At 47.7% G+C, this 280982-nt stretch overlaps 12 protein-coding genes and 1 pseudogene across 16 annotated transcripts in view; 7 read left to right on the forward strand and 6 right to left on the reverse strand.

Moving 5' to 3' along the window:
• Positions 1 to 3379: 3379 nt before the first annotated feature.
• On the reverse strand, positions 3380 to 24508 carry KIAA0895L (KIAA0895 like). Of its 2 annotated transcripts, none has more exons than XM_043982351.1 (7): positions 24407 to 24508; positions 11338 to 11979; positions 10866 to 11009; positions 10575 to 10707; positions 9222 to 9527; positions 7624 to 7721; positions 3380 to 7315 (listed from the first exon to the last, which is right to left on the reverse strand). In XM_043982351.1, the coding sequence occupies exons 2-7, from the start codon at positions 11917 to 11919 to the stop codon at positions 7151 to 7153; spliced, it is 1428 nt and encodes a 475-aa protein (XP_043838286.1). In that variant the 5' UTR covers positions 11920 to 11979; positions 24407 to 24508; the 3' UTR covers positions 3380 to 7150. The 2 variants fall into 2 exon arrangements, with proteins under 2 accessions (XP_043838286.1, XP_043838285.1); XM_043982350.1 differs by lacking the exon at positions 24407 to 24508 and adding an exon at positions 24160 to 24296.
• Positions 24509 to 24764: 256 nt separating this feature from the next.
• On the reverse strand, positions 24765 to 32965 carry EXOC3L1 (exocyst complex component 3 like 1). The gene is made up of 13 exons (XM_043982349.1): positions 32813 to 32965; positions 32046 to 32206; positions 31620 to 31839; positions 30346 to 30967; positions 30127 to 30244; positions 28379 to 28504; positions 28140 to 28240; positions 27450 to 27560; positions 26089 to 26224; positions 25846 to 25968; positions 25337 to 25492; positions 25106 to 25230; positions 24765 to 25002 (listed from the first exon to the last, which is right to left on the reverse strand). Exons 1-13 carry the CDS (start codon positions 32856 to 32858, stop codon positions 24810 to 24812), a joined length of 2238 nt encoding a protein of 745 aa, XP_043838284.1. The 5' UTR covers positions 32859 to 32965; the 3' UTR covers positions 24765 to 24809.
• A 2008-nt stretch (positions 32966 to 34973) lies between these two features.
• E2F4 (E2F transcription factor 4) lies at positions 34974 to 44833 on the forward strand. Of its 2 annotated transcripts, XM_043982353.1 has the most exons (10): positions 34974 to 35174; positions 36406 to 36515; positions 36654 to 36815; positions 37924 to 37967; positions 39983 to 40044; positions 40305 to 40587; positions 41496 to 41681; positions 42827 to 42874; positions 43510 to 43554; positions 43728 to 44833. In XM_043982353.1, the coding sequence occupies exons 1-10, from the start codon at positions 35034 to 35036 to the stop codon at positions 43841 to 43843; spliced, it is 1197 nt and encodes a 398-aa protein (XP_043838288.1). In that variant the 5' UTR covers positions 34974 to 35033; the 3' UTR covers positions 43844 to 44833. The 2 variants fall into 2 exon arrangements, with proteins under 2 accessions (XP_043838288.1, XP_043838287.1); XM_043982352.1 differs by lacking the exon at positions 43510 to 43554 and having other exon boundaries at positions 34984 to 35174.
• A 354-nt stretch (positions 44834 to 45187) lies between these two features.
• On the forward strand, positions 45188 to 56090 carry ELMO3 (engulfment and cell motility 3). Of its 2 annotated transcripts, XM_043984051.1 has the most exons (21): positions 45188 to 45248; positions 45452 to 45552; positions 45869 to 45909; positions 46032 to 46104; positions 46521 to 46571; positions 46749 to 46918; positions 50315 to 50414; positions 50536 to 50687; positions 50805 to 50883; positions 50986 to 51036; positions 51906 to 52028; positions 52132 to 52263; positions 52418 to 52519; positions 52718 to 52826; positions 53093 to 53229; positions 53331 to 53494; positions 54373 to 54485; positions 54608 to 54712; positions 54869 to 54951; positions 55415 to 55501; positions 55611 to 56090. In XM_043984051.1, the coding sequence occupies exons 2-21, from the start codon at positions 45475 to 45477 to the stop codon at positions 55821 to 55823; spliced, it is 2163 nt and encodes a 720-aa protein (XP_043839986.1). In that variant the 5' UTR covers positions 45188 to 45248; positions 45452 to 45474; the 3' UTR covers positions 55824 to 56090. The 2 variants fall into 2 exon arrangements, with proteins under 2 accessions (XP_043839986.1, XP_043839987.1); XM_043984052.1 differs by lacking the exons at positions 45188 to 45248; positions 45452 to 45552; positions 45869 to 45909; ... (7 more) ...; positions 51906 to 52028; positions 52132 to 52263 and having other exon boundaries at positions 52445 to 52519; positions 52777 to 52826.
• A 1078-nt stretch (positions 56091 to 57168) lies between these two features.
• Positions 57169 to 83931, reverse strand: LRRC29 (leucine rich repeat containing 29). Its single transcript, XM_043984053.1, has 7 exons — positions 83769 to 83931; positions 67919 to 68020; positions 61026 to 62009; positions 59110 to 59307; positions 58442 to 58648; positions 57443 to 57660; positions 57169 to 57337 (listed from the first exon to the last, which is right to left on the reverse strand). Exons 1-7 carry the CDS (start codon positions 83928 to 83930, stop codon positions 57169 to 57171), a joined length of 2040 nt encoding a protein of 679 aa, XP_043839988.1. The 5' UTR covers position 83931.
• Positions 83932 to 83940: 9 nt separating this feature from the next.
• Positions 83941 to 89091, forward strand: TMEM208 (transmembrane protein 208). 2 transcript variants are annotated; one of them, XM_043984055.1, is made up of 6 exons: positions 83941 to 84067; positions 86931 to 87026; positions 87684 to 87743; positions 87853 to 87989; positions 88222 to 88306; positions 88734 to 89091. In XM_043984055.1, the coding sequence occupies exons 1-6, from the start codon at positions 84062 to 84064 to the stop codon at positions 88869 to 88871; spliced, it is 522 nt and encodes a 173-aa protein (XP_043839990.1). In that variant the 5' UTR covers positions 83941 to 84061; the 3' UTR covers positions 88872 to 89091. The 2 variants fall into 2 exon arrangements, with proteins under 2 accessions (XP_043839990.1, XP_043839989.1); XM_043984054.1 differs by having other exon boundaries at positions 83965 to 84217.
• Positions 89092 to 89210: 119 nt separating this feature from the next.
• Positions 89211 to 125958, reverse strand: FHOD1 (formin homology 2 domain containing 1). The gene is given in 23 exon segments (XM_043984056.1): positions 89211 to 89553; positions 89771 to 89965; positions 90043 to 90205; positions 90301 to 90493; positions 90582 to 90772; positions 90911 to 91072; positions 91206 to 91325; positions 91586 to 91768; positions 95459 to 95614; positions 96190 to 96806; positions 96947 to 97062; positions 99107 to 99208; positions 100950 to 101146; positions 101238 to 101381; positions 101548 to 101642; positions 101739 to 101850; positions 105520 to 105533; positions 105619 to 105699; positions 106340 to 106445; positions 106544 to 106611; positions 107026 to 107090; positions 108787 to 108896; positions 125667 to 125958. Coding segments are annotated over 23 exon segments (3471 nt in total). The 5' UTR covers positions 125865 to 125958; the 3' UTR covers positions 89211 to 89470.
• Positions 125959 to 131280: 5322 nt separating this feature from the next.
• Positions 131281 to 164962, forward strand: SLC9A5 (solute carrier family 9 member A5). Its single transcript, XM_043988769.1, is given in 24 exon segments — positions 131281 to 131560; positions 138283 to 138585; positions 142231 to 142394; positions 143286 to 143364; positions 143686 to 143863; positions 146388 to 146613; positions 146875 to 147030; positions 147032 to 147079; positions 147873 to 147962; positions 148176 to 148185; positions 148188 to 148214; positions 148217 to 148243; positions 148668 to 148822; positions 150445 to 150536; positions 150742 to 150757; positions 150759 to 150806; positions 150808 to 150828; positions 150830 to 150871; positions 156669 to 156839; positions 158814 to 158883; positions 161484 to 161618; positions 161659 to 161663; positions 163886 to 164017; positions 164019 to 164962. Coding segments are annotated over 24 exon segments (2754 nt in total). The 5' UTR covers positions 131281 to 131370; the 3' UTR covers positions 164388 to 164962.
• Positions 164963 to 179327: 14365 nt separating this feature from the next.
• On the forward strand, positions 179328 to 191421 carry PLEKHG4 (pleckstrin homology and RhoGEF domain containing G4). The gene is given in 26 exon segments (XM_043981189.1): positions 179328 to 180464; positions 181009 to 181176; positions 181320 to 181490; positions 181600 to 181694; positions 181856 to 181995; positions 182157 to 182302; positions 182445 to 182545; positions 182682 to 182830; positions 182920 to 183058; positions 183340 to 183456; positions 183800 to 183982; positions 185648 to 186270; positions 186689 to 186755; positions 186757 to 186792; positions 186795 to 186869; positions 187418 to 187507; positions 187945 to 188187; positions 188327 to 188500; positions 188713 to 188745; positions 188747 to 188791; positions 188793 to 188847; positions 188850 to 188888; positions 189211 to 189327; positions 189534 to 189767; positions 189904 to 190067; positions 190278 to 191421. Coding segments are annotated over 26 exon segments (3486 nt in total). The 5' UTR covers positions 179328 to 180388; the 3' UTR covers positions 190284 to 191421.
• A 241-nt stretch (positions 191422 to 191662) lies between these two features.
• KCTD19 (potassium channel tetramerization domain containing 19) lies at positions 191663 to 228355 on the reverse strand. The gene is given in 19 exon segments (XM_043981190.1): positions 191663 to 191776; positions 194954 to 195055; positions 195519 to 195629; positions 195632 to 195675; positions 196253 to 196444; positions 197841 to 198453; positions 199607 to 199715; positions 200700 to 200749; positions 200751 to 200784; positions 201364 to 201506; positions 202236 to 202339; positions 204838 to 204995; positions 205687 to 205897; positions 216008 to 216131; positions 216134 to 216141; positions 218040 to 218177; positions 218180 to 218230; positions 219014 to 219164; positions 228065 to 228355. Coding segments are annotated over 19 exon segments (2742 nt in total). The 5' UTR covers positions 228350 to 228355.
• LOC122742956 lies at positions 223392 to 223835 on the forward strand (annotated as a pseudogene).
• A 12803-nt stretch (positions 228356 to 241158) lies between the features above and the next one.
• Positions 241159 to 241623, reverse strand: LOC122739857 (ubiquitin-conjugating enzyme E2 C-like). The gene has a single exon (XM_043981568.1). It carries the CDS (start codon positions 241561 to 241563, stop codon positions 241159 to 241161), a length of 405 nt encoding a protein of 134 aa, XP_043837503.1. The 5' UTR covers positions 241564 to 241623.
• Positions 241624 to 245711: 4088 nt separating this feature from the next.
• Positions 245712 to 280982, forward strand: part of LRRC36 (leucine rich repeat containing 36) — a 43888-nt gene continuing 8617 nt past the window's right edge. Inside the window, exons 1-10 of the mRNA XM_043981569.1 lie at positions 245712 to 245839; positions 250827 to 250909; positions 262416 to 262543; positions 264988 to 265033; positions 266719 to 267168; positions 267734 to 268023; positions 273689 to 273854; positions 276972 to 277123; positions 278629 to 278752; positions 279752 to 279866. Of these exons, the coding sequence (XP_043837504.1) occupies positions 245712 to 245839; positions 250827 to 250909; positions 262416 to 262543; positions 264988 to 265033; positions 266719 to 267168; positions 267734 to 268023; positions 273689 to 273854; positions 276972 to 277123; positions 278629 to 278752; positions 279752 to 279866 (1682 nt within the window). The remainder of the gene's footprint in view (positions 245840 to 250826; positions 250910 to 262415; positions 262544 to 264987; positions 265034 to 266718; positions 267169 to 267733; positions 268024 to 273688; positions 273855 to 276971; positions 277124 to 278628; positions 278753 to 279751; positions 279867 to 280982) is intronic.

Consider the following 280982-nt stretch of genomic DNA (forward strand, 5'->3'; position numbering starts at 1 on the left):
CTGCAATTTACTGTCTTACAAGTTGCCTAGAGTGCTGAGGTAAATGACTGACTTAACTAGGGCTACACAGGGATTATGTATCTGAGGCTGGACCTGAAAGTCTTCCTGATTCCTAGGCCAGTTTACTGTCTCCTCTTGTGGGGGGGGGGGAGGGGGGAGTTGCTGGATTCCAATTTCTGGGAAGACTTGAGAAAGTAAAGGTTTTATTAAAATATAAGAAAAATAAGCTAAGTGGATGGGACTTGCTAAATCTGAGGCAAAGATGGGAGTGGAGAGCTGAAACTACCTGAATACTCATGCAGGCTTTCCTTCTTGACCTAAGTCTAGTGATCCAAGCTCCTCTATTGCCCAACCCTCCCTCTCAAATGAGTGATTCCCTCTCATCCCATTCCTCTTATTTCCAAGATCCCAGAGCCAAGACAAATGGTCAAAGGTCAGAGTTTTCAAAAGAATTGCAAAATATAAAGAACCACATGAAAAAGTGTCCCAAATTACTACTAAGAAGAGAAATATGCATTGTGAAACAACTCTGAGGTTTCACCTCATCCCATGGAAATTGGCAAGGATGATCAAAAATGGAAATAGTGTTGGAGAAGGTGTAGGAAGACAGGCACACTATTACTGGAGGCAGAGCAATGAAGCCAAACAGCTGTTCCAGATGTCAATTTGGAATTCATTTCCAGACTGTACTCCTGGTTTTCCAGACTTTGTCTACCATATCACAGAAACCTGTTTTTGGTTTTTTTCATCCTGAGAATTCACTCACCTTTAGATTTCTCACCCCAGAAGCACCCTCTGCTCTATGGCCTCTTCCTCGGAGTGGCTGATTTCTCCAAGAACATCCATTTTACGAAGGATGTACAGGTCTGCCACATCTTCATTCCTCTCCAGGTTGCACTCCTGACTAGATTTTCTCTACTACACCAGATGAAGTTCTATCCCTTCCACTCCCCCACCATTAAAATATAAGTTCTTTCTGACAAAAACTGCTGGGAAAACTGGAAGATACTGTGGCAGAAACTAGGCATAGACCAACATCTTTTGTTTTTGTTTTTTGTTTTGCAAGGCAATGAGGGCTAAGTGACTAGCCCAGGGTCTCACAGCTAGTAAATGTCAAGTGTCTCAGACCAGATTTGAACTCAGGTCCTCCTGAATCCAGGGCCAGTGCTTTATCCACTGAGCCACCTCGCTGCCCCCATAGACCAATATCTTACACCATATACCAAAATAAGGTCAAAATGGGTACATGATTTAGACATAAAGGGTGATACCATAGATAAATTAGGAAAGGAAGGAGTAGTTTACCTCTCAGATCTATGGAGAGGAAAATAACTTGTGTCCAATCAAGAGATAGAGAATATTATAAAATGCAAAATGGATGACTTTGATTACATTAAATTTAAAAGGTTTTGTACAAACAGAAGCAATGCAGAAAGGCGGCAAAGCTGGGAAACAATTTTTACAGCCAGTGTTTCTGATAAAGGCCTCATTTCTAAAATATATAGGGAACTAAATCAAATTTATAAGAATGTAAGTCATTCCCCAATTGAGAAATAGTCAAAGGATATGAACAGGCAGTTTTCAGATGAAGAAATAAAAGCTATCTATTGCCATATGAAAAAATGCTCTAACTCACTATTGATTAGAGAAATGCAAATTAAAACAACTCTGAGGTACCACCTCACACCTACCAGATTGACTAATATGACAAAAAATGAAAACAATAAATGTTGGAGAAGCTGTGGGAAAATTGGAACACTAATGCATTGTTGGTGGAGCTGTGAACTGGTCCAACCATTCTGGAGAGCAATTTGGAACTATGCCCAAAGGACAATGGGACTGTTCATACCCTTTGACCCAGTAATATCACTACTAGGTCTATATCCCAAAGAGATCATAGAACAGGGGAAAGGACCCACATGTACAAAAATATTTATAGCAGCTCTTTTTGTGGTGGCAAAGAATTGGAAATTGAGGGGATGTCCATCATTAGGGAATGGCTGAACAAGTCATGGTATACGATTGTAATGGAATTCTAATATGCTATAAGAAATGATGAGCAGGATTTCAGAAAATCCTGGAAAGACTGAGATAAACTGGTGCAAAGTGAAGTGAGCAGAACCAGAACATTGTACACAGTGACTGCAACATTATATGATGAAAAACTGTGAATGACTTGGCTATTCTCAGCAATACAATGATCCAAGACAATCCCAAAGGACTCATGATAAAAAATGCTATCCACCTCCAGAGAAAGAACAAGAGTCTGAATGAGTATCAAAGGATTCTTTTTTTACTTTGTTTTTTCATGTTTTTTGTTTGTTTTTGTTCACAACATGACTAATATGGAAATGTTTTGTGCGACTGCATATGTATAATCTATATCAAATTGCTTACCTTCTCAGTTGGGGGGTGGGGAGGGAAAAGGAGGGAATATGGAACTCAAATTTTTTAAAAAGAATGTTAAGGGGCAGCTAGGTGGCACAGTGGATAGAGCACCAGCCCTGGAGTCAGGAGTACCTGAGTCCAAATCCAGCCTCAGACACTTAACACTTACTAGCTGTGTGACCCTGGGCAAGTCACTTAACCCCAATTGCCTCACTAAAAAAAAAACAAAAAAAATGTTAAAAAATGTTTTATATGCAATTAGAAAAATATTATTCAAATTAAAAGAAACATTAAGCTCCTTGAGGGCAAAAATATCTCTCTTCCTTCTTGAATTTGTATTCTCATTGCCTGGCCCAGTGCCTGGCACACAGGAAACACTTAAATGCTTCTTGACTTGATTAAAAAAAAAAAAAGAGCTTGACTGTCCATACCCTTGCATGAAGTGAACTCACTAGTAGACCTATGCCCCAAGGAAGTCAAAATCAGAAACAAAGGGTCTAATACAGGCCCAAATAATCAAAGCAACATCCCTGCACTCTGTAGTGACATAAATTAGAGAACAGTTGGACAAACTAGGGTTTATGAATGTAATGAAATGTTATTGTGCAGTAAGAAATCATGAATACAAAGTATTTAGAAGATCTGTACAAACCAATGCAGGGTAAAGAAACAGGCAAGAGAACATGATGCCCCATGACTACAGCAACATAAATGAAGGCCACACTAAGAAAAAAAAAATAAGACCACACTAAGAATGTAAACTTGGAAAGACTGAGGACCTCATGAAGGCACCATAGAAGCAGTGCTTCCTTCAGGGGCAGGAGGTTACTACACAGTATATTTTATGCAGTGCCACTACTCTATCAGATGTTTCTTCTTACATTTTTTTTTTGTCACAATGGAGCATTTGAGCTAGGGGTGAGAGTGAAATGATTGTGATGTGACAACAAAAGGCACCAAGAAAACTAAAAAATAAAAGAGTCCAAAGTGATGGAGTCGGATAAAAAATAATTTTATTCCAAAGCTCCTCTTGCCCCTCCTTTCTGGGAGGAAGAATAAGGGAGTGAAGAGAAAAGTAATTTCCAGTTCCAGACATCAACATACAAGGAGTTGGGGTCACCCCTCCACCCCTGACCCGTGTGGAAGGCGCTAAACATATGTTCAGTTCAAGTGAGTCTCATGACAGCACCCAAGCCTCCAAGCCTCAGCTATACTAGTAGTAAATAACAGGAGTCCCCAGGCAAAGGCATTGCCAAGGCAGCTTTCTGGGTACAGAATGCAGAGGGCATCCATTGGGGCACATCAAGAGCAGCTTCCAGGGAAAACACCCTCTTGACTTTGATCCACACTGCCCGCCCTCCTTGATAATGGAGAATCATTGGATTTCGAGGTAGAAGGGATCTTAGGGATCTAAGTCCAACCCCCTTGTTTGACAGATGAGCAAATGGAAGCTGAGAATTGCCTAGACATTCTCTGAGGCTCCCAACTCCAAGACCCTGAGCCAAACAGTTCCTGACAAGTCTGACTCCTACCATAGCCACAGGTCAGAGCCTCTTGCCTCTGCGGTCAAGATAGCAATAGTGACCTAATCTCCAGGGTAGTCTGATCATTGTTTTAGGTTTGTGGGATGTGGGTGGTGGTGGAAATGATAAAACAAAAACACTTCCTGGTGAGGCACAGGATGCAGGGCAATGGAATCGGGGCTCAAGGTTTCTTTCCATGGAGCTAAGAGTCTTAATAACTCAGCTCCCAGCAGCACTGAACCTTTGAAGGGCACAACCAGGAGGCCCTGCTGCAATTACCAGCCATGCCAGATTGGAGGTGGCTTGGGGTCTTGGAGATGGGGTCCAAAGCAAAATGCACTGTCTAATGGGTCTCCTGCCCATCTTCCAATGTTTGTGTTCAGAGGTAATTAGATCAACACAAATACCAACCTCTGAATTGGAAAATAAGTGATAAAAAAAAACAGGGTAGGACAGCTAGGTGGCGCAGTGGATAAAGCACCAGCCCTGGATTCAGGAGAACCTGAGTTCAAACCTGGCCTCAGACACTTGACACTTACTAGTTGTGTGACCCTGGGCAAGTCACTTAACCCTCACTGCCCTGCAAATTTTTTTTTTTAATTAAAATTTAAAAAAAAACAACCCAAGGTAACATGCACTGTTAGCTTTGGTGATGGCCTAGTGTCTAGAGAGAGTAGAGGGATTCTAGCCCTGCCTCTGACACAGTGACCTTAGACATCATTTTGCCCAGTTGAGTCTGGACACTAACCCGTAAAACAAAACCAACACTACTTCCATTCCTATACATCTCTAAAATGTCACAGGATAGGCATGAGGAAAGCACTGTAAATACTGTATTCATGGGACTTAATACTATTGGTAGATTACACATGCATGTGCCCCAGAATATGCCAAGAGGTGGCTGGTCACCTCCATCCTCCGAGGTCAGTCCTCGTATCTGAACAGGGTCTCAGAAGCCTGAACACATAAAGTTCATGGCCCTAGAAGGTTAACTCTCCAGTTTACAGAGGAGGAAACTGAGCCTAAGAAAAGACTCCGCCCAGGGGGCAGCTAGGTGGCTGTGGAGAAAGCACTGGTCCTGAATTCAGGAAGATCCGAGTTCAAATTCGGCCTCAGATGCTTGACACTTATTAACTGTGTGACCCTGGGCAAGTCACAACCCTCATTGCCCCACCAAAAAAAATATTTTAAAAAAATTTAAAAAGAGACAGGCCCAGCCTCAGAGGTGGTATAGGATTGATTGATACAGCATGAATTCCCCTATTTGCACCTCTAGCATTCTCCTCAATACACGAGTTGACTAGCCAACTGCTGTCTCTCCATAACAGACACGATTGTATCCTCAAAACCACCCTGGGAGGTAGATGGTGCCCAAAACACCAAACCAACCAATCACCAAATAGAAAGACCTTCCACTCATCCCCCACCCCATTAGACTGTAAGTGCCTCCTCGCCAACATTCGTAGCCCAACATTCAGCACAGGGTTTTGCACAAATGAATCCATACTAAATTCCATCTTAGTTCCAGCCTGATTCTTTCACTATCCATCAGTTCTCTTTCTTTATTTTGCATTATCAGAATTTCACTGCCTCCATTGACATTACTGATTAAAAATACTAAAACAGGGCCAAGGGCCAAGGGCCAAAGACCTGCTATGGCCTGTGGATATGCCCCTCCCAAGTCGACATCGACCCATTAATTCCCTTTTGGATTTGGTATCTAATGGTTCAAAGTTGCCTGACTACTATTATCCACCCATACATTTCATTTAGTTCACAAATGTACCATCCAAGACCTGGTAAAATACACTGCTGAAATCTAGGTTCAAGCATAACCTCGAGAACAGAGGGAAGACAAAGCTGGCTGCTTCTGCTGAGGACAGGAGTCATCTTATGATCATGGCTCAAGCAGAGAGGCCAGTCTCTCCTTAGCGCTCAGAAGTCCTACCCCTAAAATATATTCCATCTGGACTCATAAACTCTTCCCTAAGATGGGGTATGTGTTGAGGGAAGGAACTCAGTAACTGCCACTTAAGCCTGAGGTAGCAGCAGGAAGATGAGGGAAGGGAGCAAAGATCATAGAGTGTCATTCCCCAGCCCAGACACCATTAACCAAGCGCACCTGTCCCTGCCCAGGGAGTGACAGGGGCTATTCCCACCATTTGCCTTCACCAGTTGTCCTTAGCACCCCTGTTCCGGATCGATCCTGTGCCCCTCTCACATTCTGCCTTGTATCAGGCATATCTATGTGTCATACCTCCCTCATTAAGCTGTAAGTTCTCTGAGGACAGGGAACCTTGTTTCTCATCTTTCTAGCCCTAGGGATGGGCATAGGACCTTGCAAAGAGTGGCTGCTTAGTACGTGCCTGAATTGAATAGCTGGGGCCCACTGACCAGCAAGCCACTCTACTATTTTCCCCTTTCAATTGTTCCACTGAGTACATGGGTAGGAGTTTGGGGGAAGTTGAAATGCATGCCAGGTACCGGCAGAAAGAGGGAATATGGAGTCGAGACTACGGCCGTGTATGTGGAAGGACAGGTGTTACAGTGGAGGAGGGAGGAGCGAGGGTCCACCCAGGAGGTGAGCAGCAATGCTAGGGCCTTGGCCGGGGAAGGGGTCCATGGATGCTTTGTCCTCCATGAAAGCCCAGCAAGAGGTAGACGTCAAGGGGTCTAAGAGCACCAAGAGACTAGAATTCCTGTTGGGGTGCAGCAGAGGGTGGGAGGGGCACAGGATTGAAGGTACAGGGTTAACTGTGAGCCCCAGAATCCTACTGTATTTGTCTCATGCACAAGGGGAAACTCCCCCCACCCCACCCATTCCTCACAGGCCCAATTGCACCCATCCTCCTTCCCCACAGGAGCACATGCTCACAGAGCTAGCTCTCTCCCCTCCCCACTCAACCAAAGCAAATCCATCTGCCCTTTTCATCCCTACTGGAACCTCTTCATTCTATGTGGACAGGGCAGCCTCAGTATCTATTTTTCTGGCCTTCCAAGAGGAAATCCCCTCCTGTTCTAGGCTCGAAGACAAGATTCCAGAGCTCCCTACCAGAGGGGGCTCTAGCATATATTTTGCAGCCCACTACCCCAAGCTCCTCCATATCCAGGGCGTTGAAATGTAGGCCATGCTGTTGCCCACTGCTGATGGAACTGACCCAGGATCTTCCTTTCCCCTGATCTGTAGCCAGCCAGCTGAGCAGCCACCCCACCAACCCCTGCCCCCCACCCACAGCCCCTCAGTCTGGCAACAGGCTATCCAGCTGGGCATCATCCAGGCGGTTGGTGGTGATGATGTGTTCCAGCTGCTGGTGGTAGCGTGTCAAGTCCTGCATGAAGTGAGGGATGCGTGTCTTTTCCAGCTTCCCGTGGGGCCGAAGCTGATTCACATCTTCATAGGAGACCTGGAGGGGGAGGAAAGAGAGGGAGCACCGTGGAGACCTTGTCCATTACCGAGGAGGAGAGAGGTCAAGGGACTTGTCTCCTGTCGCCCAGCCAGCATGTGGACCTCGGTCTTCTGATGCCAAAGCCAAAGCTGGTGCTCTTGCCACTACAACCCAGCAGTGCTCTCTGGTGCAAAGGCCAGCAACACACAGGCAAGCCTAGTCTGGATACTGCAGCAGGGAGGCCAGGGAAGGCACTGGGCAGTGACGGGCCCTGGGGCTGCCCTGAGGGGAGAAGATGGTGCCCCATCCCATGGAGCCAGTCTCACCTTGCCCAAAGCAGTCAGCATATGGAAATCAATGTTCTGCCGATGACGGAGGATGCGGAGGATCCCATCCAGGTACACCTGGTCCTTACTGAAGCAGCCTGTAAGGGTGCGAAGAGGCTCAGAGACCCCTCCCCGCAAGGGAGGAGGAAGGTGCTCATGCACAGAATCTCAGCAGGGAGGGACCTCAGGAGTCTAATCCAACCGAGTCCCACGGGAGCAAAAATCCCCTCTACAATATTGCTGAGAAGCAGCCGTCCAGTTTCCATCAATGGGGAACTCCTTACCTCCTGGGGAGGCCCGTTTCCACCCTGGGATGGACCCCAACATTCGACAGACTGTCCTATAAGGAGCCAAAATCAGGCCCTGCAGCATCTACCTGACCCCTGCTCCTAGGGGCCAGACAGAATGTGTCTGACCTTTCCTCATCAGTGGATGGAACTCCGTATCCATCCAAGCTAGCTCAGCAAGAAAAATAAGAAGGTCCAGAAAGAGCTGGGACAAATAGATGAGGAGTTATAACTGCACACGGGGAACACCCAGGACGCAACTAGGTCTACAGGCTGGGATCAGAAAAGGCAGAGTCATTCTCCCCCAACTTTCTAGCTCTGGGGCTGTTGCTGGGCTCAGAAAATGGACGAGGTAGACAGTGGGTACGCTAGGTATCCTCTGGGTACCATCTCACACTACTGGGTGGGATAAAGAAATAACCACAGGCTTTTCCTCATTCAGGCCCTGACCCTGCGTCTTCTTGTTCCCAGACCTGGGAGTATTCAGGGAGCAAGGGGCCTGTCATGGGCCAAGGACCTACCTCTTTGACTTCCCCCGAGTGTGCTGCCTTGAGGACAGCTGCCCCAGCCAGGGCTGTCCCCTGCTTTTATCAGCTCCTCCTTCTTGTCTCTGCCATGTGTGAGGACCCTCCTCCCCTCCTGCCCCCTCCTGCCTACTTCTGGCACCTTGAAGGAGTTAGTTACCTCATCACAGATGGATCCAGGGCATCAAGAGTTGTTAGAGCTAGAAGGGAACCTTAGCGATCACCTGACCCACGCCACAGGGGACCGTGCCCTCAGAAGACCCTTCTCACTACTCTGTTTCCTCCTCTGTAAAATGAGGATTCCTGTATGCCTGCCTCACCTAAGGTTTACAAGTCACCCTGCAAAACAAAGTGAGTGGTGTCCTCTGAAATGGTTATCTGACAAATGAAGAGACCTGGCCTAGGGAGACGCGCCCAACAGCACAATTTAAGAGTGGCAGGGATTTAGGAGTGGCAGGGCTGAGGCAAGGCCTGTGTGTAGCATTTTCCATGAGAAAAGGGTGGCTCCAGTTCTAAATGACCCCTTTGTAAATGAATCTTGGGAATATGAGGGGATGGGAGTGGGCAATGGGGACTTCAGCTTGAGAACTGGAGCTTAGTGAATGCACTGAGTTGGACAGGGAGACCCAGGTTTTAGTCATCTTGACTTTGTTACAAACTTGCTGTGCGATCCTGGACAAGTTCCTTTTTCCCTGTGGGCCTCAGTTTCCCCCGCACCCTGTAAAGGGCTCCTCTGATTCTCCTGCTCCACAGCTCTGGAAGCACAAGGCATTTGGGGCACCCTCACCAGGCTTGGACGTGTCTGTTTGGCCCCGCTTGGCCCGCACACAGTACTCCCAGCGCACGGAGGTGTCTTGCACGTACTGCGCGAGGTCTTGGAAAAGCTGGCGGAAAGACATGAGTGCGGCGCGCTGGATGGTGTAGTACAGCAGGGCTGCCCGCCACAGGAAGGGCTGCTTCCGGAACAGCACACTGTGCAGGCTGGCCAGCCCCTCCTCAGTGGGGTTGGCAGGTCGCAGCCCGTACTGCCGCCGGCCGTCAGAGGTGCTCCAGGGCTGCTGAGTGTTATTGACAAATCGAAGATAATGCGTGCCTGTGCAGAGGGAGGGAAGGGGGAAGTTGGGGACCACAGCCCAAGGAAAGCCCCCTCCCTGGCTGCCCCCGGAAGCGGTACAAACAGCCCTCCCTCCATCAAGCCTCTATACGCCTTCATTCATACACAAGAAACCATCACTCGGTCACCTGCACACATAGGATGGACCCACCACACAGCTGGCCAAGCCTTCATGATGAAACCACCCCCTGCCCTGATCCAGACACACTCATCCTGCCATCCCAGCCACACCCTAGCCTCTCTGCAGACACCTCATGCCCAGAGTAACAGGATTCTTCAAGAAAAGAGACAGAAGGAAAGGAAAAGTGATTAGTGAGCCCAGGCAGAGGCCCTGCCATCCCCACCCAATCCACTGAAGAAAAGCCCTCCTTTTCTACTCGCTCCACCAAGTTTTATGCATGTGACCACACTGGCTATTGGGATTCTCAGCATGAAGTCCCCCCCCCCCAGAGGAGTTGCTTTATTGGGGGGGGGGTGATGAAGAGGGAGAAGACCAGGTACTACGATCAGAGGGGGCGGGCAGCAGGGACACCTGGGTTCTCCTCTAGCTCCAGGCCACATCTCAGCACCCCCTGCCTCGACCCAAATGAGATGGGGAAGAAGCCAGAGAAAACGTTAGTGAGGAGAGGGTAAGGCCCAGAAGGGTGAGAATGGCCTGGCAGAGGGAAGATGGGCCCCCCAGGAGGGGCTCTGCCCGCCTACCTCTGTGAGTAAGAGGGATGAGGGAAGCTGGTCATTCCTGGGAGGGACCGTCCTCAGGGAAGGAGGGGAAGAAATAAAGGCAGTGAGGTTACTACTCCCCCAGATCCCTCCCCCATGAGGCATCACACCTGGCCTCTTGCTGGCTCCCCTTTCCACCCAAACCTCTGCCTCCTTTGCAGGTGGACTTCCCACCTCCCAGCTCCCCCTTCTGTCCATTCCCTCTGCCCTGCCCCCTTGCCCCCCCACCCCCACCCCAGCATGGGCCTTCTCTATTCCATGGCACAGTATGTTTGCTAGCCTGGAGGACCAGCCCCTCATCCTGACCTATCTCATGCCGCAACATCCCCTCCAGCCAGTACTGGCGGGCCCCAGTCAGGTTGATGGCCAGCGTGGGCCGGCTGTTCTCCACCATCATCACGGCTTGGGACAGCAGGTCCTCACTCAGCTGTACCACCACCTGGCAGAGAGGAAGGTGGGCCTGAGCTGGGCCTGAGCTGCCAGCTAGCTCCCCCCCTTCCCAGGGCTCCCCGTACTGCCAGTGAGGAGTGAAGACTTGGGGGTGGGGTGTGGTCCCCAGGGGCCAGTGAGGCCTCTGCCCATGCCCCCGGGGCTCACCTCTCCAGAGCAGCCCTCCTTCTGCATGTATTTGCGGACGACGGACCAGATCTGGCACTTGGTCAGCAGCTGGCCTCCCGTCATGGCCTCGAATTGCTCGTAGGTGCCAAACTTCTCCAGGACTGCCTCAATGATCCTCACCGCCTGCCAGACACACCCCGCCGCTGGGGCTGTCACCCTTATCCTAGCCTCAGCCCAGCCTCAGCCCTGGGTCAATTCAGCATGAAGCTGAGGGTAAGACCAGGAGAGGCTGGGGAGGGACAGAGAAGGCTAACACAGGAGGGGAGAAGAGGAGCTGGGAGCTTGGGGGTAGGGGCAGAGAGGATGAGTCAGGAGCTGAAGAGAGAGCAGGGGATGGGGGGGGGACAGAGCAGGGGCTCCTTCCTGCTCCCATGTAACCCACCCCACCAGGGACGGGGGCCAGACAGACCAAGGGGAAAGGGACAGGGATGGGTGTCCCTGGCTCCCTGACCTGGGGGATGAACTTGTCCGAGGCCTCATTGTACTTTTCCAACACAGCAGCGGGCACCGGCTCCTCATACTCAAACTGTGGGTTGTAGGTGTACCTCGACTGAAAGAACCGGTCTCGCTCTTGCTCCAAGTTATTGGGTCTTAAGGCCACCAGCAGGCAGGGGCTCTTGCTGACTGCCCGGCTGTCCTCCCCCTTGCTCTTAGCGATGTGGGGGAGGGAGGAGGCGGGCCGGAGGCGCCCCTTTCCGCTGGACCCTCCGACTGAGCAGGAACTCTCACTACGCCGAATCCGACCACGACCCAGTGACGCCGATGAGAGGCGTCTTATTTCAGACTTCGGACTTGGGACCTTGGGGCGGGAAGAGGTCAGGCCTGATGGTTGGGACACGGAGGGTCTAGGATGTCCTGGGACGACTGGGGAGGGTTTCCGGGAGCTGGGGGCTGACATCGGCGGCCGGATCGAGGGGTACAGTTGTGGCCCATTCTCGTTTGAGATCTTCCCCACCCCAGGAACAGTGGGGGGGCTGACAGAGAGGGAAGGGGGTGCCTGCTCATAGGCCTGGGTCCCCGAGTCCAGCACCATCCTGCCCTCTGAGAAGGGTCACATCTGGGTGTGTGCTCCCCCACTGCCCTCGATCCTGGCCTGTGGGGACACAAAATGACATGCGGTAGATGAGACAAAATATCAATGGCTGGTTACACAATAGTGGAGTAGAATATAGTGTAGCATGGAGGGAAAACCATGGCTATGGAGTGAGTCAGGGCATATGACAAAGATGATGACAAAAGGGAAGGAGAATCAGGCGTGATTATCATGAGAGACAGAAGGCCTGGGGGAGCAGACTGCTCTCTGAAGGGTACAAGAGGAAGATCTGGGCAAGTATCCTGAGAAAGGGAATGGGTGGAGGCAGCTAGATGGCGCAGTGCCAGCCCTGGAGCACCAGCCCTGGAGTCAGGAGGACCTGAGTTCAAATCCGGCCTCAGATACTTAACACTTACTGGCTGTGTGACCCTGGGCAAGTCACTTAATCCCAATTGCCTCACACAAAAAAAAAAGAAAGAAAGAAAGAAAGAAAGAAAGAAAGAAAGAAAGAAAGAAAGAAAGAAAGAAAGAAAGAAAGAAAAAGAATGGGTGGTCAGCCAGTTTTCACCTCATCTCCATTCTCCAGAGGCAGCTGGTGGCTCAGTGACCACAGTGCTGGGCCTAGAGTCAGGAAGATCTGAGTTCAAATCTAGCCTCAAATATTTACTAGCTGGGTGACCCTGAGCAAGTCCCTTAACCTGTTTGCCCCAGTTTCCTCAAGTGTGAAATGGGGATAATTACCAGCACAGTTGTCACAATCTGAGAGATGATATTTTGTAAAGGGCTTAGTACAATGCCTGCCACATGAATCTGCTCAATAAGTCCTTCTTTCTCCCCTTCCTTCCCTCCATCTCTTCCCTTTCTCCCTCTTTTCCTTCCTCCTTTCTTCCTTCTCTCCTTCCTCCCTCCCTCCTTTCCTTCCTTCCTTCCTTCCTCCCTCCCTTCCTTTCTACCTGGTCCCAGGCACACACCATGCTTTCCCATTCCATCTACCTAGCCCCTCAAACAGCAAGGTACAGCTAATACAGTAAGGGCATCCAACAATCTGTCCTGCAGACAGATCCCTCTCCTCCCAAATCTGACCCTCCCAACTGAACAATTATCAAAGCAACGTTATCTTTGGTGCTGGAATGGACAGGATAATTCACTGCTCTATTTAATATCTGTATCCCTAACACCTAGCACAGAGTAGGTGCTTAACACATGCTTGTTTGACTGACTTAAGATAAAAAGAAAAGAAAGTGCAGACCGACATAAGAAAGCAAATACAGAAATAAATTGCTGAAGGGTCGAGGCATAGGATTTTTGTCTCTAAGTGACCTTCCAAGAAGAAACAGCTCTTTGTCCTGTAAAGTTCAACAGATTTCCAGCTTGGTACTTGAGCCCCCAAGTCTGTGAAGGAAGGCCAGTGTGGCATGGTGTAAGGAATTAATTGTGATTTGGAGTTTTTATAACATGGTCAGACTGAAAAGGTGCAAGCTTTAAAAGCCTGAGAAGATGAGTGTGTACTTTAAGAGGTTACAGAACAAATAACACAAAGAACATTTACTGAGTCAAAGTATCCAACTAAAGTACCTAACTAACCCCCACCTAGGAGTTCCCCCACGCCCACATGGGCCTGGCCAAATTATAAGGGGGACAGCCTAAGGGGTATGTTGAACTAATTGGAGACTCAGCATAACTAAGAACCGCCCTGCCTGTGAGACAGGCAGGAGGAGAGAGTACTCAGAAAGGGACAGTGAAGGAAGGTACAGAGAGAGAGGAGCAGGTGATTTTTTGACGTTCGGCCTGAACCAGGAGAGAGACTGCATAGCTGATTCTCCTTAGAACTACAGATCCCAGGTGGTGGTAAGTTTGTGTTGTTGAAGCGAGGCCTAGCTCTTTGGGACAGCTGAGCTGGAAGCAAGTTTAGGGTTTGAGTCAGTTTTTGTTTGAGATAAGCTGTTCTGAATAGCTGAGGAAGCAGAGCTTACTCGAGGTACCTTGGGCCTTTTTACCCTAGAGATTTAGATTCTAATCATCTCGGAAGTGGATCATATTTTTCCCTTTCTCCATCCCCTTTCTCATTGTCCCTGACTTTATTAACTTCACAAATTTTGTTCCCATTAATAAAACCTGATTTGTTTGTGGAAAAGAGGCTGTTAATCTCCTTTCTTATCACTTTGAGAGAAATAACTAAAAAGGAGGCAGTTTGGAAGGGAGGAAATTCTGGACCTAGAGGCCCCCCATTATTTTCTGAACCCCAATATTACGGCGAGCCACCCAATTAACTCTCCCCATACTAAATTTGGCCCATACAATGGTTAAAACAGGGTTACACAAAACACCAGAGGTTCTGCCATTAACTAGGAGTGAGACCTTGAGCAGGACCTCAGTTCCCTTCTCTGTAAAAGAGTGTGGACGAGATGAATTTGATAGTCCCTTCTTCCTCTTATTGATGACTTCTATAATCCCTTCTTCCTTTCCTCATCTCTTCATCTTGAATTTTTTTTTTTTAATTTAAAAACAATTAGACCAGCAAAGGCAACTAGGTGGTACAGTGGATAGAGCACTAGGCCTGGAGTCAGGAGGACCTGAGTTCAAATCCACACACTTACTAGCTGTGTGACCCTGAGCAAGTCACTTAAAGCCAACTACCAACAAAAAAAGCCCCACAAAATAAAACCAAAAAAATTAGACCTTCGATTTCTTCAGTTTAGTGAGCTCCTGGTAAAGAACATCCTCTCTCCAATGGCAAGTGGCATCTTCTTTGAAATTTACGGAATTGCCAAGGGCATGCCAGGGTCATGTAGCTGGCATGTATGAGAGAGAGAACTTGAACCCAGGCCTTTCTGACTCTTTAGACAGCCCTCAACCAACTAGAGCACGTTGTTTCTTACATTGTTGTCATGAAATGTTTAACTTAAAAAAAAAAAATCTCTGAAGGAAATTCACTTTAAAAAAAAAACAAAAAGTAGGCTAGGGGGCCGCTAGGTGGTGCAGTGGATAAAGCTCCGGCCCTGGATTCAGGAGGACCTGAGTTCAAATCCGGCCTCAGACACTTAACACTTACTAGCTGTGTGACTCTGGGCAAGTCACTTAACCCCAATTGCCTCACACACACAAAAATAAAAATAAAATAAAAAAAGAATAACTTCAATAGAAATCACTCTATGAAATACTAATAATATGTGAAGCTTTCAAAATATAAACATCCAGAAGAGAAATCCAAGCTGCATTCATGTCGTACCTGTCATCCTAGTCAATCCTGTCATCCTTTCTGCCACTGGCATTGTCCTGAAGATGCTTTCAATGGGCCTCCTGAAGGTATGCTAACAGCCCCAAATTGTAATTCAGTTGCAAATAATTGCTCCCTTCTTCCTAACTTCCCCATCAAAGGGACCACTCGCCATCCTCCATCATCCAAGCTCACATCCTCTCTCATCCCTGACATCCAACCAGTCAGCAAATTCTGCAGCTTTGGCCTTTGGGAGATCTCTCCAACACTTCTTTTTCTCTCCTCTGTTACTGGCACCACCTGAAAGCAGGCTCCCTGCTTTGTGCCTCTGCCCACTACATTCCAGCCTCCGCTCAGCTGTCAAATTGGCCTTCCTAACATGTAGGACTGACCATATCACCCCTCCAGTAAACTGCAGTGGCTCCCTATTACCTCCCAAATCAAATACAAACTCTTCCAAAGCCCTTGATAGCCTGGCCCCTCCTACCTCTCTAGTCTTCTTATACTTTCCTTCCCTCCCTCCCTCCTTCTTTCCTTTCTTCCTTCCTCTTTCCTTCTTCACTCTCTTCCTCCTTCCTTCCCTCCTTCTTCCCTTCCTTCCTCCCTCTCTCCCTCCTTCCATCCTTCCTTCAATCTTTTTTTCCTTCCTCCCCCATCCTTCCTTCCTCCTCCCTCCTTCTTCCCTTCCTTCTTTCCTTTTTTCCTTCTCTCCTTCCTCCCTCCTTCCCTTCCCTGCTTCTTTCCCTCCTCTTCCCTCCCTTCCTCCGTCCCTCCCTCCCTTCCCTGTACTCTGCCATTCGGTGACCCTGACTTCCTGGCTGTTCCTCCTGCCTGGGTCCCTCTCCCTTCTCCTACCTCCTGACTTCCTTCAAATCCCAGCTGAAACCTTTCTTTTATAGGGAGTCTTTCTGGACCCTCCTCAAACCTAGTGCCCACCCTCCAATCGAGCCTGCATCTATTATCTGTCCATAATGGTGTTGTCTCCTTCGTTAGACTGTGAGTTCGCTGGGAGCAGGGATTCCCCTTGGCCTTTCTCCGTATCTCTCACTCCTCATCCAGTGCCTGGCACAGAGTGGGCACTTCAGAAATGCTACTTTACTATGTTCAGTAATTTGCAGAATACAACAGGCAAAAGGAGATGAGCGACTTGTTCTCTGCTCTCCTACGGTTTCAATCTGAATTCCATGGAACAACATGAGATCATCAAGATGAGGAGGAGGAGGGTAAAGAAATAACAATGACGATGGGAACAGTAGCGGCCATCCAGCACTTTACAGGCTTACAAAGTGCTTTCTTTACAAGAACCGTGTGCGTTCATAATGCAATGATCATGCCCATTTACCGATGAGAAGACTGATGCTCACAGAGGACAAGTGTCAGAACTAGGCCTAAAACTCTCACTTTTTGAATCTATCAGAGCTCTTTCTGCTGTGGAACATTAGCATCCCATGGTCTCAACTATGACTCAAGAAGCATGATTTAATGCTAGAATGGTCTCCATTTGCAGAGGAGGAAACGGAAACCTAGACAGGATGTGACTTGGCCACACTCACACAACTAGGAGGGAGATGGGATTGAGGCAGCTGGTGGCACAGTAGATAGAGTGCTGGGCCTTGAAATAAAAAGACCTGAGTTCAAATCCAGCCTCAGACACTTACCAGCTGTGTGACTCTGAGCAAGTCACTTAACCTCTGTCTACCTCAGTTTCCTCAACTGTAAAATGAGGATAATAATAGCATTGACACCCCCCCCCCTTATTGTGAGGATCAAATGAAATAATCATTGTAAAGTGCTTAAAATAATGCCTGGTAGGGGGCGGCTAGGTGGCGCAGTGGATAAAGCACTGGCCCTGGATTCAGGAGTACCTGAGTTCAAATCCGGCCTCAGACATTTGACACTTACTAGCTGTGTGACCCTGGGCAAGTCACTTAACCCCCATTGCCCTGCAAAAAAAAAAATGCCTGGCATATAGTATGCACTATGTAAATGCTATTTGTTATCACCACCATTATCATTATCATCTCCTTCCCAGGTCTTTTGACTCCAAATATCCAAGAGCCTACAGGCATTCTTGAGCCTAGAAGCAGGTTAGGGGAAGGGGTTTCATCAACCTTTTTTTTTTTTTTTTTGGCAGGGCAATGAGGGTTAAGTGACTTGCCCAGGGTCACACAGCTAGTTAAGTGTCAAATGTCAAGTGTCTGAGGCCGGATTTGAATTCAGGTCCTCCTGAATCCAAGGCCATTGCTTTATCCACTGTGCCATCCAGCTGCCCCATCATCAACCTTTCAAGGTTGGGAGAAAGGGATTTGAAAAGAATATTCAAAAAGATAGAAATATATATAAATAAAATATACAAAGATATATAATATAGAAACATATTTGAAAGGATTGTGATGAAATAATGGGATTTAGCAGATACTCAAAGACCCACCTGGAGATTAATCAAGACTGATTGAATCAAGTGAGAGTAATTGACTGTTGATTAAAGAAGAAGCCCAAAGCCAGCCCTTTGGAGATGCAAAGAAAGGCTCTGAAGGGGACAGAGGAGGGACGATCCTCCCCCAAGGAAAAAGAACTCAACCTCATCTAACTGGATGACTCCTCTCCACGTATGAAGCATCCCAGTCAGCCTGATCATCCTAGGCTGAAACTCTAGGCTAGGTAGGACTTCTTTTTCTTAACTCCTTGTGAATACCTCTATGCTTTAATAAATGTTTAATGCCTAAAGACTGGTGCTGAAGCTTCTGATTTAAGGTGACCACAATTTAGATTTTAAACATCACAGTTTGGCGACCACGAAGGGACCTTAAGGGCCCTCCCACCCTCCCTCGTTTAGCCACGAGCTAGCTAATTTGGTGGACTTTCACTTATGTCCCCTCACCAACATTCTCTCATTTGCCTAATCTCCCTTGCTTTAAGCCTCTAAAAGCCTTACTTCAAGAGAAAAACCAGTCCATTTTAAAGGGCAACATGTTTGAATATTTTTTTTTCCTGATGCTTTTCCTTATTGGAGAATTTTGGGACTACTTAATGTCCAGATTTAATCAGATGGCCTACTCAGTCTTTTCTCGTTGTCTTAAGGGCTTTTTCATCATCTACGTAGGACAAAACCTTTGGCATAATGGAGAAAGAGAATCTGTTCCCTTCACCAGGCATATGTTTAAATTTACTGAGAGTATCATAGCTAAATTTGAATTTTACCCTGAAAATATAAACATAGCTCTAGTAATTATAATTTTAGTCCTCTTTATTAGCAATATTGTGATGTGGAAAGAGAAAAAAGGAGTGCCACATGGTGAGAGAGATGCTAGGATAGCACCCTCTGCTGGAGATAACCCTAGTTCAGAAACAGATATTGACCAATCTTTAGAATCAGATCAACAGAAACTGCTCCCCCTGCAGGAAACTATAGAAAATACCAAAAAAGGAACACCAATTCAAGTCAGAAAATATAGCCCCTTTAAACCAAGTGACTTGAGCGCATGGAAATCAATCATACCTAGTTTTGAGAAAAATCCAAACACTGTAATTTCACAGTTAAGGACTATATTTAATGCATATCAACCCATTTGGGCTGATGTTACTTGCCTTATGGAAACTTTACTATCCCAGGCTGAGATTGCAGATATTATCTCAGCAGGAAATGCCCTTGTTGCGAAGGGTCAGGCTGTTGTGGCATGGCCTCTAAAGGATCCAGAATGGAATTATAATAATGACAGACAATTCCAAGAATTAAAAGATGCTAGAGAAACACTTCTGAAGGGAATGGAATCTTGCTCTAGAAAACTGGAAAACTGGCAGAAATTTTTAAGCCTACCTTAGGAGGCTAATGAAAGACCAAACAGATTTTATGATAGACTTTGTGAGGCTGCTAGACAGAACACCAGATTGGATCCAGTAGATTTAAGAGATTCCTATATCGTTATCAACACTTTTGTTTATAATTCACTACCAGAAATCCGCAGATACTTTCTGACACAATGTCCAGACTGGAGAACTCTCACAGTAGATAGGATTAAGGAACTTGCAAATTATGTCCTTGACTCACGAGGAAAGTCCAGATGGCTCTAGGCAGAGTATTCTGGCACCTGCATTTCCTAGTCAGCCATTTAAACGCCAACACAAGGGCAATAAGGTATGTTACTACTGTAAAAAACAGGGACACTTCTTGAGGGAATGTAGGACTAGAAAACAAGAACTCAATAGGGCAATGGCTGAGAGCCTTGTGGAATTCTTTGGAGGAAATCGAAATAAATATGGAAACTTTTGTCAGAAAAGAAACAACCGGAATAATTATAGGCCTTATTACAGACAGAATCAAAATGGATATAAATCTTTTCAGGGGAATACAGAGAGACAGTATCAGAATAACCGTAGACCCTATCAGGGAAGAACAGAAGGACAGAACCAGAATCAGGGTAACCATGGACTCCCTCAAAGGGGGGCACAGGATTGACAAGATGAAGGGGAGGAATGGAAATGGACATATTGAATATTGAGTCTTATTTCCTTTTGATAAATTGTTTATCACTTTAAGTATCTATTATTGTCATTCTAGATAGAGAATTCATGTATAAGATAATGTATTTCCTTGCTAAAATATTATGTAATAATGTCTAATATTATCAATCATTTACATTCATTTATCATTTACATGTCATTGTGACTTTGTATACTGTGGGTATGGTTTGGAATTATTGTATATATTACAGGTACATCATCAGTTATGCAGCATAACATGCATTTTTACCATCATACTGTCTTTGGTGAAATTAATATGAGATTTATGAATTATGGAAACTTATCATCTCAGAGACTAACTGCTCTTACAATGAGTTTGATATAGGCCCTGTAGAGAATATATGTACAACAGGAGGAGAGACAGGTACATGTAAGTCTATGGTTTGCTTATGATGGCAACTATATAGACCATAATTGCTGGATACAGTCCAGTTTCTTCCTCTCTCCCTTCTAAATATTTTCTTTTTCTTTCATTAAGTCTGACGGCATGGTCAGAATCCATCCACCTGTGGCCTAGCACAATTACTGGATGTCTCAAAACCATGGGATGTGGTATGATAACCTTTCCATAACATTTTCAGGTGTCATGAACACGTTACTAAATTTGGCTTTGATCCAGACACATGGTGGTAAGAAGTGTTTTAGATTGCATAACTACTTCTTTACCCTCTACTATATAAAGGAGGGAATGTAATGGAATGTATTAAATTTGATCATTGACAACACTATGCTAAGGTTTAGTAAAAAATCCAGCAATTCAAACAGTTAAAGAAGAAGAATCCAGCTTTCCAGACCAGAATCCAGCTTCCTCCTGCTGACATCTTACCACTCCAAGAAGACAAGAGAACTGAGAAAAGACTTCCAAAGACTTAATTATTTTTTTACTGTTTCATCAAGGAACACCTGTTCCTAGAAGAAACAAAGGGGGAATGTGATGAAATAATGGGATTTAGCAGATACTCAAAGACCCACCTGGAGATTAATCAAGACTGATTGAATCAAGTGAGAGTAATTGACTGCTGATTAAAGAAGAAGCCCAGGGGCAGCTAGGTGGCACAGTGGATAGAGCACCGGCCCTGGAGTCAGGAGTACCTGAGTTCAAATACGGCCTCAGACACTTAACACTTACTAGCTGTGTGACCCTGGGCAAGTCACTTAACCCCAACTGCCTCACTAAAAAATAAAAAATTTAAAAAAATTAAAAAAAAGAAGCCCAAAGCCAGCCCTTTGGAGATGCAAAGAAAGGCTCTGAAGGGGTCAGAGGAGGGACGATCCTCCCCCAAGGAAAAAGAACTCAAACTCATCCAACTGGATGACTCCTCTCCACGTATGAAGCATCCCAGTCAGCCTGATCATCCTAGGCTGGAACTCTAGGCTAGGTAGGACTTCTTTTTCTTAACTCCTTGTGAATACCTCTATGCTTTAATAAATGTTTAATGCCTAAAGACTGGTGCTGAAGCTTCTGATTTAAGGTGACCACAATTTAGATTTTAAACATCACAGGATAGAAATCATCAAGGAAGGAGAAGGTTGAGAATGGATCCACATGCTCAGGGAACAGAAAATGAGTGAATGGGACTCTTCATAACTTTCTAGTATTACTAAGAATTAGCAAAGGAGTCTCTACTTCCTTGTCTATAGGAAAGAGTCCTTGATATTTGTACTAAAGTCACTGAAGAAAGCTGCAACCAACTTTTCCAAAGCCAAGAAGGCCTAAGGCCCACTGGCAGCGTATCTGACCTACCCAAAGGGAGGAATATGGACTAGATAACCTCTGAAGAGCTGTGAAGGCCAAATAGTCCAGTTGAGATTTAGAGACCCCCCCACCAAAAAAAACCAGTCAGAGAGCCTGTTTTAAAGCCAAGGTTTGCTGGCAACTTCTTTTCCTTGCTACCTCTCTGAGGTTCAGCTCCTGCCTTTGTAAAACAGGAGAGCTGGACTAGGTGATCCTTAATGTACTTCCCAGATCAGAATTCTGTCTTGGTACACAGTAACATTAGCAAATGTTTGTTGAATTGAATGCAGCTGTTAAAGGTGAGTTCACTAAACAGTGTCATTCACTCATCCCTACCATAGGCCCAGTTTGGATCCGTTTAGGCATCAAGAAACACAACTCCTTGAGGGTAGCTGTGAACAGAAAGGTTTTGACAAGAGGATTTTGGCTCCTATCAGGCTGACTCAGGAAAATTGGCCACTGGCATGAACTGAGAGGCCACCAATTCCCAGAACCCAATAGTTAGAGCTCCTCCCAGGTCCTGGAAGGAGTCAAGATTTCATCAAATCAGGAAATAAAGTCGGGTATGGAAGAGCAGAAGGATGTGTCTTGACGGGCCCCAGGAATGGGAGGGCCAGATGCCATCCCAAGAATCCTACCACAGGACAGACATCATGCACTAAATGTACCTCCTCTCCTGGTTTCTCTGACACTGCACTTTCTTGGGTTCCGTTCTATCTTTTCTGGCTATCTCTGTTTATGTCACTGTCTCTTTCAAGAAACAAATGTTTTAGTGACATTCTAGTTATCTTGCTGCCACTTCTCAATGAAAAATAGTGAGGGGGGGGTGGGACAGCTAGGTGGCACAGTAGATAAAGCACTGGCCTTGGATTCAGGAGGACCTGAGTTCAAATATGACCTCAGACACTTGACACTTACTAGCTGTGTGACCCTGGGAATGTCACTTAACTAACGCTCATTGCCTTGCAAAAAAAAAAAGAAAGAAAGAAAAGAAAAAGAAAGAAAAAAACAGTGAAGCACTTTCTTCTTCTTTTTCCCAATTCCTTCTCCATATGCCATCCCACACAGAACTTACCCGCTCCTGTGGCCCTGAACTAGCACAAGAGCCATTATCTATGCAAACTGATGGCTCCCAATTTAACATTCTAGCTCAACACTCAGAATCATAGGTTTTAGAGCTAGATGGGTCCATCCATGGGCCCTTAAAAATCACCTAATCCAAATGGCTCATTTTACAGATGAAGAAACCAAAGTCCAGAGAAGGGAAACTAGTAACTAGTAACTTGGCTAAGGGTACACAGCAGCAATCAGGCTTCAGATCCTGATCCACAACTCCAAAAGCAAAGCTTTTTTTCCCCTTTTTTTTTGGATACATTTTATCTTGGCAATTAGTGCTTTCCCCTCCAGTCCATCCTCCATAGTGTTTTCCCATTTAAAAAATGATACAAAAGCATTTAACGGAGCCATTGAAACTTAGAGCTTGTGTCACTTCCGATTTTTGTAGTTTGCCTTTTGATAATAAGAAGAAAGGATACGTGCTTTGACTTCGATACTTTGGAACCAACATTGTCCATTGTATAATTGCTAATATTTATATAGAGCGTAGTGTGAGCCAGGCACCATACTAAGTACTTTATAAATATTATCCCATTTGATCATCACAGCAACCATGGGAGGTAGGGGCTATTATTTTACAGAACAGGAAACTAAGGCAAACAGAAGTTAAGTCATTTAGAGTCACACACAGGCCGGATTTCCACTACTGACAAATACTGTATGAGGTTCATTACTATGTATTTTCATGTGCACTTTGATGTAGTATTGAGAACAAATAGTTGCGTTAAAATAAGGTCTTCAAGTAATGTATACAATCTAGTTGAAAAGCTAAGCTACCTATGTAAATATACATGTATAAGTATACATAATACATAAGCCAAATATACTTAAAGTTTTGGAATGCCTCTTGCCTTTGCATACATTTATCTGTATACACATCATAAGCTCATCGTTTTAGAATGGAAAGGACCTAGAGAAAGGGATGGTCTAACTTTCTGGTTTTACAGAATGGAAACTGAGGCCCAGAGGCTTGCCCAAAATCACAAAGCTAGCAAAGAGAAGACCCAGGATTCAAACACGCGCCCCCAAAATTCATCACCGGGGTCCTTTCCGCTGCATGAAGGGGCCAGCCCCCAGTCCCACCTCTTCCATAATGCTTTCATTTAACTGTTCTCTTCCATTATCGCCAACATTTAATTGCTCTCGAAACTGTGCCAGGTGCTCACTAGACTGGAAGCGCTCTGTGGGCAGGGTCCTGCCCGATTTTCCAGAGTCCCCCACGACGCCCAACCCCAGCAGATCCATCAACCACGTTCCCACAAGGTAGTAAATTAAAGAGGGTGGGAAGGGAACCTCAACAGAAAACTGGGCTCCGTGACGAAAGAGGCGGCGCGGTCCCGACCAATGAGAGCTGGGGGTGAGGGGCGGGGCAACAAGGGAGAAAGATCCTGGGCCAATAGGGAACCGATAACCTGGGGGCGGGGTCAGAGAGGGGCGTGGTTCCGAGCCAATGGGTGGCCTCGGAGCTCACAAAGAGCGCGCCCGTCGGTACCCAATAGAAGGGGACAGCCCCGGCTAACAAATAGTAAGGGATGAGAAGGGACCCCGCGGCGCAGGAAATGGGCGGGAGGGTATGGGTGTCAGGGGATGCGCACTCGCCGTTAGCCCCGGCCTGCCCCGGACCCCGCCCCCCAGACCCGCCCCGCTCCACCTGTCCACTCCGCTGGGCTCCGTCTGGCTCCGCAGCACCGTGTCCGCACTGCAGCCGAAAGCCGGCCGCCCGGAGCCCGACGCCGGCACGCATGCACGCACGCGACGTGCTCGCGTCAGCCTTTGCGGCTGCGCGGGAAGCGGGGGGATTCCTCGGGGACTACTCCTTGGGGGCGAGGCCCGGGAGACGGGACGGAATAGAGACGAGGAATCGGCATGCTATAGCTCCGGCCCTGGGCCCCGCCTACCAAGGGGCGGAGCTTCGGCCAACCGGGCGAGGAGCCTTTCCGATTCGTCTGACCCGCCTCGCTGCCAGGGTGGTCTCGGGGAACTGTGCGGGACGGTCTGCGAATGCGTCGGCTCCGCCCTCTCCCCTCCGCTCCTCCTCGTCTCTCTGCCGTATGGCCCCGCCCTCACACCGCGGTTGGCGCCGTCTCTCCGCCCTAGGTGATGGTTAGCCCCGCCCCCAAGACGCCCCGCCCCTATCCCGCACTCGCCCCCTCCGGCCGCCTGCGCTGGGAGATGCTGCAGGCCGCCTGGGCGGAGCCAGGAGGCGTCAGCCAGAGCTGGGGTCTCCCGCTCCCTCCCATGCACACACTCGGAGCAGCGGCTCTGGGCGTTTATTGAGCGAGATCCGTCTCTGCTGCCCTCTCAGGAGCAGGACCCTGCGGGGAAGCAGAAGGCCAGCGGAGGCGCGGGCACGGGCACTAGGCTGAAGAGCAGGCGGTGGCCGTCGGGAGGCGGCGATGGAGGAGGGTTGGCTTGCATGGTCTCCAAGACGACCTGGCGCTGCTTCCGGGACACGTCTCCGCGCACATCCAGGAGCGCCCCGATATGCTCCTCGCTGGGAACAGATGGGGAGACGGGGATGGGTCCACTCTCCCTGCTCCCACGAGGACAGCCTTCCCCTACCCCTCCGAGGATCGGTCAAGCCAACCTCCCTGTACCTCACGTCGGGGAATTTCTGTAAGAAGGCGGACACCTCGAGGCTGAGCAGCGCTGGGTCCTGGAGGCGGAACAGCTCCTGCAGGGCCCCCAGGACTGCCCCGGTCTGCGCACTCTCCTCTAGCTCCTGGAACAAGTGGTGGACACAGCCAGTTGAGGGGGGAGGAATCAGAGGGGAACCCAACGCCCTTAAGTAACCCCCGATCTTGTGGCGCCAAGCTTCCCTCTCTCACCAAGCTAAGGAAGAGCTCCCTGAGCTGGGCTGAGTCCTGCAACATTCGCTCCGACGCCTGCATCCTCTCCATCGAGTTCCGGCACACGAGCTTTCCTTCCATCAAGCCCCGAAGATACTCCAGCACTACCGCGCGCTCGCTTTCAGCTAGCAGCATCTTGGAGTCCCCAGAGGAAGGGATGGATGTTCAGGTTGCGAACAGCTGTCCCTCCATCCCCTTCTCCGCTCTAATTCGATCCAACCCCGCTCCCCTTCCCGCCTCCCCGCATTCACACACACACACACACACACACACACACACACACACACACAGAGCGCACGGATATGAGGAAGAAAATGAGGGAAAAGAAAACCGAGGACCTGGGTTTGGGATGGCATGAAATCAGGGCCAGAATTTAGAGCTGAAAACCTTAGAGAGAATCTGGTCCTCGGTTTACAAATGGGAAAGAAAAGTGAGGTTCGGATAGGTTAAGCATTTGCTCAAGAGATCAAGCGGTTAATATGTTGCACCTGAGCCATTGGACTCCGGACTCTGGAGAATCGGGAGCAGAAGCTGGCTGTCTGCTCACACACATTGTCCAGCATCACTAAGTTGGACAGCCACTGGCGAGAGGGCAGGGCCACGAACAGGGGCTGAGAGCAGAAGAAGCAACGTTAGGCCCTTTCTGCCTCCTTCCCCAGTCCCGAGTCCCTACTGAAGGCCCTAGAGGGGCCGGGGAGCAGGGATGAGTGAGGTGTGGTCCTGGTTCAGACCTTTAACTCCTCCAGGAGGGCATCCAAAATCAGTCTGCAAATCTTTTTCTTCAAGTCTCCAAGAGCTGCATCGATGATGGCTGAAGCCCCTGTGGTGGCGGCCACCCCAGTGGGCTGCAAGAGCGAGACTGAAGAACTGCATGGTGGGAAAGGACAGAGACAAAAAAGGTGTGAGAGAGGATCATGATACATTTGGGAGTCATTCATCTTTATTCAGCTTGACGTAGTGGAAAGAGCACTGAATTGAGAGTTGGGAATTTAAATTCTAACTCTGTGTGACCTCTTTGTGTGTGTGTGTGTGTTTTGAGCAAGTCAGCTCACAATTTACAGTCTCAGTTTCCCATATTTAACAAATTAAGGGGGCAGCTCCGAGGTGTAAGTGGATAAAGCACTGGCCCTGAATTCAGGAGGACCTGAGTTCAAACCTGGCCTCAAACACTTAAAACTTGCTAGCTGTGTGACTCTGGGCAAGTCACTTAACCCTCGTTGCCCCACCCCCCCCAAAACCCTCATACTCATAACAAATTAGGGCTTGACTTCCCCTTCCCAATTACTTGCACATGTTTTGAATTTACTTCCCTGTGTACATGCTGATTCCCTCACTGACATGTATGCTCCTTGAAGACAGGGAGCATATAGTAATATTATTGTCTGGGTGTCTTTATCACCTAAGTGAAGTGACAAGAGGGTGCTTAATAAATGTTGAGTGGAATAATCTCAGAGAGCCCTTCTTACCCATCTCTTTCCTCATCTGGGAGATGAAAATGATAATACGTGCTCACCCACTTTGAAGGGTTGTGAGGAGGAATATGTTTTATAGCTTGATGCCCAGAAGAAACTAAGAACAGAAACTGGCTCAGCCCTAAAGAATTGTGGGACTTAGAGCTGGAACTGATTTTAATTCAAACCCCTCATTTTGCTTGCAGATTAGAAAAAGGACCAGGGAAGTGGCATGATTTTCCCAAGATCATACAGTTAGTCAGGAGCTCAATGGAATTTTAACTCAGGGCTCCCGACTCCCAAATCCTGGGCTTTTAACAGTAGAATAGGGATGCCTTTAAAACTGAAGCCTTCTCGAAGAAATTTTATAGTGAATTCCCTTATAAAGCATATTCTCCCGGGGAGAATGAAATGCTCCTCAGGGCTGAGACCTTTTTTGTCTTGGTCTCCCAGAATCTAGCCCGTAGTAGGGACTCAATGTAAACTACGTGTGTTGACCTGAATTAACCTCAGTCACCAGTTATACAGGTTACAACCTTAAGATGCCCGAGTCCTCTCTCGTCCCCAGCCCCATGGCCTTAGCACACTCCCTGGTGGCCCAGTTTTCCCAAAGCTCCTCTATCTCTCTGTGCAGTGAGTACCTTAGAGCAGTGTAGTGATTGAGACAGGCCAGCAGGTAGGGCACGTAGTGACGGGGCCTGGTCGAATCCCTCAGGTGCTCTTGGGAGAAACGTTCCAGTGCCTCGATGAGACTGGCCAGGAAGAATGGGTGAACGTCATGGCCTCCACTCCAACCTAGCCACACTTTGGGGCAGGAGGGTTGGGAGGGTAGGACAAGGCAAAGGGGAGCCCGGTCTGGGAAAGACCAGCAGCTGGCATCAGCCTCTATGCAGGAGACATCACTATCCCTGGGCTGAGCCCTCCTTCCTACTTTTTAGTCCACTACCACCCACTGGGGAGACTGGAGTCTAAGCAAGGATGGGCCTGCTTGTATCATTTTGGAAGAGACCTCAGAGGTCATCTAATTTACCCTGCTCCCTTATTTTACAAATGAGCAAACTGAGGTGCAAGGAGATTTAAATGGACCTTCCCCAGGTCATGTAGGTAATAAGCATCAGAGGTGAGATTTGAACCCAGGTCCCTTTACAACAGAGGCAGTAATCTCCCTGCTGTAGGGGCACACCAACTCCTTTGTTCTAAGCCCAGCCACCTCTTTGTCTCAGAGTGCTCTCACCCTTGACACTCTCCCATTTTGGAAATTCCTACATTCTATGCCATCCATCACGGTGGTCACAGATTGGGTATGTCACTTCAGGGGGAGTGACACAGACCTCCTCAGGAAAGTGCCCAGCTCCCTCAGGGCCATGCCGTGGATTTTCTCCTGCAAAGAAGAGCTGATCACAGCAGTCACCCGGATATTCTCAGCTAGGATCTGGGGGTAAGAAGGGCCAGGGCACACTGTTAGCCAGCACCTTCCAGCACAAATACTTGGTATCATCTACCATCTCAAGCAGTTCTCTTCTCCCCTTTTTCCCAATGCACCCCCACCCCAAACACACACCCTATCTACCTGCAGAACAACAGCAGGCAGGGAAGAATGATAGAAGCCTTCCAGGTCAACGTCAGGCTCCTTTTCTCTGAACCATTCAGCCACCTCTCCATCCAGGGCCTTCTGCAGCCACTCAGCTATGCTTACCTGGGGTGTAGATTTGTTGAGGGGACACACATGAACACAAGCAATGGAGAGAGCACAGTCCCTGGAATCAGAAGGACCTGAGTTCTAATTAGGTCTCAGGCACATACTAGCCATGTGACCCTGGTCAAGTCACTTAACCCTATTGCCTCCAAAAAGAAAAAAGAAAGGAATGAAAGGAAGGAAGGAAGAAAGGAAAAGAAAGAGAAAGAAAGATTGCATAGGAAGAAACACAGTAAAGAGGATGCAGGGTATACATATACCCCCCCACACACACATACACTCTCTCTCTCTATGAGGAAACTATTCCTAGAAGAGAATGACCAGCCCACCTTCCTAAGGCTTAGCACATTCTGGCAAGGTGAGCCCTCCTAAAGTAGCTTGGACTATCCCAGAGGGGCTCCCTGTCACTGGAGGTCTTCAAGCACAGCAGGGTGATCACCTGGAGGTGATGTTGTCTGCAGGATTCCTCCTCAGGGAGAGATGGGACTAGTCAATGGTGTCAAACTCAAATAGAAATGGGGGCCATGAAAACCCTATATAAGGATGGCTGTGACAACATTTTGACTTAGGAAACCACATATTGAAACTAGTATTTCTTTTGTTAAAAATCTTTCCTGGGGCAGCTAGGTGGCCCAGTGGATAAAGCACTGGCCTTGGATTCAGGAGGACCTGAGTTCAAATCCAGCCTTGGATACTTGACACTTGCTAGCTGTGTGACCCTGGGCAAGTCACTTGACCCTCATTGCCCTACCCCCTCAAAAAAAAATCTTTCCCAATAACATTTTCATGTGGTTCCCAATGCACTAGGGAGTGTGGGGGAATGCACGCTACCCAGGGTGCATGTTTGACAACTCTGAACTAGATGACCCTAAAGGTCCCTTCCAATGGCCAGATCCCATGAGCCTATTTTCTATCGTGGCTAGCATCCAGAGCTGGAAAGTCATCTAAGCCAGCCCTCTCATTTTACAGAGAAAATTGAAGGTCACACAAGAACTAAGTAGCAGACAGGATTTGAACTCAGGTTCAACTCTTTCAACCACACTGAGCTTTAAAGTACAATAGAAAATGTAGCCAACTAGGTTTTTTTCCCCTCTTGGTGTTTCCTCTAATAAATCACATTTTTATGATACTGTATCTTTTACAAAACACTTGCCTCACAACTACCTCAGGAAATAAGCAAGGTAAATGTAATCATTCCCATTTTAAAGATGAGAAAAATGAGGTTCAGAGAGAGGACTTGTCTAAGCCTAGTGCCAAGTCTAAGTTAGTGACTGCTGAAGACTAGGATCCAAACCCAGGTTTCTGGACCCTAAGGCCCATGTTCTTTCCCCTTCATCGTGCAGCTTTCAGAAATACTAATATGTGGTAGTATTTTTTTCTGTAGTTTCTTCTCATTGCCTAACCTAGCAGGATGGCCCCCCGCATCTTTTCCAAAAAAAGACGGGGGTTGCATTTTCCCAAAACATTTTACTAGCACTCAGAGGAGGCCAGGGAAATATTTAGAGACAGCAAGTCCTGGAGTTAGAGGGAGAAGAATGTGCCATATGGGATGGAGCCTGGAACTCCATCTCTTGCCTGGGGGTAGGGGGTGGGGAGGGGGCCCTATTTCTTCCCAGTCTCACCTTGAGTTTTTCCGTGTATGTTCTCTCTAGCTGCTCCACGGCCTCTGGGGACAGCAGAGGTTCTAGCTCAGAGATGTCAGCCTCAGGACTGAGGTCAGGATGACCCATCATCTCAGGGCTGAGGGAAACCAGAAGATTTCTAGCTGTGAACAGCTGTAGGGTCTCCTCCCTTCTCAGCGCCTTGTCCGGCCCACCCGCCACCGTTGTCCTGCCACTGACCCTGGGTAGACGTGCAGAGTCCAGTGCAACAGTGTGAAGATGTCCTGGGTGCCCAGGTCCTCAGAGTCCAGAAGCCTCTGCAGCTGCTGGCAGAGGCCCTGGTGCAAGGTATGAGCCCACAGCTTTACCACGCCATACTGTCCAGGGCAGCAAGGCGCCACCAGGGCCTCCGCCAGGGCCAGTTCAGCAGGCAGAGCTTCTCGAAGAGCTGCCAGGTGTCCCGCCAGGCCTGGGGGGGCAGGGGCTGGTGCCTCAAAGTAGGTCTCTTCTAGGGCCCTCTGCAGGGCCCTGAGGCATCGCTGGCGCCAGGCTCTAGGTCGCCCAGGGGTCGGTGAATGGAGCTGAGTATCCCTCTCCTCCTCAAATTCGGCCACTCTCACTGCTGCTACTAGCAGGGCCGGATTATCTCGTGCCAGCTGCCTAGCGGAACCTACTGCCTTCCCCACAGCCAGGCCCAGTTCCTCCCCCAGAGGTGTCAAGCCCTCAAAAAGAGACAGCTCAGGTCCCCCAAGCGGGTCCAGCACCTCATCCCGTAACTGCTCCAGCTGCCGTAGGACCTCATAGGCCTCCAGGAATCGATTGCCCTTGATCAGGGCCTGGGTTCGGGCCACCGCCTCAGGCACTGAGAAGAGAAGTAGGAAGAAGGAGATTAGGAAGGCATCCGGCAGGGAGCCCCTGAACCAGACTAGACATCAGGACTCCTTCAGACTCATCCTTAACCCGCTATCTGACTTTGGGCCATTTATGTCACTTCCTTTCTCTGTTGCCTCAATTTCCTCATCAGGAAAATTCAGTCTAGCAAACATTTATTAAACCCCTATGTGAAAATTAAGATAATACAAAAACAAACTTTTTAAAAAGCAATGAAACAAACAAAAAAAGAACTTTAGGGTTCTGCTGACTTTGGAGCTGATTTACATAACACTTTGTGCCTCAGTCACACTTTGTAAAGGTCCAGAATTGTCTTCACCTAAGCTCCCTCAATGCTTCAGCTTGGCCTGGGTCAGCCTAGAAAACCAACTGACCGGGTAAGGGGTAAGCAGCCTGACCAAGGTTGGGGCTCTAGGGCTTTAGGGCAACATGGTCCAGTAGAAAGAGCACTAGATTTGAGGTTAGAAGCTCTGGGTTCGAGTCCCGGCTGGGCTATCATTTAAGATCTCTGGATCCCTGTTTTGAGTTGGGTGAGCTTGAAGGTGAGTCTCTTCCAACTCTTACCCCTATGATTCTGGTTAGAGCAAGCCTAGGCTCATATGGGACCTCTCCTGTCTACTCACCTGCCAAGAGTTGGGGCAGCAGGAGTGTCACTGCCTGCAGCTGTCCATGCTGATCAGCCAGCTCTCGGAGAGACTCGAGGGTGTGGGCAGCCTCAGCTTGGCTCCGGAGTGCCCCCTGGGCCTCAGCCAGAGCCTCCCGAGCCTCCTGGACCTCCTTCAGTGCCAGGCCTAGCTGTTCAAGGCCTGTCTGCACACTCTCCAGGTATGACTGCACAGTAGACTGTGGGGAGAGAGCTTGGGGGGGTCAGTAGCAGCTGGTGCCCTACCATGGGGTGGGGTACAGAAAAGGTCCCTCTGAGCATGATCCTCTTATGGGAAGGGTACAATCCTTTATAGGGACGGGGCTGGGATAGAATGGGAATGACTGGGACCAGGGATGGACGATGCCTTTTAGGGAGCCCGACTCAAGCCTCTACCTGGCCCCACCTTGATTCTGGACTCGATGGAGCACATTCTCTGGGCTTCCCGGCTCCGGTACTGGTCCAGCCTGGTCAGCTGCTTGGGGCTGTAGAAAACGCCTGAGGCCCACTTCAGGGCTGCCCCTCTGGCCAACCTTTCAGCCTTCTCTAGTTCTGGCCACTCGGAGTCTGCTTAGGTGGATGGGGGTGGGGTGGGGGGCAGAGGCAGGAAGAGTGCTCAGCCACAGCTGTTTCCCGATCCCTTGTCCCTGACAGGAAGTCCCTGAAGCTGGGGCCCTGACCTGGTCAGGACTCCTCCTTTCCCTTAATGCTGAGGTGGAGATCCAGTTAGTAGTACTTTATAAATCTCTAAATGCCATATTGTTATGCACCACAATGAGGGAAATCCTGGGGTGTTTAGGGCTAAAAGGCCTTTTAGTTCAACCCCTTATTTTACTGCTGAGAAACTGAGGCCCTAAGAGGTCATGTCAGTCACTTGTCCAAGGTCACGGAGCTAGTAAGTGACATGACCTACAAAAACCTATGTTCTCTAACCCCAGATGCCATCCTTCCTCTACTCTCCTTTGCTACCTCTATTGGGTGGTAAGTGAATGCCTATCCCTGGGAAAACACCCCCACGACACCCTCTCTGCTCCCCACAGAGGCTGTCTCCAGGTGTTCAGAACTTCCCTCTGAGGCCATCCATCCATCCATCCATCCATCCATCCATCCATCCATCCATCCATCCATCCATCCATCCATCTTACAGTGATCCCAGAGGGGTCTGCCCATTACCTTGGGGGGCTCCGGGTTCCTGCTCCTCCTCCGTATCCATGCCCATGGCTGTAGCAGTAGTGAAGGGGTGGGGTGGGGGGGCAGGCTGGGCCTGGTATTGAAATTGAGCCTAGATGTTATCAGGGTGGGGAGATGGCTCAAGCTTGATTATGGAAGCTCAGCTCAGCTCAGCTTAAAAGCCATAGCGGATTCTTCTCCAGGCAGGCTCCTCTGGGGCAGCTCGGTTCCTGCCCAGCCTACTCAGGATATGGGAGGGAGGAGTGCGGGGGGGGGGGGGGGGGGGGGGGGGGGGGGGGGGGGGGTGGAGGAGGGACGGAAGGTGAAGGGGTGGGCACTGGAGCTGCTGGGAAATGCCCTGTAGATGAACCATAGCAAATAGATAGACAACAGAGGTGGGGAGAGCCCTGAGTACCAGCCCTAGCCTGGGTAACCTCATCATGAGGCAAAGACCTAGTGTAACCTTTGTGCCAACTACAGCTACGCCCCCTCCTGAGAAGTGGCAGCAGCATTTTCACTTAGCACTCTTCAGTGTCCATTAAGTCTGGCTTTCTGACCCCCAACTCTATGCCCTGGGGCACCCCCTTCTTTGATGCCCAAATGGACAGTAGATTCAAGCTTCTCATTCTTCACTTTTGCCTTATTCTGTCTTCCTCCTGGAGCTTAGGGGGAGTCAGGGGTATAGGAAGTAGGTGGGAGTGAGAAGAGAAATGGAGATGGGGGGATAGACATCACTCCTATCTCTATCTCTCCCTAGTATATGCATCCATTCTCTCCCTGCCCTCAGTAACCAAACCCCTGGGTGGGGAGAGATCAGAGAGAAGGCAGACCCCTCCAGTAGCAGGAGGTGGGCATCATAACTGGTATGTTTGGAACAGGAGCTGAGAAGTGGCCTATTCTAGGCAGGGTCGGAGGGCATGGGTCAAACTGTATAGACACCTCAGCCAGGACTAAGGGGAATGTCTCTTCTTTGGTGCCTCTGGCCTCTTCACCCAGCTGCAGAGATGCCCCAAGGACCTACCCCCTACCGCTTGCTCTTTTACCTCAACATAGAAAAATGGAAAGGAGAGGAGCTGCTGATCTTTATCCACACGGGGGTGCCAGTATATTCAGCAGGGTATCAGTCAACCAGCATTTGTTAAGCATGTAACTGTGCCAGGCTTGCTGCTAATCACTTGAGATACAAAGAAAGGCCAAACAAACAAAATTCATGCACCTATCCTCAAGTTGCTTCCTTTCTAATAGGGGGAGACATTATGCAAATAACTGTGTTGTGTAAATGGAAGCTCACCCAGAGGGAAAAGTGTACATCTTGGGTCATGCCCAGCCCCCCAGGAAGCAGTCTTGGACAGCAGAATGTGTGTATGGTGAGAGGTCTGCATATGCAAGACAAAAATGCCAGGGTACTGAGGGGAAGGTAGCCAGCAGTATCCCAGGGACTAGGGCAGAGGTGGCCAAACATTTCCGTAGGGAGATCCAGTCTAGCCCTTAGCCTCTTGGTCACAGGGGTGGTGGAAACTTCCAAGGGACTGAACAAAATGATAACAACATCTAGCATTTATATAGTGGTTTGCAAAGCGCTTTACAAATAATATTTATTCTCACAACAACCTGGGGAGGTAGGTGCTATTATTACACCCATTTTACAGAAACCGAGGTAGACAGAAGTAAAGCAAATTGTCTAGGGTCACAAAGCTGGTTAAATGTCTGAGGCTGGATTTGAACTCAGGTCTTCTTGACTTTAGCGCTTAGTATGTGCCTGGCACTTGAGGTGCCTGCCAGATCCTAGGTCCTTCGTCCTATCCACTGCACCATCTGCCTTAGCTGAAAGAGATGAGAAGGGGGTACCGTTCTCCACTAGGCGGTCTCCACGAGGGTGTCACATGATCCTATCCCCTTGGGTTTCTCGCCGGGTCTGGTAGCTGACAAGCCTGGGTTGTTTTCGCCGTCGGTGGAGGCTGGGATTTTCCCCACGATCCCTGGAATTCTGCGCCTCTCCGGGAGAAAGGGAATCGCACAAGGTTCCTGGCGGCGCCAGGGACTACTAGGAGGCTTGCCGGCAGGGGCGCACGTGTGCACGCGCAGGCCTCGAGCTGCGCTCCAACGGAAGTGCGGGGCGGAAGTGTCACGGCCGCTGCCGGCCGGGCACTGGGGAGCGGAAGCGGAAGTGGCGGCGGCAGGCGGCGGGCGCCGGCCTGGCCTGGGCTTAGGGAGGCAGGCTGCCATGGCGGAGTCCGGGCCGCAGGCGCCGCCGCCGCCGCCTCCCGGGACGCCGAGCCGGCACGAGAAGAGCCTGGGGCTGCTCACGACCAAATTTGTGTCGCTGCTGCAGGAGGCCAAGGATGGAGTCCTCGACCTGAAACTGGTGCGGACCCGGCCCGGCTCCGACGCGGGGGGACCCCGAAGAGAAGCGAGGGCCGGAGCCGGACAAGGGGCAGAAGCGAGGGCCGGGGATGCACCAGCGGGAGAAGCGAGGGCCGGGGCCGGACAAGGGGCAGAAGCGAGGGCCGGGGATGCACCAGCGGGAGAAGCGAGGGCCGGGGCCGGACAAGGGGCAGAAGCGAGGGCCGGGGATGCACCAGCCGGAGAAGCGAGGGCCGGGGCCGGACAAGGGGCAGAAGCGAGGGCCGGGGCCGGACAAGAGGCAGAAGCGAGGGCCGGGGATGCACCAGCGGGAGAAGCGAGGGTCGGGACCGGACAAGGGGCAGAAGCGAGGGCCAGGCCCGACACTGGGACCTGCGGTAGGGATGAGATGCAGAGGGGATCCCTGGGTGAGCGGCTGGCAGAGAGAGACCCGGCAGAGAAGAAGAGGGGCATCCTTGGAAGCAGGCTCTCCCTCCTCACCTCCTCTTCTTTCTAGTCTCAACCAAAATTCCGCCTTCCCACAGAAAGCTCTTCCTGGGCCTCTCTGCTCATCCTCTCCGGTTTATCATCATGGCTTGTCCGCACAGTTGTTTGCCTGTTGTCTCCCCGTTAGACTGTGAGCGCTTTGAGGGCAGGGACCGCTTTTGACTTTTTTGTATCCCCAGCTTATCCCAGCATGTAGTCGGAGCTTAGTAAATGCTTGTTAAGAGAGGAGGGAGTCACGAGAGGTGAAAGTCTTGGGGGAATCCTGGAAGGTGGAAATTGAACCAACAGCCAGGGAACAGGGCGGGGAAGAGATGGAAGAGTCAGGCCAGAGCGTGGAGGGAGATGTGAACAAGCCTAGGGATGGGGTGGGGGAGGAGCTCCTGGAAAGAGTGACAGTCCGGTGAAGGAGGGAGGTTTGGGGGAGAGGGAAAGCAGACAATGGAGATTCCTTTTTTGCTGGTGAGGACAAAGATCATCCTGGGTCTCTGGAAGAGAAGCAGGATGGAATGAACCTGAATTTTGGAGCACAGAGCAAGAGTTGTACCAGACCTGGCAGGGGAAAAGCATTTTGGGTCCATATGGGGAGAGTAGGGCACCTCACAGATACTGAGGGACTCCAGAAATGAGTGGTTTGGAGACCAAAGTTAACCTCCTAAGAAGATGTTATGTGTGAGCCTATATGTTGGAGGTCCTGGTGGCCTGAACCTTGGGGACAAACTGAAGCATTTCCTCTCTTCCTCCAACAGGCAGCGGACACCTTGGCTGTTCGGCAGAAGCGGAGAATCTATGACATCACGAATGTCCTGGAAGGGATTGGCCTGATTGAAAAGAAGTCTAAGAACAGTATCCAGTGGAAGTGAGTACTGGAGAAGACAGGTCAGGAGGGATTCTCATGAAAGATTGAGGAGCCTCTGCGTGAGGCAGGTGGGGGAGGGGGCTGGGCCCTGGGAGGTCCCATCTAACTCCTCTCTCCCCACTCGGGGACTGGATATAGGGGTGTGGGACCTGGCTGTAACACTAGGGAAATAGCAGACAAGCTCATCGAATTGAAGGCTGAGATCGAGGAGCTTCAGCAGCGAGAGCAGGAGCTGGACCAGCACAAGGTGTGGGTCCAGCAGAGCATCCGGAACGTCACTGAGGATGTGCAGAACAACAGATATCCTTCCAGGGCCTCCTCCCTCTTGTTTTTCTGTCTTCTCTTCCCCACACTCACTGTCCTGGGTCAGACATCATCAGAGTTTCCATTTTGCCTGCTCTTCAGGGTTTACAGAGTGCTTTTCTTAAAACAGTCCCATGGGGTTGGTAGTATAAGAATCATCCCGAAGCTCTGAGAGTTGAGCCACCTTGGCCAAAGTAATACAGTTAAGTGTCCAAAGTGGGATTCACAGCCAGGTCCGTGGGATCAAAGCAGCTAGGCCCAGGGATTAGGGAGACAACCATCTAGGCTGGGCAAGGCAAGGGCTGGTCTCATTTGTGGAGAGATACAGTCATGCCGCACCCTAAAGGGTTTTGGGTGTTGGCAAGGAAAGATAGAAGTTAGCAGAATAGTTTGTGTGTTGTTTTAAGTGGACTAAAAATAATAATGCTAGTATGAATGGTTCCTGTTTTCTAGGGAAATTTTTTCCCTGCAAGACTCAATGAGGTAGGTAGTGAAAGTACTATCTCCATTTTACTGATCAAGAAACTAAGCCCCAGGGAGGAGAATTGACTTACAAGCTTTAGCTGGGGTTAAAAACCAGGGCTCCTGACTCCAGGCCAGTGTGCTTCAGGAAGCTCTTAGTCAAGGCTCTCAGAACAGGTTCTCAAGTACTGGTCTCTTTCCCATCATCTCATCACATTCCCTGTGCCATTAATCTAATTTGACAGCACAGCTCCCTGGCCTGAGGCCATTTCTAATGGCTTCTTTTCCCTCCTGCTTGACCCTCTTTCCACCCAGGTTAAACTTCGGTACTTTCTTGGGGACTCTGCTACGCTGTAGGCATCAGGAGATGGGTTGGACCCCACATTGGTTCTTGTGCTTGTCCTCATTGAGGTGGAGGCAAATACCTATGGCAAGGAGCTGTCATCTTTGTTGTGGAGGGGGACTCCACTGAGCTGCTATTTCTCTGGACTTGGCTCTGTAGCAGCAGAATCTCTGAAATGCCCCTCTCCTTTCAGGACCATGTGGAGCGCAGGAGCTAGACTGAGGGATTAGACTTTCTAACTTATCTTCCTAGTCTAACCCCCAGGCAGACTTTTTGGTTCTTCTCCTTAACCCCTGGCACCTTAGCATATGTGACGCATGAGGATATCTGCAAATGTTTCACGGGTGAGTGGCCCCTTGGGCAGTGAGTGGGTGAGTGAGCAAACCTGGATGGTTGAGTATCCCCCTTCTCAACACTATTCCTTCCCCCTCTCCTCCTCTTCCTTTCCCCAAAGCAGGTGTGGAAGGTTTTCAGGGGGAAAGGGTCACTAATGTAGTGACAGGTCAGAGAACTGACCTCCTGGCAGCTGTAGCAACTCTGTGGTTTGTAGTTGAAAGTGTGGTGATCTGGCAGAGGTGGTAGGGCTTTGACTAGGGGGTGGAGGCGGCTACTCTTGCCTAAGGAAGGTTCCTCTTTGTTCTGCCTAGAGGAAGGAACTGGGAGGTTGGTCTTGAGTTCCTGGGGGATCCCATTTACTGGACACCCCATGTCCTGACTTCCAGCCAGCTGCCCAAGAAAGCTGTGACATATCTGTGAGCAGGGTAGGTGTTGTGGACAGAGGAGCTTGGAGAAAGCTGGTTTTGCTGAGGTGACTTACACTTCCCTGACTAACTCTGTATCTGCCTAAGAGAATTCATCGTTCCCTTCAGAGCGTGGTAGACACCTGCCAGGTCATGGGCAACTGAGGAGGCATGTCCAGAGGATGGAGATTGTTGCTAGTAGGTCTGCTTCAGGTATAGCTCAGGTTAAGTGTTGGGAACGTTACCTGTGGGCCCCCCCCCCTCCAATCAGTTATTGTAGGACCTAGAACCAGAACAGGCATTAAATACTGACACTGGAGGGGAAATGATCGAGACTTACCTCATTTTATAGATGCAGAACGTGAAGCCTGATGATGATGATAATGAATAATAATAGCTATCATTTAGAGAGGGCTTTACAAAGATCTCATTTTATCCTTACGACAACCCTGGAAGGTAGATGCTATTTTCCCTCCCTGTTTTTCAGTTGAAGAAACTGAGGCAGATAGAGATTAAGTGATTTGCCCAGGATCACAGTGAGTGTCCAAGGCCAGAATTGAACTCCCATGTAACTGACTCCCCTGGCTCATTTCTGTAGGGGAGGGTGTGATTTGCCTAAGGTCACATCTCAGTTTAATGGCTGGCCCCTTAACTTGGAATTGATTGTTTTCTATGCTCTGCCCTTTGTCATGGAGGATGCCTATAGCTTAGGCGGGACAAATTGAATGGATGGCTAGACCAGATGGGAAAGAGAAAGTAAAATCCTGTCCCCTGTGCTCCGTTTGGCCTTGGGTGGTTTGGGCCCCAGGGGTTGGACATTGACCTTGGCTGGGACTGACACTCCTACTTGGAGAGCGGCGTGTTAAAGTGTTTGATAAGGAAGTGGTCCTCAGCAAAGGGGCCGACTATGAGGTCTCCTCTGACTTCCCTAATTGCTTCCCTGTCATTTATTCTCAGCGTGATTTTGTCACCTTTGTCATCTTCAGCTCTTGGAGTCTCTTTTGTGCAGAGGTGCCTTCTCTGCAGACTTGGGAGATGTGTTTGGAGAGGCTGTTGGCTCTCTGACTTGGTCCTGATCCTACTAGGCCTTACTTTCATTGTATGATGATCTCTGGCCATGTCCTGGGTGCTTGAGAGGCTAAGACAGTGGCTGAGTGGGTCATTGTGTTCTGCCAGTGGTGTTGTATGGCTGTTTTAGGGATTAATGTGTATCTCGTAGCTTTTTCTTGCTCCAGATTGGTTGGGTCTCTGGATGGGGACTAAGTCATTTCTTCTCAGACTGTGGGGATCAGGGTGCTCCTGCATTTTGAGTTCCAGGCAATACAGAATGGAAGCTTATAGACAGGAGGAAACTTTTGGAAAATAGGACCAGGAACTGACAAAACCCACCTCTCTGTTGTGTCCCTTACTGGGGGACCTTCATCACTGATCCAGGATTTTTCTTATCATTTTTGGGACCCTTTCCCTGAGGAGACTGAGATAACATCCCAGCCTCCCCTGAAGGAACCGGAACTCATCTTGGTGGGGTGAGGTGGGAATGTGCTAAGCCCTCCACATGCTGCCTGCTGTGGCTCTGCCCTTGTCCGCTCTCAGCCCACACTTTGCTATCTGTGTTCCAGGAGACACTCTGTTGGCCATCCGGGCCCCGTCAGGCACCAGCCTGGAAGTGCCAGTCCCTGAGGTGGGTGAATTTTGGAGAGGGGAGGAGGGCTGGGGCTGCAGCTGCCGGGGCTGATAAGTCAGGAACGGGGTGGGTGGAGCAGGGAGGGCAGGCACTGAGAGAGCCAACATCTCAGAGACCCCGAGTCTTGGTCTCAGCAGGAGAAGAGGGCTGGGGAGGATGGGGGGGGCCAGGGGAGGCCTGGCTGAAAGGGGGTCCTTGAGCACTGAGCCTCAGTCGCCCCTGCTGTCACCTCTGAGCTGAGTTTTTTGGCTCCTTAGGGCCTAAATGGGCAGAAGAAGTATCAGATCCACTTGAGGAGTACAAGCGGCCCCATCGACGTGCTGCTGGTGAACAAGGATGCGTGGAGCTCTCCCCCTGTGGTGGTCCCTGTGCCTCCGCCCGAGGATCTCCTCCAGTGCCAGGCAGCCATTCCTTCCCCTCCTCAGCCGAGACCAGTACCCCCTCAGCACCAGGAGACCCCAATCCCCAGCAGCCCTCGTCCCTCCACTCCAACCAGCACCCAGGACCAGCGTGCCATCGGGCAACCGGCAGCCAGCTCAGGTGAGAGGGAGGAGCCTGTGCTGGGATAGACAGGACAGAGGGAGGGAAGGAGACACGGGGCCTCTGTTTACATCAACCTCCCACCAAGGGCAGAATTCCCCATGACCTTGGGGCTTCTCAGCCTTTTTGTGTGTGTCCTGGATCCCTTTGGAGGCAGTCTAGGGCTGTGCCTAGGCCTTGTATCAGAATCATGATTTTAGAGCATAAAATAAAATATGTAGACTTGCCGAGGAAACCAATTAGATTGAAATCCAGTTAGCAGAGTCCTGGTTAAGAACAACTGCTCTCCAGCTCCCCTGGGGCTGGGGAAATGTTGCAGTATTCAGATGGTTGGAAGCAGCGCATTGTACCCTGGTGGATCTTCCTTCTAAGTCTTTGATCCCAACACACTGAATAAGTCTGAGTCTTCTCCGAAGACAAGGATCATGCCCTTTCTAGGCCAGACAAAGCCCTCAGGTGCTCCTGGTCATCTCACAGTGGCTTAGTTTCAAGGTCCCTCATTACTGACTGCTCTCCTGTGGCCAAACTTGGGCTTGTTCTAGATGCCCTTCCTAGCATGGTGCCCAGCCCTGAACTCAGGACTCCCTCCTCCTATCCATGGATCCTCCAGGGGGCATCCCTGCAAAGTCACACCTCCCATGAGTGCTTGTGCAGCTGACTGTTGAATCCCAGTGCAGTGCTTTATACTTAGCCCATTCAATCATCTTGTTTAGTTTTTAGAGACCTGGCTCTCACCATTGACCCCAAACCCCCTGAGACTTAGTCCCTTTCTAGATTCTCAGTTGCCACATTTCCCTGCTCTGTCCAGCAGGGAGGCCTCTGGTTTGGGGAGCCAGGGGCAGACTCGGCCTTGCTTTGAGAACGCATTAGCCTGTGGCCTAACCTTCAGTGGTGGGGTTGGGGTGTAGTTGCAGGAAGCAGCAGTGGCCCTGGCACAGACAGCAAGGATGCCGGTGTTCTTGGTACCCTCAGCACGGCGTCCAGCGCTGCACTCGACACCCGGCCACTCCAGTCCTCAGCCTCTTTGGACAGCAGCTCCATCTTGCCCAACCCTTCTACCTCTTTTGAGCCAATCAAGCCAGATCCTACAGGCAGTGAGTATTGGCTTAGCCGGGTAGAAGGGGAGGGGCGGCTCATTGTGCCTCCTAACGAAAGCCGGGAGAGCTGAGACAGCAGAGGTGGTCTAGGCCAGTCCTTTCCTGCTACAGAAGAGGACGGGACCCCAAATTGTAGCAGAACCAAGACTAGAACCGAGATTGCCTGGTGTCCCCCTCACTGGTCTTGTCCCCCTGTGAATCTTGTCCTCCCTTGTTCCTCACCCTGAAGACTCGGGTGTCCTAAGAAGGTCAGGCTGAGCCCCCCAGTGGCACAGGCAGCAAGTGAGGCTTTTCCAGGGGTGCTAGAAAAGGGCGCTTCTTTGTGGCATTTGGGGCCCTCTGTCCCTTGGAGTCCCGGGAGTAGAGCCTTGGTGACTGGGTCAGTCACAGTAACGACCACAAGCCCCTTCCACTGGGTGACAGTTTGCACTCTGCACATTCATTTTCTCCTTTACTACTTCTAGCACCCTGGTCATGGTCATGTTACCGGGGGAGAGCAGCTTCTTTAGATACACAAACAGATTTGGTAACTTGCTCAGGGTCGCACAATGAGACAGTGCAGACCTAGAACCGTACTAGACTTGAGGCCTCCAACAAATCTTTATTCAAATCACACCACGTGATGAGCCCTGCACTTGGTGCCAAGCTATATTAGACACAGTCCCTGCCTGCAGGGAGCTTACTGTCCAGGGTAGGGATGAAACACGAGCTCTGTCAGGTAACAAAAGTGCCGTGACATCCTGACCAGCAGGAGGAGCGAGTGCATGTGTGTCCAGGGGTGTGTGCGCACGCAGACACAGAACAGAAAGGGCACAGAGTTATCTTGGGTCGGTGGTCCCCCCCCCCCCCAGCCTGGTTTTAGTTTCCCAGCTGTCCTGGTGAGCCAGACTCCCTGGAGAAAGGAGTGAGGAGAAGAAGAGGTGGCGGGACTGGAGCCAGGGTCAGCTTGCCTGGCTCTGGTCTGCCTTCAATTATGTAGCCCCTGGATGGCCGAGTGATACAGGTGGCTTTGGGCAAAGGAGGAGAAATGGCAGGAGGTGGGATGGAGCAGAGGCCCCAGCCCAGACATCCCTTGGTGGGAGTGAGGCAAGGGGCTTGGTGGGACATGGGTGTGACGGCTCCAACTCTTGTTTTTGTTTCAGTCCTGGAACTCCCCAAAGAGCTGTCGGAAATGTTTGATCCAACGAGAGGTAGGGGCCCCTCCCTGACCTCTGCCCCCCCCCTTGGAATGCTGCCTTCTCTGCCTCTCATGCTGAGGCTGAAGGGTGGAGTGGTACACTTGGACACTGGAAGGACCCGGGTTCAAATCCTGCCTTAGGCACTCAGCTCTCTGTGTGACCCTAGTCGGGTCTTTTAATCTCTCTTGGCCTCCATTTCCTGACCTCTCAAATGAGGGGGTCACACTTGGTGGCCTCCAAGGTCCCTTCGAGCTCTGAGTCCGGGACAGGTGGTCGAGCCTCTGTGAGGTGGGGAAGGATGTCAGTAAGATTGAGGAAGCCTCCAACAACAGAAAGGGGAGCAGACTAATCCAGGCCCTGGAAGGATTCCCGGGGCTGCCTCTTTAATCTTGGGTCCAGACTTTGCCCCCAAGACTTACTCTACCTAAGCTTGCTGCCCATGGGAGAAATTGGGCTTGTCTGGGGCTAACAGAACAGGGACCAGAGGCCCTGGGGACTGGACCCTCTCTATCAAACCCAAGTTTGCAGAACCTCCCCTACCCCAGTCACCTCTCTCCTCTCCCCTGTGACCTCAGTACCTGCTGCTCCTAGTAAGACTTCAGAAGTGGGAGCAGGAGTATATACCAAACAGCCTTTTCCCCTTTCAGAATGCATGAATTCCGGGCTGCTGGAGGAGTTGATGTCCTCAGAAGGTGGGTAGCCTGGGGGGGGGGGGGAGGGGGCAGGGGTGAGGGGTAGGACAGGGCTCTTCTGGCTCATTCAAGAAAGAGCATCCTTGCCTGTTGGCCCAGGTGGCCCTGGACCGGATGAATGGGCAGGCAAACCCTTGGTGAAAGCTAGGACTGAGTGGCTCTCTCTCCTACAGTGTTTGCCCCTCTTCTCCGCCTCTCTCCTCCCCCTGGAGACCACGACTACATCTACAACCTGGACGAAAGTGAAGGCGTCTGTGACCTCTTTGATGTGCCAGTCCTCAACCTTTGACTCTGGCCACCCCAGGGGCCATACGCAGACAAGACTGTTTGACTTGGGGTTGCTTTGGTCCTTCCTTCTCTCCCCACGTCCACTGTCCTCAAGATTCTTCTGGATACCAACTGACCGGCCGCCAGGGCCCCCTTCCATCCCCTCCCTTTCCAAATTGCACAATTAGGGTCATCGATTTCTGATTCCTTCCACTGGCCATTTTGTCCATCTGCCCTTCAAAATGTGGGAGAAGGGGTCAGTTCTCTCCTTACCCCAATCTTCATCCCCTGTCAACAGGTAGCCAAAGCATCTGCCACGTGCCTCTCCCCTTAGGGCCAGAAACCTCATGTCCCTACATTATCTTGCATCCCAGAGCTCAGGCTCTGCTGCCCACAGTGATACCTTTAGTTCCCATTGCTGTGGCTACCAAAAGAGACCCTACTCCCACCCTTGCCCTGCCCCATGCTGTCCATGCTCCTTCCCCCAAGGCCCCAAAGGCCAGGCCCAGGCCAAGGGTGAGGACACAAGTCATGTATAAAAAAGCAGACAGACAAACCAATTTCCTGAGTTTGAAGCAGGCTCTTCTGGAGTCTGCCAGGAGTGCCGCACTCTTGGGGAGGGGAGGGGAGGAGGGAAGCCAGGCCACAGTGCTGAGAACCGAGCAGGAATGCCACCATCCCCTTGCCAACAACATTCCCCTTCCCCCACTGTCCTACTTGCTGCTCCACGATAGGTTAATGAGACCGCCCAAGTGACCCCAAACTGAATGGATCCCGTCCCTGTGTCCCTAGCCTAAGGGCTCCCCCTCTAGCCCAGGGCTGGAGGGGGGAGGCCTCCTCTATGACTTTTATCATCCCTTGCCTCCATTTAGAAAATGTTTGGAAAGAGATTTAGAGAGATTTACAGGAATGAACAGATTCCTATATAAAGATTATTTTTATACTTTTTGCAGTGTAAGGAAATTGCCTGTAATATTTGTACAGTGTCTGAATGAATAAAAACCAAGCCTAAGGCTGCCGGGCCCCTTCCTCATTGCTTCCCCCGTGCCCGGGGGGGGGGGGTGAGGGAGGGGGAAGGGCCGAGGGGGGCTGCCCGGCACACAAACTTGGCACCTTGGCACCTTGCCCACCGAGAGGTAGCCGTCTCCTGTTCTGGCCGCTCCACTTTCCACCTGTGTGACCTCGAAGATAGAAGGGGCTGACCGGGTGGTTTCCCGTTCCTTCCCGGGTCTCTGAGCCTCCGCCTTCACCGAAGGGGGCTGGGGCTGGGGCTGGGGCTGGGGGCGGGGCAGGGCCGGGGCCAGCCCAGCCCAGCCCAGGAGCTCTCCCGCACCCTGCGTGTCCCACCCCCGGGATTCCAACCCGGAACTACCGGGCACTCCCCAGGGAAGGACGCGGCGTCCGGGGAGTCGCGGCAGGCGGGCCGGGTGAGTTCTGGCAGCCCCCGGGCCAGACCTCGGGCAGGCCGTGGAGGGGTCCCAGCCCCCGCATGCCGTGTACTGGACAGGACGGGACGGGACGGGAGGGGGGCGGGGCCAGGCACTACGGGACCGACCAGACCTGTCCCGGCGCGTCTCAGGAATGCGCCCGGCCCCGCCCGCTCTGACCCCCTTCCCCCGTGGTCCGGCAGGCGGCTGAGGCAGCGCACGGGCCATGGCCCCCCCAAGGAACGTGGTCAAGATTGCCATCCAGATGCCAGGGGCCATCCCGCAGCTCATCCAGCTGGACCAGGTAACCCAGACCCCACACCTGGGCCCAGGCTCCCGTGGCCCCGGACACGCCCCGCCCGCCTCCCCCCTCCCGCATTCGTGCCTTTGGTTGTCCCAACACCTGGCACTCCCGCAGAAGCCACCTTCGAGACCTCGTAGTTCGAGCCCCTGGGTTTACCGAGAAGGGCTACTGAGGGCCCAGAGCCCTCCAGTTCCCCCATCCCCACTCCCTCAGCCTGGCCTGGGTGTTCTGCCTAAGCCCTGCTGTCCCCGGCGGGGCTGACCACCGACCCTCCACCTGGTGGCCAGGGTGGGTGACCCATTGCTCCCCCCTGCAGGCCAAGCCCCTGGCAGCGGTGCTGAAGGAGGTCTGCAGCGCGTGAGTTCCCATGCCTCTGGTTGGGGTGGGCCCTTGTGGGAGGGGAGAGGAGGCATGTTGGGGCTTGGGCATGGGGCAGGCTGGTCATAGATGGGAGACTGAGGGCAGCTCCCTCACTGCAGCTGGAACCTGAGTGATCCGGAACACTACGCCCTGCAGTACGCTGATGGCTATCGGAAGTACATCACTGAGAGGGTGAGCACTGACCTGCTCTCCGGTGACCTAACTGAACCCCCATCACCCACTGCCTTTCTGAGCAGCTCCCCCTGGCTTCCTGGTGACGCTCATTTCCTCAGCTCCACAACTAGCTTTTGACTCTACTGACCCTCCCATGGATAACTGACTGGCCTTTGGACTTACTGATTCACACCTACCTTACTGATCTCACCCCTCACTCACCCACCCATTATTCCTTTACCCATCTCACCAACCCCTTTCATTGAACCCACTGACTGAGCTCCCCCTTAACCCCACTGACCACTTTCACCAACTTACCATTGACTGACCTGATCACCGACCTATTCACTCAGGGATGACTCCCCTCACACCTGCCTCCTTGATGCTGCTTCTGTCATTTCAACCATCTTTATACCTTTTTCTGTCTCTTCCAGAACCGCTCTGAGATCAAGAATGGAAGCATACTCTCCCTCAGCATTGCCCCGGTACTGACGCCCTATCCCCATACCCAACCCACTTTTATTAGCCAGCCCAGGCTCTCTTCATCTCTGTACCAACCCCGACATTTAGGGCCTAGAATTTCCCTTGGGTTTCTCAGTCCGATGGCCCCCAACCTCTCCAAGGCAGGCGTTCTCCTATCCCCCCCATCTTCCTGCCCCTAGGACAAAGAGGCAGAAAGACTTCTGAAGGCACTACAGAGTGGAAACCGAGAAGTGAAGCGGGAAGCTCTGAAGCGTCTGGCCCTGCTGGCCCCTGATCTGACCTTTGCCGAAGAAGTTATTAACCGAGATGGGCTTCAGCGCCTGGGGATCATCATTGAGGATGGGGACGAGTGAGTGGGGGCCCTGGGCATCCCAGCCTCTCCTCACATCCTCTTTCCTAAGTTTCCTCTCTAAACAAAGACGATGGAGAAGAATCAGGGTCCCTGTGAGTTGGTGAGCTCAGAAAGAATGTTTATCTGGAGTTCAGGGGACCTGGACCCTGCCTCTGCCACTCAGTAGCTGGGTGACCTTGGGAAGGCTTTTTTTCTCTCTGGACCTCAGTTTCTTTCTCTGAAAAATGAATCTTAGAGGGGGCAGCTAGGTGGCGCAGTGGATAAAACACCGGCCTTGGATTCAGGAGGACCTGAGTTCAAATCCAGCCTCAGAAACTTGACACTTACTAGCTGTGTGACCTTGGGTAAGTCACTTAACCCTCATTGCCCCACCCCACCCCCAAAAAGATTAAGTAAAATGAATCTTAGAATCCTAGAGTAGGAAGGATCATGAGTCTAACCCAGATTTCACAACGACCCGACAGGTGGACTGTCAGCCATCGCTTGAAGAACTCTGATGGGGGAGCCCGACCCCTCCTAAGGCCCCCAATCCAGCTGGGGTTCTTCTCCCTAGTAATTGTCAGGCAATCATTAATTAATTGTTTTTTTTCTTTAGATCCTCAGTCTGGGGTTTTTCAGCTCCCACCTGTTCTTATCTCTGCCTTCTGGTGTCATTAGCAAGGAACTGGAATTTCTCTCCAAATACATACATGCTCAAAGACAGTGATCTTAACTCTTCTCTTCTTCCACCTAGACATCCTCAGGTCCTTCAACTGAGTCTTTTTTTCCCCGGGGGCAATGAGGGTTAAGTGACTTGCCCAGGGTCACACAGCTAGTAAGTGTTAAGTGTCTGAGGCCGGATTTGAACTCAGGTCCTCCTGAATCCAGGGCCGGTGCTCTATCCACTGCACCACCTAGAGGCCCTCAACTGAGTCTTTAGCTTGAGGCCCTTCTCCTCTGGACATCATCCACTTTAACAAATCGACGCTCTTCCTAAAATTTAGAACTGAACCAATACCCAAGATGTGACCCAACCAGGGCAAAATACAACAGAAGTCAAACCTCCCTACGTTCTAGGCACACTACCTGTCTTAAACATTGTTTTGTTGATATCTTTAATTTTTACATCACCTTGGTTTTGGAAGATGTTGTCTTCCCTCGTCTCCCATCCTCTGTTCTAGAGCTATTCTTTGTTTTGGGGTGTTTTTTGGCTGTTTTTTTGTTTTTGTTTGTTTGTTTGCAGGGCAATGAGAGTCAAGTGACTTGCCCAGGGTTGCACAGCTAGTAAACTAGTGTCAAGTGTCTGAGGCCGGATTTGAACTCAGGTCCTCCTGAATCTAGGGCTGGTGTTTTATCCACTGAGCCACCTAGCTGCCCCTAGAGCCATTCTTTGTAACAAAGGATTTGAAGGAGGGAGGGAAAACTAACCAACACTGAGTCTGAGAGTATGTGTGATACCCTATACCCACTTGTCAGCCCACCTGTGCAAAGAAGAGAGGGAGATGCATTTTCTCATGCCGTCTTCAAGGTCAAGCTTGGTCATTAGAATCACACAGCATTTGGTCTCGTTGGTTTGGGGTGTTTTTTGTTCTCTTATTTGTGTGTTTGTGCCCATTGTTTATATTGTCTCTCTAGTTCTGTTTACTCCACTGCACAGTTCATAGAAGTCTTCTCATGCTTTTCTGCATTCCTGAGCCATCCAATGGAATGTACCTCCCTTAATGCCATCTAAAATCTCATGATCTTTTTTGTCTGCTAAAACTCTTAGATCTTTTTCATACAAACTGTCATCTTACCATTCACTGTCCCCTCTTCCTGCCCTTTTCCTCCAGCCTTGTACCAGCCCGAGTTGTTGTTGTTTTAAACCCCATGTAAGATTGGACTCTTTTTGGTCTGGCTCTGTGATTCCTCAGCATAGGAAACTCCTTCCATGCATGCTTTGTCAGCTCATCTCTGACTTAACAGTCTTAGAGATCTTCCTGCCACATCTCCAGCTTGCCTAGGTGACCACACAACATGTTGAATTCAAGTCTTTCTGACTCCAAGGCCAATCTCCCATCTACCTGCCTTTCAACATTTATCCCTGTTAATGTTTATCTTATTGCACTAAGAGGCAGCTAGGGTTGCACAGTGATTAGAGCACTGGGCCTGGGGTCAGGAAGACCTGAGTTCAAATCCTGTCTTGGATGCTAGCTGTGTGACCCTGGACAAGTCACTTTGCTTCAGTTTCCTTGACTGTAAAATGGGGGTGAACAATAAGACCTCCCTTGCAGAGTTTTGAGGATCAAATAAGGTAATATTTGTAAAAACTGTTGAGCACCAGATCAGCACATTGAAGGTACTGTACAAATGCTTATTCCTTTCCACTTCCCTACACCCAGACCAAATTCTAGTGTGTCCAGAGACTTTGTGGTTCCTGATTCTGCCACCCAACATGTTAGCTACCCCTCCCCACTTTGTGTTACCTCAAGATATGAGAAGGATGCCATCTCTGACTTTATCCAGATCTCTGATAAAGATCACCAACAGCAGAGTAGATTCCTGTGGAACTCCACTAGAGACATCAAACTACTAATGAGCACTCTTGGGACCAGCCACTCCATAAATTCTGAATCCATCTAGCTGTCCTGTTATCTGACTTCTGGTACCCTCTTTCCCCTGGAATACTAGGAGAAATTTTGTCAAGTGCTTTGCTAAAACCACATCTGAGGTTATTCCCCTGATTTAATTAACCCTGTCAGAAAAACAACAACAACAAAGGAAATGAGGCATACCTGGAGAGACCCATTTTTGATGAAGTCAAGCAGACTCTCTTTGCACCCTTTTCTAAAGGCTCACCACCCAGCCCTCCCTTCGCATGACGAACGACTTCTTGAATTTTGCTAGGGATCCAAGACAAGGTCGAGGAGGCTTAGTCTGGGGACTGCACTTTCCTTTGTTGAATGTCAGCATGTTCACCTTTCCTCAGCCCAATGATGCTTCTCATTCATCCGGGCTTTAGCTTCCTCTGCTAATCTGTATCCCTGCTTATCTGGGGAGCCTAGCAGCCATTCTCATTTCCTCCTCTGTGGTCCAAAGGTCATTCTTGGAGGATGAGAGATGAGAACTTCTAAACCTTCTAATGGTTGTTGGTTGTCGAGGCTCCATCCACCTGGAGCCCAGATTTGGCTCTTTCTCTGCTCCTCCTCTTTTCAGTTAAGCAAACCGAGAGGGTGTTGAGGTGGCAGGGTTTAGTGGAAAGAACCCTGGATTTATTCTGAGTAAGTCAGAGAACCAGGGTTGAAATCCACCATTAGTTACGTGATCTTGGGGGAGTTGCTTCTGGGCCTCAGTTTTCTGATTTGTAAAATGAGGGGACTGGAGGAGACTCCCCATAATTCCCCCTGTTTTTCTATCTCTTCCCCCCCCCCCCAGTCTAGGTGAGGTCCTGGCCCATGGACTGAGGGCCTTCTCTGAGCTCATGGAGCATGGCGTGGTATCCTGGGAAACACTCAGTAGCAACTTTGTCAGGAAGGTTGGGACATGGGGAGAAGGTGAGGGTGGAGGGAGGGAAGGGATACATAATGGAGACAAAGGGGTGGGTGGCTGGGTTCAGCTGGAAGACTGGTATTCCCCCTCCATTCCCTGTCCTCCAGGTGGTGTCTTATGTGAATATGAACCTGATGGATGCTTCGGTGCCACAGCTGGCTCTTGGCCTGCTGGAGAGCCTGGCCCTCAGTAGCCCCGACCTGGGCCAGCTGGTGAAGCGGGAGGTGCCCCTGGAAAGGCTGTTGGTGCATCTGCAGGTGTAAGGGTCTGATGTGGGGCTCTGAAGGCTGGGCAGGATGCAGGAGTAGGGTCTGGGCAGGGCAGCTTTTGGGTCTAGATTCTGGCTGACACTTTCCTTGATGTCCCCTGCTGTCAGGCTGAACCAGCCACTGCAGACCAAAGCCATGGCCTTGCTTACCGCCCTGCTGCAGAACGCCAGCTTTCCCGATCGCCAGGTGAGGGCTGGAGCTGGCTGCCTGGGCCTTGCTGGGCGGCAGACGGTGCTGTGCAGGGAGTCCCTTCCTGCTGCCACCACTTTTCTTTTCTTCCCCTCTTAGACCATGCTGGATTACCTGTGGCAGAGGAACCTCCGCCAGTTCATTTACAAGGTGGGGGTCAGCGATAGGCAGAAGAGGGCTAAGAAAGGAGCACAGGCTTTCAGCTCACAGACTTGGTCTTTAAAGATTGTCATGTTCAAGCCCCATCGTTTTTCATGATGAACCTGAACCTGACTTTTTTTTTTTTTTTTTGGTGGGGCAATGAGGGTTAAGTGACTTGCCCAGGGTCACACAGCTAATAAGTGTCAAGTGTCTGAGACCAGATTTGAACTCAGGTCCTCCTGGATTCAGGGCCGATGCTTTATCCACTGTGCCACCTAACTGCCCCTGAGGCTGATGTTTTATGGCAGCAGATTCAGACCTGCCCCTTAGGACCCCAAGGCCAGTGCTTCCTGCCACCATGTGCTGCCTTCTCTGGAAACTGCTTAAAAGTTGGAAGGGACCTAGGAGTGGGAACACCCAGTTTTATAAGATAGAGTTGAAGTTGTGACATCCAAAGTCCCGCAGCTGGCGATAAAACTGCTACTAGAAAGGGCACAGGTCCTGGGGGAGTGCATCCCCCTTGTGGACAAGTGGTCAACCAATCTTGGTGTAAAACACCTGCCAGTGTGACTCTTCCATTCCTTTTTTTTTTTAATCTGAAGGAAGCTAGGTGGTTTAGTGGATAAAGCACCAGGCCTAGAGTCAGGAAGACCTGAGTTTGAATCCAGCCTCAGACACTTAGCTTCATGACCCTGGGCAAGTAACTTAACCTTAGTTTCCTCATTTGTAAAGTGTGGTTAATAATAGCACCTATCTCCCAGGGGTGTTCTGAGGACCACATGAGATAACAGTTGTAAAGCCTGGCACATAGTAGGCACTACATAAATGCCTGTTCCCTCCATTTTCCCTCTTTCCCTGTTTTCTCTTTCTCCCCCCAGAACATTATTCACAGCCCAGCACCCCTTGGGGACGAGATGGCTCATCATCTATACGTGCTGCAGGCCCTCACGCTGGGACTTCTGGAACCACGGATGCGCACACCGCTGGATCCTTATAACCAGGTGTGGACACCCGGAGAGACTGGCCCGCGTCCTTGGGGGGGATGGGCGGGAGGGGTGGGAAGGGTCAGGGGGTAAGAGGCTTATTTCTTCCCGCCATCCCTAGGAGCAGCGGGAGCAGCTGCAGGCCCTGCGCCAAGCGGCCTTTGAGCTGGACGGGGAGTCGCAGGGCAGCGGACTGAGCGCCGATCGTCGCAGATCCCTCTGTGCCCGGGAGTTCCGAAAACTCGGTTTCTCTGTGAGTGCTCCCACTCCGCTCCTCCTCCCTACCATCTAACAGTTCCCAGCCTGGCCGCCTCTCCACCTACCCCTTCAAAGGTCGGATCTTCTTTGTCCTTGGTGCTCTGGGCTCCTCCTCCCACTGAGGTCTCTCGTCCCCTTCCCTGACCCAGAACAGCAACCCTGCCCAGGACCTGGAGCGAGTCCCGCCAGGACTGCTGGCCCTCGACAACATGCTATACTTCTCCACCCACGCTCCCAGCGCCTACAGCCGGGTTAGTGACCGCGCCCTCCCCTCCTCTCTCTGCCCCGCCCCCGTGCCCTGTGCCTCCCAGATCCATCAAGCCCATCCTGCTGCCGTCCCTCAGCTCCCATGTCCCCCTCCCCTCATCTAGCTTTGTGTCCCCCATCCCCTTGGCCCTCCTGAGGATTGGGCGCGACCTCCCCTTCTCCCCGGCTCCTCCCGCCCCCAGTTTGTGCTGGAGAACAGCAGCCGAGAGGACAAACACGAGTGCCCCTTTGCCCGGAGCAGCATCCAGCTCACCCTGCTGCTGTGCGAGTTGTTGCGCATCGGGGAGCCCTGTAAGTTGGCTTCCCCCTGCCCTGTATGTTGGCATTGCCCATGCCAGGTGGAGTGGGGTGGGTGGGGCAGAGTGGTCCCAGTTTTCCCCCCACCCTCTGTCCCTCTCCCCCTCCCAGGGTGCTCAGAAAGGGGCCCTAGGTAAGCCATAGGGCCCTGTGGGCATCCTGGATGGATCTGGGGCCTGGGGAGCTCTAAGAGCCTGATTGAGTCAGTGTTCTTACTGAGCTCTCCCCTCTCCCTCCCCTCCTCTCTCCGTGCCCCCCAGGCTCTGAGACGGCCCAGGACTTCTCGCCCATGTTCTTCGGGCAGGACAACAGCTTCCAGGAGCTCTTCTGTGTCTGCATTCAGCTGCTCAACAAGACCTGGAAGGAGATGCGAGCCACCCAGGAGGACTTTGACAAAGTGAGGAAGGAAGCCCGCGGGCTGATGTTGGGGGGGTGTCTGCAAGAAGGGGGAGCTGCCAGGACAGAACATGTGGACGCTGAGGGGAGATCCTTTCCCAGGTGATGCAGGTGGTTCGGGAGCAGCTGACTCGGACCCTGGCACTGAAGCCGAGCTCTCTGGAGCTGTTTCGGACCAAGGTGAACACCCTCAGCTACAGCGAGGTGCTGAGGCTCCGGCAGACCGAGCGCATGCACCAGGAAGGCACGATGGCCCCACCCATCCTGTGAGCCCCTCTAGGGGAAGGGTGGGTGGCATTGGTGCCCCGGGCCTCCCCTTCAGACTTTCCTCCAACTCCAGTCCTGGTCTCTGATGCCCACCATTGCCACCGATCATGAGAACTCCTAGTGCTGAGAGCTGAGAGCCAGGCCAGAGGTTGTGGTGCCGCCCCCTCCTTTCAGGCCTAAGGACTTTGGAGTCCTGGAGACTGGACATGACCTTCACAGAGGAGGGGTCCTTTTTTGGGGGGTGGGGGGCTGCCTTTAGTGAGGCGGGGCAGCAGCTCTTGTGAGAGGTGGTCGCATGCCTAGGGTCACTCAGTGAGGTCGAGGGCTGGACTTGAATCCGGGTCCTGCCACCGCTGAGGCCAGTCCTCCATCGGTCAAGGCAGGCTGCCTCTCCGTCAATGTGACGCATGAACAGTAGTGCACTACTTAGAGATAGCGAGTCTCAGAGCTAGGATTTGAACCTGGCTCTTCTGATGCCAAGGTTTCCCAAGCACCTTCCTCTCCACCAGCTCAGGAGCCTCCTTATTAGGAGACAAATACCCAGAGGCATGGCTGGTAGGATGGCAGCCTTTGGCCTCCCGGGTTCCACCGGGATGGGGCCTCTGCAGCAGACCCCTTGTCAGTCCTTCCCGGTGTCCTGGGCTTTTCTGGCCACAGTCTAGGCACCCCTTCTTGCAACCACGTGTTTAAATCACTGAAGGGAATCCTGAAGGTCTAGTGAAAATAAACGTGCCCGACACCCTGAAATCTACCCATGGGTCCTTGTGGGGAGGTCTGTGAACCCCACCTTAGGAGCCCTGACCCAGACCCCCCTCTGTGAGCAGTCAGTTCCCTGCTCCTGCTCCCCGGTGGCAGCTCGGTGCCTCCTTGCCCACAGGGAGCTTCGGGAGAGGCTCAAGCCTGACCTCTTGGAGCTGATCCGTCAGCAGAGGCTACTCCGGCTTTGCGCAGGGACGCTCTTCCGGAAGATCAGCAGCCGCCGGCGACAGGGTCAGTGTGTGAGCTAGGGAGAGGGGGTTGACAGGGGCAGTGTGGGGAGGGGGGGTGGAAGAGGTCCTGGGTGGGGGGGAGCTTTCCCCCTCAGCCCACGCCTCCTCTCCCTGTCCCCACAGATAAGGTCTGGTTCTGCTGTCTGTCCCCTAACCACAAGATGCTGCAGTATGGGGATGTGGAGGAAGGAGCAGCCTACCCTTCTCCAGAGAGCCTGCCTGACAAGCGTATGAGGGTCCCCGGTGATACTGCAGGAGGGATCCCCAGGCAACTGCCAATCTCGGGGTGGGATCCCCAAACACTCTGGCCCCCAGTTCTCTCCAGCCACCCCTTCCCCTTGCAGGGTGATCCATGATAACCAACCCAACCCCTCCTTCCCACAGTCCCTGTGGCTGAGATGAGGGCGCTGCTGCTGGGCAAGGACTGTCCCCACGTTCGGGAGAAAGGCTCCGGGAAACAGAACAAGGTGAGGGCGGGCCAAGGAGGCAGCTCTGGGTCTGCCTGCTCCCTGGGCAAGAGGCCGCCTGGCCTCTGGTGGCCTCCAGGATCCTGGCTTCTTTCTCTAGGACTGTGCTGAGGAATGTATTTTGTAAACCTTTAATTGCCTCATTAGTGTGAACTGGTATTAGAGGGGCATCCTTGTTTCAGAGGTGCTCGCTGGTCCTGAAGGCCGGCTCCGGCACGGGGCTCAGGCACGGGGCTCAGGCACAGGGTTCAGGCACGGGGCTCCGGCCCTGCAAAGCCACAGCCTCTCCGGACCTCATCATCATCTATAACATGGGGACAATGCTCACACTGCCCGCCTCATGGGGACGGGGGATGAAAGCCGTCCAGCACATCTTAGAGCAGTACAAAGGTGGATGTGTAACTCCTTGTGGCCCCTTTCCCCCTCCCTCCTATGTGCCTCACTCTTGCCCTCTTCCCTTCAGGACATCTGTGAACTTGCCTTCTCGGTCAGCTACGATGCTGGGGAAGAAGAGGCCTATCTCAACTTCATTGCCCCCTCTAAACGAGAGGTGAGCGCCTGGGCAGGGCCAGTGCGGCTTGGCGTTGGTGAGGAGGGGAAGGAGGGCTGAGGGCTTAGCTCTTAATCTGAAGGAATGAATCAATGTGGCCGCTCTCTAGTTCTGCCTGTGGACCGACGGGCTGAGTGCCTTGCTAGGTGGCCCCATGGGCAGCGAGCAGACCCGGATGGAGCTGGAGCTGCTGCTGGCTATGGAAACTAAGCTTCAGCTGCTGGAGTTGGAGAACGTGCCCATCCCTGACCAGCCACCCCCTGTTCCCCCACCACCCACTAACTACAACTTCTGCTACGACTGCAGCATTGCCGAGCCTTAAGGCCCTGGCAGAGGGCTGGGGAGGGGAGGGCTTCTAGCTTCAAATGACTCTCAGGGAAGGGAACGGGGCTGCCCTAGGCTAGGCCTCTCACCCACTTCCTGTTAAATTACTGGAACAAGGTGGAACCTAACCTTTCCCCACCTCCCTCTGCCTAGAAAGAAAACCACCATACCTGCTGCTATTAGGGTGGAGGGAGGGGCAGTTGCACAACTGGACAACTGACCAGAGTAGTCACTACAAAGAAATAAAGCCTGCTCAATTCCTCGGGCCTGTGTCCTAGAACCTTTGAGCGGAGACAGGAGTGGGTGGCGCTGCTCCTGGCTGACTCGGGGCCAAGCTCCCCTCACTCTATGGGTGTTACATCCCAGCTGGTCATTACAGTTCCTCTGGCTGTGAATCCTGTGATTGTTTTGGGGTTCAGAAGTGAGGGCCAAAATCTGGCCTTAGACACTTGACAATTACTAGCTGTGTGACCCTGGTCAAGTCACTTAACCCTCATCGCCTCACCCAAAAAAAGAAAAAAAGTTAGGGCCAGCTGGAAAAATAAAGCCGATCTTGTGGGCTGTCCCTGGTTTGAAGACCCTTCCCAGAAGCCTTCCCGACAGTTGTTGGGACCTCCTTAGGGGCTTAGGGCTCGGGCAGATCACCTTCCTTTCAAGGCCTTGGTTTTCTCATCTATGGGATGGAAGGATTTAAATGGGTGATCTCTAAGGCCCCTCCCATTCACAGTCCCAGGACCCCTCAGCCTAAAAACCCACCATATAGGGAGGATACCCAACAAAGAATTCAGTTTGGGGCTGGTCACAGCAGTGAGGAGCTGGGGGAGATGCCCAGATTCCCCACAGCAGGAACAAGACTCCTTTGTAAACTAAGGCAAGTGATTGGGACAAGAAGACTCATCAGCATTCTCTGCTGTTGCAGTCCCTAGGGCTCAGCCTAACCCTATGAGTCTGCCCTCCATGAAAGGGATTGGGGGGAAGCTGAGCCCCACTGGAAGCCCGCAGCACTAGGCCTTTTTGGGGTGCTGGCACGTGAGCTGAGCTGAACTGAGGGCTCTGAGGGAGGCTCCCCTAAAGGCTGTCGCGTTGGGCTGGGGTAGGAAGGGCTGGGGAGGAACATGGGGCTCCCCCACTTAGGCTCCGACAAAGGCTAGGGAGCAGACCAGCAATGCTAAGGAAGCAATTCCTCCATGCCCCCAATCCTGGCAAGGGATTCCTGGACTGAGAATAGGGGAGATGGGCAGGACAAATGGTGGAAACGGCGAGCCCCCTGAGGCCTGCAGTCAGGGCACAGGACAGTAAAGTGGCCACCAGCTGAGGATTTGGGTTCAGTGATGGACCTTTATTCAGAGGGTCATGGCGAGGTCTGCCCCCCCAACAAAGCGTGACTGCACACAGGTCACCTGGGGCAGCTGGGCTTGGAAGTGCTCCACGGCAGCCATGCTTATGCCCTGGCACATGGACACGTCCAGCACCTTCAGCCGCTGGCAGGCCTTTCCAATGGTGACCAGCGTCCTGTGGGGTGGGGAGGGAGGTGGAGTGAGGGCTGGTGCCTCTGCCTCACCCCTGGGTCTGGAGCTGACCCCTGCGTTCCCCCCACCCCTCAGGAGGGTCACTCACTGCTCTGTCAGCTGGTTGCAGCTGGAGAGGTTGAGGTGCCGGAGCCTCCTCCAGAATTCGGCCGCCTGGGCCCAGCCCCGGTCGCTCAGGCGGCTGCAGTGACTCAGGGCCAGGTGCTCCAGGCTGGGACATCCCTTGGCCACAGCTACCAGCCCCGTGTCTGTGAGCTCCAGGAGCAGGCTCAGGGACAGCTGCTTCAGGTGGGGGAACCGCAGGACCTGCAGAGATGGCGCAGAGCTCCTTAAACTGGGGGTCATGACCCCACCTGATAGTCGCAAAAAATTTGGCACCAGTAAAAGGTCATGTATGCCTATTTTATATACCTATCTAGGGCCGTGGGAAAATTTCTCCAGCAAAAAGGGGTCGTGATCTAGGGATCCTGGACCAGTGCAGCCCAGCCCTGTGTTCCTCCAAGCCAAGGGACCCCAGGCCAAGGCCCCTTCCAGCCTGAAAGCTCAGTCAGTCCTGTCTAGTGGGGTCTAGACAGGATCAGTGGTGAGGAGTAGGGGGCAGGGGAAGAGTGCTGGGTTCTGTACACAGAGGACCTGTGGCGAATCCTGCTTCTGCTCTTTAGAAGACCATAGGATTCAGGTGGCCCATCTCAAACAATCTCTAAGCTCCATGGGGATCAGATGTAGATGTGGAAGGGGTCTGAGAGATCTCGGCTGACTCATTTTATAGAAGAGGGGGACAGCGAGGCCCAGAGTCATTGGTAGAGTTGGGATTTGAATCTGGGTCTTCTGCCTCAATCCACTCTTCACTGCCTCATGTGACCTTGGCAAAGTCACTTCCTTTTTTTCCTGGCTCTCCGTTTTCTCTGTACAATTGGGGTTAGAGGATCTCTGAGACCCCTTCCAGCTTCACAGCCCTATAATCTGCCCCCCCCCTCACTTGGGCAGAATCTCAGTTGGGGATCCCTGCTCAGGGATGAGCCAGCTTCCCCTTCTAGCCCCTGATGGCTACCCTCCCCTCTCCGCTCCACTCCAGGGCTCCCTGCACCTTGGCCAGGCTGGTGTCCGTCAGCCTGCTGCAGGCAGTGAGGTCGAGCTCCTGCAAGGCCCTCAGCATGAGCAGCGAGGGGCTGAGCTGCTTGTTGGGAGCCTCTCGGGAGGGGGACTCGAGGTGGGCCGAGGGCTCCGGAGGCAGCTGTGGGAGGAAGAAGCCCGTGTCTCCAAAGTTCCTGCTTAACTTCGGCCCTTTGTCCTTCTGGTGAGAGAAGCCGATCGGGAGGGGATGGGAGACATTAGAGCAGGGCTGAGAAGTCAGGGCCTGCCTAGGCTGCGGGGAGGGGTGGGGGGAGCAAGGAGACCCAGCTGGGGGCCGCAGCTCACAACTCTGCAGGAGCCCTAGCGCTGGCCAGGTCCAGTGTCAGAGTACTCGGGACGGCTCGCTCTGGAGTGCACTTTCCTCACAGTGACCCTGGGGGCAGGGAGTCCAGACACCCCTATTTTACAGATGAGAAAACTGAGGCTCTAAGATGGGTGATTCTTTGCCTAAGGTGACATGGTTAGGAGTGAAGAGCCAGGTGGAGTCTGCACTGCGCCACACGGCTTTCTAAGGATTGAGCTCTCAGACAAAAGGGGACCAAGCCAGGCCTGGACGAGGTAGAGGACTGAGGACACTCCCAAGGGGCCTTAGACTTCCCCAGTCCCACTGGCCCTCCTCACCTCCTCGCCTGGATCCACCAGCCCCAGGAGCCCTGAATCAGTGATTTCCTTACACCAGGCCAGACGGAGGACAGTGAGCTGGGGCAGGTTGGCCGAGATGGCCAGCAGGCTGCTGTTTGTGAGAGACACGCAGGATGACAGGTCTAGCACCTTCAGGCTGGAGCCGAGCCCCTGCGCCAGGGACATCACTGAAGCGTCCTGGAAAGGAAGGGAGGGGGAGGACCAAGTGAGCCTTGGTCTGGGAAGAGCCCTCATAGGACTTCTAGAGGCATAGACCGGGGAGATCTGAGTGCCTTAATGTACAGATAAGCAGGGGCCAGACCCGTGGCCTCTCTGGCTCACCTGTCCTGTTCTGTTTGTCAGTGTTTTTCTCTAAGAAGTTCTCGCCGTAGTCTAACATTGAATGGGCAGCTGGATTAAGGAGTTCCTCAGCTCTAGCACTCTGGGATACTGGCTCCCAAGACATCTCCCCACTCTGGTCTCTTCTGTTCACTTCACCCAACCTACCCCCCCTAACCCCAGCCCTCCCTGAGATAGCTCCAGCTCGGTCCTGGCCATGTCACCGGGCTGCTCCAGAATCTTTGAGGGCTGTGGTGGCCCACAAGATCAAGTCCAAAGAATGTTGTCGCTCAGTGTCCAAGGGCCCAGATGACCTTGGCTGTCCAACTTCTGCCATGCCAACCCTTGCTCCTCCCCTGGGTGGCTGGAAGCCTTTGTTTCTCCAGCCAAACGAGACTATTCGTCATTCTCAGGCAGATTATGCCTGATGCTGACCTCCTCGCCTCCCTGGTGGGGAGCAGGTGGAGGTGGTTCCCTCTCCTCTACCCCCTTCCAAGCCACCTCATCCAGGAAGCTCCCTTGGTCATCCCAACCATCAGTGAACATTATGCTCCCTTAATACGTTAAGCACTTGGACCTCTCATGGGCACGTGGCATGGGATGCCTTGCATCACCATATGATACATGTGGTATTCCACCGAAGCCTCCTCTGCTGATGCTGGGCTGTGGCCTGGATAGGGGAGACCCCAGGGAGTTCGTGAAGCCCATGCCAATAGCCTATTGCCTATGCTAGAATAACGACAGCAGCACGAGCTCTAGCAAATCCTTAAACAGTCTCTGACGTGGGGGGAGGGGTCTGGGCTTACCTGCTCTTGAGAGATCTCAGATCCTTGACATAAGGATCTCTTTGTCTTTTTACACAGCTCTGCCCTAACTTCCCAAGCTGGCTGTAGGTCTGGGGACAGCTGGGACCCGGCCTCACAAACGGAGCTAGCATTCCCAGAGTGCTTTACGGTTTGCAAAGTCCTCCCTCTCTTCATCCTATCTCAAGTAGAACTTAAGAGCAAAGGCCTGGGTCTGGAGCCATTGTTTGCCTGATGGGGGCGTCTCCTCTCACCTTTCTGAGGCACAATCTCCTGAGCTTTAATATGAGAATGGTATTTGCACCCACCTCAGGTACATTTTGGAAGAAAGTGCTTTGCAAACATTAGAGATTCGAGCCCATGTGTGGTGATTGTTGTGGCCATTGTGGTTGGGGTCAAATTATGGAAGCTGACTCTGAAGCGGATCCTGCAATCCACTGGCACCATCTTTTAGGGCCCAGTGTCACAGCTGCATCATGACGAGGAGGAGGAGGGGGAAGACTTGTGGTGGTAGTGGTGGAGGAGGAAGAGGAGGAGGAGGAGGACTATAATTATCTCGGGAATCAGCTCTCAATGTATCTGATGTTCACCTAAACTCGATTTTAATTAATACAGAAAATCCTGGGATTTTGCTTGTGCCCCTAAGGGTGGCCCTGGCCCCCGGACCTCTCAGGGGATGGAGCACAAGAGGAGGCGCTCCATCTGAATTCCTATTTGGCCTCTTTCCTCCTTGAGCCTCAGGAAAGAAGGGAAGGCAAGGAGACCCTCACTCACCTTCAGCAGGGAGCAGTAGGCTAGCCTGAGAGATGTGAAGTGGGGTGGGGGACCTTTGGGGAACTCCAATGCCTTGGCCAGCTCCCTTCCACTCACAAGGCAGCACTCAGCTATGTCTAGGCTCCTCAGCTCCTGGAGCCCGTGCAGGGCCGAGAAGCCGGCATCCGTCAGTCGTTGCAGCTTCTCCATCCGCAGATGCCGCAGGCCCCGCAGGCCCCTGGACACAGCCAGGAGAGCCCCGTCCGCTAGCTCTGAGCAGCCACTCAGGTCCAGGCTGGTGAGGCCTCGCTGCTGACGGCACAGGGTTGCCACCGCCTCCACAGAGATGTCCCGGCAGCCCCGCAGGGTCAGCTCCTGCAGACGAAGTCCCACCACCTGTCCCAGGGCCTGAAGGGCCATGGGGGACAGATTCGTGCCACTCAGGTCCAGGGCTACAAGATGACCAGCCCGTTCCTTCAGGAAGTGAAGTATGTTGCGGAAGGAAAGGATGGCCGAAGAGTCTTGCCGGGCAGACAGACCGTGGTGGGAGTCAAAGGTGATGTGGCAGCGGGCCAGGGAGAGGCGCTCCAGTTTGGGGGCACAGCTGCTCAGGCGGGTGAAGGTGATGTCTGCCAAGTAGCGAAGGTTAGAGAGGTTGAGCTCCCGGAGGTTAGCCAGGGCTTCCCGCACCCGCTGGGCTGTTTCTGGTTGGCCCAGGAGCATCCCTGACATGAAGAGGCTGTTGCAGCCACTGAGGTCCAAGACCTGGAGCCCAGGGCAGCTCGTGACAAGCTCTATAAAGGAAACTTCCGTCACGGTGCCCCCACCAAGGGACAGGCTGTGCAGGTGTGGGCCCAGGTGGTAGGAGATGGATTGTAGCACGTTACTGGCATCAGCAGAACTGTCCACGTCGGTAAGGCTGATACAAGATACTCGTCTGCGGCCCAGGCTCTTGATCAAGGTGAGGGAGGCCGATGCCACAGGGATGATGTACCGAACATCTATCTGGGGACAACACACATAAAGGGCCACTGTTAGCTAGTCTAAGGAGATGCTTAGCCTCAGCAGCATCCTGGTTTGGGGAGAGGCTGAAGAGCCAGATCTGCTCAGATATAACTTAGGGCCAAAGATGGAAGGCAGGGAGTAAGGATGAAAGTAAGGACAGGGCCCCCCTAAGAGTGGGACTATGAGTGCACCTCTGTGGGAAATGAATCAGAGGGAGGTCCCAGGAAGAGATGGATAACAGAAGAAGACAGATGGAGGACACCTGAGATCCCAGGAATGTGGCAGTAAATGGGGAAAGCTGATACCTAAGGAGAGGTAGATAGTTAGAACCTAAAAAGAGGCTATGTGTGGCTTAACAGGCCGAGTGCTATGCAACAGGGAGAATGGTCTGGAGGGGAGCAAGGGTTGGTTAGGATGACAGACAGAAAGCATAAGAGGAAACCCAGGTCCCCAGTGGCAGCCCCCAAACCCGAGACTAGCCAAGTGTCTCCACATTAGGAATGGATGAGTGGACACACCAACTGCTAATGATTCCAGCTGTTTCAGATGGAGGCCCCAGCTCTAAATCTAGTGCGGTGGTGTGGTGAAGCTACCTACAAGAGAAAGGAGCTGTGGGAGATAGTGAGTGGGTCAGGAAGTTGAAGAAATACCTAACTGAGGAAGGAATAGAGATGAGAATGGTAGAGAGGGCCAATTCTTGTACTGTTTCCCCCACAGGCTTGTTATGAGTAAAGTTACAGAAATGTGGATTATTGACATCATTAATTAGTCTAGCACAGTTTTCTGCAAAAGTAGGTGCTTAAAGGGGCAGCTAGGTGGCACAGTGGAAAGAGCACTGGCCTTGGATTCAGGAGGACCTGAGTTCAAATCTGACCTCATACACTTGACACTTACTAGCTGTGTGACCCTGGGCAAGTCACTTAATGCCAATTGCCTCACCAAAAAAACCAAAACAAAACAACAACCCAACAAGTAGGTGCTTAATAAATGTTTATTTGATGACTCAAACATTCCTTGGTCTGGCACCTGAAAACTTCAGAAGACTATTGATCTTGTTTTTGTTTAGATACATTCGCACTAGTTAGTTATCTCAGATATAAAGATTAAAATAAATAATTGGAGAAATATTCATTGCTCATCGGTAGATCAAGCCAATGTAATAATAATGATAATACTACCTGAATTAATTTACTTATTCATTGCTATGCCAAATTCCCAAAAGAATATTTTAAAGGCGTAGAAAAAATCATAAACATTTCAAGCAAGGTTAATAATGAAAAAAAAGTAGTTAGAAAAAGGGGTCTGTCAATAAAGCAACAATTATTAAAACAATTTGGAACTGGCTTTAAAAATGAGAGTTCAAGGGGCAGCTAGGTGGTGCAGTGGATAAAGCACCAGCCTTGGATTCAGAAGTACTTGAGTTCAAATCTGGCCTCAGACACTTGACACTTACTAGCTCTGTGACCCTGGGCAAGTCACTTAACCCCCATTGTCCCGCAAAAAAAAAAAAAAAAAAAAAGAGAGAGTTCAATCAATGGAACTGATTAGCTATCATCAAGAAGCAAACAAAGGCAGGAGCATGGTGTTTGATAAACTCATTGGGGGAGGAAGGACTGAAACAAATGACAGCCTCATATGAGGGAAAATGGGCAATTTTGATTGTATAAAATTTAAGAAATCATATACAAATAAATCTAAAGTAGTAAAAATTAGAAGGGAAAGAGCAAGCAGGAAAAAAAAATCTTTGATAAAGGTCTTGTACCCATGATATATGGGATGTGCCAAAAGTCATGGAGGGGTTTCCATATTTAATAACACCTTTAATTTTTGTTTTAAATTTATAATACCAGGGCAGCTAGGTGGTGCAGTGGATAGAGCACCAGCCCTGGAGTCAGGAGGACCTGAGTTCAAATCCGGCCTCAGACATTTAACACTTACTAGCTGTGTGACCCTGGGCAAGTCACTTAACCCCAATTTCCTCACCAAAAAAAAAAGTGTATATATATATATATATATATATATAATACTATAGTATCATATAGAGTATGTATAGGATAGATATAGATATACACATATACATGAAATAAAGAAAAAATACATTTCAAAAAGTTACTAAAACATCAGAGCCCTTTGTGATTTTTGGCCCACCCTACATAAGGAACTGATTCATGTTTACAAGAGTAAGAGCCATTACCCAGTAGACAAATGGTCAAAAGATATAAAAAGGATGTTTTCAAAGGAAGAAATTGAAGCTATCTAAAATCACATGGAAAAAATATTTTATCACTAAATCTCTAAAAATAAGAGACATGCAAATTAATGTAATTTTGAATTTCCACCTCATACCTATCAGTCTGACAAAGATGACCAAAAAAAAAAATTGCAAATATTGGAGGAGCTGTGGAAAAGCAAACAGACTAAGAGCACTGCTGATAGAGCAGTGAATTGGCCTAGTCTCTCTGAAAAGCAATTTGGAAAGATGCCCAGAAAGTTAGTTACCAAACTGTGCATTACCTTTGACCCAGTTATACCACTATTAGGCTTATACCCAAAACAAATCAAAGAAAGAGGAAAAGGATTCAAACATACAAAAAATGTTTATAGCAGTTCTTTTCCCGGCAGCCAAAAATGAGAAATTAAGAGGTCCTCCTGGGGAATGGCTAAACAGTTTGTGATACATGACTGTAATAGAATGTTACTGTGCTATTAAAAAATGATAAAATAGACAGTTTCAGAGAAAACTGGGAAGACCTACATGAACTGATACAGAACAAAGTGGATAGAACTAAGAGAACAATTTCTATAATGATAACTTTATAGAGAAAGACAACTCTGAAAGACTTTAGAACTCTAGTGACACAATGATAAATAACAGATCATGAAGATAAAACACACCATTTACCTCCTGACAGAGAAAAAAATAACAAACTTAAAATGCAGAAAGAGACATGTTTTTGGATATGACTCATGTGGGGATTTATTTTGCTGGACTATGCAGTTATGTATTGAGGGCTTTATTTTCTATTATTATTATTATTATTATTTTTTGCTCAATAGTGAGAACAGATGAATAAAAAAAATTAAATGAAAAAAATTTTAAGCCTTAAAAACAGTCTATTCTTTCTATTAGCCATATGTGGTTTACCAATTTTTTTTTTTAGTGAGGCAATTGGGGTTAAGTGACTTGCCCAGGGTCACACAGCTAGTTAAGTATTAAGTGTCTGAGGCTGGATTTGAACTCAGGTACTCCTGACTCCAGGGCCGGTGCTCTATCCACTGAGCCATCTAGCTGCCCCCGGTTTACCAATTTTTAATCCCAGGAGGATTTTTCCCATGCCTTGAGCACTGCTCTGGGAAGGGAAATTCCTTTAGAATCAGGGAAGTAAACTGGCAATGAAAATAACTGCAGGCAGAGCTAATTACAAAAGGCACATGGTAAGCCATTCTATAGGACTCCAACAAAAGAGCATCAGAAAACTAGAATTAGAGGACTTGGGGCTGTAAGCAAAAGGTTAAAGGAAAAACCAAACAGTACGTCCCTTTGTGCAGGCCTTTTAGAGACAAGGAAGACAACCTACCCTATCCATTTCCATAAGGGATGGGAGAGTAGATAATAAAGTGGTGATAAGGCACTGAATGGGCCTCTCTGGTCACGGATGGGCTCATCATCCTTGTCCTGGGTGAAGTAGTAGACGAGTACCAGGAAGCTTACAAAGCCTAAGGACAGGAGCTGCTTCCAGAGGGGAATGAACCAGCTGTTCTCCATCTCAGCCCCAGGGACTTGCTATTTGGGCAAGAAAGCCTGGTGGTTTCCACCTGCACTGGGGGAAGGGGACTAGAGAAGGGGTGAGGGGTGGGGAGAAGTAACAAAAAGTACCTTAGAAAGTAGAATTTTAAAGCTAGGATGGATTTTTTAGGTCATCTAGTCCAAGTGACTTATTATACAGAGGGGGAAACTGAGGCACAGAAGTTAAAAGAATCAAGAAATAATCTCTCTTAAAGATGATAAAAATTGCTCATTTCAAAGAGTACAGACTAAATACCGTACAGACAAGTTGCACAAACTTGTACCTTGATGAAAACGGTAGCATTAGATAAAGGTGTGTATAAAAATCACTCCTCTAGAAGTAGGGTGCTACAAGTATTACCGAGGACAGTCTGCCTGTTCAGGCAGCCCCTCCTGGTCTCTGGCTTTTGTACTTCCCTTTCCTTCCCTCATCTAGCTGCACCGTTGGTCAGCATGACACTTATCTCTTCCCAGCTCTCAGGGGAAACAATTGGGTAAAAATACAGAAGATGGCAACATTCGATACCACCTAGGTTGGCATATCAGAAACCAGCAAGCAGCCTGTGGCTAAAAGCTATTCATCAAAGGGACCAGCTGAGTACAGCACACATCCCATCCAGGTGCCTAGACAGAGTCTCCAGCTTGCCTCTTTCTGGGTGGAAAGGGGGCTGCCTGGGTGCTACGGTAAGCTAAGTCCCCAGGTGACCTGAGCTCGCTCCCCAAGTAACAGCTGTGGACTAACTGACAGCCCACAGGCCTCGGCTCGGGGAGCTCTGGTTAGGGTATTTATAGTCTGGGGCCCTGAGCAGCAGGTGGGGAGATGGGATCCAGGAGCTCTATTTTCAGACCTCCCATGGGCAAGCCTTTTATCCTGAGATCGCTAGTAGAGGCAGATGAAGACCAAAGAGGCAGGCTCCATGAAGAAGCCTCACCTTTCTGGTGAGGACTCAAAAGCAAATCTACTGCTTAGGGTATTTGGCCTGGAGAAGACAAGGCTTAGGGGGACCATGGCTATGTTGTGCATGTAGCTGAAGGATTACCCTTGAGGAGAAAACTTAACCATTAGGTCCAAGGGGCTGTACAAGGATTCCTCAATATAATGAGGAATTTCCTAACAATTACAACTGTCCTTAAAAGGACAGGAACGGGAAGCAAAAGGGCCTAGTGGGAAGAGCTCTGGAGCTGAAGTCTGATGACATGGCTCAGCTACTGACCATCTGTGTGACCTGGAGAGCAAGTAACCGACCCTCTCGGCGTCTCAGTTTTTTTATCTGTAAAATGAGTTGGACCAGATGATCTGTAAAGTTCTTTCCCCCTGGCTGTGAAATGGTGTAGGCATTCTAGAAAGCAATGTGGAAATGTACCCAGAAGGTTATTAAACTATGCATTGCCTTTGACCTAATGACACCACCAGTAGACTTACACTTCAGAGATCAAAGGAAAGAAGGAAAGAATCCCTAGGTACAAAAATATTTATGGAAGCTGTTTTTTGTAGAGCCCTTTAGAAACTAAGAGTACCCATCAACTGGGGAATGGCCAAATACATTATGGTATGCGAAAGTAATGAAATACATAATGAAACACCATAAGAAATGGTAAAAAAAAAAAAATGGTTTCAGAGAAACCTGGGAAGATGTGTATGAGCTGATGCAGAGAAGTGAGCAGAACCGGGAGTAACAACATTGTAAAGACTAACTAGTTTGAAAGGCTTAAGAATTCTGATCAATGCAATGACCAATCATGATTCCCAGAGGCTCAGTGATGAAGCATGTTCCTGTCAAAGAGGTGAAGGACTGAGAATGCTGAATGTGACAATTTGGGGGCATGGCTAATGAAGGAATTTGTCTTGCTTGATTATACATATTTGTTACAAAGGATTTGCTTTTCTTTCTTTTTCAGTAGGAGAGGGATGTAGGAGGAAGAGAAAACAGATTTTTATTAGAAGAAAAATTAAATTACAAAATATTTCCTTTTACCTCTAGGTTCTCTCATTCTGTGTCACCTTGGGAGTGGTGAGTTCCTTGTCATTAGAGACTGGAAGACAACTTGGTAGGGATGTTATAGAGGGTATTTCTGCTTCAGACTGACTTGTGAGATTCTGACAAACTCTAAGATTCCTTACCTCCCGAAGAGCGGTCTGGGCGGCAAAGTACCAGGCCCGATTCACCAGGGAAGCCTCTTTCTGATCCGACAGAGGGAGGAAGCTCAATATATAAGACAGCATCTGGGGGAGGCAACAGTGGAAAGGAACAGGAGTTTAGATCTGGGGACCTTTGGTGACAGAGGATATTCATCCCTTGGATGGGAACAATCAAACACAAATGACTACAATACTCATTACATGGAAAGTACATCAGAAAATTATAAAACAAAAGGCTATGTGTTTTTTGTTTCACCCAGAAGACCAGGCCAATTCCCATGATGCATAGGCACAAGGCAGAGAGAGGGATCAATGGCTGGCCATGCAGTTCTAGCATCCCATGTGATAGGAGTTACACCGTTAGTAGCTACTGGTGTATCTGAACACACTGCAATAACTCTGTGGCCATAGGTTGGGAACCGCTGTTCTCTATCTCTCCTCACAACCCTTAAAAATCTGGCCTAGTATCTAGGGCCAGTGGGGAGAAATACTTCAGTATAATTTCTGAAGCTTCTTTCTGGGTGTGAACCAGTTGTGGATCTTAGGACAGGCTAGACATGTCCCTCCTGGCTACAAACATTTCCATTTCTCCCCCATCCTCAAAACATCCTCACTTGATCTGTCCATCCTCACCACCTTCCCATATCTCTTCTCCGTTTTGGGGCTAAACTCCTTGAGAAGCAGTGTATGGTCAATGCCTCCACTTCTTTTCCCCTCACTCTCTTTTTCATTCTCTACAGTCTGGCCCCTGACCTCATTATTCAACTGAAACTGCTCTCCAAAGTCACCAGTGATCTCTCCATTGCCTACCTAATTGCCTTTTCTCAATCCTCATCCTTCTTGGCCTCTCTGTAGCCTTTAGCGCTGTCCGTCACCCTTTCTCTCTAGGCTCCCATGATGCCACTCTCTCCTCTTCTCAGTCTCCCTTGCCCGATCTTCACTTAGGTTACACCCACTAAGCCCAGGTGTGCCCAGGGGGCCCTGTTCTCTTCTCCCTCTGTACAAGTTCACTTGCTGATCTCATCAGCTCACAGGTTTCCATTGTGTCTCTATGCTAATTGATCTTAGACTGACTTAGGCAGTCTCACATCTCTAAAAGCCTACTGCCACATCATAGACCGGATGTCTTGTAGACATTTTAAATACACCATGTCCAAAACTGAACTTATCTTTCCCCCCAAACCTACTGTCTTCATAACTTCCCCATTACTGTTGAGGAGCCCACCATCTTCCTCATCACCCAGGCTCTCAACCTAGGTGTCGTCCTCCAATCCTCACTCTCTGCCACCCCCCCAACACCTGATCTCTTGCCAAGACCTGTCTAATTTCACCTTTGTAACACCTCTGGTATCTGTCCCCTTCTCTCTTCTGACACTGCCTTCACCCTGGTTCAGGCCCTCATCACCCCACACCTGGACTATTACAACAGCTGCTGGTTGGTCTCCCTGCCTCAAGTTTCTAAACACTTCAGCCCATCTTCTACTTCAATGTCATTAGTTTTCCTGAAGTGCAGATTTGATTATGTTTCTCCCTGCTCCCCCACCCCAAACAAATTCCTGTGGCTATCACCTCCAGAATCAAGTATAAAACCCTCTTTTTGGCCTTCAAAGGCTTTCACAACCTGGTCCCCTCCTACCTCTCAGGCTTCTTGCACTTTACTCACTCCCATTTAATCTGCCATCCAAAGATATTGGGGTCCTTGCTGTTCCTTAGACAAGGCATTCCATCTCTGGGTTCTGGGCATTCTCTCAGATTATCCCCATACTTGAAATATCCCTGCCCCCAGCTCCTTGGCTTTCCCGGATTCCTTCAAGCCCCAGCTAAAACCCCATCTTCTACAAGAAGCCTTCCCAGACTCTCTTAATGCGAGTGCCTTCCCTCTATTGATTATCTCCAATTTTTCCTGATGGTATAGCCAGTGTGTATGTAGTTGTTTGCATGTTATCTCCCCCTTTGAACTCTGAACTCCTTTGAGGACAGAGACCATCTTTTGCCTTTCTTTGCATCTCAGTGTTTGGCACAGTGCCTGGCACCAAGTCAGTACTTAAAGCTGACTGACGGTCCATCTGGATATTCAATTCGTTATTTCAAACTCAACATGTTCAAAATGGAGTTCATATTTTTCCAGTTCTTCCAAACTTTCTCATGTCTGCTGAGAGTTGCACCAACTTTCCAATCACCCAGGTTCTCAATCTTGGAGTCAACTTTGACTCTTCCTTTTCCCACAACTCTTTTATCCAACTGTGAGAAAATAATGGGATTTGGCAGATACTCAAAGGCCCACCTGGAGATTAATCTAAACTGACTGAATTAAGTGAGAGTGATTGACTTTGCTGATTAGACTACTTCAAGTTAATTAAATTGTAACCACACCTGGCTGGCCCTTAAGGAGGTATTGTTCTCAGAAGCTAAGGACTTTGAACAACCTGAGACCACCTTCAAGTCCAGTGAACCAATGGATTTGCATGATGCCTACCAATCAGCTTGAAGCAGTGTGTAAGGACTGCCTCTGCTCCAGACCTATAAAAAGCTTCCACACTCAGTTTGAGAAGAGTTCATGGTTGAAGCAGGCTCATGGTGGAGGACTTGAGGAAGAACACGACCCAGCTGGAACTCTAGGCTAGATAGGCCTTTTCTTAACTTTCTGAATTCCTCATGAACACCTCGTATGCTTTAATAAATGCTAAATGCCCCAAAGACTGGTGCTAAAGCTTCTAATTTAAGGCGACCACACATTAGAATTTTTAGACAACACATTTAGATTTTAAACATCACACAACAAATCATCAATCCCTGTTGATCCTCTCTGCATTCATGGCTACCAACCTAGTTTAGGTCTTCATTACCTCTAGCCTGTAACAGCTTAGTCTCTTCAATTCCCTATCCTCCCCTCTCCAAACCACCTTCTGAATAGCTACCAAACTAATATTCCTGATCCGGACATGTCAATCTCCAATTAAAAATTAAAAAAAAACTTCAATGACTAGCATAAAATGTAAAATTTATAGTCTGACATTTAAGATACTTCACAATCTAACCACCACTTACTTCCTATTACCCTCCTTCACATAGTCCTCATTCCACTCAAACTGGGCTGCTAGCTTTTTTCCACATGCAATATTTCATCTCTGGCCTCCATGTGGGAGACACGGCTCCCTCCAGTTGCTAACACTCTCTCAGTCTTGAAATTACTTTGTGTTTATTTGCCTTTCTTCATACTGGGTTCCCCTAGCAGAATGAAATCTTGAAATCAAGGGATTCTTTCTTCTTTGTGTTTTGGTATCCCCAGTACCCAGTACAGCTCCTTGCACATACTGAGCCCTTAATATTTATTGTAGTGAATATCACGTATTGGTCCTTTGCCATGAGGATGGGAGGTGGCATGGAGGACAGTTGAACATCATAATAGCACAAGCTGAGTATGAGTCAGCAGGAAGCAGTATAGTATATTTAAGGGAGAAAAGGGAGGAGAGGAGGAGAAGTGTCTGAAGTCTAAGAGGATGGAATAAATGAGTTGAGGAAAGCAGCCAAGGGCTGTAAATTTTTCCTCCCATCCAATGTTAATCAACAGGAAAGGGCTATAAAATGGTGCCCCAAGGGAAGGCTTGATAACCTCTCTGAGCCTCAGTTTCCTCATCTATAGACTTGGAGTTGAATTAGATGATCTTTAAGAATCTTTCCAAATTCAAATCTGATCCTTTTATTTAGATACTCTTTCCCTCCTCAAAACTCTCTATGGCTCTTCTCTTAATCATTTACTATGTTACAGAACATACAATCTGTGTTTTATCTCCTTTACCGAAACATAGGCTCCTTGAGAGCAGAGGCCTTGTCTTATTTAAATTCCTGTCTCCATAGTTTCCTCAAACTGTGCTTTTTACCTGGTAGGTATTTGAGTTTACAAAGCTGGATAGAAGATATGTCCTGTGGAGGCAGGGGGTGGGGGTGGGGGTGGGGGTTGGGGGGCAGCTAGGTGGTGCAGTGGATAAAGCACCAGCCCTGGATTCAGGAGGATCTGAGTTCAAATCCAAACCTCAGACACTTGACACTTACTAGCTGTGTCACCCTGGGCAAGTCACTTAACCTTCATTGCCCCGCCCTAAAACAAAAACTATATATGTTCCCTTTCCCTTCCTTGCAGAAATAGGGGACCCTTGGTGTGGAACACTGTGTGTAATGTCACTTTTTCAATATGCTGCTAAGTTTTGCTGATTTTTCCCCTCCTCTTTTACTCTTTACTGTAATGAATGACTCTCTGGGACAAGGAAGAAGGATACAGTGGGAAATGTGGGTGATATAAAAACAAGATAACAAAACAAAAAAGCGAGGGTTACCATGGCCTGCGGAAGAGAGGTCTTCAGGAAGCTGACGAGGGTTGGGAAGATGACAGACCGAGTAAGTTCTCATGTCTCTGAAGGGTTATTATGAGAAGCCTGATAAGCAGCTGTCTTCTAACTCCCCTCAAAAGGGGGATGAGCCTTGCAGGCTGTTACACAGGGATTAGGGACGGGCATAGAAAGACACTTCCTTCCAAAAATACAGGACAATGGAATGGGCTCCTCTGGGAAATGACAGCCTTGAAGGACAGAGCTGGTCCAGTCAGCGATGTTGTTATGGAAGGTATGCCTTCTCAGGCAGGTGTTCAGGCAACCTGGCTGCTAAGATCTCTCCTGACTCTGAGATTCTAGGATTCTTCAGTTTTAGGACTTGCAGGGAGTGATCTGGCAATGGAGTAGAAGGCAGACTGGGCCATCCTGGGAGTCAGCTGAGGGCCTAGCTCAACTCTGACACTTGCCTAATTTAACAGTGAAGATGGAACTCCTTATCTCTCTCTCTTTCCCTGGGAGAGGTCTCCCATCCCTCTATTTTCTTTCCTTCTTTCTTTCATTTTTTTTTTTTTTTGCTGGGCAATTGGGGTTAAGTGACTTGCCCAGGGTCACACAGCTAGTAAGTGTCAAGTGTTTGAGGTCAGATTTGAACTCAGGTCCTCCTGATTCCAAGGCCGGTGCTTTATCCACTACGCCACCTAGCTGCCCCCTATCCCTCTATTTTCTCAGCAAATATCTCTTGGAGAATATGTCTTTTGAATGCATATCGTATGCAAGGCACTACACTAAGTTTAGGAAAGATACAGAGGCTTAAGACATGATCCCTGTCTTGGGGGTTTGCAACCTAGTTGAGGAAATAAGACGTATAAAAAGTAAAACAGGGTAGCAGGTATGAAACCTCAGAGTCCTAATTCTTCCCACATCCAAACACTGATGCTATCTTTCCATTTCTTATTCTATAACTCATTTCTTAGAACATTGTCTAGACTTCTCTTTTACCCTTATTAATTATATCTTGTGTCATACTTGTGTCCATCTTATTCCATTCACTTGTTTACTCACTTGTTACTTTTTTTTTTTTTTGGCGGGGCAATGAGGGTTAAGTGACTTGCCTAGGGTCACACAGCTAATAAGTGTCAAGTGTCTGAGACCAGATTTGAACTCAGGTCCTCCTGAATCCAGGGCCGGTTCTTTACCCACTGCACTACCTAGCGGCCCCAATTCCATTCACTTGTAAGCTTGAGGGTAGAATTTTTCATTTTTGTATTCCCAGTACTTAGGGTGGTGCCTAACACGTAATGAATGCCTTTGTTGTTGTCATTTCAGTTGTGTCCAATTCCTGCCCCCATTTAGGTTTGTTTGTTTTTTTGGCAAAGAGCCATTTCCTTCTCTAGCTCATTTTACAGATAAGGAAACTGAGGCAAACAGGGTCACACAGCTAATAAGTGTCTGAGGTTGGATTTGAACGTAGGTAAATGTCTTTCTGACTCTAGGCCCAGCATCTATCCACTGCACCCATGTAGGTGCCTCTAATAAATGCCTAATTAATGTTTGTTAAGCTGATTTCTTGAGGAAGGCCTTCTTTCCAGGTCCCATATTCCATCGCTTGCTTCTTCATAACCTCCTGGTTTCCTGGGATCTTCTTCTCCCTGATTTGTGACACAGTATCACTTTCATCCTGTCACTGTTTTCCTCAAAACCTTCCTTCCTGCCTCATAAAAAAAGTCCAAACTCCTCAGACTGGCTTTTGATGTGGTCTCAGCCTTATCTCCCAACCTTTGACATCCCATAGGCAGATCTCCTCCTATTTTGTGATTAAGGAATTTGAAGAGGAAAAACAAAAGCCTTTTCCTTAATAATAGCTGTCATTTGTTTAACCCTTTACCTATTCTCACTTTCATTTGATCTTTACCACTAGGCATTCTTTCCCCATTTTACGAATAACTACATGGAAGCTCAGAAAGGTTCCAAGGTTTGCCTGTGCTGACAGAGCTTGTAAACATCAGAGGTGGGATTCAAATCCAGGGCTTTGCTGTCTTTAAGTCTAGCACTGCATCTACTGGGCCATCCTGCCTGTCTTCTGCAATTTCCTCAATAAGAATTGATAGGTACAAGGGCAGCTAGATGGCACAGTGGATAAAGCACTGGTCCTGGATTCAGGAGGACCTAAGTTCAAATCCAACCTCAGACATTTGACACTTACTAGATGTGTGACCCTGGGCAAGTCACTTAACCCTCACTGCCCCGCCCCCCAAAAAATAAAAAAAGAATTGGTAGTTACAGGTCCCACCTGATAGTGTGGCTTGGTGGACACAGATCCAAACAAACAAACAACAGTGTCCCATGAGCATGCTGTGCTCATGTTCATGCTGCTCCCCTTCCCTAGAATGCCCTGTTCACTTGGGAAGTCAGCAAGCATTTATTAAGCTCCAAGTGCCAGACTGGTCCTTGCCCTCTAGCTTACAACATAGTGGGGGGAAACAACACGCCTACAACTTGTTATTGGTGTTTGGTCACTTCAGTCATGTCTGACTCTACTGACCCTATTTGGCGTTTTCTTGACAAAGACCCTGGAGCGGTTTGCCATTTCCTTCTCAGGCTCATTTTATGGATGAGGAAACTGAGGCAAACAGGGTGATGTGACTTGCCCAGGGTCACCCAGCTAGGAAGTGTCTGAGGCCTGATTTGAACTCAGGAAGATGGGTCTTCCTGACTCTGGGCCCAGCTCTCTTTCCACTGTGTCACCTAGTTGCCTAACAACTAGGACCAAACAAAAGCTAGACAAAACAAGTTGTAATAATCTCAGAGGGAAAGCATTAGCTAGCATCAAATGTTACGGGAAAGGTTTCTTGCGGAAGGTGGAGTTCTATTTGGGACTTACTTCAAAGAAGCTACAAAATGGAGATAAGGAGAGAAAGCATTCTGGGCATGGGAGAAAGCCAGTGAAAACCCCCAAGAGTTGGAAATGGATTGTCTTGTGCAAAGAACAGCAAAGACAACAGTATCATCGGACTGCAGAGTAGATGGAGCAGAGCAAGTTGTAAGAAGAGTGGAAAGGAAGGAAAGGTTATGAAGGGCTTTAAAAGCCAAACAAAAGATTTTATATTTGATTCTTGAGGTAAAAGAGAGCAAGGGGAGTTTACTGAATGGGGGTGAGGTGACTTAGGCTTTAGGAAATGACTTTGGCAACTGAATGGAGGGATTGTAGAGGCAAAAAACTTCCAGCAGGGAGATCCACCAGCAGGCTTTGAGGTGATGAGGGCTGCACCACAGCGGTGGCAGTGTCAGGGGAGAGAAGGCAGAGTATCTGCAAAATGTTCCAAAAGGAAAATCGACAGGACTTGGAGACCGATTGTGTATGGGGAGTGAGAGTGAGAAGGAGAATGAATGACACTTGGGTTGCAAGCCTGGGAAACTGGGAGGGTGTAGGGCCATAGTAACAGGAAAGTTAGGAAAAGGGGAAGATGTAGAGGGAAAGGTAATGAGTTCAGTTTGGAACATGTCAACAGGCTATATCCACTTCTTCTTATCTTTTTTTTTTTTTTTTTTTGCGGGGCAATGGGGGTTAAGTGACTTGCCCAGGGTCACACAGCTAGTAAGTGTCAAGTGTCTGAGGCTGGATTTGAACTCAGGTCCTCCTGAATCCAAGGCCAGTGCTTTATCCACTGCGCCACCTAGCTGCCCCCTTCTCCTTATCTTTTAAAATGTCTAAGTTCCCAGCTCAAGTCTTTAACTGTGATGATGCTAGTCCTTGTTCTGCTGCTCACTATCTATATGGCCCTAGGAAAGCTCTGTGTGTGTGTGTTTTCAAAGAACCAATGCCATCAAGGGGCAATGTTTTGACTTCTGCATGAATTGGATTTAAGGGAGGCAGAGTTGCAGCCTCTCTCTTCCATTCATCAAAATTCAGTGGCAAAGGGGCAGCTAGGTGGCGCAGTGGATAGAGCACCGAACCTGGATTCAGGAGGACCTGAGTTCAAATCTGGCCTCAGACACATCACTTACTAGCTGTGTGACCCTGGGCAAGTCACTTAACCCCAATTGCCCTGCAAAAAAAAAAAATTCAGTGGGAAGACAAAAGTCAAGAGGATTGGTGATGGCCTGGGATATAGTGGATGACCTTGGCAGCTCCAATGTCTGACCAAGCTCTAGGAGCTCTGCCGGGCCTGCCACCTTCATGGCCATTGGAATGGATTGTTCTCATTTGCCCATTCCTCCAGAGGAAATACTCACAGGCTTGGGGTAGATGCCCCTCTAACTCACCAACAGGTTTGTGGCACATTTGTTATCCTCTGCGTGGTTACTGAAATAGTTAAACCAGGGTGTGGACATCGTCCATGCTACAGCTTCTTGGAGCCACAGGTAAGAGTTGAGTGCCAGGTAGACACTAAAGATGGATGAGTAGCCCTGGAAAGGGCTCAGCAAGCCTTCACACCGGAGATGCTGGTCCTCCTTGAGCTTTCACTTAATACACACTTACATAAAGTGCACACATATATAGTAGTAGGCTTCCGCCAGTCGAGGACCACCATGGATCAGCGCCTTGAAGAGCCACAGGCCACAGTGTGGCTGTGCAGTCTGATACAGAAGCCACAGCTCTTGCCCCAACGAGGACATCAGAAAACTGTCCTCTCTGTTGCCCGTCAGTTCCTGCGTCTCATTCATTTTTCTTCCTCCCGAGCTTGAAGGCCCATCTCAGCTGTGTGCAAGCTGCTCCTGAGTATTGAACTTCATTGGGCGAGATCCTCGGCAATCTCCTCCCAGCTGCTGGTGTCTATTCCCAGAGCCCTCAAGTCTCACTTGGTTCAGGAGAGCCATTAGGAATACACATGTGCTGAGTTTGAAGTACCCACTGGGCATCCAGATGGAAATTTTCAGCTGGTGATTGGAAATGCCAAAGTTCAGGTGAGACATTAGGACTGCATAAAATAGCCTGGGAGTTATCTGCATAGAAGTGATCATTCAGCTTTGAAGCTTTCTGGAGAGGATTGCAGCAGCCCCATCCCCTCTTCTCAACTTCCTCTAAAGTCTAAAGTTCCTGCATCTAGATCTACCACTCTCTCCATTATGCCACCCTAGCTACCCTCACCCTGTTAGAATCTATGGCCCTACTCTCAGCAAAGATGCTTCCTTTCTGTGGTCTTGAGAACAGCCCTGGGAAGAAGCAGACCTAAATGGTCTAGGTTCTACCCTCATCTGACTGAAGCTCAAGGACACAAGTATTTGTAGAACACCTACTGTGTGCTGGAACTCAGAAAAGGGAAAGATCCATAGGAACTGGAGTAAATGACAGATCACAGCATACTAGAAGAATTGGAAGGGACCTGAGAATACAGAATGTTAGAGCTAGAAGGAATGTAAAAACATGGCATCGTAGACCCTGGAATACTTAGATCTGTTTAAATGCTGAGTCTTTGAATCTGGAAAGAACCTTAGGAATCATTCCACTAATTTAACTTATTCCATACCTATTATGTGTAGCATTGCCTTTGGCCAATGTAAAGTTCCTCAATGACCCTAAACTTCTCTCCTAAACAAAGGCCCATCTTTTAGGTACCAATATCCTGTGCCATCTTTGTATGGTTGTGAGTCATGGAATGCTTCTTCAAAAATGAAAAATGAGTATCAGAGGTAATGGAAAGGCAGAAGATGGATGGGAGCAGGTTGTGACCAGTGCGTTACAAACAAGGCACTGCAGAAGAGAGCTGGAGTAAAGTATGGTCACCAAAGAAATGCTTGTTTGGAAAAAAATGGAAAGATAACTAGCTGATAGACGGACATCCTAGAGGCTCCACTATTCTCTGTCTTCGTGAGGCAATGAGGAAGGTCCTAGCATGTTGGATGGGCTCCCTGCATTGTTATGGGAAGACATAGACCAGAGTAGCCAACATGGAGGGGTTGCAGTCTGCATTGTCGGAGGAGAAAACACCACATCTGTGAGGTCACAGGCCCGTTTGAGAATTTATTACATACAAGGAGGGCCCTGTGCTCAGTGCTAAGAATACAGAGATGAGGGGGGAAGCTAGGGGGCGCAGTGGATAAAGCACCTGCCCTGGAGTCAGTAGGATCTGAGTTCAAATCCAGCCTTAGACACTTGACACTTACTAGCTGTGTGACCCTGGGCAAGTCACTTAACCCCCATTGCCCCACAAAAACCCCCAAAACAAAAAAAGAATACAGAGATGAAAAACAGCATGGTCCTTGCCCAAACGAAGCTTCCCAGATAATGGGGCAGGGGAGGGGATGGGCAGGATAAGATTCATACCAATAAATGTGATGCAGGGCAGAATGTCATAAGAGTAAAGGAGGTATCTAAACAAAGTACTATAAAAATTGTGGCAGTCTTTACTCCTGTTTTACAGATGAGGAAATTAAGCCCCATTTGTTATTGTTATTTAGTTGTTTTCAGTTGTGTCTGACTCTTTGTGATCCCTTTTGGGGTTTTCTTGGCAAAGATATTGGAATAGTTTGCCATTTTCTTCTCTATCTTGTTTTACAGATGAGAAATTGAGGCAAAGAGGGTTCAGTGACTATGTATGTATATATGTGCGTGCTCTATAGATGGCAAATTTGGTTTGTCTAAAAGCATGCGTCCTGAGTACCTTACTATATGGCAATGAAACATGGACTACATACACTAGACAAGAGAAGAAGCTTAACAGCTTCCACATGCGCTGCCTTTGGCACATCCTTGGCATATCTTGGTCAGATAGGATCACCAACACAGAAGTGTCCCAACACACGCAACTTCCAAGCATCTACACGCTACTGAAACAAAGATGGCTGCATTGGCTCGGTCATGTGCACCTGATGCAAGACAGGCGCATTCCTAAAGACCTACTCTATGGCGAGTTAGCTTCAGGCCAAAGACCTGCTGGACGCCCCCAACTTGTGGGGAAGTTACCAGAGGAAGTAAGGGGCAGCTGGAAGCAGACACAAAGGATTCCCCATGTGCTCCACCTTTCCTTTCCTTTTCCCATGAAAAGATAACCCAGTCTACCAATGCATTCTTTTTCTTTCATACAGCTGGAAGTGGGGACATTTCTGAGACTGGGAACTCTTAGTGAGGAGGGAACAGCAGCCCCAGCTGGGCACAGCAACAGAAGAGCTGGGACAGGGCCTGGAAAAGTGGGATGGTCTTGGATCTGAAGCAGTGCAGGACCAGCAGGATGGGATCAGACTCTGAAGTGGAAACTGCACTGGCTCAAAACCAAACCTGACCAAGAGTTACCTCGGTAAGGCTGAATGGTGGCAGTTTCAACCTCCAGAGCTCTGGCTTGTCTCTGCCTACCAAGCTGAACTGTTTTAAGTTCCGAATCAACAATCCCTTGCCTTCCATCTTCCTCTCAATCTACCAACTGGGAAGAGGTGGGGAGGAAGGGAAATCACTAGAGCAAAGCAGCTGGGTTTTTACAAATAATTTTGCTACTGAGAAGCTTCTTTATCATTTTTTTCTTGCTTTAATACAATGTTTTTATAGTCACTTTACTCTGCTTTAATCATGTGACCAAGTAAAAGAGTCAATCCTTTAAGCCTTAGGAAGTTGCTAGGTTGAAAGTAGATTTCCTAAAGGCAGGATGAGGACCCTAGAACAGAGCTGAGCTGTTTCTCTTTTTTAGTAACATTGGAGCAGTCTACATCAGAGTCCTAGATCTACACTGAACACAGGGGAAATGCCTAGGTGCCATGAGCTGTGTGAGCTACTCTGGGTAGCAGAGGCCATGGGAGGGTTGGGTGGAAGGATGGTTGGATGAGATTGTGTAGGCTGAGCACCTCCTGGTGAGCAGCAGTTTATTGCAGCCTTTGAGAAAGCCTGCCAACCATAGGCGCTGAAATAGCCTCAGAGAGAGCTGCGGGTTTGGTGACTGAATGACAGCACCACCTAGTGGCTAACCTAGGCACTACTCCATCACAGGTACAATAAAAGCCTGTGCTTTCCCTAGGTGCGGAGAGCAGGGGCAAGGAGCAGGGTGTGGGCTGTTCTTGTTCTTACATCACCGCCATATATATGAGCATGGCCCACAACAGATTAAAATGTAATTGGGAAGTACTTAACAAAGATAAATAACATGCAATAAAACAGATGGTATTACGTTTGAAAACGGAGTATGTGGCCTGCAGGGATTCTATGTACGGACAGGTAGCCCCCCATTTCTGGGTTTGACACCCCTGACTCCAGCCCACATCAGCTAGCACATGTGGAAAACTAAAATAATCTTCCTCTGCCCCCATCTGCCCATCCTCCTGACCTGCCAACGCTCACTGATGGCTCCACCACTCTCTGGGGCCTCAGGCTTGAAATTCCAGTTATCTTGGACTTCTCTCTCTCTCTCTGTCTCTGTCTCCTCTCTCTCTCTGTGTCTCTCTCTTCTCTCTCTGTCTCTCCCTCTCTCTCCTCTCTCTGTCTCTCTCTCTGTGTCTCTTGTGTGTGTGTGTGTGTGTGTGTGTGTGTGTCTCTCTCTCTCTCTGGATCAACAATTCTGTTTTGTCACACTTTTTCTGTACCTGACCTCTACTCTGCACTCACATTACCAACAGCCTTGTTCAGTCCCTTATCACCGTTCACATACAATAGCCCCCCTACCCTGTCCTCCTTGCTTCCAGGCAACCCTTCACATAGCTCCCAGAAGAATGTTCCAAAGGCACAACCCTGCTTGTGTCCCTCCTGTGTCTCACACACACACACACACACACACACACACCCCTCAAAAAAACCAACAAACAACCCTCCCCCACATTTAGTGGTTCTGTTTTCTGGCTAAATTGACCCACTAATTTCTTTTCTTTTTTTGTGGGGCAATGAGGGTTAAGTGACTTGCCCAGGGTCACACAACTAGTAAGTGTCAAGTGTCTGAGGCTGGATTTGAACTCAGGTCCTCTTGAATCCAGGGTCAGTGCTTTATCCACTGTGCCACCTAACTGCCCATTGACCTGCTACTTTCAACTTGCTCTTGTCCTGTCCTCTGTCAGGACATTTATGAAGAGCTTCCCTTTTGCCTGAAATATCTTTCTTCCCTGTGTGTGTGTGTGTGTGTGTGTGTGTGTGTGTGTCTTCCCACCAGATCAAATCCTTCTTTCTTCTTCTTCTTTTTTTAAATGGGGCAATGAGGGCCAAGTGACTTGCCCAGAGTCACACAGCTAGCAAGTGTCAAGTGTCTGAAGCTAGATTTGAACTCGGGTCCTCTTGAATCCAGGGCTGGTGCTTTATCCACTGTGCCACCTAGCTGCCCCACCTTCTCTTCTTTCAAGTCTTAGCTCAGTTACCACCTCTATGAAGCAACCCTTGTTCTCTCTAGTTGAAAGTGTTTTCTCCTTACTCAGGATTTTGTTTTTCCTTTTTCCAGTTGTCTAGATCTCTCCTTTGCCCCTATCACACTTTAATTAGTCAGTCAATAGGCATTTATTATGTGCCTATAGAGGGCCAGGCACTGTGCTAAGCAGGAGAATACAAAGACAGTCTCTGATCTCAAGGAGCTTACAGTTGAATGGGGGAAGACAATACACAAAAGGAAGCCAAAGAGGGGGTAGGGAGAAGGAAAGAAGAAGAGGAAGTAGGGGGGCAGGGGGAGGGGGAGCAGAATGGAGAAGTCCAAAAGCAGTGTAGCTGCTACTTTGTAATCCAGCTTCCTGTCAACTGTAAGCTCCTTGAGGGGAAGGACTGTGCCTTTGGATTTCCAGTGCCCAGTGTGGAGTCTTGTCCATTGTAGACACTTTATAAATGTTTGCCATGTCGAAATGGATTCCAAGAATCCCTTCTAAACCTATCCTTGTCTTCTAGGTTTGCTTCCTGCCTCAGCACCTTTGCACAGTCCTAGAACTCACACTTGCCCTTCTGGCTCTCAGAATCCCCAGCAGCAGTCAAGGATCAGCTCATGTGACTCCTCTGGGGATGCCTCCCCCAATTCCTCTCTACCTATGGTAGAGAGCCATAGTGGATAGAGAACTGGCCTCAAAGCCAGGAGGACTCAGGTTCAAGTCCCCACTTTGACAAAGGAGGACTGTGTGACTCTGGGTCCATCCACCTAAATTCTCAGGGCTCTAAGCACATTTCTGAGAAGACACACTGCAGAGAGTTTTCTCACCTGAGAGTTCCCTACAAGCCTGAAAGGTCAGGTCCATTTCCTATCCCTGAATAATGTTTCTCCCTAGTAGAAAGTCAGTTCCCTGAGGGCAAGGGTTGTTATTATTATTATTTTTCAGGGCAGTGAGGGTTAAGTGACTTGCCCAGGGTCACACAGCTAGTAAATGTCAAGTGTCTGAGGCTGCATTTGAACTCAGGTCCTCCGGAATCCAGGACCGGTGCTCTATCCACTGCGACACCTAGCTGCCCCACCCCCCACCCCCGTTATTATTATTTTTTTAACTTCTTTTTAAATTCCAGAGACTGGCACAGCTCCCTGCAAAGGGAATCGTCGAGGCAAGGCCCTTCTAGGTGACCTAATCTGCTCCCCTGATTTCACAGCTGAGGAGTCTTACGTGAAGTCACAGCTGAAGAAGGAATCAGCTCCGATTTCGGCTTCAAAGCCGGCTCTTCCCACTGCAGTCTGCAACCATGAACTGCTTAACGAATCCGAAATGTGTTTTAACTGAAAAAAGCTGTACAAAGGTCCTTCTAGCACTACCCCTGAACCAAGGTCTACTCCGTAGGCAGCCCGGTGGTCCAGGGCATGGAGGGTCGAGAAGATCCAAGTTCAAATCCTGTCTCTGACAGTTACTGGCTGAGAGACTCTGGGCAAGTCACTTCACCTCGGCTTGCCTCGGTTTCCTCATTTGTAAAGTGAGGACAGTTATGGGGCCGCCTCCCTCCCTGCACCCGGGCAAACCCGCAGCCAGCCCTGTCACTGCCCCCGCCCACCTGGGTCTGACCCTTCCCTGAGCTTTGGAAGATGGGGGGGGGGGGACTTCTAGAAACATTAGGGTCATTGACTTTCGTGGCAGTGGGTTGGGAGGGGGGATCAGCTCCCTTGTCCTGCCTCCTCTCAGACGCAGTCCTTCAGGACTTGGATTCTAAGTGGGAAAAGACCTGGGGATATGGGGCCGACAAGGCGGGGACGGGGCGGGGGTCACTGGAACTTAGGCAGCGGGAAGGGGCATGAGGTGAGGGAAGGCGGCGGATGGTACGGACTCCTTCGGGGGTTAAAGAGGGCATGGGCGGGGGGCTGGGAGGGGAGGAAGGGTATACGAGTTTAGAACTGGAGGGGTCCTTTAAGACCCTCATTTGACAGATGAGAAAACTGAGGCACAGAGCGATGCAGCGACTTGCCCGGGGGGTCGCCTATCTAGGCGGTGCCTGAGGCGGGATTTGAACCCAAGTCCTCCGGCCGTCCACGCCCAGACCACGCCGCGCTGCCGCCACCTTCCACGAGTGCCATTTTGGAGGGTGGGGGAGCGAGAACAGATTGGGCATGGGGCCCGCTGAGGACAAACCGTTCATCTGAAGACCAAGGGCAAGAACGGACATTTTTCCCGGGCTATCTCAGGCCGGGGGGCGTGACTATTCTCACCTCAGGGGGAAGCGACTCGGCCATAGCCACTAGTCTTTCCCCAGCCCGGCCCCCGGCCGCCGCGCACGGGCTGCTGGGTGTCGTAGTCCAGTCGAGGCTCCGAGCGGAGCCGTTGGGAGGAAGTGCAATGGCGCACTTCCGTCGCCCGTCCGTCGACGTCATCGCTCTCCTACCCTTACCCCCTCCCCCCTTCCCCCACCCGAAGCGCTCTCCTTGCTGAGCTGGTGTTGCCTGGCGTCCGTCGCCGCTGTTCGTCCTCCTCTCCGCTCCGGAGTTGGTGGTTCGGTAACACCATGGCGGTAAGGATGATGGGGTGATTCGGGGGGAGAGCGAGGACCGAAATCCAGGGAAGCTTGTCAAAAGGAATGCCAGTGAAGGAAATTGACTGAGTCGCAAAAGGAGACCGGGACCTACCAAAGCATGGGACGGGGGTGATGGAATGTACCAAGGTGGGGGCCAAGGGGAGCGAGGGACTTGTGGAACTTGCCAAGGTGGGGGCCCAAGGGGGTCGAGGGGCTTGTGGAACGTGCCAAGGTGAGGGGAGTGAGGCGCTTATGGAACGGGGGCATGACGGAACGTACCAAAGTGGGGGCTCCAGGGGGATCGAGGGGATTGTGGAATGAACCAAGGTGGGCGCCCAAGGGGAGGGGGGGCATGATGGGAGGTACCAGAGTGGGGGCTCAAAAGGATCAAGGGGCATATGGAATGTACGAAGGTGGGGGCCCAAAGGGGTATAATGTAGTAGGGGGTTAGATGGGACATCCCAAGGTGGGGAGGTAGAGCCGAAGAAATGAAATGTGCCTAGGTGGCACGTTCAATTTGTTAAGCCCCTGCACCGTCAAAGAATGTTGAGTCAATAAGCATTATTAAGGCCCAGTTCTGTGCCAGGCTCTGCTAAGCCCTGGGGATGCAAAGAAAGGCTGAAGCAGCAGATCAATAGACATTGATTAAGCACCTAGTATGTACCGTGCACAGTGCAAAGTGCTGGGGATACAAAAAGAGGCCAAAGACAGCCCCTGCCTTCAAGCAGGGCAGTCTACTAGGTGAGACAGCCTGCAAAAAGCAAGGTGCAAACAAGCTGCATATATGATAAACTGGAGAGGATCAACAGAAGGAACGTGTTGGCTTTGAGGGAGGGGGCAGGTTGGGAAAGGGTTCTTGCAGGTGACATTTTAGCTGGTACTTGAAGGTATATCAGAGGAGGAGATAGGAAGGGGAGCATTCTAGGCTTGAAGGACAGCCAGATAAAATGCTTAGAGCAGAGAGACAGAGCATCTTTTCCTGGGGACAGACAGCAAGGTAGCCAATGACACTGATATGTGTGATAAGTATGGGGGAAGGTGGTGTAAAAGGACCAGGAAGGGAGGAGGGGGCTAGGTTTTGAAAGGCTTTGAACATCAAGCAGATTTTCTGTTTGATCCTAGAGGTGATAGGAACCCACTAGAGTTTATTTAGTAGGAAGGTAACACAGGCAGATTTTCACTTTAGGAAGATCAGTTTGGGAATTTGGGTTTGAACTGGAGTGGGCAGAGAGGCCAACCCTAAACAAAAGGCCTGCACCTGGGTGGCCATAGTGTCACATAAGAAAAAGGCGTGTATATATACGAGAACTCAGGAAAGTAAAATTGTCAGGCCCTGGAAACAGATTGAATGTGGGGCTGGGGAAATAGAAACTGTGGGTGTCACCTAGGTTTCGAGCCTGGGTGGCTGGCTGGATGGTAGTGACCGTTACTATAATAAGAAAGTTAGGAGAGGGGAGGGACATGTGGTGCCACTAGACATCTGTGGGACATCCTGGTCGAGATGTCCAATAGCCAGCTAGACATATAAGACTGGTGGTCAGGGCTGGATAAATAGATCTGAGAACGGTTGGCATAGAGGTGATCACTGAATCCATGTGAACTGTTTAGATCTCAAGTGAAATAGCATCAAGGCACTGTGCTAGTTGTTAGAGATACACCACCAAACATTTAAACAATTCCTGCTTTCAAGAGCACACATTCTTCCAAGGAAATGACATAGACTAAAAAAATTAGGTTCAAAATAATTTCCTTGGGAAGAGCACAAAGCAGGGGGGGATGCACCACAATAGGCTCCCTGTGGGAAGTGGTCCTTGTGCTGCGGTTTGAGGAGAGGAGGTATGCTAATGTTCTGCTATGTAGAGACAAGGAGTCAGGACATTCCAGGCGTGGGGGACCAGGCTGTGCAAAGGTTCTGAGGTGGGAGATGGACTTTGCAGCACAGGTACCAGCAAGTAGGCCAGTCTGGCTGGAGCATAGACCTTGTGACAGAGACATGATCAGATCTGGGCTTTAGGAGTATTCATTAAAGAGCTGGCTCTGCTACCTAGGTGTAAGGAATTAATTGTGATTTAGGGTTTCCATGATCTTGCATCCTCCTTTTCCAGCGAGAGAGCCGCACTGGCTAGCAGGGACCACAAGCCTCCAGGTGACTGGTGGTCTACTGGCAGCTGTACTATTGGTCATAGAGCTGCTGATGCCCTCTTCCAGTTTGTCCATGATCCTAGCAGAGGCTTTAAAGATGGCATTGGTGGTCCATCCAAATAACTGAGTACCTTTCCTTGCCTTTTTTTCCCTTTTAATTTGTGATTGCATTGGTCAAGGGAATTCTGAGGAGAAAGTTGTTCTACCCATGCTGGTGTGCACCTTTTTAAATTACTTATAGTCTTGAGAATTGCTTAAGAGCAAAGAAACCAAACGGAGCCTAGAGGTAATAGACAGTTCAAATGAATTCCTTACATAGGTGACCTTGGATAAGTCTCTTAACCCCTTTGGGTTTAGTTTCCTTGGTCATAAGATAAAGGAGCATACTAAATGATTTCTAAATCCCCTTCCAGCCCCCAAACTATCTTTTGTACCTAGAAGACTTGGGACACGGACACACACACACACACACACACACACACACACACACACACACACACACACACAAATGCGGTCAGAACATATATCAGAGGGTAGTAGTAAGACTAGCATCTACCAGAAGAGATGAAGATAAGCTGGGTGTTTATGGAGGGATTTTTGGAGTGAATCATACCAGGTCTTTTGAGGGCATGAAAGGTGCCTGCAGTTTGTTGGGGCAGGGGTGGGCCTGCTGAAGTGTCTCCTCTGAGCCTTAAACTCTTGTTGACTTGCCTTGTAGCCCAAAGGGAAGGTGGGCACGAAGGGGAAGAAGCAAATATTTGAAGAAAATAAGGAAACCCTGAGATTCTACTTTCGGATCATCCTGGGTGCCACTGTGAGTGCTTCCCACCCCATCCATATGCTGGGGTTTTAGAGTTATAGAGGGTTCTCCATTACTTTGGGAATGGACTTCTCCCTCTTGGTCCTGGGTGGGGATAAAGCTGGCCTGATGGGTGTTGAAGGCAGGTTGTTGTTCTTCCTGAGTAGTAGGAGCACCAGGGGCAGAATTGGAAGCTGGCAGGTAGAGAGTCATTCACAAGCATTTCAGAAGGGAAAGGTCAAACCTGTGAGCAGCACCCATTAATACTCATTCACCATCCTTTGAAGCTTATGCTGGGCTTCATTAGAACCAAACTGGGGAAGACCAAGGTGATCTGCAGCTAGAGTAGCCTGGGGCTGCGGCCTGGCCTGTGCAGGACCTTCTTTGGGTCTGAATGGTTTGTTTCCACTGGGATCACCTCTCAGGGATGTCTGGCTGCCTCCTGTTTGCCCCTGTTCAGTCTTCTGCTCCCTGTTTGCCGGGGCTTTGTGTGCATAGAGCTCTCACCCCTTCTTCCCTACCCCCACTTTTATTCCCCAGTGGAGGGGAAGGAGCCAGTCGGCTCCCCCTAAGGGTATGTCAGCATAGGAACATTACCCAAGCAAAGAGCAGGGCCCATGGTGGAGGAGTCTGCCCATCATCCTGACTTGCTGCCCACATCTCTGCTTCCAGGCAATTTACAGCATCGTGACCCTTGGGATCTTCTACTCTTCAGCATCTTTCTGGGCCTGGGTATGTTTTGTGACCCCTCCCTGACCCAGCTACCCCTGGGCAGAGACAGCCTTGCGAAGCGTGCGTGCGTCTGTGTGTGTGTGTGGCTAACCCTCCGTGTTCCCCACAGACGGCCCTAGTGTTCAGCTTGGTTGTGTATGGGGCCAGCTACCGCTCCATGAGCTCCATGGCCAAGGCAGCCTTCTCGGAGGATGGGGCTCTGGCGGACAGCGGCATCGACCTCAACATGGAGCAGGGAATGGCAGAGTGAGTGTCTCCCGCCAGCCCAGGTGAGCGGGACCTGCCACCGGCTCACTCCTTGCTTCCCTTGGGGGTGTGGAGAAGCTCATCAGGCCAAGCCCAGTGTGGGCACCTGTCTGTCCTTTGAGGGGTTGGGGCTGACCCCCTCTGGCCTTTTACCCCCCATCATCCCCGTGGGCACCTGGAATTCACCTCCGCTTCTGACCATGTTTCTTCCCTCCCTCTGCCTCCTCACAAGGCACCTGAAGGACGTGATCCTGTTGACAGCCATTGTCCAAGTGCTCAGCTGTTTCTCCCTCTATGTGTGGTACTTCTGGCTCTTGGTAAGTAGGACTGAGGGGCCTGAGGCTGAATCAGTTCCTCCTGAAGCATTGTGCCCTGGCACTGGGGGGAAGACCCTCAGACCCCATCTACAGAGTCTTTAGTTGGGGGGATTGAAACCCTTCAGTTCACTTTTCCTGACCCCCGTACCTGGGCGTGGGTCTCCTCTGTACCGTCCCTGACAAGCGGTCACCAGGCTTTTGCTCCGTGAGTTCAGGAGAGCTCACCACCTTCCAAGGTGGACTGTTCTGTTACAGTCCTTACTTAGACTGAGCTGAAATCTGGCTTGCTGCCCTCATTGCCCCAAATCACCCAGTTCTGCCTTCTTGGGTCATGTCCCTTTGAATACTTGAAGACCGTTGTCTTGTTCAACAACCCACCCAATCCCTATCTGCCTAAGTCCTTCCCTCCTGGCCTGTTTTCTCCCAGGCGCCAGGCCGGGCACTCTACCTCCTGTGGGTGAACATCCTGAGCCCCTGGCTCACAGCTGAGTCAGCCAACTCCATCATTGAGCCCAATGAGAAGCGCCAACGACGGCAGGAACGCCGACAGATGAAGCGGTTGTAGCCAGGATGGTATTGGAAGGCAGGCTGCAGCTACAAAATTGAGCAGAACTGAGCGAGGCTCTCCCAGTCAGGGCAGACCCTGTCTGTCCAGTGCCTGGGTCCTGCCCCCTGACTGCCCCCCAGAGACTGGAAGCCATGGGACCTGGACGTCTAGACGAACTGGGTCAGGGTGGGCAGGGGGAAGGGGCCAGCTTGTTATAATAAAGAGCCAAAGCTGGGAACTGAGTGTCTGTGAGTATGTGCTAGACGGAGCAGGCTGCACCCAATGGAACTGCAAGCGGATAGTGTGGAGGGCCCTCCAGCAGGAAAGAGAGCACAGCTGGTTAGTTAAGGAATAGCTTTATTACCCTAGGCTAGAAATCCCTCTCTCACATAAGCACACACACACACACACACACACACCCATCACACAGGCTCACACACAAGTAATACTGCTTAGGCCCCGGGCCCCCAGGGCACACGGAGTGATGGACTGGCTGGGAGGAGGGGGCACGGATTCTCCCCGTCTTCTCCCCAACTGCCTCTCCCCTTTACCTCCCTGGAGTGTAGAGGCCACTCTCTGGGAGGCGCCTTGAGAGGGATATAGTGGGGTCACCCCTCTCACACCTCCAGGCCGGGCCCTTTGCTCAGTCCTAGTGCCTGCACCAGGTCATCACCAAGGCCGCCCTTCAGGGTCCTTCTCACTGCAGGGAGGAAATAACACTGGTTGGCAACAGGGTGGGGGATGGAGGCAGCAGAGCAGGAAGTAGTAGATTGGTGCATTGGTGAAGAGTGTGCAACTGGGAAACAGGGTCCCTGCCCTCTGAGGGTCTCAGTTGGCCCTGAAGTAAGTGACCAAGGTTAGTCTAAGGGGCTCTGATACTTCTTCCAGGCTAAGATCTTTTCAGGGCTGTTACTTACAGGACTTCCTATTGCCCCGAGATCGCTTCCGCTCCCGGGCAGCCAGAGCCCGGGGGCTGCTCCGGGTCACGGACTGCACCAGTCTGTCCATGATCTCGTCTGAGGTGTCTGTAGGAGAGCCGGAGCCCAGGGCCTCCTCTGGGGGTGTGGCGGGGGTCGCTGGTGCTGCTGCAGGGGTGTTGTTCCGGGCCAGGCCTGGGGACATGAAGGAGGGTTCAGGAGACAGAAGAGGAAGAAGCATTGTCCGAAAGCCCTGACTGCCACCCCCTTACCTCGGCTCCTTCGGTTGTGGGTCAGAGCTTCAGTCCCGCTGGTCAACAGGCTCCGCATGGTGATATCTGTGTCCTTGTCCCCCTGACCTGGACCACTCCCAACGGCCACTGGCACAGGTAGGAGACTTGAGGCCTCCTCAGCAACGGATGAGAATTTCTCCGTCTGGACAGGAGTGAGGAAGGGTCAGCTATGCCTCATCGCACATCCCAGAAAAGGCCTGGATAAACAGGTGGGGCGCTGCCAGAAAGGAGGGTTACCTCGGTGATCATGCGCCCCCTAGTCTTATTGCGCTCACGGTAGGTGGCCCGCTTCTGCTGCTGTTGGACTACACGTTCCCGGCACGTCCGGTACTCCAGGGCAAACTCTCGAAGCGTCTGGCAGAACTGCATCACCCGCACCTCCCGGGCTGCTTCTGCGGGGTACCCTAAGTACAGCAGGAAGGCACGGAACCTGGGGGCATGTGGACCAGCGGTCAGGGAGGACCCAGCAGCCTCTACCCGGGGCGTCTCCTCTTCCCCTCCCGGGGCCCCCATGCCACCTGTTACACACGCGCCGGTGTACCACTTTGAGCATGGCAATGCGCTTGGCACACTGGCTTAGGAAGTGGGTGAGGCGGGCACGCAGGGCAGGCGTGAGGTCGTGCTTGGCCAGGCTCCGCAGGTTCTCCTCGGCTGCCCTGCTCCGCCGTTCCAGCTGCTCCAAGTTTTCAGCCAGCACCTCAAAGTCCACCTGCGAGCAGTGATGGGGTCCATAGCCTGGGCGGGAGGCTTCCCCTACCTCCCTCACAGCACCCCCTGACATCCAACACCTCCCCCCCCAACAAACACCCTGCCAGCCACAGCAGGGCCTCGATTTCCCCCCACTGACCTTGGCACACCGAGTAAGGGCTGGAATCTCTGAGTAGAGGTCAGAGGACTCGGGCCGGCTCTGGAGCACAAGTGTGCAGAGGTGATAGAGCAGGGACTGCCGCCGCACAGTGTCTTTCACCTCAGATACCTTCTCCAGGTAACTCAGCTCAAATCCGCAGCTCTGCAATGGCCGAAGGCTCAGCACAAAGTGCCTGACTCCCTCCCCTCCCCCAGTCCGCCTTCACTCTCGAGGTGGTCATGTGCCCCCTTGGCTGGGCCCGCTGAGCTTCTCCCCACCTCTCCATCCCTCTCACCTGAGAGTTATTGAGGAAATTGCCCACAGCTAGCAGGGTAGCCAGGATGCAGCGGAAGGTGGGGTTCTGGGCCAGTTGTTCCATGCCCAGCTTGAGGTCAAACAGGGGCTCTGCGATCTCCTGGGGGTAGGGAGAGGGAACTCCACAGTTACTACACTCGCACCCTCCGATCCTGAGGTGTGTGAAAAACATTTCTCCCACCATTTGAAAAAAAATTTCTATTTAAAAAAAAATAGACTTTTATTGGTAACCCTTCTGTAGAGAACTGACCCTCCTGCCATTTCTCCGTTTGCCCCCGAGCCTCAGAATGCCAATACAAGGCTCCCTCCCTCACCCACTCCCAAGCCAACCCTGGCTCATTCCTGCAGGTTGAATCATACCCGTTCCATGGTCTCATAATCTAGCTTAAAGGCCCATAGCTGCAGTCGGGCGGCCAACCCACCAATGGAGGCCAGGGTCAAGAGGAAGCTCTCAGCTGGGCCCAGAGGGATGTCTGGGTTGGCCAGTTGGGCCTCTTGGATCTTCTGCTTTTCCTCCTCCGTAGGCATCATTGTCAGCAACTTCTGTGGATACATCATGGCCCCCCAGCTTGTAGGAACCCCGACTCATCATAGGAACAGGCTTTGGAGCCACACAGGCTCTGGGAAGCACTGAGCCTGTCCCTTATTTTACAGTGGAGGAGACCTTTGGGGCAAGCATAACTATTTCTCTGGTACATTTCCCATGACCCCACCCGTCTGCTACCATCTGTGCAGAGCTAACTCCTGGCCAAAATGGCAAGATCGCTCTTGGGATGGCGCTGTCACACCCAAGGTGCTGCCCTGTGAATAAACAGCAGGTAGGTACTACTAGGTGACCATAGGGTATATGACTAATTCACCATTATGGGTGTATACATTATGTATTGAAAATGTATGAAGTGAGGGGCAGCTAGGTGGCACAGTGGATAAAGCACTGGCCCTGGATTCAGGAGGACCTGAGTTCAAGTCCAACCTTAGACACTTGACACTTACTAGCTGTGTGACCCTGGGCAAGTCACTTACCCCTCATTGCTCTGCACAAAAAAAAAAAAAAAGGAAGGAAGGAAGGAAAGAAAGAAAGAATGTATGAAGTGTAAATGTTTCCCAGTTTGTAAGGGGGAAGGTGTGTGATGACCGCCTACTTATTCCTCTGGGGGACTGGGTAGAACTGTAGGAACCTGGAAAACCCCAGGTGGAGGCAGGTTAATGTGTCAGCATCGTGAACCTTGACCCTACTTGGTTAGTGGGAAAACTAAGAGACCGTCTGGACAGCTAGAGATGGTCATAGATCACTGGAGCGAAGGAGCCGGTAGAATGCAATCTAAACCCCCTGCCCCCAGTTTTACATACAAAGAAACTGAGGAGAGGTGACATTCTGAAGCCAAAGCCACCCAATTAGTGGCCAGTCTGGGAAGATGAGGCGAGTTTGACCAGAAATGTGTCTTGGCCACACAAGAGTTGATTAAAGAGTCCCTGGATGGGATCCTTGGGTTTTGTGAATTCCTCCAAGTCTGTCGTAAACATGAGTCCAAAGCAGTGAATCCTGAGCTCTAAAATCCAGCCCTCTCTCTAGGCCTCCTTAGTTTCCCTGTTTGTAAAAAGAATGGTATGGACCAAATAACCTCTATCCTTTGGGAAATCCACTTCTGGCTTAGGGGAACTGTGGGCGGAGCTAGAAAGAGATGGGAGGGAGCTGCAATCCAAAGCCTGGGGGATGGGTAGAGAAGAAGGGCAGCTGGCATCACTCAGGGGAAAGAGAAACTTCAAACCACAGGTTCTGGGAAGGACACTAGGATTATTCACTGCCTGCAACCAGCAGACTTGTCTCAGGGCAGTAGCCCGAGTGGTGGTGGCATTGAGACCCAATGGGCAATCTCTGCACTCACTCTTCCAAGCTAGGTGACCTGGAGCAAGTAGCTTCCTCCAAGTTTCCTGAAACACTATTAATAATCCTTGTACTACTGACTTCACAGGTTTGTAGTTAGAAACACATTTTGTCACAGCGGATAAAGCACCAGCCCTGGAGTCAGGAGGACCTGAGTTCAAATTCAGCCTCAGACACTTGACACTTACTAGCTGTGTGACCCTGGGCAAGTCACTTAACCCTCAATGCCCAGCAAAAATGTATAAATTTTTTTTAAAAGAAAGAAACACATTTTGTAACCCTTAAAGTGCAGGGTAAATGTGTGATCAGACTGAACTCCAGCCAAGAGAAGCCAAGTGGATGAGGAACAGACCATGATGCCGAGATGGATGGACAGCCCCTGGAGCTGGTCTTTTGGTGCAAACACCTTGGCTCCAGGTTAAGGAGCACCACATCTCCAGGGAATTAAAGTGACAGATCCCCCAGTGGAAAAGCCCACAGTTGGTGTGAGTAGGCACCAATGACCAATTTGGAATCACGCAGGCGAAGAGGCAGACAGAAAACCAGAGAGGAGGCGGAGACAGGCTAGTTGTGTATCGAGTCCCCAGAATAGCCAGTAGACAGCTTGTTTGTACTGTGGACATCCTGGCGATGTTAAAAGATCTGGAGGAGGGGGAATGTTAAATGGAAAAGATCTGGAGGAAATGGTATATTAAGTGGACTTCTTGTAGTGGCTTGATAGGGGGGCTGTGGACAAGAGTCACGCAGGATGAGAAGCCACCAATGGGTTGCAATCTATACAGTGGGTGGTAGTGCCCATATTGGTGGTACAGCTGGCATTAAGAGAGCCCTTTGAGGTTTGCAAAACATTTACAAATGTCTCATTTTATCCTCATAGCAGCCCTGTATGGTATATTACAGATGGGGAAAACTGAAGTACGGAGAGGATTTCACAGCTAGTTAAGTGTCTAAGGTTGGATTTGCACTCAGGTCTTCTTGACTTCAGGCCCAGCGCTTTATCCACTGTATCACCTAGCTTGCTCCCCAGGACAACAGAGTATTAAACCGGTATTTGAGAAGAAAACCATTCACCCTTTGGTGAACCAAAGGCACATACATATCATATGATTCACTGAGATATCTCAGAGTTATGGTTTCCTTCTCAAAGCCATCCATCCATTAGCCAGTCAATAGGCCATTGTCCTACCTGGCCAAGTTCCTGTCTCAGTCCTTCCCTTGAGAAGTATGACTCAGGAAATTGAACTCCAAGGGGAAGTGAATATGCAAGACCAAGGAATGTGTCTGTGAGGTGAGAGGGCTTGGGTTTGAAAGCAAGTCCTGGAAGACCCTTGTCTCCACCACGCACCGGGAAGCCTCCTCTCTGATTTCCCCAGAGGAGACAGAGTCTCAGGGATGAAAGTGTCCCTTAAGCCATACCCTCAAGCCCATCTGAGACTAGGCTTTCCTGGTCCATTTCTATATAGCTTGAAGGTTCAGGAAACACTTTCCTCACCACCGGAGACCCCATGAAGTAGCTTCACATGCCCCCAAGCTGGAAGGAACCTAGATAATTGAAGTATCCTCAGTGTATAAGTTTCACAACTTGGAATGATACACGTAGCATACACGTAGGAAGTGAAAATAAAGCTATCAAGGTTGTACTGGGCCAAAAAAGGAGAGAGGCAGGCTACATAGGGGGCCTGGAGGATAACAGTGTAACCACACTTATATCTACAAACTGCGAACACAGCAAGAGAGCCTCCGTCCTATCGAATGGATCCTCTAGGGTGGCTTTTCAGAGACTCACAGGAGGAGAAACCAGGAGGAGATAATTCAGATACAAACATGAACTGTTAAGGTCTAAAAAGTGTTTTTCCCAGCCCTGTGAAGTAGGTAGTCTAAGGTTGTTCCCACTGTACAGATGGGGAAACTGAGGCGCAGAGACGTGGGCAGTGACTTGCCCGTGGCTCTGTAGGTGCCAAGGCCAGACCTGAGATACAGCCTCAGGTGGCTCCTGACTCTAGTGTTCCCACCAACCAGACCCATTCCATTCCATTCAGTGAACATTTATTAGGGTGTTTTAGTACAGCTCTGAATTTGAGGATTCTACTCATAGTATTGCTAAGGGTTTGTGTGAATGTCTCCCCCCTTAAGTTTCCTAGCAAAAGTTCCTCTGGTGATTTAAAGGGAAAGGGGACTTTGTTGGTACCTAAGTCAAGAGCTTGGGTTGGTATACCCCTACATGACTGGTTGGGGTTGGGGTGGTGATAGTGGGTGGTGCTTCCGCCCTCCTAGACTGGGCATCGTCATTACTTCACAGCCTCCCTCCCTGGAGACCCCTCCCCAACTCACACCCCACCCCAACATACCTCAATGCCATCCTTGCTGACGGCAAACTCATCAAAACCGAGCAGGGCTGCTTTGATGACATGGACGGGGGGCAGCGCCGTGAGGCCGATGTTGATGGCGTTGCTTCGCTTGGGGTCCAGCACCATCGTCATTGTTCTTCGGCCTTCAGCAGCTTTCTGTAAGGGTCATCAGAGGTTGGGGCAGGAGCCAGCTTTGGGTGTGGGGGCAGGGAATAGATCTAGGCCCAAGCCCAGGGAAGATAGGGGCAAGGGAGGGTGGCCTGTTCTTTCCTCCCCTAGGGTTGAGACCTCCAAGGGTCAAGGAAGGGGCATAGTTTGCCCTGGTGATCCCGAGGGCATAGAAACAGTGTGGCACAGTGGAAAGAAACCCGGGATTGGGTCTAAAGGCCTGGGTTTTAGTGCCAGCTCTGCCATGGACTCTGCGTGACCAATGTCGTGTCACTTAACTTGGCTAGTACGTGTTCATAGGCTCTAGAGTGACTGTGACCTCAGTCCATCTGGTCCATCTTAGGGATGGATGACTCCACTTCACAGCAAGTGACTGGCTCAAGGTGGGAAGAGGGGAGCTAAGACCTGGAGCTTGGGGCTTGGACACCCAGTGCAAAGCTCTTTCTAGCTCTTCGGGCTCTCTGGGCCTCTCTTCCTCATTGGTTCAAATGAAGAGGGTGGGCTGGAAGATGTGTCAAGTCTATTCAGGTCTTAGGTTCCGATTGGGGGGATAAGGGAGGTACCTTGTTGGACATCACTTCCTTGGCTCTTGTCTCAAACAGATGCTCCAACTTCGCAGTGTCCAAAGTCACAGGCTCCAGTGAGGCCCACAGGGTAGGGCTTGGGCCAAACCGACCCAGGGCTTTGACCCCCTTTCCCGGCTTTAGCTCCCGCCAAAACAGCTTCACAGTCTTCCTCTTAGGAGGGAGGATGGGACCATCAATGGCAGAGGGACCTGGTGGAGGTGGGGGTAGCCCAGGGGGTGGAGGAGGTGGAGGTGCCCCTCCAAGGGGTGGGGGTGGTGGGGCTGGTGGGGGGCATCCTGGGGGCAAAGGGGGTGGGGGTGGAGGATTCCCAGGGAGGGGGGGTGGTGCCAGGACATCTCCTGCAGCCCCAGTTGACTCGGTGGCCAACAGATCCTGGTCTTCATCCTCCCCTAGATCAGAAAAGTCCAAGTCTCCGATGCGGAGCGAAGGCTGGGGTGAGAGCAGCTCTGAGGGAACCTGAGCTTCTGGCGTCAGGACCTCAGACTCCAGGCTTCGCTGGGCTAGGATCAGGGGCCGGGGAAGGGGACTTCTTGGGGTGCTGGGGGGGCGGGGGGCAGGGTCTGGTTCTGGGGTGTTCCATAGCTCTCGGGGGTCTGTGAAGATAGGACAGAAAGTCACCACCACAGTAACCCCACAGGTCAAAGCTAAAGCAGCCCACCACCTCCTCGGGGCCTCTTCAGTCTGGGGAATCCTTGGGGAAGGGACCTCCCGATCCTCCCTGACAACTACTCACCCTGGTGTCCGTCGGATTCATCTGGCACGGCTCCAGCTAGGGCCTCAGCCCGCCCCTGCGCCAAGGCAGCCTGCTTCTCCGTTTCAGCTGCCGCCACGTTCTCCAGGAAACGGGCTCTGCAGGAGAGCTCCCATTGGTGCCCAGTCCCTCGGTTCCCTCTCCAGCCTGCCTTCCTCGGTGCCTAAGGGACTCGGGCCCACCCCTGCCGGCCAGCAGCAAGCCTACTTTGCTACGAAAACCGAGGCCTACTCTCCACGGGCCAGGAAGACTCTCTCCCTGGCAAGCACACACTGCCCTACATACGTACACGGGCACACGCAGCCCATGCAAACAGCAGCCCATGCACTGAGCAGAGAGCATGGATTTGGCATGGGAGGCCCTGGGATCGAATCCCCTGCCACTTACTAGCTGTGACTTTGGGTAAGTCCCCTCGCTCTAGGCCTCCTTTTCCTAACCGGTAAAATGAGGGAAATGACCCAGAAAACCTCCGCATTTCCTTTCAGCTTCCGCTTCCCTCTCCTCATTTGCCAAGGACTCAAAGGCCACCACGTTCTGCCCCCTGCTCTGTCTGCAGCTGCTCCCAAACCGGACTTCCACCAACTCCTCTGACCAGTCAAAGTTTGACTGGACAGCCAAACCCACCCGAGATTTTTGTGATGCCGTGTTGAATGGTTTTGTGCTATTTGCTCTGGGGCCTACAGCCCGTCATTTGAGCCTCAGGAAAAGTGAAGGACCGGCACCTTCCTGGCCGTCACCCATGTGGGTCTCCCTCCCGCTCTGGACTAGCTCATGCTTAGCTCCCTCTTCAGCCTTGTCAGAGCAGGGAAGTGCCTCGGAGCCTCGGAGGCCTCTTCTGGTAGCTTTTTCTAGTCTCATTTAAGGTCCTGATCCTCCCCTTCTCCCTGGGTCTCTTCTCTATCTGTACCCCAGGCTACTCCATCCATTCTCTCTTAGCCTTTCAGCTAGGAGAGCTGAGTAAGCCAACTGGGGGCCTGAGCCAAAGCATTTCCCCCATCATCCTGATTCCTCATCTCAATACTGGGCTAGATCTTAACAGGAGTATCACTGCTTGAATTCAAAGGGTTCTACTAGGATCCCAAGATCTTTCTCAGCTGGCCTGAGGATGCTTGGGATAGTTAGCTATTCTGTCCGGGCCAATCCAGAGGGCTATGTTTCTGAGTCTTTTGAAGAGTGAGGGATAGGAACCAGATTGGGAAATTAGTGGGGAGCAGTGGCTTCTAGACAGAGGGCTGCCCCTGTAGCAGTACCGAGGGTCCCTGTTTGCACATGGGGAAGCAGTTCTGAAGCAGTGAGCACAAAGTCCTGAGCGGGGCCAGGCGAGGCCAGCCCCGATCTGTACTTACTCCAACCTGCTCAGCACAGGCGGGACCCCCGGGACCTAGGAGGCCTCTCAGGGGCCCTAGGGAAGAGAGTCGTTGATCCCACAGCACTCCCGGGCCTCTCTTGATCAGCCCATGCCAACTAGTTTAGTCTCTCTTACATACACACCGATCCAGGGAAGTACTCAGCCCCATGAGCCTTTCCCCAAAGTTTCCAAGCACCTCACCCGCATCACCTCCCCCAACCTGGACCCCGGCTCCTAGGAGACAAAGATGGGGGAGGGAGAGACACAGGGAGGGCAGAGGAGGAAAGAGATGGAGAGGATGGGGAAGAGACCAGTTGAAGATACTAGGATATGGGAGTGGTTGGGGAACCCATAGTAGAACTAGAGGTGAGAAGGGGAGAGAAAGTGGAGATGGAAGACGGAGAGAAAGAGGTGAGCGGTGAAATAGGAAGTAGGAAAGTAGGAGACAGACAGTCCAAAGGAGGTTCTGCTCACTTTTAATCACTTACCAAAGAGGAACAGTTTGACGAAGTCTGGAAAAAGAGAGAAAAGTTGGGCAGGGGACGGCCGGAGGTGCCCAGGGAAGGGGGGTAGTGGTGTCCCAGAGAGGGGCACAAAGCTGAGCTAGTGGAGTAAGAGAGCAAAAGAGGTACAGGCAGAGAGAGAGGGGCCCAGTCTGGGCAGCAGACCCTTCAGGTATCAGCTTTGTACATCCCCAGAGGGGGAAAGGTTGGCATTGCCAGTTGGGGCCATGAGAAGGGGGAACCAAGGGGACAGGAGGGGGTGAGGTGTCCCATACCCAGCACCTGACTTACTTATAGATGCTCCTTTCACCCAGTGGATCGGTAGGGGGGACCATAGTGGGGCTGGGAAACAGGACCACTGAAGAACTGAGGCAGGGGGCTGGGCCTATGGGGCTAGAGTCAGGACTGCTGGTTAGTACGGGCCCAGTTATCTTCTTCCTCCCTCCTTCCCTCTTCTCATGCCATGTGACCCTAACCTACTGGCTTTTCACTTCTCTCTGTTTTCCCACACCAACCTCCTGTCTACACCATGACCCCCAATCCCTTGACTCTTCAGTTCTCCCCAGGCCATTACCCCTGCACTGGCCACTCTCCCTTCTTTTTTTTTTTTTATCACTCTCCCTTCTTTTCCCCATCCTGAGCCTCTGGTGAGCAGTTCAAATCTACACCGCTCTCTTCTCGAGTCCCTGGGTCCCCTTGTCATTTTGCCAGTTGTGCCCCGGCCAAAACTCAACCTTGGATCATGCCCACATCAGCCGCCTTCACTTCTACACACCTAATGCTGAATGAAGGTGGAAAAAAAAATCACACAACCCTTCTGACTGACAGACATGTTACACAATCTTAACTGGGCCCTCACTGCTGCCGGGCAATTCTACTGTAGCTCTCATCAATTCACTCTCCCACTCTCCAGTCTTCTTAGACCTCATGCCCCCCTAAATACACACACACAGCACACACACACACACATGCCGCACGCACGCACACATGCATGCAAGCCCTTTTGATGCCAATCTGTAACACCAGCCGCCTTGCTGTTCCACAGAACAAGACCTACATCTCTCATCTTTAGGCATTTTCTCTGACTGTCCACCATGCCTGCAATGCTCTGTTTTCTCATCTCCATCTACTGGCTTCTGTAGCTACCTTTAAGTCCCAGCTAAAATCCTATCTTCTCCAGGAAGCCCTTCCCAACTTCTCTCAATTCCACCAGTTGCCTTCCCTCTTGTATTAATTTCTATTTATCCAGCATATTAGCTCATTTATACAATGTTTTCAGCTTGTTGTTTCTCCGTAGATTGTGAAGTTCCTTGAAGACAGGGACTGTCTTTTACCTCTCTTTGTATCCACTCACTCAAGAAACATTATTAAGAGCAAGCTACGTGCCAGGCACTGTGCTAAGCACTGGGAGTACAAAAAAGAGGTAAAAGGCAGTTTCTGCCCTCTGTAGAACTCACAATCTGATGAGGGAAGCAACAAGCAAACAAGAAATGCACAAACTAGCTAAATATAAAGCAAATAGGGATGGCTAGATGGTGTGGTGGATAGAGCACTGGCCCTGGGAGTCAGGAGGACCTGAGTTCAAATCTGGCCTCAGACACTTGACACTTACTAGCTGTGTGACCCTGGGCAAGTTACTTAACCCTCATTGCCTCACAATAAAAAAGGGGGGGAAAAAATCTGCCTTTATTTTAAAGTAAATAGGAAATAATTAAGAGAGGAGAGGCACTAGAATAAGGCTCCTTGTAGAAGATAAGATTGTTAGTTGGGACTTAAAGGGAAGCTATGGAAGACAGTGGGTGGAGATGAGGAGGGAGACCATTGCAGGTACCCTGAGAGATGGAGTGCTCGGCACATAGTAGGCGCTTAAAATTTTTTTATTTAAAAAAAAGGGGGTTTTTCATAGTAGAGGCTCTTTTTTTTGGGGGGGGGGGTGAAGCAAGGAAGGTTAAGTGACTTGCCCAGGGTCACACAGCTAGTAAGTGTTAAGTGTCTGAGGCTGGATTCGAACTCAGGTCCTCCTGAATCACAGGGCTGGTACTCTATCCACTTCACCACCTAGCTGTCCCTCCACAATAGGCTCTTAACAAAAAACCTCATCAATGCTTACTGCCTGACAGTGGCTCTCGCTTACCGAGGGTGAGCTTCCACAGGAGATTTGGAGGGAGGCAGGATGGGGCAGCTTGCCCTGGCAGGAGAACTGACACCAGAGCCTGTCCCCTCCAGGGAACGCCGGCTTCTCTTTCCCTCTTCTGATGAAGGCTTCCTGCGCTCCCGCCGCATACCAGGCACCCCCTCTTCAGGGTCTCCGTCTTCTAGCCGCAGGGCACTCTGGAGAAAAAGAAGAGGCAGGAATGGGTGGAGGAAACCTGGGAGTTTTGATGCCCTTGACCCTCCGATGCCCCAATTCTGGGATCCTTACCTCATAGAGAACAAGCTGAGTCCTGAGGTCAGCGTCTGTGCCCGGGCTACCCAGGTGCCTTTGCACAATGCCCTCCATGCCCTGTTGCTCCAATGCATCCGTCACATCATAGAATGAGTCCTGGTCTGGTAGGGCTGCCAGCGTCTGTGGGTACCATGTAGAAGGTGAGGCTGAGCCCTCATGCACCAGAAAGAGCTCTGAGACCTGATAATGTGGGCACTATGGGGTGGGTGCTGCCACGTGAGTATGTCTGGGGGCGGGTACCTTCACCAACCCTAGAAGCCTTTGCTCTTCCCCCACCCCCAGGCACCTTGTTGATCAGTGTCATGGTGAACACCAACAGCTCCGCGTCAGCTCCATTCTTCTCTTCCAGGATGGATACAAAGGTGGCCCATGGGTAGGCGCCTGTGGAGGAGGTGAGAGAAAAGGTATGTGGGAAGGCAGAGAGACCACAAAGCAAGGGCACAGAGAGGCAAGAGGGGAGGGGGGAGGGCATCTGACCAGTGGCATTGGCGACAGCATTGACAGCCTGGATGAAGAGCCGTGCATTGGTCTCTGCATATTCCACAAACACCAGAAGGAGCTTCAGGGATGTCTTCATCACCAGACGAGACTGGGGATAAGGAGGCGTTCAATTAAGTAGGGTCCTATTATTTCCTAGTAGCATCCCTTAGGCAGGGAGTTATGGGAATGGGGAGCTCAGCCCTACTTTGGGGACTAAAGGGTCTCCTATGGAAACAGAGGATGAAGGCAGGGAATGTCTTTTTTGTTTGTTTGTTTTTGCAGGGCAATGAGGGTTAAGTGACTTGCCCAGGGTCACACAGCTAGTAAGTATCAAGTGTCTGAGGCCGGTGCTTTATCCACTGTGCCCCCAAGCAGGGAATGTCTTAAGAGAGGAGCCTGGGAAGGCAGCTGGCCTTCTCTGGCATGAGGCTTTCTTTCCAGGCGTATGTCCCTCTAGGGGGTGAAGCATGTGGAGAAATTCTTGGTCTGTTCTTCACCTAAGGGCAGGACAGAGAACATCAGGGATGTTGTGACATCACTGAGATGCTAGTTAGGGTAGTGCCACGTTTTTTTTTCAGAATCTAAACCAGTCAGAGCTAGAAGAGACCTTACAACTAGAATGTCAGCGGCAGCTGGGGGTTCAGTGGATAGAGCACCAGCCCTAGATTCAGGAGGACCTGAGTTCAAATCTGGCCTCAGACGCTTGGCACCTACTAGATGTGTGACCTTGGGCAAGTCACTTAACCCTCACTGCCCCTCACCAAAAAAAAACCTAGAATGTCAGAACAACCCCATTTCACCTCTGCCACTCACTGGAGTAGTCAAACCTCGGATCAATCAACCAACCAATCAACGAGGATTTATTAAGCACTGACTATGTGCCAGACCCTTTAAGTACTAAGGCTACAAATGTAATAAATGAGATAATCCCTACTCACAAGTCAAGCCAACGAGTATTTTTTTTTTGGCTATTAGAATTTTTTTCAATAAGAAAATTAATTTAATTTTCACTTCCAAATTTTCTCCCCACTCCCTCCCCCATCCCCAAATAAGAAAGCAAGAAAAACAAAACCCCGGTTGCAAACACTTATTATAGTCAAACAAAACAAATTCCTGCATCAGAATGCTATCTCTAGAATAGCTATCGCTATCTCTCAGTCTGCACTCTGAGCCATCCCTTCTCCGGGAGGAGGTAGGCAGCTTGTTTCATCATCAGTCCTAGAGAAGTATGGTTGGTATTTTTCTCCAAGCATCTGTGAAGTCACTAGCCTAAGCTGGGAACAGAAGGGGTTCTAACATAGGAGACAAAGGCATGGAGAAGAATCCATGGACCCCCAAGAGAATGAGAACAAATACAATAGGGTGCTAATGTAGTTGGTGGGATCAGAAAAGGCTTCAGGTCGAAGTCGATGTCTTGAAGGAGTCAGAGGTCAAGAGGGAGGGCATCCCAGGTATAGGCACAGCCTGCGCAAAGGCAAGAAGGCAAGAGATAGAATGTCCAGTTGTGAGGAACATCAAGAAAATCCCTTTGGCTGGACTGAAGAATGCAGAAGTGGGGAGGGCTATGCAGCAGGGCTGGGAAAGAAGAGTGTAGGAGCAGCTTGTGAAAGTCCTCATATTCCAGGCAGAGAAGGTGAGTTCTAGAAGCAATGAGAGGCCATTGGAGTTTGTTGAATAGGGGTCAGACTTGCCCTTAAGGAAGATCATTTTGGCAGCAGTGTGGAAGATGGACTGAAGTGGGGAGAGACTTGAGACAGGGAGACCAGTTAGGAGGCTGCTGCCACCATCTTCCTCTGTATTCCCAGGCTACCATTCTGGATTCATTTTCCTTCCTTCACGTTTCACTTACAGTTAACCAGCTGAATAAGACTCACTGTCCTCCACCTGAACTCTTTCTTCTTCTCCTCTGCTCTTCATGGACTACTAAACCTCCATCCTAGGTCCCTCCCCACAATCTATCATCCATCTTTTCTACTTTTACTCCTAAGCTATGTTCTTGATCTCAGGCAGCTAGGTGGTAAAGTGGATAAAAAGAGTTATTTTTCTGAGTTCAAATTCAGCCACAGATAGTTACTAGTTGTATGACTCTGGGCAAGCCACTTCACCCTGTTTGCATCAGTTTCCTCATCTGTAAAATGAGCTGGAGAAGGAAATAGCAAACCACTCTAGTATTTTTGCCCAGAAAACCCCACATGGGGTCACCATGAGTTGGACATGACTGAAATGACCAAACAACCACAATGTTTTTTTAATTTGAATACCTACAGTGTTTATTAAGATTAAGATGGACTATTTTTAGCATTTATGATTCATGCTGAAGGCGATTTAAAAGATCAACATGCAGAATTTACAATCAGTTTGTGTCCGCTGTTGATACCAGCCGGAACCTACTCAAATATTACTGGAGGATGCTGGAAGACGGTGCTGACAAGGTCCCCTACAAATTCAGGTTATTCAGCCTTAACTGGGAACTCAGTGCCATAGATATTCATCAGTGACTGACTTCTAAAACTTGTAGAGTTGGCAGTGTAAGGAGAGAGAAGGAAACAGATTGGAGAGATGTAGTAGAGGTAGAATCATTAAGACTTGGCATCTGATTGGTTAGGAGAGGAGAGAAAAGAATCAAGGATGACATCACAGCCTTGAGTGTGGGTGACTACATAGAGAAGTTGCAGGGAGATGCAGGCTTGGGGGGAAATATGATGAATTCCACTGTGACCATGCTTGAGACGCCATTGAGACCTACAGCTGGAAATGTCCAGCACGCTCTTGGGAGATGCAGGCCGGGAGCCCAAGAGACATTTGGTTTGGATTTGTGGACGTGGGAGTCATCTGGGCAGAAGAGAATCCATGAGAACAGATGAAATCACCAATGGAGAAAAGAAAAAGACCAAGGACAGAGCCTAGTGGAAGGGGCCCATAAATCAGCACAGGAGGCCAAGAAGGAGGGGTGTGACATAAGAATCTGAGGAGAGGAGGGTCCCAGAGGCCAAGGTAGGAAAGAACAGTCAGGAGGGAGGGGTGGCTGGCAGTCACCAATGCTGTCTACTTCCACAACCTCTCTACTCACATGGCCCATCATCCCCAATCAGGCTCTCATCACCTCTCTCCTAGACTACTGCTGGATCACACTGGTCTCCCTTTCTCAGTTTCCCCTCTTGCCAGGCAATCCTCCACCCAACAACCAAAATAACTTTCCTAATCTACGAGTATCACCATGTCCCTCCTCTCATCAAATAGCTTCAGTGCTTCCCTATTCCCTTCAGAATAAAATGCAAGCTCTTGGGGGCACAGTGGATAAAGCACCTGCCCTGGATTCAGGAGGAACTGAGTTTTAAATTCAGCCTCAGACACTTGACTTGTACTAGCTGTGTGACCTTGGGCAAGTCACTTAACCCCAATTGCCTCACTTAAAAAAAAAAAAGACAGCATTTAGCAGCTGGTGTGAGGGGAAGCACCTTGGAGGTAAGACGGGGAGGGCCCAAGAAGAGGCTGGCAGGTGCTTCCTTCAGTATCATGCCCCCTCAGGGGCATGTGCTGTATTTCCCCATCAGAATGTATGTTCCTGGAGAATGAGGACTTTCTTTCTTTTTCCTCGTATTTATATGTCCAGAACTTAGCACGGTGCTTGGCATATAGTCAGTGCTTAAATGCTTGTTGGTTGACTTTACAGATGAGGTAACCGAGGCAGGGGTAAAAGGGGACTGAGTTGTTCAAAGTGACAGAGCTATTCCCAGAAGCTGAATTAGAGCCTGGATCTCCTGAGAGCCCTGGCCACCTCTACCCCCACATCTCCACTACACCGTGGTTACTTCCATGGTTCAGCATTGGCAGAGGAGTGGGAGAGGGCGGGTTTACTCACCACACTGGCACCAACGGGTGTACAGCCACTGCACGGTTTCACTGTGTTCCACCACGCCCAGCATCCCATCTACGAAGAGCATCACCTGGCCCAGGGCTGGAGGAGGGATGGGGGGGGGGGGCTGGAGTCAGTATGACAAGGGCCAGAGTCCCAGGAGCGAGCCAGCCAGTCATTGCCAAGTGTCTGTTACACATTTACTAAGTACCAGGCACTATGCTAACCACTGGAGATACAAAGAGAGTCGAAAACAGCACTCCTGCCCTCAGGGAGCCTAGCGTGAGAGACAACATGCAAATAGCTGTGCACACTTATGATACATACAGGGTAAAGTGGAGGAGATCACCAGAAGGAGGCATGGGGAAGGGGATGGGGTGTGGGGGGCAACCAGGAAAGGCCTCTTACAGAAGGTGGGATTTGACCTGAGTCTTAAAGGAAGCCAGGAGGCAGAGAGTAGAAGAGAGAACATTGCAGGCGTGAGGCACAGCATGGGCAAAAGACTGGAGATGGGAGATGGAGTATTGTATGTGAAGAACAGCCAAGAGGTGAGAGTCACTGAATCATAAGACTCTGTATGAAGCATAAGAAGACTAGGAGGAGAGGAAGGGGGCCAGCTTACAAAGGGCTTTAAAAGTCAAACAGAGCAGGGCAGGGTGGGAGACCACACCACCCCTGGAATGAGGCCAAGGTGGCACAGGGAGAGGCATGACAAAGAGGGCTAGACCCAGCCTAGACCAACCTCGAAGAATATAGCTCTGGTAGTTGTGGTCCGCAGCGGCCCCCACTCGGATCAGACAGCTCAGGCCCTCTGAGTGCACAAACTCCGGGACCAGGTCCTTGTCCTCCTACAGAGGCAGGGGAAGGGGCTCAGCATTCTGAGGGGCTCTGCCTTCCCTGCCCCTTTCCCTCCCCCTCTGCACCGGCCTCCCAGTGACCCCCTCACCTGGAAGATCTGCTTCAGGGAGAAGAGTGAGCGTCGCAGCTCCGGGCCACTGGATCGGTAGAGCTTCTCTGCAGAGGATGGATGTGGGAAGTGGGGAGCCGCTCACCCAGGTGGAGCCTCACCGCCCCCCACCCCCACCCCAGGAAGACAGGATGTCAGGCACAGACCTTCCCTTGCCCTCTCAGGGTACACAGTGAACCTGGAATAGTCACTTGGGCGTAGACCCTCCCACCCCCCTCCTGGTTACACAGTAAACTGGCCTCAAACTCACCCTTGTGTGGCCTCTATCCCTGCATCCACCCTCCCCACCTCCCCAAGGCCTTCAGTCTCTCTGATTAATTCCTGGAGTTGACTCCCTACCCCCCCACCTCATAGGTCAACCATGCTCGGCCTAGGCTCTCCACCCCCTCCCTCCAAGGAAATGGAGAGGAGCCCTGGAGAATTGTGATGGGGGTAGCCAGAGGGTGAGGGCAGGGACTCACCTAGGATGGCATGGACTCGGATGGAGAGCTGGGTACGAAGGATGAGGGTGGGCTTCCTCCCTTTGCTAGGTCAAAAGAGTACAGATTCGGGGCTGGAGGGGACCCTTGGGGATCACGTGGGCCAAGCTCCTCATTTTGTAGATGGGGAAGCTGTAGCCCAGAGAGGTCAGGTAACTTCCTTGGGGTCACAAAGCTAATAATAAAGCTAAATAATGACCAGAACGGGGACGTAAGCTAGGACCTCGGAATAAATCCATTCTTCTTCATCGTACCACAGACATGGCCACTTATCCTGGCCCTGCCTGACTAATCAGTCCTGAAAGTTGGCCTCCCTCCCAACATTTTCACCCAAGGACTTCCACATTCCAGCCAAAACCCAGGAAAAAGTCCAATTTGTATCCCTCTCTCTCCCTCTCCCTCTCCCTCTCTCTCTCTCTCTCTTCCCTTCCCCCCTTCTCCCTGGTCCTGGGGGAGGAGCAGGACTCAGACAAGGGCCCCTTAAGGGCAGAGGAGGTTGGAGGGTTTCGGCAAACACAGGTATACCAGGCATTCCATTCTCCATTCTCTCCCTAACAGGGTTTCCAGCTATTAACTCTCACCTAGACAGGTGGGGCCCTCCCTAGGGCACAGTATGGCATCAAGGGCTTCTTGGGGGAGAGCAGTGGGGACAAGAGATTAGGCTTCCACTCCAGTGCCCTCTGCCTAGTTTCTTTCCCTCCCTTCCCCTCCATCCTTCCATATGCCCAGAATGTCAAGAAGGGGAGTGGGCAAAGAGGAGTACTGGGTCGGTTGAGAAATGTCTAGGACTCAAGGCAATTTTCCAGGTTGGGGGAGGAGGTATGAAGAGGATCCCTGCAGGAATGAATAGGGGCCCCTCCCCCCTTTGCCCAAGTCTCCCTGGGAGACAAAGCATGTAGGGAAATCTCAGGCCCTAGTGTGTATTGTGGAATCAGGGAAGGTTGGGAGCCTTGAATTTTATTTCTAGTTCTACCATTAACTCACTAGGTGATCCATGGACAAATTTCTTTTCCCTGAACCTCAGTTTCCTCTCCTGTAAAAAGGAAGGGTTTGGATTAAGTAATTTAACAGGCTCTTCCAATTATAATCCTTGTTATCTTACTTACTAGCTGTGTGACCCTGAGAAAATCATTAACTACTGGGTCTTACTTTCTTCATCTGTAAGATGGGAATGGGGAATACTTCTACTGGCCCTGGTACCTTATGAACGTTAAGGCAGCAATGTGAAATGTTAAGTTATTATTCTTTATCTGCATACTCATGTTTGTGTCTAACCACTGTTTCCTTAGGAGGGGCAGGAAATGAGGAGAGAAATGAACCCCTCCCTGGCCAGTGCCCTCCCTCCTGGGGCCGTCGGGAGGGAGCAAGGAGCAAGGGAGCAGGTAAATATGCCAGGGACTGAGAGAGGTCAGATGTCTAGGCTAATGAAACCTTAGCCTGGTGTGTGTTTGTTTGTGTGTGTGTTGGGGGGTGGTGAGCATGTGCCTCAAATAATGCCTTCCCAGAACTCACACTGATTAGGATCAGAAGTTATGCCTCCAGTTTCACCAATGGAAGAGCAGAGAGAAGGGAAATAGGGATGGGAACAGAAAGGAAAGTGTCTGGGTTGGGGGACAGGGAAGAGAGAGGCTGGAAAAAGGATGGGCAATCTTGGAGGAGCAAGTAGCAAAGATGGGATGATATTCTCCAGAGCCTCACATTCTTTTTCTCCCCGCCAACCCTCGGATGAGGATAAATACCAACCCAATCTCTTCATAGAAGTCATCCAGCATCTCGCGCTGCTCTTCTAGGGATAGATCCGGGTCCAAGTAATATCCAGATTGGTTGAGACTTGCAGGGCATCAGTCTTCTAGCTGGAAGTTAAGAGAAAAGGCTGTTTTCAGAGACTATTCCTCTTCCCTTTCAATGCAATGCTTCATGTGGCTCTCTTCCTGTGCTGCTCACACCCAGCTAGGAGCTCAGTAAATAACGACTTACATTTATGTAGCGTTTTATGTCTTAGGAAATGCTGTCCTCACCTTGGTGAGCAAGGCAATTTACACTCTGCTCCTTCCTTCAAAGCTCAGCTCAAGGGCTGCTTCCAACATGACACCTGGCCTCACCCCCCAAAGGCCAGTGTCCCATCCCACTGCACACATTTATTTATTTATTCTTTTTTGCAGGCAATGAGGTGTTAAGTGACTTGCCCAGGATCACACAGCCAGTAAGTATCAAGTGGTCTGAGGCCAGATTTGAACTCAGGTCCTCCTGAATCCAGGGTCAGTGCTCTATCCACTGCGCCACCATAGCTGCCCTGGCACATTTATTTTATATGCATTTTTTGTATATTTTTATATCTATCTATTTTTGTATATTTGTATATCTTTGTATATTTTATATCTATCTGGTTTTGTATACCTTATATATTATTTTGTCTATGTTTGTATATTTTGTATATCTTAATATCTATTTTTGTGTATTCTGTATATATTTGTATATTTGTATATCTATTTTTGTATGTTTTATATATTTATATATTTGTATATCTATTTTTGTATATTTGTATAGATTTTGTATATTGTTTATATCTATCTACTTTGGTAATTTTTGGTACATTTTGTATAGTATTTATATCTATTTTTATACCTATTTTTGTATGTTTTATATCTATCTATTGTATATATTTGTATATTTTTTGGTACATTTGGTATATATTTTTATAACTATTTTTATATAATTTAATATCTATTTTTTATATTTGTATATTTTATCCCTATATTATATTATCTGGTATATTTTTATATCTATTTGTTTCCCCCTGATACAGATGTAAAAACTCTTTGAAAGCAGAGAGGGCTGCCCGAGAGTTTCAGTTTTTCCTCAGTTATCCTCATTGCCTAGCACAGTGCTTGCACAGACTAATGCTCAATAAGATGTTTGTCAGTTGATAATGTTACCCATTTTACAAATAAGGAGCCTGAGGCCCAGCTAGGGGACTAGTCCTGGCCCAATAGCAAAGCACCCGAGCTAGATCCCAACTCCAACTTCAGTGTTTTTCCTGCTATAGATATAGACATGATTCCTCTTTTTGATGAAAAAGGATGAATCTTGCTTCAACAGCTGTCATTAGCTACATGACAAATCATTTCTTCCCTCTGGGCCTGGGGGGGGTGGGTTTCATGACTTTTTAGGTATTAAAATATTGTGATTCTGAATCATTTAACTTGTCTGAACCTCAGTTTCTTCATCTGTATAGTGGGGATTGACCTTCATACTACCTAACCTATAGGACCATTGTGATGAAAGTGCTATATAAAAGATGTTGTTAGTCTTTTTTTTTGTTTGTTTGGGGTTTTTTTGCGGGCCAATGGGGGTTAAGTGACTTGCCCAGGGTCACACAGCTAGTAAGTGTCAAGTGTCTGAGGCCAGATTTGAACTCAGGTCCTCCTGAATCCAGGGCTGGTGCTTTATCCACTGCGACACCTAACTGCCCCTGTTGTTAGTCTTCTTAAGCCTTAAGAAGAACCCAAGTCCTTCTATTTGCCACTATTCTACCAGATGGAGTTATTCCACCTATTCACATTTAGGAAGGGGATAGGAAAGAGACCAGGTACATCATAGGATCTCTGAGTTTGAAGATACTTTTTTTTTTTTTTTGCAGGGCAATGAAGGTTAAAAGACTTGCCCAGGGTCACACAGCTAGTAAATGTCAAGTGTCTGAGGCTGGATTTGAACTCAGGTTGTCCTGAATCCAAGGCTGATGCTCTATCCACTGTGCCACCTAGCTGCCTCCTGAAGGGACTTTTGAGATCCCCTGGTTCAACCCCTCTGCGGCATCTCAAGCAAATGATTGTTCAGCTTCTCTCTGAACAGCCCTGCCTGTTTTCTGGGCAGCACAGCCCACAGGACACTTAATCCCTAGCTGTTGATGGACTCTTGGGCTAGACCCCAGCCTCTACTCAAGATTCCTCTCCTTCTATAGTTGGGTCTGTGCCCCTTCTGCTTCCCTCTGGCTTAGCTCTAGTCAGGGAGAGGCAGCAGCTGGGTGGGGGGGGCAGCAAGGAGAGAATGACAAGTAAAAGAGAAGGAAGGTGGGGGTGAGTGTTCCTTCCTCCCTAGTCTCAAGAGGGACCCACTGGGAGGGTGCTGACTCCCCAAGGCCTCAGCCCATCTCACTTTGAGTGTTAACACTCTCCTGAAGAAGGGAAAGTAGCTAGCAGAGGGTAGCTGGAACGGGCCAAGTGAGTCTCTTCAAGACGGGAAGCTCAGCTAGGGGCTAGGGGGAGGGAAGGATCAGCGGCGGCTGTGTGTGGGTCAAGACAGGGCAAAAACATACCCCAAAACCCACAAGGCAGCTGAGTGGTGCAGTGGATAAAGAACCACTCAGAGTCAGGAAGACCTTGAGTTCAAGTCCCAGGTCAAGAATCATGCTAGCTGTGTGAATCTGGAAGCAGCGGTTGTGGGACAACAGAGTGATGATGGGGGAGGAGATATGGTATGGCAGGGAATCCTGGAAACCTTAGTGAACAAAGGCAGTGCCTCCGACCTGACCCAAAGCCTAGAATGTGCCCTTCATGGGTACTGTGACGTCATGTGGACTGTGAAGATCCTAGATGACAAGGATGGACAACTCTTCTATTGACATGACGTTTCCTCCCACTTTGAGACGCCTTAATTCCAGCGGTTGTGTTATAAGCCCGGGATGGAACTCTACAGGTCCCGGGGGAAGGCAGAGTTTGCCAAAAAGCATCAGCTATTTGACTTTCTCACAACTTTAGATATTCTGCCGCCTCCTACTCCAGGCTGGTACCCTGTGACCTCCGTAAAGCCCTTGGAGGGTGTGTAGGGGTCACAAGGTTTTCTCTGGACTATCTAAAGGCTAGGTAAGCCTCCTTAATGTATGCTTTGTTCATATATGATAAACTTGGTTTCACGCCTTGGAACAGAAACCAGTGCTTGGCTGGGAGCTACAAGGGCCCCTCTGGGCAACGCTACAGATGAGCCACATTCAGATGTTACCGGAGTAACCTGTTTCCAATTGCGGAGCCCCGGGTTACAATGACAGTAAGGTCCCACCAAACCCTAGGGTATGGATTCAGAGCTAGAAAGGGCCTTACATGGCCTCCAGTCTAATCCCCTCATGCTTCAGATGAGGAAACTGAGGCCAAGGGGTATCAGATGACTTGTCCAAGGTCATACAGATAATACTCAGAAGAACCGGGATTTGAGAATGGGCCTTCTGGACCCCAGATCCAGAATTTTGTCCTCTGCACCTTTACTGGGCAGTTGGTCACAGGCCCGGCTGTGAGGCTCGAATGGGGAGATACATATGAGAGAGCTTTGAAAACTGGTAAGTGCTAGAAAAATGGGCATTAGATTTAGAGTCAGGAGTTCAAATCCTGCCTCTCCCTCTTACTTGAGATCATAAGATCGTAAAATTCAGACCTGGAAGGGACTTTACAAATCTCATTTAACAGATGGTGAAATCAAGACCCAGGAAAGGGAAGTGATTTGGTCAAAGGCTCTTTTTTCAAGCCTCGGTTTTCTCATTGAAAAAATGAGAGAATTATTAGATTAGTTAATCTCTGAGGTCCTTTGTAGCCCAATTATTCTATGTGTTAAGGGACACACACACACACCTCTCCTATAGAGATGTATAAGTATGTATATGACCCATACCTCCTATATAATAGAAAAACATATATAATATATAACATGCACATATATTATATATGCATGTAAGAATTCCTTTAAGTATAAGGGCTTATATTATTTAAATAGAAGCAGGAAAATGGAGATGGATCTTCTGGAGGCCGGACAAGGATCCACGCCCACCCCCCCAGAGGGTGGGGCTATGGGGTTGTCTGAGGTAATGCACCTCCCTCCCCCCTCGGGACAAACACTCAATGCCCCGGTCCCACTTCCTGCCTGGCTTCTAGCCCTCAGCCCTCCCTTCTTAGGGGAAGGGAAGGGAATGGGAGCAAAGTCATTCTCTCTTGGGTTATTTTAGGAGCAGGCCCCAGAGAGTGGCAGAGACCCTTCCCACCCCCCTCCCCAAAGGAAAGCTGCTGGGGGGGGGGGGGGTTTAGAGGGACCTAGTAGGGAGGGAAGAAAGGGAAGTAAGGAATTGGGCTGTTTCCTGCCTAGTGACCGTTTGACTGACTGCTGCTCTCCTTGGTGGGGCCCTGGATTAGAATAAGGAAGCCATTGGAGGAGTCCAGGCAAGCCACCTAACCTTTCTGGGCCAGTTTCCTCATCTACAAAAGAAAGAAGCTGGATTAGATGCTTGCTTTGGGTTCTTACAGCTTTGGAACTTTTAGATCCTTTGAAAAGAGGCAGAGGCCCTGGCCTCTTCTTTGGCTGGTAGCATACACACGCCCAAGGGTCTGGAGGGACCGTGACAGCCGCCATCAAGCATTTGAAAGGTTGTCACACAGAGGTGTGGGATCAGCTTTGGTCGGCTTGATGCCCAAGGACTACTGTTGTTTGTACCTTCATTCCCAAAGAAGGACCATGACATCAGGGTGATGTCATGACCTTGCAGTGAATTGAGTGAGGGAGGGCTGTGCAAAGCCACCAGCGTTACTCTCTCCTCCAGAACCATCTGGGTCCAGTGGCAAGATATAGATACACACACACATATATATATACACACACATATATATACACATATACATCTATACACACACACACATATATGTATATATATATATACATATACATACACACACACATATATTTCAGGAGGACTGGAGATGGCCCCAGATGTTTAAGGCAATGGGGTTAAGTGATTTGCCCAGGGTCACGCAGCTAGTAAGTGTCTGAGGTAACATTTGAACTCAGGTCTTCCTGACTCCAGGGCCAGTGCTTTATCCACTGCGCCACCTAGCTGCCCCAATGCCCAAGGGCAGAACTAGGCAGAAGACTACCTCAGATGGGGACCTCTCCTTCCAAAAAGAGGTTGATTCAAGGGCCCCAGAGGGTCTCTTCTACCTTTAAAATTCTATGTTTCCACTGCAGTCACTATTGGTGCTTGAGATTTACAAAGGGGCTTCCTCACCACAAAACTTGGGGGGAAGCACTTTGGCCTAACAGACATCGAGCACTAGACCCCAGTTCAAATCCTGCCTGCCTCCTTGGGCATGTGGGCCTAAGCTTTTTCATCTGTAAAAGGAAGGGGCTGACCTCTGAGGTGGCTGCCACCTTCTATGAGTCTGCGGTCACCGTCATTTTACAGATGAGAACACCAAGGCCCAGAGACTGGCCCAGGGGGCAGAACCAGGATTCAAATTCAGGTTTTTGGATTCCACAGCCAGCCTTCTTTCCACAGGTCACACTCCTCTGCAGAGACAGATGGACCAGAAGATCTCTGAAGTTCTCTCCAATTTTAGCGTTGAATGTTTCCTATCCTGACCAAGTTTAAGCTATCTCCCTTCTTCGTCCCTCCTCCTGAAGAGGACAACCCTCAGATGCTGATTGTCACCCCATGCCTCAGAAAAAGCAGCTGCCCAACATCTTAGTCACCTGCCCCCTCCCCTCCCTGGAGTTTCCCAGCAGCCCATTTAAAGTAGGTTGTAACCTACCCCTGGGGCAGCTAGGTGACATAGTAAACAGTGGCAGGCCTGGAGTCAGGAAGACCCGAGTTCAAATCCAGCCAAAGATACTCACTAGCTGTGTGACCCTGGGCAAGTCACTTAACCCTGTTGCCCTCAGTTTCCTCATCTGCCAAATGAACCTGGGAAGGGAATGGCAAACCCCTACAGTGTCTTTACCAAGAAAATAGGGTCATGAACAGTCAGACAGGACTGAAAGGACTGAACAGAAAGTACCCCACCTCTCCTAATGCTGATCACTCCTGAGATTTCCCTTCCCCAGCCCCTCCAATGGCACCAAACTCCCCTCCCCCTACCCCGGGGCAAAACATAAAGAATGTTACAATATTCCAACTCCCAGACCTTCAAAGAACCAGAGACACCAAAAACTTCTCTCAAATTCAAAGAGCACAGCCTCAAGATCTGGGTTCAAATCTTGATTCTTCTACTAACAACCGATGTGGCCTCGAGCCAGTCTCTTGATCTATTAAATGAAGAGATTAGATGAGACAAAAGCTCACAGTCTTTCCAGTCCTAAACCCTAGGTTAGGCATACAAATGCAAGTGGGCAGGCAGCCAACTTCTCAGTATTACCCAGGGAACTGAAGACCTAAGGAAGATCTAAAGTAAGGTAACGAAACCAGGGCCCTCTCTGCCATCAAGCTAGGCAGGCCCTAGAGGACAGGAGGGTCGCTGCCCTCACTCCAGCCCATTTCTCCTTCTAACCTCTTCCCCACCCCCACCCCCTCCAGCCTTCGTTCCTGTTATAGTGGAAAAGATTTAAGTTCTAGTCCCACCGACTCCGGGTGCTCTTGGGGAGGTCACGACATCTCTTGGGGTCTCAGTTTCTTCACTTCTAAGCTCCCTTCCCGTTTGGTTCAGAATTTTAGCACACTCTAATGGAAAGGGTATGAGATCTGGAACCAGAAGAATTTGGGTCAAATGGCCCATTTTTTGCTACTTAGCACCTATGTAACCAGGAGCAAGCACCACCTGCTCTGGGTCCAACGGTCTCCCCTCTGTAAGATGGAGGGGTTGCACTGGGGGCCTTCAAGCTCTATCGTGTTAAGAACAGTGGGATTTCAACTGGAGGATCTGGGTTGGAATTCTGCCTCTGTCACTTGATACCAGTGTGATCATAGGCCAAGTCAGTTTCATTTGGGAGTCTCAGTTATCTTATCTGGAGAGTTAGGCTATTGTATTAGGTGGTTCTGAGGGCGTTTCCATTTCTAAATCCTTCACTTCTAACCTTTGACCTAGAACCCTGCTTCCCGCGGGGGCCCCCCCCCCCATTCTTCCAAATCCTACTCTAACCCTCCTGGGCTGGGCAATTCTTTTTGTTTTTAGTGAGGCAATTGGGGTTAGTGACTTGCCCAGGGTCACACAGCTAGTAAGTATTGTCTGAGGCCGGATTTTGAACTCAGGTACTCCTGACTCCAGGGCCAGTGCTCTATCCACTGCGCCACCTAGCTGCCCCATGGGCTGGGCAATTATGTTTTGTTTTTTTGTTTTGTTTAGTTTTTTTTTAGTGAGGCAATCGGGGTTAAATTGACTTGCCCAGGTCACACAGCTAGTCAGTGTCAAGTGTCCTGAGGCCCAGATTTGGAACTCAGGTCCTCCTGACTCCCAGGGACTGGTGCTCTCATCCACTGCGCCACCCAGCTGCCCGGCTGGGGCAATGATTAATCCCTTCTACCAGATGGGCAGCATTGGCCCACGGACTTCCCAAAGCTTACCCCATCCTCACCCCCCCTTTGCTCTGCTTCTTCTCTCCCCCAATTACTCTCTAGGTGATACCTGCAACACCACTCAGGGAGACTGAGCCAGCAGTAGCTGACCCTTTGTATAGCTTCAAAAAGTTAACAGAGGTGTTATCAGGTTCCATTTTTTCAGATGATGAAACTGAGGTATGGAGGGGTTAAAAGTGATTTTACTGATCAGGGTTGGTCCACAGAGCTAGCAAGTATCTGACCCAGCATTTGAACATAGGACTTCCAGACTCCAAGTAGAATGTTCTGCCTATTATATACCATGTTGCCCCTTCCCAAGCCTGACCAATCCTCCCAGGGACCCGTCCAGGCCTGAGCCAAGTGGGTTCTTCAACCTGGGACTGAGGAACTTGAAGAGGAATCTGATGAACTTCCAAGATTTCTACTCGTTCACTTAAAAAGGCATTTATCGGTGGATAGCACGGCCCTGGTTTCAGGAGACCTGAGTTTCAAATGTGACCTCAGACCACTTGACACTTGCTAGCTGGTGTGACCCTAGGCAAGTCACTTAACCCCTCATTGCCCCGCAAAACCAAACAAAAAACATTTATCGGCCTCAGACCCTTATGATAGGATCCAGAACTAGAAGAGACCAAAGGGTTAAGCGCTGAAGGCTGAAGTCAAGAAGACCTGAGGTCAAATCCTTCCTCATACACTTAACCTACTAGTTGTGTGACCTCAGGCAAGTCACTTAACCTTAGTCCTCCTCATCTGAAAAGTGGAGCTAATAATAGCACCCACCTCCCAGGGTTGTCATAAGGGTCACATAAGATATCTGTAAAATGCTCTGCCAACTGTCAGATGATATAAATGCTAATTATTCTCGTTGTTACAGTTATTGTTAACATGTTGCTATTCCTCCTAGCCTTCAGCAGGCTAATCAGTTTCTCCTAGAGCTCCCACACAAATTCCCACCCCTTATTGGTCCTCCCTTGGATTGCCACCCCTGTGGTCTAGTTGGCTGATGTGGGTGCTGTCAGGGCCAGGAAAACAGCTGGATGGTGTGAATTCCGTGACAGCAGGATGGTGCCTGTTCCCCACACCCTGGGCCCCAAGAAGCCTGAGATATTTCCGCCTGGGTCCCCAGGGCCCCTTCCTGGGGTCACCTGCTCTCCATTCAGGGTCACTTGGCCATGGGACAAGGCTCTGGGTTACATTCCTCGTACCTGGGCCATGCCAGACTCCCCCCTTTTCTCTTGAGGCTTTAGCCCCCAGTTGTTTTATGTACTCAAGGACCTCATCATCGTTGGTTCCTGATGAGCAGATCTCTAGGGCTGTGGGGGGCAGTTCAGTGGAGCTTAGGGGTGGGTCCAACAATACCCTGCTCCTTCACCCTAACAGGCCATCTAACTTCCTCCTTCCCCTAGGTCTTCCAACTCAAAGTTCCTTCTGGGAGCCAACACTACACTTTGGCCGTCCAATGCATTCAACACGTATCCTGTTGTGTTAGTTATTGGAGATGATCATGGCTCCTACTGGCCTGTAAGCCCCATCATGGTAGGGGCTGAGTCTTCTTTAATCTTTGCTTCTCTTCCAGTACTTAACACTGGGGCTCTGCACATAGTAAATGTTGAATAGGGTCATAGATTTGGAAATGGAAGGGAACTCAGAGGTCATTGATTCCCACCTCTTTTTTTCCAGATGAAGAAATTGAGGCCCAGAAGTTTGCCATAGCAAGTGTCCAAACAAGGCAGGGTTTTTTTGTTTTGTTTTATTTTTTAATTTTTTTTTCTGTGAGGCAATTGGGGTTAAGTGACTTGCCCAGGGGTCACACAGCTAGTAAGTGTCAAGTGTCCTGAGGCGGACTTGAACTCGGGTCCTCCTAAATCCAGGGTACGTGCTCTATCTACTGTACTACCTAGCTGCCCACAAGGCAGGGGTTTAACTCTTACCTTAAAGCCAAGTTCAGAGCCCCTAAGGTCTGTATCACAGAGCTGTAGCTGATTTCATTCACTCTCCAGGCTCTCTTCTCTGCCTCATTTCCATCTGCTATCACTAAGGCCTCACACTACTTTCCTTCAGATTTCCTTCCTTTTGGTCCTTTGTTCCCCAGGGAAGTGATCCATAGCTGGCTAATCACTGCCATATAATAGAGATCGATGTGATCTATCCTCACCAGGTCTCAAACCCTCAGGAATGTTATTTATGACTTAAACTTTTCATTAATGGTGACTGTTCCTGGACGATGAGCTCCCAGGGGCCAAAGAGAGCCCTCTTCTTTCCAGGATCTCTTACTCACTAGGCATAATGGAAAGAGAACTAGACTTGGATTCCAAGGACTCTGGGTTCCAATCTTGCTATGGATGTTCACCAGTCCCTTCACCTCATCTATAAAATGGGGATAACAATACCTACAATACTTCAGGGAACATACAAGAGGAAAACATTTGTAAACTCTAGAGCCCCTAGAAATGGGAGTTGTTATCACCTTTCTCACAGGACTATTGTGAAATCCTGGGGCAGCTAGATGCATAGAGCACTGGCCCTGAAGGTGGAAGGACCTGAGTTCAAATCTGACCTCAGACACTTACTAGCTGTGTGACCCTGGGCAAGTCACTTAACCCCAATTGCCTCAAACATCCAGGGCCATCTCCAGTCATCCTGATCTATATCTTGACACTGGACCCGGATGGCTCTGAAGGAGAAAGTGAGGTTGGTGACCTTGCACAGCCCTCCTTCACTTCAATCCAAGTCACTGCAAGTCATGACATCATCCCGATGTCATGGGTCCTCTTTGGAAACGAAGAGCAAACAACTGTGAAGTAATGCCTGTACAATAAATAATAATGGAAAGCCTGGATGAATGGATTGATTGGGAATGGGGCCAGGCCTGAGATGTCATAAGCAAAGCCGTGGTTAGGGATGGTGGCAAGACAGCTCTCTGAGACCTTTCCTGCAGCAGGAACTCCAAGGCAGCCCTCCCCCTCCCCCCCCCCAGATAAGCAGGCCCTCTGGTCTCTGTAAATAACCCCAAACTGGTCCTCCCGGTTTCAGAAGGCACACAGAGAGTAAGAAGTACAGGGCCACAGAGGAAGCCAGGAGGTGGATAAAGACATAGGCCAACATAGGAGACAGATATGACGGTGCTCTGCCTAGACTGGGGGAGCCAGGTGGCAGGAGAGACTAGCCCCTCCCCTCCTTCCAAGGAGATGTTTGTAAAGTGCTCTGTTCTTTCCCGGTGTCCCAGTGAGGACCCTGTGGAGACTCAAGGTAACAGCCTATAGAATGAGGCCTAACCCCCCCCCCCCCATAAAAAGCAGAGCTGCCTGTCAGCCTGGGCTTCCCCAAGGCATTTGAACTGGGCACTCAGACCTAAGGGCCACCGTGGGAAGAGGAATGGAGAGGTCAGCAGGGGCCAGGGGATCAGACAGAATGGGCTGCGCCCCCCCCCCCCAATCTCTTCTGTGGGAAAAAGCAGCTTGGGGCAGAGAGAAGAAGGATCGATGAGTCATAGCCAGATAATACACCCTCACTCCCTGGGCTGGAGGCAGCTACTGCTCTGATTCACTACTAGCTCCACTGAGATGGGGCTCATGGAAATGAGTCCTCATCTCTTTGTAGTCATCTCCTGCTCACACGTACCCTGCCCCCAGCCCTAGCCTCCTCTGTAACTTGCTGACAGATACCTCCACCTCCCCAGCCTAGATCCTAGGACTGGAAGAGGGCTTAGTGAGGTCACCTAGCCCAGTCACACATTTTACAGATAAGGAAACTGAGGCCCAGAGATTAAGGAACTGGGCCAAAGTAAAAAAAAAATCCCCTGATTTCAGATCAAATGCTCTTTCCACCACACCCTGTTGCCTCCCCAGCTCCAGTTTCCTACTACAGTTCTCATTTCCCCCTTAGGCTCACACATAACTCTACCCCACAATCCTCATCTCACAGGTAAGTAAGAAGGTAGAACTGACCCCCCAAATCCAAGACTCTTCCTAACACTGCACACTAAGAGCCTTCTCTCTCCCTTCCTCCAGTGACTTTTTCCTGCTATGAATGGGGAAAGTGAGACCAGAACAAGCAGGCCACAGGGTCACAAAACCTTCTAGAGAACCTGGCCTGCCCTGGTGCCTATGCAAGGCCTGCCCTGATCTCAGCCGTACAGCTCACAGTTTCCAGTTATGACTTTGTTAAAAGAACATAAAACTTCACGGCTGGTCTTGCTGGTGGGAGGGGAAAGGTCCTTGGGCTGGGAGCCTTCGGGCCTCCTCATCTGTGCCAGCACAGGCTCCACACCCCGGCTGGGAGATGTGGAACCACCCAAGTAGAGTCGGTGCCACCTTTCAATGTACCGAGGCCCGGGTTTCCCGAGACATCTGTGTCCAGGGCACCTCCTACCAAAGCAGAGAGGGCAAAGAGCAGTGACCAGCACAGCAAGAGATAGTGGCTAGTACAACGACAGGTCACTTCCTGGGTATACCCTGTGCTCTTCTGGGCAGTCAGTGGGTTCTGGACCACATGGGATCTCATGGGATCCCATGGGTCTGGTCCCTTATTCAGCTGGTGCTAAGTGGGGATGAGGAGCTGGGTAGGGAGGGAAGGGGAAAAATCCCATCACAGGGGAGAAAATAATTGGTCACAGGGTTTTGAGATGAAAAACTTAAGTAGGGAAGGGGAGTAGCCCAGTTCCATAGACAGTAAGCAGAACCAGAATTTGAAAGTGAATCCTGTGACTCCAAATACAGCAGTGTCTTTTCGGAGATTCCCCAGGAAGCTCACTCTCGATACCCCAAGGTGGCATGCCTCCCCTCTATTGGCCAAGCTCTCGCCCAGGGTACCAGGCCGGGTCTGGGGAGCAGACACCCTCCGAGTAGGAGATGAGTCAGAGGCTGTGGTCCTACAGCTTCCTCCCAGACAGGGGGAGGAAGTCAGTGAGGCCTCAGCAGGCTCATGAGGAAGCTCAGCGCCCCCAAGGAAGGGGAGTGTCCAGCTCCCCCCACAAGTGCCTCCCCCTGCGAGGCTAGAGGAAGTAAGGGACTGGCCATCAGCCCAGGGGTTGGGTGGGGGCTTGCCCAAGATGGTGGCGAGTGGGTCTCTGTGCCAGGTTTCTGTTAGGGTAGTTGAGTTAAAGGTCACATGGATCAAGTAGGTCCCAGCGCACCAACTCTGACCCAGGCTAAGCTGGGTCCCTTGGCAGCCATCTGTTCACCCTTACCAGTGTCAAACACAGCGCTGGATTAGAATTCCAGGATTTGTTCCCTGCACGGCTGGATTATCCTACACCACGCCCTGTGCCTCTACCTCTCCTCCAGTCACCCCTAGAAGAGCCCCCCTGTTGGCAGCAGAGACACTCCAGCTGTCGAAGAACACCGAGTCTGGGGGTACCCCCGTGGTCCCTTCTGCAACCCAAGCCCTATGACGGGGGGCCTGTTTTCAGTCCTACTTTTTCTCCAGACTTCTATTCCAGGGCTGTGGTCATGGTTTATATTTGGGATGGGAATGTCTTGGTGCATCTGACCATTCCTGGCAGAGCTGCCAGCCACAGGGAGCCAGCCTCCTGGGCCTGTCACTATGGTGACCCAGCCACACATAGCACTGGGCTTCCCAGGGGCATCGCTGAGGGGAAGCTGGGGAACTGGGGTGGGGTTTGGGGAGATAGACCCTCGGGGACTAGTGCCCCTATCATAAAGAACTCTGGGGTTAGGCAGACTCTGGCTCAAAGTATGGGGAGGGGGGAGGAATTTGGGGGTGTTCCCCAAACAAACAAACCTGACCTCTCTAAGCCTCAGTTTTCCCATCTGTGAAATGAGTGTATGGGGACTGCATTGAACTAGAAGATCTCTGAAGGCTTTTCACCTCTAAATTCTCTGAAACCTCCTAGAGTTCGTTAGGTAGCCCTGAGGCCATGAATGTCCCAGCTGCCTAGACAGGCAGGCATGTGTCAGGACTGCCCACACCCACTTTGTATAGATTGCAAAACCAAATCATTGCCTCATGGTGGCCCCATCCTCCTGGAGAGCTCCATCCAAGTCCCATTCACCAGGGGCCCTTTCTACCACAGCAGGGAGAGGGATAAAGAGACTGTTCAGAATTGGAACTTGGGCCAGGAAGGGTCTTTAGACATGATCCAGGGGCAGCTAGGTGGCGCAGTGGATAAAGCACTGGCCCTGGATTCAGAAGGACCTGAATTCAAATCCAGCTTCAGACACTTGACACTTACTAGCTGTGTGACCCTGGGCAAGTCACTTAATCTCCATTGCCCTGCCAAAAAAAAAAAAAAAAGACATGATCCAAGCTCTTCCTAGGCAGTGCTGGAGAGCAGAGATGGCTTGTTCCAGGCCAGCCCGATGGTTAGCATCAAGCTGGGATTTTAACCCAGGTCCTCTCACTTAAATTCAGTGCTTTGTCTCTATCTGTGTATGGGTAGGGGAGTGGGGATGCTATCACCGTATCCCTCCCTACAGGGGAGAGCTGCACAGTGGGGACAGGGAGGGAACTGTGCTATCATACACTGGGTGACAGGAGAGAGATGGGCAGGCCACTAACCAGCAAAGCTCCCCGGAAAGAAAGCTTCATGAGAAGGGAAGGTGACTAGCTGGGACAGGCTATCTGCCCCCCTGGCTGGGGTGGGCTTATTCTTTCCCCCCCAACCCTTAGGAGCTGGTTTGGATCCCTGAGCTGAAGGAAGACGGAGCCTCTCTCACCAAGTCTGAGCCCACCCTCTGGGTAGAAGGTAAATTCCTCTGAGGTAGAGGCCGTTTTGTCTTTGTATCTTATCTCCAGGGTCTAGCACACAGTAACTTGATAATTGCCTGGTGGATTGGATGAGACCGCCCCATTTGGGAGGGACAAACAGGAGGCTGATTTGCCTACAGATGGAGTTGGTTCTAGGTAGGTGAAGCACCCCCCTCCCCCATTCAGCTGCTCTGATCTCACCTCATGAGGGGTTCTGGGAGGTCAGAGAGTGAGAAACTGCCACCGATCTGCCTAGTACAACAACAGACCTCACCAAATACTTGGTTTTGCCCCCAGTGTACTTATTATGTGACATTGTGTAGGTTTACCACCTTTACATGTTCTCCACGAGGGTCTTATCCATACTTTGAATCTCTTCAAGCTAGGACAATATGGCTTTGCAACCCCAACTTTGGAGGGTGGGGGTGGAGGCAATCTGGGGACTCTGGTTCCCAGGAAAAGTGGAATAAACATTGAATTCAGGAGAAAACTGCACGAGGAGGGAGAACAGGGATCGTAGTTTGCTCCTTCCATAGGGTTTATAGGAAGAATCCAAGATCATTTTCTCCATCCTCTCATTTCACAGATGGGAAAACTGAGGCCCTTAGAGATTATGCAATTTGCCCAAGCCCACACAGCTAGCAAGTAGCAGCTCAAGAGAAGCTCAGAGAGTTTGCAGCCAAATAGAGTGGCCTTTCTATGAAAGGCCCTGCACACTACCATGGACAGGTTGGGAGTTGTCATGTTTACCAGTTCCCTCGACTAGGAATTGGGGGTCCCTACTGGGAAGAAAGATCTAGTCGTGAATGAGGTACGATCTCTGGGATACCCAGCAGTGCTCCTGCTCCAGCTTCTCCCAACCTCAGTTTCCCCTCTAGAACCTGGCAGGCAAGAGACTCCCTTAGCCAATCATTGGGCCAGCTCCTTTCACACTTCCTCTCCCCCTCCCCCTCACTGGGGGCCAGGCAGACTCTGGGCCCAGTCGGAATGCAGGCTAGCGCCTGGAGGCACATTCCAGGGAGACCCCAGGGTCGGGGGCAAGTTTGTGCAACGCTGCAGCGCAGGAGGCCTTGGCCGACCCAGCCCTCCCCCACCCCCAGCCAAGGGGCGGAGGGGGAAATGCAGCCGCCTCCTCCTTTACTTCCCCGGGTGGGAGGTGGGGGGGCTTCGGGCAGGGAGCCCACCGGGGAAGGAGGGAGGCTGGGGACATAGCCAAGCCACTGTCCAGGGCCTGATAGAAAGCTGCTTGGGCTTGGTCTCCTGGCCCCAGCACCAGGCATTCCTGAGCCGTAAACAGAGAACCCAAGCCCGGCTGGGGGCAGCTCACCCGGGGCTCGAGGGGAAGGGTAGGGGAAGCAGGGACTGGACATCTGGAAAAGTCCCTTTATAGTGCCTGCCTCGGCTCCCGCCGGGTTGCTCAGCAAACTCCATCACTCCAGGCATTTAAAATTAGCCCTAGCACGCCCCTCCCCCCCCCCCCGCCCGTCCCCCCAGGCCAGGCAGGGAGGGAACTCGGAGCTCCTAGCCAAAGGTGGGGGGGCGGGGGTAGGGAGGTGACTCATCAGGTCTTTTCCATCCTTCGCTCAGTTCCCCGGTTCCAAACTCCCCAGCATCTCTATCCTGTCATCCTTCCTGGGGGGAAGTCCCCTACTCTCGGTCCTGCTCGGCCTGGGACTCTTGGGCAGGTCCGCCCCCTCAGGAAAGCCCAGGGCCTGTTTTCCCCTTCCCGTCACTGTTCTGCCCGGGTCTCCATCCTGGCCCTCCCAGCTAACAGCAGCAGGGCTGGGAAGCCTAGTCACAGCCTTCTGAAGAATCGAGCAAGTCTCGGCCGAATTCCCGGGGGCTGCACGTTACTACTGGATTTGAAGTCAGAATAATAATAATGATAACAGTCGCTTCCATTTACATAATGCTTTGAGGCTTGCAAACCGCTTTACATATAATCTCATTTCAGCCGGACAAGCACAGGGTGAGGGAGGCGCTACATGGGTAGAGTATTTATGAAGCTCTTGCTATGTCACTAAGGGCTTGGCATGTAACTCCAAACAAGAGTGCGTGGAGGCTCCGAGTTGAAGTGATTTGTCCCCGGCCAAATACTGGAGAAGAGATTTGAACCTAGAGCTTCCTGACTCCAAGGCCAGTACTGTAGCCAAATGGCTACATCATGTATCCAGTTTTGCTACTTAGTACCTGGGTGACCTTGGACACTAAGTCACCCGCTGCGACGTTTTCTTCAACTTTAAAAAGAGTGGGTTAGACTCGATGCTGAGGTCCCATCTAGCTCTAAATCCTAGGATCGTGGGGCTCTCCTGCCTGTTCGGCTTCCCGGGGTCTACTGGCCCACTCAAGCCCCTCAGTTCCTACCTAGTGGCACCTTTTTAGGAGGAGAAGCGACGCTGCAGGAACCTAGTCCCTCCTTCCCCCTTGGTCCCGCCCCCAGACCTCACCTGGAGCACAGGTGCACCAGGTCCCCAGATTCTTGAAGGGGCTCCGGGGTCCCAAGCCCCAGGCCAAGGTGCAGTCTCTGTCCGTCCCAGTCCCGCCCCCCCCCCCGACGGTGCTCTCGGGCGTCGGGGCAGCCCCCAGCACCGAGCCCTCCCCGATACGGACTCACCTTGAGCGGTGCCGCCAGCAACCGGTGGAGAGCGGGGATCTGGGCACCCAGGGGCAGTGCGCCGTCCAGGGTGCAGGTGGGGGCTCGGCGAGGCTCCGGGAAGTTGGCGCAGGCGAAGGGGTCAGCGTCCTCCAAGTACTGCACCCTCACCGTTACCACCGCCGCCTCGCCGTCCTCCCGGCTGTCCCCACCCGCCATGGCCCCAGCCGCCAGCTCGCTCGGCTCGGCTCCGTGCCTCCCTCGGCCCGAGACGGCGGCTCGGCTCTGCTGCCCGGGCCGGCAAGACAGGACAGAGACGAAGGGAAGAGGGGCGGGGCGAGAAAGGGGCGGAGCCTAGGAGGGGGCGGGGCGACGAAGTCCCGGAATGCGGTGGCTACGATCAGAGACGAAGGGCGGAGCTACAAATCGGCCAATCAGTGTCCCGAGGTCTCCCTACACGAACGATCCGTTAGTTAGCTGGGAGTAGGGGGAGTGGGGGCGGGGTAACGGGAAAAAAAGAGCTCTCCACCGAGCTCTGGGATTGGCTGTTTCTCTTCAGTAAGCGGAGATGGGGCGGGCATTTTTTTCCCCAGTCTGGGGGTGGGTGGGGGATGGTTCTCCTTTGTTGGAGGGGAGGGGGAAGAAGGGGGACTAATTTTCCCTTTGTAATGCGTGGAGTGGGGTAGGTTCCTCTCTCTCTCTCTCTCTCTCTCTCTCTCTCTCTCTCTCTCTCTCTCTCTCTCTCTCTTCTATTGGGGAAGACAAAGTACAAATAAATAGAAAGTATGCGTGTGTGTGTGTGCGCGCGCGCGTGTGTGTGTCTATATACATATGTTGTTCAGTCATGTCCGACTCTTTATGACACCATTTGGGGTTCTCTTGGCAGAGATACTGGAGTGGTTTTCCATTTCCTTCTCCAGATCATTTGACTGATGAGGAAACTGAGACATACAGAGTTAAGTGACTTGTCCAAGGTCATACAGCTGGTGTCTGAGGCCAGATTTGAACTGACTCCAGGTCTGGGAGTTCTATCCTCAGTGCCACCTAGGTGTCTGCTATATGGGTGTGTGTGTGTGTGTGTGTGTGTGTGTGTGTGTGTGTGTCTGTCTATCTTTAAATGCCTAGTGCTGGGGAGGCACCAGCAATTGAGAATGTTGAATAAGGTAAGTTTTGAAAGAACCTAGAGATGAAAAAGGAGAGCATGGGCCATTGTGTTAGGGGTGCAGCAATGAAGCCAGTTTGGCTGAATTGTAGAGTGCTTAAGGGGAAACAGGGTATAATCTACTCGGAAAGATAGTCTGGGGCCAGATTGTAATGGAGCTTTAAATTGGCAAACATACAGATTTGTATTTTATTATTTTTTTTTTTGGTGGGGCAACAAGGGTTAAGTGACTTGCCCAAGGTCACACAGCTAGTAAGTGTCAAGTGTCTGAGGTCAAAATTGAACTCAGGTCCTTCTGAATCCAGGTTCAGTGCTTTATCCACTTTGACACCTAGCTGCCCCTCAGATTTGTATTTTAGCCCACAGGCAATGGGGGGGAGCTTCTTCAGCATGGAGTAACCCAGTCAGAACTGTTCTTAAGATATATTAATTTGACAGCTGATGGGAAAATGTATTGGAGAGGGAAGGAACCAAATGTAGGGAGATCAGTTAGGCTCGTTGAAATGTCCAGATACAGAAGAGGTGATAAGGGCCTGGGCTAGGGCGGTAATATGAATAGAAATGAGATGGATGGAGAAATGTCTAGGACCTGGAATCGATATATTTTGCAAACTGATTCAATATTGATGATCAGCAAGAATATGGGGCAGCTAGGTGGCACAGTGGATAGAGCACCGGCCCTGGAGTCAGGAGTACCTGAGTTCAAATCCGGCCTCAGACACTTAACACTTACTAGCTGTGTGACCCTGGGCAAGTCACTTAACCCCAATTGCCTCACTAAAAAAAAAAAAAAAAAAAAAAAAAAGAATAAAGAAGAGTTGGTGATGACTCCTAGGTTGTGGACCTGGGTGACTGGGAAAATGTTGCCGTCTTTGACTATAATGGGGAAATTGAAAGAGGAGTGGGTTTGGAGGAAAAGATTATGAATTTTGCTTTAGTCCTGTGAGACATCCATAGGATGGCAACTGGTAATGGAGAATTAGAACTTAAAAGAAAGACTAGGCTTGGATATTTACATCTGAGGGGCAGATGGTAACTGAACCCGAGGGAACCAGAAGAGATCACCCAATGAGAGTATAGAGAAAAATAAAAAAAGGGCCTAGGAGAGAGACTTAAAATATAGCCACAGTAAATAGTCCTGACACGGATGATGAATGTGCAAAGAAAAATGGGAGGATAAGGAGAATCAGGAGAAAGTAGTGTCACAAAGACCTGGAGAGAAGAGAGGGTAGTCAAGAATGTCAAATCCAGAAGAGAGGCTAAGAAGGATGTGGAGTGAGAAGTCATTGAATCTGGCAACTTAGAGATCATTAGCAATTTTGGAAAGAGCATTTTCCAGTGAGTGATGAAATCAAGCCAGATTGCAGCAGATTTAGAAGAGACCTAGTGGGGAAGAAGTGGAGGCACCTAGTTTAGACAGCTTTTTCAAGGAATTTGGTGGGAAAAAAATGAAGAGAGATATAGCTAGCTAGACAATAGCTAGTGAGAGTGGTTGAATCTAGGGAGGGTTTGATGAATGTAATAGGGATACTGGCCAATGAGGTACCAATCCTTAGAACATGCTCAGATCCTCTAAGCCAGCCCAGCTGAACTAGGGAATGATTTGTCCAACATGGAGGCAATAGAGAAAGTTAATTTGGTGGAAACTCCTAAGAAGGAAATTAAGGATTTCCAGGGCCAAGAGTATGGGGGTACTCCTTGGCTCCAGTTGTTCTGTACATGTGTACCTGATAATAGTAGCTAGTAGCTACTATGTGCCAGTCACTGTGCTAAGTGTTTTACAAATATTATCTTATTTGATCTTCACAAAACCCTGGGAGTGCTATTATTATTATTATTATTATTAACATTTTTACAAGTTGAGGAAACTGAGGCAAAGAGGTTTACTGACTTGGCTGAAGGTCACACAACTAGTAAGTTCCTGAAGCTGGATTTGAACTCAGGTCTTCCTGACTTTGAGCCCAGTGCTCTGTCCACTGTGCCACTTAGCTGCCCCCACTTCTTTTGTCACTTTAAGTTTGAGCTCACTCTCCCCAGGTACCTTATATAAGTTCGAAAGTAGAGTGGGCCCTTGGAGTTTGGTTTTTTTTTTTTACAACTTCTTTCATTGCTATACCTTTTTTTAAGTTAATATTCCTTCATAAAAGCTGATTGATGTGAATTAGCTCATCAAGATTGGGGGAGAATGCTGGATGGGGCTACCAGGAATAGTATTTAGAAGCCCCAAACCCTCCGGATTACTACCTCTTAGAACAGTTACATTATCCCCTGGGAAACCTGCCAGTGAAATTGAGTTGGATGAAGGGCCCCAGGGTGGGATGTTTCCTAGAGAATGGGGAGAGGCCCATATTTGTAGGTAACAGCATAGAACCATTAGATTGGGAGAGAGTGAAGAATAGAGAGGGGGGATGATAGTGGGAGCAATTCGCTGGAGAAGATATGAGGGGATGGGATCAAATGTCTATATTGAGTGTCTGACCATGGAGAATAGACCCACCGACTGGAATTGTGGGTGCTATTGTTAATGGGTTGCTCCAGGAAGGGGAGGAGAGAAGGGGGAGCTCTAGGCAAATGACCTTGATTTTCATTTGTTTGTTTGTTTGCTGGGCAATGAGGGTTAAGTGACTTGCCCAGGGTCACACAGCTAGTACGTGTCAAGTGTCTGAGACCAGATTTGAACTCAGGTCCTCCTGAATCCAGGGCCGATGCTTTATCCATTGCACCACCTAGCTGCCCCCACCTTGATTTTCTGTAAAATCTGAGACCTCTGCTGAGAAAGTGGGGGAAAGGGATCCTGCAGGTTTGAGCAGTGTCTGAGGGTGGGGGGGGGGGAGGCCTGGGACAGATTTCTCAAATATTTAGTCAAATCCATTTCACAGTTTTTTTTGAATGGGCTTAGGACAAAGAATTCCTGGCTGTTTTGACCAGAATGTGTAAATGAGGCAATTTGCTAAGTAGAGCACTCCCTAAGAACTCATTAAACATTTTGTGAATGAAAACTGGGTTCAGAGTCTGGCTGTGCCATGCTTGCCCCCTAGATCAAAGCCCCTAAGCTCTCAGGGCTTCAGTGGCCTCCTCCTAAAATGTCAGCAGAAGTGGATTGACTGGGGCAGCTAGGTGGCACAGTGGATAGAGCACCGGCCCTGGAGTCAGGAGGACCTGAGTTCAAATCCGGCCTCAGACACTTGACACTTACTAGCTGTGTGACCCTGGGCAAGTCACTTAACCCCAATTGCCTCACTAAAAAAAAAAAAAAAAAAAAGTGGATTGACCTGTGGTGCTTTCTGACTCGAAAATCTCTTGCTCTCTCTAAAATCAGCCATCTAAGGTTAGAATTTATCCACAAAGTCCTCTGGTCCAACTCCCTCATTTTACATATGTGGAAACCGAGGCCCTTGGAGGTTTGGTGACTTGCCCAGGGCCACAGAGGAAAGACGGGAGGAGAAGGGAGAGGAAGGCGCATCCATCCAGGTCTCCTTTAAGTTGCTGATCGGTCCCAAATCGCCTAGCACGGGAGTTTGCCCCAAGTGGGTGCTTGATGTTAGAAGCCTTGAACTGAAACGTCGAAATAGCCGCTCTACTTCGTAGTAGATTTAGGGTTGTACTGCTCCCTGCTGTCCTCCTCGGGAATCGCCTCTTTTGGGGGCTGCCTAGTCATCGAAGTAGTTGGTCAAGTATACATTTTAAGGGTCTAGATCTGACTCGGAGGAGGATTACCCAGAGGGATCCCACCCCAGGAAAGACTTCCTGGATCATGGTCTAAAGGGCTCTGGACATCTTCAAGTAATAAACTGATGGACCCGGTGATCTGGAAAAAGAACTCAAATCTGGGGCTGGCCTCGGACCCTCTTAGCGGGCTTCTAACGTAGAGCAATGCCCTTCTCTCTCCAGGCTTGATGCCACAGCCCTAGAGAGCGTCAGGATCTCTACTGTGACTCTGATGCTAATTTCATGGGATTCCAGCTGTGTGTGGAAGGGGTGTGAGTGTGTGTGTTCTCTGCCCATTCTTCATTAGGGTTCCACCCTTTACCGACCCCTCTTCCAATACTGCTTATTCCATCGGCAAAGCATCTTTTGAGCCTGCCCTTAGGGAAGCACTGGAGATGGTGTGGCCTCAATCAATGTCCAGGGAAGAGGACAGGAGGGTTGGAGTGGTACTGGAGGTTTGGGGACATTCGGCAGTTGGATTGGGATGAGAATGAAGGTTCGAGTGTGAGGGTCTCCGTTTGGGAAATTTTCACCGTCTGGATTTGAAGGAGTCAGTCCTGGGCTTGGGATTTGGGGAGAAAGGGATGGGGTGGGGGGGAAGCTGTTCAGAATAGGAGGTAGGCAGGTTCCGAGTAGGGTAGAAGGGCCGCTATTGCCGAAGTCCGCTAGGGATAGGGTTGGGGGGTGCGGGCTCGGGGTTGGGGGGATCGGTGCCGGGATTGGGGGGAACCAGCGCCACGTGCCTGTGACGCGGGGGCGCCCGGGAGGCGGCGGCAGCAGCTGTGGCGGCGGCTGAGGCAGGCGTGGGGACGAGGCTGTCGGCAGCCGAGCCGGGCCGGGCCAGGCCGGAGGAAGATGCTGCCGGCCACGCTGCCCCTCCTGGGGATGCCCCTGCCCGGGGAAGGGGCGGGAGTGGCCGACGGGGCCGCCGGAGAGCCCGTCCTGCCCCCTGCGGGCTTGGCGCTGTTGCGCTGGCAGTGGCACGAGGTGGAGGCGCCCTACCTGGTGGCTGTGTGGATCCTGGTGGCCAGCTTGGCCAAGATCGGTGAGTGCGCCAGAGCTTGCCCCGTCCCAGCCCGAGGCCCAGTGCCCAGTGCCCAGTGCCCGGTGCCCGTTCGCCTAGCTCCCCTCCGCACGCGAAACATACACCGTTGTCCATCCTCCACCCCACCCCCCAATCTCCTCTCTCCCCCGCATGCGACACCTGGAGTTTTCGAATCTGCGGATTCGGGTTTCCACCCTTCCTACTCCCCTTTACTTCCTTCCCCTCTCGGCTGCCTTGGTTTCTCGCAGGGGCTTCTCCCCAGTTCTGCTTCCCCAGCCCCCGCCTCTGCGGAGCACCCCACTCTTGTTCCTCCAGTCTCCATCCTGCCTCGCTGCCCCTCCTCGGCGCCCTGTCTTTCAGCCTCCCCCCCCCACTCCGCGCTTCTGCTTCCACGGTGATGCCCCCTCCCACCCCCGCTCCCCTGCCCCTCCAGTTCTCGGCTCTCCTCCAGGGAAGCTTCTCAGGCAGATACTAGTTTCCCCTTCTCCAACAATAGGGAAAGTGAGGCACTAGTAGTGGGGTAGTGGAGTTGCCCGGTCACATAGGGAATTCTCAGTGAATCTGGCCACGGAACCCAGTTATCCTGGACCTGGGATGACCATTGTGTTATCTGGAACTCGATGTTCCTGCCCAGCCGGGTTCCAGGGCAAGGTTTACCGATTAAGAGAGCCCCCTAAGTACCATCTCCCGCAGAGCCCTTTAGCCTTCACTTAAACATAAACGACTTAACTTAAAAAAATCAATCCCTGTTGCCCAAGAGGAACGGATTTTTAAAAAAATCTTAACGATATGTATATCTATAGGAAGGAATATTTAAAAGTGTTCCTCTTTGCAACCTTTCATCATGGCGTCCTAGGTGGCTTCCTACTTTGCCTCCCCTCAGCTCTCCCCCTGCTGTCCTCTATTCTCTGGGTGCTTCCAAGCTGGCTGGCTGCCCGGTGCCATGCTGCTCACCGTAACCTGCTCCTCTCCAAGGCAAGCTCCCAGATGTGTGGCTAACCTAGACATCTGCCTCTCAGAATCCTCACAGCCCTTCAAGGTTCAGCTAAGGGGCCATCTCCATGAAACCCTCCCTCCTCCCCGGAGTTGAAAGGATTGTCTCTGATCAGATTTTCCTGGAGCATCTTTCCTGGCTCTTTCCTTTACTAAACCCATTCATACTTAGTCTTGTATGTGAGAGGCAGTAGCATGGTAGAGACCTGGTTTGGGATCCACCAAGTCCTGGGTTCAAAACCTCCGTGCTCTAGGGGAACTATGTAATGTTAACTAAAAGTTGCCAGGCAGGTGCTAATATGCATTGACAGAGGGAGTTTCCTTATAAACAATCTCCTATACAGCCCCAAATCACAAACAAACAAAAATATATGTCAAACGTCCCCCTCCCCCACCCTCACCCCCTACCCCCCAGAATGTAAGCTCATTGAGGGCAGGTGACTGTTCTGTTTGTTTTCTGTCTTTGTATCTCTCAAATCCAGAACTGTACCTTGCATTGAATTTACACCTAATAAATATTGATTGTTGTTGGGATTGAATCCTTGGTCCCTTCTACCCTACTGTTACTACTCCCTGACTCTGGGCTTTGATTCATCTGGAGTATAGCTGCTTCCCCAAAATCTTGAAGCCCCATCCTCAGGTTCAGTAAAGCAGCCAATCAGATGTACTACCCCCCCACCACACACACACACACACACACACACACACACACACCCCTGAAACGAGGAAATGAGGAGCCCCTCCCTCAAGATCCCATTTCCTTTCCCTCTGTGTTGTGTTTGTGGCTCCACAAGATGGGTGTATGTGGCTGTTTTCAACTGACAATTGCTGTTCTTTCCCTGTGGCTGTCGACTGGCACTGCCTGTACCCTAGCCTCACCATCGTGCAGCCTTCATGGATAAATTCTGTAACCTAGAATCCAGGGGAAACCCAGGGAGACAGCTCAGGCAGATTGGGACTTTTCCAGAGGTGGAAAATGACTGTCCCTTTCTGCTGCAGCAGAGTAACCATGGAAAGTAGAATTCAGAAATGGCCTTGAGGATCAGAGGGATTGCTCCCTGTTCACAGGACCAAGCATCTCTCTGATCTTTGGGAAGGGAAGCTCTGAGCATCCAGGGTCACCACAGGCAGATAAAGATGTGGGGGAGGGGGGGAATGTCTTGCTGCCTGGGAGGAGGTGGGAGGAGGGTAAAGAGGTAAAGGGAAGGATGATCTGCCAGTCTGTGAAGATTACCGTGGGAAGAAGTGTGCCAGGGCCAGGAAGCAGGCAGAGGAAGGCAGCAGGAGATGCCCTTGGGATTTGATGGCCCAGAATCTATATTGCTAATGAGTGACCAAGGGGAGTTTCTGCCTGGCATTTGGAGCACGATTAAGCTCTGAAATGACTGCAGTTTCCCCTATAAATCATGATGCTTCTTCTAGCTTGGAAGAAATGATGGGCGATGGGAGACAGAGGCCTTCCTTCTGAGAATAGATGAAGGCAGGCCACACACACGCACACACATGCCTTCAAACATGAAGTTCTTCATTCAAGAAAAAAAACCCCAACCCACTGCTTAACCAGTGGGGACACACCGGCTAAACAGAGAATCCTATCTTCTCCTCTCGATCACTTTAGAGTTGGCATTGTACAAAAGAAAGCATGATGGGGCTTGGGTCAGAGGACCTGAGTTCAAATCCTGGCTCTGCCACTTGTTACCCATGTCTTTGAACTTAACATTTTTTTTTTTTAGTGAGGCAATTGGGGTTAAGTGACTTGCCCAGGGTCACACAGCTAGTAAGTGTTAAGTGTCTGAGGCCGGATTTGAACTCAGGTCCTCCTGACTCCAGGGCTGGTGCTCTATCCACTGCACCACCTAGCTGCCCTGAACTTAACATTTTATGGGACTGTTTCCTCATCTGTAAAAATAAAAGAGATGATCTCCAACAGTCTTCCATGGCTAGAGCCTATGATCCATTGTGCTAATCTTCCCTAGGGTTTGGGGAGAGGTGAGCATTCTGAAAATAGCTGAAGAACAAACAAATTGTCATTTTAGCATGGGGAGTTCTAGTAGAAACTAATCCTAATCTCCCTCTCTGAAGAAGGGGAATTAATTCATTAACATTATTGATGATCTACTATAATACAGCATTGTGGTGATTACCAAGAAGCATGAGATAGATATTACTACCTGTCCTGGAGGATTCTCAGTCTCATTGGAGACATAGAACATGGGCAGAACAAGTTGAGTACCCAGCTAATTGCAGATGCTAATTGGGAGACAAGAAGAGCACTGGCTGATGTCAGAGTACTTGAGTTCAAATCTCATCTCTGAGGGCATCTGTCTACCTTTGTTGCTTTAGGAAAGTCATTTAACTTCCTTCAGTTTCCTTCTCTTTAAAATGAAGGAGTTGGAATAGATGATCTCTAAGTTCCTTTCCAGGTATAATATTTTTGGTTTAGGATCTATGTGTGTGTGTGTCTGTCTGTCTGTCTGTCTAGATATTCAAGGTGTATGACTTTGTCTAGCTGTCTGTCAGGCTCAGGCTGTTTCCTGTTAGCCTGGATTCCTCAGCCCTGCCTCATGATTTTGGGAGCAAAAATCAGAGAGGGTCAAGAGTAGTCCCCCCAGGCCTGAGAGTGGGATGCTGCCTGCCTTCTCAGCTCCCATTCCTACTCTTCCCCACCCCCTTCTCACTTTCTCCATGACTTCTCTCACAGCAGGGCCAAGGTCTTTAGCCCACGCAGGAACTGTGAGGGATACAAAAACGCAGTTTGTAATTTGTCTGGGAAGACAGGACATGCACACATACAAGATAACAATATAAGGCTTGAGGAATTGTTGTTGTTGTTTTTCTTTTGTTCTCAAAGAGGACTGTGACCTCAGGAGGTGATGTCATGACCTTCACTGAATTAGATTTAAGTGTGGGGGGGAGCTGTGCAAGGTCACCAACCTCACTCCTCCAGAGGCATCTGGGTCCAGTGGCAAGAAATACATCAGGACAACTGGAGATGGCCCAGATGTTTAAGGCAATTGGGGTTAAGTGACTTGCCCAGGGTTGCACAGGTAGTAAGGGTCTGAGATGAGATTTGAACTCAGGTCCTCCTGACTCTAGGGCCAGTGCTTTATCCACTGCACCACCTCGCTGCCCCCAAGGCTCGAGAATAGGGGCACAAGGAAGTAAGTTCCACAGGGCATTGGAAGAGGGAGAGATCATTGTAGGCTGGGCTAGACAGAGAAGATGGTCGACAGGGAGATGGTGGGTGTCAGCTGGACCTTGAGGGAGGATCCTTCAGAAGGGTGGGGTGGGTCAGGGAGGGGCAGTTATAAGAGGAATAAGCACTGCATCTGGAGTTACAGGACCTGAGTTCAAATTCCAATTCTACTCAATTCTACTTTCCCTCTCTGAGACTTAGTTTTCTCATCTATAAAATGAGGGATAATCTCTAAAGGCAACAAGGGACCTAGGGGGTCTTCTGAGGTCCCTTTTGTCGATAAAACCCCATGACCCTATAAACTAGTTTGCCCTTCCTAAAGTGGCTGTTTAGAGGAGTGGTGGGCAGACATATGGACAGCTATTCCAGATGTTCACACTGGATACCATCTTCCCCACTCCCAGACCCTTCAGAAACACTCATAGTCCTGGGCCCCGACTTGGGTTATTAGAGAAGTTCCGGGTGCTTCAGTTACCCCTATGCTTCCTGTCCTTCTATACCCTTTTCCTTTCTACTTGTCCAAGCCCCGTGTGCTCTTCTATATGTGGTTCAACTGCCCCCCCAAAACCCCTTCCCTGATCACTTGTAGCTTGAATGAACAGATGAATGAAAAGGTAGTTATTAATGGCTACTGTGTGCCAAGCACGGGCTGGGCATGGGGCATACAAAACCAAAACAGTTCTTGCCTACATTCAAAGAGGGTGAGACAACACATGCAGGGAAGGGGTTTTGGCTTGGGAAGTCATAGGGATGGTGGCTAGAACCATAAGGAGAACTCATTAGCATACTCTTTCCAGTAGCAGAGGCAGTACTGGGACTTGATTATGGTTCCCAAAGGAAGAGGCTGGAGGCTTGGAGGTAGGGTGGGGAATGGCATGTATATAGTGGCAGAGCAGATGGTAAGAATGAATGAAAAAAAAAAGAATGTATGAAAAAGTATTTATTAAGCCCTTATTGTGTGCAAAGCAATGTGTTAGGGAGACAACCCAAAAAGCAGAAACATCCCCTCCTTCCAAGACGTTCACCTTCTAATGGAAGAGACGCTTTAGGATACGGTAGCAAAGCAAATAGTGATAGATCTGCTTTTTTTGGGAGGGAGTGGCAATGAGAGTTAAGTGACTTGCCCAGGGTCACACAGCTAGTAAGTGGCAAGTGTCTGAGGCTGCATTTGAACTCAGGTTCTCCTGAATCCAGGGCCGGTGCTCTATCCACTGTGCCACCTAGCTGCCCTACCCCATAACCATTCCTGATGGACTCTCCGCTAAATACCTTTCTCCTGATGAGCCTGGGTTCTTTGAGGCTGTGAAGGCATAAATGCAGACATATCCCACCAAGGTGGAAACATATCAAATATAGATCTGGTGTTTACTAGATAGATGCTTGTCCTCTATGGACCAGATTGGCTAACTACATAGATGCTCATCACCAGAGCCACAGGCACCATGAAAACATCTACCAAGTCACAGGTTTTTGTTGTTGTTCGTCCTTCATTTGGAAGAGGACCAATGACATCATGGGCTGATGTCTTGACTTGTGTATGACTTGAGAGCTGGTTGAAGGAGTTCCCAAACGGATAAAATCAAGGTTCTTTGGAAGCACCAAGGCAAAGGAACATTTAATAAGTCCCTTCTGGGTGCAGAGCATTGTGCTAAGTGTTAGGCTAGATACATGGCCTAGATAAGATAGAGTTCTTGATCTCATGGAACTTACAGTCTAGTTGAAGGCTAAAATACCTACAAGACAGCTAGGTGGCAAAATGGATAGAGCCCTGGCCCTCGAGACAGGAGGACCTAAGTTTAAATGTCACCTCAGACACTTAACTAGCTGTGTGACCCTGGGCAAGTCACTATCCCAATTTCCTTAAACATCCAGGACCATCTCCAGTTGACCTGATGTATATCTTGCCACTGGACTCAGATGACTCTGGAGGAGATAATGAGGCTGGTGACTTCTCACAGCCTTCCGTCACTTAAATCCAATTCAGTTTGAGTCATGACATCACCTCCTGATGTCATGGTCTTCTTCGAGAATGAAGTGCAAACAACAAAATACTTACACAGACTTTTTTTGGGGGGGGGCAGACCTGTTATTTGGGACTCCCTTCTCCAACACAATTGTTTACAACTTCCAGGCTGGAGAATTGCCTGAGCAGTTAAATGATGTACCTGTGGTTACACAGCTAGTCTATGTCAGAGGTAAGATTTGAATTCAGGTCTTACTGATTCCAAGGCTACCTCCTATTTGCTATTCTGTCTCTCACTAACACCAGTCATTATAATATATTACACATTATATGGACATAATTGGTGTGCCAGGGAGGGATAGAACAAAGTGCTATGTGACATCAACAGGGACAGGTCATCCATTGCTCAACAGGGATTGCAGGAAGGCTGATGACATTGTTATGCTTCTCATTTAGAGGTCATGTCTTTCTTGACCATTAGATTGGGAGCCCCTACAGGGCTAGATTTCTCTCCACAGTGCCTAACTCTGGCCCTTGCCCACCAAACGTTTGATTTGCTTTTTATTGCAGTCTTCCACCTCTCCCGGAAAGTGACTTCTGTTGTCCCTGAGAGTTGCCTGCTGATCTTGCTGGGTTTGGTGCTGGGGGGCATTGTCCTGGCTGTGGCCAAGAAAGCAGAGTACCAGCTGGAGCCAGGCACCTTCTTTCTCTTCCTCCTCCCTCCTATTGTACTTGACTCGGGCTACTTCATGCCCAGCCGGCTCTTCTTTGACAACCTGGGAGCCATTCTCACCTACGCCGTGGTGGGCACACTGTGGAACTCTTTTACTACAGGAGCTGCCCTTTGGGGCGTCCGGCAGGCTGGGCTGATGGGTAAGTCTGATTCCATTCCTTGGGAGTCTCCAGGACCTGGGTTTGAGGACAGTGATTGCATGCTCTCGCTTGCTTTACTCTCATGGGTCCTGGGAAGAACAAGGTGCTGGTCCTTGCTGTTTGAGAGAGGTTCCTAGCTTAGAGGGTAGTGGAAACAGCATCATTATCATGGAGCTGGATTCAGAGAACGTGAGTCAGAATCTCAGATTTGCACTTTTCTACCGGTGTGACCTTGTCAAGTAATTTAATTCATCTAAGCCTCAGTTTCCTTATATGTAAAATGAGGAGAATGCTAATAATAGTCTCTATTCATATAGGCCTGCCTGTGAGATAGGGCTTGAATTAGGATTCCCGTTTTATAAATGAGGAAACTGAGAGAAATTGAGCAATTTGATCAAGGCCAAACAATGAATAAGTCTCAGAGCTGAGATTTGAACCCAGGTCTTTCCCGTATACAAGGCCAGTATTCTTTCCATGACAACATTCTGCCCTTGCTTCGTTTTACAGATGATGGAATTGAGGGACAGGATTGCTGTGGTGTAAGCTCTATAGGAAGTTGGGTTATTCTTTTTAGAAGGGACTTTCCAGATCTTCTAGCCTAGGAAGGTTATATCTTTTGCCCAAGGTCACCCAGCAAATTAGATGCCCTTGGGGAGAGCCCTTAGTGCCTGGAGGTTGCTCTTCACCAGCTGAGTCTGTCTGTGCCCGCCCTCCAGAGCAGCAGCTGAGCTCAGAGCCCAGCTGAGTCTCCCAGAGCCTAGCGAAGGAGTGCTGGGCTCCAGCTGTGTGTGGGCTGCAGAGATGGGGAACCTGCCACACCATGTGGCTTGCTTGCTTTCCCCCTTGGGCATCCATTCAGCCACTTAGCAGTCCTGCCAGATAGAGCTCTGCTCCCCCATTCTCCTCCTCTGGAAGATGAGCAGGCTGGGGCCAGTTTAGAGAGATGGGGGAGTGTGGAAATAAGAGAGCACCCAAAGGTTCGCAAAGCCAAGTTAGCTCATTTGATCCTCACAACGACCTTGGGAGGTAGGTGCTGTTATTATTGTCATTTTACAGATGAGGAAATGGAGGCAGACAGAAGTTAAGTGACTTGCCCAGGGTCATGCAGCCTGATGTAAGTTTCTGAGGCAAGAATCATGTTCACATCTTCCCATCTTGTGGTTCAGTGGATAGAATAGCGGACCTGGAGTCAGGAAGATTTGAGCTCATATTTGGTCAGAGACACATGCACTGTGTGACCCTGAATAAGTCTCTTAACCTCTGTTTGCCTCAGTTTCTTCATCTGCAAAATTAGGATGATAATAAGAGCACCTAGCTCCCAGGATTGTTGTGAGGATCAAACAAGATAATATTTGTAGAGTGCTTAGCACAGTGCCTGGTACACACACTAAGCACTATATGAACCTTAGTTATTATTGTTATTATTATTTGTAAATTGGGGATAATAATAGCTCCTCCCTATTATATTATATTTATTTATTTATTTGGTAAAGCAATTGGGGTTAAGTGACTTGCCCAGGATCACGAAGCTAGTAAGTGTCAAATGTTTGAGGCTGGATTTGAACTCAGGTTCTCCTGAATCCAGGGCCAGTGCTCTAACCACTGCACCACCTAGCTGCCCCACTCCTCCCTATTATAAAAAATCATAGCCCCTCCCTCCTGGCATAGCTGTGAAGATCAGATGAGGTGATCTCTATAAGCTGTTTTGCAAACCTTGTAAGTGTTTGGTTATTATCTACTCCCCTAGCTGCCCTGGATTTGAGGCCAGGAGATCTGGGTCATAGTAAAATGATCCCATTCCCTATGATGTCACAGAGCTATGTGCGGCATAGCGGAATGAACACCGGATCTGGAACTGAAGGACTATGGGTCTGAATCCTGACTCCTCAGCTGCTTATTTGTGTGACCCTGGGCAAATCATTGTGTCTCTCTGTGCCTCTGTTTCCTTATCTGTAAAACAAGGGGTTGGACTGGATAACCTCTGAGGTTCTACCTCTCTATGAAGTACAAATAATTCTATGAGGTTTACAAAAAGCCTTCCTCAGAATAACCCTGTAGGTAGGTAGTGCAAGAACAGTGTTATTATTCCCATTCTATAGATAAGAAAACTGAGGCCCAAGGAGGTCAGTGCCTTGTGCATTATAGCATTATAGCTAGGACCTGAACTCTGGTCTTCTGACTCTAAGACCAGCGCTTTTTCCACTCCACAGTGTATGCTATCATTAATTCAGTCTAAAATTTGGGTGGGTCAGTTCCCCACAGTGGTTGGAATAGTTGATCTCTAAGGTCCCTCGTTACTCTGACATTCTATGGTTTTAGAGGTTATAATAATAATAATTAGACAACTAGTTGGTGCAGCAGACAGAGGGCCAGGTCTAAGTCAAGCCTCAGACACATACTAGCTGTGTGATCTTGGGCTATACTAGAAAGGACTCTAAGACTCCTTCTTTTTTAAAATTTATTTATTTTTTATTTATTTATTTTTTATTTTAGTGAGGCAATTGGGGTTAAGTGACTTGCCCAGGGTCACACAGCTAGTAAGTGTTAAGTGTCTGAGGCTGGATTTGAACCCAGGTACTCCTGACTCCAGGGCTGGTGCTCTATCCATTGTGCCACCTAGCTGCCCCTCTTAAGACTCCTTCTTAACTAAATAGAAAATGAGATATTTGTAAAGTACTTGGGGGCAGCTAGGTGGCACAGTGGATAAAGCACCGGCCTTGGATTCAGGAGGACCTGAGTTCAAATCCAGCCTCAAACACTTGACACTTAACTAGCTGTGTGACCCTGGGCAAGTCACTTAACCCTCATTGTCCTACAAAAACAAAGTAAAGTGCTTGGCACAGTGCCTGGTGCATAGTAGGTACTTAATAGATGTTTATTCCCTTCCCTCTTCCTTCCCCTTTATATCTGTGATTCTATAAATCCCACAGGATAGTTCATATAAACATTATTATCCCCTTCTTAGAAACAAAAAAATAGTAGTTCAGAAGGCAAAGTGAGTTAGTTTGTCCCTGGACACACAGCTAAGAAGAATGAGCCTAAATCTCCAGACTACAGATCCTGAAGGGACCCCTGAGCTCACCTAATCCAAACTCCTAACTTATGGAAAGTGAGAAAACAGGCCCCCAGAGGTTAAAGATGGGCCTAAGCCTGAATAAACCCAAAGCTTTCCCTGTATTGTGCATCAGGGGAATAAGACACAGCGTCTGCCTGAATGATATGAAAATGTAATTGGCAATGAAATTAACTAAATAGAAATGCCATCGATTCACAGATAGATTATCTATGCAATTTGTAATTGGAAATTTATTGCACCGGGAATGAAAATGCAATAAAACATAGATAATGTTCAGATGTGGTTTTCTAAGCAGGGATCATCAGGTATTAAAGGTTTAGTGGCCCCTGTGATACTACTGCTGAATATTATGGTGGAGGGGACTCAGGCTGGGTTCCCACTGGTTGGTTTTCATCAGACCATGGTGTTTGTGGTTGCATTCTGCTTTTGCTTCAGGAGTGGAGTGGAGTGGAGAGGTGAGGAGTCTTCTGGAGGGAGGATGGAGGGCTTCTCTCTCTCTCTCTCTCTCTCTCTCTCTCTCTCTCTCTCTCTCTCTCTCCTCTCTCTCTCTCTCTCTCTCTCCCTTATAGCTCCCACTGTCCAAGCTGGCTTGCTTGACTTTCTGCTCTTTGGAAGCCTGATCTCTGCTGTGGACCCTGTGGCTGTCCTGGCTGTCTTTGAGGAGGTGCATGTCAACGAGACCCTCTTCATCATAGTATTTGGCGAGTCGCTGCTCAACGATGCGGTCACAGTGGTGAGGACTCCGGTGGAGGGCAGGCTGGCCTCCTAGGGCCACCTGCCTTAGGTTCCTTGGCATTTTCCCCTCTCCTAGCATCCGGGGGTGCGGGCTAAGGGGAGGAGGAGGGGAGGGGATGGGCTTGGGAGCCGAGAAGTCTGATGGGCTGAACTGGGGGAGGGTCCACAGTGCCAGACTTGGGGTCATAAGACCCAGGTGTGAATCCTGACTCTGCTCTTTCCACCACATAATGTGGCACCTAGCTGTCTGATGACAGTTGGGTCTCTTTCTGCCTTGCTTTCTTCATCTGTAAAGTAGGTCTACCAAGACTGTACTACCTACCTCACAGGATTGTAGTGAGGAAAGCATTTTTGTAAAACTTAAAACAGTACTTGTGGATAGAGTGCTGGGCTTAGAGTTCAAAAGACCTGCCTCCGAATCCTGCCTCAGAGGCTTCAGGTCCTCTAACCTCACCTAGCCTCAGTTTCCTCATCTGTAAAACAGGGCAAATTTTTGCTCCAATCTACCTGCCGTGAGGATCAAATGAGATAGCACATGTAAAGTGCTTCGCAAACCTTAAAGAGCTATAGACATGCTAGCTATTATCCCCTGAACTTTTGTTTCTTCATCTATAACATGAGATCAATAATCCCTGCATGACTAGCTACGGGGTCATAGGCCCGTCACTCAACCTCTCAGTGTGCCCAAGCGGCTCTAAGATCAGAAGCTCCAGATGAGCTGCCAATCTGCAGTGGTGGAGGGAGGCTTCCATCCTGGGAGTTCCCTACACTGACTTTTGTGGGGCAGGGTGGGGGTTGGCAGGATGGAATCCTTTTATTACCTGCTTCCCATTTTGCAAAGCTCAAAGCTCTTTAGAAATGTGACTTCTCGTTTATTCCTCTAACTTAGGTGCTGTATAAGGTGTTTAACTCTTTTGTGGAGATGGGCTCAGTCAATGTTCAGGCTATTGACTATGTGAAAGGAGTCGGTCAGTATCTCCCCACCCTCCCCTGGCCTCTTGGGTCCTCTCCCCAATTTTCCCCTGGGGTGCCAAGTCCTTTCTCAGGGCCGGGAAGGAGAGAGAAAGCCTCTGTTTGCATCTCTCTGCCCCTTTCCCCAATGAGAGGTGACCTCTGGGGTAAGAGAAGCCTTGGTATCCAGTTCCTGGCCTGCCTAAGAGTCTAGCTCCTGAGCCCCTGATGCCCCTGGTGGAATGAAGTAGGCATCACTCTCCTCCTCTTTGCCACTGGTTTGGGTGGGGGGAGGGAGGAGGGGGGGGGCCATGCTGACAGCCCGGCCTCCTTCCCAGCCTCCCTCTTTGTGGTCAGTCTGGGCGGGGCAGCCGTGGGCTTAGTTTTTGCCTTCCTCCTGGCCCTGACCACACGTTTCACCAAGCGGGTCCGTATCATCGAGCCTCTGCTGGTCTTCCTCTTGGCCTACGCTGCTTACCTCACAGCGGAGATGGCCTCGCTCTCCGCCATCCTTGCGTGAGTCCCTGGGACCAGAGGCAGAAGCCTGGGGGAGGTGGGGCACGGTGTAGGGGAGATGAAGGGAGGACAGTGGGCATCCGTGATCTACGGTCTGCTACCTGTAGGATTCATCCGTGTGAGTGGCAATCTCCACTGTAAAATGACAGACTTGGAACCGATGGGTTGCCACCCTTTAGGAATGGGATTGACAAAATGGAGCACAGGTAGAGGTGGGGGAACCAGATGAATGATGGCTCTGGAGATCATGCTATAAGGGGGGTAAGGCGAAAGATCTGGACATGTTGAGTCTAGTGGGGAGAAGGACTTAGAGGGAATAGCTCCTCTACCTTCCAGACTACGGAAGAGAATTAGGTTGGGTCAGCTTGCTCCCAGAGGAGGAAACTAGTTGCAATGGGTAGAAGCTGTTGAAGAGTGGTCACTGAAGGGTTCATTTAAGAAAAACTGCTTCCTAACAATTGAAGTTTCCCCAAAGAGAAGTAGGGTTGCTTCAGGAAGGGGCAAGTTCCCCATCGCCAGAGGCCTTTAGGCGAAGGCTGGATAACTACTTGTTGGAGACGTAGAAGGGATTCCTGCTCAGATATGGGTTGGAGTAGATGGACTTTGAGATCCTGACCAACTCTCCCATCTCGGAACCCCATGAGCCTGAACCCCAGACCCTCTGCTGTGGGACAGCATAATAATGTAAATCAGCATCACAAGGTGGCGGCCCTCAGGACCTTGGAAGAAACGGGCCCAAGTCCCAGCTCTCCCACTTACTAGCCATGGGACAGACCATGGGCAAATTCCCTTGTATCTCATTAGGGATAATGGAGCTTGTATTCCCTCACAAGATTGTTTGGAAGGAGAGAATATAATAATAACAATAATGGTGATGATGGTAGTTAGCATTTATATAATGCTTTAAGATTCACTTTACAAATAATATTTCACTTGATCCTTACCACGACTCTGCAAGGTAGGTGCTATTATTGTCCACATTTAACAGGTGAGGAAACTGAGGCAGACAGAGGCTAAGTGACTTGCCCAGGCTGATGCAGCTCATAAGTATTTATGGATACATTTGGACTCCGGGTCCAACACTCCATCCACTGAGCCACCTAGTCGCCTTTATCAATTCTGGGGTACACTGTAGATAGCCACTATTGTGGCAATCATTATTATTCTTTTTTTTTTTTTTAACTGAGGCAATTGGGGTTAAGTGACTTGCCCAGGGTCACACAGCTAGTAAGTGTTAAGTGTCTGAGGTCAGATTTGAACTCAGGTACTCCTGACTCCAGGGCTGGTGCTCTATCCACTGTGCCACCTAGCTGCCCCTAATCATTATTATTCTAGTAAGGAATATTTAGGAATAATAACTGAGACCTAGTAGGTTCAGGAAGGTAATGCTTCCCTGTTGAACTGTCAGTTCCAAAATAAACATCCTGGGAATTCCAGAGGAAAAGTTGGTATCCCTTCACCATGCTTCTGGATGGGCTCCAACTTGGCAGTTCTCTTTGGGGTTTGTGTTGGTCCAGAGGATGAGAATCAGAGAGTACTGAGGCCTTGTGCCTTCTGCCCAAGTGTCCCAGCAAACTTAAATTGTTGTCTGTGGATGTCCTCTAGTTAGACCCCATTGGACTCCCTCAGTCTGTTCTGCTGTCTCCTCCCATGCAGGAGGAGATGTGTAAGGGAAAGAGTCAGCACATTGAGTTCTGATCTGGGCTCTGTCACCCACCCACTCCCTGTGGGACCTGGAGAAAAATCCCTTCCCTCCTATGGGCCCTAGTTTCTACATGTATAAAATGTTGGTCCAGATTGGGAGTTCTTAACCTATCTGTGTCTTGTCAATCTGATGAAACCTGAGGACCCCTTCTCAGAAGAGTGTTTTTAAATACATCAAACAAAACCCCCAGGACTACAAAGGCAAACCTATTATATTGAAATACAATTACCAAAATATTTTTTACAACAAAACAAAACAAAGTTCATTGACCCCAGGCTGAGAACCCTTGGCCAAGCGGATCTGTGAGCTTCCCAGCAGCCCTGACATGTGATCATAAGATTCTCTCCTTAGTTTTGTCCCGCACCTTCCCCTCCAGGCCTAATTTCCTTCCTTCCTGCTCAAACCCCAGAGACTGGTCAGGAGAAAGATGGATTAGCATTGTTCTCCTCGGCCGGGAGGGCAGATATAGGACAAATGTGAGGAAGCTGCAGATATAGGCTTTCAAGTAAGGGAAAAACTTCCTTCCCATCCGAGCCATTGGGAAGTGGAATAAGTGTCCTTGGAGATAAGGACGGACGGGCTTCTGGGAGGTCAGACACGGGCCTAGTCCTACCTGGGTCAGATGTGATTCTGGCCCATGCATTTCTGCGACTGTAGTTTGTCGAGTTGTGGTAAGGATCAAGTGAGATATTATTTGTAAAGTGACTCTTAAAGCATTATATAAATGCTAGCTATCATCAGCATCACCATCACCGCCGCCGTCGCCGTTGTCGTCTGCCCTTGTCTGTCCTTGCTGACATCTCTTTCCTCTGCCGTCAGGGTGACAATGTGTGGTGTGGGCTGTAAGAAGTATGTGGAGGCTAACATCTCACACAAGTCCCGTACGGCCGTCAAGTACACCATGAAGACGCTAGCCAGCTGTGCCGAGACGGTCATCTTTATGTTGCTTGGCATCTCCGCTGTTGACTCCTCTAAGTGGGCCTGGGACACTGGGCTGGTTCTTGGTACCCTGTTCTTCATCCTGCTCTTCCGTGCCCTCGGTACTGCCTGTCCCTGGCCGCCTTCCCCTTTCCTCCTCCTCCCTCCCATCCGTTTCCCATCCCTATCTCCTGCTGTCTCTTTCCCTCGGTCAAAGTCCCCGACTCTTACCTTGACCTTGATCTGATGCTTGCTCCTCATCCTTCTAGCCTCTTCAGACCTTAACCCGGCCCCTTCCTTCCCCCGCCTTGCCCTCTGACTCCACTTGGCTCCCCCCCCCCTCCCCGGCCCCTGCCCCTACTCCCCACCCGGCCTCCCTCCCCTGCAGGCGTATAGTCTGCAGACATGGGCGCTGAACCAGTTCCGGCTGGTCCCTCTGGACAAGATAGACCAGGTGGTGATGTCCTACGGGGGCCTGCGAGGGGCTGTTGCCTTCGCTCTCGTCATCCTTCTGGATAAGACCAAGGTCCCCGCCAAGGATTACCTTTGTGGCAACGACCATCGTGGTAGTCTTCTTCACCGTAATCGTGCAGGTGGGAGGCCTGCAGGGAGGGGGAGGTTGGGCAGAGTAGGATAAACCAACAGTATCTGTCCCCAGGATCCCATAGAGGCAGCTCAGAGGGATCTCAGGGTCAGACAGACAGGCGTCTTCCTCTACAAGCCCCTCCCCTAACAATGAGTGTGCTCATCCAGACTCCACTCGGAGCCTTTCGGAGAGGGGGGGACCCGATATCTCCCCAATCTGCCTGTTCCACTTTGGGATATCTCTGATTGGTTGGAAAGGTTTCTTGACCGACAGCCTTAATCTACTTCTCTATAATGTCCATCCCCTCCCCCCTCCATTAAGCACCATCGCTTCCAGTTCAATTCTCGGGGTTCAGGAACATCTAATCTCCTTCCCAAATGACGGCCATCCACTAAGCTCATGGTGGGGAGCCGGAAGCCAGAGACCCGGATTCCAGTCCTGGCTCAGTGTCCAATTTGCTATGGAACTTTGGAGAAGTCTCTTCCCCTTTCTGGGCCTCAATTTCTATCTCTGTAAAAAAATGAAAACCGGGACCCAATGAGCCATCTCCAAAACCTGATATTGTAACTCATCGATATAGCTCTTTTTTTCATCTCCTTTAATGGTTGTGAAAGGGGACTCTAGGAGAATGCTGAGGCACCGTGGGTCATTGTGTGAGGTCAAAGAAGAGCTCAGTCTCATGTTGTGGGAGATGGCAAGGGAGAAAATTAGGGCATGGTAAGGATAGCAGCTGACTTGCATTTCTAGTCATATTTCAGTCTCCATGTTTATCCCCTTCCATCCCCCTTCACGTTCCCCAGGGTCTAACCATAAAGCCTCTCGTCAAGTGGCTAAACGTGAAACGAAGTGACCACCATAAGCCCACCTTGAACCAGGAGCTTCATGAACATGTGGGTATCAGAGATACTTGGCCTCAAAGGGTATGCCCCTTCTCCATCTTATCTCCTCCCATTCTTCCTGGCTTTCTGGAGGGTTCTCTGGGCTGGGGGTGGGGCCATGCCCAGGACTCTTCAGACCTGAAATTTTGGTCTGATTCCCAGCTCTGGGGGCTTCTTAGGGAGTTAGGATGGTGCCCTGATTGGGTGTTTGTGTCCTTTCTCTAGACCTTTGATCATATTTGGCAGCTGTAGAAGATGTAGTTGGTCACATGGCTATCACTACTGGGGGACAGGTGAGCATGCCTCCTCCCCCCACCATCCTGACAGGGGCTACCTCAATAGCCCCCTCCCTGCTTCCTTCAGGGGAGGATGGACTGAATGCTATCATTCTGGCACTAGTACCCTGGGCAGGGTCTTGGAAAAGAGGTCCCAGAGAAGGAGAACAGCTTACGCTTTGAGGTTTACAAAGGTCTTTCATTATCCCATGATGAGGCAGATAGAACAAGCGGCATTATTACCATTTTACAGATGACAAAAATGAGACTTGTCTAGTGAGTTGGCTAGGGTCACACAGCTAGGCAATGTGAGACTCTGGACTTGAACTCAGATCTTTTGACTCTAAAACCATGACTTTTCTACTAAACCCTTATCTTGCTAGAGACAGATCTTAGGTCTTTCCAGAGCCCTTAGGGAATTTGAGAGAGGGGAGTATTCAAGAACCCAGATATATCCTCCTCTCAAGGTGGGAACAATTTGACAAGAAATACCTGAGTCAACTGCTGATGCGAAAGTCTGCCTACCGAATCCGGGACCAGATCTGGGATGTGTACTATAAACTCAATATCCGAGATGCCATCAGTTTTGTGGACCAGGTAGGCCTTAATTCCTCAGGGTTGAGGGGACAAAGCTGGGATCGCAGGGGTTCTTAACCTTGAGGTCTGTGGAACTTGATTTTAAAAATATTTTTGATAACTGTATTTTATTATACTCAGTCAATAAGCTTTTGTTATGTTTTTTGCTACGTGCCAAGCACTGAGAATACAAAGAAAAGCAAAAGACAGTCCCTGCCCTCAAGAAGTTGATAATCTAATGGATTATAATCGGTTTATTTTTTTTTTAGTAATCCTGTATGTTTTCCTTTTTGTGCTTTTAAAAAATATGATTCTACATTGTACACAGTAACAGCAATATTGTTGTGATGACAACTGTTGATAGTCTTAGCTCTTCTCAGCAATACAATGATCCAAGACAATTCCAAAAGAAACTCATGATAGAAAATGTTCTCCACAGCCAGAAAAAGAACTGTGGAATCTGAATGCAGATTGAACCATACTGTTTTCCTACTTTTGTTTTTGTTTTTTTCTCTTTTTGAGGTTTTTCCCTCTTGTTAAGATTCTTCTTTCACAACATGACTAATGCAGAAATATGTTTCATGTGATTATACATATATAACCTATATCAGATTGCTTTCTGTCTTTGGGGAGGGGGGAGGGAGAAAATTTGGAACTAAAAATATTATAAAACAAATGTTCAGGGGCAAGCTAGGTGGTGCAGTGGATAGAGCACCAGCCCTGGAGTCAGGAGTACCTGAGTTCAAATCCGGCCTCAGACGCTTAACACTTACGAGCTGTGTGACCCTGGGCCAAGTCACTTAACCCCCAATTGCCTCACTAAAAAAAAAAGAAAGGAAAGAAAAATATAAAACAAATGTTCAAACTATCTTTACATGTACTGAAAATAAAATACTTTTATGATTTAAAAAAATTGATAAAAATTAAAATATGATTCTGAGAAAGGGTTCATAGTGTTTTACCAGACCACCAAACAGGTTCCACGACATGAAAAAGATTAAAAACCCCTAATCTGGTGCAATGACTAGGACTAGAGTGGGTAGTGAATCGTCTGAGACCTGTATGAAATAATTCATGGTCCCTGTAAACTGGTGATTGTTGTTTTTTTTTTCTAAACAGTATTTTTTTTTCGAATTATACGTAAAGACAATTTTTAACATTCATTTTTAATAAAATCTTAAGTTTCCAATTTTCTTCCTCTCTTCTTTTCCTCCCCTCTTTCTAAAATGGTAAGCCAATTTGATATAGGTTATATATGTAATCATTATAAAACGTTTTCCATATTAGTCATGTTATAAAAGAAGAAACAGACCCAAAGTGGAAAAATATACATACATACACACACAAAATAAAGGAAGTGAAAGTAGTATGCTTTGATTCTTCATTCAGAGTCTCAGGTTCTCTGGATGTGGAAAACATTTTCCATATCGAGTCCTTTGGGATTGTCTTGGACCATTGCATTGCTGAGAGGAGCTAAGTCCATTCACAGTTGATCATCACACAATGTTGCTTAAACTGGAGATATGTGATGGACGTGTTGGGGAAAGGGTGTCAGGCAACCCTGGTCCTGGAGTTCAGAGCTGAGGTCCCTGCTCTCTAGGCAATAAGCACTAGCTGCTGAGATCCATCTTCATACACCTTAGGGAGGCCATGTCTTATCCTCAGCGGGGCTCACACTACCCCCTCCATGCCTAACCGTAATTCCTGCAGCGGAGACCTCTGTCACCAACCTGCTGTAAGTACCACAGTGCCCACCTCCCAAGCTAGGCTTCTGCTTTATCAGTGACAGTCTCTTCTCTCCCTCAAGCTCTCATCTCTGTGCCAGCGAGGCTCCTCCTTATCCCACCCCAGATTCCCTTCTCCTCATTGTTCCCTGAGGAGTCACACATTTAGTCCTAAGGCTTCTGTGCCCCCCCCCACTTTGGCTTACCTTCCCATAGGCGGGAGAGTGGCAGCTGGCGCCTGCCTGGATCTACAGGTGATCGACACAGTTCGAAGTGGCAGGGGACCGGGAGGATGCCATCATGCAACCATCTGCTCAGTGGAGGCCTGTACAAACCCCGTCGGAGGGTGAGAAGCACATAGGTGGGGAGAGAATCCTTCCTCAGTGGCCTTTGGCCTGGAGGAAAACCAAGATTCAGGGGCTGGGGGTGGGGCAAAAGCCAAACCATATGCCCAGAACCCTGATTCATGGAAGGCTACTTAGAGTAAATGGCAAGAGCATTAGACTCCAAACTAAAAGACCTGGGTTCAAGTCCTGACTTTGACTACTGACTAGTCATGTCCCATTACTTAAAGTCATTCTCTCCTTCTCTCCAGTTGTAAAGTACAAAAGAAAGTCCTTGCACCACTTGGAATCTAGAACTGGAAGAGATCTTTGAGATCACTCCCACCAGGGGTTCTTAGACTGGGGTGGTGAACTTTTCAAAAACATATTTTGATAACTGGATTTCAGTATACTTGACTTCCTTTGGAAGCCTGGGTACTTTATCTTACACTCTTAAGAAACATTCTTCTGAGGAAGTTCAGAGGGATCTATGATACAGAAAAGGTTAAGAACCTCTGCTGGAGTCCATCCTCTTTATATTACAGGTATAGAGAGGAAGGTTCAGAGAGGAGAGACTTGCCCAAGGCCAGGGAGCAAGTAACAAAGCTGGAATTTGAACTCATGTCCTTTAACTACTCTTTCCACTGTAGCATCACCATCATCACCACCACCAACCATCTTCATTGATAACATTTGTTTAATGCTTTAAGATTTGAAAAGCACTTTACAAATATTATCTTATTTGATCCTCACGGACAATCCTGGGAGGTAGGTGCTGTCATCCCTATTATACATGATGAGGAAACTGAGGGCAGAGGGGAAGTGACTAGCCCAGGATCACATAGCTGGTAAGTGTCTGTGGTCACATTTGAACTTGGGTCTTCCTGACTTCAGCTCCAGCACTCTCTCTACTGTGACATCTGGGCAAGACACTCATCTTGCAGAGTTGCCACAAAGGAAAACCATCTGTAAACCTTTAAGTGCTATAGTCATGGCAGATCACTATTATGATTATGAATATATACCTAGCATTGCACTATGAGAGTCAAAGGTGGAGGAGACAGCATGATCCTGCCTTGAGGAGTTCAGACTTTAGCTGCAGAAATACTTATACATGGGTGAAAAATGGGAGTAACCCAGTTGGGTAATGTGTGATACAAGTCAGTTGTCCTTAGTATCCTGAGTGAGAGAAGAGGGGGGGGTCATTGTAGGTTGGAGTTCAAAAGAAAGGCTTTATTGGAGAGGTGAGAAAAGAGCACTGGCAGGGGGCGGGGTGGGAGACTAACATTTGTGACCTTGTGGCACTTACAGTCCAGTAGCTAGAGGAAAGGAAATGCCAAGTTTTATATGAGAACCAAGGAAATAGAGATCATTTTTCAACTTGGGAATCCCAGAATGCTTCCTGGAGGAGGTGGCATTTGAGAGCTGGTTCTCAGAGAATGGTTAGGATTTTAGCTGGAGAGAGGTGTGTGTGCGTGCGTGTGTGTGTGTGTGTGTGTGTGTGTCTGTCTGTCTGTCTGTCTGTCTGTGTTGTGTGTGTGTGACAGAAGGAAAAATAGAGAATTTTAATTTTTGATATGTGAGAAAGCATAGGACATGTTTGATGCATGTACTGAGCACTATATAAATGTTAGCTATTTTTCTTATTTTTCTTAATTTTTATTTTTTACGGGACAATGGGGTTAAGTGACTTGCCCAGGGTCACACAGCTAGTAAGTGTTAAGTGTCTGAGGCCAGATTTGAACTCAGGAACTCCTGAATCCAGGGCTGGTGCTTTATCTACTGCACCACCTAGCCGCCCCTTTTTCTTATTATTTTTATGGATGGCAATTAATCCTATTTGTCTGGGATAGAGTGGACATAGTAGAAAATAGGGTAGCTAAGTGGCACTGGTGGAAAGAGTCAGGAAGACTCATTCTTGAGTTCAAATCTGGCTCAGACACTTACCAGCTGTATGACTTTGGGGAGGTCACTTACCCCATTTGCCTCAGTTTCCTCATCTGTCAAATGGGCTGGAGAAGGAAATGGCAAACCATTCCAAGATCTTGCCAAAAAAACCCCAAAAGTGGTCACAAAGAGTCGGATAGGAATGAAACAACTAAAACGGCAACAAAGCAGAAATTGAGGTGAGATATAGCTGAAGAGGTAGGGTAGCACCATATTGTAGATGGCCTTGGATTGCAGTATCAGGAGTTTGGCCTCCTCCTGTAGGCAATAGAAGACCCCAAAGGACTTTGAATGGGGGTGATAGGACCATAGATCTAGAACTGGAAGGGAATTCAGAAGGCTTGCATCTTACAGATAAGGAACCTGAGGCAAAGGGAAGTTAAGTGACTTGTCCAAGGTCACCAGCTAGTATCACGGTAGGACTTGGATCAGATCTTCTGACTCCAGAGCCCCTTCCCCCTTCATTGTGCCAACCTGTTTCCTGGGTGGGTGGGAGGGGTGTGCCTGATCAGACTAGCATGGTCAGGTTTGTAAATAGACGGAAGTGGAAGACCCTGAATTCCAATGCAGATCTTTTGACTGAATCCAGAGAGTTTTCTCTCATCCATCTGGCCTGGGTAATCAGATTGATTTTTTTTTTTGGTGGGACAATGAGGGTTAAGTGACTTGACCAAGGTCACACAGCTAGTAAGTGTCCAGATTTGAGGCCAGATTTGAACTCGGGTTCTTCTGAATCCAAGACTGGTGCTTTATCCACTGAGCCACCTAGCTGCCCCTTATCAGATTGATTTTTATATTGCACAGGTCTGATCCTGTCCCTCCAGGAAGCAGCCTTGGTATAGTGAAAAGAGGCTCTGGAGTCAGAGGACCTGGGTTCAAGTCCTACACCCTGATAATAATCATCAAGATAGGCCCGCCCTTTATAGGTTGCTAAAGTCTCGTTGCAAATTTTATCTCATTTTATCCTCCCAACATGCCTGGGAGGTAGATGTTATTACTATCCCTATTCTAAGATGAGGGAACTGAATTAGACAAGGTTAAGGGGACTTGCCCAGGGTCACACAGCTGATAATGTGGTGAGGTTGGGATTTGAACTCAGGTCTTCCTGACTCCATATATAGAACCCTATCTGCCATACCACCAAGCTGCCTGGACATTAGCTGTATGATCTCGTGCCAATTATTTGATTTTCCCTCTGGGCCTCAGTTTTCCTACCTCTAAAAATAGTGCTCATAGTACTTTCACTCTTCCACTGAAGTCCCACTGCTATTAGACTCACATATTGTGCAGGCGACCCTGGGTGCTCGAAGGCTGATGCCAACAGAATACAAGCCCTGGCAGGTCTTACCAGATCAAAAATGCATCAGGGACAGGTTCCAAGGACAAGACTGCATATCTCTTGTCCAGGAGCTAGTCTAGCTATGTTTGCCACAGGCTCCCAGAGTGACAGAGTGTTTGGCTGTAGCCCTTTATAGAGATGATCCACTAAGGCATGGAGAAAATGTAATTTTCACTGGTGAAGGAGGTACCTACTGGAGGAAATCATAGATTCTCTCTCTCTCTCTCTCTTTTTTTTTGCGGGGGCAATGGGGTTAAGTGACTTGGCCCAGGGTCACACAGCTAGTAAGGGTCAAGTGTCTGAGGCCAGATTTTGAACTCAGGTCCTCCTGAATCCAGGGCCGGTGCTTTATCCACTGTGTCACCTAGCTGCCCCTCCATAGATTCTCGACAGTACTAGATGATAGATAGACTCATAGTTTTAGAATTTGCTGAGACCTCAGAAGTCATCTCATGCATCCTTTTTATTTTATAGATGAGGAAATTAAAGGCCTAGTGATAGGTTAGCACCGGGCACTCTCTCCTAAATAGGGCCCACAGAAATGTACCTATATTTGAGGCATTTTGAGTGGTCAGCAAACGTCCAAGACCATAGTTCATGAGCCCCCCACTGGCCTGTTTACTTTTACTTGTTCACCCAGAGAACATACTAATTCAGAGCAAAAGACATTTAATCATACAACATAGCAAAATCACAGTTGATTGTAAGGGACCTCAGAGGCCCTATATTCCAACCAATACACAAAAGGAATCTTTACTATACCACAACTGGCAAGAAGGAAGGGCCTATGAACTCTTTAGTGTATAGCTTGTAGGGCTAACCTTAGTGTCTCTGTGTTGTCAACTGCAGCCAGTCAATTAGCTTGAGAGCCCTTTGGCATTTTAAAGTTCACCAGTTATTTGAATTATTTTTCCCTTTTGCTGAACTCTGATTCCTTGATTCTAGTTTCCTATCTGACTTGGAATTAGGAAATTACTTGCAATTTCTGTCATCTCCATTCATTAGTCTGTGTCCTTTCACAACATCCAGAGAAGGGCGGCAGCTAGATGGCGCAGTGGGATAGAGCACCGGCCCTGGAGTCAGGAGGACCTGAGTTCAAATCCGGTCTTAGACACTTAACACTTACTGGCTGTGTGGACCCTGGGCAAGTCACTTAACCCCAACTGCCTCACCAAAACCAAAACAAAACAAAACATCCCAGAGATAAAAGTGCAAAAGGAACCACCATAACTGCTTCTATTCAATCCCCATCATGCCTCTTCTTGCCTGCAAATCAACTTGGGGCAAGACTGAAAGGCCAGGTGAAACCAGGATTGCAGGTGATCTCTACCCCAGTTTCTATTTTAAATATTTTTTTTTTACACTTCTTTTGGGCGGGGCAATGAGGGTTAGTGACTTGCCCAGGGTCACACAGCTAGTAAGTGTCAAGTGTCTGAGGCCGAGATTTGAACTCGGTTCTTCCTGAATTGAGTCTGGTGCTTTATCCACTGCTGCCACCTAGCTGCCCCCCTACTCCAGTTTCTATATTCTACATTCCAACCAGCAATGGAATCCTGGGGCTCAGGACCTATGATGTAGCCCAAGGACATGCAGGGAGTGTCAGAGTTGGGATTAGAACCCAGGTACACAGACTAGAGATCCAGTTGTTTATACTGGCCCTTTACTCCCTAACTTCAAAGAGTTATGATCAGTTAAAGAGCAGGAGAAATGGGAGTTATTATCATAGAGAGAAAAACACAGGAGATCAAAGGACCGGTGTGAAGAGCCTATTATGGTAATAGGTGATGCTGTGGAAACTATACTGCATGGTTAGGCATTGGAATAGAGAGCTAGGAACAGATAGAGTGTGGTATAGGGGGAAAGAGTTTTGGATTTTAAATCAAAGGACCCAGATTTGAATTCCAGCTCTTCTATTTAGTACCTGTATGATTGTAGGCAAGTACTTGGGGCCTCCAACTCTGGGCACCTCGGCTTCATCGCATTGTTAAAGTGAAGGGATCAGACTAGATTGGGGGCTTTTAACTTGGTGTCCATAAACTTTAAAAATATTTGATAAATATATTTTGGGGCAGCTAGGTGGTGCCAGTGGATAGGGCACCGGCTCTGGATTCAGAAGGACCTGAGTTCAGATCCAGCCTCAGACATTTGACAATTGCTAGCTGTGTGCCCCTGGACAAGTCACTTAACCTTCATTGCCTGCAAAAAAATTTTTTTTTAAATTATATTTCAATTAGAATTGGTTTCTTTTGTAATATGGTTGCATGTTATTTTATGCATTTAAAAACATGACCTCTAAGAAGGGCTCCCATCACCTTCTCTCAGATTGTTGTCAAAGGGCTCTAGAATACACACACAAGGTTAAGAACCCCTGGACTAGACTAGATGACCTCCAAGACCCCTGTCCAGCTCTAGTTGCAGGATCTTAGTACTTGGCAGCTGAAGAGTGAGAGAAGATCAAAGATGACCAGCAAGGGCCCCCGTGGAGGCCACAGGGTGGCACTGACCAGGGCCTCACGGAGGGCTGTTGTTTGCAGTACAAGGCTAGCTGCAGTCGTCATTTCATCTCAGAGGATGCCCAGGCCCGGCAGGACAAGGAAGTATTTCAGCAGAACATGAAGCGGAGACTGGAGTCCTTCAAGTCGACCAAGCACAATGTGTGTCTCTCTAAGAACAAGCTGCGGCTCCGGAAGGCTGGCCGGAAGAAGGTGAGTCCCTCCCCAGTTGTCTCTCTCCTCCAGATTCTCCCATCCCCTTCACAGTGCCAGATATCATCCTTTCCCTCTGTGGTTGCTGGTTGAGGCTAATGCTTGTGGGGAGTTTTGGGCACTCTGCCTTCCCCTGCTTGGAGCCAGCCCTGGAGAGCAGGAGAGCCGTGGAAAACAGGCAACCCAAGATGAGCCATTGCGAGAGAATGACAAACCATAAAGTGCTTATAAATGTGAGAGGGAGGGCACGATGATGATGATTGCAAGGGCCAGCTGACTGGTTGGGCAGCCCTACTTTTTTAAGGACTCAGGGATTACAGCGTGCTTATGTATTCCCTTAACCCTTCCAAGACCATCCTGTAGCCCATTCTCTAGTGTAGATGGATGGATAGATGATAGATAGATGAATAGATGATCGATGAAAAAAATGATAGACAGACAGATGGATGAGATGGATTGATGATAAATTTAGATAGTTATAAATAGATGATAGATACAAATACATATAAATAGATAAATAGAGGATAGATATGGGTAGATAGATTAGAGATAGAGGAGACAAATAGATGAAATAGGTGAGATAGACTGATGATAGATTTAGACATAAATAGATGAATAGATGATGGATATAGGTAGCTAGATGACAGACAGAAAGATCAATGGATGGATAGATAGATGTTAAAGAGATAGATGAATAAAATACCTTATATGTAAAAAAAAATAAAGAGATAGATGATAGAAGGATATATGGATAGATAGATAATGGATAGATCCATGATAGAGATAGATAGGTAGACAGATGAGATGGATTGATGATAAATTTAGATGGTTATAAACAGATTATAGATACAAATAGATATAGAGAATAGATGACAGATATGGATAGATTATAGAGGAGATAAGTAGATGAGATAGGTGAAATAGATGGATTGACGATAGATTTAGATATAAATAGATAAGTAGATGATAAATATAGATAGCTAGATGACAGATAAATAGAAAAATAGATAGGTACATAGGTAGGTAGATAGATCATTTATTAAATGCTTACAATGTGTCAAGAGATGAGCTAAGTGCTAGGGATACAAACACAAGCAGAGAGAAGATAGTCCATGTTCTAAGGGAGGTAACAGTCTAATAAGCAAAGACAAGATGTAAAAGAGAACTGGGAAGTAGTGGGTGCATGTGGAAGAGCTCAGAGTGGGAGAAGGTCCCCAAGCAGAGACAAGGTGAGGTCCTGAGATTCCTGGGCTGGAGAGGGGTTGAAGTCAGCATGGCTGGTGAAGGCACTTCTTCAAACGGAGGTGCTGGGGAGGAGTTCTCTAATCAGAGAAGGAGGTTAGCGTAAGATGGTTCAGGGGTGGTGGTAGAGAATTCATCTGGGGAGTGATGGGCTGAGCTAGGGTTGAAAAGCATTGGATTGGGGGTCAGAGCATCTGGGGGGTGAATCCCAACTCTGCTATTAGCTTGACCTCATACCAATCAATCCCTTACACTCTGGACCTCAGTTTCCTCATCTATAAAATGAGGGGATTGGACTAAATTATCCCTAAGATTCTTTCCAAGTCTAAATCCTATGATCTTATCTATGACTGGGAGTAAATTGGGGAAACTGGGGAGGGGCATACAACAGCTTGGTCATCAGCCATGGAGGCTGCACGCTTAGGTCTTGGAGACTGGGATTTGGAAGGAGAAAGCCAGGGACCCTGCTTGTCCGCCCCAAGGCCAGAGCCAGATTTGTGAGCATCTTGGTCCACTTTGGCAGTACCCAGAGTTCCAGGTAGGGCACAAGGGAGGTTTAGCTCTTTCACAATTGAAGAAGTCTCCTCTGTCTGGGATAAGGATATGGATTGCCGCCTCCCACCTGACCTTCTCGGGGGCTTGCTTTGCACCTTGGTACCCCACCAGGTTAGGGAACTGGAATTTGGGTGCTAAGTTCCAGGGGTGACTTGGGCTTTTTTCCTTTGTCAGCAGAAGGATGGTTCAGCAGACAAAGACACTCCTAATGGGAAACCTCACCGAGCCTCGAACTTACCGGACACAGGCAAGCTGAGGGAGAAGGAATCAGGTGGAGGAGTGATGCGGTACTGGCCAGTGAGGCAACTAATCAACCAGCCCTCTGTATGCCCAGCCCTGTGCCAAGTTCTGTGGGACATAGAAGAGGAGCCTGGCATAGTAGGAAGGGTGCTGGATGAAGAATAGGAGAATCAGACCCTTGTTGTAAGGAGACTGGAAAGATAGGAAGGGGCCGGGTGGAAGGGCTTTTAAAGCCAAACTGAGGCTTTTATATTTGATCCTGGAAGTAATAGGGAGCCACTGAAGTTTATTACATTGAAGGGAGTGACATGGGCAGACCTGTCCTTGAGGAAGATCACCAGGATAGCTGAATGGAGGAAAGACTGTAGTGGGGAGAGACTTGAGGCAAGGGGATATAATCAGCAGGCTATTGCAGAGGTCCAGATGTCAGTCAGGTAATGCAAGCCAGGACCTAGGAGGCAGCATTGTGGCAGGAGGAAAGGGGACATACACAAGACACGCTAGAAAGGTAGAAAAGACTTCACAACAGATTGGCCATATGGAGTGAGTTCAAGAGAGAAGTTGAGGATAAGGGTAACTGGGCAACTGGGTAGATGCTGGTGCCCTCTGTTATGGAAATTTGGAAGAAGAAAAGGGTTTGAAAGGGAAAGACAGTGAGTTTTGTGAGAAAAGAATGATTAATAATGGATTTCTAGGAGAAACCCAGACATTAGTTTTAGCTGCTCTCCCCCTCCCCTCACTCTGGAAACCTGCCTGGGAAGAGTTCACTCAAAAAAAAGGAATGCAGATTGACTATTTTGTTTAGCTAGCCGAATACACACCTGTCTAAGACCACTCCTCAATTTATGTCAATCAATGGAGCTAAATGATGCTATAACCAATTAGCTTAGATCAATGTATAGTGACCCACCTCTACCAAAAAGAGGATCTCTCTGTTCCTGTCTCTGTCTCTGTCTCTGTCTCTGTCTCTGTCTCTGTGTCTCTGTCTCTGTGTCTTTGTATATCTCTGTATCTGTCTTTGTCTCTCTCCTCTCTTTCTTGCTGCTCTTGGCTCAGAGGGCTGTTTCTTAGGGGTATGTAATTGTTAGACCTATAAGCCTGTGGTTAGTGGGGAACTCAGGGAGACACACGGTCAGTACTTTAATAATATATAATGTTAATTAATAATACATGTTTACTGCCCAAACTGGTGCAGTAGCCATTAATTTATCAGTAGCAATAATTTAGAAAGCACAGCCTAGCCACAAATAATTTAAATAACACGGTTTTGTTTTAGACACATTGGATTTGAGATATCAGTACCCGGTTGGCGGTGCCATGCTAGAGAAGGAGGATGTAGGCATGAGATGTTGGGAAGAGGAAAACGATGAGGTGACAACAGATTGGATGGGTGAGGTGTGAGTGAATAAGTGACTGCCCGGCTGGCAAGTAGCAGAGCTGAGATTTGAACCCAGGTCCTCTAAGTCCAAATCTAGCGCCTTCCCCTTTGTGTCATAGCTGCCTCTCCTTTGACAGGCTCTGTGCACTCTAGCTTGCCCCTCACTGCCTCCTGTAAGAACAAAGTTCTTTCCATGGTGTGTTTACTCATATGATATCTCCATGTGAGAGCCAGGGGCAGGGAACTGACCAAACCAGATCCCTGGGAGAGCTAACGTGGGGCTTTGGAATAGAGAGGCACAGAGGTATTCGTGACTATCAGTTCAGTTTAAGTCCTGTGTGACAGAGCAAGCAGATCCATTAATATCATCTCAGGGGGCACTCACAGGAAGACAGTCTTTAGAAGAAAGGGGGTGCTTGCCTCACTGTCTTCAGCCCTGGACTCTCCACATCTGGGGTGCTGTGTTCCTCTGTGGGTGTCACATTTTAGGGAGCATGCTGACACTGTATGGAATTTGAGGTTAGATATTAAAGTCATGGTTTTGTTCCTTTACTTACCGCTGTGACCTTTGGCACGTCACATCTGGGCTTTACCAGTAAAACTAAATGGATGGGGGGCAGCTAGGTGGCGCAGTGGATAAAGCACCAGCCCTGGATTCAGGAGTACCTGAGTTCAAATCCAGCCTCAGACACTTGACACTTACTAGCTGTGTGACCCTGGGCAAGTCACTTAACCCCCATTGCCCCCGCAAAAAACCAAAACAAACCAAAACAAAAAACAACTAAATGGATGAGATTAATAACATTGAAACATTCTAAACTCCATAACCCTATGACAAGCTAGAACACTTTTGGAGGAAGGTTAACAAGATGGGGAAGGGAGGGCAGCTGGGTGGCACAGCAGATAGAGCACAGGCTCTGAAGTCAGGAGGACCTGAGTTCAAATCTCACCTCAGACATTTACTAGCTGTGTGACCTTGGGCAAGTCACTTAACCCCAATTGCCTCCTCCCAAAATGGTGAGGGAAATTGAAACCAGCCCACCTATGGGAATGAGTTCCTCATGAGTAGAGGTATTTAGCAGAACCTGCTTACCAGAGATAATACTGAGACATTCCCACTTGATGGAAGGTTTGGAATAGAAGCCCTCTGAGGTCCCTCTCAATGGTGACTCCCCAAGAAGGGAGTCAGCGGCACTGAGTTCCCCGCCCCTGCTTCTGTTCCTTCCCAGCTGCAGTGATCTTAGGAGTGGAGTCCGAAGAGGAAGAAGAAAGTGACAGCTCAGAGTCAGAGAAAGAGGATGATGAAGGCATTGTCTTTGTGGCCCGGGCCACCAGTGAGGTTTTCCAAGAACACAAGGTGCCAGGTAATGGCTTATGTCTCTCCTTTCCCTCAAGAAGTCCTAGGATCTGTCCTCATTCCCTTCTCTCTTTTAGAGATTCCTCCCTCAAGCTTAGCCCATATGACTCCCTTGACCTGATGGCCAAGCATGTCTGGGTCTGGACAGAGGAAGGGAGGCCAGCTTGACCAAGTAGGAAAACCTAAATCCACCTGGGCCCAAATAATTTAATTTTTCATTTTGAATAACCCAACTATACTGCCTGGGAATCTGGTAAATTTGAAACAGCCCTGGATAAAAGGGAGCGATGTAGGGTAATGGAGAGAGCCCTGGGCTTGGAGTCATGAAGCCTTGAGTTCAAATCTCTCCCCAGAGGCTTGCTAGTTGTATGATACTGCACAATTTGCCTAACCTCTCTGTTTCAGTTTTCTCAGCTATAAAATAAGGGGGTTGGACCCCTTGGCCTCTAAGGTCCCTCCCAGTTCTAAATCTATCATCCTATGGGTCAAGAGTCAGGTGACCTGGGCTTTGGCTCCCAGCTCCATCACCTGCTGCGTGACCGGGCAAATCGATTCCCATCTCTGGGCCTCAGTTTCTTCATCTGTGAAATGAAAGAGCCAGCCAAACCAATCCTTAAGGTCCCTTCTAAGTAACAATCTAAGATTCTATGACTGGCTGCTGCTGTTTGGCCCGAATGCCATCTTTATTCTAATGCCTGGCTAGGCCTTTCAATGGACATAGCATTACTTTTAAACATAGCGTCAAACCTGCTGGGAGCAGCAGTGGTTTTCCTGTTTGCTTGTCCAAGGGGCTGCTTATGGCCCAGTCAGTCGATAAGAATGTACTGAGCCTCTGCTGCGCTCCAGGCATGTTAGCTGGACTTGGAAGAGAGTGGCATGTGGTTCCAGCTCTGTGGATGGCTTGGCTGTTCTTCCCTGGGACTCACTCTTTCAAACCTATTGCTCACTTCATCTGTCACTTCCCCTATTCTCGACTCACCTCAGTTAACTTGTCTCCTTTGCAGCCTGCCCCCAAATAAAGAACATTTCCAGGCTTCCATACTTGGGCCCCAGATACAACTTAGTCTACCTCTTGGCACACATGGTTTTAACTTGGAGGGAGGAGAGAGAGAGAGAGAGAGAGAGAGAGAGATGGGGGGGGGAGGGAAAGACAGAGACATAGAGAGACACAGAGACAGAGACAGAGACAGGCAGAGACAGAGATAAAGAGGGGTATAGAGAAAGAGGCAGAGAGAGAAGCAGAAACAGGTAAAGACAGAGAGAGAGAGAGAGAAGGAGGAAGAGAAAGAGAGAGGGCGCAGAGAGGCAGAGACAGAAATAAAGAAAGGTAGAGAGAAAGAGAGGCAGAGAGAGAAGCAGAAACAGGCAGAGAGAGAGAGGCAGAGACACAGAGACAGAGACAGAGGGAGAGAGATATAGAGAGGCAGAGGGAAACACAGAGACAGAGAGACAGAGGGAGACAGAGACAGAGAGAGAATTTTAAAGGGCTTATTATGTGCCAAAAGCAAATAAGACTGCCCCTTAAGGGTATTATTCCTAATTTATAGATGAACAAAGTAGGGCTCAGAGGTGATAAGACTTCTCTGTGGTAACCCAGCAAAGTAAGCATCAGTGAAGAGATTTGAACCCAAGCCTTCCTGGTTCTAAGAGCAATACTTTAGCCATCATGTCATGAATCCAGGCTTTTCTACTTTGTGGCTGCAGATAACACTCTGGGTCTCAGTCACTACCACCCAGGGTTGCAGGCCTGGACATCAGAGACCTGGAGTCAGCCTGGCCTGCAGTTCCATCCCCTCCTCCCCCCCCCTCACCCCGGCTTAGTTTTGGGGGTGGCTGGGTAGCAGGCCAGCAGGTTCAGGGGCCAGATAGTATTGTCTGTGCCGCCCAGTCACAGGCCCCTTGACCAGTCCCCAAGGAGTGCCTTGCCTTCTTCCCTATGTGGTGCCCACTACTCAAGACCCCACTTTTGGCACTTTCCCCCTTGATTACAGTTTGTCCCTGTGACAGGTCACAGAACCCAGTAGAGATCGTCTAGTTAACCTCCTTATTTAATAGAGGGAGAGGAAAACAGGCTCAGAGACTGGCATGTTCAAAGTCACCTAGGTGTTAAAATGTGTTTAGAGCCCAGGAAACTCAACCTTTGACCCCAAGTCCTGTGACCTGGCCTGAGAAAGCAGTCCCATAACTCCGCAGGAGAGGAGACGGTGAGCAGAGAGGCCCCTTCCTTGCTTGCTTTCCCATGCCCCTTTGCCTGTGTGCTATGTCCCCAGGGAGATGGAGGTGTGCCCCAAGCCCTGCGAAATCATCCCCCCTTCGCCAACCTGTGCTGAGAAGGAGCTGCCCTGAAGAGTGGGCAGGGGGGACCTGGCAGTGTATGTGTCATCGGAGACCACCAAGATTGTGCCTGCTGGACATGCAGACCGGTTGGAATCAGAGCATCTCATCCCTGGAGAGCCTGGCATCTCCACCCTGTGCCCAGGCCGCCCTGAGAGCAGCCCGCCCTCTGGCCCTGCGCCCCGCCCCGGGCGGCGAGCTCCGGGACCCGCTGGCTGCCCTCGTTACTCCATCACCTGACCCCCATGCTGGCTTCACCTTCACCCCGAGTCTTGCCAAGGCAGGCCGCTCGCGGAGTGAGAGCAGCGCAGATGCCCCCGAGCAGCAGGAACTGCAGCCGCTCATGGCTCCAGAGGACACGGGTGCCTCAGTCCCAGGCGCTGCCAATGCCCGGTGGCTTATCCAGTTCAACAGAGTGGTAGTCTGTAGCCTTGAGACCTGAGGGGCTGGGGAGCGGGGGTTTGAGGGAAGGGAGGGAAGGACGGAAAGAAGGAAGAAAACGAGAGAGTACCTGTATGGTGTTTAGAGAATGTACTTGGCAGGGGCAAGGTCACTGGCTGACTTGGGCTGGAGTACCAGTCACCCCCAGAGGTGCGGAGGCAGAGGCGACCCTCCTCGACCACCTCAACCCTCACCTTCTTCTTCACAATTCCAGATGAAGAAGAGAACAAGGAGCTGAAAGCTGAGGTGCTTGGGGCCCTTGGGTGATTGATTGGATCTTTCCTTCCACGTTTCTCTTGGGGCAGTCCCTTAACACCAGCCCTGCTCAGAGGGCTGATCCTCACCCCAGCTGCCCTTTGCTTCTGATCCTTTCCTCCTGGGTTACCAGCCCTCTACCCCCAGCCCCCCCTTAGACTGAGGGAACCCTTGAAGAACCCCCTTCCCAACTCTGAGCCAGGTTGGGAAGGATCAGAGGTTGGCCTGGGAATCCCCTGAGCCCCCTGCCGGTTGGGGTGTCTCAGCATTGGGAACCTGAGGCTTCATCTGCCCACTCTCACTTCCCCTTCCCCCACTGCTTTGGACTCAGAGTGTGCTGTGTGTGTGTGTGTGTGTGTGTGTGTGTGTGTGTGTGTGGTGGGGGGTGAGGGGAGGTGGAGGTGGAGGAAGGGGGAGATAGCTGTCCCCCCTCAATCCCTCCCACAGCAAAGACTTGGCCTAGGGGGACCTAGAATAAGGGTCAGTTACTCAGGTTTCTGAGAAGCCTGGCCCTCGGGTGGGCCAATGAGGAGACTCGGAGAGGGCTAGGGCATGGGGACAATGGTGACAGCCTTCACAGAGACGATGTTTTCCCGTATAAATAGCTTCTTCCTTTCCCTGCCTCCTTCAAGCCTGCTTCTCCCCTCCCCTCCTAGTTTTTTTCTCTTTTCTACTTCTCTACATTTGATTGCTGAATGTTGTAACCATAGACCCTCTTTCACCCCAAGGCCTCCAGGCTGGGCCTAGGCCTTTGACTGGGGCTTCCCCAGACACAGGATCACTGGTGCATGGGGGAGCAGGCTGCTGTTGCCCTGGACATGGCTTTTCTTGGGGGGTCTCTGTCCAAAGGGCCATTTGTCATCTCTGATGAGGGCTCTCCCTCTGTGTGGGTCTTCTCTGGGAGGCTGAGGAGGTAGCGGTCTTCGGTGTTCCTCTGTTATCCCCACCCATGAGGAAGGGAGCGCTCCCTCTTAAGAGTGTTGTTTGGACCTGCTATTGGGTGGGAAGGTCTGGTTGCTATAACAATTAAGCTGGGCCGTCAGGCCTGTACAGTGAGTGATCCTTCTCTTGGGCTAGTCTCTGTATCCCCTCCCCTCTCCATTCCGTCCCTTCTTGTATCTCTACCCTGAGAAACATTAAACTATCTCTCAGATGGACCACATAGCCCTTTCCTCGTTGTGTCTGGTGGGCATCAGGGGCCATATTGGGGAAATAAAAAGAGGATAGCCTCTGAGGCTGCGTGATGCTCCTTCCCATACAAGGGGTAGAAGAAAGCAAAGGGACATGAATTGAGGCTGCAGCCCACTTTGGGGAAACATGGAGTTACCAGGAAGGGGCTTGGCAGCATTCTGTGATCCTTACTCCCAACGCTCCTGGGTGCCCTCTAGACAAGGTTTCCCTCCATAGGTAGGATTGAGGTGGCTGGTTGCTGGTGCTAGGAGTTTGGGCTCTCACAGCTGCTGGCATTGCTCAAGAGCAATGCCAGATGGGATATTCCCAGGATGATCCTCCTGGGGACCTCCCTCCCCCCCACATCCCAGATGGAAGCATGCTAGGCCTGCCCCCCAGTGTGTTCCCAGAAGGAATTCAAATGATAAGAGTGGATAGGATACCCTGAAGGGTATGAAGGAAATGAATCCTAGCCAGGCCTTGGCATCAAGGCCCAGAACACTCCAAGGGGACCCCTGAAAACCCATAGTAGGTAGCATTCAGGGAACCAAATAGCTCCCTAATGCAAAGCATGACTACATCACTCCCTGCTCAGAAAACTTTCCGTGATGTCCTATTCTCTCTTCTATTTTTTTTTTGGGGGGGGGTGTCCAGATTTGTGATGTCATTGCTACAAACTCCAGTGTGGAAATTCCTTCCACTAATCTGTACTTTCTAGTCATAGAAGATGCCTGGGCACTCAGATATTAACTGATTTATCCATGATCAACACAGCTAGTGCTGTGTCAGAGGTTAAGATTTGAATCCAGGTCTTCCTGACTCCAAGACCAACCCACCACCACAATGGGCTTCCATAGATCTCTGGGCTTAGAGTCAGCAAGATCTGAATTTGGACCCCTGCCTCAGCTGTGTGACCCTGGGCAAGCCATTTGACCCCTCTCAGCCTCAGTTCCCTATTCTGTAAAATGGAATTAACAATAGTATTTACCTCCCAGAGTTATTAGGAAAACCAAACAAGATATATATTAAAGTGCTCTGTACACCTTAAAGTGTTTTATACATGTTAGCTATTATTGGTTTTATGTAAAAATCAAGTCCTTAATCTGGTTCTAGAGGCCAAATTCAATATGGGGAGAATTAATCTGGGTGGCTCGCCATAAATTGGGGTTCAGAAAATAATGAGGGACCTCTGGGTCACAAGTTTCCTCTTTTCCAACTGCCTTTTTTGTTTGTTCTGTTTGTTTGTTTTTTTAGTGAGGCCAATTGGGGTTAAGTGACTTGCCTAGGGTCACACAGCTAGTAAGTGTTAAGTGTCTGAAGCCGGATTTGAACTCAGGTACTCCTGACTCCAGGGCCGGTGCCTCTATCCACTGCGCCATCTAGCTGCACCTCCAAACTGTCCTCTTTTAAGGGCAGCTAGGTGGCGCAGTGGATAGAGCAACCAGCCCTGGAGTCAGAAGGACCTGAGTTCAAATCCAGCCTCAGACACTTAACATTTACTAGCTGTGTGACCCTGGGCAAGTCACTTAACCCTAATTGCCTCACAAAAACAAACAAACAAAAAACTGCCTTTTTAAGTTATTTCTCCCAGGCTAATAAGAAAGGAGATTAACAGCCTCTTTTCCACAAGCAAATCAGGTTTTATTAATGAGAATAAATATATATAACAAAGGTGAAGCTAACAAAGCCAGTGACAAGGGAATAGGGGAAGAGAAAAATGGATAAGCTCCCTGGCTCTAGCAAAGACTGGCTCAATTCTCAAACTTGCTTCTAGCTCAGCTAACTCGAAGAGCTGGCCTCGTTTTCTATTAACTTACCACCTGGGGTCTGTAGTCTATTAACTCACCACCTGGGGTCCATAGTTTCTATGTGCAGCTCCTCTCCAGTCCACTCTCGGAAGCTCACCAACAGGAAAGAGAGCTCAGAGCAAGCATTCTCTTTTCTACCTTTTCTCTCCCTCCCCCCAAAAGGGAGGTCCTTCAAGTTGCTTGGCCAAGAGTGGTTCCCCTAGTGATGTCAGTAGTATACAGCACTCAGGGCAGGCCAGGTGTGGCCTATATCTAATCATCTCAAGTAGCTACTTAGTTGGTTTCTCAAACAATACTAGATCAATCAAGTGGGACCCCTGGGCACCTGCCAAATTCCATTATTTTATCACACTGGCATTTAGGGACCTTCATAATCTGGCTCCAACCTCCCTCTCCAGCCATATTTCACATGCCCCTCACACACACACACACACACACACACACACACACACACACACACACACTCTACAGTACTCCAGCTAACCTTGACCTCTCATCTCCTATCTTTGCACACATGTTCTCACAGGCTACTCCCCATGTGTACATAACTTTCTCCTCATCACTGCCTCTTGAGGTCCTTCTCCTCGAGCCTCTACCTCCTCCATGACATCCTCTCCCACTGACCTCCCAAGACAGACCTCTCAGCCCCTCCCCCTGTTGCTACAAGTGTTCTCACCCTCCCCCCATTTCCCAGAGGACTTTCCTTTAAGCTCTCTTTTGCTCCTCTCTCTCAGTGCCTTATATTTATATGTCATATTCCCCAGTGGATTTTAAGCTCCTGGCCACAAGGCCTTGTGGAATTGAAGAAACAAGAGGGAGGATTGCTTTATACACTTTATATGCTAAACTTTGGCCATCTGTTTTCCCAAGGGGTAGTAACGTAATAAAAAAGAGGAGAAGCATAGTAGGGAGATAAGATGGAAGGTCCTACCTTACCAACTACGAGAGCCAATCAGGCAATAAAGAGTTATTAAGCATCTCTCATGTGCTAAGTACTGGAGATGCAAAGAAAGGTAAAAAAACAGTCACTACTCTCAAGAATTTCATAGGATAATAGGGGAGACAAGACGGAAACAATGATGTACAAGCAAGATGGTTTTGTTTCAGTCATGTCCGACTCTTTGTGATCCCAAATGGAGTTTTCTTGGCAGGGATACTGTTATGGTTTTGCCATTTCCTTCTCCATCTCATTTTGTAGATGAGGAAACTGAGGAAGACAGGGTTAAGTGACTTGCCCAGGGTCACACAGCTAGGAAGTATCTGAAGTCAGATTTGAACTCACAAAGATAAGTCTTCCTGACTCCAGGCCCTGTGCTCTATCCACTGTGCCCCCTAGCTGCCCACAAGCCAGAATACTCAGGATAAATTGGGAGATAATCTTGGAGGGAAGCCGCCAGTGTTAGGAGGGGGGTGCAAGAGAGGTTTCTTGAAGAAGGTGGGATTTGAAGGAAGCCAAGAAAGCCAGGAGGTGGAGATGAGGAGGTAGAGTATTCCAGGCATGACATTAAAGCCAATGAAAATGACCTGAATCAAGAGCTGTTGAGTGTGAGGAATGGCGTGGAGGCTGGCGTCCCCAGGTTATATAGACTACACAGGGGGAAGAGATGGGGAAGAAGACTGGAAGGGCAGGAGAGGGGTAGGTTAAGGACTTTGGACACCAAATAGAAGATTTTGTTTTTGATGCCATTTGGGTGGGAGAGGAGGGTCCACGTGGGGAAGGGAGTGGGAGGTAAGTCTGAATAGGGAAGGGGAGGGGGACAAAATTGTGGAAAGACTTAAATACCGAGCTATCGTTCAGTCAATCAATAAGCAATTACTAAGAGCCTGCCACTCTAAGGGCACAGTGTTAGTCACAGGGCATAGAAGCTAAAAGATGAAATCTTTGATCTCAAGGAACTTACATCCTGTTGTAGGAAGCAGCACGTACACCATATAAGCCTGTGTGTAAAAATAAAATAAATACAAGGGAACTTGGGAGGATTGTACTTTATCTGGCAAGTCGTCTGGCACAGGGAACGCCCTGCACCTTTAATGGTTAACAGAGAAGGAATCGCGTTCTCCCAATCCCCTGTCCTCAAACTGTTCCTCCAAATCCTGGCAGGTACAGAGTTCCCAGGCTGGAAGGATCAATGGTCTGAGCATGGGATGCGCACAGGACTCTGGGCTCCAGGCTTCATGCATGTGAGATTCCCACTTCTCTCCATGAGGGACAACTTAGTCCAATGGGAAAAGGACCCTGGCCGGCCGTCGGAGCACATCGACGCTAGTCTAGGCTCTCCCACGAGCCACCTGTCTGACCTAGGACAAATGCCTTCTCCCTCTCTGGGACTTAGTGTCCCATCTGCAAAATGAGAGAATTGGTTTAGATCGTCTCTGACACCTAGTCAGATACTTCTGATATCTGGGGTCCCTGCATGCCCTGGACATATACTAGATATGCCATGGGGCAGGGAAATGGTAAGGCCATGATCCTGCCAGGACTGGGTCTGGCAGTTGTTTATTTTTAGTTTGGAGGACAGATATAATTTGGGGGGGGGGCGGGGCAATGAAGGTTAAGTGACTTGCCCAGGGTCACACAGCTAGTAAGTGTCAAGTGTCTGAGGCCAGATTTGAACTCAGGTCATCCTGAATCCAGGGCGGCACTTTGTCCACTGTGCCACCTAGCTGCTCCCCCTGGTATAAATTTTTTTTTTTTTTTTTCTAGTGAGGCAATTGGGGTAAGTGACTTGCCAGGGGTCACACAGCTAGTAAGTGTTAAGTGTCTGAGGCCGGATTTGAACTCAGGTACTCCTGACTCCAGGGCCCGTTCTCTATCCACTGTGCCACCTAGCTGCCCCTCCCCCTGGTATAATTTTTAAAAAGCCTAAACGTGCCTTAGAATTATCTAGTCCAAAGCTCTCATTTTACAGTTGGGGAAACTGAGGACCCAGACCAGTGCAGTGTATACAGTTGGTAACCCATAGGAAGCTCCGGCTGCCAACCCACTGGTCAGTATCCAGGATGGGACTGGCAGCTTGCTCTTCTCTCCATGCTCGATGCCACCTTTGTGCCCGTTCTTCTTTCTAGGATCTATCCCGGGAGGAGGAAAAGTTAGAGGCCTGTGTGATTATCTGAGGGTAAACTTGCTCCACAGCACTCGAAAGGGGTGGGGACATGTGGGACAGCAGATTCCAGGGGAGAAGGGAAGCTTTGCAGGGGGTAAAACTGTCTGGGAGGGACAGATAAATGGGCTCCCGTGGGGTGGGAGTGGGGAGAAGCGGGAGCAGATGGAATTAGGTTGAGGGGGACATGGGGAAAGTGCTCTTGTTGGTGCGGTTGGAGCTCCCCGGCTCAGTGCCGGCCATGGTGGGGTGGGGTTGGAGAGGAAAGGCCCGGGGGGCCCCCCTTCTGTGGTCTCCATGGAACATGCTACCCCTTGCAGACTCCGCTGCCAGCCTGGCCACAGAATCTGGCTCCCCTGAGTCATTGCTTAACTCTTAATATTCTTCGGAACAGAACCCAAGTCACTGAGCGCCCCTAGGCTGGTCCCTGCCCCTTTCACTCTCCAGAATCTCCAGGGCAGGACCCCCCACCTTCCAGACACCCCAGGAAGAGAAGTGTTTGGGGTTCTGTGTCTCACTCCTGTCTCCACCTATGGCTTCCTTCTGCCTCTGCCTCTGACTTCTTATATTTGAGTCTGTCTTGACCTCTCTGTCTGTCTCCATGCTCCTGGAAAACAGAGCCGCCTTAGGGGCTGTCCTTGGAGCCATGGCCGGGGTATGTCACATTCTCTCCCCTTTCCTCCAACCAAGGTTCCCCTGCCTACCCACATTCCCTTAATCATTTTGGGAGTTAAGGCAAATAAAGATTGGAATTGTATGTGCATGTGCATGTGCATGTGCGTGCGTGCGTGCGTGTGTGTGCCAGGCATGGACCCCTATATACCTTCACCCTCCTGATTCTACCCTGATGACGAGGAAGGACAAAGGCTGGGGCTGGCAGGGTATTGGGAATCCTCTGGGCCACTGGGGGGAGAGGGGAGGAGGGAGATGAGGGTGGTGACTCATCTGGCAGCCCTGGGACAGAGTCTGAAGGGAGGCTGGGCCGGAGGATGGAGAATGGGCAAGGCTTTGGGTCTGTGTAAGGAGAGAGAGCCGGGACCCTGGTTTCCACCCAATCCCAACCCAACGAGCTGGCAAGCAGGCAGGCAGCATTCAGACGGGTGAGTATACTCAGCTCGGTTTCCCAGGGCTCCTTGGGGTTTGAATCCTCGAGCCAGGATTTTAGTTAATCTATGTGGCAGCCACACCCGAGGTGGTAGAGATGGAGGGTCCTGGTGGGAGGCTGCACCCCAATCTGGGTGTCAAGGACCAGGGCTTGTGCTTCTTCTTGGTGTCAAGTCCCCTGCCATTTGAAAGGGTGATTGGGGGTTGAGGAGGGAGGTCCTCTTATTTCTCATGGTCTGATGCCCATTGAACCTGTCCCCTCCCCCATCTGGTTCTTCAGGAGTATGTGCATTTGGGGAGTCGCTTCGCCCCACTCTCTCTGTCTGCCCCAGTCATCCCCCATCTCTCTGTCCCAGCTGGCAACCTGACTATGAAGCAGGAGCCCTGAGTTCAGTCCCCTCTCTGCCTTGAACCAATCACTCTGGGCCTCAGTCTTCTTTTTCCATTCACAAAAGAGAGTTGGACCTGCTGATCTCTAGGAAGTCCCAGCTCTCTACATTCATTATAGGCACCTTGCTCCCCACCTTTCTTTTTTTTCCTTTTTTTCTTTTGTTTGTTTTGTGGGGTAATGGGGGTTAAGTGACTTGCCCAGGGTCACACAGCTAGTAAGTGTCAAATGTCTGAGGTCGGATTTGAACTCAGGTCCTCCGGAATCCAGGTTCGGTGCTCTATCCACTGTGCCACCTAGCTGCCCCTTTTTAAATTTTTTTTGTTTTGTTTTTTGTTTTGTTTTCCCCACCTTCTAAGTCAGCCTCTTCCTGTCTTCTCTGGGGGTCCAAGTGCCTCTTGGTGGTCACACCTGGGAGACCCCATCGTCCTGCTCTGCTACCAGCTTCACAAGTGTTGCTAGTGTTGGAAAGAACCAAGAAAAGGCTGAGGAGACAGAGCCTAGACCAGAGGGTCCTCCCTGTCCCGTTCCCAACAGTATGAAGGTGGGGTTGAGGGTAGAGAGGGCCCAGATCACAGAGATCTTGACACTCTAACCTCCAAAATGGTTTTTTAATTGTTTACATGTATTTTTTAGTTAACAAGTATTTCCCCCCTCCTTTCTACCCTCCCCCATTGGAAAAAAACAAAAACAAAAAAAACCCCCTCATGAAAATATATCCAGTCAAGAAAGACAATTCCCGCATTGGCCATGTCCAAAATCACGTTTCACTCTGCATGGGTCCATCCCCCTCTCTGTCAAGAAGGTAGGGAGAAGAACGCTTTGCTTCATCTGAGTGCTCTGGAATCTTGGTTGGTCATTTTTTTGATTGGAGTTCTTAAGTCTTTCAAAGTGTTTTCGTCTTTACAATGCAGCTTTTTTGTCAGGAATTGTTGCCCGTTCATCTTTGTAATGAGTGCACAGCACAGAACCCAAGGACACCAGCAGGCGCTAAATAAATGCTGTTGTTGAAGCGTTGTGTAGTGGAAGAGATGTTTGGTTTTGGTTTTTTGCGGGACAATGGGGTTAAGCGACTTGCCCAGGGTCACACAACTAGTAAGTGTCAAGTGGTCTGAGACTGGATTTTGAACTCAGGTCCTCCTGAATCCAGGGCCAGTGCTTTATCCACTGCACCACCTAGCTGCCCATACAATGCAGTTTTTTACTCTTTAAGTTGTTCTCCTGGTTCTGCTAACAGCCCTCCCCCCCTTTTGTCTGAGTGTCCTCAGCTTTTACCGGACCTAGAGTTTGACTAAGGGATTTCTTGGGATCCCAAACTGCCAGGGAGGGAGTCAGTCTGCTGGTGGGGAAGCGGGAATTGGGGGAAGGACCTGTTAACAGCAGAGCTTGGATAATCTTGGGAAACGAGCAGAAGATTTAGGATGTATGAGTGAGAGCACAGGTCATTAGAGTTTGAAGGATTATAGTTTTAGGACTAAGAGGGACCACAGAGGCCTTGGGATCTAATTTCTTAATTTTACAAATGAGGAAACCGAGGTACACTGTGGTTAAGTGACTTACCTAAGGTCACACAGGTAGTAAATTGCAGAGGCAGGGATCAAACCCAAGTCCTTTGAGTCATGCTCCAACATCTCTTCCACTACACAACGCTTCAACAACAGGCATTTATTTAGCGCCTGCTGTGTACCTGGTTCTGTGCTGTGCACTCATTACAAAGATGAACGGGCAACAATTCCTGCCCTAGAGAAGTTTGCCTTCTATAGCAGAGACAATATATCTCTCATATATGCCCTGGATGAAGAACACCTGCCCCTAGGGCCGGTGTCTGTCTTGGGTTAGACTTCAGCTTTGATTCTCTGCATCTTTTTGGGCTGGGTGAGTGAGGAGTGAGGGAGTGAGGGTGAGAAGTAAGTGTGTGCCGTGAGACAGAGAAAGACAGACAGAGACAGAGAAAGACACAGAGAAAGACAGAAACAGAAGACAGACAGACAGACAGACATACAGACAGAGACAGAGAGACAGAGAGATAGAGACAGAGAGCATCCTGTTGTCCCAAGACATGTCCATGTACTGAGCTCTCCTTTGGGCTAGAGTTTCTTGTCCAGGCCCCTTCCCCCACAAAGATCCTAGGGCAAGTAAAGACCCCATCTATCCAACTCACCACTCTGTCTACAAGCGGGCATGCAGTCTCTGCTTGGCTGGGATTTGGCAGGCAAAAGAGATCTGTGCTCCCCCTCCATCCCCTTAGAACCCACTGGGGCACTTACTGCCCGGCCTGGGATGCCTCGATCTTCTCACTTTCCTATCTTCCCCTCTCCTTTTCCCCTCCTGTCTCCTGCTCCCTTCTTTCTTCACCATCTTTCTTGTTTCCTCTCTCTTTCCTCTCTCTTTCTGCACTCTTCCTTTTCTCCTAGCTTTCTTCTCTTGTGGTGGAGTGGAAGTTCTGCATTTGGAGCTGAAGATCTGAATTTGAATCCTGCCTTTTGCTACTTACACTTGGCCTGCACTTCCCTTTCCCTGAGTAGGCATGGGGCAGGGGCAATAACAGCAGCATGGGGAGGCTAGATTTAAAAATTTTAAATCCATGATACACTGATGACTTCCTTCCCCTCCTTCTCCTCCTCCTACTGTCTCCCCTTTTCCCTGCCTCTCTCTCCCCTCCCTCCCTTCCTTTCTTTTATTCCCCACCCCTCTCTTCCACCCACATTGCCCGTCAGCTGAGCCTAGTGGGCAGTGCCCAGAACTTCTGAGTTGGAGCTGGAGCAGGCTGGCCAGGCTGGGATCTGGATCTGTTCTGGGGACGGGGCAAACGGGTTTCTGCCGGGGGATCGGGGGAGAGCTGTGTGTGTGTGTTGGGGGCAGTGAGGAATGAGGAGTGTGCTGAAGGGAGCAGGAGCATCGGAGGCCGGGAGACAAGGGATCCTGATCCCAAGGGCAGTATGGTGAGTGATGCCTTAAGTGGGGGTGCGCTGGCTGTGCTCATTGGTCCATGTGCCCCTCCCCACAGGGCAAGGCAGGCCTCAGCTCCAGTCACCAAATCTTCCCAGCCCAGTGCCAGCTTGGGGGAGGGGCATGGGCAGAAGAAGTTGCTCCCTCAACTTCAGAGGCCTTACTGTCCGCTTACTGGGTGGGCTTACTGGTCTCCCAGTGTGTGTTTAAGGAATGGGGTCAGAGCCAGGCCTCATGGACAGCTGCAGGAGGAAGGGGTTATTAACCCTTGCCCCTTGTCTAAGTCTGTTTCCAGCTGGGAGGAGACCCCCCTCCCCTCTCTCCAAGCTCTCTCTGTGGCTGGTTTGTGGGAAGAAGTCTTGTCTCTGAACTCACAACAGCCCAGTTCTTGAGTCTATGATCAGGGAAGGGCAATGGTTTGGGTAGAGGGACCCAAGGTGGGGGATGCATGGATGGGGCCAACATGGGTAGAGACCTGAAATGTAACCTGCCTGGGCAGGGTTTCTGGCTCCTGATACTGACGTGAGCCCTAGGAAGTACCCCTGGAGGAAGGGAGGACATTTCTGGGGGAAGCCTGACTTGGGAAGGAAGTGTGGGAGGGTCCCTGCCTCCCCTTTCTCCTTTCTTGTAGGGTTGAGGCTAGACCTCTATGTGTCCTCCTCCCTCTTCCTCTCTCCCCACCCCCTGGGCACTGACACACAATGCCCCTTTCACAGTTGCCAGGGCCCCGCCTACCTGTTTTGGGGCTTCTGGTGTGTAGGAAACAATATGGCAGGGCCCTGTTCCTGGGGAGCCCTCTGGCAGGATAGTGGGGGGTGTCCCTAACTGGGTTTGGGTGAGGTTTGGGGGCCTGGCAGTTAGGAAGCCAGGGAAGATAGGAAACCAAGCCAACCTCGGAGAGGCTGCTGATAGTGGAGGGACCTTGGAGCCTCCTCTCCCTAAGAAATATGCTTCTCCACTGATGGGGGCAAGGGAAGGCTCCCCCCACTCTGTGATGAGGAGGCGGGGCTAGGTTGTGGGACTACAGGGCATGGCAGCAGGAAGAGCAATAGCCTGGGGGAAAGAAGATGAAATCTATCATCAGGGGCCCTCGGTTTCAATAACTACTTTGCTAGTTACTGCCTCTGTGACCCTGGGCAAGTCACCTAACCTCTGGGATTCAGTCCTCTCATCTGGAAAATGATAATGTTGGATTACATAATCTCTATGGCCAGACCCATTTATAATTCTGTCCTTCCCTAGCTGTGTGACCTTGGGGGAGATGATTAACCTCTCTGGGCTTTGGTTTTCTTCTTTGTAAAAACAAGTCATGTCTAACACCCCCTCTGCCCCACCCCCAACCCCCAGCTGTGGGATCTTTCTTTTGTGTGTGTGTGAGGCAATTGGGGTTAAGTGACTTGCCGAGGGTCACATAGCTAGTAAGTGTCAAGTGTCTGAGGCTGGATTTGAACTCAGGTACTCCTGACTCCAGGGCCGGTGCTCTACCCACTGCGCCACCTAGCTGCCCCGCTGGGATCTTTTGAAAATAAAATGAGGCTAAATAGAAGAAATCCTTTTGGGAAAACTAGTATATTGCAAAGAGCACTAGACCTAAAGCCTGAAGAACTGGGTTCGAATGGTGTAGTGTATAGAGTGCTAGACTTGGAATCAGGATGGCCTAGGTTCAAATGCTGCCTCAGACACTTGATGTAACCTTGGACAAATCATGTAACCTCTTAGTGCCTCAGTTCCCTAATCTATGAAATGGGAGGAGGGGGGAAGCAGTTTGGACACGACTGCCTCTGAAGTGCTTTCTGAGTAAATCTGTAATCCTTTGACATGTCATCTGTCTGACCTTGGTGTATTGGGCCGATACAGGCCATATACTCTTCTTCCCCGGGCCTCAGTTTCCCCATCTATAAAACCAATGGGTTGGATTGGATGACTCAAGTTCCTTGCAGCTGTAAATCAAAGATCCCATGAAAAGACAAAATAATAGCTAGTTAGCGTTTCTATGGCTCTCCAGGGTTCCTGGAAGCTCTTTACCCATGATTGCATTTGACACACAGATAAAACACAGAACAATCCACATGAATAATAACTATAACAGGCAACTCAGGATTGCAGAGTGCTTTTATGTAACTCCCTCATTTGCTTCTCACTGAAACAGGCCCTGAAAACATTGTCACTCCACAAAAAGCAAGGGAATTGACAATCTCTACGGGGCCTTCCAACCCAGATGACCTATAAAGGCCCCATATTTCATAGATGAAAAAAACTGAGGCTTAGCAATTAGAAAGTGACTTACTGAAGAAAGGAAAAAGAAAGAAAAGGGAAGGAAGACTGGAGGAAGGAAGGGAGGGAGGGAAGAAGGGAGGAAGGAAGGGAGGGAGGGAAGAAGGAAGGAAGGAAGGAAGGAAGGAAGGAAGGAAGGAAGGAAGGAAGGAAGGGAGGGAGGGAGGAAGGAAGGAGGGGACAGAGGGAGAGAGAAAGGGGAGAGAGATGAAGGGAGGGTAGAAGGAAGGAAGAAAGACGAGAAAGGGAGGAGGGCGGAGGAAGGAAGGAGGAAAGAAGGGAGGGCAGGAAGGGATGAAGGCAGGAAGGGAGGGAGGAAGAGAAGGAGGAAAGGAGGGGAAAGAAGGGAGGAGGAAGGGGGGAGGCAGGGAGGGAGGGAAGAAAAAGGGAGGGGGAGGAAGGGAGGGAAGGGGTGGAGGGAAGAAGAAAGGGAGGGGAGGAAGGGAGGGGTGAGGGAGGGAGGAAGGGAGGGAGAAAAGGAGGGGGAAGAAAGGGAGGGGGAGAGGGAGGGAGGGAGGGGGAGGGAGGGAAGGAGAAAAGGAGGGGGAGGGAGGGAGGCTGACCTCCAGGTCACAGGCCAGTAAGGCTGAGCCTGGCTGTGAGCTCAGGGCCTGCCTCGGATTTCCCAGCTCAGCTGCCTGGGCAGAGCAGGGCCTGGCCTTGCTGGGACTCCCTGACTGCATGCTCCGGGCCCCTCTGGGGTAGGGGTCGGGGTGGAGGTGCCCAGGCCTGTCTTTTTCTGGCTTTCCCTGGGGGGGGCTTGCCCTCCCCCCTGCAGCCTTATCCCACAGTGGGGGGCACTCTGTGGCAAGGCTGCGGGGGTGGGGCCTGGGTTTGGCCTCCCTGGGGGGTCCTGGGGGCGGGCCATGCCAAAGGTTCCTCCAGCCCCCAGGGGGCGTCGGGCAGGCGGGGCCTGCAGGGAGGCCTAAGCCTGGAGCTGAGCCGGCTCCTTGCTGCAGGATTCAGGCTCTCTGGATGCCTGCGTGCAGGCACGCTGTCGGCCCTGTACCCGCCCTTTGGGGGCTCCGCTGGCGCACTGCTGGGCCAGGTGCTGGCTGTGGTCGAACGGGCCTATGCGGGCGACGGGCTTCGCTACCTGCCTGGACTCCTGATCCCTGCCCGCCACATCCTGCACTGCATTCAGCTGCACGCCTGCGTGAGTGACCCCCAGCCCCCCAGGCAGCCACTGACCTCCCTGGGGGTCATCTGGGGTGCGGGGGGAGGCTGGGCCAGGCGACTCCTGGGCTCCTTTCTGCTCCCCCCTCCCCCTGCCTGAGTGACCTGGGCAGTTACTGACCTCCCTGGCGGGTCATGGGTTAAAGTGAAGAGTTAGAGCTGGTGACCTCCAGGCCCACTGACCTCTCTGGAGGTCATTTGTAAGGCGAGAGGTATAGCTGGTGACCTCCAGGCCCCTTCTTGCTCCCTTACTCCAACCTGCGTCACCTGGGCAGCCGCTGACCTCCCTCAGGGTTATCTGTGGAGAGGGGAGGCAGGACCAGTGACCCCTGGGCCCCCTTATTGCTCCCCTCCCTCAGCCTGAGAAACTTGGGGCAGCTCAGTGACCTCTCTGGGGGTCATCTGCAAGGTGAAGGGGTTAGATTAGATGACCATGTAGGCTCCCTTTCTGCTCCCCTCCCCCCAGCCTAAAGGACCTGGGCAGCCACGGACCTTGGTGGGGGTTACCTGTAAGGTGAGGGGTCAGATCAGATTCCTGCTGCATATTCTATTCAAACCCTGAGTGACTTGGGCAGGCACTGCCCTCTCTGAGGTTCCGCGGATTAAGGCCCCTTCTCTGCTCGGTTTCTTAAGGACCCTCCCCGCTAGTCTAGGCTGCCCTTCCCACCCTCGTGGCTGACCCGCTCCCCTCTTCCCCCCATTTCAGGTCGTCAGTATCCAGGGCGCCTCTTTGCCCACGCTGGGTGGCCCCTGTGCCTGGGGGAGCACGTGGTGGTGCATCTGGCTTCCTTGGACTGGCGCCCTGCTGGAACCGGAGGGACTTCTAACTTACAGCTGGTGCCCTTCCTGAGGCGCCAGCCCCGCCTGGTGCTCACCCTGCTTAGCGCCCGGGGGCCACAGTGCCCAGCAGCTGCCCTTGCCCCCGAGGCCAGCTATTCGGCCATCTTCACCGGCCCCGTTGGCTGGACGCCCTCAACGCTAGCTGGGTGCCTGGCCCTTGGGCCCTCTGCTCCTGCCTGTTGGTGGCCCCTGGAGGGCGTGTGCTGAGGGTACCCTGGGAGCAGGTGCTGAGGCCTTGCTTCTTAGGAATGAGCCGAGGGCTGAGGGTCCCTCCAGAGCCAGCATGACTTTCTCTGGGTCCTTCAGACCCCTGCCCCCCTCCATACTGCCAGGCTCTGGCAGAGACACAGCCGAGAGCCCCACACCCACCCTGGCATCATCAGTCAGGTGCAGGTTGGGTGTGAGGAAGGGCTCTGGAACACCAGATGCCCACTGCAGCTCAGAAAGAATGGTGACAGAGGAGCCACTGAGAGAGGAGGGGCACGTGCAGACCTCATGGCCCCCCCAAGCCCATGCCACCGACTGGAGGTATGCCGTGTGCAGTTATGAGATGCCTGGGTGGAGGAAGGCCCCATGCCTGCTCAGAGGAACCGGCTGAGGCCCTCACCCCTCGGGGCCCCCACCTGCAGGCACTCCCGGGAGGAGAGCAGCGGGCCTTGCTGGCCACGCCTCCCAGAAGCCCAGGGGGCCCCTCTCTGGAGCTCCCCCCAAGCTGACCTTCAGCAGCTCCTCTTGGGGTCCCCCTGCACCAACACTGCAAGCTGGTCAGAGCTCAGAGGAGGGGGACCCCACTAGCCAGCCCCTAGGAACTGACACTCTGTGTTGATGAGAGTCCTCAGTCTCCTGGGCCAACCCAGGATGAAGGACAAGGCTGTGGCCCTGAGCAGGACAGAGAGGGACCACCGAGGGCCCGGGCCTGGAGCCCAGCTCCCTCTTGATGCGGAGGATTCCCAGGGAAGGAGGGAATCCAGGGACCCCGAGAAGGATACAGGCCCTGCAGTCACCTGGTGGAGGTAAGTGGGGGTGGGGGAGAGCACGTAGTCATCAGAGGGGCCTCGTGAGAGACTCGTAGAGGAAGACCTGATGGGGCCACTGGCGCGAGTAGCGAGGAAAACAGGCTTGCAGAAGTGCCCCTGCAGGCAGAGCCCCCCGCAGGAACCTAGGAAGGACCAACGAGTACTACGTATTTGAGCTCCAGAGGCTCCTGGGGGTTCAGATCTCACCTCCCCAAGTCACCACCTCTCTGGGCCTCAGCTTCCTAAGTATCATCAAGAGGATGGAGCTTACATCCACTGCGGTGGACTCTGTAAAGAATTAATCCAGCCTCAGACACTTGACACTTACTGGCTGTGTGACCCTGGGCAAGTCACTTAACCCCAACTGCCTCACCAAAAAAAAAAAAGAATTAATTGTTTTTCCTAAGGTACCTTCTCATTCCTAATCCTCTGGTGCTTTGAATTAGGAGTCTCCCCCCATCTGCACCCAGCCTCCAGGCAAGCTTCTTAGCGTCCCCCTTGGATGGGCCCAAGACCTGAGAGCTTAGGTTTTTTCCTCCAGAAAACCTGTTGGGAAGGGAAGGAGCAGAGCAGCCGCTCTCCTCAAGTGAGCTTGAACAGTGTCCAGCCTCCAAGGGCCCTCCTCCTGCCCTGCCTGTGCCTGTGAGGCCCACCCTGGCCCAGGACTTGTCCCCCCAGCTGCTGGCCAGTGGTCTAGCTGCCCTGCCTGGTACGGGAGGCGGGGGCTATGGAGTGGGGGGTGTGGGGAAGGAAGGATGAGCCACAGGCTACGGGGCAGGGGCTGGGGGAAGGTCAGGGATGAAGAGGCTTGTGGGTAAGTGGCCTGGATGGTGAGGCTGGGCCTTCCTGCAGGGACCAGGGACTCCGAGGGCCGGGCGGTGCTGTTGGTCTGTACCCGGAATCCAGCCTGGGTCGGTCCTCACTGTGGTGTCCAGGAGCTTGCTAGTCTCTTCCTCTACCTGTGGAGCATTCCCAGGTGGGAGTGGGGCCTGCTTTCAGATGGGGAGAAGCAGGGCTCGGGTGGTGAGGAAGGGCTGGGTCCTGGGAGGGGAGTGTTGGGGAGGAGGTGGGCTGGGCCAGGTAGTGCCAAGGACCCCGACAGTCACCCCCCTCTCTGCTCCACCTCTGGCAGACCCGAGGTTCAGGCCCCGAGGACTGACGGTGTTGGTGGATGCCCGACATTGTCTGCCCAGTCCCAGCCTCTTCCTGGGGCTTAGCCAGATGCAGGTGAGCCTGGTGCCTGGAATCTGCAGCCCTTGTCCAGCCCTGTCTTTGGGAGGCTCGACAGTCTTGGGGCCTGAGTAGGGGGGCCCAAGGGTTCAGGGGTGAGGGCCTGAGGGCTCTGGGGAGCTCGCTAGGACTGAGGCCTGTGGGCCTGGCTATTTCAGAAGATTGTCCCAGGCTCTGTGCCACGGGGTCTGCTGCTGGGGAAAATGTCAGGGGCTTCACCTCCAGGACTAAAGGTACCCGTGCTGGGCTTCCCCCCCACTCTGTCTGCCAAACATCAGATTGTGCCTGCTATGGTCCTGTTCTCTACCATCCTCCTCCCACCCCGTCCCTCTCAGGCTCCCTCTTCCTGCTGGGTTGGACCAGCCCTCTGAGCTCTTACCCAAGCCCAAGGGTCCCAGGCCCCTTCCTCTGATGCCGCGCTTCCCTCCTCTCCCCCTTGCTTGTTTTCTCTCCCCCCAGCTGGAGCTGCTGCCCCTCCCGTCAGGCTCTCTCTCCTTCATCCCGAGTGCCCCAGCTGCCCTGTACCCTTGAAGGCTGCTCCGCTACAGCCACAGTGCTTGGCTGGGGTTCCGCAAGGTCCGTGATGGAGGGCCTGCGGGCCCCGGGTGACAAAGCGGTCCCCAGGGAGTCTTAGGTTTCCTGGGTGGGGCTCTGGGACAGCTGCCAAGAATCCCCGGCTCCCCTCGGGGACAGTGCCCTGATGCTAGGGTCTGTGACCTGCGGTGACCTCACACCCTGGTCCTCCAGAGGCAGGAAGCTCTGCAGCGCAGCTGTCTGAGTCGCCAGTGCCCCTGCTCCAGGGGGCCATCGAGAGTGTGGAGGCTGCCCCTCAGCCAGAGGGTGCTGGGGTGAGTGTGGACACCTGGCTGGCCAGGAGGATGGGCTTGGGGGCCATCGCACAGCTCCCCCTCTGGCCTTCGCACCCGGCCCGTGGCTCAGCCTTCTTGCCCTGCTCATTTCCCTGCTGCCTGTGTCCATTCTCAGGGAGCCGGGCAGCTGCCGCAGGACCCACAGGAGCTGATGCAGAGGGTGCTGGACCACCCCCTGCTGGCCCGGCTGCAGCGGGAGGGTGGCACAGCATTGGCACAATTACAGTGGGAAGATCCCGGGGTTATTCAGAGCCCAGACTACAGGTAGGCATCATGGAGGTGGCACCTGGGGTTGGCAGAGCTTCCCACCCCCCGGCACCCAGCTCAGGAGGGACAACGGCTTCTTCTGCCAGGCTGGCAGTGGACGATGCGGGGAAGCTGTATGCCCAGGTAGATGGGCTGCTGCACCAACTGGTCACCCTGTGCAACCAACGGATGCGGGCTCTGGAGCTGGGGAAGATGCTGGAGGCCCAGGCGGGAGCACTGGATGAGGTGGGAGGGCCCCCTTCTCTCTTCTACCGCCCCCGCCCATGTCACTCCCTTCCTCTTTTCTCCCTGGCCAGCCTCCCCACAGACACACATGTAGAGAAAACACTACTCCTAGTGGGCACCATTGCCCTCCGTATCTGGTGTGGGGAGGGCAGAGAAGAGGCTGTATGACCGGAGCCAGGGCCCGTCAGATTGGGCTCCCATCCCACCTCCCAGATGCCCTTTCCCTGGCTCGCTGCTCTCCCACTTCCCTTTGCCAGTACTGCCCCCCTCACCCCCTCCAGATTCAGGCCTGGCTGCAGAACATAGGCTGGCCGGGGCTGAAGGGGTCAGAGGAACCTTCGCTGGATGTGCTGCTTCAGGCTCAGGATGCCTTCTGCGAGCTGGACCAGGCTGGCCAGGTGGGCTCAGGCCAGAGGAGTGGACGATGCGAGATGTGTCTTTGTAGGGCCCAGTGGAGTACATGCAGGCCCAAGCCAGTCCAGGCTTTGTTGGGGGAAAGGGATGGGAGGATAGACTGTGGGCAGCTCTACTAATGGTCCATAGGATGAAGAGGCAGCTGGTACTTGAGGAATCTTGTTGATCCACTCCCCCATTTCACAGATGAGAAAACCGAGGCCCAGAAGCCATCCTGGACCCTGGGGGAGTAGCAGGGGAGCAAGGCCTGGGCAGGAGCCCAAGGAGCAGATGGAGGGCATCCCAGGTCTAGGACTGGGCTTGACCAGGGTCCTTCACTTTTCCCAGGAGCATATCCACCGTGGTGAGGAGATTCTGGCCGGCTGGGAAGTGGCCGAGTTGGGCCAGCTGGGTGCTCCTGGGGCCCGCCTCATCTCCCTGCAGGCACAGCTGTCAGAGTTCTCAAGGGCGCTTGCCCGGCGCCGGCGGCAGCTCCTGGATGCCAGACAGCTATCGCATCTGCTGGATCAGGTGTGCAGGGGGGGCCCTGGTCCCTGCCCCACCCCCGGGCTTCTCCTCCAGAGGACTCAGTGGGCAGCAAGGCATAGTGGGAAGAAATGCCAGCCTGGGAGGCAGGAGGCCTGGGTGACCCTGGGCCAGTCACTTCCCCTTTGGGCCTCTCTTTTCCAGCTCTGAATTCTGAGTTAGGCTCTAATGCCTCCAGCAGCCGCTGAGCCAGTCACTCCTCAATGGGACCCTGCTCTGTTCCTCTCTGGCTCACTGTGTCCCCTCCTAGCCTTGGAAGGGGCCAGGCAGGTGGTGACCCTGCTCTCTGGCCCTCTAGCTGTTCCTTTACCCTCACAGCTGCCCACTTAGCAGCCATTCTCCCCAGCTCCCTTGGTGTCTTCCTGAGGTTGGCACTGGTTGGGCATTGTGCCTTGTTGGATGAGGGGGCTACTCAAATCTGTCCTTTTTGCCAGCATGTCCCGGAGTAGCCACATGGACAGGGGGGCCTGGTGGGGATTGTTGAGGATATTCTCTCCCATTCTGGGCAGAGATGCCAGGTTTTCTCTTTCAGAACTGTTGTAAGCCCTGCCCAGGACCAAGCTGGAGGGGCCTATTTCCTTCCTCCCCTGGCACTCCCCAAGGCCTGGCTCAGACTGAGCCTTTGGTGCTGGGGTTTGTATATACTTGGAGGAGGAGGAGGCAGCGGGAAAGCAGGGCCAGGCATGGGGAGAAAGTTAAGCACTCTCTGGGATAGATTTGAGATGTGGAGTCAGGAAGACCTGAATTCAAATCTTGCCCTCAAATACTGTGTGACCCTGGGCAAGTCACTTAACCTCTGTTTGCTTCAGTTTCCTCATTTGCAAAATGGGGGCAATATTAGCACCTACCTCCCAGGGTTGTGAGGATCAAATGAGACATCTTTCATATATATGCATACATACATAGACAGATGGATAGATGATAGATAGATAGACTGATAGATAGATGGATAGACGGATGATAGATAGATAGATAGACAGATGATAGATAGATAGATAGATAGATAGATAGATAGATAGATAGATAGATAGATAGATAGATAAGATAGGTAAGATAGGTAGGTAGGCAGGTAGGTGGGTAGATAGTGCATTACACCTTCAAGTGCTATAGTGCTATTATTTGAGGATGAAGGGAATGAGCTGAAATGTCATAGGATCCCACGACTTTAGAATTAAAAGAAATAACATCGAGTCAATATCCTTAATTTTATAGATGGGGAAATAGAAGTCCAGAAAAAGGAAGTGACTTGTCCAAGGTCACACAGTCAGTAGCAGGGCCAAAATTTGAATCCAAGTCTGTTGCATGAAGGGAAGTATATAGGCCTGGTGGGAGCTCTGTCAGTGACAGTGAGGGAGACCCTCTCCCGGGGGCTGATTGTCTGAGGCCTCTTTCAGCTCTGCTGTTGTATGAGGTTGGAGGCGACTGGTACCTGGAGCTGTCTTCCCCCTCCTTTCCTGAGCAAGTCAGGGGAGGGGCCCATGCCCACCACAGAGAGGGAAGCTTTGGTCTGAGAAGAGCCAGGATGATCCCTTCCTTCACTTCTCTAAAAACAGGCTCCTCCTTTTGACCCTACCCTGAGGGCACCTCGGCTGGTTCTGGGGGTGAGTTTCCTTTGGGAAGGAAGCTGATTTTTGTCCCCCACCATTGCAGGCCTTGGCATGGGCACAGGACGGACAGAAGGCACTGGCCAAGCTTGCCGAGGAGGAATGTACATCCCCAGAGGCAGTGCTGTGTCACCTGGAAGGACACCGAATCTCACACCCGGACCTGGCCCCCTCCCACTTCCAAGAGATGCGGGCGCTGGCTGCGGGGCTAGGCTCTGACCTCACCATCCAGCAGTGTCACCTCCTGTGGGCCCGCTGCCAAGACACCCAGCTGGCACTGGATAGGAAGCGGGAGGCCGCACTCAGGGCACAGCAAGTGCTGCCCACCCTCGCCAAGGGCCAGCAGTGCCCTCTAGGTGGTGATGGGGGTGGCGGCAGCAGCTCCTCAGATCAGGCCTGCCTGGCCTCAGGAAGGAAGATTGAAGAGAGAGGGAGAAGCAGCATTTGCCTGGGGTCTGTCGCCTCCCACTCACTGCGGAGGGTGCACACCTTGCAGCCAGGGACGAAGCAGAGCCTGTGGGGTTCCATGTGTCGGCTCAGCCTTGGTGAACCCTCAACCACCCCCCACGGTCCCTCGGGCCAGCAGACAGGGCCCACCTGCCCCAGATCTCTGGGGGTCCTGAAGGCATCGCCCAGCTGTCCCATTCTGGAGGCCACTACCCAGAACAGGTAAAGGGGGTTTTAGAGGCAGGCAGACATCTCGGGATGGGTGGTCTTGGGGTAGTAGAGCAGACGCCTTGAGTGCCCCTGCGAAGAAGGCCTAGAGGCAGAGGGCTGGGCATTCCCAGGCCAACCCCAGGACTTAGAAGCTGTGTGACAGCTCTGAGCCTCAGTGTCCTTATCTGTAAACCCAGGAAAATAAATCTTGTACGCCCCTGACAGCAATCAACGCAGGGCTCAGAGGAATGAGACACTAAAAATGGAGGTGGTGGGGGCAGGGTGGAGGGTGGGGGTGGCCCAGGCCCCAGAGGGGCCCAGCATGGGCCTGGCCCTGAGCCCTGCCCCCTGCGGCAGGCCTGCACTTGATACTAGCAGAGATGGTGGGACGGAGCGGGAGTACGTGGCGGGGCCCTGGATTACGTGGTAGGACAGCCTACTTCCCCGAGCTGGAACGGGCAGACGTGCCCCAGGGCCTGCGGGGACAGCGAGCCCGTCCTCTTTGGCAACCTGGAGAAGCTCCGGGATCTTCACCCCATCACTTTTTCCTCGGGAGCTGGGAGCGCTGCAGCCAGCACCCCCTTCGAGTCGCCCACGCCTTCCTGCGCCACGTAAGAGCCTGGCAGGGTTTCTTGCCCCTCTGTCCCCTCCCTGCCCCGAGTCTGCCCCTCTTTCCCCGCTCCCCTTGGCCTCAGCATTGCCCCTCTCTGCTGCACCAGGGAGCCCAGTGCCCAACTTGGTCACAATCACCAAAGCCAGTGGACAGCCACACTCCTGGCAAACTCGGGAAAGGTGACACATCTTCCCCTTTCTTCAGACAAGCTGTTCCTAGTCTCAACTTTGTCATGTGAATCCTGCTGGAGGATCCCGGGAGCCAGATCTGGGTGGGGGGTCCTTGGCTAAAGCGGTTACCCTGCTCCATGGTTAACTGAGTTCAGAGCCTGGGCCTTTTGCTCAGCGTGGGTTTAAATGACTCCCTGTACACGCACCCTCCCCAAAGGCTCTAGAGATTGAATGGTACTTAGGCCCTAACCAGGGAAGGTTTCCTAGAAGAAGCAGTTATTGCCTCCCTCAGATGACCTGGCCTGTGTGGGCAGCAGTGAGGCTGGCATGGGGGATTGGGCACTGCCAACCCTGGGTTGCGCCTTATGCTCCACAGAGGGCGCCGTTTGGGATGTATGCCCTCTACAGCAAGAACAAGCCCAGATCTGATGCATTACTGGCCAGTCATGGGAATGCCTTCTTTAAGGTTGGTGCCAGTCATTCACAGGCATTTACTAAGTGCCCAAGGCAGATGGAGGTCCTCGTCCTGGCTCTTGGACTAGAAGCCCTGGGTTGGAGTACCAGCCTTGCTACTCACTGTGCTGGTCGGGTTACTTCCTCTCCGTAGGCCTCAGTTTCCTTTAAAGGGAGGGGTTGAAGTAGGAAAACAGTCTAGGTAAAGGGGCAGGGTGGGGCTGGGTGTGTCTGAGCCAGGAAGGCAGTGTGGTGCAATGGAGAGAGAACTGGATGTGCAGCGTGAGGCTCATCCTTGTCTCTTACTGTAGCGTGTGTGACCTGGGCCTTGGTTTCCCCACCCGTAAAGGAGGGAGTTGGGCTAGATCCTCTCTGAGGTCCCTTCAGTTCAGGCCTCAGGCAGAGGAGACCTACCTCGCCTTCTCCTCTTTGCCCCTGCCTGGGCCCCAGGACAAACAGCGTCGGCTGGGGGACCACTTGGACTTGGCTTCCTACCTGCTGAAGCCCATTCAGCGGATGAGCAAGTACGCGCTGCTGCTGCAAGAGCTGTCCCGGGCCTGTGAAGAAGGGCCGGGGCCCGGCTGGGCCCAAGGGCCTGATCTGGCTGCCCTGCGTGCTGCCTGTGACCTCGTCCGATTCCAGCTACGACACGGCAATGACCCTGCTGGCTATGGATGCATCCGTGGTTGTGACGTGAGTGTGCCCCCGGGGCACAGCGTGGGGAGACCCTGCATTGGCAGCATGGGGTGTGGATGCCTGTGTGCACAGGCAGGCCTGTCGGGAGGGCATCAGCCAGGTGCCCCCCCTGCTAAGCCGCAGACATCACTGTCAGGTGAACCTCAAGGAGCAGGGCCAGCTGATTCGTCAGGATGAGTTCGTGGTGTGGTCCGGCCGTAAGAAGTGCCACCGCCACGTCTTCCTGTTTGAGGAGCTCATCCTTTTCAGCAAATCTCGGCACGGGCCCCGGGGGATCGACTCCCCTTCATGTCACAAACACTCCTTTAAGGTAGGATCCCCTTTCCTCCGGGAGGCCCGGCCTGTCCTCTGATTCTGAGCCTGGCCTTAACCTCTGACCCCATCCCTGGCTTCAGGCCTCCCTTCTGCTCTCAGCTCCTGCCTCCTGGCTCTGCGCTGGCTTCAGCTCTTCACCTTTGTCCCCATCATAGACCTTTATTGATCTTGGCTCTGTGTCCACCCTATTTCTCACTGGGCAGACAGCACGACATCGGTCTCACGGAGAACTGCGGAAGGCGCGGGGCTGCGCTTTGAGATATGGTTCCGACGCCGCAAGGCCAGGTGACACGTTTGTGCTGCAGGCCCTCTTGCTGAAAACAAACGGGGCCTGGACAGCGGACCATCACAGCTGCTTTGGAGACAGGCTGCCCGCAATAAGGGTATCTGCCCCGCACTGTGTGCTGAGCCCCTGGGTGCCACGGGCCTTGAGGGCCCAGCAGGGCCCATTTCCTCAGCTGTAAACATCAGGGGGGTGGAGCTGATCTCGGCAGGGCCTCCTCATTCTAAATCTATGACCCTTTCCAGCTTTGACATTCTTTGATAGGACATCAGTTAGGAGACTTCTAGCAGTCCAAATGCAAGACGAAGGATTTCTTGAGTATCCACAGGGATCGTGGTTCTGAAATTTGGGGGGAGGGCAGTGGGTGTGCTGGTGGGTATGGGCGTGGGTGCCTTTGGTGATTCCAGGCTCTCTCCCTGCAGAACTCCGAATGGCTGAGATGGTATCCATGGGTGTAGGGAACAAGCCCTTCCTGGACATCACCCCCAGTGAAGCAGCCATCAGCGACCGAGCTATCAACTATATCATGAAGGGTCGAGGTGCTGGAGGGCGTGGGAGGGCCCTGGGAGATGATATTGCCAGGGATCCTTCTTGGGGACGAGAGGGAGATGGATGGAGGAAGCAAACAGAAGAGGAGACAAGAGGCCGCAGCATGTGTGGGCAAGGGGCAGGGGTGGCTGTTAGGTCCTGAAGGTGGACTTTTATCCCCTCCCAAGGCTGATCTCAAGTTTTCTGTCTGGGACAGGATCTCGCACTCGGGCCTCCATTGCAGTGTCTCTGTTTGACCACACCAACCCTTATCCTGGGCCTCCAGCTTCCCTTCCCACCGGCCCCTCTTCCTGTTCTCTACTGGGGCCCCTTAACCTGCACCTGTGTGGAGACCCAACTCGATTGAGACCCTGTTGGCCCCTGCATCCCGCTGCTTACCCGGAGGAGGAGCTAGATCCAGGGACTGAGACAGGGAGCCAGCCTTCACTGAGTATGTCTGTCTAAGAAACCCAAAGGACCCAGTGGGGCAGTGTGGGTGCTCAGGGGAGGAACTGAGTATTTATAGTGCAGGAGGGTGGCTGAGGGTGGGGCTGCCCCCCACTCACCGTCTCCTCTGGCTCCCCCAGCTCCCGAGAGCTCTGGAGCTCATTCCCAAGGTCTGTCAGCTAGTTCAAGTGGTTCAGATAGTGGCTGTGTCTCTGGTCTGACGCTGGCCAGTGGCTGTGACGACCAGCCCATAGCGGCCCTGGCAGACAAGCCCCACTGTGACCAGAGTCAGTACATCTCATCAGTAAGTACTGAGCATCCTTTGCTGCTCAGGGCCTTGTTCATTCCCTTCTCCTCTTCCTTGAGGCATTGAAGTACCATGTAGTTTGCCGAGGTGGGCTGGTCATTTCCCTTCCTGGGTAGGGCTGGGGCTCTGACGTTTGAAAAGATGCTTAGACACTGTGGTTTGGGGAACTGGGGGAACTTGTGCCTGATATCTCTTGGACTTCCCCAGGTCTGAGCTCTGCTTGGGCAGATGTGATGCTGGCTGCTGGCGGCCAGGAGGAGTGAAGCCTCTTCTCTGCATCTCTTCTTCCCCTCAGCTGGGAGGCCTGGGCCTTGGGGAGGCCCCACCCTGGCCTGTTATCCTGTTGTCCGTCAGGGCAAGGCCCAGGGCATGAGTTTGCTTTCCCTCTGTGGTTGCTGCAGTCACTTAAGTTGATGCCCCACATCCTGAACAGGCAGCTCTGTTAGCTACACATTCTCCTATCTTAACCATTTTGAATGTCTGGGGAGCTATAGCTGCTCCCGCTAAGGGGGAAAGGTGGGGAGGGGCAGATAGGTGCCTGATGCCCGAGACTAATTTTGACAAAGGGACCATCCCAGGGTGTAGTCTGAGGGAGGACTCCCTCCCCGCTCCTAGCCATCTGTGTGGAGAGTCTGAGGGGCAATTGGACAGAGGCAGCTGGGCCCAGCTTGAAGTTATAATTAGACTAGAGGGGAAGGTGTTGTGTTTCATATTTTATTTTAGCTAGTTTGACGGGGAACTTGGAGATGCCTCCAAATGGTGGCTATAGGAGTAGGTGCTGAAGTGGAGGGTGTCAGTGGGGAAATTAGAGCACCTGACCCACAGCAGTCAGTGACAAAGATGGTGGCCAACCCCCTGGACGTGGGGAAAGGGGACTTCCCAGGATCTGCTTCTTCCTTTGGCTCAAGTTCCAGCAGCATTCTAAGACTGGCCCAGCTCCTTAGCCTCTGAGTCTCCTCCAATCTCAGGAACAAAGCCCCACAAGACCTTGCTATGGCTGGCCTGCCATTTTTTGTATCCCCGAGTTCCCTTTTGGGATCTCATGGCATTTCTCATTATTCTCCACTAGGGAAAGAATAAGCTGGGGGACCCTGTGAATTTGGAGGTTTGGTGGGGGGAGTAGACAAGAGTAGGTCTGCAGTCCTTTGGTGGGGAATTGTGGGTCCAGCACGAAGCCGACGTTGTCTTCTGTCCACACCACTCCAGGCCTGCCTTCAGTGCTGGGCCCAGGTGGGCAGATTGCCCACCATACCAGCCAGGTCCCTCCTTTTTAGTCCTGAGCTCACCAGGATCCCATCCTAGCATTCTTCCCTGGATTCATGTTATAACGTTGACCTGATAGCTTTTTTGAACTGTGTTACTAATAAAGATTTATCTATTTGGATGTAATTTAGCCTTTTGCTTTCTTGGAGAGGGAAGCTCACCACTTTGGTCTGGTTTAGAACTTTATTTGTTTATAAAAGGACAGGTTCTGGTTCACACACACACAAGTATGCACACATGCACGCACAGGTTCGTGTGCATACACACTCATGCACAAAGACTTGTACTTATACAGTTAAGGTGAGCTCCTGCTGTGGGTGGTTACTCTCCTAATACTCCTGAAGGTACTTCCCCAGGACTGAATAGGAGACAGACCTGGACAAACCTTTCTTGATGAGTAGGTCCACACAGCGGCTGTATTTCCTGGCAAATGGCAGTGTGAGCTGAAAGGAAAGCCAGGCCAGTCCTGCCCTCAGTGCTGGGCCCCCTGAGGCCATGAATTCCCAGGAGGCTCTGAGCTAATGATGGGGCTGGGCTGGCCTCTTGTCACCTTGGGCATGGTCATGGCCCTGCTGTCCCTCCCTTAGAAGCACTTCTCCAAGACTGGAGTGGGGCAGAGGAGCTAGGCTGACCACAGAACCCCAGTGATGGGAGGAGGCTCATAGATTATCTTGGGTAGGCCCTACCTGAAGAAGAATGATCTCCCTGGAACTCCTGACTAGAGGTTGCCTTGGCTTTGCCTGAAGGCCTATTCTACCTAAGGTCACTCATGGGGACAGAGAGGGACAAGTTTGACTGGCAGCAAGTGTTTCCTACTGATGAGTCCATGATCTCATAAAAGTGGATCCTCCCTCTTGTGATGCCAATCACAACCATCCTTTGGGACTCTTGCCTACTCTTCTTGGGAATCAGCCATAAGAGGACAATCCTGCTCCTGACTGGGGGGCCTTCTTCTTCTTGATAGTGTGCACCCTGCACCAGCACCTAGACTGTCTGCTGATTACACATGTCTGGCCCATCTTCTGATCAAACACTTCTAGGCTGAATATCCTTCACACCGCTTCTTTGTAATTCCTCATTTGTAAAGTGCCGCAATCTGTTCACACCAACCCTCAAACCTGCCCTTCTGCCCCATTCACCCCTTTGTCTTGGTTCTATCCTCTTCTGTGTCAAGGCCCACCCAATACTTAGAGCTGCCTTGTCCAGCACCACTCCATCTCTCCTCCAGGCTAATCTTCCCTACTTTCTTTAGCCAATACTCACTCATCATCCTGACTGCCACAAGGCAGCCAGCCAACATACCTCCTAAGATAGGGTGCCCAGAACTTGACCAAATATATAGGATGGTGTGACCCAGGTGGCAGACAGGGAGACAACAGCCTTTTCGACACAACCACTCTCTCCTCGAAACTCTTCTTTCTAGCTGTGATGACCTTTCCCTCTCCTGGTTCTTCTCCTATCTATCTCCTTTGCTGGTTCCTCTAACCATGGGGATCCTTCAGGATTCTGTCCTGGGCCCACTTCTCTTCTCCCTCTGTACTACTTGGTTGTCTCATTGGCTCCCGTGGATGTAATGACCATCTCTATGCTGCTGATTCTCAAATCTGCCTGTCCTGCCCCAATCTCCCTGCTGAGCTCCAATCTCCCATCTCCAATTGGCGGGATGTCCAGTCAGCATCTTAAACCAAATATGTTTAAAAGAGAACCTTACAGGCAGCAGCTAGGTGGCGCAGTGGATAAAGCACCGGCCCTGGATTCAGGAGTACTTGAGTTCTAATCCGGCCTCAAACACTTGACACTTACTAGCTGTGTGACCCTGGGCAAGTCACTTAACCCTCACTGCCCCGCCAAAAAAAAAAAAAAAAAAGAACCTTACCACCGAAATCCTGCCCACCTCCTACCTTCTGTGTTACTGTAAAGGGCTCTCAGGCTTAGAGCCTAGGAGTCATCCTGGAATCTTCCCTAGTTCTTACTCCCTATATCCAAGCTGTTGCCAAGGTTTGCCCCTTTTACCACTGCATCATCTCGCCCTTCTCTCCTTGGACACTTCCACAACCCTGGGGCGGACCCTCATCATTTTACACCTGGATCATCACAGTAGCTGCTGGTGCACCTGCAGGCCTCCAGCCTCTCCCCACTTCAGGCCACCCTCCATCCAGCCACCAAAGTGATTCTCCTACAGCACAGCTCTGACCAGGCCACCCCCTTACTCAGCAAACTCCATCTTAGACGTTTCCTGTTGCCTCTAAGATCAAACAGAAAACACTGTTTGCCATTGAAAGCCCTTCAAAACCTAACCTCCACCTACCTTTCCAGCCTTCTTACACCTTCCTTCCCACCACGGACTCTTCCATCCAAGGACACTGGCCTCCTGGCTGCTCCACAAACAAGACACTCCATCTTTCTGCCCCGTGCGTTTTCTCTGGTTGTTAGCTCTCTCTCCATTCCTTGGCCTCCTTTACATCCCAGTTAAAATTCCATTTTCCTCAACCTCTCTTAATTCCAGTGCCTTCCCTCTGTTATTTCCTATTTATCCTGGATACAGCTTGTTTATATATATTGTTTGTGTGCGGTCTCCCCCCATCTAGATTGAAGCAACTTGAGAGCAAGGGTTGTCTTTTGCCTCTTTGGTGTACTCCCCAGGGCTTCTAGCCCAGCGCCTGACACGTAGAAGGCGCTTCATAAATATTGGCCGATTGGCTATCGTCTCACGCTGGACAGTTTTCCTCTATTGATCCAAAGATCACACTAGCCTTTGGGTTACCATGTCACACTGCCAATTCACCCTGAGCTTTCTGTGGCTCCCTGACATTTTCCATAACAACTGGCGTCTAATGCCGTTGGACCCCCCCAGAATCCCCAATCCTTGGTGCAGCCTCACCTTTTTGAACCCAAGTGTGGGACTCAAACGGTTTCATCTTAGGTTTGGCCCCTCATTTTAGCTCATTGGCTGGAGTCTGAAGCTTGGCCCTAAACAGCCTGACTTCAGGATGTTGTTCAAGCATTTATCTGTAAAATGGAGGTGCTCCCCTACCTGACCAGAGAAGCGTTACCTATATAAACGAGTGTTGTGACTTCAGAAGGAGCAGGTGGCCCTTCCTGCTTTGCCCCCAGGACAAGGTCTTACCAAGCACCTTAGTTTACACAGGAGGAAAGTGAGGCCAGTGACATGGTGCCTGAAGTGGCCCAGTGAATAAGCCAGGTTCTTCCACTGCACATTCAGCCATCCCTCCATGGGCAGGAGATGCTGCCTGTCCATTGGAGATCCTTAATACATTTGGTTAATGAATATGCACCGAGAGGCTTTGTTGCCCTGCAATGTCAAAGAAGGCCCAGGAGGGATAAGATGCATGTCTGTGGCCATCCCTGACTCTCTCACTTGGGTTCTCAGCTCCACTAGCTCTTTCCTCCTCATGTAGAAGGGGCAGGACGTTAATCCCTGCCTGCTTGGGCATTTCCCCTCAGGAGATCAGGGGCAGGGAAGTGGTAGGACTTCCTCTGAGAGCACTCGCACAGATGACAACGGAGCCACCTTTGCCTACCTGCCCCTGGATGGCTTTTCAAGACTCTCCTTGCGGAGCTCCTAGCCTGGCCTGGTCCAGCTCTGGGAGAACTCTTACCTCAACCCAGCTGTGCAGCCGTTCCTGGGTGTGCCTGTCGTCCTTAAAGCCTGTGATGGTCAGTAAATCTGCCACAAACTGTTTGGGAGTGATGTGAAGGGTCTGCCGGGAAAACCACAGGTCAACATCTGTCCCCCACCACCCTATACCACCCAGGAATCATTCGGAGGTGGAGGAGGGGGCACATGTTCCTTCTAGATCTAATGTTCCATGTTCCAAGGCATGCTACATTCCCTGTTCTCAGACTCTGCTTTTTCCATTTTCCTCACTGCCAAGCAATCTCCTCCCCAGTCAACCCTCCACACTCAGCTTGTTCCCTCACTCTGCTATTCCATGTCATATATTTTCTCCCAGGCCAAGTGTGGCGCCCACTTCTGTCTTGGATTCTCCTCTTGTTGCTGGGTAAGGGGATGCAAAAAGTAGGAATTTTTCAGCCCAAGTGGGATATCCCCAGGGGCTTCTCACAGGGCCATGGGTAACATCCCTAGACTGAAGCTAGTAGAGATCCCAGACTCACCTCTACTGCTAGCCCAAGGTCCAAGGACAGAGAGAAGGTCACACATACCCATAGCCTATTGGCCAGGGATACCACCCTGGCCGTCACTGCTTTGGGGTCCTTCTGTCTAATGGAATCCAAGATGATGTCGGTCAGGAAACAGTGACATTTTCGGGCATATAAAACATCTCCTCGCGGGACAGAGAGAAACTCAGGAAAGTCACCTCTGCAGAAAAAAGGCATGGCCAATGTTATATCATATGATCACCGACAGATGATTATAGAAATGAGGCTCTTTAAGAAGGATCACTTGAAAAAGACTATATCGCCACACACCCCAGCCTGATTCTTCTGCCTGACATATCTGCTTAGCACAGTGGAGCAAGGCTTCCAAATATGCCTTTCTGGAGTCCCAGGCTATACATAGCCCTCGATCTATAGGCCTCCATCTCCAAAGGCCATCCTTTGCCCTGAAAGTCCTTGATCTCCAGGGATAAACCTGGTATGGGATTACAGAAAGAGCACAGGACTGGGAGTTGAATGAGCAGGATGTGAATACTGGTTCTGCTCAGTACTCTCTGTGCCACTTTGGACGAGTCATTCAACTTCTGTGGCCCTCCGTTTCTTCATCTACAAAATGGGGAAGCTGAACTAAATAATTTCTTTCCAGCTCTGACCCTCTCATGCTGTAATCCTATGAGAAGGCAGTTTCTCCTAAAACATGACACATCCCGGGAGAGGACTCAGGAAGTTCTATCAGAGACAAGTTCCCTCATCAACTTTTACTTATTGCCTTCTCTCACCTCTGGATAGAGTGCTGGTCTTAGGTGGGGCCAGTCTGATGTCATCGAGCTGGGTGGTGTACACCACGCTGTCCTCAAAGAATGTGCAGGAGCCGTCACTCCCAATAATTGGGGGGTGGGCCACTTTGAGGATGATCCCCACGTCATCCAGCTCATCAGCTTCCAGTGCAGGCTGCTCAAGGATGGAGGTTTCTGTGGAAGAGACTTGTGCCTTAGTTTACGTAAGGCAGAAAGGGATCACTGCCTGAAGACCTGGCGTCTTCTCTTTGGGTAGCTGGTCCTATTTCTCAAGAAGAATAAATGGACTGAGAGTCAAGGAAGTAAAGATTCCCCTAGGGAACTCGGGCTCTAGTCCTGAGCAGTCACAGAGCCTCAGTTCCTTCGCCTGTCAAACGAGGGCACTGAACCAGGAAATTTCTGAGGTTCCTTCTGATTTTCCATACACAGAGGCCCTTTCAGCTCTAACATTTAATCCACATCTGTAAAGAGGAGACTCTTGCACAGAGAGGCAGCCTCATGGTTACAGACACTGTCAGCATTCTCTGCTCTGTCTTGGGCACCAGTTCCCCTCCCCTGGGCTCCTGTGCAGACATCTCTTCATGGGGGCTGCATGGGTGCTCTATTGCTTCCACAGATGGCTGAGCCCCTACACTGGATGTCTGGTGGAAGCTCTGGTTGTCCTGGAGGGTGAAGAGGACCAGAAGCAGGAACTGCACCGAGAGACGACAGGATTATTTGGAAACAAAATAAAGCCACTGGAACATAGGGAGCAGCAAATCTCACTTAAAATTAGGGAGACCTTGGGGCTGTAACGAACTTAACCTCTCTTCCTGTGCTTTCTGGCTACTTTGTGCCCATCCTGCAGGGTCCCTCTGACCATTTCCCAACAGGATTCAGGCCTTCTAGATGGGGGCAGGGTAGTCTTATCCTGTGCCTCAGAGCAATGTCAGGGACCCATCAACAAGGATGAGGAAGACAGCTGAAGAAAATAATGGGGCAAAATATAATGTGGTAGAAAGAGAACTGAATTGGGGGTGGGGTCAAGAGATTTGAGTTCTAATCTTGATTTTGCCATTCACTCCTTATGTGACCTTGGATAAATCACATTCTGCCCCAGTGCCCCTGTTATTCCTCGGCTGAAGAAGGGCCTGGGGCTAACAGGGTTTTGACAAACTAACTAACTCTTCAGTTTGAAATAGATGGGTGGGAACCATAAATCTTGGTCTAGGGAAACACATGGTGAGTATGGAGGGAGTTGGGGGTATTTGGAACAATATAGAAATAAATCTGTTTTCATGCTGAAAACTGCTACATAAGCCAGCCTCGAGGTTTAGAATTTCACATTTAATACTTTGGGGGTGAGATTGCTGACATTAAGGTTTCCTCAAGAGCCCCTTCCATCTCCCAGAACAATGGACTTTGGGTAATGCCTGAACAAAATGATTCCCAAAGTCCCTTTGGATCTAAATTTCTAAGATAATTCCTGAGGACACACTAAAGTGTAAGCTGCTTGAGGGCAGACACTGGCTCCTGTAAGCTCTGAGTCTAGAGCTCAAACTTAATAAATGCTGCTTTTGCGTGTACTTGCCTTTCTCCTTTGCTGCCTGCCTTGCCCAGTCTTTCAAGGCAACTGCTCTCTTTATTGGGAGATATGGCCTGAATATTGGCTCTGGGCCCTTCTCCTTGGCCATGGTCACTGTCTGGGGACTCGGGGTCTTCTCTGCAGCAGCTGGCCGGGTTTTCCACGGAGCTGGACTAAGCTGACAAGCTGCCTCATTCCCAGAGAGGGGCCTTGGAGGGGGGTCCTCCAGGCTTGTGCTTCTTGAGGGGGCCACTGGTGGGAATTCCCACTGCTTGCAGTTGACCATGTCCCATTCTCGAACCAGGGAAATCAGTTTCTGCATGGGGGTGACAGGAGGATCGGTGGCTTCTGGTTTGGGGATGAGGTTGACCGTGGAGCACTTCTTCTTTGGTGGGCTCTCTGGACGGTTCCAGTGCCGGGGGTTGGAAAACAGGCCCGGGCACTGAGGATATGTCCCAGCGTTACTGCTTCTCTTGACACCTCTGCACAGGGACAAGTGGATGGTTCTGGTGTACTGCTCATTGTCCTCTGTTAGGCCTGGCCTAGCTGGCACTCCCTTCATGTTGCTCCAAGGAGTCCCACAGCAATCTCTAAACTCCACGGGCATGCAGGGGGCAGTCTGGAAAAGGAGAAAACAGAGCAGTTGTGGCCAATTCCTGAGTCCACCAGAGGTTGTACAGTATGAGGGAAAGAAGCCCTGGGTTCAGATCCTGACTTGGACACTTCCACATTCTACAACCCAAGCAAGTTACCTCCCTTCTCACCTTCACTTTCCTCATCCATAATATGGTGGTGATGATCCTTGTACTAGCTGCTTCAGGGGTTTTATCAGGTTTAAACTCAGAAGGTAACAGAGCTCCCCAATCCCAGAGAGTTTATATGACTCATTCAGGGTAGGATGGGGGAAAGTAGCAAAAGTGAGGATTTGAACCTGGGTCCTCTGACTTCGAATCCAGTGCTCTCAAACCATTCTAGACATTTGATCCATTATTACTCCAGATTGTCTCTCATCCCAAAGACTAATCAGTGGGCACAGTCCCCTGAGGAACTCATCCCTGGTACAAGTCACCCTAATCTGGGCTCTGGGCAGGCATGATGGTTGTCACAAGGGCAGGTTTTCTCCACCAGTGGCAGTGATATTAATAGGGATTATTTACAAATGCAGAGCAAATCCAAAAGGATGCTCACACAGCAGTAGGCAATGGTCCCTGTCCATAAGAGGCAAAGTTTTCTGAAATCTCTAATTAATCACAGGCAATTAGCCAATGCTGGAGGAACCTGCAAAAGAAGTAAGAAGAGCTGATGATGAGACAACTAGGTGGACAGAGCTTTGGACCTGAGCACAAATCCTAGCTGCGTGACCCTGGGCAAGTCACTTATCCTCTCTGTCTCACTTTCCTCATCTGTAAACTGGACAATAACAGTACCTACCCCACAGGGCTGTTGGGACAAATGAGGTCATAATTGTGCATCACTGCATACAATGCTATCTAAATGCTGGCTGTTGTTACAGTACTTTGCACGCCTTAAAGTGCTATAGACATTCTACCTGCTATGATGATAAGAACTCGCATTCCCACGGTGCTTTAATGCAGACAGGGTGCTGTGCTCCCAGCATCAGTGCGGTCAGTGGTGCACACATCATCTTTATTTCACAGATGATGAATTAAGCGGCTGGCCCAGAGCCCCTGGTGGCTGCCAGGCCAGGAGTTGAGGGGGGTCTCTGGCTCCCCACGGTGGGGCGCCATCCTCAGCACGCCTCCACTACTTACTTCCTTAGGGCCTCGGTTGAGCTCAACAGGTGGACCTTCAGTCACTACGTGCAGTCTCCGGATGGGAAAAGCTGCTTCACTCTCAGATTCCTTCTCCTGGGTCCAGGATCTGCAAAACCCAATTGGGGCCCAATCAGTGAGCAGACATCCCACATCACCCCATTCGTGCGTCTGCCCAAGGGCTGGACATGAAAGAACTCACAAGGTGAGAAGCACTGGCAGCAGAGGCACATGAGCCCAGGGCTGGCTGGTGCCGGGGCCATGGGAATCTTGGTGCACCTTACCAGCATCAAAGCAGCTGGGTAGTGCCCAGTGGAGGTGAGGAACTCAGGGAACTTTAACAGGAATGGGTTTGATCCAGTCTATGTAACTGATTTGGACAAACTATTTCTCCGTAGTATGCCCTGAACTGATTTCCTGGACTAGCCTCTAGCTTCCCATCACTCCAAGTGTCTTCAGAGCATTAGAGTCTGAGGGCTGAAATGCTCGCAGGACCAAGTCACTGGTCCCAGCTTGATTTCACTTTTTTGGTTGGTGCTTGGTCTCCTCCCAGCTGGGACCCACCTTCTTTTCCCTATGTGGAATATCTCCTCTCCAGGGTGTTTGCTTAATGACAGGCATGTGTCAAGCCTGGACATGTGGAGAACTTTATAGTACGAGATAGCACAGAGTTTTGGATTAGGACTGTGAAGACAAAGGCTCTGGTCCTAGCTTTGTCTGAAGTCTCATTGTGGACTTTGGGCACAAGATGTCCTCTGACTGGAGCTTCAGTTTTCCATATCTGTCAAATGAGACAGTTTATCTCTCAGTTCCCTTCAATAGTAAGATCTACTACCCACTTCACAGGGTTTCTTTGAAGAAAGTGCTTTGTAAACCATAAAATACTATAGGAACAGGAATTAATAGTTTTAAATGTGTTCTGGAAGAGCTTATTAGTGTGTCAGACGCATCGTCCCCCACCAGCTACTCTCTGCATTGGTTCCATGTCTACACTTTATAGAACAAGTATGTTTTGGAGATTAGGGAATTCTACCTAAAGGGACTCATGTAACAGAAACCTTTTGCCTCTATTTTCCTGAGAGATTTTCCTTACCTGTAAGCTTCACACTGAGAAAGGGCTTCTGATAAAGAGGGAATTCGGTACCTCCTCAACCTCCTGACAGAAGAGAGGCCATTCTCTGCAAGTAATAATAGGCATATCAGTTTGGCAACTGGTTTCCATTTCTAGGCTGGACAGGGAGCATGTTCCCTGTGACACTAGAATTCCTGAAGTGCCCACAGGGTAAAGGTGAGGTCCAGACACAGGATTTCAGCAAATTTGGGAAGAGAGAAGATAACTGCATCTAATCCCCCAGTCTTTGATACAACTTTGCTCTTGGGTGCTCTGCATTCCTCTACAATGTCACTAGCATCTTGTAGCAAACCAAATACGGACCAAATGCCTGGTTTGTAATCCCAGTTCTATCTTGTATTGTACGGCCTTAAGCAGGTAAGTCACTTAATATCTGTTGGGCTCAGGAGTCTTTGTCTATAAAATAGAGATTTGATTAATTCTTTGGTCCCTTCCAGTTCTAAGATTTTAAAATTTCCTTCTGTAATGGAACCAGAATGTTTGTTTCATCTTGTTTGAAGATTACCTCAGTTCACATATCAGAAATAATTTGCCCTTCCCAATGGTCCCAAATAAATCTCCTTTGGATAGAGCCAATATCAATCAAGGCAGCCTTCTTCAGGTAACTTTGCTTTTTCCCACTTACTTAAATTCAGTTGGTAAAAACAGTTTGCCAAGTCTAAGGAAGTTGAGAATGTGTCTGAACATTTGTCCATCTCCATGGATCAGTAGAGTCTGTCCATATGTAATCCAATATACTCTTTTGGGATTGGACAGCAGTTCTGGATACTGGGGAAGGAAATCAGAGCTTAGTTCCAAGCATTAGTCTCCTTAGTTAAAGAAGCAGGTCTTCTCTGGGTTCCCTAGTTTTTCATTTCATTTTCCTGCATCACCCTCCAACAGAAGATACTTTGGGGTCTTCTACCTGCCCTGTCTGCCAGACTGAATTAGCAGGAATCCAAAGCATTAGGAGATCTTTCCTGCTAACAGCTCAACAGGTAGTCTCTGCTGGGCTTCTCTTCCCTAGGGTAGCTCTTATCTGACACTTGCTTAATCCTAAACCAATCATAGAGGGACCCCTCCCCCGCTGAGGGCCACCATCCTACTTCTCAGTGCCACTGGATTTTGGTAGGAAAAGCATGTGGGTTCTCTTGTAAAAATTTGTTACAGTTGTCCATGAATGGCGTCATGAAGTGAGCAGGGCATGTAGGCTCAAAAGCATCGGTTTGGATTGCAAACTTGCCAATTACTACCCCTATGAAGGTGGGAAAATGATTACTTAGCCTCTAAGCCTCATTTTACTCATCTAGCAAATGGGAATAAGAGGATTTACAGTACCTACTTTGCAGTGTTCTAGGAATCAAATGAAATCATATAGAGTACTTTACGAACCTTAAAGACCTATATAAAATTTAAACTTATTATTATTGTTATTATTATGGATCATGGTGACTAGCTCTAGTGAAGTCAACAAATCAAAAAGGAAGATGAGAAAGGCAAACCCATAGAGAGCAGTACCTTCAGTAGGGTCTGTAGGGAGGTTGCATACCAGTGGCTTCCTACATAAACTTTCACAATCTGATGAGGTGAATAGACTGTGATCTCTGCTGTCCAAGCTTCATCTAAGAAAAACCAAATGAAATGGAGATATCACAGAGCCAGAATAGGGAATGAGGTAGGGAACTCCTGGGCCTTATGCAGTAAATATGTGGAGATTCAACATTGCTATGAGGCCACACAAGTATGAGGCCCTGGACTTAGTCCCCAACATCTCTGCTTTCTAAGAGATAGCTGGATGCCGTGGACAGGGCACAGAATTTAGAGTCTGAGGGCCTGTATCCACACCCAGCCCACTTACCATCTGTGTGATCTTGGGCAAGCCATTTAACCTCTCTGTGCCTCAGTTTCCTTATCCATTAAAAAAGGACAGACACTAGATGATGTGCCAAAGAATTTCTAAGCTCTCCTTCTAGCTCTAAATAAATCTGTGGTCTAAGGGACTGTGCTACGTAGTCAAGAGGAGCCAAAGAGACCTCTGATGTTCCTCACAGACATTTCCCCGACATATTTTTCTCTACAGATTTCTTTCAGTGAATTGGATTTGGATGTGTCAGTGTCATGGATGTTTGGTCATTTCTGATGTGTAAAATAGGGGTAACAACATTTGTACTTTGTATTTCACAGGGTTTCTGTGAAGAAAGGGCTTTGTAAGTGGTAAATACCAAAGAAATATGAGTTGTTATTGTTCTGGGGAGAGTGGCAATGGACTAGGAAGTCTGGTTCCCTCAAGAACTAAAGCAATCTAGTTTATTCAAGTGGACATCTGGGGTAGATGATTCTCCAGCTCCAACTAAGGGGCTGACTCTGGTTCTTAAGTTGCTACTTCTAGTGTTAGGGACATTTCATAGAAATTGTTAAGAATGGGGGGCAGCTAGGTGGCTCGGTGGATAAAGCCCTAGCCCTGGATTCAGGATGACCTGAGTTCAAATCTGGTCTCAGACACTTGACACTTACTAGCTGTGTAACCCTGAGTAAGTCACTTAACCCTCATTGCCCCACAAAAAAAAAAAGAAAAGAAATTGATAAGAATGAATCGAAGATGTAACAGTAATATTGTGATTAACTGTGAATGACAGCTATTCTCAGCAATATAATCATCCTAAACAATTCTGTAGAACTTATGATGAAAAATGCTATCCACCTCTAGAAGAAGAACTGATGGAGTCTGAATGCAGATCAAAGCATACTTTAAAAAAAACAACTTTGTTTTTCTTGTCTTTTTGGTTTCTGTTTTCTTTTACAACATGACCAATATGGAAATATGCTTTGCATGATTATACTGGTATAACCTATATCAAACTGCTTGCCTTCTCAATGATGGGGCAGGGAGGGAGAGAATTTGGAACTCAAAATTTAAAAAATGAATGTTAAAAGTCATTTTTACATGTAATTGGAAAAAAACAAAATATGAACATTTTAAAAAAAGAATGAATCTAAGCATTGTCTGAGGATTTGTGGTGGTGGTAAGGGTTGTACATATGTTTGTAGAGCTGTCACTCAAGAGCCACTCTAATTTCTTTTTTCTTTTCTTTTCTTTTCTTTTTGGTGAGGCAATTGGGGTTAAGTGACTTGCCCAGGGTCACACAGCTAGTAAGTGTCAAGTGTCTGAGGCCAGATTTGAACTCAGGTCCTCCTGAATCCAGGGCCAGTGCTCTATCCACTGTGCAACCTAACTGCCCCTGCCACTTTAATTTCTATAGAGAGAAGGCATATGGAGAATGGTAAGTTCTTTTTGAGCAGCTAGGTGGCACAGTAGATACAGTATGGAGTCAGGAGGTCTTGTGTTCAAATATGGCTTCAGACATGTGCTAATTGTGTGAGCCTCGGCAAGTTACTTCACCCCGTTTGCCTCAGTTTCTTCATTTATAAGATGAACTGGAGAAGGAAATGGCAAACTACTCTAAATATCTTTGCCAAGAAAACCCCAAATAGGATCATAAAGAGCTGGAAATAACTGGTCAGCTAAACAACAACCAAAAGTTCTTAATCCCACAAAAATGAACATGTAGTCCCTAGTTCTAGGGATAAGTGTATTAGGGTTCCATTGGGATGTTTGGAAACCAGTTTCAGTAGAATCTCCTGTTTAATTGAGGGACAGAATGCATTAGACATGTAAGAGAAATTGATGTGTACATTTAGTAGGGCTGTATTAAACGGAATTATTTGCTTTTCACTTGATGTCAGTTGTGCTCAGTAACATGAGGATAGAATATAGCTCGGTAAGGGCAGAGTTGGTTGCTTTCCATGTCTCATAGAGTGTTCAGGACGTTAGAATACTTAAAAGGCATTATTTTATGATAATAAGGATCAAGTGTTTGCTTCCTGTAGTTGTTTGGGGGACATAGGGAGCTCTGACACTCAGGCTCTTATCCTAAGAGGAATTAGTAATAAATTTGTCCTCTACGTGGAGACTTCAATTTCTGACCTTAGATTCTTGTTTCATATACTGTCCTTAGCTCATCTCCAGTTTCATATTACTTACCACATCTTCACACAGTCACAGTCTTTGACACCCCTACCCTTGATATTGAACTGCAGGTTGATCAATAGACTCATTTACCAAGCAACTTGTGAGTTGGAGTTTTGGGTTCAAGATGTATTTTCAGAGCTACTTTCATAGGTTCATAGGTGATGTCCCTCTTGTCCAAGAAGGCACAGAGCTCATATACCTCTGAAATTGTCTCTGTCAGGGGCAGCCTGCAGGTTCCCAGCCAATTCCTATCCAAAAGAGAAACTTTGTCATGGAGAGTTTGAGCCTTTTCCCCCTCTCCAAACCCTTCACCCATCATCCTCAACCTTGAGGATATTTTTAAAACTAATAATACTAAGAATATAGCACTAGTTCTAATCTATCATCTCCAACATATTCTTCCCTGATTAAAAATTTAAAAGTTCTGGTCATATTTTTATAAGAATACACTAGGAAATTCAGGATACCTTAAGGATCAGGTAACAAGTGATCATTGCAGAGGCTATTCAAATGTGACTGGTGATCTCTAATAGTTCACATGAGCGGTTCCTCTTTGGGAGGAAGCACAATGAATAAAAATATACAAGTTGGATAACTAATGTTCTTATGCATTTAAATGCATGGGAGCTATGAGTGAGTGAACTACCTTCCAATTTCTGGCTTTCTGTGCTGCTATTCTGGATCTTGTCCTACAAGAATTTAGGGAGGTAGCTTATTCCTAGAAAGGTAACATTAGAATCCATGTTGAAACAGGGCTCTTTTCCATGATCCTAGTATCACATGGGCCAACAAAGCAAGAAAATGGAAGTTATCTCATTCCTGTAGAGTTTAGGGGCCCTTTCTGGGTAGCTTAGGGTCTTATTTGTGGTAAAAACTCAAAGCTAAAATAAGATTTCCAATGAGATCCTTTTCCCAGAAGGGAAATTTTCAGGGATTTACCTGACATGCTGAAAGAGAACACCATTCCCTGTAATATATAGCTTGCTTCCATCTAAAGTGCTTTCAATGTGGAGCTGTCCCAGTGCTGAATCAGGATATTTGACCAGCAGGCCAAGGGCCATCATATATAGGGGCTTCACAGATTCTGGGTTGGCTGCTCTTCCCCCCTTTCCAGGACTTGGAAGGTGACAGGTGGCTCGGGAACAGTTACCTGCATGGAAGAAAAATGTAAGGGAACCGTCCCTAAGTACCCAATAACAGTTTGCAGAAACTTCCATGAATTGGGTTTGGTTCTGCCATTTATTACCTGCCAGAGGACTCTAACCAAATATTACTTGGTGATGACAAAAATGTTACTGGAAAGATGCTGTTTCCTGCTAGAAACCCCAATTTGTTTAGTTACTCAACATTTACTGAATTTGGTACTATTTGGTACCATTTGGTAATATTATTTAACATTTACTGAATGGTGCTATTTACCATTTACAATAAGAACAGTGAATTTCCCTTATAATAACCCTGTAAAGTCACACAAGAATTGTCACCATTTTACAGATGAAGAACCAGGCTAAAAGAAGTGATGCCATTTGTCAATGATTCTATAGCCACTAAGTACAATTCATTGTGTTTGAGGTTAGAGGAAATACAGGAATAAATAAGACATAATCCCTATCCTCAAGGAAGTTACAATCTAGTGAAAGGAAAGAAGACATGTATACAAACATAAATTAGAATATAAGTTCATTAAAGGACGATCAGTTCTGAGATCAGATGACAGAGAAATAACTCCAGTTAGAGGCTAAGGGTTCATATTTTAGCTATGTTATCAACTATGGGTAGGATCTTGTTTGGGATTAGAGACCAAGACTTTTTTTTGCAACTTATTTCAACAGTTGTGTTTTTTGGTCAGAAATGATAATACCATGGAAAACATCTGGTCCCACGCTGTGCCTTCTACTTCCAGATTCAACTCAGAACCTCAACTCGATAGTTCCCTAACCAGGGCTGTATACCAATAAGCCGGTTGGCTCTTACTTACAACAGGTCAGTGTGAAAAATGGGAGCTCCCTGAATTCATATTACCTATCACAGACACAGCTAGAGAGAAAGTCTCTGTGGAATGTAATGCTCTTTTGTGGTAAAGATAAGCATGATCTTTCTGTAACATATATATCCCCCTGCCTACTGCTATTTAATACTTTTGTGATTTGGGCAAATGACCTGACTTCTCTGGGCTATGTTTCCTTGTATGTAAAACAAGGTGTAGAGGGGCAGCTAGAGCACCGGCCCTGGAGTCAAGAGGACCTAAGTTGAGTTCAAATCCAGCCTCAGACACTTGACACTTACTAGCTGTGTGACCCTGGGCAAGTCACTTAAGCCCAATTGCCTCACTAAAAAAAAACAAAAAACGGTGTGGAGATTAATCTGTTTTTCAGTTCTTCATTTATTCTTTGATGGCGGGTCTATGACTACAATACTATGGATAATCTCTCCAATGGTTCAACTCTTGTCCATGTCCTTCCATAAATCTTCCAAATCCATCCACCAATGTGCCTGGGGCCTTTCTCTAGGTCTCTTGATATTGCTTAGATCCCATTGAAGCATGTGGACTGTCCATCAGTTATCTCTCAAGCTTGATCCAAGACCAACCCACCTGTTTCTAGTCATGCATCTGATTTTATGCCATTTCTCTTATGGAATTTTTATTAGTAATAAATTGCCAGAATAAATTGCAGTCTATTAATGTCCACTTTGTGCCTTTCCGTTTCCCTTTGTGTGACCTAAACTTTTTTTTTAACTGTGGTATTTCATGACTAGAATATTGATTATAAAATGATGGGCCTGGAGCTTGGAGTCAATAAAGTGCTACACAATTTCCCATGTGCAATACAGTCTCATTTCCTCCTATTCACGTCTTTACTCAATTCATAGTCTATCTGCAATATTTGTCCAAGACAGATGTACTGGTGGATAAAATCTAAGGGCTATTCATTCAACTATACATCACAGCCTGAACAACAACCATTCTTCATCCACTTGTTTTTTTCCTGGGTGGATAGTTAGACTGAATTCTTTTGTTATGGATCTCATTTAGGAAGCTCTGCAGTGTTCTAGGGCTTGGTGCCATCAGCACATCCACAGAGAAACAGGAGCATATATAGAATGTCACCATCTATTAGCAATCTCTCTTCCATTTGGAATCTGTTGGAATCATTCATGACAGTGACAAATACCTTTGTCAGACATACATTTACTTATTTCATACCTTCCTTGATATTAATCATCACTGTTACTGAACAAAGTTATTCAGTTGTCACATCTTTCAAGGAATCTTCTATAATTATAACACATGGGAGATACCTCCTTGGAGGTGAGCATTTAAGGTGCTATTTTGCTCTACTGAATCAAAAAATTTTATAGTATAAAACTAAGCACAGAGGAGTTTTGCATTTTGCTGCCCCTTTTAGTTGCATGCTTCAAAGACATAGTTGTTCTAGAAATACTGTTTGTGAAAGCTTATAACCTTCTAAAACCATTTCAAAGATGGTCTCTATACATATGTAGATTATTTTCACAAGGATTTTGTAGATGAGAAAGTGGGCAATGTGTAAATAGAGTGAAGTCAGGAAAATCTGAGTATAAGTTCTGTCTCCAACACTCAGTAGCTGTGTAACCCTGGATAAATCATTTAACCTCTCTAGACCTCAGTTTCTTCATCTGTATAATGGGAATAATATTTATACCCTGCCAAATTAGGTAGTCTATGTAAAGTACTTTGCAAATCTTTAAACATAATCTATAAATGCCAATTATTCTTTGGGCCAATAGTTAGTGAATTTTCTTGATCGCTTTTTTTGGAATGAGCCATTATTTTCCCCCCCAGTACCTTCCATTAGCATTCTTTTCAGATATCTTTAGAACTGATTCCTCAATGCCCTCAAAAATTGGTTGCCTCCAGCATGGGAGTCATTCATGTATACTTGGCCTGGTCTGGCTATTCTTCTCATATTTATTTTCTTTAGTGAAGTTTCTTTTTCCTCATGCAGCATATGTTAAGAGTTCAAATAGGAAAAGTAATTCTACTCTTCATTAATGGAGAACATAATTTTTAAAGAGGTCATGGCAGATCTTTTTCATTTTTCATGTTTTTCTCCTTCCTGTTTTATCCTTCAATGCTATTGGGGGTGACTTGGCTTAACTGGGCTTTTTTGTGGGGCAATGGGGGTGACTTGCCTAGGGTCACACAGCTAGTGTCAAGTATCTGAGGCCAGATTTGAACTCAGGTCCTCCTGAATCTAGGGCTGGTGCTTTATCCATTTCGCCACCTAGCTGCCCCCGGTCTCATTAAAAAACAAACAAACAACTTCTGAATTATGTTTTCTAACACTTTTTTTTTAACTTCTCTACCCATCTTTGCATCAAAGATATACATTGGGGGGGGTTAAGTGACTTGCCCAGGGTCACACAGCTAGTAAGTGTCAAGTGTCTGAGGCTGGATTTGAACTCAGGTCCTCCTGAATCCAGGGCCAGTGCTTTATCCACTGTGCCACCTAGCTGCCCCCCAAAGATATAAATATTAAAGTACAAATTGATTTAATTTGGACGATCGCATTGAGTTAATAAACTTTCTCTGCCTTCTCATATTCTGCAGTAGATATTGGTGCAATAGGTTGCAATGATCTTTTTAAGTACTCACCATGAGCTCTGCGATAAAAGGTGACCAAGGGTTGCGTGCAATGATGTTTCTTCTCACCCTTGGAAATATGACAAAATCAGCTTCTCTTATTTGCCTATCCAAGAAGAAGCTTGTGAGGACCACCCTTCCAAGTAGCTGTACCTTCTTTCTTTCTTTTCTGGCTTCATTTACAGTGAGAATGTCAAGGTCAACATGACTCATTTCCTCTAGGTCCATTTGTCCATTTGTTGGCCACTGGACAAAGATGTCACATATAGGGTATTAAGAATTAAGTTGTTGGGTATAGACAGTCAAAAACTCTGTGATTCAAAACATCCCCCTTCTCTACTACTCTGTCATCTCACTGTAGAAGTGAAAGAGGCTTGGCTGGGTAGAACTGAAGTCCATTAACATTTTTTCTTTTTTTCTAACATCACCACAATCCAAGAATTCATTACCAAACCAGCGAGCCGGCTAGTAAGTGATGAGCTTTCCCTATTTCTCTAGGCTTTCAGCTAGTGGACATAATCTATTGCTGAGACTATACTCAAAGTATCTCCACTGGCATGGCCTGTGAGAACCTAGGGACACCTCCATACTATGATTAGGACTGGAGGAGGACTTTGTTGAGCCTTGTGATCCAATGTCAGAGTTAATGTTCTAATTAAGGTAACAGAAAATCTTTGTGGGATTGCTACCCAGTATTCAGAGGTAAACTTCAGGAAATAGTTATTAACAGCAACCATCTACTACAGATTCAATACTCGCTGTTGTGGAGCTCATGATGCAGTAGGAAGACACAAGATATATACTAATAACGTGACAGGGATTATATCTATGCTCTAACTGATAAGTCCTTGACTCCATGTTTTTTAACCACTCCTTTCGGTAAAGCTTCCAAAAGTCAGCACGCTCACTCAGCGATCACTGATACAGAAAGAACCAAAAGGCTGGAGAAGACATGATGGATAGTGTGACCTAGGCACAGCCTTGGAGAGGAGAGAGACAAGGAACACATGATGATACTGCCACAAAGCTGCCTCTTGTCCTGGAGAGGCTTTTCTGCATTGAGGCTGTGATGCCAAAGTTATGCCTGTGGGCAAGAGGAAGATTCTGAGTTGAGCAATGAGGTGGGAAAAACTGAAGTAGAGTAACCAGAGAAAGAATCAGTATCCAGATTCACATGGCCAGTGGCTGTCCTGGTAGAGAAGATAGACCCCAGCTAAGGATCCCTTGTCAAATTCCCCATGTGGACTTTAATATTTTGGGAGGTTCTGAGTAGAAAATCAGTGGAAGATGCTAGTAGATCCTAGTCTTAAGCACCTGGACTAGAATTGGGAATGACTGGGTTGGGAGCAATCTATAAATTGTAGGCTGATTAAGTCTCAGAAAAAAACATAGAAATATTGTGGTACTTATTTAATAAGTGTAGTACTTATTTAATATATATTGTTTTATTCCTTTTCATTCTATGATAATGAGTAAAACACCATATATGTTATATATTTTAAGTAGACCTATATGTATATATATATATTATATAATACCACATCATCATGGCTTAATTATATATATATGTCTATGTATAGATACAGACATATATGTGTATGTATAATATATACACACATATATAGCCAAGCTGTGATCATATAGTCAACTCTATCATGTCACATTCATATGCTTAGAGTCCTTTGAAATATAGTATGGAGAGAGACAAGCTAGTACATAATGATTTATTAAGCACTTGCTATATGCCAGATACTATGCCAACCTCTGGGTATACAAAGAAAAAAATAACATGGTTCCTACCTTCATGGAATTCACATTTTAATGGGGGAGACAACATGTGACAAACAACTATGCATATATAAAACATATACAGAGTAGATGTAAGGTAATATATGAAGGAAGGTACTGGAGGGGTTAGGGGACATAGCGGGGTAGGAGGGAAGGTCAGCAAAGGTTTCCTGCAGAAAGTGGGATTTGACCTGACTCTTGATAGAGGCCAAGGCAAACATGAGGCAGAGAGGGAGGGAGGGAGTGAGGGAGGGAGAGCATTCCAGGAATGGGGGGAGAGTTGGTAGTGAAAAGGCAGAGTTTAAGGAGTATTTTGTGAGAGAAACAACAAGGTAAATGTTGCTGGATTGCAGAGTATTTAGAGGGGAGTAAATCATAAGAAGACTGGAAAGGTAGAAAGGGGAATGTTGTGAGGGTCTTTAAAAGCCAAATAGAGGATTTGATATTTGATCCTGAAAGTGACAGGGAGCCACTGGAATTTGTTGAATGGGGGTGGGGATTGAGGGCAATGGCATGGTCAGACCTATATTTTTAGAAAGAGTAATTTCACAATTAAGTGAAGGACAAACTGAAGTGAGGAGAGAGTAATGGCAGGGGGACCCACCCGCAGGTTATTGTAATAGTCCAAGTGTGAAATCATGAGGGCCTGTATCAGGATGGTGGCAATGCAAGAGGAGAGAAGGGACATATGTGAGATGTTCCAAAGCAAACCAATAGCTTTGGCATCTGATTGGATGTGTGTGTTGGGGGGACTGGGAGGATGGTGGTACCCTTGATGGGAATGTGGAAGTTAGGAAGAGGAGAGGTTTGGGGGATAAAAAGGATGAATTCGGTTTGGATATGCAGAGTTGAAGATACCTATGGAACAACCAGCTCGAGATGTCTGATAAGCGTTGAAGATGTGAGACTGGAGTTCAGCCAAGGGGTTAGGGTTGGATAAGATGATTCGAGAATCATCACTATAGCAAAGATAATTGAATCCACAGGAGCTATCATCAAGTGAAATTTTATATCGGTGTAAGAAAGGCTTAGAGAGAAGGTGACCAAACTGTCAAAGGTTATAGAGACTCTGTCAAGAAGGATAAGATTGAGAAAGGGCCATTGGATTTGGCAATTAAGAGGTCAGTGACGGGGGGGTGGGGGGGGGGCGCTAGGTGGCGCTGTGGATAGAGCACCAGCCCTGGAGTCAGGAGGACCTGAGTTCAAATCCACCTTCAGACACTTGACACTTACTAGCTGTGTGACCCTGGGCAAGTCACTTAACCCCCATTGCCCCGCAGGAAAAAAAAAAAAGAAAAACAGTTTATGTAATTGGAAAAAATAAAATAAAATACTATTTTTAAAAAAAGAGGTCAATGATGACTGGGAGAGAGTATTTTCAGTTGAATGATGAGGTCAGAAGCCAATTTGTAGAGGGTCTAGAATTGAATGATAGGAAAAGTAGAAGCAGCAAGCATAAATGATTTTCTCAAGAGTTTAGCTAAGAAGGAGAGAAGCGATATAGGATGATAACTAGCAGGGCTGGTAGGTTCAAGTGTTTTTGTTTTGCTTTGTTTTGTTTTTAAGGATAAGGGAGATGTAGTTATGTTTGCAGGCAATAAGGAAGAAGCCCATAAATAGAGAGATACTGAAGACTGAAGAGTGGATTTTTCCAATTAGTGGAGGCTGAGCCAAGAGTTTAATTGGATAAATCCACACAGACCATACCCCTTGACCAAGGGTTCTTGAAGTGTGGTCCACAGACCCTTTTCGAAGGGTTCAAAATTTTAAAAAATTCTCATAATAATACTACAATGTCATTTGTCTATTAACATACTACTCTGTATGTCTGTATGAGGCTAGGTTTCCTTCATGTACTTAAACCAAAACAATGTATTTCAATAGACTGAATGCAAAAGATATGAGAACTTAGCTGTCTTCTATTAAGCCTGAGATTAAATAGATTTACAGAAATATATAAAAACAATACCAATCTTCTCATTATTTTTTTGGTTTTGGAAAATATAGCTTTTTCCTAAAAATATGTTATTTATATTAACACAATGGGTTTATTATTTATTTATTTATTCTAGTGAGGCAATTGGGGTTAAGTGACTTGCCCAGGGTCACACAGCTAGTAAGTGTCAAGTGTCTGAGGCCAGATTTGAACCCAGGTACTCCTGACTCCAGGGCCAGTGCTCTATCCACTGCGCCACCTAGCTGCCCCTATTATTATTTTTAAACAAATTAATAAATAGTTTTAAAGTTACCAGTTTTAATTTACAATAAGGTAAATGTTAACAGCTATAACCCACATAAACAAAAGTTCTTTGGGATCCTCAGTAATTTTAAACAATGGTTAAGCATTGTGAGACCAAAGTTTGAGAACCACTGTCCTATAGTAATGAAGATGCCCTTCCACTTACAAAAGGGTAGAAATGGGGATGGTGGTCATCTTCTCTTTGACAAACTATAAAGCCTACCATTTTTTTCTGAGTCCCCTCTTGTGTTGCGTAGAGTACATAACTGCTGGAGTAAAGGCAAGACTGCCCACATGTGGGTTCTTTTTGTTGAAGAAGGCCAAGCTAACTGGACTATACCACCCTCTGGTGGTTACATAACTACAGTACATAATGATTTGTGTTAAGTGCATAAGTAGTACAGACTAAGTGTTACTCAAGGTCTGTAATCGGGGGATCACTAGTGGCAGTCAGAGATGAGAGAAGGCCTAATAGAGGAGGCAGTATTTGAACAAGGTAATGAGATATGAATTGGTGGAAGAGGGAGAAGCGGGAGAATACCGATCATCCGGAATGACCCAAATAAAGGCAGGGAGGTGGCAAAATGCAGGACGTGTGTGTGAGTGTAGGGAAGCAGAGGAAGAAGCAAGCCATCCAAATTAGCCAGAAAGTAACATGTGATAAGAAAGATGTGGTGGCATGAGATGCAGCTCTATGTTAGACTAGGGAGATGGAACTTAATTTGATAGACAATTGGGAACCACGGAAAGGATTTGAACAGAGGGGTGACATGAATGGATTAGAGGAATGAGAGAGCTAAGTGGAGTTTTAGTTGTACATTTATGGATTATAAAATACTCGACAGATGTCTAAAAGAGACAGGAATCATTTTTCCCAAACCTCTTCAAAAGGAAGACAAAATGAATAGAACAGAAATTTGCTCCACTTAGACTTGGCATTGTGGAAAGAAGCACTAGATCTGGGACCTGGGTTAGAATCCCAGTTCTGCTACCTACTACTTGTGTAACTTTGGGCCCTCTCTGGGCCTCAGTTTCCTTATCTATCTTATCTATAAAATGAAGGGGCAGAACTAGACAACTTATAAAGTTCTAGCTCTAAAACCCATGTCTGGCAGGGAAGGGATGATAGGGCTCCCCAGTCATTTTTTATTAAGTGTATATGTACTGATTGCACATATATAACCTATATCAAGTTCCTTACCATCTTAGAGAAGAGAGAGGAGACAGAAGTTAGGGCGAAAATTTGGAACTCAAAATTTTATTTAAAAAATTACTGTTAAAATTGTCTTTCCGTATAATTGGAAAAACAAGATACTATTTAAAAGGGAAAAAAGTGTATGTGTGTGCTTAACCTTACAGACATAGGATATTTACACCATTTATATAAACTCCAAATTAGATGCCTTTTTATATAATAAACTCCTTGGAATAAAGAGAGGAAGTAGTTCCAGTACACCCATAAGACCCAGGAACTGGTATACTGAAGATAAAGAGCTTCAGAGCAGCAGCAAACTGGAATGGGACAAGTCTGGGAAGAACAGGGCTGGAACCACACAGAGTTGGGACCAGGAAATGAGGGAAAGACCAGAGCCAGAGCACGTAAGGATGGGGAGCAGGGCAGAGAGACCAGAAGCACATGTGGGAAGATCTGCCCCCAATCATGCTCCCGAGCCCCCATAGGAAGAGGTCCATGTGTCCTCATCAAAACTGGCTGCCCTCCAAGCCACAAGGAAGGAAGGGGTCGAGGTTCCTTCCACAACACACTCTTTTTCTGGACAGCTTTTCTGCATTCACCATTTGCTTCCTAAAGACATGAAGCTCTAGTCCTGCTCCATTTTTCAGCTCTCTGGATCTTTTATTTCCCCTGCATGCGTTCCTCATTCATTCATCCATGCATTAAAAACAATTTTATTATATACACTCTATGCTCATGTTAATGTCTTATCCACCCACCACGAGTTCTCCTCAGGGAAGAGTCTCAGGGAGGTGCTTACCTGTTCTATACAGCACTGTGGGCACCTCTGATGCCCCAACACTTGGCTGGTAATGCGGATAGCACATTCCACTCAGTGAGGTAGAGAGTAGGAAAGAGAAGGAGGGTTCCCAGTAAGTTTTGGGGTTGCTTAAATTGGATTCTCCATTTGAGTGAGTCTAAGTTTCCAATGATCAATTTTCTTCTTTTTCTCATTCTCACCCAAACCAAAGTGCCACATACTTATCTGGCATGTGGGAGTAAGGCGAACTTTTGGGGTTTTTTCCTTCTAATTAATAACAACAATAATTGATTTTAATACTTTAAGGTTTATGAAGCACTTTTCTCAGAATGTCTATGAAATAAGTAATGAAAATAATTTTATCCCGACCTTACAGATGAAAAAAACTGAGTCTCAGGGAAGTCATTTGACTTGTCTACAGCTATACATCTTGTAGAGATGAAGCTTGGTCTTGTGATTTTAAGTCTAGTACTCTTTCCAAACACATGGTGTCTCTCATGTAATATTCACAACTCCCAGCTACATACCACTTGAAGGTTTACGAAATGCTTAAGCCATAGTTATCCTAGAATGGAAGGCGGAAAAGGGTGTTGTAATTTCCCCTGGAGGACATACCCGTGTTCATCCTGTGCACCCTCACTGCCTCTGTGAGCTCTGGAATTTCCAAGATGTCCACTTCTGCTTCCAAAATATCAATGTTGGCAAAATTATCTGGTAACAAAATCTTCTGAGAGCGGAGAGAAAGTTCACTTGAAAAGCAAAAGAAAAGAGAGTAGGTTAATGAACTTGTTTTTAGTCTTGTGTTTATTCAAACCTTAATTATTTCTTTTCATCTTCTATGTTTTTCCCCAATTCTCCAGTGTTGTTGATTCTCCTAGATAGTCCTTGGTCTGAAACAATTTGTGATCACTTCTGATTGGATTTTGATTTTGTTGCTTTAAATGTGATAAATGTTTAGAATTACTTGTTTTTTTCTGGTTGGATCAGGTTTGGGGCTCCCAAGCCTATGCCTACAGGGCAGAACATACCCTGCCCTGGCACTTACCATTTTAATCCCTTGGCAAGAGGTTGGGTCATTCCAGAAAGAGGCAGTTCTCTTGCCAGTTAGAGAAGAGTTGGCTGGACGAGAAGCCTTGGTTGGCAGGTTGTACTTGCAGGTTGTCCCTGCCTGGACTGGAATGTTTGGCAGAAATAGAGTCAACTCTAAAATCCTGTATGAATTAACTAGGAGGTTCAGAAGCATATGACTGATGGCTTTGTAGTTACTATATGGAATAATATCTGGGTTCCTAATCACACCTTATCCTCAAGGCCCAGCTCAGGTAGTACTTCATCCAGCTATTTTTATATAATCAAAAACTTAGATGAGTCTTCAACTTATTTACATTCTCTAAGAATGTCGAGTAGGATGGGAAAGGGTGAAAGAGAGAGTTCCTATCAGATAGGAGGGAATATTCTTTTTTTAAAACTCCAGGGAAGGCAATTCCATCCTCTGTTAGCTAATTTCATAGGCAGTCCTTCTCTTCTCTGTAAAATGACAGAGTTGGACAAGATGATTCCTTAAGGCATCTTCCAGCTCTGACATTCTCTGTTCTGAGTAGTGGGGTAGGGGTTGGGGGATCAGAGGAGTCACTGATCATTTGGGGAGCTCTTTGAATCAATTCCTATTTCATAAGGTTCCTTCTCGCCCTTATGTTCTATGATTCTGTTTAATGCCTGATGGTTTTATGCCTCTTTTTCCTACTCAATGGTCAATAAAGGTTGAGAACAGCTTCTGTGTAATCACCTGGGACTCGTCTCATAGTGAGACAAATTGAGGCCTTGTAGAGACAAGCAGCAGGAACTTATTCAAGTTCCACTCCCAAGATGATGGTGAGACCACCACAGAAGTGATATTTCTTGAAATTCAGGGTAGATTGTTTCCTATTAACTATGTTGCCTCTCCAGAAACACTTGACACGAAAATTCAGAGCTTCCAGCTGCTACCTTTGTTCACGGCAATCACGAAACAAAGATGTAAAAATAGTCCCTTAAGAGGACACACAGGGAGCCCAAATGCTGAGTCATTTCCAAGTCACTGAGCTCTGCCATGACTCACACACTCACTTTGATTGAGCCAGGGCATAGTAAAAGTCTGGTCTGCCATTTTCCCATAATGGGGCATTAAGTGGGATCTGAACCATAGAGTCACAGAGTAGAATCTCAGGAGTTAGAATTTCAGAAGTCATCTAGTCTTAGGTGGACTTGAATCGGAATTCCCCTCTGCACAGTCCCAGATATTCAGCCATCCCTTTGAACATCTCAAATGCTGGAGATGTCCTTTACTTAACTTTAGGAGAACTCCACTCTTAGGAAATTATTCCTTTTATCCTGCCTGAATTTTCCTTTTCACAACTTAAAACTTACTGTTCCCAGTTCTGCCTTTTAGGGGTCAAGCAGGACAAATCTTATTTGAAAGTAGTTGTTGTGTCCCCTTCTCTTACATCTCTGGGGCATCTAGGGTTAGGGGCCTAACAGGGAGGGGAAGAAGCAGAGAATTAAAAAACAAAATATGAGCGATATGAGAAAATGTGCACGTGTTTGTCAGTGGCCAGGAGTGCAGTACAGCCCGGCCCCTTTGGCACTGCCTGAGAATCTTTACAATCACCTATGAAGCGGAACTCGCTACACTCGCACTCTATCAGAGCCACGTTTTCTGCCAGCCACAGCAGATTGTCTTCAGTCACCAGTGTCGGGTACTTGGCGATCAAGTCCAGTGGCAGGAAACAGTAATGCACTTCTTCTCAGTGTCCAAGAGCGGTGTGTCCATGAGTCCAAGTGGAGCTTTATCATGAAGCCCTAGAGTAGAAAAAGCAAAGAGGAGTCTAAACAGCCATCAAGAAAAGAATGAATTTCCAGCATTGTTGTTACTCCTGTCCCAGAAGCCCCTGCAAAGCTTGGAAAGTCAAGGGACATAGTCCCTGCAAGGGGACTTTTCTCTCTCTGCAGATAAACATGTCCCAAGTAGCCCCCATGATGTGGCAAAGCTCAGGGATAGAATTGTCTTTATTTGGCAGTCAATGAAGGATGACAGTACCTCCTTGCTGATGGTTTTGCTTAGGGACCCCAATTACTAGCTCTGTTATGAGTTTTCAGGTAAGTTTTGGGCTGAGCATTTTTTTAAAATGTCAAACACAGCTGTTGTGACTTAGAGATCCTCAGCAATGAGTGTAGCTGTAAATATAATAACAACTGATAATAACTACTCAGATTTCTATAGTCTTATATACCTTTAAGGTTTATGAAGCATTTTTCTTTGAGCAACTATAAGAAGCAGAATATACAAATATTATTGTAGGGTTTTGTGTTTTGTTTTTTACAGATAAGGACATTTTACAGATGAGGAAACTAAGGCTCATAGAGGTAGGGAGAAACGAGTGGAGAAAAGGGGACAGACACAAGAAATGTTATGGAGGTGGAATTGTTAAAATCCTAGAAGATGATAGCCTAGAAACCAGGGTAATCTAAATCAAAGAAACCCTACAGGATTAACATAGGAATGGGAACAGCTGCAGACAGCACAGAAACTCTGATCAAGGTAGCGGCTGGGGAGAACATGGCTGAACCTCAAGGGGTCCATACCAGTGAAAGCTGGGCTTTTCATTGGAAACTCTGAAGGTTTGCTGATGCACTTCCAAGTCCTCCAGTAGTTCAGAGATGCTCTCTCAGCAACAGGGATATCTGCAGGCCTCACACGTAAATGGTGTTTCCCTTCCTTCAAATTATCCAGAGTCTGTTGGATAGAAAAGGTTATTGATTTGGGAATATTTAATCATCTGAGTTCCCCTAATGTGAAGAATAAAAGGGTATGTAAAATCCGACTCACCTGGGGAAAGTGTTTTGATATTATGTCCTCAAAAAGTAGTGATTTCCAGGATCAATCATAACATGCTGAGAGCCATTCTAACATACACATTTACCCCTTTACTTTTGAGTTTTGAAACAAGTTTATACTGTTTCCTACTAGGTAATACATTACTGAGGGATGCCAGTAATACTGGGGTTCACGTGGCATTCTTACTAATGGGAACCTGATTTTTAGCCACACTAACAAGCTCCACATGGTTTTATATAAAAACATATACACATATATACATATATACATACACACACACCAGACAAATCTTTTTATGTGTGTCTGTATATGTGTTTGTATATACATACATATGTACGTGTAGATACACACACACATACACATGAACCAGTGAAATCTCTCTATATATGCATGTATTTTGTACATACATATGTACACACATATTTGTGTATAATGGCAGCCATCTCTAGGTAGCCATCTGGGAAGGGGTAAAGGGTAGAAAAAAGAAAGGAAGTACATGATAACTATTATATATTTAAAAGGAAAAGCAAGTTGAACATAATAGATTTGCAATTGTATGTGCAATCCCCTTTTTTCTACTCTACTTTATTATGGAAATGCTTGTTTTATGTCTTAATTTCAGAATACAAAAATAAAAAATAAAAAGGTTTCATATTTTCCTCTCATTTTCCCCAGAGTATGTGACAGCCCTGAGATATAGCCCACATATCCAAACTAAAATATCTATCATAACTTATTCCTATTTAGTGATTTATACTTTTCCCCAAAGTTCTTTCAAATATAGTAATGTCATTTGATCTTTATGACAGTTCTGAGATAGTCAGGACTGATATAATCCTCATTTTACTGATCTGGAAACTGAGGTTCAGCAAGATTTAGTGTCTTGCCAGGGTCAACTCTCTGGGTATCAATTTCTTCAACTACAAAATGAAAGGATTGGGTAAGATAACTTCTCAGATCCCTTCCACCTCTAAATCTATGACAGTTGTGTTATGGTTGAGAATAGACCATTTGAATTAGCAATTAAGAAATGGGTGGGGCAGCTAGGTGGTGCAGTAGATAAAGCACTGGCCTTGGACTCAGGAGTACCTGAGTTCAAATCCAGCCTCAGACACTTGACACTTACTAGCTGTGTGACCCTGGGCAAGTCACTTAACCCTCATTGCCCTGGAAAAAAAAAAAGAAATGGGTAACTCAGGGGCAGCTAGGTGGCACAGTGGATAAAGCACCGGCCCTGGATTCAGGAGGACCTGAGTTCAAATCTAGCCTCAGACACTTGACACTTATTAGCTGTGTGACCCTAGGCAAGTCACTTAACCCTCATTGCCCTGCAAAAAAAAAAAAAAAAAAAAAAAAGAAAAGAAAGAAAGAAAGAAAAAGAAATGGGTAACTCTTGAGAGAATTGTTTCAGTAGAATTATTTACTTCCTCGGCTCTAGAAAGCAACACTCACCTAAGCTCCTAATAATGGCTCCTAATTCTATAATGCTTTAAGTTTAACAAAGTTCTTCCTTCACAGCAAACCTGAGGCAGGTAGAACAGGTATTACAATTCCTATTTTACATGTAAATCTTCCTTTCTCTGACAGAAGGCCTGGGTTCTATCTTGAGGGTTTCTTTCTTACCATCTGTCTGGGTCTTGTCTTCCCCCAGCCAAGGATATTCACTTCCTGAGAACACCTAAATCTGGCTTGTTTCTAATGCTTTCTAGCAAATAATCATCTCCCCTTCCCCCAATCTGAACATAAAGCACATTTATCACAAGTCATGTAAAGACTAGTAGATCACATCGTTATAGTTACACAACTGACTAAAAGATATAGAGAATATAAAATCAAACCCTCCCCCATTTTTGAACTTCTCTATTACTGTGGAGGGCACCACCATCCTTCCAATTAATTACTCAGGCTCACAACCTAGGTGCCATCCCTCCATTCCTCACTTATCTCTCACCCCTCATATCTAATTTGTTGCCAAGGCCCATAGATCTCACCTTTGCAACATCTCTTGAATACTTGCCCTTCTCTCCTGTGGTACTGCCGCTACTCCAGTGCAGGCCTTCATCACCTCACACTTGGATTACTGCAATAGCCTGCTGGTGGATCTCTCTCCCCACTCCAATGTATCTTCCTCTCAACTGTCAAGTTGATCTTTTTAGAGCTCAAGTGTGACCATAACCTCCTCCTATTCAAAGACACCAGTGGCTCCCTATCACCTTCAGGATCAAATAGAAAATCATCTGTTTGGATTCAAAGCCCTTCATACCAGGAGAGACGGAAGAGAAGGAAGAGAAGGAGGAGGAGGAGGAGGAAGAGGAGGAAAAGGAGGATGTTTGCCTTGGTGTAGAGAAGGGCATTCTCTTCCTAAGAGACTGGAACAAAAGAGAAGAGAAAGGGGGATTAAAGGGTCAGAATTTTTGAGGTACAGACCAGGAAGAAGGTGCTCCAAACCCATACTTTCTGTTTTCTCAGGTAAGGAAGGGAGAGCCCTCTGTTGAGAGGGAGGAGATTTTGAGGGGAAGAAGAGGTTTGCAACAACTATTGTAGGAATTATGATAGGGAGTTAATCAGATAAGAATAAAAGGATTCTGATGTGGTAATGAGGGGTCAGTTGACATTTGACAACATTACTTGGTATTGGATCTTACTAACATGCCTTTCTCCAGCAGTAAATCAATAGCACCTCAGTAGGATCCTAGAAGGTGAGTAACCCAGAGTTAAGGTTTGGCAACCTGTAAGTAGTGACAAGGGACAAGAGATCCAAAGGGACAGGACAGTTTATAGTTGAACTGGCCAATCATAGTTAAGACTGAAGGAAAAAAAGTGAAGCATCAACAATGATGGAGAACAGGGAGGTATGGAAGGAATGTGGGTCACAATAAGGACAAAGAATAAGCTGAGGAATGGAGCAGAGGGAGAGTCAGAAGAGCCAGTCGAGGATTTTCAAATTTCAAGATCCTAGGGTCATAGAATCACAGAGGCCTCCGAGTTCAACCTCGCAATTTTACAGATGAGTAAACTGAGGCCCAGAGTCACACAGGTACAGATCATGAAAGTAGCAAGATTATGCATCATGATGAGATCCAAGATGTGATGATCTTTTTGGATGACTGAGGCAGGTTGAAGCTTAGGAGAGTTAAGGAGATTGAAAATTAGAAGGCCCCACAATGAGGAGGAGGCTTAGTTTAAGTGCTGCTTCCTCTTTGAAGCCCTCCCTGATCTCCCTGGCTGTTCTGAGTCTCCTTCTCCGGTGTTGTTAGTTCACCCCCTCCCTGTCTCCACCTTGTATTATCCTTCTCTGTGCCCTCCAGAGTGGACATTTTCATTTTTGTCTTTGTATTTCTAGTCCCCAAGGACAACTTACTGAATTTAAAAGCAGAACCAGAATCACAGCATTTAGAGATGGGAAGGAATTTTAGAGATCGTATAGTCTAATATATTCATGTTAGAGATGAAGAAACTGAGGTCTAGAGAAATTAAGTGACTCATCCAATGCCTTAGAGCTAGTAAGACTGCTAGGGGTGCAATGGATAGAAGCTTGGGCTTAGAGTCAGGATAATTTGAGTTATGTATGACTATCTGGTAGCTACTGAGCTAATCGTGTCTGGCTAGCTGTTAAAGGAAATCTCACTGCTGGGCATGAGGAGTGAAGACTCACAAGTGACCTCTTTGACACCCTCTGAGGGAGTCGACTTTCAAGTTAGAGTATGAGTTGGGGAGGTAGTGTAGAGGAGGCACTACATACTGATGAAAAAATTGAGGCCCACAGATATAAATTGACTTCTTCAAAGTCACACGGGTGGAAGAGCTGGAATTTAAAACTAGGCTTTCTGACTCCAAATCCAGTGCTCTTTCCTCCAATTCCCCCCCCACACACACACACACACATACACAACGCACAGACACACTTTCCCTGCCACATTTATCCTGGGCTGGATGTTTGGTCACCATGCCATGTTTAAAACAAAACACATTTTAGTGCTTGCTTGTTGGGATGTGTCAATCAAAAGCTTGGATTTTTAACCATGCTCAGGACTAACAAAATAGCTTAGTGTGTATGTTTAGGGTGAGCTCTTTAAAACTGCTAGAGCCCTGTTTCTCCCTTTCCCTGGCTGGCCTTGCGGAGCCCGCACAATGCCCAGGGTCACAGTGAAGTACGTGAACCAGCAGGAGTTCATCCAAGCCCTGGCTGCCTTTCTGAAAAAGTCAGAGAAGCTGAAAGTCCCCGAATGGGTGGACACAGTCAAGCTGGCCAAACATAAGGAGCTGGCACCCTATGATGAGAACTGGTTCTATACCCGGGCTGCCTCCAACACCCGCCACTTGTACCTCTGAGGCAGGGCAGGGATAGAATCCATGACCAAGATCTACGGCGGGCACCAGCGCAATGGGGTCATGCCCAGTCACTTCAGCAGAGGTTCTAAGAATGTGGCCCAGAAGGTCCTGCAGGCCCTGGAAGGCCTCAAGATGGTGGAGAAGGACCAGGATGGGGGCCGGAAGCTGACACCTCAGGGACAGAGAGACCTGGACAGAATTGCTGGACAGGTGGCCGCTGCCAACAAGCAGCATTAGGACAGACCACACCAGATTCACTAATAAATTAAATTGCCTTGTTCGTTAAAAAACAAACAAACAAAAAAACTGCTAGAGGGAGAATTCTATCAGGAAATGTGGAATTGGATTTGTGTGGCTGATGTTAGCTTGAGGATTTACTAGGTAGTCCTGAGGGGAATCAATCTTTATGATTCCAGCAGGCCAGAGTCATTATCTTGAATAGTTAAGAATTTATCAACATCCACAAATTATGCTACAGGGGGAAAAACCCAAAACTTGCTATGGCTTTATTCATCAGGTCTCATTGGACATAGAGTTAGAATGGAGATTGAAATGACCTCATTTTACAAATGAGAAAATTGTGGCATTAAAGAGGGAAGGGACCTTTAAAATCAATTTCTTATTTTACAGATGAAAGAATCAAAACCTAGAGAGGGAAAATGACTGATCCAAAATCACAGTGAGTAGTAAATCACAGTAGTAAGTAGCAGAGCCAGAGCTCAAACGTAGGTCGTGATAGGAGCTGCAAGAGACCTCAGAGGTCCTACTCCTTCCTTTTACAGAGACTGAGCGGCAAAACCAAATCCTTAGATGTCAAATCCATTGCTCTAGGCATTATACCATGCTGCTTCATTTCTGAGAAGAGGGTAGTACTCTGTTCCAACACCATGAAGGATGAGAGACTACTGCTCATCTTTTTCCCATACTGGCATCATTTGTGATAAACACAAGAACTGGCTCCAAGGAGCACATGGAAAGCAGACAGATTTGGGCGGCTGGCTGATTGGGGATTGCTTGTTCATAAGTGCAACAATGACAGATTCCAAGCTTGGCACTCCTCAGGAGGCAGCCAGAAAGGAAATAGAAGCTCCGTGTGCTATAAACACAAGTTCCCTGTGGATTTTACATGATGTCACAAAAAGGAGGCCCTCTGCTAAGACTTTTAGTTGAATGCTGAGGCTGTTTTATTGTCAGTTTTAGTAGTCATTGTTCAGGCCCAGAGAGAAGTGACTTGCCCAAAGCCACATAGGCACAGAGTAGCAAAACCAGACTTCAGACTCAGGTCCTCTAACTTCCAATCCAGTACTATTTTCATAATGTCACATGGATTGTCCCAAATGTCTGTGAGAAGAGTGATGTTGACAGGTCCAACTGCTGAGAGAAAAGTAGCAGCTACTGGATTTTCCCATGAATACACTATTTTTAGCTCCTTCTTTAACTCTTCTGGTTATCCTTATTGGGCTTTTGTCCAATCTGCATTTTTCTTTGAGGCTTTCTTTGCTGATGTTTTCAAGTCGTTTTTCTTCTTCTATGTTTAAGTCTTGAACTTTCCTGTCATCATAGTAGCTCTTAATGGTTAGACTATTTTTTGGTTGTTCATTCTTCCAGACTATTGCTTGACTTTGGATTTTAGTGTTGGGTTCTGCTCACTCCTGAGGAGGAGAGGGGAATATTTGGCCTGATTTTCTGTCCTTCTGCTGCTCTCACAGCTCAAGCTGGGGGCCTGCAAGTTTTTGGTTCTTCTAAAATGGTGTGATGTGGGGAGAGGTCTGTTTACTGCCTTCCTGGTCTGAGCTCTGCAAATTGGGTTGTTGGCTTGTACATAGTTGAATTTCAGTAGACTGCTATTGGACTCAGTCACTATTAGCCCACTGGGAAGTTTTGCAGGTTCAGAGTGAATGAACTTCTGGTTCTTCTTTGGTCTTAGTCTCCTGCCCTAGTTATTTTATTGAAGGCTTATGTGTTGGGCTAAAGGTTAGAATTGAATCACCTCTCTGCTCTTGGGCTCAGTCACACAGCTAAATTTCTGGAACTTGTTTCTTGCTGAAACTGTGGTCATTCATGACCTCTCTTTTCCACCCTATATCTATTATGTGAAATTGGGTAATGGGCAAAAGATGGCACCTATTCCTGAATTCAGTGCTAGTTAAGGGATTCCCTGAGATCTCTTTCTGCCCTTGTACTTCCTGCCCTAGTGCTCTGTCTTTTTTTTTTTTTGGTAGAGTAATGAGGGTTAAGTGACTTGCCCAGTGTCCAATGTCTGAGGCCGGATTTGAACTCAGGTCCTCCTGAATCCAGGGCTGGTGCTTTATCCACTGCACCACCTAGCTCCCCCCTAGTGCTCTGTCTTGACTCAGTTTTCTGGGTGCTAGAATGCTCCTCATCCAAACTGCTGCTACCTCACTGTGTTCCTGTCCAGTGCCAACCAATGTTCACAGAACTGTCTTTCTTTCTTCCCTGGGCTGGAAAAATGACTATGACTTTTGCTTGGCTTTTCTGATCAGAATTTGTTCTGGCACATTTTCTAGGTTGTTGTGGAGGAGGTAAGCTGGATAGCATGGACAAACATGCTTCTTCTCATCTGCCTCTCTGACTCCATACCCTAGATTTAAAACTGAAGGAAACTTTAGAGATCAACCCCCCATTTTGCAAATGAGGAAACTGAGGCCTAGATGGGTTGTGACTTGACCAAAACCACATGGGTAATAAGGGGCAGAGGCAGAATTTGAATTTGGATCCTCTGAAATTCCAATCTAGCACTGTCTCTTATACTACACATGCATGTTTGTTAAATTTCAATTTTAAAAAAACAACAACAGAAGAAAAGGCAACTTTCTCTGATACTTTATAGGATATAAGTAGATCACAGAATTATATCTTACCATAAGTGGAATAGAGCTCACCGATTTATCTAAACCAAAAGTTCTTAAGTTGGAGTCCATGATCTTGTTATTTTTTTTTAATATTATGACATCTGTATTTCAGTATAATTGGCTGTCTTGGTAATCTCATATATTTTGTTTTACTCATTTAAAAATACTCTTCTGATAAGAGGCCCATAGGCTTCACCAGACTAGATGGCCCAAGGGGTTCATGACAAAAAGGTTAAGAACCTCTGATATAAACCAAACCTCTTGTTTTACACTAGGGAAAAGAAGCCAAGGAAACATAAATGACTTCTCCAAGGTCACATGTGGGTCTTCTGATCCTACAATTAGTTTTCTTGCAACAACTCTATGAAAACAATATATCTCCTTTCAGAGCCACAAAGTAAAGACAAAGCAAAGCTTCTGGATTTTTTTTCTGTTGTTTTTGTTTTTGTTTTTTTTCTGCTCTTACTGGTATTGGTGAATGTTTTGATGGAGGACTTGACTTTAATACTTCAAAACCTGTGTTTTCATCAGTATGGACTGCCAGTCACCAAAGCACGTTGTAATCCCTCTATGCCTCAGTGTTTAAATACCCCCCCCCAAAAAAAGATATTATCTTTTGGTTTTATATCACCATTTCTCAAGTAAACAATCTTTATGAGTCGCTGTAACAAAAAATAAAATAAAACCCCACTTCTCTGTGATTAACCTGGTAATAAGTCTTTCCAACCTAGGTAGCCTGTTTTTTGGCTGACTGAGGCTTGGTGCACAGTTGAGGGCTTTCTAATTTAGCAAGATATACCTGAACTTTGACTTTGCCACTATAGCTTTTGAAAATCCTTGGTCCCCTCTAGAACCAAATGAAACATTGGAGTAGGGAACTTGTTGGGGGAAAATAGCTAGATGAATTCTCAGCACAACTATCAAAGAAAAAAATATCAGATGTGTACATAGTACAATTACTTTGATAAAATCAAGTTCCTACTATGTTCAAGACACTTAATTTAACACACCATAGGTATATTATTAAGTCTTACTAACCCCAAACTTTCAATTTCTTTCTTTCTTTCTTTCTTTTTCTTTTTTTTTTTTTTGCGGGGCAATTAGGGTTAAGTGACTTGCCCAGGGTCACACAGCTAGTAAGTGGCAAGTGTCTGAGGTCAGATTTGAACCCAGGTCCTTCTGAATCCAGGGCTGGTGCTTTATCTACTGTGCCACCTAGCTGCCCCTTTAATTTCTTTTGAAACCCCAAACTTCATTTCTTTTAAAAACATCCAATTTCAGTTTCAGGAAAAAGCCTAATATAGCATTTGAGGAAGCCACCAGTGCTTTCTGAGATATTAGGATAGATGTGAGATAATGCCTGTCCTGAGCCTTTACTGACTTATAGGCATGGAACAAGGTCAGGTGGGTCAAGCAACTTGCTAAATAAAATCCTACATCCTCTATACTAGTTTTATGTAATGAATCACATTTTCCCATTAAGACATGTCAAATCATTGACCCATGTTCTGTTCTATGTAAAAATAATACACATAAACACACCCAGATGGAAACCCATACATCAGTTGAATGCTGGTGTGTAAAGGAACTTACCTGTAATAAAGGTGTCAGCTGCAAACCCAATGCTTGCTCATATAGCAAATTTAATTCTGCACAACTGGAAAAGGAGAGTTTGGAGGTATGGAGGTAATAATGCACATGCCGAAATGTGAATCCATCTCTGTCTATGAATAGCCGTTGGCTTTCTGAGGGTGTCAAGGCAGATGCCTCCTTCCACAGGAGGGAATCTGGGAACTGAGCAAGCTTGCTTCTAGGAACTGAAAAGTGCCAACCCCCTACATTAAAATGAAACAAATCCTCTGCTGATTCATGAGACATCCCAGGTTCCTCCTAAATGGAAAATGAAGAGATTTTATGACCCAGAACACTCGAATATATTAAATAAATTCAAGGCTCTTTGGAGATCCTATCTACAAAGAAATGAGTTCATTGTTCTGGGCTCTTTCAATCCCGCTGGTAATTATCAAAGTAGACCAAAGAACACTTAAGGTTTGTAGTCACGAGCCCATTAAGTCAATCGACCTCACCATTAAAAATATAAGCTCATCTATTCATAGTTGAATTTCCTATCTAACCTACCTTTTGCTTTTCCAAGCGTTAGACTGATGCAACATAGAAACTAGAAAAACAGGACATCTACAAATGCCAATGTATTCTGTAACAAATCTTCAGCTAAAAACACAAAATGGACCAACACATGTAAAGCAAGGTGGTCAAGGGTGGGGAGGGCAAGGGCTTGAAAGAAGAAAAATCGACTCCCCCAAGTCTTTGCATCAAGACTAACGGCTCAAACGTATCACTTTTCTTTCAAGGGCTTAGATGATACTGGCTGTTGCCTTGAGTACGATGTAGTGGGAAGAGTCCTGGACTTGAAGTGGACAACCTGGGTCTGAACCCTGATCCTGATCCTCCTTCCTGTGGGATCATAGGCGGGTCTCTGAATCTCATTTTTTAATGTGCAAAATGGGAATGGTTCGTTTATATTTGTATTCCCTACTTCACAGGGCTGTGAGGGAATCATGCTGTAAAGCTATTATTATTATTTTTTAAGTGGGCAATTTAGGAGCTCAGTGCCCCGGACAGCACCCTGAGATTTTAACTGAAGAACGAGGGGCACTCTGCACTGGTAGGGGGAGTTCCTCATATGACTGACATTTTGGGCAGATCTCATCCCCCTGCCCCCAACAGTAAGAAGCCCACCGGTTGAAGAGGAGGGTTAGGAGTAAGATCCGAGGATTCAAAGGCAGGGTTGGATCGAGGACTCCAGGGTCATCGGGTCATCTAATCCACCCCTGGGCTTGGGGAGGGTGTGTGGTATCTGACACTCATCAGCCCTCACCCCCAGCCCGAGATGTCAGCACCGTAAAAATGCAAACTTTCCGGTGTTCGTCCCCTCCCGCTCCCGGCATGATCAGCAGGGGGAGGGAGGGTCCTGAGAATGGCTTGGTGGGTGCCAAGGAGAAGATGCACCCCGATACTCGAGGGGGGATTCGGGGCTGTGCTGCTCATTGCCAGGAGCCTTACAAGAGGGTCCTTAGGGAGGTTGCTCTGCCCACCGCACGCCTGGCCTCCAGTGCGCGTGGCAAGGGAGGCAGGCCATCAGTGGGAGCTGCAACTGGGGGGCTAGACCAGAAACTGAGGCCCGGGGATGCGAGGCCGCTCTTCCCCCACACCCTGCCCCAGAGCACCCCTTCCTCATCAAGCCCCCCTCCCCAGGCCGGGCTGTCCCTTCGTGGGTCCTGCCCTCACGGAGATGCTCCCCACCCCTAGGGTCGGGGCTTTCTCTACACTGATCTTCCAGTCACGGGGCGCCCCCCGCCAGGGCTGGCTCCATACCATGGTCACGGCGGCCTCGGGGCGCGGGGCTACCTGCGAGTAACGGCCCGCGGGAGCGCGCGGAGCTGCGGGGGGCGCGATGGGAGGAGGGGGCGGGTGGTGGTGGCAGGTGAGCAAGATGGGGCGGGTGAGACAGTGAAACTAGGGAAGAGCAGCGCGTGCAGGCCTGGGAGGGTGCACTGAGGTGATGGGGGAAGGGGGCTGCGGGAAGTTAAAGGAGATCAGCCCGTGGAGGCCTGAGGGTGCACTGAAGAGATTGGGGGGGGGTGAGTGACGTTAAAGGAGAGCAGGGCATGCAGGCCTGGGAGGGTGCACTGAGGTGATGGGGGGGAGGAGGATGACGTTAAAGGAGAGCAGCGCGTGCAGGCCTGGGAGGGCGCACTGAGGTGATGCGGAGGGGGGGGGGGGAGCAGGGGGAAGTTAAAGGAGAGCAGCGCGTGGAGCCCTGAGAAGGTGCACTGAGGAGATTGGGGGGGGGGGGGGTGACGTTAAAGGAGAGCAGCGCGTGGAATCCTGAGAGGGCGCACGGAGGTGATGGGGGTGGGAGGAGGCTAAAGGAGAGCTGCGCGTGCAGGCCTGGGAGGGTGCACTGAGGAATGGGGGCGGGGCTAGAGGATAGCCGCGCGTGCTGTCCTGGGAGGGTGCACGAGTTCATGGGTAGGAGCGGGAGGGTAGAAGAGGGCGGCGCAAGGGGGCGCCAGACGCAGAGACAGGGTGTTAGAAGAGAGGGGCCAGTGCTGGTTTCTGCAGGGGCGTAAGACGCAGGGGGAACGGGGAAGGGGGCAGAGGAGGGGCAGCTCCTGAGCCTCCTTTCTGAGGGCCGCGAGTTGTTAGGGGAGGGCCATGAGTCCAGGCCTAGATTGAGGCCGGACAGGGTAGCGGCTGAGGACGTCGGTGGTTCAGGACAAAGGTGTTAGGTAAGGCCCCAGGAAGGGTGGGATCTCGGACTCTGGCCGGGGGAAGGGGCGGCTCCCGAGAGCAGGAGCGCTGCAAGGGAGCTGGAGGTGTGCACTGGATGGGGTCCGGCACCTGGTGTGACGGGGGCTGGGGTGGGGAGCGGGGGCTCGAGGGGGCGGGAGCTCAGGGTGGGGCGGACATCTTAGGGTGGCCCAGTGAGCAGACAGAGGCGCGCGAGACCGAAGGTGAGAGGGGAGGGAGAGTGGGGGCGGGAGCCCTCCGATTTCCCAGCATTCCCCGAGGCTGTCTCCCTGGCCTCGTCAGCCAGGCCGGGGCCAGGCCGGGCTGGGCTGGGATGGCTGAGCAGTGGAACCTGGACGAGGAGGTGCTCCGCCGCATGGGGGCGCTGACCCAGGAGGAGCCGGGTGCGGCCAGGGAGGGGTCGGGAGGGGCGGGAAGTGGGGAGGCCCCAGTGGAGAAACGGCAGCACCCACTGGGGCGGGCTAGGGCTCAGAGAGGGGGATCGAGGGGTCCTGCCATGAAGGCAGGCACGGAAGGGAGGAGGAAGAGGCACTGGTGGGTCATCTTTTATCAGTCTCTAGTTTGTGCCTCAGGTCCTTTTTTAGAGCCCAGTGACCCCTGCGGGGTGGGATTGATTTTCCAACCATATATCAGGGCCTGAGAGTGGCCCTCACTACTTCAGGACCCATGCTCCTCCACTTTCTGTGGACACTTGGGTTTGAAGCGTCCAATTTCTTTCCACTGAAGAAGGGATAGGAGGCTGCAGGAAGAGCTGCATCTAGAGAGGAATCCATTCTCCCAAAAAGCTAGCAGGAGCCCACTGTTTGGAGTGAGATGTAAATTAAAAAACATACCACTAGTCCCCCTGACCACAGGATGGCCGGGTCTTAAACTGCTCTTTACTTCTATTGACCTCAGGGCCTCTCTTTGGTGGGGCAACGGGCTTGGGAAAATACAACATTATCAGCAGCCAATCACGTTTCCTCCCTGAGTTTACACTGCTACATTGAACATGTGTTTGCTTTAGAAATAGTCTTAGAGACCCTAGGATGTAGAAGGGACCTAGTTTGTCCTCCTCATTTTTATAGATGAGGGAGCTGAGGCTCAAAAAAGTGAAGGGGCCTACACAGATTATATATAATAAGTAGCAGAACATTCAAATTCAGGTCTCCTTGAGGTCTGAATACTTTATAATTTAGGGATTCTGAGTCACTTTACGTTATTTCCCCTCTCTCCCCCATTATAAAGGAGGACTAAGTATCTTGCTTTTTTCCTGAAAGATAACACTATTATTACTGGTTTGATTTTGTAATACATTCTTTTTTTTTTAATGCAACAAACATTAATTTTTTTCCAGTTGCATATAAGGGTAGTTTTCAACATTCATTTTCATAAGATTTAGAGTTCCAAATTTTTCTCCCTCCCACCCTTTCCTCCCCCCTCCACAAGACAGCAAGTAATCTGATATAGGTTATATATGTACAATCCACAAGTGCTCTTTTTTCAGTTCTTTCTATGGGGGTGGATAGTATGCTTCATTAGTAGTCCCTTGGGATTGTCTTGGATCATTGTACTGCTGAGAGTAGTTAAGTCATTCACAATTGCTCATTGAACAATACTTCTGTCACTATGCACAATGTCCTCCCAGTTCTGCTCACTTCACTATACATCAGTTCATATGAGTCTTTCCAGGTTTTTCTGGGATCATCCTGTTTGTCATTTCCTATAGCACAATACCATTCCACTACAATCATATACCTTCTTCAGTCATTCCTCAATTGATGAACATTCCCTTGATTCCCAATTCTTAGCCACCACAAAGAGTTGCTATCAATATTTTTTGTACAATTTCCCCCCCTTTTCTCTTTTTCATGATTACTATTGTTAACTATTTCCCTCCATCCTATTCCCTTCCCCATGGTATTTATTCTATTATCTATCTTCTTTCACCCTATCCCTCTTCAAAAGGGATTTGCTTCTGTCTGTCCCCTCCCCCAATCTGCCCTCCCTTCTTTTGCCCCTCTCCTTTATCCCCTTCCCCTCCTATTTTCCTGCAGGGTTAGATGGATTATTCTACCCAATTGAGTGTGTATGTTATTCCCTCCTTGAATCAATTCTGATGAGATTAAGGTCTTTGAGCCAATTCTGATGAGTGTTAGGCTCATTTACTGCCCAGATTAAATAGATTACTCCACCCGGTTGGGTGTGTGTGTGTGTGTGTTAATCCCTCCTTGAGCCAACTCTGATGAGAGTAAGGTCTTTGAGCCTATTCTGATGAGTGTAAAGTTCATTTACTGCCCTGCTCCTCCCCCATCTCTTCCCCCACTCCATAAGCCCTTTCCTGTTTCTTTCATGTGGGATTTCACCCCATGCTACCTCTGCCCTCCCCCCTCCCCCAGTGCATTCCTCTCACCCCTCAATTTTACCCTAAAGATGTCATCATGGGGCAGCTAGGTGACACAGTGGACAAATCATCCACCCTGGACCCAGGGGGACCCCAGCCATAACCCGGCCTCAGACACAAGACAGTCACCCACTGCACAACTCCAGGTATGTCCCCCAACTCCAATTTTTTATGGTTCTCTAGGGTCTTGTATTTGAAAGTCAGATTTGCCATTCAGTCCAGGTCTTTTCATCACATATACCTAAAAGTCATCTTTTTCATTGAAGTTCCATTTTTTTTTTTCTCTGAAAGATTATGATCAGTTTTGCTGGATATGTGATTCTTGGTGGTAATCCCAATTCCTTTGCCCTCTGGAATATCATATTCCATGCCCTCCGGTTCTTTAATGTAGAAGCTGCTAGATCTTGTGCTATCCTGACTGGGGCTCCACAGTACTTGAATTCTTTCTTTTTGGTAGCTTGCAATATTTTCTCCTTGACCTGGGAGCTCTAGAATGTGGCTATAATATTTCTGGGAGTTTTCCATTTGGGATCTCTTTCAGGAGGTAATCGGTAGATTCTTTCAATTTCTATTTTACCTTCTGCCTCTAGAATATCTGGGAAATTTTCCCTGACAATTTCTTGGAAGATGATGTCTAAGCTCTTTCCTTGATCAAGGTTTTCAGGTAGACCAATAATTTTCTTTTCCTTTTTTTTTTTTTTTTTAGTGAGGCAATTGGGGTTGAGTGACTTGCCCAGAGTCACACAGCTAGCAAGTGTTAAGTGTCTGAGGCTGGATTTGAACCCAGGTACTCCTGACTCCAGAGCCGGTACTCTATCCACTACGCCACCTAGCTGCCCCGACCAATAATTTTCAAATGATCTCTCCTGGATCTATTTTCCAGGTCAGTAGTTTTTCCAAGAAGATATTTCACATTGCCCTCTATTGTTTTTATTCATTTGGATTTGCTTTATTGTGTCTTGGTTTCTCATAAAGTCACTAGTTTCCATTTGTTCAATCCTAATTCTTAGGTAATTATTTTCATCAGAGAGCTTTTCCATTTGGCTTTTCAAGCTGTTGACTTTTTTTCTCATGTCTTTCCTATATCACCCTCATTTCTCTTTCCATTTTTTCCTCTACCTCTTGTAACTTTATCTTCAAAGTCCTTTTTGAGCTCCTCTATGGCCTGAAACCAATTCATATTTTTCTTGGAAGCTTTAGATATAGGGCCCTGATGTTGATATCTTCCTTGTCACTAAAGAAATTTTCTATGGTCCTCACCTTTCTCTGTCTGCTCATCTTGCCTTTCTTCTACTTGACTTTTAGTTCCTTAAAGTGGGGCACTGTTTCCAGGCTCCAGTATCTCAAGCTTCAGAAGATCCCAGGTGGTATGATTTAAAGAAGAGCACGTTCTTTACTTGCCTGGCCTGTTCCCTAGTCCCTGTTTAGTAGATGACCCCAGACCAACTTGTTAATCAATCATCTTTGTGTGTTGTGGCTGTGAGCTCTGATGAGCTTGTGCCTCTCCCCCACCTGGGCCACTGCTACTCAACCCTACCTCCTGGTTCCTAGCAGGGGTGAAAAACCCAAGTTCTGCCTCAGCACCAGTAGAGACCCCTGTAATCTCCCCTCTGCCAAGGGCTCGGTCCTCTCACCAGACTGTAAGCTTAGTTCTAGATGATAGTGGCACTGCAGCTGATTCAGAGGCTCTGGGGGTCTCTTTGTCTGGCGAGGCCTTCGTGGGACTGGATCCTGTCTCAGTACAGCAGCTCCTTCCTTCTGATCTTCTAAGCTGTCCTTGATTGGAAAATGATGTCAGCACATTCTTCTGTGGATTTTGCTGCTCCAGGAATTGTCCTATGGCATAATTTGGATGTTTTTTGGAGCAATCGTGTTGTGAATTCGAGTCATAATACATTCTTTTTTTTTTTTTAACTTTGACATGATCTCTTGATGCTATTTTCAAATAACTATTGGGTTTGGTGGACTTCTCTCTATTGAAACTTAAAGATTGGAAGAGACATTAGAGATAATTTGGTCCAATACCTTCATTTTGGAGATGGAGAATGGAAGCCTAAGAGAGGAAATTATTTGCTAAAAGTTACATAGTAAGCAAAAAAGCTAGAATTTGAACTAACTTCAAATATAGTACCCTTTCAATTACAGCAGCATTTCTTAAACTTTTGGTTTTAGGACCCTTCTCTATTTTTAAAAATTATTGGGGATTTCAAAAAGCTTTTATTGTATGATTATATCTCTGGATAATTACCATATTAGAAATTAAAACTGGTAAGATTAAATTTTTTTATTTTGAAATAGCAATAATACATCACATGATAAACTTTTGAAAAAAAACTTTTTCAAAACAAAAAATGAGAAGATGCATATTTTTGCAAATTTCTTTAATGTCTGGCCTAATAAAAGACAGCTAGATTCTCATATCTGTTTCTGCATTCCATATGTTGAATAATGTTGTTTTGAAGAAGATGAAGAGGGGCAGGTAGGTGGCTCAGTGGATAGAACACCGGCCCTGGATTCAGGAGGACCTGAGTTCAAATCCAACCTCAGACACTTAACACTTACTAGCTGTGTGACCCTGGGCAAGTCACTTAACCCCAATTGCCTCACCAAAAAAAAAAAAAAAAGACAATGAAGTATATGAAGAAAATCCAGCCTCATACAGATATGTAGTTGGAAAGGGGAGAAATATTTTGATAGTCAAATAATGGCTTAGTATTATTATGAAAATAGATGTCACCCCACAGACCTTGATATTGTCTCAGGTCCTCCTACAACATATTGATAACCCTTAGATTACCCCAAAGCTTCCTTCCCTGAGGCTTTAAGGGAACACTCAAAAACATCACAAGGGGCAGGAAGAAGAAGGAAAGTCTATTTTCACTAACTGCTATTAATCTGAACACTTACTGAGAAAGAACTTAATATATTTGCTAATGATCTCTTTTCAGAGTTGGTGGAGTCTCTTTCATTGCAGGGATCCTATGTAGGAAAAATCCATTCCATTGGTGAGACCTTCAAAAATTTTAAAAATCTCCGATCCTTAGATCTATCAAGAAATTTAATCTCTAGTCTACAGGTAAGTTCCATTTGATGAGAGGATTGTAGATGGTAGACCATACTGTAGAAGAGTTGGTTGCATTCTTGAGCCATGAGAAAAGAAGGAAGGAAATAAGCATTTATATAGCACCTTCTATGTGCCACAGGTATTCTGTTATATAGGGGCTTTACTACAAATATTATTTCATGTCCTCACAAGAACCCTACAAGGTAGGTAATATCCATATTTTACACTTGAGGTAATTGAGGCAGACAGTCTAAATGACTTGCCCAGAGTCTGTCTGAGACCATATTTGAGTTTAGGTCTTCTTGCCTCCAGACCCAACATTCTAATCTATGCCTGGTTTCCTCAGAAGGTAGAAAAGACTTGTGGAGAGACCTGATGGTTGTTTTCAAATATTTAAAGATTTGGCGTATGGAAGAAGGTTTAGACGTGTTCTGTCTGGCACCAGAAGACAGAAATAAGAGCATTAGTGGGAAATTTCAGAGAGGCAGATTTTAAGTCATTATAGGAAAGAGCCTCCTAATAATTAGAGATGTCCAAAAGTAGAATGAGCTGCTTCACCAGGCTCATTGATGAGGATCATTGGAAGTATTCAAATGGAGGATGGAAAATTGCTGAAGATTTTGAAGAAAAAAGATTCTTGATGAGGTTTGAAATCAGACCTCTAAGATCCTCTGCAAGTCTGAGGATCTGATTCTGTGATATTATGTGGCCAGGGTGGTAAACACAGCAAATATTATATATCAGTTCACTCTTAGAAGAAATGAGGAATTGAGAATGCCTCCTAAAAGAAGATAACAGCTTTTTCATTTTTGTCTTAAAGACCCAACTAGATAGCTGAGATCTATTCAATCTTAGATTTACTGGCATTTTACTTTAGCATCTCTTCCTGATTAGGGGAAAATTTAGGTTGAGGCTTGAAGGTTCCCCCCAAAAGATGAATTTCATGGAGCATTTGAAAGAGGAAGAGATGAAGGGTTGGAAGGCAAGGAAACTTTTCCATACCTGGCAGTGTAGAAAAAAGCCTGGGCATGAAAGTAGAAAGGAGCAGGCCTGGGCAGAGCAAAGGTAGTAAGGATTAGTGAACATACACAAGGGTTCTCTAAACATACACACACAATTTGTGTTCTTTTCTCTTGGGTCCCAAATGCTATGCAGAAGGTGGCATTATTCCCACACGTTCCCATTGTGAAAAGCCTTTTCTCTGTACTTTTCCAGATACTCTCTAAGTGAACTAAAGGTTTCAGATTGTCTTCTCAGCTTGATATTTCATGGGATACAAACCATAATCTAGATCAGAGGTCTGAATGATTTCCAGGCTGCATCCTTAGTACAATTAACCCCTAATACAAAGCAGAGGCAGAATCTGGTCAATCTGAAGTTTACTGGCTTAATTTTCTAGACTCCTGTTAGTTCCTATCCAAGAAAATCTTCCCTGGATGCCTTCTGAAAAGAAAGACTGGAGTTTTCTAGCAGGACTCTTGTTGCTCCATTGGTTTCAGAAAACTGTTGGGCTAGAGTTTCCCCTTCTACATTTTATCATGGAGTTGACTGGCTGGATATGAACTCTATGGGTGTTCTCCTTTCCTAGGTAAAATAAATGGAAAAAATAAACATTGCTCTTGTTTGTTTTGCAATCAATGATACTTGCTTAATATGATGTATTCATCTCTCCAGTACCAAGAAGCACTTTACTTAATTGCCTTAGGGAAAACAAAATGACTGTGATAATTGCCAATGCATCTTTAAGGAATGCATGGACCATTAAGAGTTAGGAAGGTAGAAGGAGGATGGAAACTATTCACTTGACAGTCACATCAAAAGGAATTAAAAGTTACCTGACATGGAGCATCAAACTTACCTAGTGCTTGCAATACCCAGAGGTATTGATAATAGACTCAACAATTGTAATTTCTGGCTCATTTATTGATAGTGAATAGAAAATGAGTTTACAAAAAAACAATTTATAGTAAATGTATTATGTGAAATCAGAGGGAAGGACATTGCCAGCCAGGAGAATCAGGGAAAGTTTTGGGGCAGAAGACAGCATTTGAGATCCACTCTAAAGGATGAATAGGCATAAAAAAGAAGAACAGGATAGAGGCAGTTCTGGTTGTAGGAAACAGCATGAGCAAAGGCAGGGAGGCAGGAGAGCACCCTGTATTTGGGGGGACAGAAGGGGAGGGGGGAGAGCAGCATTCTAGTTTGTTTGGATTGTAAAGGAGAAGAATATGAGACAAATCTCAAAAGGTATACCAGTGCCCAATTGTGGAGGGTTTTATATAGGTTTGGAAAAATTGTACAGAAATGGGCAAAAATGTCTGATTTTTTTCAACAAAACTGTATTAAGCATCTGCTGTAGCAGACACCAATAAGACAGCTGTGAAAACAGTCAGGGGATCTGGGTTCAAATGCCAATTCTGCCAAATACTACTTGGAATGACGCCACCTGCTGGAGACTTACTGAAGGAAAGCTCCAACATGAGGAGAGGGCCTCTGAGGGCAGGACCATGCGTCTTTTCTTTGCCGTCAGGAAGTGATGTTTGCTTGTGGGAGGAAGAAGGGAGAGGCTGGCACGCTGGCTCACTCTCTTTTGTGTGGACTCTGGTGGAGAGTGGAGCTAGGAATGCTCTCTCCCTTTAACAGATAGATGAATCTAGGCCTTTCTCTTTCTCTTCACCAAATTCTTATTCTCCTTAATAAATGCTTAAAAGTCTAACTCTTGCTAAAGCTTATAATTTATTGGCGACTACTTATTAGATATTTTAGACAGTATAGCTACAATTTTAGCCCCTACAAACCATATATCCATTAAGAGTTTTAAAAACATACCCTTCTCCCAAAGAATCGACTTTTCTGCCTTGATTTCTTTTTCATTAAAAAAATGGAGCAGCAGTTAGAATCCAGGAGTGTGGTTGGGACTCAGACATGGCAAAAGGTGTGCTGAAGGCATTTTGCTTCCCTAATACAAGACAGAATTGGGATGGGAACATAGAGATTGGACATGACTGAAAAAGAGCACTACTGACAAGCAGGCACCCCCATTTGAACGTAAGATTTTATAAATTGCTTTGAGTTTCTTGGAAGAAACATACATTATAGATGAATTATTAATACTTAAAACCTCATAAGACTGTAGCTTTTCAAGGAGAAAATAATGTGGGAGAAAGAACAGAAGAAAGACTTGAGATGAATAAGAAATAATCATGAAGGTGATTTAGAAAGCTTTTAGAATTGTGGAGAAGGCCAGAGATTGAATTTGGGAAGAAGGTTGGGAAGACTTGAGAAGTTGAAAGCTAAAGGAGGAGGACTCAATTTGAAGGAAGAGGGAGAGGGTTCATTTTGAAAGAGGAGAAGAATTAGGGGGAAAGGACCCAAGGAGGAGAAGAAGGAATTGCAAAAGAAGGGGCAGAAGAAGAAATGAACTGAAGGAGGAGAAGGAAAAGGAGAAAGTAGTAAGAAAAGTTAAAAGACAAGAAAAGATAAGAGGTTAGAGAGAGGAGGAAAAGGAAGTTCATTATGGCTGTCAAGGTATTATGGTTTGTTAAAGAGGTGAGAGTGACAACTCGAGTTCATAATCATCCTAATCTGAGGTTCTCACTTCTAGTAACTGTAACAATTGGAATGACACCACCTGCTGGAGACTTACTGTAGGAAAGCTCCAACATGAGGAGAGGGCCTCTGAGGGCAGGACCATGCGTCTTTTCTTTGGTGTCAGGAAGTAACGTTTGCTGGTGGGAGGAAGAAGGGGGAGGCTGGTGCTCTGACTCACTCTCTTTTCTGAGGACTGGTGGAGAAGGGAGCTACAAATGCTCTCTCCCTTTAATAGATAGAGGAATCTAGGCCTCTCTCTTTCTCTTCACCAAATTCTTATTCTCCTTAATAAATGCTTAAAAGTCTAACTCTTGCTAAAGCTTATAATTTATTGGCAACCACTCATTAGATTTTAGACAGTATAGCTAGAATTTTAGCCCTTACATAACTAAGGAGGGCATGGTGAGTTTTGCAGTGATTTGCATTGAGTACCCAAAGTTTGTCATTTTCCCACATTTATACTATTTGTACTACAAGTTATACTATTCGTACTGGACTCCCTCCTAGGAGAGATAGTGATGGGGTTTGAAGAATGCCTCTCTATATTCCAGGTCATCAAGTGTAGTGAAATGTTCCCTTAAAAATGAAAGAAGAGGGGCAGCTAGGTGGCATAGTGGATAGAGCACCAGCCCTGGATTCAGGAGGACCTGAGTTCAAATCCAACCTCAGACACTTGACACTTACTGTGTGACCCTGGGCAAGTCACTTAACCCCAATTGCCTCATCAAAATAAAGAAAGAAAGAAAGAAATATTTTTTTAAAAAATGAAAGAAGAAAAACAACTAGGCTCCCAGTGTGAAAGCCAGGAAGGACCTGAAGAGGCAAAAGCGAACCCTGAACTATGTCAGAAGGTTGAAGGGTAAAAGAATGTCACAAAGGAGGAAGGAAAGGAGGCCCATTGAACACTTGGAGCTAAGAGAAAAATGAGGCTGTTTTTTAATAAGGGAAGATAGATACTCTGAAGAGGATGTGTCTGCATGTCCTCCAAGGAGTGAAATCTACAAGGGCTCTCTGGTGACAATTTATCCACTAAGGATCAGAAGAAAAGAAAAAAGAGTAGTGATCGTTGGTGATTTCCTCTCCAGGCTGCTCTCTAGACTTTTTTTTTTTTAAAACAAAACAAAACAAAACAAATTTATTTATAAATTAATGTTGAGGGCTGATCTAGAGTTTAAGAAAAAAGGAAAACAGTATGATACAGTCCTGTACAGAAGAGAGAAGACAGGTTATGAGGAAAGGGAAAAGATGCACACACACACACATACATATATGAACAAGATGAAGGGACGATAGGCTGGGCAGCCGGGGTCAGGGCTACTGGCTAGTCACCTGCTTCACGTAGGTTTCCAGCAGGTACTTTTTAAAGGCTGTGGGGTTTGTCCAAAGTTCAGCAGCGTGTATGTTCAATGGGTTGTCAATGTTGGGTTCTCCCAGCAGGCTCTGGATAAATAGTAGAATGGTCCTGACATCATACAGAGCTGACCACTTGCCCTTGAGGATGTCCAAACAGATATTGCCTTGGGTATCCACATTAGGATGGTAACAAGGTGTGACAAATTTCACAGTGGGAGCATTATATGGGTAGCCACTGGGGAACTCCAGGGGGAGCTTGTACCTCAGGTCTTCATATACTGTCCCAGCAGCCCCAACCCATTTGAAGAGGTTGTCAGACTCTGGGAAGGCAGAAATTCCTTTGTCTCCAGACATCATTAGGGTCATCAATTCCTGCTGTAACCTCTTGCCCACGAATCCATGGGCCACACCTGCTCCAGGCTCAGCCCCCTTATGGAGGCGCTGGCAGCAGCCGGTTCTGCGAGGCCATGGGGGACCAGAGATAAAGCAAGAGAAACTCTCAGGTGGCAACTGCCCTCTAGACATTTTTGACCATGCCTCAGCTCTTCATTCTCAAACCTCACTCTAGACTTGGAATTTACATATTGCAAGTACCCTCCACTGCAGCAGCCTTCACTTAACCCTCATTGTCCCACCAAAAAAAAAAAAAAAAAAAAGGAAAGAAAAAAAGTCTTGGGCAAGAAATTGAAGACTTTGGGAGGCATAAATAAACGTGTTTTCATCACTGCTGCCTATCAAAGGCAAGGACAAGAAGAGAAAAACTGGTTTGGGAAATGAAGCTGTTTAAGATCAGGTGTCCGAGAATTAAATTTGGATTTCTGTATCACAGCTTACAATATAAGAATGACAGGCTTATCTCCACAGATGGAGTGGAGCCCTTAACAAGGGCTAGCAGAACTTCATTTGCCTGGTGTTGATGTGTTTAAAAAGCCTTTAACCTGAAAAGGAGAGTGGAGGCAAGAAATAGCCCGTGTAGATCCAGTGAGCTAGTTACCGTAAGTAGCTAGAATGTAGAAGAATGTATAATAGAAATCCTGGAAGTTCACGGAAGAAAAAATCCAAGAAAAGAACAAGTGGCCTCCAATGTCTGTACATAAATATGCAGGGTACAGCTAACCTACGAAAACTGGAAATTACTCAACAAATGTGTATTAAGCACTTGTGATGTGCCAAACACTGGGGATACAAAGGCAAAAATGAAATATTTTCTCCACCCTCAGGGAGCTTCCATTTCACTTGAAAAGCAAAACATATTCAAGCTAATAAGGTAATTGGGGGGGCATTAGTACTTGGGGGATAAGAAAGTCTTCAAGTAATAAAAAAATAGAAGATGGCATTTGAGCTGAACTTTGAAGGAAACTAAGGAGTTAAGCAGATAGGGAAAGGAAATGTGTTCTTGGCCGGGGAAACAGTCACCTATGTGAAGGCGGACAACTGATGACCAAGAAAAGACAAAAATGCTCAATTCTTATTTTGCTCCTGTTTTCTTTGCTAATGAGGATGATTTTTGGATGGGGAAGAGGGCAGAATAAATATGGCTCGTGGGGACTTGATAGCCACAATAAATAAGGAGATAGGAAAAGAGCACCTAGATGGAAGCTCCTGGTGATTCAAATGAACGACATCTTTGGGCATTAGAAAAATGGGTGGAGACGGTTGTGAAGGCACAAGAGAGAGATTATAGCTTTAAAGAAGGGCAAATGTGTCGTGGTTGTCAAAAAGGAAAAGAAAATGAAATCTGTAAACTGTAGGTCAGGGAGCTTGACTTGGATATCTGGCAAGATTCTGAAACATTATTAAAGGGATAGTGAGCATCAAGAAAATGACCAGCATGGGCGTTATCAAAAACCCTTTTTTGACAGGATGACTAAATCGGTAGATGAGGGAGTAGTGTAAATACATTTTATCAAGATCAAGGTTCTTGACCTGGGGGCTACAGACCCCTAGGTGGCCATGGAGGTCTTCAGCAGGTCTGTGAACTTGAATGGGAAAACATTAGATCTTTGTTTTCACTAACCTCTAATGAAAATTTAGCATTTCCTTTAATTAAGAATTTTCTTTTAAAACCCAACAAACCATTATACTGAGAAGTCCACAGGCTTGCTTCAACAAACTGCCGAGGGGGTTCGGGTTAAGAACAAGAAAGGTTAAGAACCCTCAATCTAGATTTTAGCAGAGCATTTGATAAAGTACTTCATATTGTTGTTCCGGCAAAGATCGAGAGATTTGGGCTAGGCAATTAGACTCAGAAATGGTTCGTTGAGGGGACCCAAAAGGTTGTCATTGTTGTCATCGTTATTATCAGTTTAATGTCAGTTTAGAGGAGGGATCTCTAGTGTGACACCCCAGGGATCTGTGCTGCTTCACAGTTTGATAAGTAATTTAGATGAAGGTAGGAAAGGTGTACTTCTCTAGTTTGTTGGTGACATAAAACTAGATTAGATATTGGATGATAGGATTCAAAAACATCTTCACAATTTGCATTGGATTGAATGAAAATTTAATAGAAATTAAATGTAAAGCCTCGCACATGACTTAAAAAAACAACAATGCCACAAGTATGTGGCTAGACAACTTTATTTGGAAAAGAGCTGAGGGCTCTTTGGATGGAGGGCTTAATTGTGTGGCAGACATCTGGTATAGCAGACAAGAAAACACATGTGATCTTAGACTGCATTAAAAGAGGCCGGAGAAGAGCTCCCTTACCCTCTGCCCTGGTCAAGGCATATATGAAGTGGTGTGTGTAGTTCTGGATGCCTCATTTTAGGAAGAACACTGAGAAACAAGCATCTAGAAGATGCCCCAGAAGGTGAATTGTTTCAAGTTTATACCATAGGAAGAAGTGGCTGCTGAAAGCCCTGGGGATATTTAACACGTTAAAGACTGAGGAGCTGCCTGGTAGCTGTATTGAGGTATTGGGAGGACTGCTGCTGAGAAAGGGCATGAGACTTGTTCTGCTTGACCCAGAGCAGTGAATGGAAGTTAGAAGAAAAGTGAAGTGTCATTGAAGGGAAAACTGCCTAAAAACTATAGCTGTGCAAAAGTGGGATGGGCTGCCATATTGAGGGGGGGGGGCGTTGCCCTCCCTGTCCTTAGAGGTCTTCAGGCTAAAGATGGATGACCAGTTGTTGGGTATGTTGAAGTGCAAATTTTCATCCCATTGTGGGTTGGACTAGATGGCCTTTCCAACTCTGAAATTCTGTGATCGCCACTTAGAACTGGGAAGGACCTTAGAGAACATCTTGTCCAAGGGGACTGAGGGAGAAGAGAAGAGATTCTAAACCAGGGCCTTTAATTCCAAATCTAGCGCTCTTGATGAGGTCTCACATGCACAGGGTAGCTTAACTCCTTCTGAAAGGCTACTTGTGCTTCATCATACACCTGAGTGACATTCTAAGCCCTGCCTTCTCCTACATATATCAGGTGGGTGCTAAGTAGCAAGTATAATCCCCTTCTTAGCTGTGGGCTTGAAGTCTCTTCCAACAGGCATCTTTTAACAGTTTTTTCCTTAATAGGGTATCGAGTATTTATCTTCACTCCAAGATCTGAATTTATATTACAACAACATTCCTTCATTAGCAGAAGTGTCCCGCCTGCAGGCATTACCTTGCCTAAAAGAGCTAGATTTGAGACTCAATCCTGTTGTCAGGAAAGATACAGACTATAGACTCTTTGCTGTACATGTGCTACAAAATCTGGAGAAACTGGGTGAGAGCCTCCCCTTCCTACACCCCATCCTTTCAAAGACCTTGGGAAACAGCGAGATTCACTCTTAACTTGTTGCCTCCTACCATCTGAGAAGTTGGCCCAGGCTATAAAACTGTCAGTGCATTGTTTATTAGTATTTATATAGATCTTTTATTTGGGGAGAATTTTTTGTGTTTTTAATAATATTCTTTCATTTTAATCTTACTCCATTTTAGTTCTCTCTAGTTGGATATTATTTGATTACTTCAGAAAAAGAAACAACACCCCAACACATTAGAAAAATGCTTCCAGGCTGACACTTGGACTAATATAGGCTCCTGGGATATGAAACTCTTGATGATCCATAGCAAGAAACAAACACATCCCTTCCAATATTGTGTATCCCTATCCTTTTATTGATGAGTTAGTCACCTTACCTTATTTTAGGAAAGGAAATTTTGAATCAATAACATGGGCAAAACAGACCTATGTGAGCCAGTTCTTTCCAAATAGGGGTCACTTAATTTCAGCCCTTAGGCTCAAACCATTTGGTTCATGGGAACTTTAGTTATTAGCACATGCCTTAACTGAAGACAGAATACTTTAGTAGTTTACTGTCCAACCTTCCCTTACTTAGGTGTGGTTGCACCTGTGTAGCAGTTGTTGCTATGATATTTCTTAATGTCTTTAGGAGTTCCTGGTAGTCCCAGTGACAGCATAATAGCATTGTTCTGTCATCTGTCTCTGCCCACAGCACAAAAGGATATGAAATTTGTTCCTGGTTTACACTTTATGAATTTGATTTGATGTCACAGGAAATAATTAGCATGCTCAGACCATCTTTTTTGTCTTTAGATGACCGGGTAGTCCGGGACAGTGAGCGGAAAGCTGCCAAGCTTCATTTTAGTCAGCTGGGCAGCAATGAAAATTTCTTCTTTGACATGGAAAATAAGAGGTAAGGAGTTTTATCTTATTTTAATTGGTTCTTGATTGTGTTACAGTGAACAGTGAGCTTCCAGCAAAAGATCTTTACTTCCCAGCATAAATCACAGGTTGTTAAAATCCCCACTGGCATAAGTAGCTAGAGAATTGTCTCACATAGCTCTTCCATATATGTACTCCTGTCTTTTTGAACAATTGTGTCCCGTGTGTAACATGCTGTTGTGGAAAGAGTGATGGAGACCTGGGTTTGAATCTAGGTTCTGGAACTTACTTGCTTTGTGACCTTGGGGAAGTCACTTAACTTCTCAGCCCCTCAGTTTCATTATCTATAAAATGGAGATAATACTTGCATTAACCAGTAGACATGATGAAACATTTCCTTCCTCTTGATAGAGAAAGAATAGGTTTGGAAGGTTGCATATGCTGCTGTGTAAGGGAAAAACAGGAACCACAATCATTTCATGATATCTTGATGGACTAAAAATGTAGAAATACCTAAACTTCCTAGAGTCATAAGATACAAAGAAATAAAATACAACTTCGTAAGAACAAAGTAAAATGAATAGCTTCATATCAATGCCAATCACCACATTTGGTATTGTTTAACTTTTTTTCTTTTTTATGAGAAAATGACTGCTATAAAAACAAAAGGAAGCAATAAAAGAAAAAAAATTGCACTACGTCTTATATAGAGTTGTGAGTAAAAGCTCTTTATAAATTTTTACAACGTTCCATGAAGTAAGCTATTATTATTATTTTAGAATCAGTTTTAGTACATTTTCTCCATTGTCTCCCTACACTTAGGGAGTACCATAAAACTTGCTTAGGTCCCTGAACAGACTGTCCAGACTTCTTTTTCTTCTTGGTTATAATCTATATGTGGCTTTTTACTAACCAAGTTGAGAACTACTATTTAGTCAGGCAGAAATATAAATAGACTATTCTGTCTGGTGTTTGGTGTAACCAAAAGAAATAAAGCAAAGGAAGAATCATTTCTCTGTGAAGCAAATAATGAGAAGACTAGTTAAGTACCCGAATGGTGAATGGTTCAGCCACTCTTTTTCATTTTGAGTTAGTGATTATATTCAAATACATTCATTTTGTGCCTTAACATGAAGCTGGAAAACTCAATCTTTGGAGCCGCTTTAAAAAAATGTAGGAGAAAGTTGGAGTTTGTAAAGTCAAGACTCAAAATATGATTTTCTTTCCGCTTAGGTGCTTTTTTGGCAATAGGGTATGCTGCTGCCAGGCATCAGTGGTTCTTTGGTCATATCTAGATAATTGAAAGGCTTGTCTTCCCCTAAGGGTGAATAACTGAAAATGGAATAGCTTACTAGATCAGATTCATCTTTCTCTGTCTCTGTCTGTCTGTCTCCATATACACATATACTTTTGTCACGCAAAACCCTGTGTTGTCTTTTTTCAACCTAAAGGAAATTTTATATTCATTTTACTAATTTGCTAAATAATTCATCCCTTACCTCTTGATCATTAGGTGAAACAAAATTTACATTGAATTGTTCTTAGTAACTTACCACCACCCAGCTACCCTCTGCCCATTGATATAGATTGCCATCTGAAAGACCTTCGGGTTACACAATTTAAGCTTACTGTCATATAACTCTAAAATTTATGTTTAACCAAAACTTAATAATATTTTTAAACAAAGCCATAAAATGTTTTGACCATGAAACTAAATGTGGAATAGGAAGAAATAAGAAAATGTCACAATTATAGCAAGTTTCTGTTTAATCTGGGATTACAGTTACATAGCACAAAATGAAGTAGAGATTTGGCAGTTACTAATTTGATCACTGTAGACAAGCCAGTAGTAAATATAAAATGGACTTTTTGGGGGCCCAAATCATTCATTCCTTCATTCAGATTTGGCTTCAAACAAATTTAATGAGATAGTCGTCAGAGCTATATTTCACTGTATATTGTGAAAAGTCTGAGATTCAGGAAATAGGAATTCTTACTTGCATATGGTTGCCTTTCTGTCTGTAAAATGAAGAGGTGTACTACGTGATACAAATCTGTGTCCTGGAAATGAAGTGTTTGTAAGCCAGATGCAGATAACATCCAGAATTTTGCTATTTGCTTTTCATAATCCTGCTTCTCATGGCAGTGAAATAATTACTTTAAAAGTTCTAAATTGTTTTAAACAATACAAAATACATTTTTACATTTGTATTTTCATAGTCACCATTTTTTTTATAACCCAGTCACCTTTCTTACACTTTTCTCTGAATTTTACTGTCATGTGAAAATACTTTTATAAACTGAAGGATAGTAAACTGGGACCTGGGAAGGATAGTAAGTTTTCAAATTGGTTGCTCTTGAACTCTGTCATTCCATCCCATAACTGTTGTCACTAAAATGCAATTGGCCTAGCAATCGCAATAGGAAAAATAAGTGGACAGAGGGTGCATATTGCCTCGATAATGACATGCAATTGAGAATGGCCAGTTCATTGAGTCACTTAACCCTCACTGCTCTGCCCCCCAAAAATGTACTAAGAGAATACACTATAGAAAACCCTTATGATGAATCTTTTGAGGGGGGGGCAATGGGGATTAAGTGATTTGCCCAGGGTCACACAGCTAGTAAGTATCAAGTGTCTGAGGCCGGATTTGAACTCAGGTATTTCTGAATCCAGGGCCAGTGCTTTATCCACTGTGCCACCTAGCTGCTCTGTGATGAATCTTTTTGTAAAAGGATTTATCATCTCTTGAATTCATCTCTTTTTTGGATCCAGATTTTTATATCTGGGAAGTGGGGGTACCTATGCATTATGAAAAAAATCACTTTCATTGCAATAGTATAAGTGATTATAAAACATTTATTAGGTGGGAAAATATTATCTAGGTATAGATATTTAGAAATATTAATGGGTTTAAGAAATATCCATGTTGTACATAAAAATGTAACTAGAGGTAGTGAGACTTTCTTCCTAAGCTTTAGCATTCTCAAATGGATAGTGCTCCCCAAATGCCCCAGCATGATTACATCCTTGGCCAGATGCCTAGTATTAATGCTAATCATAGCTTCCTAGCTTTACCTATGTGCGTAAAGAAATTACATTTGTTCATGAAGGACAAAATTTTTTCTTTCTCTATATTTCCTTTTTTGTTTGTTTTTTGAAGGGCAATGAGGGTTAAGTGACTTGCCCAAGGTCACACAGCTACGGTAAGTGTCAAGTGTTCAAGGTCGGACTTGAACTCAGGGCCTCTTGAATCCAGGGATGGTGTTTTATCCACTGTGCCACCTAGCTGTTCCTTTTCTCTGTATTCCCTTAAACTAATGGTTATAAGCTGTCTTTTCTTTGGGTAATATTTTAGTTCTTAGATGTCAATTCTTTTGCTTTCTGTAACCCGAGTGGTGGGTTTTTTTGTCCTAACTATACACATCCTTTTAGAACCTTTTTCTTAAAATGTCATTGTCTGTCTCTATAATGGAACTGTGGTGGAGTGGAAAGAGGCCTGGAGACTTTGAGGCCTCAGACTCCCTCACTCTGTTGATCTAGGCAGTTGCTGAACCTTATTACTTCCTTTTCCACAACATCTCTCCCATCTCTCCATTCATCCTCTCTTCACTAGCGTTGAGGATACCATTCTAGTTCATGCCCTCATCACGTCTTGTTGTTTCTATCTCCACAACAAAGTGGTGTGTGTGTGTGTGTGTGTGTGTGTGTGTGTGTGTGTGTGTGTGTGTATAAAATATATCTCTGAGTGGGGCATCTCCTGCAGAAGATGACCCTTGAGCTGAGTCTTGAAGGAAACCAGGGATTCCAAGAGACTGAGATGTGGAATAAGGGTATTCCAGGCTTGGGAAATAGCCCATGCCAAGGCATGGAGACAGGACATTAGGTGTCAGGTGTGAAGAACAGCAAAAAGATGGGTTTGGCTGGACTGTAGAATTTGTGGGAAGTCGGAGGAGAGTGCAGTTATCTCTTCTAGCTTGAGGAGGGGAAATTTATGTAAAATTTTGACCCTTTGTACCAAAGAAGTCTGAATTATTATGGCATTAAAAGATAAAATATAGCAGTATACATTTGTATTTTATACATTTCTGAGTTTCTAAACCTTTCCATGTCATCTGGTGACCTTTGCATATTGTCTGCAGCTTCTGCAAAAATCTCTCCAAATTCCCATTTCATTTCTTATGCCGACCCACAATATATTGAAACCACAATGGGAAAGGTCATGGAAGATAACTGTAATATGTCGTAAATGTGGAGAGGCCAACTGGGTGAGGCTAGGTTGTGAAGTTTTAAAGGCCAAATAGAGGTTTTATATTTGTGGTCTAGAGATCAATAAGGGCACCAGATGGCGCCACAGTGCACAGAGCACCAGGCCTGGAGTCAGGAAGACTCATCTTCTTGAGTTCAAATCTGTCCTCAGACACTAGCTGTGTGACCCTGGGCAAGTCACTTCACCTTGGTTTCCTCAGTTTCCTCATCTGTAAAATTAGCTGGAGAAGGAAATGGCAAATTACGTCACTGTCTTTGCCAAGAAAACTCTAAATGAGGTTGTAAAGAGTCAGACATGACTGAATGACTGAACAACAACAAAAGGTCAATAGACTTCTGGTCTATGTAACTAACATAGGTCTAATTTAGACATAGTAGGAGTCACTGGAGTTTATTGAGTAGGGGATATAACAAGTGGATCTGTGCTTTAAAAAAACACTGGCAGCAGGGTGTAGGATGGATTGGAAAAGGTAGAGGCTTGGGCAAAAAGATCAATTTTGGAGGCTGTTGCCATAGTCTGTGTGAGAGGTGATAAGAGCCAGAATATGTGTGTAAGTGAAAGAAGGGGATATATGTGAAAGATGTTGGGGAGGTAGAAATAATATTTGATGACTGCATGTGTGGGATGAGTGAGAGTGAGTTTTCAAAAATCTGATCATCATGAAATCATATGTATTTTATTATAATTTCTTTTTTACTTTAGAAACCTCTTTTGTGATTTTTAAAGCATTGCATGTGGCTACTCTAGGGAGAAGACCTTAAAAAACTGTGGGATGGATGAAAGGTCACCATCAAAACTTGAAGCAGATGTTGATAACAGGATTGAAACAGGTATGTTCCTCTTTGAAGTCAAAAAGTAATAAACCTTATTTAGTTTAAATAGCCACTTGGTTTTGAAAGGCCTGAAATTCTCAGTCTGTAACATATTTTTTGTCTTATTTACTGCCTGTTTGTCCAGGAAAGTGGCCATGAATTGTCAGTGAACGAAGCAGGGGTCTTACTGTATAGTTTTGAGTTCAAGTTTACAGCATTTTATGCAAAGATAAACCATACACTGATATTACACCTCCCCTTCTGCTTTTAGGTTGATATGTGGAAAAATCTTAGAGCATATGAGCCCTGGAGATTGGATTTCTATATATATTATGGCATAATGGAACTGCCTTTACTTGGCTGAGCTAAACTGCTGCTCTCAGAAATTTCCTCCATGGACTAATGATGCATTCTAAAGTGCTCAAGCTACTGGGAAGTAATTGCTTTACTGGACAAAGTGCCATTTCTAGAGGCCCTGAGAGGCTTTCACTGTTGGCTGGGTTTCACTTTTTTGAAATGGCTTCACGTTGCTGCTTTGAAAGGTTTTCTTTCCATTGGAAATCATATTTGTGCCAAATCCCTGGAGTAGGCTCACTGTGAGCACTATTGGTAATCAGACATGGCTAACAAAGTTACAAACTATTACTGCCATGTCATAGAGTTAACCACATTGTCTGGAGAGTGGATCATGTTAGTCTAGTTGTTTCCATAGCATTTTATTTTCCCCAGTCTTACACACTGGATAAGGAAACTATGTGATCCTGGCTTGCCTCCTGCTTTTCTTAAAGGCTCAGTTATTCTTATCTCCTTTTTTGATATTATCCTCCTCGAAGTCCCTCAATGTGGACATTTCCTAAGAACTAGTTTTCATATCTCTTCTCTCTCTACACTATTGTAACTTCAACTATGATTTCTGTCTGGACGATTTCCAAATCTCCCAAGTCCTAATATCTCTCCCAAGTTTTGCCACCATATTCCCATCTGGAATATTCCCATATTCCTGTTGGACATTTCCAATTCAGTGTCCTGTCAGCACTTTGGTGTTCAATGTACATAAAATTCAATCAGTTTTTCCCAGTTTATGCCAATTCCAATTCCTGACTTCCCTGTTTCTATTCAGCATCAGTCTCCTGCTCACCTTGGCTGGAGATGCCTTTATTCTTCCTACTGCTTTACTCTTACCTCTAATTAGCCGTCAGATTCTGCTGGTTTTATCTTTGCAGGGTCTTCTGTCTGTATCCCTCTATTCCCATCACTGACATCCTTGTTCATTCAGGTCCTTATTTAGTGATTCTCACTCGAATTCCTGGAAGTAGCTTCCTGATTACCAGGCTTGTCTCTCCACCCACCCATCCAGGACCCTATTCTCAGATTAATTGTTAATAAAACAGAGCTCCACTCATTGCATACTGCCACCCAAAAACCTTTAGTTACTTTCCATTACTTACTGAATTAAGGCCTAATTTCTCAGCCTGTCATTTATGAAACCATAGAATGTCAGGGGTTTGAGTGCTGGAAGGTACCTCCACAGTGATACAGTCCAGCCCATAACCTAAGCACTGGTCATCTAACTTCTGGATCCCCCTTCTCTGAGGCAGTGACCCCACTACCTCTTTTTTTTTTTTTTCTGTTTGTTATCTTCCATTTTCATCTTTAAATGCCCTCAGGTTGACTTTACTCCATTGGTTGTTGTTGTTGTTGTTGTTTTCAGGGCAATGAGAATTAAGTGACTTGCCTAGGGTCACACAGCTAGTAAGTGTCAAGTGTCTGAGGCTGGATTTGAACTCAGGTCCTCCTGAATCCAAGGCCAGTGCTTTATCCAGTGCGCCACCTAGCTGCCCATACCCCACTACCTCTTGAGGAAGCCCCTTCTACTCTGACCAACTTGGAGTGTTGTGCAGTCTTTCCTGCATCCTGCTTTCCTTATTGTCCTGCTCTCACAGCCATGTGCACTACTAGAAAGAAAACCTTAGCTTTGACTATATAGACCTTTATCAGCAAGGTGATGTCACTGCTTTTTAGTATGCTGTCCAGATTGGTCACAGCTTTTCTTTCAAAAAGCAAGCACCTTTTCATTTCAGGGCTGCAGTTGTCATCTGCAGTGATCTTTGAGCCAAAGAATATAAATCTGACTCTGCTTCCATTTTTCTACTTCTATTTGCTAAGAAGTAATGGGACCGGGGGCAGCTAGGTGGCACAGTGGATAAAGCACCAGCCTTGGATTCAGGAGGACCTGAGTTCAAATCCGGCCTCAGGCACTTAACACTTACTTACTAGCTATGTGACTCTGGGCAAGTCACTTAACCCTCATTGCCCTTCAAAAAACAAACAAAAAAGGAAATATAGAGAAAGAAAAAATTTTGTCCTTCATGAACAAATGTAATTTCTTTACGCGCATAGGTAAAGCTAGGAAGCTGTGATTAGCATTAATACTAGGCGTCTGGCCAAGGATGCAATCATGCTAGGGTATTTGGGGAGCACTATCCATTTGATTTGATAATGGGACCAGTTGCCAAGATCTTAGGGTTGTTTTTTTATGTTAAGCTTCAAACCAGCTTTTACACTCTCCTCTCTCACCCTCATCAAGAGGCTTCTTAGTTCTACTTCACTTTCTGCCATAAGAGTAGTATCGTCTGCATATTTGAGATTGTTGGTATTTCTCCCAACAATCCTAATTCCAGCTTAATTCATCCAGCCTGGCATTTTGCATGATGTATTCAGCCTATAAGTTGTACTGCTTTTCCAGCCTTAAGCCAATCAGTTGTTCCATGTTCGGTTCTAACTGATGCTTCTTGACCTGCATTCCTCAGGTTCCTCAGGAGACAAGATGATCTGGTACTCCCATCTATTTGAAGACTTGATACAGTTGGTTGTGATCCAGACAGTCAAAGGTTTTAGTGCAGTCAATGAGGCAGAAGTAGATGTTTTTCTGAAACTCTCTTGTTTTCTCCATAATCCAGCGAATGTTGGCAGTTTGGTCTCTAGATCCTTTGCCTCTTTGAAAACTACCCTGTTCTTCTGGTAATTCTCTGTTCACATATTGTGGAAGTCTGGCTTACAGAATCTTAAGCATAACCTTGCTGGTGTGTGAAATGAGTGCAGTTATTTGGTAATTTGAAATTCGTTGTCATAGCCCTTCTTTAGGATTGGGACATAAATTGATCTTTTCCAATCCAGTGGCCACTGTTGAGTTTTTCAAATTTGCTGGACTTTAAATAGTGCAGCATTGTTGTCCACAGCTCTTCATCTTCACCATGATAGTATGTATGAGATTCCTTGTTAAATGCTTTGCTAAAATCTAATTAAGGTATAACTGTAACATTTCCTTCATCAGCCAGTTTAGTAAGCTATCAAAAACAAAGCCAAACAAAAAAGGGTTAGCCTGGGATGATGTATTCTTAAAGAAGCTATGCTGGCTCTTTGTTATCATTATTTCCCTTTCTACATTCTCATCAACCATTCCATTCATTAAAAGAACATAGATTAGAGCTGGAAAAGATTTTATTTAGGTAGTAGGAGCCATCAAGTACCACTCCCTCTTCCAAAGATGAGGCTAAATTTAGTGACTTCCTGATAGTAACATAGCCAAAAAGTGTTTGAACCTGATAATCTGTTCTAGAATTTTTCTAAAAATCAAAGTTTTGTTCACTGGCTGATAGTCTGTACTGTTTCCCTCCTCCCCCTCCTTTTTTTTAAAGAATCTGGACATTTGTCCTCTGACCTTATGGTACCTCTCCTGTGTTCTAGGATCTTTCAGATATTCTTGGCAATGATTCAGCACCCAAGGATGCAACCCAGCAGATGGCTGGCTTGGTGTCATCAGGGACCCTCAGGCATTCTCTTGCCATCCCTTTACTTGTATTGGATCTCAAGCCCCAAGTAACCATTTCTTGTTCTGTTATTTCCAGTGTAAAGATCACTTTCCTTGGCAGAGAAAATGGAAGCAAAAGAAGAATTGAACAGCTCAGCATTATCTTTGTTACCTTCCTGTCTTCTCAGAGCAGAAGCCCCTCCCCAGTCCTCTTCTTCCTCCCTCTGCACTTTCTCCAGCCCCCCCCCCCAATCCCCATGGCCTAAATTACCCTCCTTTCTTTGTGCTTCTGTTCACATCCTCTCTTCTTATGTCCCCACTGTCCAAAGACCTTGCCTAAATCCTGGCCTTTTGTTTCAAATTACCTCTTTTCTCCCCAAACTGATTTCACTTTTTCCTTGATAACTCCCACATCATTTTGCACTTTTTTGTGGTGCGTTGAGTATATGATAATTCTCCCTTGTGGCCTCCTCATCCTCTAGCACAGACTCTCAGATCAGTAACAGGGGCCAAGAAATATCTGTTGATCAAAACATTTATTCAATTAACCTGCAAGTACAAGGCACCAGCCCTGAAAACAAGTCCCTTCAGTTTTCTTACTCATTATCATAAACAAACGGTACAATGCAGCCACTTATGAACTCTGTTGGCACTGGGGATCCTGAAGCAAAGTGTGTGTGTGGGGGGGGGGCAAGCCCTCATCTTCAAGGAGCTTTTTTCCATATAGGTAAATTTTTCCAGATAATTACATTTTATCTCTTCATACAACAAAACATTTATTTTTATGAAAATCTAAAATGCCTCATAGCTGAACATAGTTTCCTTTTTCTTGACAATTGAGGGTTATATCGAAATGTAGGAATATTAGCCTCTCCACAAAATGGCCCCCAGAGGCCATTATCTCACCTTGGCTTTGTTGCTGTTTATCTTTGTGGGTTAACCTTAATCATCCCCTGGCAGTAACTGAAGTAATAATAATTCATTTATTTAATGTTCCAGAGCTCACTGCCTTTCCTCTGCCATCTTGGCTCCGCCCTGGAAGTCATAACAAATCAACATGCATTCTCTTTTATTTAATGTTTAAGGCTTACAAAGTGCTTTTCTCCCAACAACCCTGTGAGGTAGTTAGTACAATTGTAATTTGTACCATTTTACAGACAAGGAAACTGAGACTCTGAGATTAAGTGACTTAACTCTGATAACACAGCTAATAAATGTTTGAGGTGAGATTCCAAGTCTTTCCTGCCTTGGAAAATCCAACCTTCTATGCCATGTTGCCTGTCCATTGACCTCATATACTTTCAAATCCAAATAACTGAATTAAATCAGTATACCTTATCTGCATATGTTTGTTATTTATCCTGAGGGAGCTTCACATACCTACTGAATAAAGCACCCCTATGGTTTTGTGAAAATTATTCCCCTTTCACCTTCTTTTACTCGAAGTCATAAAATCGGACTGTTGGGGCTAGAAGAGATCTTAGATATTGTCTAACCTAACCCACCCCCCAATTATTTTACATATGAGGAAATTATCAGAACCATATCTCAATAAGTGTGTGTGTAGGTAGTTGAGTTTACTAAAAATCTGACCTCTTCAGGTAAGTGGGGCATTAGCATATAAAGAGTAGACCACTGAAATTGTTTTTGCCCTTCTGTTTTTTCTCCAGGTGGTGCCCAAGACAGCAAACTTATTATTTCTATCATTTACTTGGTTCTTACATACTGACAGAAATATATATGTACATGAAAGATTAATCCTATGTTTATATATATATATATATAATTATATATAAATATTTTATATATAAATATAATTTCCCTAACTAGATTGTAAACTCTTTAAGGGTAAGAGCTCTGTTTTATATTTCTTGCTCTCCCTCTCAATGTTAGCATAGTTCTATAGTCACTCTATTGAATGAGTAAATAAATGAATGTTCCTTAACATTTGCTCAGCAAAAACTGATTTCTGTGAAAGTAGATTTCACATTTATGAGGCTATTTATGAGGCTTTGCTAATGTTTCTATGCCTTCATCTCATCGGCATAATGAAGATATGTCTGCTTCTTCTCTCTCAAACATCAATTTCATGGGATTAACACCATTGGCAAGTACATTTGTTGCTAATGTGTTGTGTCAGCATTGCTATGGGGGGCAGTATTTGGGAGGGAGGTAAATGCTGAAGCTTGGGGAAGAGCCTTCTGGAACTTCCTCTCTACAGGGTCTCACTCTTGGTTTCTATCCCTAAACATATATCTTGAAAGTAAACTTCTGCTCTGATGTTTTAGTGATTAGCTAATCTTTCTGAAATTTCAGGGGATACAATATAAGCTCTAATTTGGGAAGACCAGAACAAATTTTCTTGACTTCATTTAATTAAATTCTGAGGCTGTGTATTTCCATTGAGAGATATGATTTAAGGGAAACCACACAAGATTGGGAAAGACATAGGTTCTAAATGTGGCTCTTCCATTTGAAGAAATAGTATGGTGTGGCAAAAGGGACACTGAATCCAGAATCAGAGGACTAGGGTTCAAAGTTTGCCTCTACTTCTTTCCACTCATGATTGATATCAGGCAAGGTAGTGGCCTTCTCTGGGCTCCAGTTTCCTCATTTGTAAAATAAGGGGTCGGACTAGATGATCCTTAAGGCCCCTTCTGACTTTAAATCCTTTTAATTTACTAACTATATAACCTTGAAAGACCACACATCTAACCATGTCTCTTGCTCAAGACCCTTCAATGGTTCCTTATAGCTCTATGATAAAATACAAACTACTCCAGTCCATAGTCATAGCCCTTCACAACCTGACACTAGCCTATTTTTCTAGGCTCATTTCACATTACTCCTTTTTACACGTTCTAGATTCCAGTCAAACTAGCCTTTTGGTTGTTCTCCAAACCTGGCATTATTACATCTTCCATCTGCATGTCTGGACAGGTTGTCCACCGTGCCTAAAATGTACTTGCTCCTTTAAAGTTCACCTCAAGCTCTACTAGCTACAGGAAATCTGTCTTGACCTCCTAGTTATCAATGCTCCAGTGCTGTTCATATAATCCTGTATCTATTTGCACCTGTTTACTTGTGATATCCAGTAGAATGCAAGCCCCTTCAGGGCAGGGACTATTGCTCAATTTTATTGTTGAATCCTTAGCTCCTAGTACAGTACTTCACAAGCAGTAGGCACTTAATAAATAAATGCTTTTGGGTTGGGTTAGAATATTTGCACAGTCTATCTCAGGGCTGTGAGGAAAGCACCTTTGTAAACCTTAAAGCATATAAGAGTTAAGGTCATTTCCTGAGCACCTACTGTCTACATAATTTTGTGTGAGTTTATGCAAAGATTATAACATAAAATCCTTGTTCTCTAGAAATTCATGGTCTCATTGAGAAATAAAGGTGATATGTGGTTCCTATTCTTCTCCTTATGAAGATGGAGGGAGAAGAGGGATAAGGTTATCTGTACTTAGGAGAAAAGCAGCATATTCTGCCCTCCCTAATCCCTTATCCTCCTCTGCCTTCTGCTTTTATATCCCCTAGCCTACTGCAAACAGCCCCTGCTTCATCCCCCATCTCTTCATCTCACATTTTCTCCATCTTCTCACATTCTTGGAAAACTGGCTCTTTCCAGAAAATGCTTTATCCCTTGCCACTCTAGGCCAGCTGCTCTTCTCAGGTCTCCTGACACACTGGGTCAGAAGGAGGAGTTGACATACAGTCTGCACTCTTTCACTGCCCTTTTCAAACCCTTCTCCTACTACCATCACTCAGCAGCTTGTTCTTCCCTTGAGAGTTATTTCATCTGTGTGTATATCACCTTGTCCAGATCCTTATTGCAGTCATCCAGCAGTCTCAAGGGTGTCTCTCCTTTCTTTCTCAAGTTCCATAGCCGGCTCACGGTTTTCCTCTCCTCCACCTTAATCACTTCCGTCATCCTTGGTGATGTCAGTATTCATGTTGATATTCCTTTGAACACTCCAGCTTCTAGTTCATTATCATCTTCAACTTTCATGTCCTTTATTATATTCAGCTTCAGATACCATCCATTAAGGGGTGGTCACACCTCAAAAGTTGTTTTGATCGACTATACATATGTGTTAGAAGGGTTTTCTTTTTCTTTTTCCAATAATGGTGGGGAAGAGATGGGAGGGAGAAAAAATAGATTTTTGTTCATTGAAAATAATAAAATTAAATTTGAAAAAGAAATTATTCTTAAACCAAAATTGTTCTACTTCCTTGATCTTGAATTCTGAAATTCCCATCTGATTATAATCTCCTTCCTTTATCACTTTTTTTCATCTTCACCATGACCTCCAGTCCTTTCATCCCTTCCTGGTTTGTTTCTTTTTGTTTATTTTTTTCACAGCTGAGTCTCCCTGTCTCACCCAGACTAGAAGTGTAGGAGCTACTCACAGGGGAAATCTCACTAGTGATCAGCACCAGAGCTTTGGCCAGTTCACCTTTTTGAAAGCCACCCAGGGGCCTGTTTCTGGGAACTCATCTTAGTTTGGCCACCTGATCAGCGTAGCCAACTGCATCACAGATTCTCAGGCTCCAAGCTGGGCCTTTGCGGGCTGAGGTCACAGTCAGGCACCACCACACCCAGCTCATCCTTCCCTATTCCCACAGCCTCCTTTTCCTCCCTTCACAACCTTAGCCCTCTCCTCTTCCCTTGAATTATTTGCTCCCTTCTCCTTCTGAGACTTGGGCCCTTCAAGGCCTCAAGCCTGGCTCTCCCCCATCCTCTACTTTCTCTGACCCTGTACATCATCCATTATCAGCTGGGTCCACTACAAGGCAGCAGTGTGGCACAGTAGCTAATAGACAGGATGTGGAGTCAGGAAAACCTGGGTTTGAATCCTGCAACAGATACTTGCCATCTCAGCTCTCTGGGTTTTAGTTTCCTCCTTTGTTACGATGACCTCTAATAACCTCTAAGGTACCTTCTACCTCTAAATTCATACTGTCTGCCCTCAGTTCTGTGCAGAAAAAATTCGCCATCTCCCAGTTAATTCTATCATGCTTCCTGTAACGGCCTTAGGATTCAAACCTCCAGATTCCTCTAGCTCCCTAAGCCTCATCACCTCTTCTTAGTAGATAACCTTTCATTGAGAAAATGGAAGCCCACCCACCTGAGCTCCTTCATCTTCTCAACTTCATATCTCAAAATCTCTCTACAGCTCCGCTTGACTCTTCCATCACTGCTGTCCCAGAGACATACTTGTGTAACTGCCAGGCCTTCTCCTTTTGTCAATGATTCCATTCTTCTCCTGTCACCTTTGAGAGTTTTTCCCATGAATCATTCCTCTCTCATCTTCCATCTCTACCTGCCTCCTTTAAACACACTTAGGTCTTCTACAGTCTTTAAAACAGATGACCTTATTTGACCCTGCTGTCCCCTTAAGCTATTGTCCTTTCTCTTTCCTCACTGTTTATTTTTAAAAGAAGGATATATTCTTTTCCTTCACTTATCTCATTACCTACTTTCTTCTCAAGTCCTTGCAATCTGCCTTACATCTCTTCTCCATTCTAAAGTCTGAAAAGTAACCAGAGATCCCTTCATTGCGAAATACAAAGGTCTTGTCTTGTTGGCCTTTGGCATTGTTTTTTTCTTTTTTGGTGTGATTATTGTTGTTCCTTTGACTTTTGGGGGGGGGTGGTAAGGCAATGGGGTTAAGTGACTTGCCCAAGGTCACACAGCTAGAGAGGATGGGGTTTATTTGGGGGGGGGCAGTGAGGGTTAAGTAACTTGCCCAAGGTCACACAGTTAGTAAGTATCAATTATCTGAGGCCAGATTTGAACACAGGTTCTCCTCAATCCAGAGCTGGTGCTTTATCCACTGTGCCATCTAGTTGCCCCCTGGCCTTTGGCATTGTTTGAGACCAGTGGCTGCCTCTTCTTCCTAGACACTTTTTATCCCAGAGCTTCTATGATATTATTCATCCAGGTTCTGCTGCTGGTCACCTCCTGTTTGGGATTTTTCTTTGCATCCCCAATGCACAGTGCCCTGAACATAGTAGGTGCTTAATGTTATTTAAATTGAACATCAAACCATTAAAAAAGGCAGCAGAACAATATTCACAAGTGTCAGGTGAATGATATAGATGTCAAGAGTGGTTGAGAAAGTTAAATGTTGGGAAAGATCTCCAAGAGGAGGTGAGACTGGAGCTGGGTATTGAAGAGCTGACAGGCAGAACCTGGACAGAAAGGAGGACTTGAGCTGGGGTCTTAGGGGGAAAGAGCCTGGGAGGTTAAGGACAAAGTGACTACAGAAAACTAGATGTAACAGATACAATCATTGTTGTGAGGAATTAATAGGAGGCGAGAAATGTTGGCTGGGGTCAGAGTCTTGGGGCATCTCGAACACTAGGCTAAGGAGTGTAGAAAGAGTTTGTAAAGATGATGGAAAGCTAATCAGTGTAATCTGTGAGTTCAAAAGGAGTTTAAGTGGTTCTTTAGTCTTATTTCCCCACTTCCAGATATTACCACACGTGAACCATCTTAGAGAACAAAGAATGATGCCCTTAGGGCTGTAGACTTACCCAGTAACTCATTCCCAAGACTGATCTTTATTGTCAGAGAATTCTTCCTTTATTGCTAAATCTCAGTCTCTTCTGCTACAGTTCAAATCTGTTTTCTCCTGATGGATATGAAGCACCAGTTGCAAGCTTCTAAACACTTAAAATAACCAATGATTGCTGGGATCTTACAGCTAGTACATGAAACTGGATTAGAACTCAGCCCTCCCAACTCTAGGGCCAGTGCTCTATCCAGTGCACCACCTAGCTGCCCCTGTCTTGCTTTTTTCCATGGTGCTTTCTGTGACAGGGCAGAAGGCATTTGTTCTGGGAACAACAAAAAAAAAAGTCATTGGGGAAAGCAGTCTCAGAGCAAGTGCACTCTGAGAAGGAAACTCTTTTAAGTAGTGTATTTCAGTCTCTGCAGCTGAGAAGCAGTAAACATTTCAAGTCCTTGAATGGAATAAGGGGCCCAAGTCTCCAGAAGCAACTTCGCCTTACCCTCTCCTTGCATTCTTTGCTGCACTGACGCACAGCAGTTCTGTTGCCCAGAGGTAAGCCGACTGGAACTGGATGAGCATGTTCTTAGTCAGAAGCCCAAGTCTTCACCATCCTGTCTTAGTGCCGTACTAAGTAAGTCCTGCTGGAACTTTCTAGAAACAAAATAAAACTCATTTTCGGCCAAGGACTCTTTAGTATCCCAAGAATCTCAGAATTCTGCAGTCTTCAAGTACCTATGAACTACCACAAGATACTGAGGGCTTGGATCTTACAGTCTAATATAATTCTTCTGTTTTATCTTTCTGGGTTTCAGCTTAGACTGATAGACAGGACAAGGAAACAACTCATTTCCTTCTTTGGCTGGTTATCTAATGTTGAGCTAGAATGCTAGGCAACTGAAAGGCTTAGTTCTCCTCCCTATAAAAATAGGTCTTGATTATTCTTACTATTTTACAGATGAGGAAACTGAGGCACAAAAGGCTAAGTGGCTCAGGGTGGTCAGGTGAATCAGAGCTGATTTGACTCATGGAGATATGTAATGTCATGGATTGCTCCTGAATGTTTCCCAATTAGCCACTGTTTTGTGCCTAGAGTCTTCCTCCTCGGGGGTCAAAATTTATACTATATTTTCTTGGGAAAGGTGCCTCTGGAGTCTGGTCAGTGCTTCACTGGATGCCTTTCCTTTTAACACAGAATTAAGCAAAGGACTTTTCCTTCCTCTCCCCAACCGGGAAATAAAGGATTCACTGACAAGTGCTTCTGCAAGCCCAGCCAGCAATCCAGCTGATCAGAAGCTAGACACTTTCCCCATGGGGACCCAGGTAATATGTTCACCTTCTTGCTGTTCTAACCTATCAGTGCAAACTCATAATACTGATAATTCTCAAATATCCATGAAAGAGCTGAGAGAACTTGGAATGAATTAATCATTTTTATCAGACATTTATTTCTGAAAGCAGTTAATGTGAAACTAAAGTGGCTGCAAGCTCAGTATGAGTCAGCATTGTGATGTGACTGCCAAGAAAGATAACATGATCATAAGCTGCCTTCATAGAAATCTGACATCCAAGACAAGAGAGATGACTCTCCTGCTCTATATGCTGCCCCAGTCAGATCAGAGTTCAGCTCTGGGCACCGCACTTTAGGAGGGATGTTGTGAAATTGTGCTGCATCTGGGGCGCAGGGTCTCAAAACCATTGCCTAAGGAACTGTGGGAAAAACTTGGGGTATTTATAGGTCTATCATGTGTACAGGTAAGTGACTGAAGAAGAGATAAGAGGCTCAGATTGATTCAGTGTGAGAACTTCCTAGCAGTTAGAGCCGTCGCAGAGTGGGAGAGGCTGCCTTCTGAAATAGTCACTCCCCTAGAGGGAAGTGTGGGAGGAAGAGGTGCTTTTGGTCAAGGTCCCTCCCACCCTTAAGATGGATTCTATGATTCTTGTAGATGCGAAGGATAGCACCCCATCCATTCATTTCAGGCTTTCACCCACCTAGCCTTGTACCAGAGCCACAATCTTCATGTACATTACTAGTCCTTTTAGGTTCGTTCTCTGTCCTATTCCTTCCTGCCATCTTGCTTTTCACCTCATCTCCACTTCTTTTCCTTTCCAGTTTTCTGTGTCCTCATAATAAAAACAATCCCTGTTCTTTCTGCAGTAGACCGGAGAAAGAGGAAAAGGGAAAGGATATAGGTGATGGAAGGCAAAAGGCAGTGAACTTATGAAATTGAGGGAAAAGAAAAGTGAATGATTTTCTTTTGACTTTAAAATCTGGGTGGAGGGGGGTGAGGAGGCAATCATTGGGTGATTTGCATAAGGAAATATGGTGGAAGGAGCAGTGTTTACCGATGTAGTTTTGAAGTTCTTTCTGTTTATACTCCTTTAGGAATAGGTTTTTGGTTTGGTTTGGTTTGGTTTTGATGGGGCAATAGGGGTTGAGTGACTTGCCCAGGGTCACACAGCTAGTAAGCAAGTGTCAAGTGTCTGAGGCCAGACTTGAACTCAGGTCCTCCTGAATCCAGGGCCAGTGCTTTATCCACTGTGCCACCTAGCTTCCCCTAGGTATAGGTTTTGATGAACTGAATGGTCAACTCCTGAGGAATCAAAAAATGACTGCAATAATTTTTTTTTCCAGTTTGGGGATGGCATTTCATTGTATTTAGAGCTGGACAGGACCTTAAAGATCATGTAGTTCAACCACCTTATTTTATAGTTGAGGAAACAACTATAAAAAATGATTTGCCCAAGATCACACAGGTAGTAGGTAGCAGAGCTTAGATTCAAACCCAAGACCTCTGATTCAAAAGCAACAATAACAAATGGCTCCCCTATTAGTGATGGATAGAAAAGCACATATTTGGTGTTATCTCTGAGGCAATATTTGAAGATTTTTATTGGGAGCCCTGGAAAATGTCTCTAACTTTTGTTTTACCTTTGATTGACTTTGTATTAAGAAATTGATAGGGCAGCTAGGTGGCGTAGTGGATAAAGTACCAGCCCTAGATTCAGGAGTACCTGAGTTCAAATCTGACCTCAGACACTTAACACTTACTAGCTGTGTGACCCTGGGCAAGTCACTTAACCCCAATTGCCTCACTAAAAAAAGAAAAAAAAGAAAAGAAACTGATATAGGGAATTTTATAATCTTCACTTTAGAATCTGATTTCAATTTTGAAGTCAGAGAGTTAGAATTTGAATCAGAGAGGAGGGAACAAGAAGGAATTGAGTAATTTGTAGTATTATTTCAAACTGAGAAATAAATTAGTAGGTGGAGTTTATCTACCATCCATCCCTGAAAGGAAGCTATGTGGTTTCAGATTCTCCTAATAAGAAATAGGATTAAATTCCAATCTCATCCTGCCTCACTTCAGTCCCTTCAGTCTACCTCATTATAACCTTAAGTCACTTTGGCAGAGGATAAAATTGATATATGCCCCCCTTTTTTGAGTCATAGAAGCATTTCATACCTCACATCTATGCTAAAGTATTCAAAGAATATACAGCATTTCACAGCTTTCTCAAAAACATCCTTTTTCTTCTAATACTGTTTCATTTATCAAAAGACCTTTTGTCTTTACTAAATAGTTCTGTGAACTTCCCTGTAGGCTTGGCACAGGACCTTCATTTAGATGTCTGTTTCTTTTCAAGTATTTCTTCTTTAACAGAGGGACATTTTTGGTAACTTACCTAATGTATGCACTTTGCATTCTCTTGCTTTCTATGTCCTATTTCTTGTATTTACCTTCTCAAATATTTTTCATATACAGGAAGTGGCAAGAAGAGAGCTGCCAGGTGATGGTCACCAAGAAGATGGTAAATATTTTGCAGAGTCCACATTTCCATGGAGTTTGGGAAGAATTGGTTTATGATTCTCTCTCTCTCTCACTCTCTGGTTTATGATTCTCAATTCTAAATGCCTACATTGGCAACCCTTTTGTAGGGGATTCTCATTAGTACTTGGGGTGGTGACCTATGTGTTTTTCCTTCTTTAAGACTGAATATTTCTAATCTCTTTGGTTATACTTAGCTTTTTGTTATTTGTTCATTCAAAAAACATTGTCTCCTATTTGTAATAAATGCATGGTTTGGAACTAGGAAGATACAAATGTAAATGAGAAAAATCTCTTTTTTATTGAAATGTGCCATAATTTTATGACTTGCCTGTATTCTAGGCTGAGAATTTATGAGTAAGTACAAATATAATATTTTCAGAATGATATTTGCCTCACAGGATATACTTCAGTGGTTTGGGTTCTATTTTGAACATTCTGTGTTTGCTAAAGAGATCTTTTGAGTCTTTGGATTCCTGAAGACATCCAACTAAACAAAGACTGTGTCTTTTGTGCTGTCCTGGCCTTGAAAGGTGGTTCCCACTGCTGGACCTAGCGTTGACTTCTAGGGGAGAGCCCCAGCAATCTTGGGAGAGAATCTCTCTAAGGCTGAGCAAATGGATAATCCAGGCCTGCATTTCTCACTAGAAATGACAGGAGATATGATGAAGAAAAAGGGCATGATTCAAAGCTTTCTCAAAAACATCCTTTTTCTTCTAATACTGTTTAACTTATCAAAATCTTTTGATAAGTTAAAAAAAAAGGGCAAAAGGGGCAGCTAGGTGGCGCAGTGGATAGAGCACCGGCCCTGGAGTCAGGAGGACCTGAGTTCAAATCCGGCCTCAGACACTTAACCCCAATTGCCTCACCAAAAAAAAAAAAAAAAAAAAAGGGCAAAATCAGGAGACCTGATTTTGAATCCTGCCTCCAACACATTTTTTGTGGGATTATAGGCAAATCACTTGATCTGTCTGAGCCTCAGTGGCCCCACTGATAAGATGAGAATGATAACATTGGTACTGTCTGTCTCATAGGATTGTTGTGAGAAAAGAACTTTCTAAATTTTCCTTGGGAATTACTTTACCGCACCTGCAATTTCCCAACCCAAAGAGTCTAATTTAATCCAAGGAAGTTCCCATCTGGCCTGTGGCAGATTCTTTACTCAGGCACTCAGCATGGTTTGATGGCACTGTAGTATGGGGATAAACATGCTCAACTTGGATTCAGGAGACCTGGGTATGAGTTCTAGTTCTGCCACCTGCCAATTTGTTCTGTCATCGGATAAGTTACTTCCTTTTCTCAGTCTCTATTTCCTTATCATTAAAATGGAACAAGGAGGTAAGGACTGGACAAAATGACCTCTGCACTCCCTTCCATCTCTTAATATTCTATGATTATAATTCTTTTTGTTAAAAAAACCTCAGTTTCTTCATCTGTAAAATGGGGGGGTGTCATCCTAGATGATCTCTAAGGTCCCTTTTAGCTCTAAAGCTTATGATCCTGTGATTTGTGGGTCCTTTGATTCTATGCTTCCTTCTGACTAAACCACTCTGACAGCCTTCTCTGGTAGAGAGGAAATGTGCCCTGGGCACAGTGATAACCTCTTTGGTCCGTGAGAAAAAGCTCATTTTTGTTTTTTTCTCCTTTGCCATGGTTGTGTTCTGTTAGAATTCAGATGCTACCCATCTCTTCAATCTTCAGTCCGGTCTCCAGACAGGATAGCTAAAGAAGGATACCGACTGACCTTTTCAGATGATAAACCTTTAGGATCTTCTCCAGAGAAAGAGTCGATACAAAAGTCTGATGTTTATCAGCTCAGCCATGAAGCCTTAGCAAGTAAACGCTTGGATGTGGGTGATTCAAGTCAGATCCATCCCTACCAGATACCTAAAGATATTCGTCTAGATAATTATAACAGTCACTATCCTCACGCCATAACCTTACATGGAAGTTTGAGCAAGAAGTCCCATACTCATCACAGAAGCAAGAATTACCAAGACTATAGTACAAAATCTCTGAATGACACAAAGTCCACTTCATCTCACTCCTGTGGAGACGTAATGACTTCCTTTACCAACTCAGACTCCACCACTGGAAGACTGACGAAGCTCGGCTCAGGTAACCAGCCTTTTGATTTGTTATGGGGCTTTTTCAAAGGAAGAAAGTCCACAGCAAGGAAATTTTGAGTCTCTAGACCAGCATATCTTGAATTGTGATTCAGGGAAGATCAGTGATCTATGGAATCCTTAGCTGAGAACGCATGTGAATTGATACATAATGTAGCACAGAAGTAGTTTTTCACCATTGAAGTTTGGGATCCACAATAATATTGTATATTGTAGTTTACCAAATAAAATCCTAGTAGAAGTAATGCTCTCAGCTTTCTGGTAATCCTGGGTCTTCAAAGATGATGACTACCAAGTGTAGTTAAGTTCTAGCTAAGTCTATACATATATGTACACATACATGTATGTGTGTGTACATACATCCATACACATACACACATGTATTTATGTATATATTTGGTCATCTGAAAACCAAACTGGCCAAGGGTGAGGGTCATCAGCAACAAATTGTCTGTAGCAATGGATCTTGAGTTCAAGAAGAGTCTGGTTGTAGTATAAGTGATAGATCCTGCTTTAGAGAGTTCTCTTTTTCATTTTCTGGCACATTCCCTCCACAGATCTATACACCACAAGCCATTTTAGCAGTGAGTCAACTCTGTTGGCCAACATTGAACAGCAGTTATCTGTGGGCCTTACTGATTTAACCCAAGCACATGGTTCTTTCACAAGTAATGCTGCTCTGGGAAACTCTCTACGGACATTACTGTTACCTTCTGGGACTCAAGAAGACAAGAGACTTTTGTCAAAGAGGTCCATAAGCCCAACTAGAAGGGGATTTAAAAGAAAAGACAATCTTCTTTCAAGTATGGTCTCAAATCATGGGCTCAAAGACGTTACTAACAATGAGGCAAGTGTTTGTGCTCTTATTAAAACTACTGTAGGACCATATTTCTTTTTTGTGGAGATAAATCCCTAAATAGTGTAATCAGAAACACAGGTGATTTTGAAGGTGGAAGTTAAGGAGGAAAGGCCAAAGCTTGTGATTTTTGCTGTGGTCTCTGTCCCTCATATAGCTCCTTCATCCCTATAGTGGGGTGAATCCTACCTGCTCTTCCACTACAAATGGGAAAGAGAAAAGCAGAGAACCCAGGGGGGGAATCCACTTTGGGGATGGACTTGGTAATAGAGTATAAAGGGAGAGAGCACTAGATTTGAAGTCAGAAGACCAGGGTGGATTCAAATCCCAGCCTTGCTACTAATTTACTTCCTGTGTGAAGTTGGGCAAATCATTTTCTTTACCTGTGCTTCAGTTTCCTTATCTATAAAATAAAGGCATTCCATTAGAGCAGTGGTGTCAAACTCAAATAGAAAGGGGGGTAGGAGGGGGCCCTAAACTGTACAAAGTACATATTGACTTAGAACACATCAGTGTTATTTCTATTCTATTGTATTTTCATTTATTTTGTTTAAAGCTTCCCATTTACTTTTTAATCTGGTTCTGGCTGTATTATGCCCTCAGACTGTGTGTTTGACATGTCTGTTCTAGATTATTTCCAAGGTCTCTTACATCTCTGATAGCCTGTGGTCCTAAATAGAAGAGGATCCAGAAATAACAGAAACCTTCAGAAGCCGCCTAAATTAGAATATTATACTAATATCTACATGTGAATATACCTATACTTTTATTTCTGGTACAAACAAATAATTTGTGATGTACTTTGGTGATAACTCAATAAAAATAGCACTATTCTTCTTAATATTTCCACTTATATGGTATTTTAAGCACAGACAAGCAGGAATAGATAGGGTCCATGATCCGTAGGCTACTTTCTTCACCAGGTGTTTTAAGAATAAAAATTAGAAAATATGATTATATCATATATATTATAATTGATAGCAACATAAATTGCTTATAGGAATGATGGTAACTTTGTTTATATAGAAAAACCTTATCTGTGTCTCAGCTTAGAAATTTTTGATCATTTTTGATCAATCAGCATGTGTGATTATTGTTGAGTAAAATGTCCTAAATTAGTCTGGCAGAACATTCTTTTGGATTAGACAAATTTGTTCAATTTGATTAAGCAACATATTAAGCCTCCATTGAATTGAGTCTTCTTGGCTCCAGTCTTGCTAATCTCCAGGCTAGTCTTCATGTGGCAGCCAACATTTTTTCTCTGGCACATGTTCTCATGCCAGTCCCCTTCTCAGAAACCTTCAGTAGGTAAAATACAAACTTTATAGCCTGGCATTTAAGGCCTTCAAAGCCTCAGTCCCAACTTATCTTTTGACTCTGATTTCACATGATTCCCATGTTTTATTCCTTTAAAACTAGAATTTGGCACACCTTCTCTCACTTAGAGAGGGTTCAAATTCAGTCTCTGGAGCTTATACCTGTGTGGCTTTGGGCAAGTCACTGTGCCTCAGTTTCCTCATCTGTACAACGAGGGGCTTGACTGGATGGTTTCTAAGTTCCACTTCAGCTCTAAATCTATAATCCTTTGACCTTTGTGTATTTGTTCATGCCAGCCTCCATGCCAGGGATAGATACTCCCTCTATCTCTGCCTTTCAGAACTCTCCTCTCCCAGACTTAGTTCAGATGCCACTATCCTTGTAACTCTTCTTTGATTCTCACCAGATGCTTTAGCATTTTCTCCTTCACATTTCCCTCAGGGCACTTTTCTGATCTCTTCTTTGCCTCCATCACTTTCTACCTTCTCTAGTATTTATCTGTTTATGAGTCATGCCCCCCATATAGGGGGTGACTGGAAGCTCCATGGGGGCAGGGACTGGGTCACTTGTATCTTTTTTTCATTTGCACCAAACACTCTTCTGTCTCTCTTTTTTCTTTTTCTTTTTTTTTCTTTCTTTTTTTTTTTGGTGAGGCAGTTGGGGTTAAGTGACTTGCCCAGGGTCACACAGCTAGTAAGTGTCAAGTGTCTGAGGCCAGTGTGAGATTAAAATTGAATATTAGATCATAAATCTCCCCTACTTAACCTTTCCCTTAATTTATCTCCCAGACTAGTAAATGGAAGAAGCTTCTGGTTTTCTAGTTAGAGCTTTTATTGTATGGTAGTCACAAGGTGATGTTGATTAGAAGGATAGGAAAGTAGAAATACAATACAAATCGTCTTAAGTCTAGGCTTAGTCTATATTCCGTATAAAACTCACCAAAACCCAAGGCCACCTTTGGGGAGAGAGACCGAGTCAAGCGCATGCTGTTAACTGAGAGCCGGGCCGAGTCGAACTCCAGTCAGCATCTGTCCGTGCAACGCAGCCAGGAGACTAGCGGAGCAGGAAAAAAGGCCCCACTTCCATTCTCTCCTTGCCTTTTAAGCTCGCACCCCGGAAGTCGAGTGCTCAGCAGGCAATCTGGCGTGCGTCACAGGCGGACTGGTGTGCATAGCTCATGCTGTTGGTCTCCTCCCCAAAAGGGTGGTCCTAAAAAAAAAAACTGGCGTCTCTCCATTATCTAACCGACTGTTAAAACTTTTTACCACACCAGATTTGAACTCAGGTCCTCCTGACTCCAGGGCCGGTGTTCTATCCACTGCACCACCTAGCTGCCCAGCACCAAACACTCTTGATGAGTATTTGTTGAATAAATATGCAGGCCACTGTGATAGGCACACAGGAGATAAAAAGAGAGATGAGGCTGTCCTTGTCCCCCTAGAGCTTATTGTCTGCAAGGGGATCCATGTACCAATCACTGCAATACAAAAGCAACCCTTAATTAGTGCAGAAGAGAAGTTGAGGTCAGAAGGAAGCAGAAATACTTTCTGGGGATCAAGGCAGTCTGCCAAGCATTTGTATGACTTGGTAATAGCTTTGGGTAGTGTAAGCTGTTGTGGTGTTTTAAATTTAATCGATGACTCATTTTTATGTTAGTTTATCATATATATAGTACTTGAGAGCAATAAGAAAATGTTGAAATCTTGTTATTATTAAGTTAGGCAGGAATTATTCAGTTAAATTAGTCAGGATTTTCTCCATCCTGTTTCTCCATTCCCACCTTATGTTGAATTAGTAAGATTTTACTCTCTTGTCAGGAAGTCAAGTCTCTTAGCATTTATTAAGTACTTCTCTGTGCCAGGCATTGGGCTAAGGACTGGAGTTACAAAAAAGGCAAAAATCGACTCTGCTCATAAGGAGTTTGGAGTCTGATGAGAGAGACAACGTGCAAATGACTATGTCCCAACAAGACGTGTACCCGATAAAGTGGAGATAGAGAGGGAAGGCCCTAGCAGTAAGGGAGATCTGCAAAGGCTTCTTGCAGAAGGTAAGATTTTTACCTGGGACCTGAAGGCAGAAGTGGAGGAGGAAGAGCATCCTCATCGTGGGAGACGGCGAAAATGCCTGCATCAGGGCATTGGAATATCTTGTGCTTCAAGGCCAGTGCGGAGGTGAGGTGAAAGAAGACTGGAAAGGAGCACAGCTGTGAAGAGCTTTAAACGCCGAACAGAGGATGGTGTGTGTGTGTGTGTGTGTGTGTGTGTGTGTGATCCCGGATGTGATGGTGTCAGATCTGAACTTTAGGAAGGTCTCTCTGATAGCTGAGTGGAGGGCGGAGCCAAGCGACCGCCCAGAAAGCTCTTATCAGGTGTAAAGTGAGCAGGACCTGTGCCAGGGTGGGGGCAGCAGCAGCAGCAGGGGAGGGAGACAAGGGCTGCTACTCAGAAGATGCTGGGAAGATGGAATCAGCAGCTTTGGGCTGCCGGGCTGAGTCTGACGCCTCAGCTGGGAGCCTGGGCGCCTGGCACAATGGTGGTCCTGTCCAGAGTAAGGGGGCAGTTAGGAAGAGGAGAGGCCCTGAGGGGAAACACAGGGAGTTCAGTTTGGGCCGTGTGGAGTTGAAGATGTCTGCTGGACATCTAGTGTGAGATGTGCAGTCGGCACCTGGAGATATGAGACTAGAGGCCAGGCACAGGGTTAGGGCTGGATAAATAGACCTGAGGATCAGGCAGAGAGATGGTCATTGAATCCATGGAAGCTGATGAAAGCACCAAGCCAAATGGGAGGAGAGGAGAGAGGAGGGCCCAGGACAAAGCCCTGGGGAAGACCCACTGTTAGCAGAAGAATCCAGCAAAGGAGACTGGGGAAAGGCTGTCACACAGGTCAAGGCAGAACAAGCGTGTTGAGGAGAAGAGGGCGATAATTGTGTCAAAAAATGGATGAGGATCAAGAAGAGGCCATTCAGGGGCAGCGAGGTGGCGCAGTGGATAAAGCACTGGCCCTGGATTCAGGAGGACCTGAATTCAAATGTGGCCTCAGACACTTGACACTTACTAGCTGTGTGACCTTGGGCAAGTCGCTTGACCCTCATTGCCCTGCCCCCCCCAAAAATAATAATAAAGAGGCCATTCAATTAATCAAGCAAGAGATTGTTGGTAACTTTGGAGAGAGCAGTTTCAATGAATGATGAGGTCAGAAACCGGATTGTAGAGAACTAAAAAGAATGAAAGGAAAGGAAGTGGAGGTGCTCGTATAGACAGCTTTATCAAGGAGCTTCACCGTGAAAGGATGAGAAATCTCCATGAAAGGAGCGACAGAATGATAGACCATGAGGCTGGACAGACTCAGGGTAGATTTTATAAGGATGGGAGAGACATGTCATTGCATATTTTCTTGCCTCTTTTCATTCTGGCTGCTCGCTAATGCAGAGCCCAAGTTGTAAATGTCCCTACTTCTCTGAAGCTCACCTCCTAGACTGCTTGGCTTCTGCTTCCCCTTTCTCACTTTTACTTCATTGTCAAACCTCTTCTATAGCCACATGTCTAAGTCTGGTACTCCAGGTGGTCCACAATTGGGCCATAACCTACTTCCCCAGTGTTATGTCACAATGTTTTTCAGTATAAACCATATGGTTCCTCCTCTTTTCCCATAATGTGCTTCCCTTATGTTTCTGTGCTCTGTATCTGTGCTCACACCTTAGTTCTTCTCACCCTCAACCTTAGTTTTCTCTCCCTTCCACATCCTTCAAGGCTGATTTTCAGTCCCATCTCCAGTTTTCTCTGAGTGTTCCAAATCACAGAAATTTCTCCCTTTTCTGAATCCTGTAGCACTTCTCATTGACACTTACTTGAGACTCAGTCACATATTGCATTATGTCACATCCAACTGTGCATATGTGTTTTGCCTTGACTTCCTATTAGATCATGCACTCCTCAAGGCCAGGGACTGACTTCTATTTCTTTGTATCTCCTCATAGTTCCTAGCATGGTGCACTTTCTGTAGACATGGTGCTCAAGGATTATTTGCTGAAATGATGAATAAATGTCATTTTTTCTTGCACCTCTCACTATAGTATGTGCTAATGTGTAGCAGGTCACAGATAGAAAATAGTGTGGGGCACAGGGTGTAGAAGAGCCCTGGAATTGGAGGAGCATGGCTCTGACATTTACTGAGGGAGTAACACTCTCTCCAAGTCAATAACTTCTCAAAATCTATTTCCTCATTGCCATGAGGATAATGCTACCGGCATTAACTTCCTAGACTACTTTGATTGCTGGCTCTCTGCTGCCCTTTCTGAGTAAGAATGACGTTGGTTGGTATGCTTTCTTCCTTTCTTGAGCCTCTCTCTAGTGACCTGGGCAGTTTGCATGGTTTACAAGGAAACCATAGTCCCCCACCCGTTGCCAGAACTTCCCATGTGGCCAGGGTGCTCCGACAGCTCTTGGAACTAGTAGACAAGCACTGGAATGGCTCAGGGTCTCTGCTTCTCAACAAGAAGTTCCTGGGTAAGTAACCCTCTCTCCTGCACTCTTTTACTCCCAAGAAGGGCTCTGCTCTGGCTTCTGAGCTATGTGCCCAGGCCCCACAGGCTCTCTCCTCCCCACCCCGTATGAGCAGGAGGTTTGAAGAGCTCTAGGTAGGGGGCAAGTGAACTGCAAACCCAGTGTGAATCAACAGAGGGATATGGCAGCCCCCAATGGTAATGAGGCTTAGGATACATTAGCCAGGCCCAGGACTAGGGAGATGGTGGTGTTGCTTGATTTGGCCCAGAACAGACTGCACTGAGAGCCTTGTGTTTCATTCTGAGTACCATATTTTAGGAAAGATTTTCCTTTATGATGGAATTGGGGGGTGGATGGCAGGCAGAATGGTGAGAAGCGTCAGAGGTGATGCTGCATGATGGAGGATAGTTTGAGGGGGAACCCAGGGGAGACTATCCTATAGAAAAGGGATTGGGGGAGGCAGCTAGGTGGCGAAGTGGATAGAGCAGCGGCCCTGGAGTCAGGAGTACCTGAGTTCAAATCCGGCCTCAGACACTTAACACTTACTAACTGTGTGACCCTGGGCAAGTCACTTAACCCCAATTGCCCCACTTAAAAAAAAAAAAAAAAGAAAAGGGATTGGACTCCTTTATCTCTAGAGAGCAAAACTAGGGTGAAGATTTCACCAAGGCAAATATAAGGGCATCACACAAGTCTTGGTATAGTTTTGAGCTTCAATCTTTAATCACATAGAGGCTTCTGTAAGGGGAAAGCTTCCTGACAAGGAGAGCTATCCAAAAGAAGGAAGAGTGCAGCTCTTGGAGGGGCTGGGCTCCTCTTCATTTGCTTCAAGAAAAGGCTGGGTGACCCCTTGGATGTTATCTCCTAAACAGGGTCCTTGTTCATAGAACTCAGATGTTGGAAGGAATGATAGAGGCCACCCAGTCCAACCTGTGCCTGACCTTCAGTGAAGAGGAGGGAGCTCATTAATTCCTGGGTTCCTGAGCATTCAGTGATTCAGAGCACTCAATTCTGTTTCAGCCTAGGGAAAGCTATTTTCACCAATCCTTTTCTGGAACACTGTTGTTAATAGATCTCTTAGTTTCTTTCATTTTTTTCCTGTTTGGATTTTACCAGATCATAGTGGTATAGTAGGGGGAAAATTAATTAAAAATTAGAAAAACCAGATGCAACACCTCGCCTGCAATTTAATAGCTATTGTGATGATAAGTCACAGCAGCTATCTGGTGTAATGGAGAGAGTGCTAAAGTGTAATCGAGAGAGACTCAATTTCAAATCCTGCCTCAGACACTTAATATATGACCCTGGGCAAATTGACCTCTCCATGACTTAGTTTCTTTAGGGGAAGCTAGGTGGCACAGTGGATAAAGTACTGGCCCTGGATTCAGGAGGACCTCAGTTCAAATCCATTCAAAGGCACTTGACATTTACTAGCTATGTGACCCTGGGCTAATCACTTAACCCTCATTGTCCTGCCCCCCCCCACACGTTTCTTTATGGCAGTAATTATAGTATTTACTTTGCATAGTTAATGTATTAAATGAGATAATATATACAAAGTGCTTTGCAAACTTTGAAGTTCTGTATTAATACTAGGTATTATTACTATTATAGTTGTTATTACTACCCCCTCAGTTCTGTTTTATGAAGTGGACATAATAATGTCTATACTACCCACCACATGGATTTGTGATGAAAGTACTTTGTAAATTTTAAAAAGGCATTATATAGGGGCAGCTAGGTGGTGCAGTGGATAGAGCACTGGTCCTGGATTCAAGGAGGACCTGAGTTCAAATCTGGCCTCAGACACTTAACACTTACTAGCTGTGTGACCCTAGGCAAGTCACTTAACCCCAATTGCCTCACCAAAAAAAAAAAGGCATTATATAAATGTGAATTATTTATTATACTTTCAGGCTTTCTTCACCTATAATGTATTAACTGCTCAATCTGCCTCATAGGGTAATTGAGAAAAATCAAGTTTACACACACAAACACACACACATACACAGATAAAAACACTTTGTGAAATTCAAAATGCCATATAATTATCAGTTGTTATTATCAGAATTTTCTCCAGATATCTATATAGTTCATTCTGTCCTGTTGGTGTGTTTGTTATTCACAAAAAATATTATTTTTCATTCCTAATCCCTAGTTTATATACAAAATCATCAGGTTTGCAAAATGGAGAAAATTGGTTATGGGGTTTAAATGAAATAATTTGCATAAATGCATTGTGCAGATGTCAACTAGGATGTTAGCCACTCTCAGTGAATGTCTTAGGACATTTAAAAAAGTGCAGAGAATGGGGATTATCTGCCCCCAATAAGTCTATTTACCATAAATCTGAGGAATCTTACAAAACATGGTAGTTTGTGAAAAACAGAGGAGCTAGAACACTCTTCAAAAGGTTGTTTTTATAAAGTAGCTTTTTAAAAAGTCATTCAGATTTCCTCGACATTAATCACCTCGCTATATGAACTCAGATATACCACTTTATCCTTCTAGGCCTTGGAGTCTCCATTTGTGCAGATGAGGAAATTGAAATAAGTTGATTTCTAAGGTTCCTTCTTCTGGTAAAATTGTATGGTCTCTTGCAGTACATTTATTTTGTCAATAGCACTCAAGAAGTGTTCAGAGTTGGGAAACACTAGGTAAAAATGCAAAAGGTGATCAGATTTTATATTCTTTCTGCTATCTAAAGGAAGAAGCAGAGGGAAAGGGAAGATGATCACTGTTTTCCTCCCCTTTAGCACTTTGTTCTGTTTCTGTAGTAAGATATCTGTAATGTAATAGAAAGAACACTGGCTTTGGAGTCAGGGCCCAGGTTTGAATCCCATTGCTTCTACTTCCCACTTGCTAATAAGTCAGTAGTCAGCATTTCATGCTAGTCTGGGCCCCCAGAATAAATGCTCTATGTAGAGAGGCCTTCATTTTTTGTTCCTCTCACTTGCAAAAAGGAGACAATTTACTGTTTTAACAATATTCCGTTAAGGCTTCTTAGAATCATAGGACTAAGTCTTTAAAGGGGAAATGTATTTGATGACTTTATGAAAGAAATTATAAGTCAGTGCTGCTTTTAGGCTTTATCCGTCTTCTCCACCCAATTTTCTGCAGGTTCTGCCCGAGATATGCTTCTGAGCTTGGTGGTTCCCAACCCAGCTCCACAATGGACCCGATTACTGCCTGAAGAAAGTCTGAAAGCCTCACGAAGAAGAGACCTTGAACTAAAGGATGCAGGGCAGTTCCCTGGTATCCCAAATGATCTGGTATACTTCCCATCTCTCTTTAGTGCCTTGGTAGCAAAGGGTAGGACATGGAACAGCTCTTTAACCAAAGTTAATCATCACCATCAAGTCCTACGAATTCCAATTAAAAGTACATTGAGAGGGGCAGCTAGATGGCACAGTGGATAAAGCTCCGGCCCTGGATTCAGGAGGACCTGAGTTCAAATCCGGCCTCAGACACTTGACTTATTAGCTGTGTGACCCTGGGCAAGTCACTTAACCCTCATTGCCCCGACCCCCCCAAAAAGTACATTGAGAGGGGCAGCTAGGTGGTGCAGTGGATAGAGCACTGGTCCTGGAGTCAGGAGGACCTGAGTTAAAATCCAGCCTCAGACACTTAACACTTACTAGCTGTGTGACCCTGGGCAAGTCACGTAACCCCAATTGCCTCACAAAAAACAAAACAAAACAAAACAAAAAAACAAACAAAAGTACATTGAGGAAGTATACTCAGAACAAATCTCTGATATCCACCCTTCCCAAAGCTACCTGGTGGGTGAGGTGCATTTGACTTTGGAATTCTTTAAAACAACAGCAACCCTGATTCGGGGCAGAAAATCCTTTAGTACTCAAGGTAAGGTATTCTTCAGGGTTGAGGTTGGTGTCTGATGGGAGAAGGAAGATCTCTGAATTCTTCCTCCTTCTGGTGGGTCCTGGAGTCCTGATGTCAAGAGAAGTTGTTGAGGCCTCAAGCTCTCACCTACAGGTTTGGTTAAGAACCTTTCTAATTCTTCTGTGATGTTTAAAATCTAAATTGTGGTCACCTTAAATTAGAAGCTTCAGCACCAGTCTTTGGGCATTAAACATTTATTAAAGCATAGAGATATTCACAAGGAGTTCAGAAGAAAAAAAAAGTCCTACCTAGCCTAGAGTTCCAGCTTGGTTGGGTTCTTCCTGAAGTCCTCCTCCACGAGCCTGCTTTAATCAGGAACTGTCCAGCAAGCTGATTGTGTAAGCTTTTTATAGGTCTGGAACAGAGGCGGTCCTTACACGCTGCTTCAAGCTGATTGGTTGGTGTTATCCAAATCCATTGTCTTTGAAGGTGTTCTCAAGTTGAGTTCAGTCTAGTTTCTGAGAACAATACCTTCTTAAGGGATAGCGAGGTGTGATTACAATCCAATTAACTTGAAGTAGGCTTAATCAGCAGTCAATTACTCTCACTTGATTCAATCAGTATAGATTAATCTCCAGGTGGGTCTTTGAGTATCTGCTAAATCCCATTATTTCATCACACTTCCTAGAATTTTCTCCATTTTCTTCTCCTAATGTCAAGGAAATTTCAGTCATTCTGGAGTTTTAACTGCATAAACTTCAGAGAAATGCCTCATACTGTCATGCTTCCAGACACAGGATAGGGATGGACACTCATATGTCCCATTGCCAGCACTTGCCTATAACCAGGGGTGTTCAAGTAAGAAACTGAATAACCTCTTGTCAAGGCTGTTGAAGACAATAGTAACTATTTGTTTTTGTTTTTTAACCCAAAGGAAACATTGAAGCAAAAGATGGTCAGGGTACTGGAGGAAAATCTCTTTTTGTCTGAAAAGGTACAGCTGTTGGAGCAAAGTGCTTCCAACTCTGGTGTGGGTGGGCACCAGTCTCACAGTTATGGTAAGTTCATCCATATATGTTTATGCAGACTCAGATGTATGTCTAGATTGCCACCACCACCTCCTAGCTGCTTTAATTCTTTTTTTTTTTTTTTTGGTGGGCATTGAGGGTTAAGTGACTTTCCCAGGGTCACGCAGCTAGTAAGTGTCAAGTGTCTGAGGATGGATTTGAACTCAGGTCCTCCTGAATCCAGGTCTGGAGCTTTATCCACTGAGCCACCTGGCTGCCCCCTGCCCTAACTCTTAATAATCCCTAGCATTTAGGAGTCAGAGCAAGTACTACCATCCCCTACCCCCCCACACACACATTTTATTTTGTAGAGAATTCAGCAGCCAGCATTTTCTGTAGAGTTCATCATCCAATTTAATCCTGCAGCCTAGTGTAAGATCTGTGTAAGATCTTCCGTATTTGGCTTTGTATTACAGCCTTATTTCAGAAGTAGACACTTACTTTTTCAGAGATAATCTTGGAACTGCATGAACCCCACAGAACCAATATAATGTAGGGACTCAGGACCCTGCGTATTTGTCATGGAGATGAGCAGATTTCTATCCACCTAGCTAACAGATTCACATCTTTATCACCCACCTACTATGGGGCCAGATAGAGTATATAAATTTTAAGTGATGTTTTCTAACTTTGTTCTATGTCTCAGATAAAATATTGACCCCTTCCAAATTTATGTCATGTAATTTTTCATATCTGTTTTGGTAAGCAGCAGAAATATATTAAGATGGGCTATCTCCAGGGAATGTTCAGTTAGGTGTGAGTGCCACTGCACTGGCCACAGCACTGAATAGTAGGTAGTCCAGGACTTAGTTACCCCTATGAATTAAAAGGAAGGGTGTGACAGTAGATTTGGAGCAAGTGAGGGTGGACAGGTCCCTTCTGGCTCTAATTCCTAAGCTTCATCATCTTGGAGACAGGAGAAGCCCTTAGGTACTAATTTGTCAGGTTTGTTGAAATGTTGCTAACGCAGAGGTATTATGTCCCTTGTAGATGAATTACTCCGTAAAAACCAGCAACTGACTTTACAGGTGGCTTGTCTGAATCAGGAGCTTAATCAGCTGAAGAAACTAGAGGAGACAGTGTCCCTTCTCCAGGAAAGTCAGAGGTACAGGAGGGCTTCATGTCTTCTGAAGGAGAGAGGGCCTGCCCGTTAGTCTTTTAGTGAGGCAGTACTGTCTACTGTAAAGAACACTCCCACACTAGAACATAAACTCCATAAAAGCAGGAAATATTTCACCTGTCTGAAGTTCTTTCCTGCCTTACCTGAATGAAGAAAACCTTAGTTAATCAGACTTATAAGAAGAAAAATGCCCCACACTAAATCTTTTCCCCAATCCTTACCAAGGGAAAAAGGGACAAGTATTTAGTAAGCACCCAGTATGTTCCAGGTTACTGTATTAAGTACCTTACAGACATTATCTTTTTTAATAAACATTTTTATTTAAAGTTTTGAATTCCAAATTCTATCCTTCCCTTTCTCCCTTTCCTCCCTCCTCCCTGAGGGGAGTAAGCAATCAGATATAGGTTATACAGGAACAATTATGTAAAACATTTCCGTATTAGTCATTTACAAATATTATCTTAACCATAATGCAGTAAGAATTACTTTCAATAAAAAGCTTTGGAAGCATAGAATAAAAATTAATTGGAAACTAAATAATCTAAGCCTAAAGAATGAGTGGGTCAAAGAACAAATCATAGAAAGAGTAGTTCCATTAAAGATAATGACAACAATGAGACAACATACCAGAATTTGTGGGATAAAGCCAATGCAATAGTTAGCAGGAAATTTATATCTCTAAACACATCAATACAAAAAGAGGGAAATAAATATATAAGAGAAAGCAGATCAATGAATTGAATTGGACATGCGATTTTTAAAACTAGTTAAAAAAACAAATAAAAATCCTCAATTAAACACCAAAAATATAAATCCTGAAAATCAAAGGAGAGAGTAATAAAATTAAAAATTAAAAAAACTAGGAGCTGGTTTTTTGAAAAAAAAAAAAAACAACCACCAATAAAATAAACCATTGCTTAATTTAATTTAAAAAAAAAAAAGAAAGAGGAAAACTAAATTACTAGTATTGAAAACAAAAAAAAGGTGAATATACCATTAATGAAATTGAACAATATGAAATTAAGGCATTTATTAGGAACTATTTTGCCCAATTACTTGTTAATAAATCTGATAATCTAAGTGAAATAGATGAATATTTAC

This window comes from Dromiciops gliroides, chromosome 2 (genome assembly GCF_019393635.1).
Source record: "Dromiciops gliroides isolate mDroGli1 chromosome 2, mDroGli1.pri, whole genome shotgun sequence".
Taxonomy (NCBI): domain Eukaryota; kingdom Metazoa; phylum Chordata; class Mammalia; order Microbiotheria; family Microbiotheriidae; genus Dromiciops; species Dromiciops gliroides.

Excerpts from the sequence above, each read along its gene's own strand:
- KIAA0895L (XM_043982351.1), bottom strand. The coding sequence starts at position 11,919 with ATGGTGCTGGACTCGGGGACCCAGGCCTATGAGCAGGCACCCCCTTCC. Across the intron at positions 11,010-11,337 it reads CGGACAAGTTCATCCCCCAG|GCGGTGAGGATCATTGAGGC; the intron begins GTCAGGGAGCCA and ends TGTGTCTGGCAG. Across the intron at positions 9,528-10,574 it reads GATGTTGCGGCATGAGATAG|GCACGCATTATCTTCGATTT; the intron begins GTCAGGATGAGG and ends CCCTCTGCACAG.
- EXOC3L1 (XM_043982349.1), bottom strand. The coding sequence starts at position 32,858 with ATGGGCATGGATACGGAGGAGGAGCAGGAACCCGGAGCCCCCCAAG. Across the intron at positions 26,225-27,449 it reads AATCACTACACTGCTCTAAG|TTCTTCAGTCTCGCTCTTGC; the intron begins GTACTCACTGCA and ends CCCACCATGCAG. Across the intron at positions 25,231-25,336 it reads GGGAGCTCTTCCTTAGCTTG|GAGCTAGAGGAGAGTGCGCA; the intron begins GTGAGAGAGGGA and ends CACTTGTTCCAG.
- E2F4 (XM_043982353.1), top strand. The coding sequence starts at position 35,034 with ATGGCGGAGTCCGGGCCGCAGGCGCCGCCGCCGCCGCCTCCCGGGACG. Across the intron at positions 36,516-36,653 it reads AAGAACAGTATCCAGTGGAA|GGGTGTGGGACCTGGCTGTA; the intron begins GTGAGTACTGGA and ends GACTGGATATAG. Across the intron at positions 42,875-43,509 it reads AATGTTTGATCCAACGAGAG|AATGCATGAATTCCGGGCTG; the intron begins GTAGGGGCCCCT and ends TTCCCCTTTCAG.
- ELMO3 (XM_043984051.1), top strand. The coding sequence starts at position 45,475 with ATGGCCCCCCCAAGGAACGTGGTCAAGATTGCCATCCAGATGCCAGGG. Across the intron at positions 51,037-51,905 it reads TCCGCCAGTTCATTTACAAG|AACATTATTCACAGCCCAGC; the intron begins GTGGGGGTCAGC and ends TTCTCCCCCCAG. Across the intron at positions 53,495-54,372 it reads ACGATGGCCCCACCCATCCT|GGAGCTTCGGGAGAGGCTCA; the intron begins GTGAGCCCCTCT and ends CCTTGCCCACAG.
- LRRC29 (XM_043984053.1), bottom strand. The coding sequence starts at position 83,930 with ATGACGTCGACGGACGGGCGACGGAAGTGCGCCATTGCACTTCCTCCC. Across the intron at positions 62,010-67,918 it reads CCCAGACCGCTCTTCGGGAG|ATAGATGTTCGGTACATCAT; the intron begins GTAAGGAATCTT and ends TGTTGTCCCCAG. Across the intron at positions 59,308-61,025 it reads CCTACTGCTCCCTGCTGAAG|GACGCTTCAGTGATGTCCCT; the intron begins GTGAGTGAGGGT and ends CTTCCTTTCCAG.
- TMEM208 (XM_043984054.1), top strand. Across the intron at positions 87,744-87,852 it reads CAGCATCTTTCTGGGCCTGG|ACGGCCCTAGTGTTCAGCTT; the intron begins GTATGTTTTGTG and ends TGTTCCCCACAG. Across the intron at positions 87,990-88,221 it reads ATGGAGCAGGGAATGGCAGA|GCACCTGAAGGACGTGATCC; the intron begins GTGAGTGTCTCC and ends CCTCCTCACAAG.
- LOC122739857 (XM_043981568.1), bottom strand. The coding sequence starts at position 241,563 with ATGACCCTAATGATGTCTGGAGACAAAGGAATTTCTGCCTTCCCAGAG.